Source organism: Pieris brassicae, chromosome 7 (genome assembly GCF_905147105.1).
Source record: "Pieris brassicae chromosome 7, ilPieBrab1.1, whole genome shotgun sequence".
NCBI lineage: Eukaryota > Metazoa > Arthropoda > Insecta > Lepidoptera > Pieridae > Pieris > Pieris brassicae.
In genome coordinates, this window is record NC_059671.1 from 11,501,261 (window position 1) to 11,734,958 (window position 233,698).

A 233,698-nucleotide genomic window follows, 5' to 3' on the forward strand; every position below is an offset into this window, starting at 1 on the left:
TGCCTCGTGTAACATAAAAAAGAAGCTATGGTCAGCTATAGTAATTCAGCGTTCATCACCTGACATCATCTGTTCTCACATCGAACTATATCTGTAATGAATGATCATTACTTCTATGCTTTTCTGCCTCTGTGCTCAAGTAACACTCGGTTATAGGGCGTGGGAAAAAATATATATTTACTTTTAGGAACGTGAATCTTTACGTGAAACTTTTACGCTGTGTAGTTAAGGTTGAATTTGCTATGTGAGGCATAAAAAAACCGATTACACACTTACAATAAATTGTATATACATACATAACTATTTATACAATGCTTACGGCGTAAGCTATGTATTGCGTCATTATTATTCCCGCAATTTCAAAAGAAAACTATAAAAGCGCAATAATTGACTAATAATAATGTTCGTTACAGTACAGTTAACTGGCAGTCAATCATTCACAATGAAGTTAATTAACTTATTAAATCCGACATTCATAAAATATTATGCGTTGTACTATATCGAAGTGTATTTGAATTCAAATGTACTTAAAATATATAAATATACTAGCGGACCCGACAGACGTTGTCCTGCATGATATTTCACCGATAAGGATATAAAACAAAGTATGAAAATACCAACTGCAGCGTACCTGCCGGGCTGATTTGTGAATCTAAACCATCCTGGACTCCACCCAAACGCATACAAAAAAAAACATTCCAATCAGTCCAGCCGGTTTAAGAGGAGTTCAGTGACACATACGTACAGTAGAATTATATATATGAGATAGAATATCTTTTAAGTTAGATCAAACTGCACATGCTCAAAATTTGATTGAAATCGGTTAAGTAATTTAAGAGTCCATAGCGGATAAACAACGTGACGCGTAATTTATGTATATAAATATATTTTTAACAAAGCTTGGTTTTTTATTCAAATACTTTCGAGTACATATAACGAATGACCGTAATTCATAATACTTGAAAATATTTGAAAAATTTGTATAAAACAACCCTACTGGCCGCGTTCCCTCGCAAATGTACTTTTTTGCATCCCTTACCTGTCAAAAACATATTCTAGAAAATTACGTCGACTTAAGGGAAAATCTTTGTATAATTAATCATGAATTCTAAGATATTGTTCTTTATAGTGACTGATTTCTTTTATGTAGTATAACTATGTATAATAAACAATATTAAATTGCAGTTTGTCCAAAGACTTTTTAACAGAAAATCACCCCAAAATTGATCTTAAAATCTATCTAGCTATCTTGAGCAATTCACGCGGGCAATAACTACTTAAAAAATGGCAATAAATAATTTGACTTTTGCTTGAGGTTAGTTTTTTCGAATCTTTGATATATGAGTTCAATTACAGGGGATTCCCCGTTTCCCTCACTCCATTTTTGATGCGAAATTGATGACTTCGTTTACTAAGATATCTTAACCTTAGATTTATGCCTGATATAGAGAGACATTTTTTAGAATATTATCAAGATATGTTTGCGTAATTTTATTGAATCTTATTTATATTATTATTATTATTTTAGAGCAGTGTTGTCCTAGTGATTTCAGCGTGCGAATCTCATCAGTCATAGGTTCGATCCCTGTGTGCACCAATGGACTTTCTTTCTATGTGCGCATTTAACATTCGCTTGAATGGTGAAGGAAAACATTGAGAGGAAACCGGCTTGTCTTGGACCCATTCAGTCAACGGCGTACGTCAGGCACAAGAAGCTGGTCGACTGAAGCCTATTGGATTAACAAATGTACATGAAACAGATATAGAAATATTATTTATCATATTGTTAGTATTCAACATTTGTTCTTTTTTTAATATTGTAATATGACTTTAAACAAGCCAAATCTGTATTTTTTCTTTCTTAGTTTTATAAGCGTTAGTATTTCCTAAATCGTCGGAGTTGCGCCCCGAGAGTATAGCCAGGCGCTGGCTCTCTTCAGCATTCATTTACATAACAGTTCATCCCATTTCATTAGCAGCCAGAGGATTTAACATTTAATTCTTTTGTTATACGTGAGTGGTGAATCCAAGTTTGCTCAAGTATGCTTCAGTTCTATAAACAGATTTCCATTCATCTGAGAATAATGATTAAGTTACAAAAAGCACCACTGAAATACTCCAAGTCTTTGTGAACCGTTGCCATAGTCAAATCCTTGGAATATACAGGGCCGACAGAACCTCTAACAATCAGCTATGGGAGCCATTTAATGAGGTGCCAATTCAGGTCTATAAACGCCGACAAAGGAAATGGGTGGGCCATACGCTCCGGATAGATCCAAGATGCCAAGAAAGCCCTGTGCGAAGCGACTGGAATCCTTAAGACAAAAGTATCCTTTTCCCACGTATCCGTGGCCGCCCAAAACAGACCTAGCAAAGAAGCATCATCAGCAGGCGAGGAAAGTGAATTTTAGAGAGCCCAGGATCCAGCCCGATTATAATGGTTTTCTACGCCCTCTGCCTCACTTGGGGGACACAGGACTTTAGGCAAATAAATTATTGAGCTATGAAGGTCGTCCAAACATAGATCATAAGGCCCCGAAACAAGTACGGAAGTGATAAAATATAAACGTATACCCTTTTATGTGTACCTTTGAGAAGGAAATAGTTTTTGCTGTCACTTTGATCGATTTTCATAGGTATGTTTAGAAATGCAATAAACTAAATGTCGTTTAAACCGTTTTAGTGATTAAAAATGTTTATTACAACTTCACATGTTCTAATGATAACGTGCGTGTGGCTCTCAACTCGAAAGTCTCGCTTTTGACTCAGTTGACTTGACCTCATGTCCTATAACCCCTAGACATAACTGTGAGTCTCCACTGCGTTCTTGAGCCTCATATTTTACCTCGGTTCAAGTCTTTCCAGCTCCCTTTGCCTCATGTGCAACTGTACGACGCTAGATTCGCTTGTGACGGCCACGCATCCGCTTTCCTTGCAAGCTTCAATCAAGCGCCTGCTTGATATAATTGGAATCTCTTTGGAGTGTATGGCTTATCCATTTCCACTTCCATCGCTTGATCTGCTGACTAATTGAATTTCTCGGCAGCCCTTACAAAATTGCCCGTTAGAGATGTTCTCGGACAAGAGTTCTTGGCGGTTGACGAAGACTTGCAGCCAGTGCGAGATGTCTTTAGTGACTTTCCACGTTTCACACCCATGAACTGTATTCGTATCACGACTGTCCACTAATGGATATTTTATTCTAATTTTACGTGCGGAATCCAGCATGCTTGCCTTCTAGGTCAATACTGCTCATTTTCAATATGTTTAATATAGTTAGTGATGTTTTTTATATGATATTTCATGTTACACGGTTTATTTTTGGACGTAGTCACTTCAAAGGGTCTGGCTTACCATGGGCAATTCTGATTCAGTTTTTGAACCACGCTATTCCAACTTCACAATATTAGCTCTAATGAAATAAATATACAAAAAGTGAGTGGAAGGAAAAATAGGGCTCATCTGATGTTAAGTAATACCTTGGACACTCTCAATGCCAGAGTCCTCGCGATTGCGTTGCCAGCCTTTTAAGAATTACGCTGGTACGCTCTTTAGATGAACTGATTCGGAAATACTTCAGTGGATAGGTGCAGTTGTGGGTGTTTTGGTGTGTGAGGTGTTAGATTGTGGGTTAACATGGACGTCGAAGTGATACGGGTGGTATTTCCTTTTCTGCCTCGATGTCCGATGATGAAACTCAACTGCAGGTATTAAACCGAACAACTTTTTTGAAACACTCTCCATTGTAAAAAAATTACTTTTGAGGGTTCAGAAGTTATTCTATAACACTACTTAAAGTTAAGAAATATGTGTCATGCTTTTAGATTCGCAAATTATAATAAGCTGACAAAGTGTAGATTACAATATGCGAGATATTTTAATTCCATAATAACGGGACACAGGGATGAAATTATTAAAGTACGTAAAATTTTCATGAATGTCACGATTTCATATTAACATTGTGCGTTCGTAATGAGAAAATTTTGTATTAACTATTTGCTTTTTTATATTAAAAGATGTTTTGTCGTTAAATACTGTTAAAGTATTCATTAAAGTTTAAACATTAACACATTTATTGAATCTTTATAAAATATTCCTGGCTTCGCAACGTTAGGTCGGGTATTGCGGCTGCGGAAGAGTTTCTGCATCTTACACAGGACAAAACACGCTTCACGAGACTGACGGCCAACCTTCACTAAGAGAAGCACCAAAAGAAGAAGAAAATATTCCTAAATAGTTTTCGTTGGAAAAAAAACTTAGTACTTATTATACGCCATGAGAATGAATACGAAACTATTTGAATATGTAATAAACAAAACTTTTAAAACTATTCACTTGAGATGACTTATTGACTTTAGGTCGTATATCCTCCAGGTGGGACAGAGGGCATCCAGCGTAGAATATCCGCCTGATGTGTCAAGGGCAGCTCTTTTTTTATAGGACTGGGGGTAAACGGGCAGCCTCACCTGATGTTGAGTTATACCGCCTTTTGGTCCTCTTTTAACCTCAATGAGAATATATAATGTAAAATTATGAATATGACATAACAAGCCTCAGACGCTTACAGGCCTTCCTTATATCACCATACTAAACCATTTTGTTGTTCATTAGTTAAAATGAAAAACATATCTTTTATTTGTATTACGAGATTAATACAATGTATATAAAAAAAAAATTTTTTACCTTCCCTGGGTTTGGGTTGTGATTGACGCAGAACCAGGAGCAATAATTGGGAATAAATCATGTATTTGGTTAGGATGGCGCAAACGGCTGATAACATTAAACTATGGTGGTTCGGGTCTCTAAACAAGAATGTTTGTCCAAACCATGTTTTTTTTAATATTCTAGGCATGAAACATTACTAATCAAGTACCTTCAATAAGTGTGTCATGCATCTTACCAAGAGTGTAAGAAAAAGCAATTGAAATATGAATGATTTTTTATTAACATACAATGAATTTATCGTATCTTTTCTAACTTGCATATTCAATGAAACACTAGACACCGATGAAACCCCGAATAGGGGCTTATATCAACAATAACAATTGTACATAAGGAAGGCGATAGAAGTGAAATATCAAATTAAACCCTAATAATGTTTTTCGAACATATGACCATGGAGAATTTTGATAAAAATCAAGCAGGATTTAGGAGTGGCTACTCATCAGTGTGTAAGAAAAACGAACTTTTTTTTACAATACTTTTGCTTAAGGTGACAGTAAAACTACAATTCTCCTACAGTATCTTAGCTCGGAAGCCGAGTGAAGTTGGGTGAAAAGGATTCATTATGTATTCACCCTCCTGAAGTATGGGTAGCCTGTTATATATCACTGTTGTCTCTTTCCGACAAAATAACGTATAAACATAATATTATCTTCATTAAAACTATATTTAATTTTTTTTTCTCTTCCACACAACCACAAGAACGTATGTAGTTGTGTGCAAGAACTTTTTATCAAAGGCGTAATTATACAAGCAAGCCTTGTTTTTTTATACGACGTTGAACGAGCCTAAGGGCCGCAGCCCATGGATTCCCATTTTAGGGTGCCAGCCTTTGAAAAAAGAGCGTACTCGACACGCTCTTTTTTCAAAGGCTACAGTCTGTCAGTTCGCAAAAGAAAATGTCGTAGAAGACTTCCAGCTATCTAGGTGATGTGAATGAAGTTTTGAGCATCGGCTCGAAGGGTGATGAAACGAGGAAACACAAATACACCTCCCTTTTGTGTCGCTGTCTTAAATTTTAAGATATAAAAAAAATTATCATGAAAAAGTTGATCTCATAAAAATCTGTAATCGTGTCAGAACATACAAATACGCTTGTCAATTTCTCTCAGGCCGCTAGCACCAGGTGGATATCTCATTTGTGTATTTAGTAATCCAAATCTCTCCTTCACCTGTCTCATCAAAAACAATTACGTTCGGTGAGATTAGAGGTCCGCAAATATTCAGTAATTTGTCAGCTCACGGCTCAGGTTAAGTCGTTTCTCGTAATTAACGTTAGCCCTTTGGTATGGCCACTAAAGCCTTGATATTGTATCTTCTGTAAGATTTTAATAATTCCCTGATATCAAGTTTGTACTTCTATTTCCAATTTACAAAAGATGATAAAAATTGTTCTTACATTTTACAACAACTAGAACACATATAGATGTACCGCATTTACCTTGGAGAGAGTCAGAGTTGTTCGGATTAATACCTGCAGCTGAGTTTCTTCATCGGATATCAAGGCATAATGTGAAATTCCACCCCTATCACCTCGACGTCCGTCGTTCTAAACTGAGCATGTTTTAAGGCAGTTTTTGCTGCGCACCACCGGAAATACTAATGTATTTCCGAACCAATTGGACTTACGATTCTTCAAGTAAAGAGCATACCAATTCCTAAAAGGCTAGCAACGTATTTGTATATAGCAATAGAGAAATAGATATAGTAAATATATTCTGCGCATTATGTAATAAATGTAGCGAAGTAGTTCGTAAAGGTTTTTGTGATACTAATAAAATCGTAGTTTTATTGGCCCAGTATATAGCAACAAATTTAATTCGGTCATCCAGTAAATAATCTGACTGAGAATTCACACACAAGATTCCAGGTTTGATAGTCGAGAAAAGAGCCTCAAAGCATATTTCATAAAGTTATAAATAATAAAACAAATCTACCGACAAGCAGCAATTTTTGTAAGTTTAAAAGATCTTGTTTCTGCGGTTACACACAAGCGGCTTAATACGAATAATTCCAAAAAAGATATTTTTGTGTGTAGACATAATTTTCTACTGCATCGTAAAATTTTCGAACGGAAAATTTATAAATGTGAGGCGCTTAGCGGTCCCTTCATTATATGCAAATCATTGCAATAAAAATGCATTAAATAGAATGCAACGGTGCATTGTGATCGATATGGTACCGTACGTGATCCCAGGTTCGATTCCCTCGGGGGCATTTTACGAGCGAAGGTATCTGCGTACACATCTTGAATAGATATTAATAACAGGCTATTCATATCTAAGTACATTGCTAGAAGGATGTTTGCGTGTATGTGTGTCTTAATTTATAACTTGTACGAAGTAGTAGATAAGTATTTCCCCAACCTTTTTTGACCCCCCCCCCCATACTTCAGCGTTTCTTAAGTTCTTAGGTTAGATAAATATTTTTTTTATATTAAAAAAAATCACTGTTCACTTAACCGAATTTAAATTTCTAGGCTTTAGAATGAAAGCAATATATTGTTAACGAACACAGTAAGTTAATTTTCAAATTATAATGTTAAACAGACATTTAAATTTCAAATAATTTTAATAACTATTTTTTATTTCAGATAGATCCTTGCCCTTAATGCTTGTCTAGATATATTATATCAGGTTCCAATTTTGTAAGCTTCACTTTCAAGTCTCCACGTTGTTATATCGTTCTCTATTGCCTCCTTCTGGGTCATGTGCCCCAGTTGGGAAACACTGAAGTAGAGGTGATAAATAGTTCCGTTGAGGTTTACTTCTATATTATGATCAATCTAAACTTTTATTTATTCCGTTAAAATAGGAAGAGCAGATCGCTTCACCCGAACCATGCGCAAAGTAGGCGCACAGCTCAAAGGGACGACCTGTACCCTACAAAAATAATTTCGCCCTTATGGACATAGCCGAGAGTTACCAAGGCCCAATAATTTCCTTACTCAATAGATTGAGGCACGAGCATTTCAAATTGCCGATGTAATTTAATGCTTCGAGTTCACGCTTTGATAGCGCGATTTAATATACTACTAACGACATCTATCTACCGACATCTAACGACGTAGCAAATGTAGTTTTTAAATGTACAATGTTATATAGAGATTTAACAAGTATAACGCGATTATTTGTCAAATAAGTAATACGTAACAGGTAATAAAATATTTTTTATTTATTTCTAAACAGTATACTTACACTTACTTTGCATCTGATTATATAACAAACTTACTACTATTTCTCCCCGACCTTATGTACATAATATCGTTATCAGCGTCACGTACCTTTCACAAGCCCCTACACGCCTCACTACGTCTAATAAAACCAAGTTCAAAGTCCCTTGTTTAATTTCTATAGCGGGAAGAAGTTTGCTAGCATACTCGCTTTTAAGAGGGTCAGGCGTTCAGGACCGGAGTACATTGTAAAGGGATGATATTTTAATGAAACTTCCGGAGGGCTCTGTAATGGATAGGGTAGCACTTTGTTTTCCAATTAAGACTTGTTAGTTGCCGTGACGCTGCTCGTAACTAAACGAATTTTGGCATTGATAAATGGATAAAACACCTTTTTTTCCTTCCTACCTTGAATTCAATTACTGTTTTGTCCTTATCACGCTCGTGTCAAAAAAAGGTGAAAATTACTTTTTGATGTGATTTCTGTATCTGTTTCCTGATCATTTGTTAATCTAATAGACAAGTAGGTGATCAGCCTTCTGTGCCTGACGCCGTCGACTTTTTGGGTCTAAGACATGCCGGTTTCCTCACGATGTTTTCCTTCACCGTTCGAGCGAATGATAAATGCGCACATAGAAAGAAAGTCCATTGGTTCACAGCCGAGGATCGAACCTACTTATTTTTTTTTTCGTCAGGAAATGCTTTTACGCATATCCCTACGGTATTTTACACCAGCAGGGATTATGTGGGACTCAGACTTAATAAATCCTACCCAGGCAGGTAACAGCTGAGCCCTATCCTTACCCCCGCCAAACGCGAATGCCATATGACTCCTCTCACACACAAATCTTCCAAATCTTAACTTAGGGCAGACGTGCGAAAACACGGCGTCGCTGCCCCGGTCGTCGTTTCCTTACTGGCGGAGCATCTGAATCATTTTCTCGCTGACGCTCCGCATTCTCTTTCTGACTCATGACGGCCTCACAAAAAGCCTTGAAGGCATTCCAAGGACCGTCATTGTCAGCTTCCACCATTCTTTGAATAATTAGTGGAAGCGAAAGATTGCCATCAATGCTATCAGCAAGCACCGAGCGAAAGTAGTCCCAAGCCGGACACTCCTCCACTGTATGCTTCACCGTATCATCTATACAGTCACAATGATGACAAGCGGGTGTCGCCTCTCTTCCAACGATTCGATGCAGATAACTTCCGAAGCGTCCATGGCCAGAGAGAACCTGCACGAGCCGATAGGAAAGCGATCCCCACCGTCGGTCCACCCAGAGTTTCAAAAAGGGACGAATAAGATCAACGGTATGTAAACCAAACCGACATTCACTTAACTCTTCCCTCCATTCTTGCAAAATTAAGCGGTGATACTCCTCCTTCCACACCTTGACTACCTCCAGAGGTGGGTCAAAACCACCACTCCTGGCTTCAGCTCTTCTCCAAAAAATGTCTCCCAAAGCCAGAGCTTCCAAGCTTTGAAAGTCCAACGGGCATCGAAAACCAACCCGAGGTATTTCAAAGTCGACTTTACTGCCATATGAATGCCATCTACAATTATTTCAGCGCCTCTAGGTGGAGACCTCCTAGCAAAACAAATGACTTCAGATTTTTGTAAAGCCACTCGAAGACCAAGTCGCCTTATACGAGTCACTACTTGTTCTACTCCAGCAGCAGCTAACAAACTCGTCTCTTAATAATTACATCCCTTGGCCGTCACAAGGGTATCGTCAGCATAACATATTAAGCCTACTCCTGGCATCAGTCTACCTCGAAGGACTGCATCAAATCCAATGTCCCACAAAAGGGGCCCAAGAACCGACCCTTGGGGAACTCCACATCCAACTCCACTCCAACCTGATAACATCTCCAACCTTCCCGACTTCGATATATGATCGATCGTTCAGAGAGATAAGCTCCTACTACATGTCGTAAGTAAACAGGCACACCATGATAAAAGAGACCGTCCATAATCGCACCTCAGGTATGGTAGTGCACGCTGAAGCCACTAGGCCAACACTGCTCTTGCTACCTAACTTTTTAGGAGAATGTAGGCTAGATATACTTCCTCAAACTCCAAATTAATTTAAATACCGATTTACAATGACAAATGACAAATGATAATTTATATATAAATTTGCGTATGTATTGGTTGTTAAATATTGTTGAGTATGTTGTATGTTTAAAGTCGAGTAATGTCAGCGGTCACCTTGATGCGATCAACTTCATCAAAATTTTGATAACTTTAACTACAGGAAGCTCAGCGTAGTTTATATTCGATTACGTATCAACACCTACAATCTTCAAGCACAAAACAGTATAACGTCCTACAATGAATCGGCCGAAAAGTGTTTTCGGTCAATGAGTATATCAACCTCACGGCACCAGCCGATGGGAGGTTTGGACTGGCAAGCCCGAGCCAGTCTAACGCCTAATCGAGGATCCTTAAGGTTGGAGGTTCAACACCTTTAACTTCCTCCATAGATAGTACAATATATAATTCATCTTATTTGACGTACCAGTATAATGTATATAAATCTGATTATAATACTTTCATAGCCAATTACCGGACATTTAAAATTCATACATTTATTTGAACGGGAAATTGAACATTTAATTTTTTTTTGTTCCTTTGTTTCTTAACTGGGTCATTTTAACTGAAGTGCTTTTGTAACATTTAAATTGCGTAAGCCAATTAATTTAGTTAATTTTCTAAACGCCATTTCGCCATCTTTGATTGTGATTACAAGGAGATTAATTTAACGAAGCGATATTATGAACAAAAGGTAAGGTTAGTTTTGTCAAATCAAAGGAGTTTTACGTTTAGAAATGTTTTTGTGTTGTATTTCGTTTTGCCACAATTCCACCTCATGTTGAGTGAGAGGTGGCCTTTTAATCGCCGCTTAAATGCACTTGCTTTTATATGAAACGACGAACGAAATCGTGCAGTGCATCTGGGGCTGTCAACAACGAAGGGTTAAAATTCCAGCTAGCTTCTAGATGGGCCTTGTTTGAAAGGGGATGACGGAATGAGATCATGTAGTTCCATGCAGCGTTCTCCCTTGAAGAATTTTGGTGATACAGGTCAATATGATGCGGTGGCATGATACATCCGAAAACATGCTCTTTCCTATTAATAATGTAAGATTTATTACTTTCTTTTTAATAATTAAGCGCAAATAGATTACACCATGCGTTAAACTGGTAAACGATCATTCTTATCAGTTTTCAGCTCTCTCGAAAACTGGACAAATGACAAACATAAATTCTAATCCCGGATTAATCAAAATAAATACCGACAACTCGCGACAAATAACAAGATTTTAAAATATACATTTGTAAAAACTGTGTATAATTAGATTCGGTCCAAGCTATTAACGAAAATATTTTCCTAATAGAGAATATAACAATTTGTTTATATGCAAAGCATATTTATGCCGTATAATATGTTATTAGTGTTGCCTTAATACCTTATTTTACAAGGGGCCAGGCGCAGTGCGGCGACTTTGGAACTAGTGATGTCACTATACGATATCTGATATTTATTTAAATACTTCTATTATAGAAGTATAATATATAGAATACCATGGACTGCGAATCCCACTCACACATCGATCCTGACCCAACTGCGCAAAAGGACTATGGTAGACAGGCGGTCTATCATATGCCGACAGCGTATTATATCATATTTCATCCATACAATGCGCAGATGTGATAAGAACTTGTAGAAACTGTTCATGGTTGGTAACACTGAAGGCAACAGATCACATGGCCGTTCACCAACTAGAGTGACCGATCAAGAGTCATGACTGTCATCGTCCTCAAAACTATTCACTGTTATAAGAGAGGTGCTGAACAGGGCACTTCACAGGCTCACGAAGGTCGCTCGAAAAATGTGTAGTGATATTCCTTATATTATTATTTATATTATATTATACTTACCACATATTATTTTAATATATGTATTTAAAAAACTTATATAATCAACAGAGATATGTTTATGTAAATTTTATTTAAAAAAAAAAAGTAATTGTATAAAACTGAAGTTATGAGTATATATTTAATCATTAATTAATTAAAAAAACTATGTTAGTTCGTCCAGTTGGTTCGTACCGTTTGTAAGAGGTGTGTACAGGACGTTTATCGGATCCGCTAGTAATTTACATGTTCTTATCGATATCGATATGATATATAAGTCCATAGGTATCATTTTCAAAAATATCCAATTGCAATGCTCTTCAAGCTCCAGGGACAGTCAGGCGGGAAATTTCTACGATTCGAAATACACTCGTGTACGGACTTTATTCCTTGAACTTTTCTTTATCTAAAATCTTCTGGACTTTTCCGAACAAGGGGAAAAATAGTCACATTTATCCGTTGTTTATTGAGATCTGAATTTTCAATCACACATGTTGAGAGAACAATCAGATGAAAATATGTAATAGAAAGGGTATACATACAAATGACATAAAGCCTAAGCTAACAAGATCTATGGAACTTTCTCGACACGACACGTCCATGGAACAACGCATTTTCTCCTTCCCGGCCTTCCCCGGCCCTTCTTAAAAACAAAATGTTCGCTAACATTACGATACATACTCACAATACACAAAATCTCAAACAACATCTTGTCAACCAGTCCTATACACAAAATATTCTTATACTGCAGAAATAGTTTATATATCAATTATAAATTTGTTACAGTTAACAATTCAAAAGGAACAAACTGGCTGCCCACAACACGGAATCCTAGTATCCCCTAGACTAGTGCACTTTACTTTACCTAAATGTCCTGTATAATAAACTTGTATCTCTCGTTCTTTCCTCACAATCGCAACACACAATGCCTCTCTGTAATGAAAAAGTCGCATAGGTCCGCCATGCATCCGCGAATATACATTATAAATACATAATTATGTAGGAATAAAGAAAATAATTAAGACAACAAAATTTCTAATAAGACTTGGCGAAAAGTCTCCATGGAGTTGCTGATATTATCCACCGAGTAAATTTTTATCACAGTTTCATTGTTAATTAGACACATTATACAATAAGCACAAACGTGACACTGGCGTGTAAAAGGGAGTTAGTCTAGTCAACCATGTAGTCAAATTGGTTACGTTATTTATTTTGTAACCCTACAGCTAACAAAAATGATATATAACAAAAAGCAATTATGCTTAAGATATAGCCAAAGATGGAATACATAATATTTACAATAAGAAAAAAGAATAAAAATTGTTCAATACACTTATCTAAATAATAGCTAATTTGGCTGTGTATAAAACTGACCGTTTGTACGTGAAGGTGTGTATGTGAGGTATGCTCATGATGCAGGTGATTTTTCGCTATGGATATTCTTAATACTCCTAACCATATTCCGTGACAGCTTAAACAAGTTAAGGCTCCGTTTCTAGTATAAAAAGAGTTCTTCTCCACTTGCAAAAATACAGTTAAAATCCATAAATGCCCAATAGATTTATTCAGAAAATGCTTTACAAATCCCAAATTATATTTGGAAAACATAATGAGATCTTGCGTATTATTAAATTTAACAAAGAATGAAGGTATTCTTTTTTTCCTACTAAATAATTCAATTATATTTTCGAAACGGAAAATTGAAAATAAAATTTCGAACATTAAACTGTGACGTCACATCCAGATCTTTCCGTAGACAATAGACGGAGGTGATCGAGGTAATCTAGACTTGCCGTAGGCGACTCATTTCACGGCACATCACTCGTTACACACAGGAGATGACGCTTGGATTATGCTCTGCAAAGCACCGAGGTTAATAAGAATAGAACATTTAAATTCTTCCACATGTAGGGAAAGATTCAATTCCTGTAACTTTTATTGAGAAATGGCATCCTCCGCTAGTTTTACTGATATTTTTCTATATGTACCTTAACCAATTATTTTATTACTATGGCAGACTAAGCGGTTTATCAATCAAGGTATTATATCAAACAAAGTGTCGGTAAATATAGAACAATACCCGACAGAGCTACACGATAAACAATACCGACCGATATTTTGTAACATAAATCGTAAAACAAGGCAATGAATGCGTGAATTTAAAGTATTAATAATAATCTTGCTAAAAGTTTATTCATGGTTTATTAGACATCAATCGTATTACAGCCAATATGACCCAAAACAGAAAAGAGATCTATTGTAATTACCCTAAAATGAACAGTGTTGGCCGAGTGGCTTCACCGTGCGACTCTCATCCCTGATGTCGTAGGCTCGATCCTCGGCATTTAACCTTCGTTCGAACGGTGAAGGAAAACATCGTGAGGAAACCGGCTTGCCTAAGACCCAAAAAGTCGACGGCGTGCGTCAGCCACAGGCGGCTGATCACCTACTTGCTAGATTACTGATCATGTAACACGTACAGATATTTGTGGCCCAAACCTCAAAAGATTGTAGCGCCACTGATTTATTTTTTAATTATGTATGTACTTATACCTTTACAACCAGTATACTATTACTGACAAGGATGGCACAAGGAAGCAGGGGTACAATTGCCCGAAGAATAGACGGCCGGCAAAAAGTCCTGGATTAGAGGCTGAGTACCAGTCGGCAAAGCGTTGGACGGCTTCCCACCAGCTGGACAGATGACCCGGTGAGAGTGGAGAGAAGGCGTTGGAGGCAAAGCGCGGGGAACCGGTCATACTGGAAATTTGGTATATTAACGGCCTATTGCAATAGAGAACGTCGACAAATTGAAATGAACGAATAATGACCCTAATCCTTGAGATTGACTCAAAACTTGGCGATTAAAAAGAGTGGCGGAGAGTTTCTTGCCCGATCTACGCCCTTTACTTGCGAACTGGTAGTAAATGTAAATTTGATATCAAATTAACACATTTTCTGTTGACGTTCATAACTGAACTTGGTTACCTATATGAATAAAGTTATTTTGAGTTTGAACGATCCACCAGGAAGCAGTAATGCCAATAAATAATGTCAAAACTTCGCTCATAAAAATCAGAATATTTAAAACAGCAATAAATAAAGATTAATTTAGATAAATCGTCGGGGAGGGTAATGAGTTTTCAATATCTATATTGATCAATTTAATGGCTCATTAAAGGTATTACTGATAACTGCAGTGGCTGATACATTGACAAACATGATCGACGCTAATTAGATCGTTTAACAACATATGCGCAATGTGATGCTCTATATGAAATATATAATAGTCAGTCCTAGTGGACTCTATTGAGACTTGCAAGTACTCAAGTTTTTCAAGGCAATTTTTGCCGCGTACCACCGCTATGCGGAACCATTCGACTTCAAGAAAAGAGCGTACCAATTCTTAAAATGCCGGCAACGCACTCGCGAGCCCTCTGGCATGGAGAGTGTCCGTGGGCGGCTATGTGAAATCAGCTCATCACTTAACATCAGGTGAACCTCCTGCCCCTGTATAAAAAAACCCACGGTAGATAAAGTATGTTTTAATGAAGAATGTAGTAGTAGTAGTAGAAGAGAAGTATGTAGATATATAGATAGATAGTGTATGCTCGCTCTCTATTTTAAGATCTGTCTGAGGCACAAGGATGTTAACCCACCAACTTGGAAACTTAGGACTGCCGATTAAATTTTCTCAGAAAAAAGGAAATTTGGACGTAATTTTTCATTACTTCAAAAATACTGTTAAAGTATTTTTTATAACAGTTAGCTAACTGGCAGGTGGCTAATCTGATGTTAAGTGATGAGCTGATTTCACATAGTGGTGGTGCGTGGCATAGACAGCCTTAAAAAACGCTCAGTTGTAGAACGATGGTCGTTTAAAAAATATATGTTCTCGACTCAAATGTCTAGAACTATTTCTAAAAACTATCAGGAACTATAGAACTATTGTGTTTGCTTCTAATACTCTAATTTTTTTTGTGCACTGCCGGTAAGTGCTCTGCTAACTTCACAGACACGACGTGATGCGGGTTGAATTTCGTATTCTGCCTCGACATCAAGTCGACGTTGGTAATTTTAGTATTCAGTGTTCAGGGGCCTAGAGGATGCAACTCTCACCTCTGTGGTCGTAGGTTTGAATCACGGATTGCACCTCTGGACCTTTCTTTGCGCATTTTACACTCGCTCGTACGTTGAAGGGAAACATCGTAAGGAAACCAGAACACCTTAGACATAAAGACGGTGTGAGTCGGGCACACAATCAACAACAAGGGGCACGTGACTAAAAAATAAGAAAGTAATCACGTAATAGGTACAGAAATGTGAGGCCAAGACCATGTATCGTCATATTTATGAAGTTAAACTTCTTTATCGGCGTTAGAAAAAAAATTCCGTCACATTTTTTGGATACGCGTCACATTTTTTCGTTACGCGCTATCTTTTTGTTGTCCCTACCACGGTTGATTCGAAGAGATTCGAAGCCATTAATAACAATAATTTACAAATATAAATTCTATTACAATTAATAAAATTCTGTAATTATCTTAGTAAATGAAATAAATGTATTATTTATATTCATGTCAATGGTAATAAAAACATTTTGTTGAACTTTACCTAATTTAACTTTATTTAACCAATTTGTGTAATGTTGAAATGAACATTTTTCGACAAATAAGACCATAAAGAAGTTTCACTTCTTACGAGTGTAGACTAGTGCACGCACACATTTTTTTTTAAATTTAAGTATCAGATATAAATACATAAGGCGGTGAAGGTCAGTTTCTACTCACTCCGCGATCAATGCACTAAAGGTGAAAGAGCGTCTTTGTTTGGTGTTTGCGATGTATTTCTTTTGTTGCAGTATCACATATCAGGTATCATTGTCCAAGCTTTATCGATTTTTTAACTGGAGTTCTATTTGGAAAATTTATCTTTAACTTAAAAAAAAGTCCGTAAAAATCAAGTTTAGATAGAAGAACAGCTGTTACCGAGTTTAAGAGCACAACTATATTTCAAATGGACCATCATGGGAAGTATTCTTATCAAAAGAGTTCAAATGAGAAATTGAAGTTCATATAAAAATACAGAGGAATAAACAATAGACTTTATACAGCAAGTAAAAGTTCTACAGACGCACTGTCAAAATGCTCTCCGTTGAACATTTCTGATTCACATAAATTCTTTAAAAAATTGCTTGTAATCACACTTCTTTTATAACTGCCGGACTCGACACACGTTGTCCTGTCTTAACTATGATTATTGATTTCGAATTGGTATATTTAACTAAAAATGAATTATGATATATAACATTATTTGTTTGTTTTTCTGGCGCGTATATAATTAGTTGGTATTCCGATATATTCATAGTTGACATATTACTGGCCATGTGAAAAACATGGATTTTCAAGATTAATGCCACAAACAATTAGCGACTGTAATTGTTTTATATGTATTTTATCAATATAATTACTTCAATGGAAGCATTTGTTTTAAACGATATTCGTTTTTCTTACATCCTCTTCGACGATATTTGCAGCACGCATTCTGTCAATGTTATGTCAAACACCATAAGTTTACATGAAAAAAGTTTGAATTGTAAAGGCGAACTATCAATGAAAAAAAATTGCTATCGTAACAAAAGTATTGTTAAATTTTCTTATTTTCCGCACAATTTTCATAATATTTTCTTTCATAAGAACCTTCTCCTGACAATAACAAATACAGCAAAAAAAGAATTAGCGAAATCGGTTCAGCCGTTCATGCGCGACAAAGGGAAAAGGGGTTCATTTTTATATATATAGATTATCACATGTTTTAAAGCGAAGATTACTAACAAACAACTGTAATATTAATGAAGCAAACAGGACGTAGTTATAATGAATATATGAGTAAAGCATACAATATCATTTACAGAAAGCCTTGTCGTTTGTAAATGCAACAATGACCAACACAGTATTTATGTTTGTTTTGTACCAGTAATGTATAGATTAAAATAATAATAATAGTATTTTATTTCAGACCCTTTTCCACTTAAAAAATGAATGGCAGACCTTTTTAGGTCTGGGCACCAGGTGATCAGCCTCAACCTGGGAACGCCAACCACTTTTTGGTTCTAAGGTAAGCTGGTTTCCTCACGATGTTTTCTTTCAGCGTTTGAGCGAATGTGAAATGCTCGGACCTACTCAGTTACGAGAGTCGCACGCTGAAACCACTAAGCTAACACTGCTTTTACACTTAAACACGATCATATTTCCATCTCCTTTTTCTAGATATCTGTGAGCCCTTTTTAGGCAAAGGCCACCTCCAAATATTGCCATTCCTGTCTGTACTGTGCGAGTAGCACCGCCGTGTTTCCCTTATTTGGTCTATCCACCGTCTATAGGTAACGGTTAAATTAAAAATCTTGATTAGATAAAAATCTTCATAATTTCAAAAGGCGTTGTTCGTTTTATTGCTTCATTTCTATATAACGAATTACAGCCAAATTGTTAATAGTTAATCGCTAATAAAGGGAAAATGTAGCAAGTGAAAAGTGTGAATGCTCTCATTTTCCATCAACTCCAAATCTTGTGAGATTTAACGGCGGATTGGCTCCGAGACTTGGACTAATGGACCACTCACTCTCCTTCTTCGGTCGATTTCATATCATATGGATATTATTTTAACAAGAAACTGTGTTCGTGGCTGGAGGTACGAAGTGGTTGTGTTTACAGTAATAGTGGTTGGATTATATATATATTTTATTTAGATCAGGGGGCAAACGGGCAGGAGTCTCATCTGATGTTAAGAGCCCATGACACTCTCATAGTCAGAGGGCCCGCGAGTGCGTCGTCGACCTTTTAAGAATTGGTACGTTCTTTTCTAGAAGGACCCTAAGTCGAATTGGGTCGGAAATATTTCAGTGGGCACCTGGGTCCACATATTATAAACTGTTAATATATTGTATAATAGTCACCCACCAAACATAATGTTATGTTAGTTAATCATTTCGTTTCAAAGGATAATATTTACTGACAACAAAGGAATTCTTAATAGCTAATTAAGCCATGATAAACAATAACATATATAAGCATACTATAACTTATTGTCGGTAGAGTTTATCAAGACAAGATTATTGTTGTTGATTGCTTTTGTTAATAATTGAAAAGATTTATAAAAATAAAGAAATGCAAATTTAAAATTTCTAATTTATGGTAACATTATGTTATTTTATTATTATGTTTATGAAGCGTAGTTACTTGTAGGTGAATTCAGTAAACACCCTGACCAAGTTGCAGTGAGCATCGATGAAGCTTATTGCTATATGAAACGTATCCGGGGTACGGCAGAGCACCCGCCAAGTCGAGCAAAAAGCGTCAGTGCCGCTCTTTCTCAGTCGTGGCCTGATTTCCAACACCCTATAACTTGGATGTGGATTAAATGCTTGAATTTTAAAACATAAAAGATTTGTAATATTTAGTGTGGAAAAACTAACGGCTCTTTTAGGCTGTTTGAATTGAATACATTTGGTTGAGGCTTCTAATTATTAATTAAAATAAATATACGGTTCTTAACTAATTTTAGGTTACAACACTCGAGACTTTTAACGAGTTATATTTTTTATTTGAACTTTTAAGAGAACAAAGTCTAATGTTTGCCAACAACTGCTATTTTAAAAACTCGCCAGTGAATGTGCAACGTCCCTCATCTGCTGAACAAAAATGCAAGCCGGCGTAGAGAACCTTTGAAAACAGAATGCTTCTCTATTAGCCTCGTAGCTTTGTTTTAGGTACCTTGTACCCATTACTGTTACAATACAATAACATTATGTTTAACTATCTGTTATATACTAATTTCTTTTAGAAGCTGTGATGTTGAAAAACAAAGGTTATAAAGCTTTACTTTCGGAAGCTAGTTTTATATTCGGTTAATACTTTTAAATGTGTCGAAATAACTTTCACTAGAAAAAATGTGTGCGTGTACACACATAAGAAGTGAAACATCTTTATGACCTTATTTTTCGAAAAACTATCTACAATATGCAACTTTACAGAAATTGGTTCAATAAAGTTAAACTAGATAAAGTATACAAAGGGCTTCATTATTATCGTTATTATATATTTTTGTTATTAATGGCTTCGAATCTCTTCGAATCAACCGTGGTAGAGACAATAATTAGAAGGCGCGTAACCGAAAAATATGACGCGTAATCGAAAAATGTGACGGTAATTTTTTTTCCAACGCCAACAAAGTAGTTTCACTTCATAAAAACAAACTTAACTTCAATTATAATATTAATAACAAATCCGTTAAAGAAGTAGAATGGATTTGTGATTTAGGTGTAGTTTAGGTTAGGCTTGACTGTAAAATAACGTGTAATGACCATATTGACACAATAGTTGACAAAGCCTATATTAGCAGCTTGAATTTGTAAGACGTGTTTGTGAATATTTTCATGATGTCAACTGTATGAAAGTGCTATACTATATATAAGAAGTGTTCTCGAATACGGTTGCTCGGTTTGGTTACCTAATTACACAGTACACAAAGAAAAAATTTAATAGTTTAAAAACAATTTTATAAAATGTATCTTTTATAAGACTTATAAAATGTTTAATACCAATAAAGACGCGTGTGAACATTATAAAATTAACACTTGTGACTCTCGACGAAAATAATACGATGTACTGCTACTACATGACATCATCTCAGATAAAATTCCTGTTCCTGCCAACAATGGCAAAATCTCAGTTTTGTATCGGGCGGCCTGGACATACAACGACCACTATAAAAGCCTTAACTTGTTTAAGCGAATCGCGGAATATGCTCAAAAGGAGTATTAAGAATATCCATAGCGCTAAATCACCTGCATCATCAGCATACTCCACATACATACCCTCACTTACACCAGCACTTCAGACAGCCGTATTTCGTATTACTTAGTTTCATGTAATATTTTTTTTAATTTTTGAATAGTTTTTTCCTTTGTAATATTATAAATTCCATCTTGGTTATAAGTTTAGTATAATTGTTTTTATTAAATATAATATATGTTAGAGTACGAAATAAATATTGTTACCGACATCAAAAAGTGTATGCATCGTCCAACCAACTTGTAGTTGATATATTGAGATGAACCTTTTTGATTTGAATCAGTTTTTCTAAGAGGCACATAAATAGTATAAACGAAAAAAGACAACAGTGGCGCTACAACCTTTTCAGAACTGGCCTTCGATTTCTGTATCTGTTTTATGATCATTTGTCAATGTAGTAGGTAGTGATCAGCCTCCTGTGTTTGACACATACCATCGACTTTCCGGGTCTACGGCAAGCTGGTTTCCTCACCATTCCATCTCATTTCACAAGGCCATTGGTGCACAGCCCGGGATCGATCCTACGACCGCAAGATGAAAGCTCTCACACCGAAGCTAGGCTAACACTACTTACTGTATAATACTTAGATCATAGGTGTCGACGCCTATGTAACTAAATATCAAGCAGGTATTTGTAGTCGCTGTAACTAATATTACGATTACTCTGTATTTTTATTTTGACTTATTAAATTTATTAGTTAATTTCTAAAAATAAGGTGTTTTTACCACTATTTAAAATTAAGAACAAATCAAGTTGAAATAGTTGGCGTTTGAATTAATTAGGTACATTCAGTTTTTATATTGCAGTCGAAGCTGTACAAATTTCGGTTAGAATGTTTAAAACCTGTGAGTAATATAGACGGTCATCCGTATCCCAGACGAGCATTATCATTTATTTTTCATATTTAGACTGTACAGTTAACATACCTGTTAAACCAAAATATGAAGAAAATAACACGAGATCGTACTAAAGAATTGTAATAATTATAGAGAAATCTCAAGAAAGTGTTGGCCTAGTGCCTTCAGCGTACGTTTCTCATCCCTGTGGTAATCTGAGGCCCAGATCTAAAAAGGTTGTAGAGCCACTGATTTACATTTTTTATAGAGAAATCATTGATTATGTCTGTACTTAAATAAAATATTTTGTGTACAATTTCTAAAAATAAGAAAGCGATGTATATGTCAATAAAATTAGTCAACGTATATATATAGCATATTGACGTTTAAAATATTCTATCATATCATACGAATCATTGAGTAACGTAAATAATGTATTATCGAGTCAAAAAATTCCGCTGGTGAGACAATTAACACAAAAACACATTTGTATAAATGTACAATGGAACTTCCGTCCAATTAACGACTTTGTTAAGCAAATCCTTTCGGCGCGTTTTTAATTCCTTTTCTGTAACTTCGCAATTAACGAAATTCACACAATCCACCAATTTAGTTTCTGCCGATGTTTCAGATTTTAACTAAAATTATAGTCTTGTATTATAATATCTTGTGTAATATGTTCCCGAAGAATCCCCGTGATTTCGTTTGCGTACGATTTGGATGTATAACCAAAATGCTCTCTACAGCGAGCTAAGGTTCTAGTGTTACCGTCATTAATAGTTTTGTGTTGTTCAAGTTCAGATCATAGCAATGTTAGCCTAGTGAGGTAGGTTCGAACACGAGCGTGGACCAATGTACTTTCTGTCTATGTGCGCAGTTGTACTTTAGTACACTAGTTATACAGAAAAAGTTCGCGGCGTGTGACTGATCACTACTATTTTTATATTTGTTTCGTGATAATTAGTAATATCACGAAACAGATACACAAATTTGAGGCTCAGAACTAAAAAATTATTAACTGGTTACTTTGAAGTTCAGCTTATAGCCAGAATTTTTGTCAATTAATATTTTTCGAGGTCATGCCGCATATAACTTTTTTAACTGTGTAATACTGTTTATACTAATACGTACTTTAACTGAAATTTTGACTACAATTTGACCTTTGTCTATCGGGAAACAATTGCTGATTGTAGGTCGCAGTGGTTAAGATTTTACAAGAAATAGGTGAAATAAACTTACATCACTGATTATTCACATAAACGTATTTTATTGCGTACGTAACGCCACTGTATCTCGTCTCTAAGTTTTAATGTGATGCCAAACTGTTTTTATAGCTTTTCCAAATGACAGTTAAGTATTGTTGCGTGTAAATGTAACATTGTAACAATGTAAAATTCTGTTACTTGGAAAGATCTTATAAAGCCCCAAGTATATTCAGCGTAATAGTTCATATTGGTATGCGTTGATTCCCTTTTTTATATAGAACCGGGGGCAAATGGCAGGAGGCTCACCTGATGTTGAGTGATACCGTCGCCCTGGGACACTTTCAATGCCAGAGGGCTGGCGAGAGCGTTGCCGGCCTTTTAAGAATTGGTACGCTCTTTTCTTGAAGGACCCTAAATAGAATTGTTTCAAATACTTAAGTGGGCAGCTGGTTCCACATGGTGGTGGCCCGGGACAAAAACTGCCTTAAAAAACGCTCAGTTGTGGAACGACGGAAGTGAAGGTGATACGAGTGGAATTTCATATTCTGCCTGGACGTCTGATGATGAAACTCAGCTGCAAGTCCGAACAACTCCTCTGAACACTCTCCATGGTAAATGCGGTAGAAGATGCAGAGCGACCCCACATCTCTACGTAACGCCAAGTGATCAAGCCAATCTTCGTTGAAAACGGTCAAGTGGTAGGAGCTGGTACTGGGGAGCTCTAGAATTGACAAAATATCGCAGCACGCAACTCCCTACTGGACTCCTAGTATTGAAGAAGTGGCATATAATAGCTCATTTAAATTGTTCTAATTAATACCTTTCACGCTGTTCCTATAAATAAATAACTTTTTTACTGTTCATATTCTCGGTACCTACTCTGACACATAAATGTATTGTGTAATCCTCAGTGCTGTGGATATTTAAAATTCTATATCGAAATTGGATACAGAAGTAAGCATCGCCCAGGATTAAATATATGAAAGTAAATAAAATCAGTTTCGTCCAATGTTACACATTTTTAGTAAATCATATATATATACATGTCAAAGAGGCATTGAAAGGAGCATGCTAAACATTAAAAAGGTAGATAAGACACATAAAAATAAGATCAGAGACCAAAGCAATTGATGCTCTAAGCCACGCCAAAACTGAAGTGGAAGTGGTCGGGTCATGTAGCACGCTTAACAGATGTGGACACAGGTGGACAAAAGTAGCAACTACATGGAGAGGCCCACCAGGCAAACGGTACAGAGGCACACCTTACGCTCGATGGTATGATGACATCAAAAAAATCGCGCGTCCTCAATGGTTGCAAATAGCTCGAGATAGAGAAAGATGGCATGTTTTGGAGTCGGCCTTTACCGGAGAGGGTTAATGATACATACTAACTGTTACAAATATTTACTAACACATTGAATAACAAGATATTAGTGGATCGGGAAATTATTTAAGGCTTAAAATAAATAAATAATACATAAATATATAATCTAAACATAAATAAATCAATCGTGCTAAGACCTTTTTAGTATCTGATTTTTGTATCCGTTTCATAATGTCAATCTTATGACACACGCCGTCGACTTTTTGGGTCTAAGATAAGTCTTCCTCACGATGGTTTCCTTCACCGTTCGAGCCAATGTAAAAGGCGCGTATAGAAAAAAAAGTCAAAAGTCACCAGGGCAAATTTACACTCTTGTGAAATTTCAGTAATTTGTAAAGAGAAAATCTGTAACGTTTATAAATTTTAAATTAAAATTATCAAAATACAGCTAAGGTTACGTTTGGCGTCGAACAAGAAAAAAGCGTTCAAATTCCTAAAAGACCGGCAACGCACTCGCGAGCGCTGTGGCACTGAGTGTCCATGGCCGACGTTATCACTTAACATCAGATCAGCCTCCTGCCCGTTTGCCTACTGATCTATAAAACAAAGAAACAAAACCAAATAAATTGTTTTAACATTATAGCTATCAGAATTTGCTTTACCAAACAAATGATGGCATTGGACAAATTAGCTTAATTTAACCAACAAAAGCCAACACTGTAGAGCTGCCGTTATGTCAAATGTACGTGAATTAATTATAACATCCGTAATATTCGGGTATAAGATTCAATTCCCGGTGGAAGCGGCGAATTCGGATTAATTACGGTAGATAATTGGGTCGTCAATGTATAGCTGGTTTATGGTCGTCTAGTGGGTACTTCTTGATGTTATGACGTTATATGATAGCTGACAGAGTGGCTATATTTTCACGACATATGTTACTTGTATGAGATAGTATCATTTAAACTAGTCTATTTGTATAAAATGTTTAATTCTAAGCTTCTTGAAAAATGTTCCTTTCTTTGATCCCAGAGTTAACAAAAAGTCTTCTATACGTACATAAGGCTCGGTTATCTGCTACTTTTTATGATTCAGTGAAAATGCTATCTCGCTCTTACAACTTGATTACTAACGTTGATATATTTTGCAACAATCTTCCAACGTTTCAGTTCAGTTTTAGTTAGTTTTACTTTTTATTTTTTGTTTGCTTGTTTAATTATTTCCTTGCTAGCTTGTATATGTTCTAAATTAATCTAATATAAAATTTGTGATGTTATATTTTCTTATATAATTTTATGCATACGTGTATGAACAACAAATGTTGTAGAACTTTTAAATAAATAAAAATATTTTTAAGGCGATATAATAAGACTTAGTGGCATGCAATTCTCATCCCTAAGATCGTAGAATCGAGCACCGGCTGTGCACCAATAGACTTTCCATGTCTGCACTGTACACTATATATAATATATATCGTAAGGAAACCGTCCTGCTGTAAACACAGATAGTCGGTGACGTGTGTGAGGCACAAGAGTCTGATCATTCTTACTAAGAAAACAAATGATAACGAAACAGATACAAAAATCTCTCTTTTAATTAATTTATAACCACTTAATTATTTTTCTTACAGCTCTGCGTACTAAACAAAAAGGATAATTATTTCGCCAATACAAACCCACAGCCTCTGCGTTATGCGTAGTGCTTAAAAAACTAAATGAACCCGTAAATAGTGTTTTTCCCAATCCTCTAAATTTTTATTTTCACATCAATTGAAATGTACACTTGAAACATAAGCCGCTTTCTCGTAAAGGAAGGTTCTAAATCGCCTTATTTTTAAGATCCACTTCAAATAAATCCTCTTTAACATCGAAATATCTTTAATTTACTGTTCAGCTTTGCCTTCATTGTTTGAGATTCGCATTCGATATACAGGCAGTAGTTTTATTCTTTGTAAAATCCACTCACTAGGTTTAACGGTTCCAAAAACACGTTTATGAACGACTGGGTAAAAACACGCCGCAAATTCAGCCCCTATAATAATCCCTATCTGATAGTACCTACCTTACCATTTTATTTAATAGAACTTTGATGTGCAGAATAACTATTCCGCGCCCTTTCAAAAAAGATTTAGGATCGTTAATTAAATTATTCAAACGCAAGCTTAATATTCAATTTAATGCGTGCAAGCAAAAAAAATTACGGCACACGTTCGGAGAATTAGTACATTTATATTTCCTGTGTAATTTTGCTTTCAGCTGCAGGTCACTTATAATTTCCTTAGTATACCATTTAGGTTATCAATATTTACGATAAATACTATATCTAATAGGATATAACCGTTTTCTAGGAACACAATTATTAATGACCTCGTTAAAAATTCTATTAAAAGCATTTAAGGCCCCGTCTGGGTCACGCGTATTAAAAACAGCACTGCAAACGGCGAATGCTATCGAGGAACATGAAGTATGAACATTAGCTTTATAAACAATCCATTTTGGTTTAATTATTAACGGTTTCCTTTTACTTTAAGTTACATATTGGCAGTGATATCCTTCAAATAGTAAAATAAAGTGTAAATAGTAATAAGTGTTTAGGTTTGGAACACGTTGTATAAATAAAGATTTTGTATCGATTCCGAGGAATCACGTAATTGTAGTAAGAGACAATGTAAAAAAAATATACTGGTAATCTCTAAGGTAAGGTTAGACTCTTGTGGTATGAGACCATAATTCATACATATAACTTAAGAAATAAATTGTTTAGGTAGATTAGGATTCCCTGGACAGCTAAGGAAACAAACATGCCCATACTACGACGGTTACAGATGAAAATCGTCTTTCAACACTTTGTTACCAACGTTAATATTAATAAGTAAACCATAGAAGATGTTAGGAAGTTTTTGAAGAGGCGGAAAGACTGATTTTATTTAAGCTGTAATTTGAAATATTATTATTTGCTGTTTCAAATGTTAAATTTCAGTTTTCCTTAGTTTTTTTTTTAAATATGTTTTGTCTATACTACTTACTTGTTTTCTGTTACATTTATATTGTTGATCTATGTAATCTGCTTTGGCTTTCTGTATTGACTAAGTGTTTTATTTTATAATCTGTATGTTAGCTGTAATATAAGTAATTAAATAAAAATAAGTAATCCTCAGTTTTTTGGACATGTAACGCGCAGATATTCAGAATGATTAGAAAAACTCATCGTGACTGGTAAAGTGGCGGGCACCAGACCTCGAGTCCGATCCGTTACTAACTGTCCCGACCAATCAAAGGCCCTTACAGGTCTTACCATCACCCAGGCGCAGGGGCTTGAAGATAGCCCGAAGACAGGGCTGCGTGGAGGAAAATGCGGCGCAATGAACATTACCTACCATTAGGAATGAAAAGTGACTGATGAAGTACTAACATTGTTTTGTTATATATTCGATCGACAGGGAATAGAAGGTTTAGTCATCTCCTCACCTGTAGTGTTCGGCGGTCAGAAGGGGCTTTAAAACGCATATCAAGTCGGGTATATCGGGTACATCAAGTAGGGCATATCTTATATATATTTATTTGTTTTATACACAAAAAAAAAATCAATGGCGCCACAACCTTTTTAGGTCTGGGCCTTAGATTTCTGTGTCTGTTTCATGATCATTTGTTAATCGCAAGTAGGTGATCAGCCTTCTGTGACTGACGCACGCCGTCAACTTTTTGGGTCTAAGGCAAACCGGTTTCCTCACGATGTTTTCCTTCATGTTTAATGCGCACATAGTAATAAACTCCATTGTTGCACATCTGGCTATCGAACTTACGACCTCAGGGATGAGAGTCGCACGCTGAAGCCACTAGGCCCACACTGCTTTATACACAGGAAAATTATATATATTAGCCACATCTGACTACAGAGATGGAGTCCAATTATGACTAAAATAAAAGGTAAACAATTAAGACAAAAACAATGTCGTTACTGGACTATTTGATTTATAAGTTTCTGAACTTTTAAAAAAAATATAGGAATATTACACTACATGAAAGTTATTAACAAATGACGCGAAATTTGTGAATTTAGCAGTACAATGTGATTACCAGAAAAGTATTATTCATTATATTCTCGAATTTAGTATCCATAAGTATCGTATTACGTATCCTAACAATGGTCTCAGAAAGGTCGAAGCTTTTTACCAGGAAATACGAGCCACTGAAATGCGACACTTATTACTAGCAATAAAATCATGAACAGTGGAAAAAGTTCATTGTTCTTAATCTCTTTTGAAGGCAAGAAAAAACGTTATTTTTCATTACGTAAATTAAAACGTTAAATAATTAAAGTCGGTCAAAAATCGTATAGTGTGAGGTTGGTAGAAGAAATATCGAAATTATTTACGAAAAATTTACACATCATTTCAATGTTAAAGTTCCGACTCATAATATTGATTGTGATATCTTTTTCTTGCTTACATATAAATTATCAATAACCGGAGACACCATATTTTCTCCATCTCCTTCTGGTAGAACAGGCTTGAATTAGTGCTTAGTAATTGTCACTAGATTACACAACACTAATGATTATTCAACGTGTTTAACATGTAATGACATTTACTTTTCTATTTAAAGGATATTAAATAGAATATATATATATATATATATATATATATATTTCACTGGTGTCGAAATTATAACAATTAAGATTAAGGGCCTTTACGGTCGCCAAGCTCCAAAAATGCACATTGTTTCTTTCCATCTTTTGTCATCGTTTCTTGAAGTATAGCGAATGGAAAAATATATGGTGGAGTTGAGAAGTTTATGTATCCATTTTGGAAGATGGATACACGATTTAAATAACTTCGTTCGATAGAAAAAACCAAACATAGCCAATTTTGACACTTTGCGTTGATCTTATAACGAAAATGTATATAGAACATGACTTTGAAATTTACACGATATATTTTATCGCAAGTCCAGTAATACATTTCAGAATAAAATTGTATTAATTTAATGTTTTACATAACCAATTGTTATAACATGCCGGCGTGCCTCAGTGCTCCAGCTCTCCATTGCGTACCGCAGTCCACCACGAGACACTGACACAGCAATTCGTGCTGGGACAAGGCCTTAATAGGATACGATTGTCTACTTTTTAGATATTCCGAAGTGTCGTATGAATATTTCAAGAAATCTCCACTATGTCTAATCTGTGTCGTGTAGCCTATGATAAATGTATCTTTTCCATACATTCAATAAGGTCTACGTTTGATTAAATTGGGTTAACTCACGTTGTTAAACTTAATGTAAAAAACTAGAACTGTCGGGGACATCAAAGAATTTTGTGCATTGTTCAAATTGGTTATAATTGTATTACCTATCATAACAAAAGAGTTGTTCTACTTTATGTTGCATGTATGATGTATGAAAATTATTATTTTATGAGGTACGAGTATTTCGTCACAGTCGTAGAATAGTGAGGGATCTGACAAATAGTATACTTTACAAGGCAGCCACTTCAAAATAATATAGCCATGTTAGTTTTTTGTCATGTTAGGCTTTTTTTGAAACAAAATAAAAATAATAACATTGAATTACAAAGTTTTCTAGAAAAATCACATACTTCTATGAGCGTACCTACCAAATCCGTCACTTTACCGACTGTTACCACAAAGAACGGTTCGGTAGCCGTCGATACGTAATATAATAAGTCCTGAGTACATGCCTCGTTACAATATCTTCTTATATATATTTAGACAAGGTAGTATCCAAATATGATAAAAAGTGGATTTTGTTTTTTTTTCAAATCCGAAATTAAAATATTTCGGTAAGAAAGTTACTACTGTATCCATGAAGGTTTTTACTTTTTTTGGAGCACTTTACTTTAACTTTTAATAATGTCTAAGTAATTTGTGTTTGTTGTTAGCAAATATTAATTTACATTTATTTATACCTGTAGTTAATTGGTATTTTAATTCATAGGTTCTTAAGCTAGCTACATGGTACCGCTCTTACCAAATCACTTATTAATTCATATTGAGTTTTAACAAATAACTTCTTTATTCGTAAGACTAAAGATTAATACGCGCGCATAAGGGATACATATTTGATTTGTTGTTCGTTTGTTACGTATTATTTTTGTAAAAACCGCACGAATTAGAATCCTTTTACAAAAGAGAGTACCAATGCTTAAAAGACGGGCAGCGTGCTTGCAAAACTTGTGGCAGTGTTTGTCCATGGGCGGTGGTATCACTTAACATCAGGTCTGCCCGTTTATAACATAAAAAAACTAAATTTCTTTTTTCCATATGACGAGACAATCTTATAGACGAATATGTACTGTAGGCAAAATATAATTATTATGTTGATTTATTTTCGTCGTAATCGTAACAAAAATACTCGGGAAGTACCGAAATAAAAGAATTTCTAGAGTTAGTATTAGCGCGCAATTGCGTGACCACATCCTAGTAAAAATACACATTTTATTGAATATCGTGTTTAGCCAGTGTTAGGTTACTGATAAGATATATCAAAAGGTGCTATTTCCAGTATATTAAATTGATCTTTTATATACAGCTAGTTTTAGATAGGCTCAAAGTATATAATAAAAATAGCCTTTCTTTCTAAAACTTAATTGTGAGCATTGAAGTTTGTTTATATAGATCCTAAATGAAGTTTTAACAGTAGGTAAAATACAATGTAACATTTAGGAGCCATATCCTTTATTTGAAACATTGACAGGTTTTGGACCTCCTCCATCCGGTTTCATTCGTGTCTGTCGTAGGCCAGACGCGGCCAGATGACCCTGGCGACGGCGGTGATATCGTCCGCGCAACGGCGCGTTGCTAATGTATAAAATACATAGTATATACGTATGTATCTAACTGGACATAAATCACTTGCAAATTATTATGACATATCCGCCTCAATACGCGATAAATTCGTGAACAATTTGATAAGCGATAAATATTAATTAAAAAAATATTTCTTGGCAGACAGCCATGGTTCTGCCATGATTACTTACCGTATAAGTTGTCTGCTGGTAGCAGCGCGTGAGACAATATCGACAACAACACTCCATGGCTTTTTTAAAGAACAGGGGGCGAACGTGCAGAAGGCTCACCTGATGTTAAGTGATACTGTCGCCCATGGGCATTCTCAATGCCAGAGAGCTTGCAAGTGCTTTGCCGGCCTTTTCTTGTAGCACCAAGGAGAAATATGTTTTGTCGCCTGTACTAATTTAAATTAAGAGTACCCAATAAAGCTTCTAATATTTTTTGTTGAATAGAGGGCAAACGGGCCGGAGGCTCACCTGATGTTAGATGCCCAAGCTGCCCGCTTGGCTGCTGCCGCTGCCCAAGGACATTCTCATACCAGAGCGGCAAAGGCCGCCTTAAGAAACGTTCACTGCTACGATTTTGCCATATCTTCAAATTCCTATCACATTTCCCAATTTACGACCCAGGATTGCGTACTAAAAAACAATAAATTGTCTGTTTACGACTTTTGTATGAAGGCCTTGTCATAAAATGTACCAATCTAGAACCATAGATCGCGTAATAGCAGCAGAGTTGCGGAGAAAATATGCATTGAATACCATAGTGTAGGCAAGTTAATCTTAAAAATAAATCATATTCATAAATTTATAATTCACATATACTGAATATTAACACATATATACAGGTTTTACAATATTCTTAACCTACATAGTAATAATAATAAAAAATAAAAATTGATAAATAGAAAATTCAACCAATTGAAAAATGTTGGTCCCTGTGCCTGTGTATTATTATAAGTTATTATATATTTCAAGAGGATTTTTTCCATATTCCTTTACATTATAAAGAAAAGTGTAATGGCGGTACTCAGACTCATTAATGAAGCGTTAATATTACTTAAGCCACTATGTCCTTCCTAAAAACAGATGTTCCCTAATTGGACATAGATCGTAGCTTAACTTCATAATTATAAAGAGAAATAATTACAGTATGTGCATATCTCTTACGATTTCTAAACCTTAAATAGACATTTGAACATACTTTAAACTCGCTGTAATTAGTAGAAAAAATATCGATTTTCTTTATATTATTGCAAGCTTTCGCCTGCTTGGTCTAAGTGTATCGGCTAGATTTTTGCTTTAACAGTTATTGTTTCATTATAGGCCATTTACCATATTAAAACAATAATAAATTAACTTATTTGTTCATGAGAACTGTACATACATCCGTTCGGCAGTTTTATATGATTTCATACGGCGGACATATTTCATAATGGATTGGAATTCCAACCGTATCACCTCGACGTCCGTCGTTCACAACTGAGCTTTTCTTAAGGCTGTTTTTGCCTTGCACCACCGCTATGTTGAACCAGCTGCCCACTGAAGTATTTCCGAACTAATTCCGCTTAGGGTTCTTCAAGAAAAGAGCGTACCAATTCCTAAAAGGCAACGCACTTGCGAGTCTTTTAGCAACGTGAGTGCCGTGACATGGGCGGCATTACATTAAAAAAATATGGATGTTACATATTGGCCTTGCCTTGCTTTGCCTTTTTTTCTTGTTATTTTGGTACATAATTTTTATTTATGTCTTTACATCGTATATTCGCAGCTGCTTGGCATGCATGTGACTTCTTCAATACGAAGAGTCCCTTCGTGAGTTGTTTGCTGATGTTGCGGGCAAACCGATTGTGAGGCAGTTCTATGGATCTGGTAAGCGCTGCGTATATTTATAAGAAATTTCTTAAAGTATCTGATTGTCTTCTCAACATCAGTGATGTTTGAGAGCAAAAATAAAATAAATAATAAGTGTGTTTTTCCCACATTAGTTAACACTGAAATACCTTTTCCTGTCGACTAAAATACAGAACTTGACAGCCCTAAGGTTAATATTTACGACGTATTGGTGTGTAATAAAATCACAGGCGGTTTATAGGTTTGTGGAGGTCACGGAAATCGCACGTTATTTACACGTCAGCAGGGTGTTGCTAAGGGATTTTACGAATTTCAATATAGACATTATTAGGCTCGTGATTGCCCTTTTTATGCGACTAAAAGAAGTCGAACGTTGTGTGTGTGTTACTTTATACGTTTTTAACTTAAAACATTTTGAAAAATTACTGAATAATACTCAGTAGGTACGAAATTACGATTAAGATGTTTGATTTAGTTCTTTGCAATTGTTAGACAAAACTTAGCGATTCTGTTAAAGTGAGAAGAATTGGCCTAATGGTTTCAGCGTGCGACACTTTTCCTTGAGTTCGTAGGTTCGATACCCAGCAGTGTACTAATAGAATTTGTCTATAAACGCATTTAACATTCGCTCGAACGTGGAGGGAAAGTATCGTAAGGAATCCGGCTTCGATGGGAACCAAAACGTCGAAGCCGTGTATCAAGCACAGAAGGCTGATAACCTACTTGCCTATTAAATTGACAAATGAAACAGATACAGAAATCTGAGGCCCAGACCTAAATTCTAAAGCACATTCTAGTGAGATAAATTGTATCAATTACCGTAATCGTTCAAGAGCTATCTGAATAATATACGCAGAAAATATTTATTGATTTTACAAGAATAGCAAAGCAAATAAAAAACCCTTATACTGAAATATAGCTTTAATCAGTTTAATCTTTATGTACATGTAGCGTTTAACCTATATAAAACATATGTCTACAGTAAACAATGTAAAGTTGATACATAGGTTGTACATACAGTAATACGAACGTAAGGGTTAGATTGTGCTGACAAGTCTTAACACTTTTACAACATGTCTACAAGAAAAATTACCCCAAACAAAAAATAAATCAGCCTAATTAAACTCCAGCACTGTTTTATCCCTTTCCATCAAAACATAAACACAAATTGATAGAAAGAGACAAATGAGTACTTTATTTATTTCCGTGCACGACTGACGTCTTTTATGAATCATTTCATTAAAAAAATATTATACAAAATAAATGCACAGGTTAGAATTAGATACTTTACTTATCAATTCATCAAAAGTATAACACAATAATGTACATAAACACTTGAGAAATGTTTTTGGAATGACAATTTTTTTTCGCAGCACCCAAACGCAGGCTGACTGAACGAAGCAACGGCGACAATTATACAGGGAATTTTAAAGTATTTCATGGTTGTATCACCTTGTATTCACTGGAAAAACCGTTGCTACATCAGAACCTTTGAGTAAATAGGACCTTTTCTGGCCTAGTTATCGTTTTCTGAACGTTAGGTAATGTATAATTATTGTACAAAAGACAGTATCAACCTCGACAATTTAAGTGATCGCTTCAAATGTTTCTTCAAATCATTAAGAAATTTAAATGGGCTTGTGTTACTTGTCATGTTTTATGAAAATAATTATGATATCTTCTGGAATCATCGAAATTATTATTCATAAAAACTTTATCACTTATTAGTCTCTGTCCAATTCAATCTGTTTTCACTGCGATGGAATAAGACTGTTTAGGTTTATAAAGGGATAAGAAGTGAAGATATTCTTTATCAAGATACGTGATTATGACGATTATATTGAATATTTGAAGAGGGTTATAACGTTTAAAAGTTGCAAGGAATGAATAGAAATATTTCCAAGCTGATCAGAAAACTTACGCTATATGAGATTTAGCTTTCGGAATTTTTTATACAAATATGCTTCCCGATCAACTTAAAGTATATCACAATTTTAACCCTCAAAATGAATGTCAAATAATCCATTAAATATTCTATTTCATGATTGTACTAAAATAAAGTGAATTCAATAGCTAAAATGCACCAATATATATTAAGAAGTATATAAAATTATGTACATAAAATTATAGATGATGCTCGCCTCCGTCGCCTAATATTTAAAACTTTAGGAACTATTCCTTATTTAACCGTTCGTAAATAATGTTAAAGTATATAAAATAACAATGTGTCGAAGAGACGTTCGGTGTAAACTAAAATGATATCTAAAGACTTAAAACTTTACAAGTCTTAAACGGAAAAACTGTAATTGACCAGTTAATATTATCATGTAATGTACAATGATTTTTATTATTATCTAAAAAGCTGCACAATATTTAAAATGATGTGGATATAACTATAATACGCTTAATGGTCTATTGACTTCATCAATAGCCAAGAAGCGTCTAAAATCTCTTCAGTCTTCATAATACATCTAAGTGATTTAAAATTTCTAAATGCATTGTTAGGCTCAAAACTCTGGAATAATGATAAAACCACTACGGAATGTGACAACAAATTTAGAATTATCAGTCTTAAAATGGATCAAGATATGCCTTATGTGGCAAGCGATGAAATAGCTACCGTTTCGATGTCAAAACAAAAATAAATACTTAATGTAAAGGTTTACAATTCGAAATTGTCTTAACTCATGGCTAGTTACAATACTTAATTAAAAACTCGCAAAATGGTCCGTAATATAATTGTACGCAATAGTAAAAAATCTAGCACTACAGGTATTTACACGAGCACCTCGAAAATTAACAGTCATACGTCTTTTCACTGTAAACACTTCACTGCGTTGCTTTCACTACAAGCTCATTGGCACAACGAGTGGCATCCCGACACTACACCTCCGTGCCATCTTCGCCCTCATCTTCAAATAAAGGTTCGCTGGGATTAACTTCTGGACTTGGCTTCTTCTTCGGTTTAGGCGGAGGTCTCGGTGGGATCTTTCCACTTCTTCCCATTGTTCCAGATTGATTCAAAGGCGCGCTGCTTTCATTCTTTCTTGGATCTTCTTTTGTTGGCGAACCGGTCTCTTCTTTATCGGGTCTTGGGTTTCTTCGTAGCGAGCCAGTTTCTGGTTTACCCTTTCGAATCAAAGTATCAGAATCCACACTGAGTTTTCTAGGTTCTGGCTGAGGAGTAGATGTGTTTTTCGCCGTCCAACTCATTCTGGGATTGGAGGGCTCTTGAGGGCCTGGAGTGGAGAGTTGGTTCGATAATTGTGAACTTATACTATTTCTCGTGGGAGTAAATGGCGGCGGTACTGGTGACGGAGCTGGTTCTTGTTCTTCTATTGGTGCATAGAAAACCGGATGTGCGTTCGCATAGGAGGTAGGTGTCGCCGGCAGTGGTCTATTTCTCATTGGAGAAAATTGTGGCTCTAATCCAGTTTTGTTAAGGGATAGAACAGAGCTGCCATTTGCGGTTGTCCTCAAGCCGAGATTATCATAAAGAGGTTCCTGTGCTTCAGCGCTTGGAAGAATTTGAGTACTTGCAGTACTAGACCATGACGGTACACGAGGCCGTCTAGGAATGGTAACGTAGCCCTGTCGAGGTGTAACCACAGGCGGAGTAATGGGTGCCGTGAAAGGTGACTGTGACCGGGAATATGGTAACGTTCTGAATATGTTCTGGTTAGTCGTCATGCCGTAGATCGGAGAATGTATTGGACTGACAGGATTCACTTGAAGCCTACTTGTGTCTGGTACAGTTGAGGCATTGCTGGCAGCTGGAGATATTTGTGCTGCTCTTGGAGGAAAGGAGAGCAGATCCGGTGGATACGCTCGTCCATCTGTACGCCCGTAGTCGCTCAGTGCATCTTCAGAACGTTTGCGTTGGTGGTCAAAATCTAATGAACGTTTTTCGTCATCGTTGTGAGCTGAAATAAAAGAAAACTAGTAAGAACAACATAGACCTAGTTAAAATGTATTAGTTTTTTTTTAAATTGAAGAAATGCACTCAACAATCATTGTTAAATTTGTTAATTCGCTTGCCGCTTGCCAAAATGTCTTGGTCTGTGTATTTTTGGCTAGTGCTGTGAGTTACTATAAAATTTTTATATAAACTATAAAAAAATAAACAAATAATTGTTGGTAATGAATATGCTGCATATTTTAAATTTATAATCAATCAGGTCATGCTTGTAATAATGATAGGTTCATTTGTTTTTAAGATTTTTAAATGAGAGCTAAAAATATTAACACAAACAACTAATTAAAATGGATATACTTAAAAAATGCTTACCAAACACAGAGTCGTTATCAAGTAGAGTCTTATTCAGCTCAGACATTTCCGTGCCCCCACTGGTAATGGAAGGTGGAACTTCATACCTTCGTGGAGGTTTAGTGACAGGATTTACAGCTGATATAAGACTTTTCTCCATCTCTGGTATTACAGAGCCTTCGATTAACGCTTCACCATTCGAATTATTAGCTTTCTTTTTATCTGAAGATCGGCGCCGACAGCAACAATAGCATATAATGACCAGGATAATCAGTAAAATAGCAGCTGCACATGAAACTCCAATGAGAACTGGTAACATATTACTGTTCATACCAGTAGGCGGGACTATACCTGGAGCAGTATGGGTCACAAATAAGGTGACATTTCTTTCTTCCACCCCACCAGGATTCTTTGCAACACAGAGATACATTCCGTTGTCTGTACTTCCAGCATCAATTATTGTTAAATTTAACCACCTACTGTTTTCTGTATTACTCTGTGTTAAGATGTATTTTACTTCTCCTTGGTACCGATAAGTTCCATCTATGATTTGGGCATTCAAAACCCAGTTGACCTCGGGAATAGGATTACCGTTAACTTGACACGATAATGTTATGTTATTGTCACCTGATTGTATAGTAGTCGTGACTGAGGGGTATACAATGCTCGGCCGGCAAGCAAAATCTCTAGAGTCCAGTTCTTTCCACACTTTACCGTGCACTTTGGGCGGTTCGCTGCAGGTTATAGGCGAGGTATAAAAATTGTTACTTATCACCCAGTTTCTAAATGGCTGTAGATAACAATCGCAACGCCACGGATTGTCGTGAACATCGAGATTTGATAACGTTAAGGCGCTGAGCGTGTCCAGTTTCAAATGTTCAAGTTTATTACTGTTGAGTCTCAGGATATTAAGTTTCGGCACAGACATGAATGTTTTCATTCCGATCTGGGTTATGTGATTGTTGCTGAGGTCAATTTTCTGCAAAAATTGTAGATTATTGAATAGTCCATCTTCCAATTTTTCGATTTGGTTGTCATTGAGTAATATCCACCTTATTTTTGTGGTTTCTCTAAAAGTCTCCGCGTGTAGGGATTTCAGGTTATTTTTAGACATATCTAGCTCGATCATAATGGCGAGCCCACTTAGTCCGTTTTTATGTATCGTTAGAAGTTGACATTCTTTTAAGATAAGTTTTTTAAGGTTAATTAATCGTACGTCTTCGAAAGCGTGTCTCGTGATTTCGTATAGTTCGTTTCCAGTTAGGTCGAGAATTTGTATTTCCGTGCTCAGTGTTTTAGGTATATCGTGAAAGTTTGATTGGGAACAGTCAGCTTGCTTATTGCCACTTGCCCAAACGCATTTGCATTCCTCTGGGCAGTTTGCAGTGAAGTCTGCAGCTGTAGTTGTTAGCACCAGGCTCACAACTAATAGTTTGTGAAGTCGCGTCGCCATTTTAGTATTCTGAATCTGAAACAAGAGACAAATAACAGTCAGTCACTAACTACAAGTAGTTTTTACATTGAAATATCTAAACTACAGTGTAAACTCTATATAACGTGCATATTTTGAAGTTACAAAGAGTTGTCGTTAAATGGAAAGAAGAAAAATCTGTATTTACAAAAAGGAAACGTATATTTTAGGGTAGCGTAAGTAATTACATAGAAAAAACAATTCTTATTTGCATGATATTGCGTAAGCGTGTTATTTTGCTACACCAGTAATTATATTGTATATTTTACTTATTCATATATATTTGAAATCTTGCGATATTGCACGTGCAAGCAATCCCAATTTGTAAACAAAAATTCGGATTTCTTAGAAAGTTTGGTATACCATATATATATATACTTTTAAATATATAATTCGTTATTAAGGGTGGGTGTAATGCTACGTAGAGTGTATCATTCTATGGAGATAAACTAAACCAACCAAAGCCAATTGATTTCTATACAGTCTTAGGGAGTTTGTCGATAAAACGAGGGACATTACTTGGAGTTTACAATGTATTTTAATAAGTAACAGAAGTATGACTTCTTAACACCAATTTCGCACAAATAATGATGTGCCTAGTATATAGTATTATATATTATAGTATGTTTTGATGGAGATGTCAGCGGCGTTGGAGAAACCATGTGAAGCACATTTAATAACAAACTGTTCTAAAACGAAGAAAATTGTAAGTCTTAGAAATAACTTCTGAATTAAAAACATACACGGTGTCTATCATCACAGTACATAAACTTCGATTGCAGTCAACACTTCGTGAGGATAAATCACAAGGGGAACATTAAAACCGAAACACTTAAAAAGCGTGTTTTTGAGAGCATTATTACAGCAATAAAATGAACTAGAAATAGAGTAACGCACGGAAGCTTGCGCTTAGGTTTTGTAGACACAAAAATAACTTTATGTATAACGAAGTTTTGATACTAAGGGTTAAATTCCAAGACTAAGCGATACCGATTAAGTATTTTTAATATTTGACTTTATTTAGCAGTACTAACAATTAAGTTTTTTCTTTATAATATTAAGTTGTCGTTAGTTTAATGTTTAATTTTATATATTATTGTACTTGTGTTTTCTGTTTTTTATGTAATAGGAGGCAAACGAGCTGGAAGCTTATCTGATGTTATGGACACTTATTGCCAGAAGGCTCGTACGTGCATTACCGGCCTTTTAAGTCAGCAGCTGGTCTAATAGAGGCGCGCGGCAAAAACTGCCTTATGTAAAACTCGAGTTGATTCGGATGGTATTTTGTATTCTGCCTTGACGTCCGATAGTGAAATTCAGCTGCAGGTACAAACAACTCTAAACACTCCATGGCAAATGCGGTAGAAGATGCATATAGACCCCACATCTCTACCCAACGCCAAGGGATCAAGTCGCTGTAAATTTGCTACATTTCAGTTAACCTGTATGAAAATTTGTATTAAAATACAGGACTGTATAAAAGTTATACTAGAGCGCCAGTTATAAATACATATAGCTACATGTCACTTGTTAAAGTTTTGGCGTGATAGAGAGTTCGCATGCCATTAGGAATAACCTAAAAACAATATTCGCGCGTACGTGCCGGAAACTACACCCTACATTTCGGGAGGACGAATATAACATCTTTTTTTGCTGTACACAAGTATGTTCGGCCTATTCTCAAAGGGAATCCATGAGTTCAGAGTATAAACAGATGTAATGGTGAGGTTTATAAACAAAGATGCCATAAAACTTTTTATTCCATGTTCACTATCAACTGGTGTTTATTTATTAAGTTTTCATCTCGTTTCTGTTATAGGCCAAGAGCTTATTGGTAATTATTACGAGAATATTTCATCAAAGACATCAAAGAACTATAACTAACTACTTCTACATTTCAGAAAAGATAAATAGCGCACCAATTTCATTAAGCAATTATTATTTGCGTGTTTCTTAATAATCTACAGCGTTAAAAATACATTAATAATAATTTATTCCTGAACCAATTCGACGTAGGGACCTTCAAGAAACGAGCGTGCTAATTCTTGCCGTCAGCGCACTTCCGAGCCCTTTGGCAATATGTCTATGGGCGGCTATATTACTTAAAGTCAATCTTCCGTCCGTTTGTATTTCGGTACATAAAAATAAATAAATTAAATCTAGGATCAAGTTCAAGTACATACATTAATAACCACAAAAATCGTCAAAATTTCACGTAAGACAAATTTATAAATTAACAATCTACGTTTTATTTTACCATACAAGTATTATTGGGATTTTAGACAAACTTCTTAACCCTTAAATTTCAGTCAACTTCTTGTAGTATATAATTCATTACACTTTTATGAAGTAAGCCATAAAATTAAATTAAAAGTCATAAATCTTTACGGGCGCTTTAAAATAAATCATTCAACCGTCAGCTTTTTATTAATAGATGTCGTGTTAAACTGAGGACTATAACGTAGGTTATACGAAACAAAACGGATTAAAAATATTCTAATTATGTGAGAAAATATAGCATTATATGTGTATGTTAGAGAAAAAAATTTTAAGCGATTTACTGTTGCGTAAATCAATTATGTGTCCATTAAATATAGTACTTTATAGTAGATTAATATTATTAGAAATAAAATAAAAACTAATCAGTGGGGCTACAATCTATTTAGATCTGGGCCTCCAATTTCTGTATCTGTTTCATGATTTATCAATCTAATAGGCAAGTAATAAACCTCTTTTGTCTGACACACGCCGTCGACTTTTTTGGGTCTAAGACAACCCGGTTTCGTCACGATGTTTTACTTCACCGATCGTGCAAATGTGCACAGCCGGGGATCGAACCTACGACCTCAGGGATGAGAGTCGCACGCTGAAGCCACTAAAGCCACTGGTTCAAGTTTTATACAGTTTCAAATACTGTACCTAATCTTTAACATTGTGATTGTACCGAATATATAAATGATATGTATAACAAATAATCTCGCTCCAAATAGATTTTTATAAATATGATATTCAAAACATTATTAACATTGTTGTAATATACTTTTTATACAAAAGGCAAGTAGTTACTTGATTGGGCAACAAAATGTGATGGTGTTAGATGTGGTTCAAACTTTTCTTCGTCGTACAATCTACTGTTAATATTTGTCCTTAAATATGAAATTGACGTTTTGTATGGGAGGATCATAAAGTAGACTAAAAAAAATATATAATATATATATATGCACTTTTACCATATTATAAGTAGTTCATAAAGCCCTTTACTATAAACAACCATCAATAAATCTTAGAATACGGTTTGGACTGCCACATCAGAGTTGAATTTTTCACCTAAGTAATCTGTTGGAGCAAGGTCCGGGGAGTATGGTGGATGTCGAAGAGGACATATTTGAGGTCAAGGTACGACAAAACGTGACTTTCATATGTATGGATCTAATCTATAATAATTCAAACGTCGAGTTGCTGACCGAGACCGGCTGAAATTTTGTCAATAAAATTTGCGTATCTTTAAAACTTATTATTAATCTGGGACTGTAGACTCAAACAACAAATGTAATTCTGAGATATTAATTTCTATTAATGACAGCTAAAAACCACGAGCACGAAATACAGTAATATTCCATTATACATCCTAATTAAATCCCCAAAAAAAATATGACATAACGTTTTACGTAGAAAAATTTAATTTGTATGGAAATGTTTGACGGAATGTGGGCCTATTGTTGGAGAAATAGCATTTATTAGGTATACATTTATTACAAAAAAAATATAATTAGATCTTTTGATTGTAACAAAGGTACATAACAGAAACATATTGTGTGATTGTGATAGAACCGTCGTTTCAGAACTGTACCAGGGAGGCCACCTCTTGCTGGAGTGTTACCTGTTCATATGACCTGGATTGCCCCCTTTAGAGTATTCACAAAGAGTGCTTATCCCTGATTCTGTTTGTGGACTTTTAATTAATCGGTGGCACATCGGACTTAATTATTTATGTTGACTGCGGTAAGTTTTGTTAAAAGCTCAAAGTAAACATTTTCATTAAAAAGATTTAAAAAAAATTACTTACGCGAAAACAGTTAAGACTTTTTTATATAGATTTTCTGTTTCATTCAGTTAACTTTATTAATTATATTTCCGAAACGTAGCTACCGAGGGATCCAATATGGCTGTATATTGCATCACCATGTATTAAAAAAAAAATTTGCGCCATGACTGTCATACTATTTAATCACCTTTCCAGAAGTTATAGATGACTGCCGTGTAATGGTTTCAACGGGACGGTGGTTAACTTAATTTATTACATGACATTATGAAAATTAATATGACATTTACATGCCTATTTTAAAATGACAGTGCGGCTTTTTTATAATTAATAAATCATAATGTACCACTTCAAACGTGCTTAAACGTGACCACGTGCTAATAAGAAAGTAATCAATAACATATAGCTTAGCAATTTTAGCATTTAATCTTAAATGTAGCAAAAATAGTGATTCAAAATATGTATACGTGTAATTACAATTCGTTCCTTGAAAAGCTTTTGTTTAAAAAAAATTGGCAATTAAAGAATGACAGAGTAGAATGTAAAATATTAAGAACTGGTAGTAAACGTAAAATTAAAAGCAACTTTTTATCGACGTTCATTAAAACCTTAAAGAAAAAAAGATATTTTGTTTTCACAATAGAAAATAGATACCATATACTTAACGTAACAAACAGATAGAACAATAATTTCCAATATCATATTTGAATGGTTAGTGTCATGACATTGTCCATTAAGCAGTCTGCAGTAAATTTTCTTTCTCGTTGCATAAAAAGTCATTACATATTTTTATTATAATAAATAGTTTTATTTTAAATTCTTTATTTAGGTCTCAATCTCAATAGGTGTAAATCAAATCATGAAATTTAATTAAGACTCAATAGAACATACAGTACATAAAAATATAGGTAAATTATTTTCAGGGCTAAATATGAAGAGCCCTATCGTAGAATACAATACGAAAGTGCTCTCTTTCCACTTATTATAGATACCACGACAACGCGTGCCTGATTACATTTTATATTAAATTTAAACATTTTATGCGGTTAAATCATATTTTGGACATTTATTTAAGCAAGAACAAATTAAGCTTTTAACTTAATGTATTCATTACATTGACGGCTTTAAAGGAAGTTATTTGTTTATTTAGTTAGATCGTATAAAAAACCATTTACTCTACAACCCTTGGTCTTGCCCTCGGATGATGATGATGATGTGTTTTATAATATTTTTTTCTGATAAGCAGGTCATCTGTGACTGACACACGACGTCGAGTTTTAGGTTCTTACGATAGTTTTCCTTTACCATACGTGTGCAAATGCGGACATAGACAGAAAGTCCATTGCTTCACAGCCGAGGATAGAACCTACGACCTTGGGGATGAATATCAGAACATCACACAACGGAAAATTGTATTCCTGGCCCACGTGTTGCATCATGGTAACGTTGGTAACGTAAGGAATGGGACGGGTATTGCGACTGCGGAAGACATGCTGCCTCTGGCTCAGGACAAGACACGCTTCACGAGATGATGGCCAACCTCCAGTAAAGGAGACGCAGGAGACGGAGATCAGGGATGAGAGTCGCACGCTCAAGCCACTATGCTATCTAATGACACAACTCAATTTAGATGTTATGTATATCACTTAAGCCTTGGTTACACCATGGCATGAGAAACCCATATAGTAGGTGGATTGTATAAGTACTTTTATAAAAGTAGCTTTGAATTCCCGCGATTCAAGCACTTTGATAGCACGTTACTTGTTAACATAATAAAGTACATGTAAACTTAAGATATTTGCATCGTCATTAAATTATTGCTCTGCTAACCTGAGTAACGCAAAAATATTTCATTTATACTCGTAATATTAGTTTAGATTTTGAAAGAGAAATGGTTATTTAACAAAGATAACGTACTAAAAATTTATTGGTTGATGTGTGGAATGTGTGGGTGTGTGTGTGTTTTTGTATGTTTTTACAATGATCTTAAAATTCCATTTGATTTGCTTATGTACGAAAAGTCGGGTTTGGAGATAATATGGAATAGTTGAGGCTCGCGTAAAGATTTAGATTAGGTGAACGTATTATAATGGCCACAGTTTGTATCAAAATATGAAACATCTTATGAATTTCATTATGGACGTCTAGTAAGTATATTAATTTAAATTCATAACTGATACAAATTGTTATTAATATTTATATAAAACTGTAATAATGAAGAATTACTGTACTGTAGGAATGAGCGTCTATTCTCGCTATATTGCGTATGCCAGAAGGAAATATATACATTATATATACTTGAGTTTTTGTATATATTCTATATGTATGTGGACTGTTAGTACAAACTTTTGATATTTTTTGCCTTCCGAACTTATAATATATTTGAAGTTTGTTTTTACGTTTTGATTATAAGAGAAGAAAGACTAAAGCCTCGTTAGGCTCTTTACGCACTGTGATAATTACACGTACTCCATGTGACAGTGAGGCGTGAATGGGGAGCAATTTGGGTAGAAGTGCGTTACGAACCGCGCCTTATAATTGTGTTTGATGGGTGGGCTAAGGCACAAGTGGTAGAGGTTAATAAAGTTATGTTTTCTAACTGCGTTTAAACGGAAAATATTATTCACAAACACACAAAACCTAAGATACTTAAGATTTCGTACGCTCTTTTCTTCTAGTCGCTACACGAAGTACTGGTAAATTATTAAAATGAGTAGTTCTTAAAGGTGTTTCCCGGTGCTTATAAACCGATCAAACTGAAAAACTTCGCCAGTGACCAAAACCTTTGTGCTTACACCATACATAAGAAATATTGCCTTACCAAATCTCTCTGTCTACATATAGCGTAATCTCGTAATTTGAAGTCGCTATATTGGCACGGGTGGGCGGTATATGATCGCGGACACATTCACCCCCTGCGGAGAAAGACCCACCTTGGGTTGGATAATGAGCATTTGCATTGTATAACTTATCGTCAGATAAAGAATGTTATGTGTGTGTTTCTCTTTAGTTGAATTTCGTAGGTTCTATCCTCGGCTGTGCACCAATGGAATTACTGAATGATTAGATACTGAAAGCCCCGACGGTATAATGTATATAATGTATTATTCTAAGTAAAACTAAAATAATTTGCCCTCAAACAAGCAAGGGATTTTGTAAAATTTGTTTTCATATAATACTGTAAATTTGCATTGAATTTTCCATATTATAAAGTAGTTTTATGGACATACAAAGCATATTCCGAAGATGGTTTATAAAATAAGTTAATATTGAAAAGATTCTAGTTTCTAGGTCTTCGGTCTTTAGGTTTAAAATCACATTAAACCATAAATGGCAGAGACTTAATCAACAGTCGTTTTGCTGTTTACACAGCTCATGTATTTGCTAAGGGCGCTGCCAGCCAAATAGACCCGAATATATCGCTTTCATCTCAAATAATACCGTTATAAAATACTCATTCATTACTTTACTATAAGGGTATTTGCTGTGTGCATATTTATTTTTCTGTATTTTAATACGAAAGAGGCTTTATAATACATTGTACAAGCGGAATGCATGGTTGTGGCTTAAACAGAAATCTTCGTAGCCGTGAGGTCGCTCCTTAAAGTGCGAGGTGCCCAGGAAACCCAGGTTTTGGAGCTAGGCTGATTTAATTAGCCAGGACTACTAATACATTGTACAAGCGAAAAACTACAACGAATAATCCTTGTGTCGTTTCTTCCTTTTTATACTGGAACGGGGATGATGGGTCTGATACCCAGTCACGAAAATAATCTACAAAATCTCACATATTTACCGTATATAAGGAAAATCATTAATCACCGAACTATATCCGAACCAATTCGACTTAGTGCCTTTCAAGAAAAGAGCCTACTAATTATTAAAAGGCCGGCAGATTACCCGCGAGCTCTCTGGCATAGAAAGTGTACATGGGTACGCCGTTTATCTATACTATAGCCAACTAGAGAGCAACAAAACATAACGTTTACAATTTTATACAAATGAAGACGCATATTCAATTGCGCTTCATTAGATCTACGCTCACTAGATACAGTGACCCGGTGATGCATCTTTTGTGTTGCTGACCTAAAGGGGTCAGCACCTTTGAGTTAATTGAACGATTCATACGGCTTTTATTCGGATGGACTTGCTTTTTTATGAAATATTTAAAGAATGCAGGCATTGGAAGGTTTCTTAAAATTACCTCCTAAATTGTAGCTTTTTATAATAATGAAAATGTAATGTATATATATATATATATACATTAAAAAAAGGCGTCCACAAACATAACGCCTATATATATGAATGATTTGATATAAGTTGAGCGATGTTTGCCTAGTGGCTTCAGCGTGCGACTCTCATTTCTAAGGTCGTAGCTTCGATCCCTGGCTGTGTACCAATAGACTTTCTTTGTTCGCATTTAAATTTCGCTCGAACGGTACAGTAAAACATCGTGAGAAAACCGGCTTGCCTTAGACCCAAAAGCCAACTGCGGCAGCGGAGACTGATCACCTACTTGTCTTGGTCATGAAACAGATTCAGAAATCTGACGCCCAGACCTAAAAAAACGTTGTAGCCCAAAATGCCAAATACGAAAGGTGGCGTAATATATCCTTTGGCAGCATTGAATGGATCTTGCCAGTGAAGTAAAAGCAGAAAATATGCCCGCACAGTATTAAGCATTTTTGTGTTCGTAATAAATGGGCGTCCATGCGACGGGTTGTCTCTCTCCCTAAAATATGTCGAGGGGACCGATGGTTGGCCATGCATCATACTCGAGAACGGGTGCTACTTCATTCCTTCTTAAAACGCTGGAGAGGTTGGGGGACCTGGAGATACGCAGTCGGGTAACCTTATCAAATTCCTTCATCCAAATCAACATGCCTACAGTTCCGGCAAATCAACTGAATCATCACCACACAGCGTTGTATCTCGCATTGGCAACTCCCTGAAACTAAAGCAGTCAACCCTAGGCGCATTTATTGACATTGAGGGTGCTTTTGACAAAACCAATTTCACAAGCATTACCAGAGCACTCGAGATATGTGGAGTACCATCGACCCTAAAGAATGGATCAACAACATGTTAAGACAGCGAGCTATACAATTTACCGTGAATACCACCACACGCGGTATTGTCAGTAGAGGTTGCCCACAGGGTGGTGTCCTCTCGCCGCTCCTGTGGAATCTAGTGGTAAATGAGCTCATCATAAAACTCAACACTATCAATCTCTACACTGTGGGGTATGCGGATGACATAGCAATCCTCGTATCGGGGAACTTTGAAAGTACCTTATGTGACCTCATGAGGAAGGCTTTCAGATTGATTGAGAGATGGTGCAGTCAACATGAGCTATCTGTCAACCCATCAAAAACAGAACTGATCCTTTTTACTAACCGAAGAGTCCTTGGACCGCATAGACTACCAAAACTCTTCGACACAGAATTAAAACTAAAGGAAAACACGAAGTACTTAGGTGTGATTCTAGACAGTAAACTGCTCTGGAATAAACACCTGGAATACAAGCTAAGCAAGGCAACGATTGCGCTTTACCAATGCAAAAAGATGCTTGGCGTGAAATGGGGTCTATCGCCTAAGATTACCTTATGGCTATACACTGCCGTAATCAGGTCAATGCTAGCTTACGGAGCCCTGGTTTGGTGGCCGAGAACAGAGCTCCAAACGGCAGTAATCAAACTTGGACGCTTCCAAAGGCTTGCGTTGTCCGCTGCAAGCGGCTGCATGAAAACAACGCCTACTGCAGCTTTGGAGAAAGCCCTACAAGTTTTGCCTCTGGACCTGCACATACAGCAGGAGGCGGCACTGGCTGCCATCAGGCTGAAGGGATAGATCTATGGGGCAAAAATCACTACAGCACACACACAGCGATTCTTAACAGGGTGATATAGTACCAACCTCTATTAGCCGCTCCGTGTGATAGGATCGCAAATCAGAACATACTTAACAGAAGATACCATGTGCAAATGAGAGAAGAGGAATGTGATAGATCACCCCTGAATGAGCTGCGCATATACACCGATGGCTCAAAAACAGGCTGTGGCTCTGGAGCTGGCATATTCTCTCTTGATCTCAACATCAACATACACCTGCCCTTGGGCACATACAGCTCGATCTTTCAGTGCGAATGTGTCGCTATAACTGAAGCAGCCAGAGCCGTGCAGCCGTTAGGAATTAATAACTTTTGTATTAAGTTCGTATCCGACAGTGCGTCTGTGCTGATGGCGTTGGTAAACAAAAAGACCAACAGTAGACTGATACTGGAGTGTCACGATGCACTGGAGGCAATAACCCTGACAAACAGAGTTACCCTGCAGTGGATCAGGGGACATAGTGGATCACTTGGCAACGATGCTGCCGATGAGCTTGCGAGAAGAGGTTCGGAGATGAGGCCTGCAGGTCCGTATCCGCTCCTTCCCTTATCCTTCTCGCAGGTGCGAGCCTGGGTATACCAGAGATCCACAGAGCTCCAACATCAACGTTGGTCACAAGGTGCGGGCTGCAGACAGTCCAAAATGGCTCTGCCAGCAGTCAACCGACAGCTTACCAAACAACTTCTAAACTTGAATAGAATAAATCTGAAAACAATGATAGGGACAATTACGGGCCATTGTCTCCTTAATAAACATCTTTATGTCCTAGGCGCGACAGACAGCCCCCTGTGCAGAGGCTGTTTCAGCGCAGAGGAATCAGTCACCCACGTAGTCCTGGAATGCGAGGCTGTGACTAAGCAACGTGTAGAAATCCTCGGAACAGTGAGGTCGCTCCGTGAAGCCTGCGAGGTGCCCAGGAGACTTCTGTGCTTCTGGAAGGAGTTAGGCTGGTTAGTTAGACAGGACTTTACGCACAATGGACCTATTGAGCGTCTAAGTGCGGAAACAGAGTCCACACATACATACATACATACGGGTGCTACTTGTGGTGACTGGTCGTACTTGAATTCGTGTATGCGGTGATATTAGTATTTCGACTACGTATTTGCGTGTTGTTCCCACGAGAATGTAAGTGCATGCTCTTATTTCACCATGCCTCCTGCTGATAGAGGAAAAATCTTTATTTTTAATTTATTTTATTATTATTTATTACTTAAGATGTTATGTGGAACATTGTGTAATGGTTGCAGCTCCTTACAAACGTTGTGTAAAACAAAAGACAGCGATTAAGCGGCGGAGAGTTTATTGCCAGTTCTTCTCTTCCGTTCTACGCCCTTGATTTGAGAACTGGCAGTAAATGTAAAATTAGAAACATTTTAAATACATTTTTGTTTTTGACGTTAATAAGTGTACATTGTGTTACCTATATGAATAAATGATTTTGATTTTTTTTTGAATTTTATAACAATTACGTCTGTATTGAATACATCCCCAATAACAATAATTTTAAGTTTCATGATTCGTGTGGCTGTATGTAATTCTTATTTGCGAGCCTGACCAAATCAGCTGATCAATTTGTCATATTCCTTTGGTCCCGTGGGACGTAAGAAACGTATCGACATGAAAGGTTCGGCTACTTCTTACAATTTTCGGCAAATATTTTCATCTAACATTTTTGTAAGTCCCTTTTTATTGCGGATATAAGTCACGTATGAATAATGTTGCTTCGTGCTGAAAATATTTAACTTGTGTAATGGTTATGCATTAGTGTGTGTAATGTACTGAATAATGTAGTTTTAAGAGCTGCTTTAATCAGCTGTGATGAGGTAACAGCATTCACAGTAAGTAAAGTATTGTTTAATAAATAAGTAATAATCGATGGCGCTACAACATTTTCAGATCTGAGATGAAGCGCTGCCGTCGACTTCAGATTTCTGTATCTGTTTCATGATCATTTGTCAATCTAATAGGCAAGTATACGCCCGTCGTCGAATTTTTGGGTCTAAGGCAAGCCGGTTTCCTCATGATGTTTTCCTTCACCGTTCGAGAGAATGTTAAATGCGCACATAGAAAGAAAGTCCAGTGGTGCACAGCCGGGAAGCGAACCTACGACCTCAGGGATGAGAGCCGCACTCTGAAGCCACTAGGCTAACACTGCTCATTAACAACGAATTGTTTAGTAATGATAAATAGGTAGCCCTGACTGGCCCTAGTCAAATAAAATTAAAATATTTAACTACTGCAAAAGGTCGTTTGTTACTGAAAATTAGTACTAAAAAGTATTATTTAACATTCTTGGAAATAGCCATAAGTAAATATCGATTATCTATGTGAATTCTTCAAAATTGTACTGATTTATGTTCACCAAGCGGCTTCATTATTTTGAGGCGTTCTCGAATATCGAAAAAGATTTCATTTCTTTGTCAAATACCAAATGGCTTATGAAATGGCAAATAGGCATTTATATCAACGATAATGATGATGGGTTTTGTATATATAATATAATACATTAGGATGAAAATATTATTTATAAGTTACCAAAATTAGTGACTTTTAGGTGCTCACAAACAAATTATTTATATCTGAAGGACGAAAAGTTATCACCTGTTAAAAATTTCGTTTAAATGTGTTGAGAGATAATATTGTTTTTCACAAGGAAACTTGAATTTTACTCCTATTATAAATGTAAGTAAGTACGAGGCCCTCGACCGCAGTGTCCTTGCTTTACAGTAATACAAAACGATCAATAATAATCACTTGAATTACATTGTAACTGTGACTTGTAAATGAGATGTGACATATAAACTCATGATTTTAACTTGAGGTTAAGCGGTGGTCACGGCGAATGCGTAAATTTAACTAAGGTATGTAAACCACTACCAATGATTATAATTATATAGAGATTTAAATGAATGAATGGGCTAAGCTTGAATCAATTATCGAGCGTTAAGTCCTATGGATGCCCTATGAACGAAAATATAGGCTGATGGTAGAAAAAGTTCAAACACGGTTCATAAGATAATTTCAAAATAAAATAATCAGTCGAGTTTTTGCTGGGCACGTTGGGGATCACTCACTAATACTTATGGGGATAATCTCTTGAATTACGGAGAGAGCTATCAGCAATTTACTCTGGAAAGTATTTCGGATCCCGGAGGCATGCACTGAAAGGAGTCACCAATTCTGCTCAAGATCTCGCTGGTTAACTGTTTCCTCAGTTCTGCACCAGAACTGTATATATTTGTGACAGGTTTGGGAAGACGGAGATGAATGTGAGTTGCTTTTATTTTTGAAATAAAAATTGATTTTAGTTGTTTAAAGTAGTAGATAGCTCAGTCTGTAATTTTTGTTTGGCGTGTATCTGTAATTAGATTTGATAAGTGTCTTTGTTAAACAGGTGAAAAACTATTATATCTTCATTCATTTTCTCTTATGCACAAAATACAAAACGTGTTATATTCTAACTACACCTCGTATTCAACCTTTGCATGTAATTATGCGTGATACGAATGCAGCTAAAATTATTTAAAATACACTGAATATATTTCAGCTATTATGTAATTCAGTGACCCGTACGGAGCCATTATGACATGCATAGATTTATTGTAATTACAAAACATTTTTGCGGATGAAACGTAGGGGGTTTCATTCGCATTCCCAGGTTTCTTTGTTGTAAGTATGAACGTAGATTATCCCTACTTTTTCAATAACTTTGATGAACCTGATTTTTATATATGTTAGGAAATGTTCTGATCAAGTCAATTAACCGTAAATTTTTATTGTTGCTTTGGTTGGACATTGAGATTCCTTTTCTTACTTGTAAGCAACAAAAGAAGGTTTCAAACCGCTGCTCGTTATAATTTAAACAAGTCTTAGTTGTAGTGTTAGAAAGCATCAATCTAAATTAAATATTCTACGATTATTATTTGCGTCTTTTGTTCGTTCACATGACGATGTCCATATCAATGCAGTGACGATATATCTGCGACATATATTTAAGCAGTGTTTAAATGTGGTCATAAAATCCTGGTGCCTATTTATGAAGACGCTAGTTGACGAAGTTATAATATTTCCTAAAACATATTTAACACATTACGAATCAAACCTGATACATTGGTATCGCTGTCACTATTGGAAGTTTAAAGAAAAATTTAGTTCTAAATAAAGTGTAATCCATATATATTCGGTTATAAACGCACGACTTTTTTAAAACGACATAATTACATACAATGTATGTTGATCGTACAATGTAGCATTTCTTTCTGTAACGACAAGTGTCTGTTAACGCGAGTAAATATAAATTCCTTCCTGCATAGAGCAGTAGGTCAGTTGCATTTGACGGTTTTAAGAGCTTTGCTGTGCCATTTTTGACTGTAGGTGTTACAAAACGGCGTTCTAACGCAATTTTGAGTAGAGTTTCAACTCTAAGATGACACTACTCAAAGGAATAAAAGTTTCCGTCTCTTTTTGCTGAAGGTCTCTGAAAACGTTATGTAAAAAATATAATTTTCAGTCGAATTAAGTACGTATGTCCTTTTTCGTGCACATAAACATACATACTTTTAAGTCCAAGTAAGAAGTAGACATGGGGAGAAATAGGCTGTGCCAAAAATCAATCTTGAACTGTTTAGAAAAAACACCTTTAGTATGGTTATTAAGGTTTACAATAATTTACCAAAAGAATTAAAAGATCTTCCGACTAGAGTCTTTAAAAATCGACTTGGTGTATTAGTTTTGGAAATAAATTATTATTTGCGTGAGATACTGTAGTTGATAAAATTTAATACAATTTAATAACGATATGTTATGTACGATACAAATGAAATAAGAATTGACCAATTCATAAGACTAACAATTTAAAATGTAAAACTCCTTTAAAGACAATTTTGCGCGCCATAGTGTGTGGCAGAATAACGAATTTATTATTGTACCACCTTACACATTTTTGTACCATATTCTTGCAATAAATTATTATTATTGCGTATTTAATAGTTTTTATTGTATTTTTCCTTTCGTAAATATTTTGTATTTATTATGCATTCCATCTTTGTTTAGTATAATTGTCTTTTGTTGTATATAATTTATGTTAGCTATACGAATAAGAAACAAATATATAAATAATACATTTTATATATCCATTAACTTATCCTGTATATTACTTACGTAAATTATGTTATAACTAGCGGACCCGACAGACGTTGTCCTGTCTTAATTGTGAATATTGATTTCGAATTGGTATAATTAACTAAAAACATTCTTTGTTTGTTTTTCTGGCGTGTATATAAATAGTTTTGTTGGTTTTCCGACACGGGGACATATAACCATGTAAACAACTTGGATTTTCAAGATCCAAGATTTTCGAGAAGCCACAAACAATAAGCGACTGTAAAAATTGTATATGTATTTTATCAGTATAAAAACTCAGATCAAGGCAATAATTAAAAGGAATTAATTAATTAATTATTACTTAATATGGTGGTTAAGGATTCCATAATTTTCTAATTTCCGCGCTATTTTTTTATTTTTTATTTCATAAGAACCTTCTCCTGATAATAACAAACACAACAAAAAAAGACTAAGGAAAATCGGTCCAGCCGTTCACGCGTGATGCCGTGACCAAGGGAACTAGGGATTCGTTTTTATATATATAGATAGATGTAAGATTAACAATAAAATAAATATCATACATAAGTATTCAGTGTCGATCCATGGTATTCCCTCACGCGATATCAATTCACACCGATTGCTCGTTTCAATTATTTCCTCGTAGCGAAAGTAGGTTGTATGAGTTGCTCAGGGAATTAGTGTTACGCTGCAACTTGACTTTTAATACGTCATATTTGTTTGAAAAAGTGTAGCACATTTTAGATTCTTCTACATGATAGAGTATCGTTATGAGTAATTTACGTGAGGTATATGATACTTTTTACAATCAGCATTTTTTAAAACTAAGTAATTCTCTTTATGTATTTGTATTAACATAAATGAACATTATTTCATTATAGCACGTATTGTTTTGTTGCAAATCGAACCAGTCAATAAAGTCCCTTAATATGAGCAAACAAAAATCTTTTAAATTAAATTATTTTCCAAATATGGTTGGTGGACTGGCTTCCCGCACTTAGACTAGTACTCGATCCGTTGTGGGTATTTTTCCTTTGTGGGTGGGTGGTGGCCAGACCATACCTTTCATTAAAAAGTTAGGAAATGAGAGACGAGTCGTGTAAGATAAACCAATGTTCTTCTGTAAACTTATGAATACGATTAACACTGGTCAACAAACAGAATTTAATTTATATTATAAACAGCAATTAACATGATATGTTAATGAAACGTCAATACAGAAATTGCATATAGTTTGTACGGGTTTTAATGAAAGCAAAACAATTTCATTTTAAACGTTCGTCCATTACTTTTTGAATTTTCGTTACAAATATATCATTCAAATCTTCTATATCAATATAAATAGATGATTACATAATTATTTTATTAAAAAATAATTTCCATTACGTTTTACGAATTAGATACTATTACTTTGTACTATTATTACTATGTATTTAATATTTTTTATTGATGTTTTTCTTTCGTAAATGTTTAAAACTTTATTACCTATTCTATCTGTAGTAAAATTGTTCTATAGAAGTAAGTATAAGAACCATCATCACAACACATACCCAGATAGTAACACAAAAATCTAGAACAAGTAAAATGCACACAATTATATACATAATACTACAATTGTCCTTATATATTGGTTGGTCATAGATGAACGTGGTTCATGTGGTTGGTCCAGATCTCTTGAGTTGAACAGAATTAATATTTGTTTTGAGTTAAAATATACTTAAGTCTGATTGCAAACCAAGAGAAATAGCGAACGAAAAAGTACTTTCATCCCAAGGGAATTTCATGGTGCTTAGCAAACTTTGTCTATACAAATTATTTTTATTAAATGTTATAAGATTAAGAATCACTTATTGTTTTAAATTACTAATAATTCTTTATTCGGTTATCATAACATTAATAGGTCATAAACTCTTTGTTTTTAATTATTTTGGACGATAAGAGCGTGTAAGAGATGTTGATTGAATAAAATGAATATTATCTTACATATCATATGTCGCCCGGTCGCTTTTATATGTAATAAACATTGGGCTGGGCCTACACCCGGAGCCTCTGCTATTAGAGAGGAATCCATTAAAATACCTCAGGCCTCCACATGGCCTGATGTTGGTTAATCCCCACTCTATTCCGCGACGCTGGTTCTGATGTATGCGATCCATAATCCCGTCGAGAACAACCAAGAAAAGTAGTGGCGAGAGTAAGCATCCTTGCCGGAAGCCTGCGTGCACTTGAATATCGTCTGAGACGAGACCATCGTGAATCACTCTACAAGAATAGTTCCTATAGCTGGCCTTAACTAGGTTAATTATCTTTGGCGGGACACCAAAGTTAGAGAGTCGCGACCATATGCTGCTCCTTAGAGAGAGATAATCATCTTTCTCTAAGGGGACTGAAAACAACTAAATAAAACCGGGATAAGCACTTTGTTAGAAGACAGATTAAAAATCCTACTTATTTTATCATTTGTTTTAAATAATTGTAATATCATCAAAATCTATTCACCTCCATTAAATAGATTTTGTAAGCATCTCCTAGTGCGTGTTTGTTCTGTTTTTAGGTTAATAGATCGGAAACAGCTAATTAGCCTAATTAATGTCCATATGAATTCAGAAAGGGACTAATTGCTGTTGCATTTGACCTCGAAATTTCATTTACACGTTTCAGTATTTCAATAGGAATTTTTAATGAATGAAAATTTGATTTATTTCCACTTGTATTGCATTACTTGACTCATTATATACTACAAATAATTTATCATTCTTCACAAAATTTAGATAAGTGGAAGCCTGTATAGTGGACTTTGTGGGTTTTAACTTTGATTTATCAAAGCGTTTTTCTTTTAGGATATAAAGACTACTTACAAAAGAGGTATAGTGAGAAAACTTTCATGTCTTACACCTCAATGCCTACGTAGTGTTGGACCCAGAAGACTGGTTATCAGAAACATGATAAGAACTTTTAGGATTTTCTTTTTGGAATATCATGTAATATATTATTAAATAAATTAAATATGATTATCAGACGTAGTTTATAGAACCGATGAACATGGTCAATCAATAAGTCGTCTGTAGGTCAGTTTTTAAGAATTCATAATTATAAATATACAGACCACGTCAATTAAATCAACATTAAAATGTAAATTTCTTTAGGTACCTACCCGTTTTTTTTTTCAAAGGAGTATATAGCTTGACTAGTAACATTTCAATGTTATTACAGGGCCCAATAGGACAGCAACATTTGCATGATTACGTATTGTTTGTTAATATTGATATTTGTCGTGTCCCCCCGTGAGACTTCCGGCCGTACACGACCGGATTGTTATACCGAACAATCGCAATACATAGTTGGTAGATGGACTCTAATGCAATAACTGCGTACTACGGTGGTGTGATATGTTTTTCTTTTTATGTTTTTAGTTAGTTTACGTTATGTTATGCTTAATGTGTAAAAGCTATGTTAACAAAAGACAATACTATGGGAGCAACTTTTAATGGTCAGTCTCGCCATGAAGCACTTAGTTTTGTGAGATATGGTTGATATGATACGATTTAATCAGCGACATAAAGAGCTTGACGGCGAAGCCTTAAATATACGTTAGATTTATTGTAAGGTGAATAGACCAAGTGAAGGAAACAGCAGATGGTACACGGCAGAGTGGCAAAGTGCAGGCAGGAATGAATGCCGGGATTTGGAAGAAGCCTTTGCCAAAAAAGGGCACACAAATATCAGAAAAGAATAAGATAGAAATATAAATGTTTTTCTGTGTAAAAGTATCTGAATTAAAAGGCTATTATTATTATTTTTCTTTGCAATTAATATATTGTAATGCCTCACGCCAACGTCTTTCTCTGTTATGTCTTGTCTCCCAATTTGTTTTCTATATACCACGACATGTCACTGACACACACACACTTTATTAAGCATTGTGTAACAAAAGAAAATTCAATCAATATTATACAAATTAAAGTTGTCATAACTATATTACCAAATTATTTTTGCATCGAAAGTTTAAATGAATTCAGAAGCTTATTACAGACCAAACATAAACTTAGATATAAATCTTCATAGCACGATATATTTTGATGGAACTTTTTTATTTTTCCCACAAACTACAGAGCATAACGGTTAACATAAAATTTCACGATGCTATGTAACGAAATAACGAAATTTCAAAAATGAGCATCCAATATCGCTCCATTGTAGCATGAATGGGAATGATGACAGCATTTGTGGCATGCATTTGTTAAACGAAATTCATGAAAATATTTATAATTAACTTTCGAAATGGAATCGTTGCAGGAATAGAGATACGTTTTAACATCTCTGGAACACATGCAGCCGTTTGAATAATCATGATTATCTTTTAAACTAATAAAATACAAACTACGTAAGGAAGTTTAAAACTTAAAATTTAGTAAGCGCACCGGAATACCTATACTGAAAAATAGAGTGTCAGGCATTACAAAGATTAAGCCAAAATCATGTGTTTTAGCAATGATTTTTAAAGTGGAAGAAGTCACTTCTCGCCGTCTGTTGGCCGAGGCGTTTAGCTAAGCCATGTTTGGCTAGTAACAGTTAATTAACAAAAACCTAATCTTAACAGATTAGCATTTAAACAATCGAATACAAACTCATTTACTTGAGATAATTCTTTCTCAGTTATGGAGACTGTTCAGAGGAGTTTTTGCCGCGAACCACTACCTAGTGGAACCAGCTGCCCACCAAAGTATTTTCAAACCAATTCGATTTAGGGCCCTTCAAGAAAAGAGCATACCAATTCTTAAAATGTCGTCAACGGACTTGCAAGCTTTCTGGCAATGTGAGTGTCCATGGGCAGCAGTATCACTTAACATCAGGTTAGCCTCCTGCCCGTTTACCTCGTGTTACATAAAATAGCCGTGCCACATGGGCAATCGCAATCATGTGTAGACTGTATAACGCGATATACGATTTGAATACAATTTCCTTTAGAAATAATAGAAAAAAAGTCTCTTTTACGAAGTAAAGTTAAATTTAACAGTATTTTCATCACTCAACCCGCAACCCCCAGTGTATCGGGATCCCTTAGCAATTTCTTTTCAATCTAGACTGATAAAGTCTCGGCTGAACACGTTATTTTGTTACTCGTCTCGCTTTGGACATGTAATTTATTTGTCGTCACATCTTTAATAGAATTCGTTGTCAATTTTCTAAATAATTTTAAAGTATAAAGACCTGTATATATATCCATGTCAAACAAAATTATCAGAAAGCTAGAATTGCATTTTTCCTTCAATTTGGAGTAGAGAGTCTTGGGCTGTGGGGTTCAAGTGCACAGGCGCTAATTAAAGATTTAAGTTGGCGGCTGGTAGATAATACTGGCGCTTTCATAATAATGCGCTTTCAAGAGCTGGTGCTGAATGTCATAGGCATGTTACAGGTTGTAAACTGTCAATTTGTCAGTAGTGCGTTGAATCGTGAGTTTAGTTGCCCCGAAAGATCGCACTAGCTTATATTAAAATAAAATCCAAATGTCAGACGACGATGGTGATAAATACCTGGCTAACTTCGTATCTGCGACATATATTAAACAAAATCGTGAATTTAATTCCTACATAAGTTGTCTGGAAGGGATCGCTCGAAAGTGATAAAGCTGCCAGTTGCCCACCTATTTACTTTATTATTTTAATTGTATTGTGTTTCTGTATGAACGCAACGAAGTGTTAATAAATAAAATCAGTCGGGAATAGTTAACAAGTCTTTAACCTTAAATTTTAGAAGGGAAAAGTACATAAACGCCGTTAAAATAGCATGAAATAGTTATTTCAGTCATAAAAACTATAAGAAATTGTCAAAGGTCCCTTAATGGGTACTAGAGTGCCCAATATTAGAAGGTCATAATCGTTTTACCAATATCCCTAATGACCAAAAAGATATTTCACTCAAAATGACCCCTTGCAAACGACTTTAACAACAAAAACTATAGAGTTGATTGTTTTAAATTGAATTTAAGAAAACAATTCAGACTACAATAGATCAATGGACATTGATACTTGTATTTTCAGTTATCACGAATAAGTTTTAATTGTTTGTCTATTGAATGATAACAGACGCTGGAATACGGTTCTGTGGATACAAGGATTAAACTTGTTACAACTGATTGTAATTATTACTATAAATATAGGCCTAATAATAAGTATTTTGTTTATGAAGATAGTCTACTAAAAGGCAGGCAACTTGGATTTGGATGCCGTAGGTAACTATGTGCAGCCAAAGAACATATTTATAATTTAACATGATGGCTAGCCATTAACGAAAACGTTTTTTATATAATAGGGGGAAAACGGGCAGGAGGCTGAAGTGATACCGCCGCCGATGGACTATCAATGCCTGATGGCTCTCCGAACACTCCGTGGTAAATGCGGTACAAGATGCAGAGTGAGCCCACATCTTTACGCAACGCAAACAGATCAAGCCGGTCGGTCGAACTGGTTGTCGAGAATTCAAACCGTTCTTCGTTTAATACTGGGGAGCTCGCGCCCTAAGAACATACTCCACGTGGGGCCTAATTTGCGTTTTGATACAGTTGCATGCGTTGGCTCGGAGTGAAGTAGCAATAAAATTTCGAAATTTTGTGTTTATTATTTGAATTTTATTTCTATTTTCATTATTTTAAACAGAACTACAAACATGCGATCTCTTCACATTTATTTTATTTAAATTCAAGTTATTAAGTCCATTTTAAGCCTCTCGTAAAACCGCAATAAAAATGCCTATTAATAACTGCACGAAATTGCATTACACCGAAAATTAACGGTTACAATAAAGGCATATGTATTCTTTTGTTTGTCCGCTCGAAGCAGCTGACAGCTTGACACGAACGAGCAATTAAACGTTTAATTCGTTTGCAGTATGTCTTTTTTCTTATTAATATCGCTTATCGCAATAAATTTTATTAATTTTCCGTGAATAGCACAGATAGGCGTACTCAAAATCATTTATCTAATGAATGTACAGTGTTTACAGTAAATATTAATTTTAGCATGTAAATGTGTAGTAGGAATAAATATGTAAAAGAGAAGATTTAAGCTTAAATTTTAATCATTATTACGTACGAACGCAATTTGTAGATTTAACTTTGAAGTCTATTGTTAGCAACTGATATTTTAATTTTATATGAGTATTTCCAAATAATTTCACATCACATAACTAATACACACTAAATTTTCTCACTAAGTGAATGCAAATGAGAAAGAAATACTTTATCTTTGAACCGAAACCACAAATGGCCAGGATTTGTAAACTTTTTTTCTGGTACTTTGTAATTTGTACAAACAAACCATAATCCGATGTGATTCAGTGAACACGAGCACAATTATATCTGTATGTTAAAAATAATGAGAGTCTTGACTTCCTTGTTCGGGTTTTGGATGGCCTTGTTTCCCATTATCCGTCAGATTTAAGCTTCATTCGATGGTATTGGTGAAAATAATTGATAAACAAAAGTTAATGAAATCAAGGGGACATATAGTTTTATAAGCAATTATTTTTAAGCAGTAAATCCAATTCCAAAAGATTGTAGAATTAAGTGGTTATTATATAGTTCTGGAGCAGTGTTGGCCTAGTAGTGGCTTAAGCATGCTACTCTCATCTCTGATGTCGTAGGTTCGATCCCCGACTGTGCACCAATGGACTTTTCTATGTGGGAATTCAACATTTGCTCGAACGGTGAAGGCAACCAGCTAGCCTTAGGCCCAAAAAAGTCGAAAACGTGGACAGGACGCTGATCACCTACTCGCCTATTAGATTGACAAATGATCATGAAAAAGATACAGAAATCTGAGGCCCAGACCTAAAAAGGTTGTACCGCCACTGTTTTATTTTAGTCTACCGTGTAAAAAACATCCTCATGTCTTAAAAACATGTCAGGGCTGTAAGGCACCTAAGGTGTATGGTTCATAGTGTATGGTCTTCTGGATGTATGTAATTTCTGAACAGCATTTTTAGTCCGAAGTAACGATTAAGATTGTTTGTATCATTTGATATGAAATTATTATAGACTATATTTCTTTGTTAAAACATATTACATTTTGACTTTAATCAAATAAAATTACTGGTTAAAAAAGCAATGTGATACAAGCGACTATTAATCAGTTCCCGTTACATCATGACTAAGCTGAAATCGGATCCTGAGATAAGGTGACTTAATTAAGAATCGATAAAAATTTGGTCAAGCCAAACTTAGCTTGCATTGCCTTCGATCAAACCTAATTCGATTAAAATCGAGTTCGGCTTCGGCCATATTTCGGCTATACAATCCTCGGAGGCGATGAGAACTTGGAGAAACCGATCGTGGTTGGCTTACGCAGAAGTCAAAACGTGGCCGTTCACCAGCATGATCCGGACCGATCAAGTGAAAGACTCATCGTTCTCAAAATATACATATGAGAGGCGCTGGATAGAAACCGGTAAAAGCAGATTGCTCAACATGTTTCTTTGCTGAACGCTCAGTCTGAGCTACCGATTGTTGAGAGAGAGGCTTAATTGGAATTGTGTATCTTTTTAGAACCGGATCTCAGATTTCTGTATCTGTATCATGATCATTTGTCAATCTAATAGCCAAGTAATAAGGCTCCATTGTCTGACACACATCGTCGACATTTGGGTCTAAGGCAAGCCAGTTTCATCACGATGTTTTACTTTACCGTTCGAGCAAATGTTAAATGCGCTCATAGAGCGAAAGTCCATTGGTGCACAGCCGGATTGAAGGGATGAGCGTCACGCGCTGGGCCACTAGGCCAACAGTTGTCAAAGTGCACGAATAGTGGTTTGAATATTACGAATACCTTTTCAGTCAAAACTTTTACGACGACATCGTTTAGAACAACATCGATCGAATCAGGTCCCTGCTGAATTCTATGTATTAGGTACTTAATAACAACGTCATCGGCTGTTACGACTATCGGTTTTACGACCAAATATGAGTAATTGATGTCGTTATAACAGATTTTGACTGTATTTTAAATTAAAAAAAAAGCCAAAAGTATTAAATTAATTATCACCTACTAAAACGCCGAGGGCCCTAAATGGTCATTGTTATGTCCCAATTTCGCCTTTATACGCCAATTATCCGTTATAAGTCCCTATTAACCTAGCTTCCGAGTTTTTGGGTCGAGGCTACTTTAGTTGATATAATTAGAGGAAATAAACAAACTCTACTATAAACTATAGTATAGTCTATGGTCATAATTATTGAATGAAACAGAAATTACACAATAGAAAGTGACTGGTAATTACTATGCTTTCACGTATCTAAAAAAAAGTCTCTGTAGATGTGTAGTGAAAAGTGTCAAATCAAGTTCATCTGATACTAACTCTAACTCAAACTCAAAATAACTTTATTCATATAGGTAACCAAGTACACTTATGAACGTCAACAGAAAAGATGTTAAATTGATTCTAAATTAAAATTTACTACCAGTTCGCAAGTCAAGGGCGTAGAGCGGGCAAGAAGTACTGGCAACTGGCTACTAAAACTCAAACTAAACTAACAACTACGCCTTTGGTAATACCAAGTTTTAAATGTTTCTGAGTTTAATATTTACTCGTCCTTGCATACAATAAACATGAAGCACTATAACTGACTGAAGACTGTTATTATAGTATTAAGCGGTGGATTCCAGACAATCTAGGCAGCTACTAGTATATAGAGAAGTGCAAAAAGAAACGTGAAGCAAACATAATAATCTCATAAATCGATATATTCTTTAATATTCACTGTGATGAGGCACAGTTAAAAATTACGGTTAACAAAAGGTTACAATATACAGCGTGATTATTGCCAAAAATACCACTCTCGTTAAACTAGCATTTCACTAACCTGTAATATAGCATAGTTATAAAATATTATAATGTTGTACTAAAATCATATAAAGAGAAATCACGTACTAAATAAAACTGTAAAGCGAGTACAGACGTTAGCAAAATTCAATTTTATTACACTTAAATCAATACGTATGACTTAGGTTCTATTTTTGCCGCCGTACGCTTTTGCATGTGAACACCATTCCCGACGTTATGTAAATGGGATAAAGGTGATGTTTGCGTGAAAGGAGGTGAAACTAAAAATAATGCAGAGATGAATTAACATGACGGATATCGGAGATGCTGTGCAGATCAATTTAATTGCTGATTCATGCATACGTGATTTATATAACTGTATTCGTATCTACTATTAAAATATGACGGTACTGGATATACGATACCCTCAATTTTAAATAATGTAAAATCTGTCTACTGTGGCTAAGCGGTCTTGAAAAGGGAGGTCGATTCCCGGTCGAAGAGAAAATTACAATTATAGTAATTTGTTGTTGTGGACTCAACGGAGGAGTGACCTCTCAAATGACGGACAAAGTAAATTATCTACGGAAATTGTACTGGCGGTCACACTTGGTCATGTATATTAGTTAGGAGGCCCATCTGATGGTAAATGATACCGCCGCCCATGGACACTCATATTGCCAGAAGGCTCGCAAGTGCCTTGCCGGTCTTTGAAATATAAGCTTTATAAATATTATAGTTCGCAATGCTATTGGATCGCATCTGTTAACCTGACACTTAGGTTGCACAAGTAAGAAAGCACTTTTGGCATTGCAAATATTGCTCACTGAAATATGAGACGGTTAAGATATGGAAGTAATATCATCGACGCGCCCAAAGGTAAGTTCAAAATGAAAATATTGCCTGAATTTTGTTCATATATATTTTTAATTTAAATCGTATACATATCATTAGTATTTATTTGGGATAAGATTTTGTGACAGCGTAAAGAGCGACTGACTTCTTGATTTTTGACATCGCTCTATGTCTGGACTCTGTAAGTTATTATTTATTTCTTACAGCATTAGGCTAAATAGTAAAACAGTTATTTATGCTAAATAGTAAAACAGTTATTATTATAATTAAATGCTTAAGTGGCAAAGGCAATGCTAAGAACTTGAAAGTGAGTACAGTAAAATAAATGTTTCTTTAACATATAAGGTATCTGAATTGCAAACATTGATTATACAAATTCGGATATAAAAGTAATAAAATCTAAAATTATAATTACATACAACATTCTCGAATCTTACAAAATTATAAAACATAAATGCATTCCTAGATTTATGAAATACAGCGCACCAGATTCCTAACTTAACGTGAATTTGCAGAATTTTCGTAACGAAATTTCGTGAGATTTTCAGCAAGTGTCCTTTACAAATGAGCTAGTGAGTTCTAAAAGATTATTAGCTTTGAGATAAATTAACTTTGCAGACAAATATACGAAGGGATTGAATCTAGTGATTGAGTTTTCGCAATTTTTGTTTATTGCGGAGTTTTGAGTACCTACTCCATTCATATTATAATAAACTTTATAAATTGATAAATGTTTCAACTTAAGCCGTACTTTATAAAAATATGTCCCAATTTATATAGAATTATTTACTGTAAAATATTTCATGTATAAAATAAACCCCTTAGAATAGTATCATAGATTAAGATAACTCTTTTACACATATGTATATCTCTTTATATACAATACAAATTAAGATATATTTAATATATTAATCAACAGAACTAATCTCAGAGATAGAGACAATTACGGACCATTGTCTCCTTAATAAACATATGTTTGTCCTAGGCGCGACAGAGACTGTTTCAGAGCAGAGGAACCAGTCACGTATCAGTCCTGGAATGCGTGGCTGTGGTTAACCAATGTACAGAAATCTTCGGAGCAGTGAGGTCGCTCCGTGAAGCTTGCGAGGTATCTCATATAAGGAGACTTCTGTACTTCTGGAAGGAGCTAGGCTGGTTATGTTAGCCAGGACATAACACACAACCATTATTATATACTAATATATTTAATACATAATAATGGTAATACGAAATCATTACAATAATCTATACCTACAAACGAAAATTGATTTAATCGTAGAAATTTTTATTATTCGCAGCTAATTTAGTAGATAAATAGTATTAAATATTTACCGAATTTATATATTGAGCCAGTATACCTGTAACAAAAAATAAAGATGAATAATGTGTTTCTATGTTAGTACGTAAAGGCTAAAAGCTTGTAAATATTAAGGTAATAAATTCTAGTTACGTTGTGATTTAGACGCAGCTTACCAAGCAAATATGTAATCTTCTAATATAAGCGGCTGAATTAAATTTGATGAATTTGTGAAGAAAAGACATAAAAAAAAATGTGCATCGTATTGATAACTTCTTCCTACGATTTCCAAAGAATTCTTTTAACAATATAACTAAGAGAAACAAAGTAAAAGAAGTGAAGGGTTCTTCTTGGCTTGTTATTTTGTGGCGATAGTAACATTTGCAGGTATTCATAAATCATGACACCGTATATCAATATAAATATATATATTTATGACAAAAATTTTGTTAATCAGTAGTGTTAAGTAAAGAAATGTCATTGCTTTAGTATCAAATAAATTTTATTAAAAAAATTGTTAGACTTTCCTTAGGCCACCTGTATATATTGTTATAATTGTTAGTCTTTTTATAATATATTATATAATATAATTCTTAATATTGTGTTGTCTTTTTTTGTTTTCATATTTTGTGTGTTTCTCTGTGTGTGTGTTTGTTATAAAAGTAATGTCTATGTCTACTTGTCTACAGTTTTGCTGCTTTATATATAAATATTATTTCTCTGTGAATCTGTTCTAGGATACATCGAATAGTCTAACTTTATATTTCATTTATATTTATGTGATGTACCTGTTTGTTTTATCATTAATAAATAAATAACCAGAAATAAGGTAAATTAGTTTTGTTCAATATTAATTAATAATCAGTAAGTAGCTTTGACTTAAAAGGTAAAAAAAACTTACATTCTTATTAGCCTCACACTAAAAGTCATCAAAATTAGTTATAATTCATTCAACCAACATTACCGACAAATTGAAAGTTGTCCCGACGTACACTGCACTCGAAGTGAGTTCCAATAGCTGAGCTTAAAGCTTCTCTAATAGAGCTTTGAGCTTAAAAGCTGATATCTTAAGTAACAGTCAAAGCGTGAAATGGTTCAAATGTAAATGCACGTTCTCTACTTTCCTAAGGAGAGTAATACCTTTTGAGGTATGTGGGATATAAGGTTGTTATAATATTTGCAATATGTTAAGTTCCATGTAAATTATTAATTGCGCAGCTTCATCCGCGTAGATTTCGTGTATTTTCGCGACCACTTCAACATTAATCGTTATATTGTAATCAGTTTACGTAAAATATTATTATACAACTAGGGCTTTCATTTGGAATATCTTATTGTGATTGTACAAAAATCCGCTTGGTAGTTATAAATCCCGTTCAAACACACAGATGCGAGGCACTTTTATTTAGACTGTATTTCTAAGTTTATTTAAAATATATTTTTATCATTTGCTTCCTTCACAGCTTATAATATATATATTGCCGATCATCATTTGCATTTGAGTTGCAATTGACGTCCACAATTTTATTTCGTATTTATGTAGAATATATGATATGATTATTGACTCACAGTGGCATCCTTTATGCGGCATTTTTGTATCACATTTTCTATCTTTATTTATATAAATACAAAATTACCCGTCATTGTTTCTACAAGGAACATAACAGTTTCTTGAGGCCTCTTTTAGATAAGGCGCTTAACGCTTTGCGTATTTTTATACTCAGTAATTTCTTTTATATTTTAAGCCTGCGTCCGCTTTGGCTTAGTACCGGCTGCGATAACTCGGCTTTGATGCGGCGAGTTTTTAAAACTGCCACTTTACAATTGCGCAAACCACTATTGACTCGGTACTTTCTGAATTTTAAGTTAAAAAAACAGATAAATATAATTCAAATAAAATAATTTAGCTATGTCAACTTTTCGATAGGTTTTGAGCAATATTGACTTTACGTTGACGAGGGACTTAAAAACTTAGTTATAAAAAAAATGATTTATTGGAAAATATGATTTCTTACAGATATATATATATATATATATATATAGCTGTGGTTATATCGTGTATATATTACATGTAATGTGTAGATTTCATCGATTAATTAAGTATTCAACGCAAAAATATTTGAAATTTCGTGTTAGTAGTTCCTGATTCGTCCAACTGAACAAACAAACTGTTTAACTGATATGATATGACAAAACATTTATTTTTAATATAATATCATAAAGAGATTTTAAATAGAGAATCTCGTGATCCGAATTCTATCATTTCAGTTATAAAGTCAAGAAATAGATGCATCTAGAAAGGCTGTGTACATAATTCATCTCATCTCAGTCACGATTTATCTGAAAGGAAAGCTTTTAAGTAAAAATATAATCTACCTTAGCAAATCGCTTTGTATGCATACATTTTTAAATATTCAAGAGAATTTTATTTAGACTAAAAAAAGCTCGATTATGTTTAACCAATCCTTAACTGCAGAAAGAATCAAATTCGTAACTGCAGAATGCATTTGTTAAACCGTTTTCGATGACAAAAACAAGTTTTTCATGTAACGCAGACAGCCAGACGAATTTACGGCCAATAAAATATGGCCTCATCGTTTTGCAACAAGAGGCTTCGCTCCAATCTGAATATTATAGATAGATCATAAATTCATAGAGTGAAAATTCAAAGATAGGCGAAAACAAATTTTATATTTTTTTCTCAATGAAACTTTATCTAGGATTATTAGCACATTCCTAACAAAAGTTCTTATCCTAGGAAAGTTCCTTCTTTTCTTGAAGGACCTTAAGTCAAATTGGTTCGGAAATACTTCAATGGGCAGCTGGTTCCACATAGCGGTGATGCTACTACTAAAACTAACTTGAAAAAGGCTCAGTTGAGGAACGGCGGATGTCGAGGTCGAATTTCGAATTCTGCCTCGACGTCCGATGATGAAAAAAATGTGATAGTAAGTATTTTTAACTTAGATAGACAAACAAAGTTGGATGTGTAACTGTAGATATATCATTGCAGATAGTATCTATTAATCACGCCCATTCATTGTTTATTGTCATAATAGGATATATGATAACTGACACTGTATCAACATTGCGTATCGGTTACTAGTGATTCAGCGATGAATACAATATTTCATCAGAAACACCGTCATATTTTGTTTTTATTGAACAGGGGATAAACGGGCAGGAGGCTCATCTGATGTTAAGTGATAAGCCCATGGACATTCAATGCCAGAAGGCTCGCACTTTTACCCTAAGTATATTTTTAAATCTGTTTTATTGATGATTTCCAAAACACAAACATATTTACGTAATATGTAATATCCTTAACCTACATAGTAATAATAATATTTTTTATTGAATTTTGACAATTTCGAAAAGATTCTTCTGACACACTGCGTTGTTTAAAAAAACAGAAATAATTTACTGAAACTTACGGAAAATAGTAGATCCGAGTTGTATGCATTGAATATAGTTAAAACCAATATTTGTAACCGGTTTAGTAGCTAAGACGGAGTGGTTTCATGACGTGTTCTCAATCCAAGCAGTCACTTTTCCGAGATAAAACTACCCGACGAGTCGCGTATTAGGGCTTAGATGGGAACTATACTTTGTACTGTAGGAGACAACTGTTCATTTTACATTGTCACAAAATACTATACAAATTAATGGTATTTTTTATTAAAATTACGTTTTTTTTTAAATCATTAGAAAGTTTTCTTTTGAAGTCTTTATGATGGAGCATAAAAGCTCCACCGACACGTAAATATCGAGGCTTTAATTCTTGACACCCCGAGCCTAGTGGGAAGATTGTCAAAATTTGAATTAGCGAATTATTGTTAGTGCTAAGGTTTAGTCTTAAGTGGTAAGTGAAAAAATAGTACAAAATAACAGTGTCTTTCCCTTTCCCTATAAGTAGTAGTGTTATTAGACACTTTCTCATGTTAAATATCTTTATTAGTAAATTAGGTAAGACTTAAATTACTTATTAGTCTTAAGTTAGGCTAGATCGTAATGTTAAAAAAATACTACTAGTTTAGGTGGTTACCAAATGAGGTGTGATAGGTAAGTATTAAATTGCTTAAAGTCTCAATTTAAGATCGTAATGCTAAATGTCTGATAATTGAAGATCTGATGCAGATACAATTTTTATAATAAAATCGTCTGTAATTATTATTTTCTCTAGATATTTCTTCACCATCACCTGGACTACAATTCCGTTTATCCTGGCGTCGTGAGGCTAAACCCATCCGGGTATCTCGTTTGCATGTCAACCCGCTTACTATAATGTGCATGTGTGTCCTACATATATATTATTCGCCTTACTTTGGTATTTATGTCAATTTATATATATAGCTAAAATAATACTGTTACAGGCCAGACAGAGAAATCAGTAAATGAAAAGAAATGATCAAGGCTGGTACACGCGAGACCTCTGGCATTGAGTGTCCATGGGCGCCGGTATTACTTTACATCAGGTGAGCCTCCTGCCAATTTGTCCTGTTCTATAAAAAAATAATAATTTTGAACGAACTTTGGCGGCTAATCTCTATTGAAACTGGTCATATATTGAGATAATCCCTTGCGCTCATTTTTGTCAGTACTCTTGTCTCTTTCTGTTAAAAAAATATCTTAAGTATTTTGTATTGTGAAACTATCGCGTATAAATATCAACAATATCTGACATATGCAAGCCAGGCAAATGCGAGAAAATTTGTAATGACATTAGTTAAGTTACATGTTTATATTTGGGTTAATAATTAGCGCAAACCAAATGTTAGCAATTATCGCACACTTTAAGCCAAAATGTGACCTTTACTTTTTTCCACACTCATAAATTGTAATATAAAGTTCTCATTTCCGATAATGCCCAATAGGTCGAATAGGTAACAGAAGTGACACTTACATTTAAACTTCAATAAGTCAAGTTAGTTATTTGTAGGCATCGCAACCACCTAATTTTATATTAGTTATAAGCTCATGTTTCAAATTATTGAAGTTGACACCCAGCTTCAAACAAAGAGTTTCATTTAACAGTTCTATTTACTAATGAGATAGAACGACCTAATACCTGCACTGATTATCCTACATAAAAAAAACATATATGCCTAGATTTTAAAGCTAATATCAAGCAACTCTTATGAACTCAGCCAGTGTACAAACAAATAGGTCTACCTAGATAGAAATTCTGCTTATTATTTGTATTGCTCGCGTGAGTGGCGCTTCGCTAATCAAGTTGGAATGTGCGCGCGAGTACGTCCAAAAGTTTAGACGGAAGCCTCAGGTTTCTACTTGGTGCCCGTAGACCCACTCCATTATATCCAGATTATGAACCCGACCCGTAAATATTCTAAATAATTACAGTAACAACAGCTCTCTTCTGTTTCTCTTCGTCATAACCATGGTAGGTTATGACGAACCATAACCAACGAACGACCAAACAGTACATAAGCAGATACAAGAGAACCACTGGGGGTGGAACAGAGGGGTGAATTTATTTTGTACTCGCTTTAAGATGAGACTGTACTGTGTATACGTAAACTTTTGAACCTTTTTGTTTATATTATGTATCGGCTATATTCTTTAGTATACTTGTTTTTAGTTATATATAACATAAGATAGCTGTAGAACGAAATAATCACACTCGATCTAGTTCATTTAAAACTCATTGCAGAACATTCGATATTGCAAATTAGTGCAGTACGACAGATAGAAACGAGGATATTATTTCTAATCATATAAAATATTCATATCTGAACCGTAATGGTTAAAACAATAGAGGGTCCGAATCGTAAAACATTTATCCTCACAGCTCCTCAAACTTTGTGGCCAATTGAATATTAATTTTCTAGTTTGATTATGTATAGTTTTTGCTAATAATAATACCTTTAATTGTGTTAATAACTTTTACTTGGGACAGTCAAAATGAATTAAAACAACGTCACAATGGATTATTTATTTAATATTTAATATGTAATAATACCAGATTTTGTCCTACAATATTCTTATAAAAGGATTTGGGCCAGGAATTTCAGGAATTAACCACAGTATTTTAGCTTTCATAAATCATGAAAGCATTAAGTATCTGTGGAACTAATTTAGCTGTCAAACGTAAACCTCACCGCAACAGAGTGTTTGCAACCAGCTACACTCATTTATATTCAGACAGTTATACTGTTCAGAGATAGTTCCAGAAATCCTCTTTGTATATGTAGTTTAAATATTTAGGAATGGTCTCCTGTATGGTTAGTACAGGTTCTTCACGGTATTATTGCTTAATACCGTCCGGCTTATGTATCTTTAGATCATCACATTACGAATTTCCAATCATCGATTGTCATTTGTCAATAACGAAATACGAGTTAAATGATAATGAATTACAAAGTAACTTGATGTTTTAGCATATAATAAAAATACCTTAAAAATTAATTAATTTCCCAGCAAATAATATTTCAACGAAATTTCAGACGATTCGAGACAATTTTTGTATTAAGTTTCCGAGTGTGTCAAATATAGTTTATATTCTTTTAATACTGCGAGTTTATATATATCAATCATACACAAACAATACACAAATTACACAAACGAGACCTGATGATATCTCGTGGCTTTTGGAGCTACAAAATCAGTATTTTTTTTTATAATTTAAAGATATAGTTAATATAATATATCACTCCATGATTTATTCATAATAATTACGAGATTTCATCACGCGTCTTTGTATATTCGTCCTACATTATCGCCCGAAGGCGCAAATAAGACAGCGTTAGCCAGATCCCTATAAAAAGCCTACTTAAAAAATTCAATTACAGCGAAACTTTGAATCCCACTGGGCCGCTGGTTTTACTAAACCTCTTATTTATAAGAGAATTTTATGGTCTCCGTTGCCAGACAATATAATAGCTCTTTGTTTTTATTATTAAAATCATTTTCAACGGGTTGTTTTTATTACACAGATCCATTGTAATGAAAGTAATTTATTTTGTAGTGAACATTTTCATTACGTATATACGAGTTTCTAATGGATTTTTATGAACTGATTCGTTTCTCATTTAGGAAACAGTTTTTTCAGATTTCTATAGTGGATGCATTGAGTTGTTTGTTTGTGTTTCATTTCAAAGGTGCAATTACGGGAAATAAATCTGTGGATTTTTCCTTGCATGAAGGTAATTTAGGTATGTTATTTAGAAGATATGTACTACGGCAAGTACCTGGTATTTAATAATAATAAGCTTTAAAACAGAATATGGTTTTGGGAAAATTGTTAATTAATCATAATTTGTGAACAAGAGTATATGTATAAAAAAAAATTATTCTGTATTTGTGGTACTGGTAGAATAAAATCTCTCTTTTGAGAGGTGGGTAGCGTGGGTGGCGGCACAACATCAGATGAGTTTGCCCTCTGTTGTATAAAACAATTAAAGAGTACCAAATATTCATTATAATAAACATACTAAGTTATTATAAAAGGTAAGGTAGAATATATCTTATATTAAAGTATTAAATTATTAGGAGAATAAAATATGAAAATTTATCGACATTGACTGAACGTGAACACCACTAGCACATCGATCATGCATTAGCTCGACACCCGGATGTTGATTGAACACCAATCAAAGGCCTGCTAATCGCATCCGGTACAATGTTTGTTTTGTAAATTATTCCATATTAATAGCTCACCACGCTAACTCTGTTTTAACGGAATAAAGGCCTTAAACGTTTGTTGAATATAATTTCTGTTTATAGCATAAAGTAGGTTTATTAGGTTTTATTAAGCAGTTCTAAGCAGGAGTGCATTTTTTTCTTTAGACCGTCCTATTTTATGCATACACCAATGACGTCTATATTCATGACCCATGAGCACAAACGATCCTTTTCATTTATACGATGATCACGTGTTAAAAATAAAGTGTGATGCAATGTATGTTAGTTATAGTCAAATTAACTACGACGACGTTTTGCATACGTTTCAAATGATAGAGTTGTACAACGGTCAGCATAGTGTCTTATAAATAAATAATTGTAAATTATTTCCGCGGTCTCTATCATAAATCATAATACTCTATAATTTATGCCGCGTGTTTATCCAGATAATTTCATTATCTGTACACGGTTTACTATCAAGGAAATTATTTGTTCCTATATGAGTAAAGAACCGAAATAGAAATATTGACTTTCGACTTTTAGTGTAATTACTTGTATACAGATATCCAGATCTTTTGATATTACGACTTTCGTATTGAGCCGGTAAATTGGGAAAATTCTAGATGAAATGTCAAAGGAATCTCTGACAGGCATCTTCCTGTACCTTGCATCGTAGTTTGAAGCTTACTCGTTCATTATAGAATACCGACTTAAACCCGAAAGTATATAATATGTTTATTTTACATTTAACTCTTTATTTACCGATTTCTTTAATGAGGGTTGTCTGAAAAAGATCGCTCATCATCATTGTACCTTGTTCGTATTTTTCATATTTAATTGTGTGAATAATTTATATTAATATAAAAGAAAATTCTCGTTTTCAGTCAAATCAAAGTACAATTTCAGAAGTCAAAATCTGTTATAACGACATCGAAGGGACTACTGAAATTTGATCTTAAAAATCAATAGTCGTAACAGCCGATGACGTTGTTATTAAGTACCTAATACATAGAATTCAGCCGGTATCTTTGATTTTGGTCAATATTACCGGTATGTTGTTCTAAACGATGTCGTCGTAAACGGTTTTGGTTGTAATTCCAAGTTTGCAAATCGATTAAAAAGAACATATGTATGTTAATTCTTCTAAAGTATACGTCTAGACCGAAAGACAGAAATTTACGTGACGATGGAACACAAATTGGTCACAACTTCTCTATTCACGTCTCCGACATTCATTAAAAAAATACTTAACATAATTATTAATTTCATTAAATTAAATGAAGACATTCAAAGTGCTATAAATAACTTGAGTTATTTCTTGTATAATTCAAATATGCTGTCAAAAGTACCCAAAGTCGGCTTAAGTAAAGCGGAATATTAGTGTCCAGTGGGAGGCGAGATAATGTAGTTATGGTCAGTAAGCGAGCTTGCGGACCACTCTATGGCTCGACTGAATGGAGTGTCACGAATATTGAGTATATAGGCTTAGAGTCTTTGTATAAGTACCGATTGTAATAGAATTTGGTACAAGGTTAATTGATAGCATATATTTAATAATAGCCGACCCGGCGAGTTTCGAACCTAAAATTACATTTTCGACAATTTTTGTATATTTTCGTCAATTTTCTAATATTCTGGTATTCTAGAACAATAAGTCATGTCTAAGTATCGCGGTCAGCTGTATAGTGAGATGTGGAATAATTTCTTTCCAACAATTTCAGACATACGCTTTCTTTTACAACATTGTATAGTTTTGAGGAAGATGAGTTTCATTTGATCAGTCCATCTCGTTGGCGAACGTCCAGGCAATCTTTTGCCTTTGGTGAAGCCAATCACGATGACTTTCTCCAGGTTCTCGTCGCCCCTATGCCCCTACCAAAGTACGAAATGTTGCGTTGTGGATATATGGTTGATAAACGGGTTTTAATATGAATGTGGGTAAGGCTCGATGTATTGGTGCTTTCAGCGATCCACGGTATTCATAACATCCGCCTCTAGCACCACATCTCAATACCATCAATCCTTTGCCTTTCCCGGGCTGAGATTGTCCATTGTCCATATAAGAATTTACAGAATACACGACTACAACTAACCTAAACTCATGAAATTTAGTTGTAAGAGTTTGAAACCCGTCTTTTATAAATCAAGATAATGTAATGTGGCGTAACTTTCTACTTGTTATATCACTGATTGTGATAATACTTGAATTTAGAAAATAAAATATATTAACTGTCCAGTAACTGTCAGTAAGTTTCACATGTGATTGAAGTTTACGCAAATACCAAAATTTATAAAAGTATATACTTACTATTTATATTTAGTTATTTATTCATTAACGTTGCGTACAAAAATATAGAACAATTGACATAATTAAATGAAAAGAAGGGCAACTGGTGGCCGTATCTCTGTCAAGCGATATATACCAGACAAAAACTGTGAGTAGATAAGGTAAACAATAACTGCAAACATACAAGACATAATGATTAAGACAAAACTAATGAGCAAAACAAAGCAATAAGATCAGAATTTAGATCAGTTTCGCATCAATTAGTACGAAAGTCAAACTATAGGTAATATGACATTTGCATGCCTATTTTTAAATGGCTGATTGTGCGGTATGTTATATTCAATCAATAATAAATGATGTGTTATTTATTTAGAATTAATTAAATGATATTTTAAGTAACGAATAAAATCTATTTTTGGTAAGCGATAAATAACTTCGACGGATAACTTCACCTAACCGTAAAATAAACTATCAATGCAAACAGTTATATTCACTTTAGATATAAACTGATTGAGTCGATCTCTCAGAACGCATAGTAGTTTTAACAGTATTACCGACATCATTATAGCGATACTATTAAGTTTGATATAAATATGTAGAGTCATATTATGAACAGCGATTTTAAATTCCGATTTATGATTGATTTAGGCAAGGCTAGTCGGTTTCCTCTCGAAGTTTTTCTTGACCTGTCGAGCGAATTTGAAAACACACACTCACTCTTAATTTTTGATATGACGTCTAATAAATCTATGAAATCCGGATGAAAACACGAAAAAGCATGACTCATTGTCCCGTTTCGATCATTGTCCGTCTACGCTCATTGTACGCTTGCGCCGCATCTGTCTCTCTTCAACTTGATATGAGTTCGAAGATTTACTCCTTTTACTCCGTCAATTTTATTCATAAAAGTATGCCAATCATTTCATCAATGTTTTGATATCATGTTGTCACGTTAAACTATCGTCCGTAAATCGACTTTACGAACAAACATTTTTAAAAGAAATTCCGCGATCAACTGTTCTAACTTTACTGTTGTCGGCACAGCGGCATGGCTAATGCAATGACCGAGCCAATGAACTGTTCATATAAATAAATGCAGTGAATTCTAAGTATACAATACACGACTAGGGAATAAAGAATTAATTTTCGTTTCCATCTCGACGATTTTAAATGTATTTAAAAACTAATCAACGAACACCTTACTTAATAATTCAAGGATCCTGCAGACATTTCAAAATACATACTCTTGCAAATTTATAAATTTTTACCTGAGTTAGTTTTATGTTAAGTTTTTTTATATGTAACAGGGAGGGGGAACCTCCTGTCTGTTTGCCAGAAGGCTAGCAAATACGTTGCCGGGCTTTTAAGAATTGTTACGCACTTTTCTTGAAAGACCTTAAGTCGAATACTTCAGTGGGCAGGTGGTTTCACATAGCAGTGGTACGTGGCAATAAAATACTCAGTTAAGGAACGACGGACGTCGAAGTGATACTGATGACATTTTGTATATACTTGGTTTCATAATTATTTCTTGGTTTATTTTGTATTATGTCTTGACTTCCGATGATGTAAAATACCCAATCTATATCAAAAATGCATTGAACATAGTTTTCCAATATAGAGAATCATTTCAATGCTTTTAGTTGTTGAGAAGTAAACAAACATACATTCACCCAAGTTAATTAAACAGTGATTCCAACAATACCAAATACAGTAGAACAAACTGATAACCTTCGTTTTGAAGTCGGTTCAAAAGGATTAAGATGCTTATTTAATTACCGGCAAATATTAAGGGTACATTTGTTAATAACACCTTATTTTGTAAAAAACCGGAAGTTGCTCTTCACTTAGCACATACGTCATGCATGACGTCATACATTCCCTTTGTTAATTATCACACACATGAGGATAATTTCTTTTTATGGCGTTTCCGCTTACTACGTCTCCTTACGTAAGTTGAGTGATAATCTTATCCAAATGAAATTTATGCACTAATAATTTGTGTATTAATATTTAAACTAGTTATTATTTTTATTTAATTACAAGTGTTAGGCCAGTGGTTAAGCAAGCTACTTTCGACTCAGGGGTAGTAGGGGGTGTCTATCCTCGTTTGTTCACTAACGTGCACAAATCAAAAATCATTTATTCATATAAGTAACACAATGTTCACTTATGAACGTCAATAAAAAAGAAATATACGTTAAATGCTTCTAATTTTACAGTTACTGCCAGTTCTCAAATCAAGGGCTACTAACAGATAAAGGAAGAACTGGCAATAGACTCTCTCGCGCACTCTTTTTAATCGCCAAGTTTTTTTTTGTATTACACAACGATTGTAAGGAGCTGCCCTATCATCACACCATGTTCTACATGACATCAGCAGGAGGCGTGGTGAAATAGGAGCACGCACTTACATTCTCGTGGGAACAACGCGCAAAAGGTGAGCCGAGCCTCCTGGTATATAAAAAAGGACTAGCATCGCAGTCTTTAAATATTAATTAAAATAATGAATTATCTTTCTGAAGAAGGGCAATAATTAATGTTTTTGTCAAACAAGAATGTGAAAATTCAAAGCAACGAAAAACGTCCGTTATTCTATAGAAAGCTTTTGAAAATAAAATTTTGCGGCGGATACGAGCACAGCCGTTGTAATTCATTAAATTTTATTTGATTTGATTTTTTAACGACTATCAAAAATATTTTCAGTAATTGTAGAGAATTGTTATATAGATTTCATGTATTTATTATGCCAGAACAGAAGCGCACGTTTTGATATTTAAAGTTGTATTAGTAAGTTCAGTCTCATCACTCTGTTCGGGTAATAAAGACCTACCTATTTGTTTTGATACGCGTCATGAAAAGATGACAGCTTTCGTTATATTCTTTAGAATTTTGGCGTTGAAGTTGATTAATTAGCAGTTTCTGAATTAATAAATTATATTAAGTAAAATTTTAATATTTTTCTATCAGTAATATGAATACTTAATTTATGAATTACATTTTTAAATATTTCTAATAACAGTGTCATAAATAAATCGATTTATACTATTTCTTGTCAAATGGAGTTCTTGTATATATGTAGTAAGATATAAAATATTTTGAAAGAAAACACTTTTTTACCGGATTGAAGCTATGTGTATTATTATAAACTTCTAATTATTATAGATAATTTTAAAATTTTTTTAATTTCGCTAGTAGTTTCAGTAAAAAAAAAATGATTCATCCCAGGATTGGTACACGAAGCCATTGAAATTTAAAAAAAAACAATTTCAATAGAGAAGACGGGCCAAAATTATCAAACACCTGGGATACAATAATATCCAAATGAAAACCCCAAGATAAGCAATCCGCTAAAATAAAGAACACCGTGAGTCATTTCTGCAAAAACCCGTCATATTTTAGTCTATATCAACTCCGGAGGAATAAATACAGATAACACAACTTTCTCTACAGCTGCTAATTTTGACATTTAACACCTTTTGTCTTCAGTCACCGTGACCACACACGCTGTAAAGCACGCGAAACATCGAAAAAAAAAAGTATAATAATTATAAGTTTATAAATAATACATAGCTTCAATCTGGTAAAAAGTGTTTTCCTCAAATGTGTAAAAGCTATGTTAACAAAAGACTTATATAAAATATTTGTTAGATAAAACTTGGTTCTATTTTCATCATATGTATAAATGCAAAATATCTTAAGCCAGACTAACAATGATTTAGTTAAACTCTTAAAGCGTCTATCAGGACTGTCTAGCTGTCTACAAACAATCACAATGTCAAACGCAATGTTTGCTCTCATCATCATATCTCTCAGTCTATGGTAAGGCCCTGACCTGTTTGGATTATGATACTAATTTGTTAATCATCTACTTGACCTAATAATTACAAATGGCGTGTAACCTGAATGCTCCCATTTGCAAACAGGACGTTGTGGAAACAAAAGCGTCTTTTCTCAAACTGTGTTCCCTTAGGGGTTGAGTCTTGGTCGTGGGGTTCAATTGTACAGAGACTACTTAAAGATATAAGTTGGCAGATAGATAGTACCGGTGATATCAGAGCTGGTCTCGCTCAACGAATAAGAATCGCAATACAGCGAGGAAATGCTGCCAGTGTTAAAGGTACACTGTTACAGAAACTAAATTTTTGAAAATTTGTACGTTTCGATTAAGATTCTATATCTTAACCAACTTAGTATATGTAGGTTAAGAATATTTTTAACACTGTTTTTTTGTGTGTTAGGTTCTACAATATTTTCATAATTGGAACGTTTAGAATTCCGTTAAAATTCTTTTTTTTTTTTAAGTATTAAATGTGTAGTACCCGCGTCAAACATGTGTGTAGTGTCCTTAATCGTCACATTTCTTATCTTGTGACCCACTACTTTATCTCCCGAATACTCTTACTTTCACTAATAGGCAATTAGTTTTATTGGGATTTTATATCATGGAAGTATTCTTACATTTTCGATATAACATTTATGAGAGATGAAAGTATAGGGCTAGTATATACTTACTATCAGAATTCATTTGTAAATTAGTATACAAATTTAAAAGTCTCTAATCTATACGAATCTGTCTCTTTCCTAACATCATAAACACAATTTGATAGAAAGAGAGACGAGAGTATAGTTATAAATCAATTAAAGTGAAAAAGCGCAGTATGTATTATATTAAAGAATTATAATAACAGTATTTCTCTTTTATATCGGTTGGCCAAGACAACTAAATGTATTAAACAATTAATTTTTTTATGTAATAGGAGGCAAATGGAGATGAGGCTCACCTGATGTTAAGTGATACCGCCCATGGACACTCACATTGCCAGAAGGCTCGCCTCGGCTCGGCCTTTCAAGAATTATACTATATATTAGATCCTTACATATAATATTGGCGTTTTGTATGGGAGGAACAAAAAGTCGAATATTTTTAAATATAATATATTTAATTAATCAAACTATGAACCATGGTTTTCTATGCACTTTTGCCATCTCATAGGTAGTTCATTGATCCCTTTACTAAAAAAAACAGTCGGATGGGAATCAATAAAATCTGTGAAGGCTGCCCCATCAGTTGAAATTCCTATGCAAAGAAGGAGGTATTTGAGGTCAAAGTGGCCAGTACGACAAAACGCCAATTTCATATGTAAGTACCTAATATTACGCTCTTTTCTTGAAGGACCCTAAGAACTGGAACTCGAACTGGTTCGGAAATACTGGTTCCACATAGTGGTGGTGCGCGGCAAAAACTGCCTCAGAAAACGCTCAGTTGTGGAACGACGGACATCGAGGTGATACGGATGGTATTTTGTATTTTGCCTTGACGTCCGATAATGAAACTCAGCTGCGGGTATTAGACCGAACAACTGTTCTGAACACTCCCCATGGAAAATGTGGTAGAAGATGCAGTGAGATCCAACATCTCTACGCAATCTCTTTATTTTTAAAGAGCGTATTCCTGTTAATTTTATATTAAATACACGCCTTCCTTGGTTATTTTTAAGTGGTTAATGTAATGTAGACTCCTTTGTTTTTATGAATATGGAAATTACTGGCGTTCTGGTGGGAAAGGGATTATCGAATTGTTTGAGCATAGCAAAGGTGTATTTTTATAACGATTCGAGCATCAACCAATGTATCAACGTTAAACACCAATTTACGTGAACCGATACAGTTTCAAACGTTTAATACTTCGAATTTATATTCCGCGTAAAATTTTGGCAATTGCCGGAAATCACGCCGCGAATCGACGCTTCAAGCGTAACTTCCGCTTACCTATTAACCGTTAAATCGTAACGACTTTCGATTTTACGTTTTCTTTCTTTAGATTTTTTTGTACTTACGTCATATATATATCAGAGATTATGTAATAAAACGATGTCATTTGTTTTATTAGAACGGCAACACCACGCAATATCATAGACATCTTGCAGATTGTAAATTGTCAACATGTCAAAGTAAATTTGACTGTAATGCGTTGAAACGTTCGTTGAGTTCAGATGCTCTCTGATTCTAAACCGGACGTGTGCACTGACTTTCTTTAAAATTAAATAATAATTTCGGACGTCAATAGATAAATGGTAAATATAATGGCAGATTCAAAGCGTTGCGTCAACAGCGTGTCGAGAACCTTTTTTGTACAAACCATTGATTTTTATATGGCGGCTTGGTCCTTTGACGTTGCGTAGAGATGTGGGGACACTCTGCATCTTCTACCGTATTTACCATAGAGAGTGTTCAGAAACGTTGTTAGGATTAATACTAGCAGCTGAGTTTCGTTATCGGATGGCGAGGCAGAATACGGAATTCGACCCGTATCACCTCGACGTCCGTCGTTTCACAGTTGAGCGTTTTTACGGCAGTTTTTGCCGCGCAACACCACTATATGGAACCAGCTGTCCACTAAAGTATTTACGAACCAAATCGACTAAGGAACTTTTAAGAAAGGAGCGTACCAAGTTTTACAAGGCCACTCGCGAGCCCTTTGGCATTGAGAGTGTCAATGGGCGGTGGTATCACTTAACATCAAGTGAGCCTCCTGTCCGTTAGCCCGCTTATCATGAGGTGGTCTAATATGTTTAAAATTACTAAGAATAATGACATCTTTAAACAGCTTGTTTTACCGGACTGGCAGGTATAAACAAACGACGCACTGACATAACAGTCAAATTAACTAAAATTCAGATTAATTTTTTCGTAAAAGTTGTTTAATTATTCGAGTTCCATTAATAAAATGTATTCGTATATAACCTTTTGAAAAATTGATTTAATATAAAATCTCGTCTCAATTCACAATTATTAATTAGATTATAAATTCTTCTACTCAAATACACTCTGTTACATATAAAAAAATATTGTAGTCTTATTCCGATTGCAATCACGAAAGTGTATTAATCGACGATTACGAGAAATAAATCCAGAATTCAGTGGCACGCAACATTTTTTCAATAATACACATTAGTTTGCATACAAAAAGGATCCATACAAAAGGAGGGAATTGTTTAAAAAACCGCCAAAAACAGAAAAATGTTTATCAAAATATTACGACATAGCTCGCTCTATTTCGAAATTATTCAAAAATATGGACGCGCAAAAGTTAAATTTTAGCTCAGTACGGCTCAATGGAGAGCTGAATGTTTCATACGTGTATTGTTTGCGTTAGATGCAAGGATAGATAGGCATAGACAAGAGCTAGAGCTCTCCCAATATATTTAAATAAAACTTTTTTAACGAGAGACATCTCTTGCTGTACACAACAACCGTAATGCATTCGATAGTCGAATAACTAAATCGATGTCAGTCTTCTTCTAATTAATTTAAATTTGTTATTTCTAGTAATGTTGGCTTTAACATGCGACTTTTATCCTTGAGGTCGATCCCCGGCTGTGCACCAATGGAGTTTCTTTCTATTTGCGCATTTAACATTAGCTCGAACAGTGAAGGAAAACTACGTGTGTAATCTGGCTTTAGACTTTAGGCTTTAGACCCAAAAAATCCAAGGCGTGTGTCAGGCACAGGGGGCTTGCCTACTTGCCTATTAGATTGATCATCAAACAGATACAAAAATCTGAGGTACAGATCTAAAAAAGTTAAAGCGCTACTGATTTATTTTTATTTTGTTTTAAATACATTGAAATAAGTATAGTCATACTTCTACCAATATCAGGTACGTTACATTTAAGTACAACATATTTAAGTTCAGTTAATGCAATTAATTTCCTACATTTTACATAATAAAATAGATTTTGTATTTAAATCTCAATAGTACTAACGATATATTTCACGTACTATGTTTTTATTTCGAAACTACTTTAGAAGATTTCCAACAAAAGAATAAACAATTAGAATCAACATTTTAGCATGAAATTACATTTTTTATAAGTATCTAAAAAAACAGTTATTTGAAATAAACACTTTTGTAGACAAACGTAAATCCATTCATTACTACGGCTTCTGTTTGTCTGCAATCAACATATTTACATCACACTTCATAAATACGGGGCTATGTATAGACGAACTAAATTGTTGCCCAAATCGAAATTTTGTATAAAAACAAAATTTACAGAATGAGTGTTTGTTGCCCTAGGAAGAAATATAACATCACACTTGCTCTCACAGTTTCAAATTTTCCGCGCAATTTTCTTACGAAACTTCTCCTGAAAATAATTAACATAACAAAAAAATTAATTAGCGAAATCGGTCCAGACGTTCACGCGTGATGCCGTGACCCAAGTGGATAGAGATTCATTTCTATATATATGGTTTATTTTTAGGTATCTGTGTGTCCTTTTGTGGCAAAGTCCAAAGGTTTTTGTTCTAAATTAGTACATTTTTTTTCCAAAATATTTTAAAACATGATAAAAAATACAAAATAAAGTTGTTTTTCACGATTTCAATAAATATCTTAATTCATTGGAAATAATCTAGAACAAATTATAATAAATGGTAGATTAACGTTGGTGAAAACGCGGGTACCTACTAGATATACGCGGGGGCTGTCTGTGGTCAGTTTCAGGGGAGATTCAATTAAGAGTTGTGGCAAACAAAGGAAAATAGTAAGATGATCCCTTATCCGTCTACTGACCGATGATCAGTTGATGCCTTTCGCAAGTATACGTATACACCAGCAGCAACGAAATATCATTTAATATAGGTACCACATTATATAGTTAAATACTCCAGTACAATAAATTTCATGGTCGTAGAATGGAGTAGATTCTAATAGTTAATTAATTTGGATTTTTATTAGCTACGTAACAACGTAAAAAATATGTGCTGTTTTAGTTAATTAAAAAACATTTTACCTTAAGATATCCAAGTGTAATCAATTGCGATTTTCATCTGAAATAACAGAAAGTTTAATTAATATTTTTGTACAAAGAATAAAAGACACAACACTATGTTGAGAACACTAGAATGTTAATATTCCTAAAATACGATTTTTAGGACGACCAATTAAAAGTAGAGCTTGCTCAGCAATTTTTATATAATTTTTTCGTCTATGAAATTATTCTTAAATCAACTGAAAATACTATTAAACTTTCGAAGTCTTGATTCGTATTTACGTCTCTTATATACTTGAATTTGAAATGTTATTTTAACCTTGTAACATAATGACGCACGGACACGCATTCATGAAACATGGCGTGACAATTAACCACGTGCAAGTTCCCAGGGAGCAGGTTCGATTTCGTTCAACTTTCAAATTGACTTTCAGAGAAAACGTTAAAATTTATAGTCTATTTCTTCATTCGTATTTTCTTTCGGTACTTTAGTATGTGGTCTATACGAGGTAAACAAGGTCTTTAATATTTAACAGCGTTATTACAACTACGTGGCTGTGAACAAAGCAATAATCAAAGCAATAAATGATTGTCAATCCCGCAGAAATAATAATTGTTTTGTAGGAATATAATCTTAGAAAACTGATCATTTTGATTTATAAAAAGTTTTGAATTTTTTTAAAATAAATTGTCAGTGCTTAAGAATCTATATTGGAAATGGAATAATCTAGAAAATAGGTCCAGATAATTTCCCTACTCGATATAAATCTGGATTATACGAAAAAGTACTTAGAAATTTAGTTCTTTATTACACAAGTAAGAAAAGATTGTCGAAATATCTTTAATATTAAATTTAGTCCATTGTGACATTTTATTAGTACAATATACATAAATTCTTCGACAATGTACAATTACAACAAAACAAGTATCAAATTATTAGCAGCAAACAAGTCGGTTCCTTTGTGCTGAAAGTTGAGCTCTATGCGGCCGAGAAGCCTTCGCGGTTATAAGTCGTCATCTAGGATACTTACTGGGTGTTTCGTTTCTTTAGTGCGCTTCGAAGCAGCAACAATGTTTTACTTTTGTGTAAATAACATTTATAGATATTGTTGTAGTGATTCCAATTCTACATTGCGTCTAATTTACATCATATGTATATTTTTATATACTTTGCTCTTTACTGTAACATCGTGGAACATTACGATCTAGCCTAACTTAAGCCTAATAAGCAATTTAGGTCTAACCTAAGTTACTAAAAATGATATTTAACACAAGAAAAATTGATTAGTGGTGCAACAACCACTTGGGCCTTTCTAGCAGTTTCTGAATCTGTTTCATGACCATTTTCAATGTAATAGGTAAGTAGATGATCAATCTCGTGTGCCTGACACGCGCCGTCGACTTTATGGGTCTAAGACATGTCGGTTTTCTCACTATGCTTTCCTCCACCGTTCGATCGAATGTGTAATGCGTATACAAAGAAAGTATATTGGTGCAAAGCCGCAATAATAATTGAAAAGGACAAAACCATTTTTGTCCTTTTCAATCTTCTCACTTTTTATCACATTAAAGTCCTCAAATCTTAATTTTTCAATGATTTTTAATAAAGGAAACACTCATATATAATATTATTTTAGCCTATTCATTAAACCATATATTTAAAGATATAGTTTGGGACCTCGAAATTACTTTCCCGTGTTATTTTAATATTCTTACGGAGCTAACACAGAATTTATTTAACGAAATTAAAAGCGAGTCAGCGCGTCGTTAGTACTTAGTCTTGTTAGTATTTACTTATCTGGAGCGACGACGACTGGATTTAACTGTTAAATGTGTTCTTACACTCTCAAAATTAACAAGACTTATTTTAATATGTAAATTAAATGCATTAATCCTTGACAATCTTGAATGAGATAATTGTTATATAAGAAAGGGTTACCTAATGCAGAAGTGTGTATATGCACTATCGCATTGACGACCTCCATCAGGAACTTAATGTAGAGAATCTCACCACAATAATAAAAAAAGACTGCTGAAGCTTACGAACATAGGCTCCATCATCATCGAGGTTATTCAACCTCTTGACACTACGTACGTACTTGTTAGTATAAAGTCCCAAATAGTGGTTAGTGAAAAAAGAACAGTGTCTTTCCCTGAATAGAGACTGTACGTAGTGTTATTGGACACTTTATTATGTTAAATAAAATTAAGTAACTTAGGTCACACTTAAATTACGTATTAGTCTTAAGTTAGGCTAGATCATAATGTTCCATGATTTCTTTGTGCTTTATAAAGAAAATGGTAATATTCTGAAACCTTTTACCACAAGTGACAGAAGACCTTACGGGAGGTATCAGATTTCTTGTAGCTAATTGTTTTTATTCTTCTGAAATAGAAGCTTAATAAATAAGCTCTTAATTTGAAATTGTCATTGATTAATAGTAAGCAAATTTATACGTTTTTACGTCATAACGACAACACATAGCTGTTTGTATAAAGGTATGAATTTTAACATAAGATAATTCTGAAGCATCTAAGTGACTGAAGCCTCTCATCGATTGTTTTTGTAGATAAAAGCTTATGCCTGTGTAAATAATAAATATACCATTTACGAAGTTGACCTTTCTCGACACATATAGAGGAATCTCGACACATAAGACTTAAAGGAAAATATAAATGCTAAAATAGGTTTTTTATTTATTTATTTTATATTTAAGTAACTTAATAAATATACATTTCTTTTCACGCCATTAATCAAATCTTTACAGATAATTAAACGGATTGGTAACAATAAAATAATTTTAATCTAATAATCTATATCATAATCATAAAGCTGTTCCCTCTGTAATTGGTGTTAACTTTAGGTGTTTCCAATAGGTGCATATTTTTTAGGGTTCTATTATACACGCGGAGGAACACCTTACTTAGTAACTCAGAACAGTCAAATAACTTAAAGTACTTGACAAAACCCTCAATATGTAGCATTAATAAGGCAACCATAAATGAAAGGCCAGGAACGCACTTGCGAGCCTTCCGGCAATGTGAGTGTCGATGGGCAGCAGTATCACTTAACATCAGGTGAGCCTCCTGCCCGTTTGCAAATTAAACGACTTATTAAAGCTCAGAATCACAAATGACTCTTAACTCTGAGGTAGTGTGTTCGACTTACAAGCTTGGTAAAGGAAATTATCCTAAGAAGAGCAAGTCTTGCTCTAAGGGTCGAAATTTAGCAATAAAAATGACTCCCGTGTAAGTCTAGGCTCGGGATCTTACTCTAAGATGAAAAGGATGTCATGTGCCGGGACCAGAATGCTTCTCGCCTACTTGCCTATAAAATTATGAGATGCGCTTTCTTTGGGAAAAGTTTTGGAGTATCTGTATTTGTTCCGTGATCATTCGTATCTAATAAGTGATCCTGTGCCTGATATACACCGTCCACCTTTTGGGTTTAAGGCAAGGTTTTCTCACGATGTTTTCCTTTACCGTTCGTTCGAGTATTAAATGAAAAATGAGAAAGTCCAATCGTGCACAGCCAGACTTTAGGGATGAGAGTCGCACGCCGAAGCCACTAGTCACTCAGAACTAGAACACTCTTTAATTAATTAATGGATGATATTCTATGTATATACTAAAATACTTGTCATGTAAATTTAATAAGAGCATGCTAAATCTTATATGAAAAGTGAAGACAGCTCTGGCATCAAAATTCGCAAAGCTTGATTTAAGAGAATGTTGCATAATACATAAATTGCAGTTCAGAATGTAGCACAATGAATGCATAATATTATTTGCGTCGTTACTTACGACATTTTTGAATTACAATTGAGAATAAATTTTTGTTTATATGAAAAAACATCGTTACACAGTTTTATCTGAAAATAATAAGCAAACATACCCCGTTCTGATATATTCTTAACATGAAGAAAGTGACACAATTCAGTCAGAGATAGAGGTAAGGAGGAAATTAGTATGGGAACAATAAGAGGTTAGACTGATAAACACTAACTAATAAATTATTTATTTATTTTTATTATACTAATAAATATACTTGGCAAAAATATAATCAAATTTAAAATGCATCTAGCATAACCCGACCGAAACATAAAGTTAGTGAATATTAAATGTGACAATCGGTCGAGTTAGAATATTATTCATCATCAAAACTTCACGAAAATACAAACATGTTCAGTAATAAGATTGCAGTTTTTTTGACAATTGCAAGTACCGGATGGGATGTTGAGGAGGATCTTATGGGCTCCTAAGTCCCGTCTTACCTCCCTCGGACAAGCAAAAAAGGTGAGCTGGCCGCAGATCAGAAAATATTAACTTATATAAGAATTTCGTTCAACTTTTGTTCCCTTTGGAGTAGATATTGGATTGGATCACAGGTCACAGGTGCTAATTAAATATTGAAGTTGAGGCCAGGTAGATAGTACCTGTGACCCAAGAGCTGGATTCCTCGCTCATCGAATAAGTATCGCAATACAGGAGAAAAAGCCAGAATTAAATGTCCACGCACACAGACCTTTTTAAATTTGTTTTAATTTTGTACCAATAATTTTTTTATTATTTTGATTACTTTAAGTAAGTTTTGAATATTGTAAATACAGTTTCTTTGTGTGTTGGAAACAAATTGTGAAAATAAACAATTATTGATTTTTTTATTATTGTTTGCGTTAGCTGCTGCGTTTATTTTTGTATTATTACTTTAATATAACCTAAAAATTGTAAATACAAATTATACGTAATTGTGTAAATACGATTGTATGTTCTTACAACCACGTGTTCACGTTTTGCCACCTAGTAAGGTCCTCCCAAAGCGATTAAAATTGTTTAAATCATTATTTATGCTATGTTTACAAACGCGAAATGATTGTTCCGAGCATCAAACCTAGGCCTGGCCAAAGAAGCATAAAACAAAATTACTGAAATATATAATAAGAATGTGAATAGATAGAAATTTTTAAGAGCAGAAATCAAAGTAAATGCGTTGACGAGTGGTTGGTTCAAGAGGTCAATTCTATTAATCTAAAATATCGCCCAAAGTTCTGGTATTAGCATAATATATCATCAAAGTAAGTTGAGGCACGGCCTGCGAGGATTACTCACGTCCAAGCGATAAAACAATATTATACCAGGCATTGAAACACTAAGGTAACATTTTGTTAGGTTAAAACAATATTAAGACATGACGTTTCGCTTATATAAAACAATAAATGTTTTATTAAGATAAATAAAAATGTTCTAAATGCATTTGCAACGAGCTCGGGAGTCCTCTGGCATTGCCAGTGTCCATGGGCATGGGATATCAATTAATATCAGGTAAGGTTGCACCCTGTTCTATAAAAAAAATACTACTGGCGTTTGCGTCGTTAGCTGATGTGTGGCGCCAAAATTTGATTATGTTCAATCAAAACATGATTACCTTTACAGCTCAAGGGATAGGGTGTTGTTATAATAAATACCTATATAACTACTGGTGTATATTCTACGATTTAAAACCAATTTCAACGAAGATTTTATAAATAAATCGCATTTCTAGGATAGATTAAACCATATGACAAGTGTTCCAAGGATAACAATACATACATCGGTGTTTATGTATGTAAGCGGATTTAGCCGGAGCCAGCCAATCAGCAATGTAATTTGTGGTAGGCGATTAACGCCACCGACTTGCATTAGGGGAATGATGACGTTACGACTAAGATTAAGGCTGATTGCGCTCTTCATACATAATGTGTGAAATATAATTTGTTTGGCTAAGAGTAATTTTTAGTATTTTTTATGTACAAGAGTGAATTACGAAAAGTACCTACTCGTAATAGACATCAAGACAAATTTACTGTAAAAAAAAATTTTCTTCAGGTAGTTTCTTTTATAGGAATTGGGTGGGAGGGAACAATTCTACAGGGCCTATAAAGGGCAGTTATGGCTGTCTATTGACACCAATTTTAGGCGGTAAGTTGCCAGCCTTTGAGGGAGAAGTAAACTCTTTTTAAACGATTAGAGGTTGTATCTCCTACCGGACATCGATTCCACGGTACGCTTATTTTCAAAAGAAATGTCTTGTGAAGCGGACTGTGGAAGACTTACAGCCATCAAGGTGATGCGGATGAAATGTTGAATTAATACGGCTCGTACGGTACTGGTAGGTTGCAAATATTAGTTCCTTACATATGAAATTGGCATTTTGTCGTGCTGGCTTTGACCGCATATATCTCCTTTTTATTCTTACACTTGTTTTTCGAAATCCATGATTCATTTAATTTCAATTAATTAAATAAATATTAAAAACTGACAATTTATATCCGTTGAAGTAAACGAAAAATGGCATTGGCCAACTTATTTGTTGGCATAAACTATTATTTTGAGGGTACTCCAAAATGTTGATCCAATTCTGAATAATAACACGAAGGGCTTGAGTAATTAGTCAGAAATGTAAGTATTTATAACAATGCCAGATAATGTTAATTTACATTTCGTGACAAAAATAAGTATTTCCATAAAATACTTAAATTACGTTCAATTCATAGTTGGTTATTGTGATGTACAACTTTTCAGAGTAATTTATATAATTGCTATACACAATGCGGTACCAAATTGGGGCCCTTTAAAACCATGAATTATGATTGTCGCATGAGACTTAAGGTATAATGATGATTTGTTCCACACATACTATTATAACATAGTGACGCTGCAGTTCGAAACAATATGACCAGCTTCTTCCACTTGATCGTATTCAACGAAGAGCGATTCGAATAGTCGACCACCACTCACTTTTCGTGTGGCTTGATCCCTTGGCTTTGCGTTGAGAAATTGGGTCTCTCTGCATCTTCTACCGAATTTACCATGGAACTCTCCATGAAGTTCAGAAGAGTTGGTAGGACCTGCAGCTGAGTTTCAGTATCGGATGTCAAGGGAAAAACAAAATACCATCCGTATCACCTCGACGTCCGTCGTTTGACAACTGAGCGTTTTCTAAGGCAGTTTCTCCCACGCAACACCACTATGTGGAACCAGCTGCCCACTGAAGTATTTCCGAACTAATTCAACTTAAGGTCCTTCAAGAAAAGAGCGGACCAATTCTTGAAAGGCCGGCAACGCACTTGCGAGCCTTCTAGCAATGTGAGTGTTCATGGGCGGTATCACTTAACATCTGGTAAGCCTCCTGCCCGTTTGCCTCCTAATACATAAAAAATAGCGTTGACTGAACATGGTTAGGCGCATGCTTTAATTAGCTAATTTTACTTTATATGGCAAGTATATCTGTTGCGGTTATATGGCGCAAAAATGCAAAATATGCAAGTTAAAGCCAACTTCCTATAAATGACTTTAAAATCCTCAATTTTTTTAGCTATAACCGCTGGAGTCCGAGTTCAGAGAGACACGAGAAAATTTTAAAACAGTAAAAACAAAAGAAACATTTTTACCAGAATCTTGCAAATCATATGATCATTGATATCGATGGGAGGTACTTAGGCAGACTTCAGAGATGAAGACTAATGATTGCAGCACCTTACAAACATTTTGTAAAATCTTGGCAATTCTAATGGGTTTATTGCTTTCTTCTCGTCCGGTCTACGCTATTGATTAAGGAACTGAGAGTAATTATTAATAACACGAATACTTTTGTGTTTGATTTGAATTAAGTCATAAAGCATGTAAACATATATATAGTTCGTGTATATATCGCAGCGAAGCGATTAATATAAGACGGTTATCAATGTTACCGACATATGGATTTTATTTTAAGATGAGTTAGTACGCAATCAGACTGAAACTGAACTGAATCATGAACAGTGCACTGACAATAGTGATCTCTTCCACCATAAATAACCAAAACTTTTCTGTTACCATAATACCTCGTTTCCCTGTTAATGTATGCTTTAAGGTAAAAAGACTAAGCCACAACCGTCATTTATTTAACATACTATTATTGCATAAGGACGTTTCAAGACAGAAACTTAGGAAGTAAACAAAGTTTGTAGTAGATATCTGTTTGAAAGTTGACCCGTCAGGAAGTTCTGCCTTAGTAATATCGAGGAGTTACAACCGAAGACTGTGGTCAGTTGTGAACCTGATAACCCCGACTGAGAAACTTGGCATTAGCAACATTGTACCTTTATTGCAACATACGACAGTCAAGCTACTGTATTGAGGACACAGAAATAAAATGGAGTCAATACGCGGGAATTATATTCAATTGAAGCACCAAATATGGATTAAAAAGATAGCAAGAAATGCATTACAAGGCAATCGGTCAGGAGGCTCATCTGTTGTTCAGTGATACCACCGCCCATAGACACTAACATTGCCAGAAACCTCGCAAGTGCGTTACCGGCATTTAAAGAATTAGTCGAATTGATTCGAAAATACTTCGGTGGTTCCACAGTGGTGCGAAAAAAAAAATTCTTAAAATACGTTCATGTTCTTTACATATATTAGCAGCCTATATGAATTACTTCAAACAAAGGATAAAACAGGCTTATTTTGTATTCAAAACATGTCCTAGACTATTCAAAATCCATGACAATTGTGAACAGCCAATAGCCAGCAGCGGTATTTCCGAATCGATAAAACTTTGTCAGGCAAAACTTTTCAAACATGAACAATACTTTCTATAAATATCTGTTTCAATTAATTAAATTATAAAAGAATTTGAGTTGGTCTATTGTTTAAAATACTCTTAGGCAAATGAATTTATAAAAGGAATTAAGAATCTTGACTTTATCTGTTTATTTATATAAGCTGACCAGAAAAAATACAGACAATAATATAAAATATAATATTTAATGTGACAAGGTACTTATAGGCAAACATAACATACATATTTATATATATTTTTATTGCTTGCCTAGGTGGATAAAGCGACACAAATCATTTATATAATAAAACTTGCGCCTGGAATCGCAATTTGCATTTCTATATCTTAATATAGAAATGCAAATTGCGACCAATACAAAAAGCAACGCTTTAAAACTGTCATATTTCAGATGCAATATCGGAAAGTATTGGATCAGTTTTACTACACTGCCGGCGAAATGAGAAATAAAAACAAACATAAGAGACACCTTTACAAGCTTTAAGCTTTTGCAATCTTAGTAAATATTTAATATTTAAAAAAATATAAACTTTGACCGATATTACTCCCAAGCAATCATTTACATTATACATGTACACGAATGACATTTCAGCCTCAGCTTTAGTAAGTGCTAGATAAAATTTCAGGCCATAGTGGCCTGGCAAAATAATATATTTAGCTAAAGTATGCTCATCCAATATATATAACTGCAGAGTGTTTTTACAATTTTATTAAATGTCGGATGAACTTGATCCTTACAAATTAATTTTTGTATTTTATCTATGTTATTGTGGATCAGTGTTGGCCTAGTGGCTTTAACAGGCAACTCTCAACCCGGAGGTCGTAGGTTCTAACCCCGGCTATGTATTAATGGACGTTCTTTCTATGTGCGCATTTAACATTTTCTCGAACGGCGAAGGAAAAAATCGTGAGGAAATCGGCTTGCCTTAAACTCAAAATGTTCATGGCGTGTGTCAGACACAGGAGGCTTATTACTTGCCTTTTAAATTGGGAAATGATCATGAAACAGATACAGAAATCTGACGCCCAGGCGCTGGTAATTGTGAATAACATATATTAGTTTTTTTTTCTGTAGCGAATTTACGCCCAGAGTTCGAAGCACGGTAACATATCATTTTCGCATAGTAAACAATTCTGTACTTGAAAAAAATTCGTATATAAAAGTGTCTTAGCGTATCATGATATCTTTTTCTCTCCAGAACTTCCAAAATATAGCATAATTTTCGTGATGGTTTTCTCATTTTTTCGGACGGACGGTTTTCTAGACGTGACTTTTCTTGACATTTGTATCATCCGGTTGCCGGTTCTAACGCAAAAACAAGGTAAACAATAAAAATTGCATAAAATATTACATTAAAATCTCAGCGCTTAAGCAAGTTTGTTCGGAGGTATTTGAGTGTAATAACTCTGTGTCTAGCCGAATGTATAGAGCAATAAACCGTAGAGGTTGATTTAGTGCCGCGAACGTTGGCTAATGTGTTGGCTCTGGACATGGATTACTCTACTTCGTTCGCCAAATAGTAATAACCGCAATTTATATATAGGCAGTATTACCTAGTAATCCAGTCTTTACACGTGCGACTAAACTCTGAGGTCCTCTGAATTCCTTCTTGTGTTAGACCTAAACATCAACATGTGTTAGATACAGACTATAAAGGGGCTTAAGCGCATCTACACCTATTTTAACATTTTCAAGCGATCAAGGGGCAAGATATCCATCAACCAATGTAATCCTCATACTAATTTGTCTGACACATAAGAGCAGTAGCATAACAGTATAACAGATTAAGTAAACTTTAATATCTGCAATAGATATGTCTAGTACGTCTAGTATCGTCTAGTCTATCTGACTAGTACTAATGTCTATCTGACTTGTAGTAACGTCTATCTGACTAGTAGTAATGTCTTTCTGACTGGTAGTAGTGTATACCTGACTAGCACGGTAAAATTTTACGTAAATAATTAAATAAAAAATGCCGTTTTTAAGTTATATTTTCAGCTTAAATCAGCGACAAGAAGGTGATTAAAAAACTTTTTAAACATAACAATTGTTTGTTGGGAATTTTCCTGTAAAATATTTTATCAAAGGAATCTCAAATAGCTAATAATCTTCTCTTTAAGATTGCGAATTATCTCTCTGAAAGGCGATGCACGTGACATGCTGAACAATGTCTTGGCTATTTCTTTATAAAAAATCCTCTATACATTAAAGGTTCACCTTTCATATCTAATATAAAGAAGGAAACAAATGTTTGTCATTCAATACATACTTGTTTTTGTTTATTCTAAACTAATTTTTTTTTTATGTAACAGGAGGCAAAACGGCAGAAGGCTCATCTGATGTTAAGTGATACTACCCGTGGACACTCACATGGCCCGAAGGCTCGTAAGTGCATTGCCTTTTAGGAATTGGTACGCTTTTCTCGAAGGACATTAAAAGTGGTCGTTATTATCTTATTCTTTTCGTCATTCGAATATTCCAGAAAATTTTACCATATTTTTTCTTTTTACTCTTACATCGGTATCCACGCGTAACACACTTCATCAAATTTTAGATCTTCCCTAGACCTTTTCTACCCGAGCAAATCTGAATTAAAACATGCATAATAAAATCATCGTTATAACCACGACTCAAAAATATGACATAAAATACGTGCGTCAACTTATTACAATAATTCCCAGATAAACATAACATAAAATTTATTACTAACGAAACTCACAAAATAATAAGAAAAATAACAAAAGAATATGGAAAGAGAAAAAAGGAATACATTACAAAGGAATAGGTACATTTGAAGTGTGTAATGTGTGTATCTGGCCCTGTCTCAGCATTATGCTTTGGAGCAGACGTGTGCCACAGCGCTGGTCATTCTGCCAGGACTACAGTTATTTGGCGCCTCAGACGAAAAAATATGGGATAATAATAATAATAATCGAAAAACTAATAATAGTAAAAATTAACAATGTAAGTAAACAAGTCTTCATAAAAAAGTTTTTTAGTCTAGTGTATGACCTTAATTCGCCTTCGAAAATGTATCTACTATATGCATATTTACAGAAATTGGATAAATAAAGTTTAACAAAAGGCTTTTATTATTATAGACATGAATACAAATAATACAATTATTTCATTAATTGTAATATAATTATTAGGTTACTATCAATGTCATCGTTATTATATATTTTTGTTATTAATGGCATCGAATCTCTTCGAATCAACCGTGGTAGGTCAAAAAGACGGCGCGTAACGGAATAATGTGATGCGTAACCGAAAAATGTGACGGTATTTTTTTCCAACGCCGATAAAGAAGTTTCTCTTAAAAAATAAGAATAATTGTTATTAAAACTACTATAAGAAATTGATAAATAAATATCAGATAATTTTGCAGCATGTAGCAAGAAATTTATAGGAAATCTGCGTTTTGATCCAATTAGTAAAGTTCTGAATGAACACCGATCTGTATCGATATTCATTACATTTAGTATCGTGGATTTAGGTCAAACGATCCACAAATGTTTGACGTATATAAACTTGTCTACTTGAGGTATATTATCTAAAATATTTATTTATCATTATAACAAAACATTTTTTCCTTAGTTTTCACGAATCGTCGAATTAATGCAAGTAAGGATTTAACGAGTCAATTGGACCTTCACTAATCCCCCTACAGTGCGGTAGACCCGGAAATCGCGGTGTAGGAGATTTAGCAGAAAACCGTTTCTTCAACAATTCAAAAATTAGGAACACTAATTAAGTTATTTAGTTTATTTTTGTAACAAAATTGAAACAGGTGAAATGGTACGCAAAACTAATTATGGTCTTGACAAATCATTATAAATTTCAAACAGACATAACTTGAGAAATCTCTGCGTTGTAGGGGGAAATTACGCGTTATACGTCAACGCGTTGTTGATCACTGTATTATTTATTTCATTTTGTACATTTGTTTCATAGAAAACAAATTAAGTTTCAATTGTACAGCCAATAAAGACAACGAGATCGTTATGTATCTGATCACAGTAGACTTCTTCGGTCTTATTTTAAAACTAAGATGGTACATAACCATGCCAACCATGGCAACTTTTTGCCACCGATAGAAAATAGCATTGCGTAAATGTCGGGCAGCAGGCGAAACTTTATTTCACATTTCTCCTGTAAAAACAGAACATTTCTTAAAATAAGTTACAGTATACATGTTGATGCAATGAAAATATTCCGTTCCGCGTTTGGATAGCATATCAGAAAACAAACATGGACTTTAAAATGACCCCATAAATAAACATTGTTAATCTCAAAAATACGACCGAATTAAATATGTTGTATGAAGCGATATAAGACATGGTAGGAAAAAGGGAAATAGTCTCTTATAACATCAATCGTCAATGCTCCCTGGTACATTTGGAATAACGACCTCCATCGGGATATTAATGTAGATGACGTCGCCACATTAATAGAGACTGCTGGAGCCCACGGACATAGGCTCCAAGTAAATTTTGAGGATATTTAACTTCTTGACATCACAGGCCTTATTTTATTGTTTAAAGAGGGGAATGCATTGGCACTGACTGTGGGACTCGCTCTAAAAGCCCTACCCACTAAACCCCTCCCACCAATCACGTCACTGTTGGGGTAACCTGGTCGCGTAAGCATTCTACCAAGAGACCCCGTGACTGGCTCTGCTAAAGCAACCATCTTTCAGTACATTGCAATCGCCTGAAAACGCAATGTGGTGCTTCGTCACCTGTGACAGATTTGTGACACCACGGGCCTAGTGAGAAGACTGAAAAGGACAAAACTATTTGAACTAGTGAGTGTTAGTGGACGTTAGTCTTAAGTGCTAAACAGTGGTTACTGAAAAAATAGTAAATAACAACAGTGTCTTTCACTCAATAGAGACTGTAAGTCGTATTATTGAACACTTTCTCATGTTAAAAATTCTTTTTAGTAAATTAGTTTAGTTTTAAATTATTTATCAATCGTGGCCTAGATCTTGTGTTCCATGATGTCTTAGAAAAGACACATGTCTTAAAAATTCGCTCGACTGATTCATTCATCAGTCATTATTTAATTGGAGGCCCTGGTATCGCTTTATTTCACGAGGGCTTCGCTATCAAGCTAAGCTAAACTTATCGCTTAACTTTAAAAGAAAACTTGCATAATTATACATATTTTATTCTTATAAGTGTATTCTGTCCTACGTTTAGATAAAGTAACTACAAGAAAATGGGTGCACATGTAAAACAAGATAGGTATCTTTTGAAATAAATATTTGCAGACATCTCTTAACAGTAACAGTATATTTGAGTAATTTAACTTAACCATAATTACTGAGACATAACAGAATAAGATGTATTATCATGGGACTTTTCATGAACTTTTAGTTAAACAGTGATTTGCATTAAAAACAGTTCAGTAAAACTTTTGCCTTTCTCACACGCTGATAGCCTCATTTGAAAACTTTACTATGGAAATACAACAAATTAGACTTTGTAATTCGCTAACGTAAATAGAACTTGTGAGTTAACAGATAACGGAAAGTTTAAATAACACCTGTTCAAATTATAATCTTTATCCTTAATTGCCAGAAGTAATGTGTAAGTCTTTGATTTACGAAGTACCACCTAAAGAAGTTTTACTTTAACGCGAAATTACAGTAAGTTTCGAGTGCTTTTTCGCAGCGCAGTGTCTCTAAATAATCATATACAGTTATAAAAATTTCGTATAAATTCGTTAAAGTTTATAGTGATAAATAAATAATAGAATTATGATCTTTTTATTAACTGAAGAAGGTTTGCTTCGCGTTGTTAATCTAATTCTTGATACCCCCATAAATCTGCATTCTATCACTCCTCCTTTACTGTGCAAAGTATCCTGCTTTTGAACTCCTTACCTCTTGATAACAGTTATTTAGTTTATTTAAAAATCTTTTTTTATCGTTTATCTTCTGCCTCGTAATTAGCTACTTATATAATTTACAAATTGTGATGCATTAACCATGGGATTAGCTTTTACATTATTGTTTATATTATTATTTTACTTTATTTTAGTTAATGTTACATGTTATTTTATGTTCTTTTTGTTAATTATTTATGCACCTTAACCCTTTATAGGTGTTTCTTTTTTATTGTTCCATACTGGAAGAATCTTATGTAACCTGCGTTTTTAAATGTATGTTTTTGTATGGTTAAGTGTATATAAAGAAATAAATAAGGGCTCAAAGAAAAATCAAAATTAAGTAAATTGTGCAAAAATTTGAAACTTAAACACCATTTAACCTCCCAGCGTATGACAGCTCGCGCATTTTAAATTTCGAACTTTTGCACAGGAAGTAGTATTTATAGGTAATACGGGACCTGTCTGTCAAGTCGGAATGAAATAGTTTTGAGACTCATAGCGTATTGGGACCCGGAACAGTCGTATACATTGATTTTACAACTGAACACACTGTGTAAATAATTACTTAACAAGACAAGAAGTACAGTAATAGTAATCAAAATGAATCAGCAAGTATGTGCCTTCTGTAACGTGCAGAGCTATACATAATAACAATTCTTTTACAACATTTACTATTTAAAATTAATAAAAACTTTTGCCTTTCTGATACCGAGTTCGACATAGAGACTCTGATGCTTAACTATAAGACCAACACTGCTTCCATTGCAATAAATTGTAAATTTGAAAAATTATATATATATATATATTTTATAAAATAGGGGGGCAAACGGGCAGGAGCCTCACCTGATGTTAAGTAATACCGCCACCCATGGACACTCTCAATGCCAGAGGGCTCGCGAGTGCGTTGCCGGCCTTTTAAGAATTATTATTTTTAATTATTAAATTTATCGAACACTTTGTTGTAGACGAAGAAATCCGTCAGACATTTCTTCAATACGAACAATTAATCACCCCGGCATTCCTCAATCTAATCTATCAATACCTAATCAACTTAACTTCAACCTTATTAACTTACATCAGAGTTTTATTTCGTGTGCAGAAACATTCATTAAGCGGTCATATACCTCGCATTAAGGTTAAGTGCGATATGTCAGATATTTGATCAGCTTTGTACATTCGACTTAGATATGCTTAGCAAATAATGTTTATCGAAACATTCAACCTGAGTGTGAAGTTACGATAATTCGGTATTTTTATATGTAACGATTTTCCTATCTCTGTCATAGTGTTACTAATGATAATATTGGTGTTGAGCGCGCGACACTCAACACTGAGGTTCAAATAGCGGCTGGGCTCCTATGGATTTTTCCTTCATCACATTTCTCATGCGGTAAAAGAAGACGTCGTGAGGACACCGATATACCTAAAATCGAGGGATACAGACGGCTGTTCACCTACTTTTTTTTAGAGGGGCAGGCAGGAGGCTCATCTGATGTTAAGTGATAAAGCCGCCAATGGACACTGTCAATAGCAGAGGACTCGCGAGTGCGTTGCCGGCCTTTTAAGAATTGATACGCTCTTTTCTTGATAAACCCTAAATCGAATTGGTTCGGAAATACATCAGAGTAGTAAGAAGAAAATTATTAAAAAAAGATCTCTCTCTGGGTCGGTAATGTCTGAGTATCGTGGTCAGCTGTATAGTGAGTTCTGCCGTGAATAATTTTACTCCACCAATTTCGGCCTTGCGCTTCTTTTACTTCTTTGTACAGTCTTTGACTTGATCAGTCCATCTCGTTGGCGAACGACAGCGCGATCTTTATTGCCTGCGGTGTTGCTAATTACGATGAGCTTGTCTAGCTCCTCGTCACCCCCAAGCACAGTGTGACCAAAGTAGTGTGATGCGTTGTCGCCATAACATCCGCCTCCAGGACCATATTTCTAAAGCACAAATCCTTTGCATTTTTTAATAACAAAAGATCTTAAAGCTAGGAAGCATCTATAATAAGTTTTAATCTCCAATCCATATTGTACGACTGTTAAATTACTCATAAAAATAATAAAAACATCTCCCCAATAATTGACGAAGGTAATAAATCATTTGAACTATTTAAAGTATTATCTTAATTCATACGGCCGGGATGGATCTACATTTCAGTTAATGTTAATCTTAAGCATTAATTAAAATACTTCTAACGATTATGAGATTGGTTATATTTAGGCCTTATTTGTATTTCATGATTAGGTAGGTTTTACAATGTGTATTTACCATATTTGTTTTGTTACTCCGGTTGTAGTAAATCCCATATGAAATAAAACTTAAAAAGCAAACTCTCGAATATGTTGAAGAGTAAAATGTACTCAGAGGCAAATTATCTCTTAATCTGATATAACGATTAAAGAGATCAAAAGAAGAATAGCAAATGGATGGAAAATATTTAAGACAGATCATGAAAACAACTGATTTAAGCAAAAAAAACAAAGTCTATAACACCTGTATTCTACCCTCTAAACTTCACTACCTCGGAAATTGAGCACTCTCTTACCAGGGACATGCTAGCACAATGCCAAAGACCCATGGAAAGATGCATACTGAGAATAAGAAAATTAGACAAGCGAAGAAACAAAGAAAGACATAAGACCTAGAACAGGTGTGGCAGACAATCTAACTAAGATATACTAAATTAAATGGAGATTGACGGGTCATATGCTCAGGAGGCCCATGAAAACTGGAACAAAATATTGACGGAAAAGAGGCTACTACTAAGGATAGAGAACAGTGGAAAGGGTTGGAGGAGGCCTTTGACAAGAGGCACAGAGAACTTCAAGATATACTGTAGTGAAAATAGATTAAAGATCACAAATCATAGAATATCGGAAAATAAAGGCTATAATAAATAAACAAAACTGCAATCTGAATATTTCCTATGCAATTCGACTTAAGATCGTCCAAAAAATATGGAAACATCTACAATTCTTACTCTGACGTTGAGTGTCCTAAGTCTAAGTCCACTTCCCTTGTTAAAAAATGTGCATTAGTTAGAAAAAGCTATTCGGTTGAATTAACATCTCCGAATGTTAAACTGAAATCGACTTCAGTAACTGGGGTCGTTTATATTTAGATCAAACAGTACACGGGCCAAGTTGCACGTGTATCTAAGTGACTCGCACATTAGAGCAATAGAGATTTTGAACACATTAAAATGATTAAGAATATATTTTCAAAGGTACGCTATACGATATGTTCACATTAGAACATATAACAATCATTAAAAGACCAGATATGTTTAGAGTGATGTTGATAATAAACTATGAACATACAATGTGTAGCGGAATATAAAATATAGATAGAAAAGTACACTGGATGCAGAACCCAAAGGGTGAGATGAGGAGGAGGTGAAAGACAAGAGTCGTGACTTAGGGAGTATAGTGAACTTTTTCATATCATTCTAATAGTCATATGACCTAGTTGACTGCTAGATATAAAAAGAGATAGTCGTCATATGCGATAAGGCATAAAAACTAATTAACCTTTCCTATATGATAAGGAAGATTAAGATATAAAGCCGTTAGCGAAAACATATATTTGTTCCACAAACAACTATTTGAATGATGTAACTAAATATACACTGAAGTTCATGTCGATTTCTTGTTACGCCGCGCTCAAAGACATCATACGAGGCTGTCTTGCCTCCGTCCATGTTCCATTCATTTTGGAGCCAACAGGCATCGCTAGAGACGATGGCAAGCGGCTGGATGGGATGCTACTTGTGTGGACCAGTTTGCCCCGTCTCATTTCCCTCGAAGCATAAAAGCTGGGGCAGCTGAAGAGCAGGCGAAAAATAAAAACCAACTCAAATATCAGTCTTTCCTCCAACTTCGATTTTTTTCCCCTTTGGAGTAGACTCTTGGGCCGTGGGGTTCAAGTGCACAGGCGTTAATTACAGATTTAATTTGGCGCCTGGTAGATAGTACCGGTAACACCAGAGCTGCTTTCTTCGCTCAACGAATAAATATCGCAATACAGCGAGGAAATGCTGCCAGCGTAAAAGCCAAACTTTTAAAATTTGTTTTAATTTTCTATTCAATAAATTGTTTTATTATAAATAATTATATATTCGAATATTATTATACTATGTAGGACGATAATATTGTAATTTATTTTTAATACTTAAACAATATAGTTATAGGAAAGTCCAGGTCCTGATGTATCTAAAAATTACACTATATTTTTGAATAAAATATTTCAATATCCCTAAGTGTCTATACAGTGTCGATTCTCTGTTTCACTGTGGCCAGTCTCAGTAACTTTAACCTGCACTGCAGTAAGCACTAAGTTATTTTTTTCCATAATCGTAAATATACCACGCCTATGTATTTCACGGCCCTCTTAAGTTTCCTATAAAAAAGCAATTACTCAAACTCCATCCCAAGTTGAAAATAAACATTTTATTTCTTAATTTTCTTTTTATGCCTAATTTTAACGAAGAAAAGTCAAGAGGCTGTAAAATTTAATTGTTCCGACGTCAGAAATAATAGCTTTTCATAAAAGGCTTTATGGTTTTACGATAGCTTATATCGCGGAAAAACAGAGGGAAACAGGAAATCGATGATCACAAATTAGGTAGGTATTGTTAACCTATTTAATCTGCAAACAAATGTTTATAAAATTCAAACTTCTATGAAATGGCTCGACCGAATTATGTTTTTTTGCGGCTATTCGGTGGGGCTGAAAATAGGCCGTAAACTATTTTAATTCTCCTAAGTGAATTCTATTTTTTATTTTTATGTAATGGTATTAAAAATACATAATTGCCGCTAATTATGACTCCCGTATATGGAAAATATGTTTTCTTAAACTAGCATTAAATCTCGGCTCAAAATCTTACCCTTAGACACTTATAAGATATAGATGATTTGGAGAAATTGACCAAATAACAGATATATTATTTGGTAAATTTCTGATAATTATGATAAGCTATGTATGGCCCTGCGTATATTTTTTTATTGTTATAGGAGGCAAACGGGCAGGAAGCTCACCTGATGTTAAGCGATACAACCATGAACACTCACATTGCAAGAAGGCTTTTATGAATTGGTAGGCAGTTGGTTGCACATAGTGGTGGTTCGCGGCAAAAACTGCTTTAAGAAACGTTCAGTTGTGTAACGAGGTATTTTGTGATACAGACATTATTTTGTAGTCTGCCTTGACGTTCGATGATGAAACTCAGCTGCTAGTATTGATCCTAACAACTTTTCTGAATACTCTCCATGGTAAATGCGGTAGAAGATGTAGATGTACCCATATCTCTACGCAACGCCAAGGGATCAAGCCCCACAAAAAGTGTTATCAATCAATAAATACGGTCAAGTTGTAAGCTAAACCATTGTTGAAAAGAGTGTCCAAAGAGTTTCTTGCCGGTTCTTCTCCATGAGACCCACTTTTTGGAACCGTGCAACTAGAAGTTTCATAAGAGCCTGCAAAGGCCTATTTGAAATAAAAACTTTTAATTTTGATTTTGAGCTGAAACGAGGGAGCTCTCGGCCAGAAGTGAGAACAGTACTCCATGTGGGTCCGAATTTGCGCTTTAGAATAAAGTCATCCTATCTCAATCTATTGTTTTTAAAGAACGATATTACACTTTGTATATAGTATGTTTCCAACAAACAAAATCGGGGTACATTATTGTGTATTTATTTGTTTTAAAAACTTTACAAACCAAGCAAATAGAAAACGTTTTGTTCGTGTTGTCCATTATTTTCTAAATTGAAGCTGAAAATAAAACAGTTGAGTGAAACCAATTGAGCTCCAATTTTATTTTTGGTGCGGTTTGGTACCCACAATTTAATTAAAATTATACATATACGATAGTCATTGAAAGTTTTATTCTTTCTGTACAGTATTTATACAGGTATATATGTATATTTATCAAGTATGAATAAACAAAGTCAACTACAACGGAGTGTGTAACGTACTTTTATGTAGTTATAAGATTAATATATCATGCAACATTATTACGTTTCTTTTATTGTTCCATATTAGGGTTGCCTGGAAGAAATCGCTTGTTAGCGATAAGGCCGCCTGTTGCCTAATTACTTTACATAAGTAATTAGGCAACCTACTTACTTTTTTTGTATAATTATGTACATTATGGTAATGAACAATAAATAATTAAAAATACGTACTTCTTGTAATCGAAGATAGATGTTTCGTGATGTGGATGATAGTGGCCGAAATGAAACCATAAATTACTTACAATAATCCCTTTAAACGTGTCATTTGTCATTTCATTAAAAGATAAATATACACCGAACAGAAACTATTAATTATCACTTAACGAACGTCCAAATTAAGGCATCTATTTTCGTTTGACGAATGCTCGGTGTGGTGTGATAGATGGCCCTTGACAGTTTGACGGATATCATGCAGGGGCGGTAGGGCACGCGAAGACACGATATTGGATTATAAGCCCGGTAAGTTATCGTCGAACACATTTTTATAAGATGATAAATAATAATAATAATCAGGCCATTTTAATTCCATACTGTTAAAATAATACATATCAAATGAATGCGAGTTTTGTTATTATAAGCTTAGTCTAGTGGATCTTTTTTATTTTAGCATCCTCCGCTCTATTGCTCTCTGGGCAATAGTCACTTTCGACTTCACTCTTTCCGTGAACATCCAGGATTAGCTCCCGTAGACCATGCATGGGAGGATGCTAGTGTCCATAACAGTCCTTTTTAGATCTAGGCTATAGCTTCCTTTTAAAACTTCTTTCAACGGCCAGTACCTTTTATAGCCCTTTGATACACTTCTTCCTCATTATTATTTATATTAAAGGATATCATTTTGTAAATAGGTATATGTGTCCTAAATAGGTATATTTTGAAAGTTATTCTATTTTGTCCCTCTTTATTGATAATTGGCTTTCAGATTATTTATTTTTTTCATTGCGTTCATTTTTGGACCAATATTAGAATTCGCCTTGTCTAGGGATGAAACCATTGCTTCTAACACCTCAGGAGATTCTGCCAAAATAGTGATGTCATCCACAAACCAAATATGACTAAGATGCTGACTGTTAATTTTAATACGTTTTTGTGACCAATATATATATTCCTAAATACCTATCATTTCGAGAACGACTACGAAAAGTTAAGGCGATAGAGGGTCTCCCTGTCGTACACCTCTTGAAATTTTTATTCGATCTTTACCCTGCTTTCACTTTTGTTATAAGACGTATTTCAAAATATTGATATATTTTTGGTCTGTTCCCAAATTCAGAGTGTTCAAAATGATGGTTTACAGCATCAAACGCTTTACTGTAATGTATGAACGATATATAGAACAACTGATTGAAATCATGGTACTTTTGTATGATCCGTTATAGGGCTTGTATGTGGTCGACTGCTGAACCTGGATCGAAAGATAAAATGATAAGTTATAAGTACTACACGAGCTTTACCAGATTATCCTACATATTAGAGAACACATGAACATATGTTCGTAAGAATGGTGATGTTTGATTTTCTTACAACTTACGATTCGAGTTACAATCTTATTATATAATAAATTCAAACTTTTATTAACTTCAAAATCAGTAATAAATCAGGTTAAGAATCAAATACATCGTTCCTTATATATATATAATTAACTTACCATTCGAGGTAATTAAAGGGACGAGTCTGAGTACTGTTGGTACACTTGTAATCATAGTTTATCGATTGGATAAGATCGTTTTTGCGAATGGCATTCCATTTGGGGAGAACCGAGGGGATAACGTTGTCATGGCAACCGCGTCTGTTATAATTCAATGGGGCGCTCAAGTTTGTATTGAATGGGACGTGTTCAACATAGGTAAGGGATAAGGGTGCAATATACCCCTGGGTACAAAATGCACTGTAGTATATAGAATATTTAGTAATCAATTAATGATTTTTTAATCAAATATTTTGACCAAGAGCCAGAGGACCGTTTTTGTTTGGTGACTATCATTAAAATAATGAATAAACATTTAATTAGCCCACGAGATGATCACTAAATTCGTTCTTCGTGTCTTTCATATAATTAAAATAAAAAATATCAAGCTATACAAATTTATATTTATATTTTTAAAAAGGCTAGATTTTAACAGTTTTTCCTCAACTTTCATTTCTCAAAATGCTTTATGAAACTTGAGACGAAGATTAATGATACTCTTTAAATCTGGGACAAAATCTAAAAAAACGCGATATCACGAATATTTATTTATTATCTTTAGAGTTGAGTATTATTTTTTTATTATAGATTGTCTCGGAACTTTAAAGATATTTAACTTAACGATCTAGGTTAAAGACTCGTAAGGAAACAAAATACTAAAAAGGAAAATGTTGCATAAGAAAATATAAAGTAACACTACTAACAGTCTCTATTCAGAGAATTGAGCAGCTGGTTCCACATAGCCGTGGTGCGTGGCAACTACTGCTAAGAAACGCTCAGTTGTGGTTTAGGGTAAACCTGCTGACAGTAGCGATCAATTACTTCTAACTATAAACATTGCGATTCCTACCTTGATGTATTATTAAATTATTTATAATCATTTTCCCAACTGCACGGTACGTAAACTTATACCAAACTTTGGGATGGGCAAAGCGTGTCATTAATCCCTGGATTTCTGGAGCAATCACATGAATCGTAATCAAAATGTATACAAATCCAGCTTAGATTAAACCTCTCCAAATTTGTCATTTGAGTATATTTATTTTTTATAATATTCCGTTCGATTACAATCATGAGCTTTGATCATTCGCTAAATTTATGCTAGAAGCATCTCAGTTCTTAATATTTTCTATGGTTAACATAGCTTTTACACATTGAAAGAAAATAATTTTTTAACCGGATAAAAGCTATTTTTCGGAAAAATTAAAATTCAAAATTATGTAAAATAATTATAAGTTTATAATAATAATACAAATAGCCTTATTTCGGTTAAAAAATGTTTCCTTTCATCTCAGTTCTATCAGGCTCGTTTCTGAATATCACCCAGAAGAGACGATACCACGTAAGAGTCAAAAAAGTTATGGTCACAGTGACAATAAGGACTAAGTTTTACCCCTGGAGCCATTGGAGTGCTTATTTTCCAACAGACGTCTTTAGATAGGAATCACTGATCCGAAATTCAATTTCGATTTGTATGTACAACATTCAAGCAATAATATTAATAACGAACTACAAAATTTGTGGGCCCAAGTAAAATAGATGTAAAGTGCACGAGCAATGTTGGCCTAGTGGCATCAGCGTGCGACTCTTATCCGTGAGGTCGTAGGTTCGACCCCCGGCTATGCACCAAGACACTTTCTTTCTATGTGAAAGAAACCGGCTTGCCTTAGATCCAAAAAGTCGACAGCGTCTTCAGGCACAGAAGGCTGATCACCTACTTGCCTTTTAGATTGACAAATGATCATGAAATTAATACAGAATTCTGAGGCCCAGACCTAAAAAGGTTGTAGTCCTATCGTATTAGCGATAACTGTAAAGATAGAATGATGTGGAAAAAAGAAATAAATGTTTAAGCAATAATTATCCTACGGTCTGTATTATTCTCTACGATTTTATTGTCAAATTGTTGTCGATATGTCAATTCTGAAATAACGTCTCAATGTAAAGTACGTTAGGTCTTTAAGTAGTTTGAATTGTCACTGTCTGTAAATATAACATTGTATTAAGACTTTATTTTAATTCATTTATTTATTATGCGTATTACGAACAGAAGGTCTTATGATAGAGTGAAATTTATAAAATTTAATGGAAAAGAAACGAAAATTCAAATATACATTACACTATAATATTAATGAAAGCCTTTATTGACTAACCAAATACATATATGAACATAATTTTTATATTAAGCTATTACATTAATTCTAACTATATTTATATACATATTTGTATTATTGTATACTCTAGTTATTAGCAGCCATGTCAGGTTGTCTTCCGTTATAGGCGTCCCCTTTTTGTCAGTCGTCTTTTTCACATCTCCGCCAACTTTCCGGCCTATCATTTTCCAACCGTTCTCCCATCTCTGGGATACTATTTTATAACGGTTTTAGACCAAATTACAAAAATATTACGTTGTAAATTCAAATTATTGTTCTATTGTATGTATGTATTGTGTGTAATAATAAATATTAAATAGACAATGCCATAAAAGAAATTAATAAATATTATCCGTAAATACAGGTATGTAAATTAATCCAATAGCTGAATGGCTCCTATTGTAGTAGAAATTCAATTAATTTCAGAGACCACCTGTTCAAGGCTCGTCGCTAACCGTAATGTCAATTATCTCTATTCATTATCGCCCTATAAACTTATTTAATCAATTAGAAAGTCAAATTTGTTAATTAGCTCGTTATTTATACCGAATTTATCAAGAGGGAATATTTTAACGTTGAAAATCTTATAACTTAGAATATAACTATATATGGCGATTTAAGTGTTAGAAGATAGTAAACGTATAATAACCGGCTAGTTTAGATAAAGTACGATGCAATACCACGGAAAGTACAATTTTGTTTTTCTACTCTATTTATTGATGACATAAAATACATGCCTCCAGGCTGACTTGGCTATTCTGATAAATCTCTATCAAAACCAGCTATTAACGAGGAGTGATTGTAGCGCACAACCTAAACTTAAGAGTATCAAGAACACTTAGAAGGGAAAGGAGGAGAATTTATTACCAATTCTACTCGGACCAGTATTTCTTACACCCTTGATTTGAGAACTAGCAGTGTATGCACATTTGTTATTTTTAAGCTCATATGTGTAGAAATATTTGATTTGAGTAGGCTCCGCCAGTCAAATTCATCTCAGCAGCCACCACAGCCAACGATGTAATAGTTACCATTAAATCTCATATTTCTCTCTTCAAACGCAACCTCAAACTCAAAATAACTTTATTCATATAGGTAACCAAGTACACTTATGAATGTCAGAAAAGAAGTTAAATGAATTGTAAATTTACATTTACTACAAGTGCGCAAGTCAAGGGCGTAGAACGGGCGAGAAGAAATGGCTCAGTCGGGCGCTCAAGTATGAGCGTGGTCAGCAGGAAAAGGGTCAACAATCTGTTTCCACCCGTTTCAGTCTTACGTCAGTATTTGAGGACGATTTGACTTTCACTTGATTGGTCCATGTGGTTGGTGAATGGCCACGTGATCTTTGGCCTTCTGTGTTACCAACCACGTTCAGTTTCCCCATGTTCTCATTGCCTCTGCGCATTGTATGGGCGATGTGATATAATTAGCTGTCGTCATGTGGTAGACAGCTCCATATGCGAAGTTGGGCAGGATCGATGTATTGGTGAGCTTCGCAGTCCAGGGTATTCTTTACCACTACCACATTTTCGTTTTGCTGGCTTGTATTCATAAACCTAATACAATAATGTTAGCTTAGATTAGTTAACTAACAAAAGAGACACAACCTTCTTCATTCATTTGTTTGACAGGACTCCAAACGATTATATCAAATTAAAAACAATCAAGCAGAAAAGCTTGTATAGAAAGCACTAAGAGTCGTTGGTATTTGAGTGAAAACACATAAAACTATGCAACTCGTACCCAACAATGCAACTATGAAGTCTAAGTTTGCCTATTCAAGTTCGTGTTCCGTAAATAGTCTAAAACGAGCACCAATTTTCAGCCAGCATTGGGTGCACATGAATATCAGCCAGGCATTAGGCGAGCGATATGGTGTATTGGGGAAACCATTAAGGCTGGTATATACATGTGTTTTCATTACAATTCAACATTAGTTATTCATTATTGAAGCGTTTCAACATTAGTTATTCATTATTGAAGCGTTTCAACATTAGTTATTCATTATTGAAGCGTTTCAACATTAGTTATTAATTTTGAAGGTTGAAGAAAAGAAGTACTCATCTTTTGAATTCTCAAACTATACAGTTATCTACGCCATTATTTTATTATTATTGATTTAAATGAGATATTGATTTTTAATACACTGTGTTTATATTTATATATATATTTTTTGCTTTTGTAGTAAGGAACTTAACTCTATTGTCCTCTTAAACAATGATCAATTTATTTGCAAAGAAAGTGGTAATTTCAGATTAATTGGTTTTAAAAAAGCACAATCAGCCTATATAGAAATAGACATAAAAATCTTAAAATTAATAGTATTAATGTCATACTATAGTCTGAGAATCAGCTAAAGACACTATATATTCATTTAACGCGCCTTTCTCTAGTAATACATTATTTCCTTTCGTACATATAATGTATGATATAAACCAAATAAATAATTAAATATTAAGAAATTTTGTCGTAGCTATATAATATTATTTAAGGAAAACCTTCAGAATCTTAATTATACATTCATAATAATAAGCTTAACATTCCTTGAAATCATGTTAATTACAAAATATCCTCACTTACCGACATTAATACAAATTTAACTTTAATTTATTTTAAAGACATCCTAGAAAGCCTTAAATCCCTCCTCCAATCGCCTCCATCTCTATCACCATTGAGCTTTTATTTTTCATGTCTTACACTTTTTTGTATTTATTATACATTCATTCCATTTATACAGTATATACAATATTCTTACATAATAATAATTACAGTAATTAATAATTGATAAATGATAATGAAAATTAACACAAATTTAAAAAATTCCTTGTGTACCTTTAACGAATTGCGATACTTATTCGTTGAGAGAGGAAAGGACCAGCTCTGGTGACACCGCTACTATCGACCAGGCGTCAACTTAAATCATTCATTAAATACCTTATATCTTCATTATATTATTTATAATCCTTTTGGTTTATTTCTTAGTTATGATAAAGTTAGGCTAAAGTATACACTTGGCGCTTTTAATAATTATTAATATACCATATTGGTTAAATCTATTCAAACAATTTTAATATAAACAGCTAGCGTATAAACGGCCTTATTGTGCCCCCTAAGCGGCTAATGAGCCAAGTTCATACGGTTTCGCTTTAGCTTTGCTCCCGAATATAAATTGTAGAAATGGTATATTGATATGAAATTTCAATGACATTTCCCAGCACTGAAGACCGAAAGGGTGTGGTCAATAGGTTACACTGTTAAAACGACTTTAAGATTAAACGAAACGAATATATTTTGTCTAATAATCTCCTACTAAACTGTTTTAAATTATGATTTTAACATACATTATATGTATAAAAAATCAATGGCGCTACAACCTTTTTCAGGTCTGGGCCTCAGATTTCTGTATGTGTTTCATGATCGTTTGTGAATTGAATAGGCAAGTAGATGACCAGCCTTCTGTGCCTGACCCACACTGTCGACTTTTTGGGTCTAAGGCAAGCCGGTTTCCTCACGATATTTTCCTTTACCGTTCGAGCAAATGTGTAATGCGCACATAGACAGAAAGTTCATTGCTGCACAGCCGAGGATCGAACCTACGACATCACGGATGAGAGTCGCACGGATGAAGCCACTAGGCCAACACTGCTCTATACATTATATGTACATTATGTACATATGCACATTATATGTATAGAGCAGTGTATGTATGTGCATATATTATATGTATAAAAGGAAATAATGTTTAACCCTACTGATTTTGGCATTAAATTCCCAGACATTATTGTCGTCAGAGTTATTAAGTACGTATAGATACTAAAATAGCATAAAATAGCATTTGTAACTAGTTTGATTAAGTAGAAATTTGTCTGTATTATATCCCCTATAGTTCTTTTTCAGTGTTTTGTCGTAGCCATACATTAGACAGCCAGTCAAGACATGTAATACCGTCACTTTGAAGTGTCATTCTGAATAAGCTAAACGGCACGACTACCTTGTCGAAAAACACTCGACAACGTAGGGTGAGATTCAGAAACGAGACCTATGACTCCCGTCTGAATTCAATACATTTTTGACGAAAGTCTGATTTTGTTAAGTATCTGCAACTTACCGGTAGACTGTATTATATATATATATATATATATATGTGTGTCAATAAGTTTATATAAATTCTGTACCCCTTGTACATAACATCACCGTTGCACCGTATTGACAGAGTAATAGTCTTTTTATCACAGCGTAAACAGAGTTTGACAGAATGAGACAATGAGTACTTAAGATCATTGGACAGATTAAGTTTTTGTGAAGTGGGGTTTATAAAGTCTGTGTAAAGCTAAATTTATCCCTTTAAAAACAATAAATAAAATTGAAATTCATAATGTTATCTTCCGATGTATCGAGGGTTTAATCTCTCAGGGTCACGAGTGCCTGACCAAGATATAACTCACTCGACGCGAGCAAATTATAGTTTATCATAAAAAGCGGGCGGCTAAATTAAATTTCATCATCCAAGGTTGCGAAATTAGATCAAGCACTGAACTTACAAAGTCCCGGAAATTAATTTAAATATTTCCATTTCATTTCGTTCAGAGCCTTTTCACCTTGCAAACTAAATGTGGAATAATTTTATACGTAACTCACACTAACTGCAATATTTTAACTGAAAGTTTAGTATGGAGTGGTTTACTTTTTGAAATGTTACGAAATCTTGACTTCCAACAGTTCGTGAAGTTCGGAAACTAGATTTAGTCCGTGGCTTTGAATAATCGTATTTAAGATATTCATGGTAGCACCAGCAACTTGTATTGTTTAAAAAGGGAGAGTTCTTTTGCTAGTATTAGATTGAATACAGACCACAGATTCTTTCACTATTACATTTTAAAATTTGAGAGAACGAAAGCTCCTTATTATGAAGGTTATTCCATTATTATTTCCGTTATATTCCGTTATTAGGTCCAATTAATGGTTAAATTGAATTAAACTACAATGTTTTAGATAAGAAGCGCAATACTTGTTTAAGAAACAAAACAAATAAAATGCACTTAGGCGAAGAAAATAACGGTTTGGTCTAGTTCACGCGGAAAAAGACAGATAGGTAGGCTCCTGGAGAGGTATTAGATCTTGAATTGACTATGATTCAGTTATTTTATATAAAATAAATTAGTTTTTTTTATATAAGTTACGTTATAATATTTTAATTATATATTTATAATAATAAAAATAAAAAAGCCTTTAATTCTTACTTATAAAAGTAAGAAAAAGAAAAAGTTAGATTAAATTAGTTTACTTACATACAATTATTAGTTTTGTTAGTAATTAAGTTTGTATCCTAAATTTACTTGTGTTAGTTATTCCTTAACCTTACTATTAAATTATTATTCTTCATTCTGTAAGAACTCCTTTGTAGGTGAAGGCCTATTATATATCCAAAAATAGTGGTTAGTTTATTAACTTCTATCTAAAGGTATCTAGGTAATAAAAAAAGCGTGGCCATGTACAACCACGACAGTTGGATACGAGGTGGCTTCGAAGACTGGTAAAATAGGGCATAACGAGGCACAAGATCGTGAGGTCGGCCTTGTGCCAGAAATTGTGATGACGGCGGGGGAAACATAGCTGGAGATTACAAAAGATAGATAATTGTGGAATGCCTTAGTGGAGGCTTTTACCCGTGAGGGGTTCATATGAAAAAAACGTGTGTATAAAAAACGACACTAACAATAGAAAAATTTACACTCATCATTTCCTAACGCGCCAAAAGAAATAAAACTTCAATAAAACTAAAATGTTGACTATAGCTAACTTCAGGGTGTGGGTTTTTCTTGACGTTGCGCGCGTTTCATTTTACCCTAAAACCTGAAGATCGTGACTATCTTGAAAGGCTCTAAGCGATGCGTCGCCTTGCTGCCTCCACACCACTCTATCCTCAGCTCAAAGTGCATTAGGGATGTTGTCTTTATTTGATCAGACCAACGGGTAGGCAAACGACCCCGACTTCTGCCTTCACTCCATTACCAACTTGTTCAACTATTTGGTTCTCTCTTAGCAATGTCGTCGTATGTCATGTAAGCTATATTAAATTCGAAATTCCGCAGGCAGCTATTAGACACAGACGTGACGCTCATCTATTTCAACTTCTATACTCAATTATTTTCAATCCCAAAACTCCCTCTTATCTTAAAAATGAATTTAAATTCTCGGATCCTTATAACTATATGTGACGCCCCTCCAATAGATGCTTATTGGAAATTCCATCTCACAGCTCATTCTTAGGCAATTCGTTTAGATCTCCGCCATTAAGTCGGCAAATACGCCGCCCGACTCCATACGATTGGCTACTCCTTAACAACTTTTAAAACTCTTCTGTATAAACATTTCTTAACCATATCCTATCCTGCTCAATCGTGACTTTTGTAATTCTTGTAGTCACTTTTCTTTTTTATGCATCGCAACTCATGGATCCATGAGATTAGCTGCTGCGTTTCTAGTTTTTTTATTATTATTCCCGATTACAGTTCTATAATTAGGGTTGCCTGGAAGAGATCGCTTCTTAGCGATAAGGCAGCCAGTTGCATCCCTTATAATTATGTATTATGTTATTTATTTTTGTATAAATGTAAGGAAGTGTGAATAAATAAAATAAATTATAATAAAAACAGTAGATGCGTAGGTTGAATGCAAAACACAAACAAAATAACGTAATCATTGCATGACATAACACTGCATGGTCTAGTAATAGAAAATATAATTAACATTTAACTCAATCTCAATCGACCTTCGTAACATCGTTATAGAGTACAGCGAGTGTCACGCGAACTACTTGTTCACCTCGGTATATCGAGCAATTATAGTTTGAATAAATATTATTACAAGTAAGTTCTCCAAGTACATATTACTGTGTGCTTATTGTTTGGAAAGAAAATAACATTAATAAAAGTAATAACGCGTAGTTTACTACGCTAATGGCTATTCTTTATAATTTATTAAAGATTGGTGGCGCTAAAACCTTTTTATGTCTGGGCCTCAGATAGTTGTGTCTGTTTCATGATCATTTGTTAATCGAATAGGCGATCAGCCTTCTGTGCCTGACACACGCCGTCGAATTTTTGGGTCTAAGGCAAGCCGGTTTCGTCACGATGTTTTCCTTCACCGTTTGAGCGAATGTTAAATACGCACATAGGCAGAAAGTACAGTGATACACAGCCGGGGATCGAACCTACCGCTTTAGAGAAGAGAGTCGCACGCTGAAGCCACTAGGCCAACACTGTTAAATTTAACTGTGTTAATATAACACTCGCTACAAAACAAAACAGAGAAGAAGCATAAAACATAGGATCATCAATTCCTAAGGAAACATGATATATACATACGTATAGACGCACATGTGTCTAAGTCAATATATTTATTTATGTTACTTGAGGTACACTTATGAATGTAGAATAAAATTAACGTAAACGGAACTTTATACGTAAAGATTTTTCATTTCATACAATCGTTTAAGCCACAATCAAAATTCCTGTAGATAAGGAACAAAAATTCCTTGAAAATGACCCTTAAAGCGCTTTAGAATCTGGACATTACGCTGAATTGCTGGATACCAATAACACATTGCCTAGGAACGGATCTGTGTAAGCAGATGTCAAGGAAACTAAGATGGGCGGTGACACAATTTATTGGCGTTCATCCGGGGTGAATTTTAATGTGTGATGCTCGGAATACTTGTCTGTCTAGAAGACGGGCTACAGATACGTATTTGGTCTTTTTTATTTGCTTTGCCTTTCTAGACTATCTTTGACCCTGTTTGTTTTTCCGTTGTTTGCTGTTGAAACCACTAATTCGAATTTATGTGATTGTTTTATATAACAAACAGACAAAAGGTTCATAAAAATGAATGAATGATACCGCCCATGGTCACTCACAATGCCAGAAGGTGCTCGCAAGTGCGTAACTGGTCTTTGGTATATTTGTATTGTCAACTATATATAATAAGTAGCATTAAGGTTTATAACAAAAATTGTTAAATATTTCGAAATCTTTACTTAACTTAAATAAGGGAATAACAAAAATATAGTATATATTTCTCATTTACAGGAATGATGAACACAAATATAGTTTATACTATATTTTTAGTTATATAATAAGTTTAACTAGTATGTCATTAAATTAGGACGGAATAAGGATCTTGGTTTCATTCAGTTGGCAAAAAATCTGCCTCTAGGCCAATAACCGTCTTGATAACAACACGGCATACAAAGCAGCCTTTGCCAACGGCTTTACGAAAACGCAATACATTGTTATCAAGCTACTTAAAGTCAGAACGTGCCAAGTTTTTTTTCTGTTCAAGAATGGATTCATTCAGTTTATTTTCTGATTGCGTTATACAGACACATTTGAGCCATGACTAAGTTGAAACTGTAAAAAGTTTAAATTAAGTTTGGGCATGGTTTTCTACGCTTAAGTGCAATTGTAAATTGTATGGTCGTTTATAATTACGATTTCCTTTACTGTATGAAAGTGTTGTACAAAAGCAATTGATAGAAATAAAATACCATTAGCGCATATCCGGAGCTCGAACGCTCAACCTTGGGTTGAAAGTCGTAGGCAAGCCAACACTGCTCTATTCTATCGTGTATACATTTTAGGTTTTGTAATACCACAAAACTTGGTATCTTTTACCATAGGATAAATACCAAATTTACGCCCTGAGCAATTAAATCCATATTTTCAACCTCAAAAATGCCAAACCTTTGCACAATGCATATGAGTTAATATCGCAAATAGTCACCTCCATCGGAAATACGTCGAATTACCAATAACACTACGTAATATCACGTTAATAAATAGATTTCAGGCATGTATTTTTCTACTAACCTTTATATAAAACAGTGAAGTTGTTTTTGTCCTTGACAAATATTTTTAGGACGGAGAGTATACTAAGTTTTTATTGGTCTATATTTTTGTGTTTTTCTATAGATATGTTATCCGTTAGTGAGTTATACGCAATAATCCTCTTATCTCTTTGGATATGATATTAAGAGAGAACTACTTTATTAGACCTGTCGCTTATAATTTGCCAATATAATGTAGTATTTATAAATCGATACACTTTTATGAAATATATCTTAAATTATCGATTGAGATCATAAAATATAGATTCTGATAATCTTAGGTTTTATTTATAATTCAAACCTAAAATAACTTAAGAAAACACTTTTTAAACGGATTGAAGTTATGTATTATTATTATAAACTTATAATTATTTACATAATTTTAATTTTTTTCCGTCGTTTCGCGTGCTTACAGTGTGCGTGGACACGGTGATTATAAATTTATAATAATAATACATAGCTTCAATCCGTTTAAAAAGTGTTTTCTTAATGTGTAAAAGCTTTGTCAACAAAAGACAATACTAAAATAACTTGCAATAAGCAACTTTTTTGAAATAACATTTATAAAAAAGATATAACTATCAATAAGTCTCGTGTTAGGAGTTTTATCAATCTTAATGTAAAAAATATATCTATATAAAAGCGAGAGTTTAGCACAAATTTTGTATCTTTTAATTGACAATAATATTAAAGTACCCGCAAAACTTAAAGGAAATCCAATCGGTAATCGAATCCGGAACCCTTAACAGTACACTACATTACCAAATGTTGTGTCATCTGATCGAATTGGGGTACGTCAGACCCTAATATCAAGCTTTAAATTGAACATTTCCTTGAAACGGGTCTTCAGCTGTCATAGCTTGAGGGCTTCGTCTGTTAAGGGATTATAAATCCTAAGCCCTTTGCTTAAAGTATACTTTCCCTAGATCGTTGTACTGACCGAATTGTCTTGTATTAAGTTTTTTACAGCTTCTATAAAATTAAACATTGCATTATTGTTAGGCGAAGTAGAAACGATAGGGTTTACTATTGGCAAATGTTCACAACCATATTACTACGGACAAATAAAAAAACATGATAAAAATTATTATATACACTACAGGTCATGTTGGACAAGAAAACGTACTCGTCCAATTATCTTTGTCGGAAGAACTTTCAAGACTGGAGACGACATCAAACATGCTTCAAATTAGGAGACAAATATAAAAAGTTTTTCCGAGACCTGGACATGACATCGAACAGGCTTCAAATTAGTAGACAAATATAAAATTGTAAACACTTATCGTATCGTATCTTTAGATATTAGGTTTCTCAAACCTATCAAAAAGCTTAAATCAGGTGAAGTTTACAGGGTTACATTGCAAAATACCAAGTACTATTTTATTTATATATACTCTTAAGTAATTGACATTTGCTCCAAAGACTGAGGGTTTATGACATAAAAAGCTATGCAAAGTGCGCAAGTACTCTGGTTTTAACAGTTAATGTTACATACTGCAATATACACGAGCTCTCGTGTTTCTTAAGAGTTACTTAGTCATACATTCTTGATATTAGTTCACGTACTGTGACGGAGTTGGTAACTCTGAGCTGTATTGCAATGTTTACACGATAAAAGTTGTTAGAAAATATAAATTCACTTTTCTTTTGCTTTTTATAGTCTCAAAACTACTTGGGAAGACAAACAGTTTTACAGAAAACAGTGGCGGTCAATGGACCTCAGATTTCGGCATTTGTACGCGCACATAGACTGTAAGTCCATTGGTGCAAAGTCGGGATTTGAACATATAAGGACAGTCGCACGTTGACGCCTCAAAAATATAACCCAAGAGGAATTATCGTATATGGTGTGACTTATAAGTTATAATGCAAAATGTTGTTCACTCACACAAAGGACAAATATTTAAAAGCTGCATATTATAATTTATTATTAAAGTTTTAATATAAAATTACACGAAACAGAAGAGAAACTAAAATATAAAAACAAAGAGTTCTTAGATTTAATAATGTTAAGTTTTTCATATGCGAGATATAACATTAATTTGGCGTCGGGACGTGACGACCCCATCGCCCACTGGTGAAATAACCTGTGACAGAGGTTATTTCACCAGTGCAGTCAGTCAACCCCCTTCCTAGTGGGAGTGCCATGCTGTTGCTTTCGGGCTTCAGCCAAACGGGCAGGCACGACCGGGGCAGTACCACTATCTCACAGAAAACCGGCGTGAAGTGATGCAATAGGTTCATCTTATTGTACTCGCGTTTCGTGCGGTGAGTGAGACTCCCGGAGCCCATCAATTCCCCCCCCCCCCAGAATATGAAGATGCAGTTTAAACAGAGATTACCCCAGGGGGGTTCACCACACGTTTCCGCTGTGGAGAATTCCCCTCTGAGCGTCCATCATCGGAACAATCAGTATTCGGTGGTGGATGCACAGGCTGCCCTTCGTATTCTGGGGTGGGCAAAAACTGCGCTAAAAACTATAGGTTTCGATCTCGGGGCAAACCCAGGCATCCCCTTCCACGCTCTCAGTGGACTTTACCAATGTTAGGGGGCTCAACTCTAATCTTAACGCGGTTCACTTTCACCTCGAAACTGCGAAGCCGGCCTTATTCTTCCTTACTGAGACTCAGATGTCCTCCCCGGCTGATACTTCCTACCTCTCCTACCCGGGGTACAAATTGGAACATTCATTTGTGCCGCGGGCGGGAGTTTGCGTGTACGTCAGAGAGGATATCTGTTCTCGTCGCCTCGGGTCGCTTGAAGGAAGGGACCTATCTAGCCTCTGGCTGCGCGTAGACTGCGATGACCATCTGCGATTCTACGCATGCCTGTATAGGTCCCATAGCGGAAATACCGAAACTGACCGACTCATTGAGCACATCCAAATGGCTACAGATTCCCTGCTCGAAGGGGTTCCTACCGCTGAAATCGTGATACTTGGCGATTTTAACGCTCACCATGCCGATTGGCTCGGCTCGGCTTCGATTACGCGAATACCAGATGTGGATGGTCATAACCCTCTTTGTTGGACCTTCTGCTGACCTCACATCCGGAGACCTATCAGGTTTCTGTTGACCCGCCATTGGGTTCATCGGATCATTGTGTGGTCCGGAGTACTGTGTCTACTACGCGCCCTCCTCGGCCCCGTTTTTCGGGTTGTCGCCGTATTTGGCACTATCGGTCAGCAGATTGGGATGGGATGCGGTCTTTCTTTGCGTCCTACCCTTGGGGGCCTATGTGCTTTTCGTCGGAAGCTCCAGATTTCGTCGCTGCCTCTGTCGCCGAAGTGGTTCTGCAGGGCATGGAACTCTTTATTCCATTTTCTGCGGTGCCGATCGGTGGCAAGTCACAGCCCTGGTTTAAGCGTTCTTGCAAGGCAGCATCGCGTCGAAAGCGAGAATGCTTTAATGCATGGGCGGAAGCGGCGATATCTCGTGATGCCAATACCAGGGAACATAAAAAAGCATATAACTCAGCCTCCAGGTCCTTCAAACGGGAAATCGCTAAGGCAAAGTCAGAGCACATCGCCAGATTTGGCGAGAGATTGGCCCAACTCCCTTCGGGGACTCGAGCCTTCTGGTCTCTCGCCAAAGCTGTACAAGGGAATTTTTGTCAGCCATCCATTCCACCGCTGCACAGGGAGGATGACTCGCTCGCCCACACTGCGAAGGAGAAGGCCGACCTCTTGGGCTGTCTCTTCGCGTCCAACTCGACTTTGGATGACCGAGGGGGATCACCACCGACGATTTCGCGGTGTGATTATTCAATGCCGGAAATCACATTCCGGCAACGTGCTGTTCGCAAGGCACTATCTTCCTTAGACATTCATAAGTCGAGCGGGCCGGATGGTATCCCTCCAATTGTGCTGCGTACTTGTGCTCCTGAGTTGGCTCCGGTCCTGACGCGTCTATTCCGGTACCTGTACTCGCTCGGCACTGTCATGAAGTGCTGGAAGACCGCTTCGATACATCCGATCCCTAAAAAAGGCGATCGCTCTGATCCGTCCAACTATCGTCCAATAGCTATAACCTCCTTGTTCTCCAAAATAATGGAATCCATTATTAATGGCCAGCTCTTGAGGTATCTAGAGGGCCACCAGCTAATTAGCGATTATCAGTACGGCTTTCGTCGTGGTCGTTCGGCTGGTGACCTTCTAGTATACCTTACACATAGATGGGCAGCGGCAATTGAGTCCAAGGGGGAGGCGCTAGCGGTTAGTTTGGACATAGCGAAAGCCTTCGATCGGGTGTGGCACAGAGCACTGCTCTCGAAGCTTCCAGCCTACGGGCTTCCCGAGAAATTATGCGACTGGATCTCCAGCTTTCTGGCCGATCGGAGCATCAAGGTCGTCGTCGACGGAGCATGTTCCGACCTTAAACCCGTGAATGCTGGGGTCCCACAAGGCTGTGTTCTATCCCCGACCCTGTTTCTTCTGCATATCAATGACATGTTGCAACTTAGCAACATTCATTGCTATGCGGACGACAGCACTGGGGATACTCTTTACACTGGCCGGGCAGGTATTTCTCGGGCAGTTGTCGATGAGTACCGGAAAAAACTTGTGTCTGAAGTCGAAACTCTACTACGTGGAGTCTCGGACTGGGGTAGACTAAACCTAGTCCAATTTAACCCCAAGAAGACACAAGGTTGCGCGTTTTCCGCGAAAAAAATACCCTTTGTCGCTACTCCTCTTTTCGAAAACACTCTTCTTGAAGCCACAGCCAGCATCGGAATACTTGGCGTTGACATATCGAACGACGTTCAGTTTCGCGGTCATTTGGAGGGAAAGGCTAAATTAGCCTCCAAAAAGCTTGGTGTGCTCAGCAAGGCGAGACGGTACTTCACTCCGGGCCACCGCTTGCAACTCTATAAAGCGCAAATACGGCCCCACATGGAATACTGTTCTCACCTCTGGGCGGGGGCTCCCCAGTACCAGCTCCTTCCACTTGACCGTATCCAACGAAGAGCGGTTCGAATCGTCGATGACCAATCCCTCTCCGAGCGGCTCGATCCTTTGGCGTTGCGTAGAGATGTGGGGTCACTCTGCATCTTCTACCGCATTTACCATGGAGAGTGTTCAGAGGAGTTATTCGGATTAATACCTGCAGCTGAGTTTCATCATCGGACGTCGAGGCAGAATACAAAATTCCACCCGTATCACCTCGACGTCCGCCGTTCCACGACTGAGCGTTTTTCAAGGCAATTTTTGGCGCGCACCACCGCTATGTGGAACCAGCTGCCCACTGAAGTATTTCCGAACCAATTCGACTTAGGGTCCTTCAAGAAAAGAGCGTACAAATTCTTAAAAGGCCGGCAACGCACTCGCGAGCCCTCTGGCATTGAGAGTGTCCATGGGCGGCGGTATCACTTAACATCAGGTGAGCCTCCTGCCCGTTTGCCCCCTATTTTATAAAAAAAAATAATAATAATAATAATATGTGTATATTTATACAGTCGTGAACGATATTTTATTACTCAATTACCCAATGTATCCTAAATCAAATTCTGACTGTGATACGAATAACTGTCGATATATGCAGCCATTGTGTGGGTTATGAAAGTGAGCTAACCCGGTCACTTTGAATACAATACTATTGTTACATCACATAGCCGCTTCCTGCCTGATTAGGTCCATCGTTCATTCATTAGCTTCTAGATGAGTAGCAACATAAAGTGACGTTCCGTAGTCTTCAAATGGGTGACACATTACGAAAAACATCACTTAATAATTTATTTTATATATTTATTTATTTACACTTCGTTTATGTTCGATTCTTTTTATATTGTAGTGTATACAATATTAAAAAAAATTAACATAATTAAATCAAAAGGAGGGCAACTGGCGGCCTTATCGCTTACGAGCGATCTCTTCCAGGCAACTACTGTGAGTAAAGAAAAAATAAAAATGTATTAAATTACATAATATAGGCAAGTAGTGCAAAAATACATGTTATACACATTTAAAACCAAACACATAGACAAACTTTTATAGACAAAGCTAAATAATATTATGAAGCGGTGGGTGTATTGTTACATTAAAGGCTAGAACCTCAACAATAATTGTTTTACAGGATACTCAGGACCAGAGGCCCGCGAGTGCGTTGCCGGCCTTTTAAGAATTGATATAATCCTGACCTATAACGTCTAATAGCTATAGCGATGCCAATATTCAAGTTAAGATTACTATTAGGAATTACGTACCGAGGTCAGGCCATGGAAGCCATTAGACCAATGGTAAAATCCAATTATAGGTATACCAGATTTTAAAGATTCAAAAACTAGATCGCTAAGTTAAGCGTGACTCCCGTATGTCAAAAATGTAGATTGACTTTCAGGAGTTGACCTTTTTCCTTCCCTTAAATTGTATTCTCCTTCGATGAATTCCCATTAAACGAAAATATGCTGAAATATTAAAGGGAAAACATGCTACAAGTACCGTCAAAGTGTTAACCAAAAAGGTTGATGGGGTGTGAAAGTTGGTCTTAAGCTCCAGTCAAGGTTGTGACTCCGATAAGCTCTTAAGCTTTTGTAGGCTCATTTTCTGTTTCAAGGTGTTTTAGAGTGTTTGGTAAATCATTTTACATTTAAAACATTGGAGTTTATATTTTCTACAGTAGTTTAACCTGATGTAGTGTAAAATTGTGAGATTTTTAAAATCTGCAAAATACATAAATAACAGTTAAAAACGAGTATGATACAGAGAACAGAACATGTAACGAAAATTCGGCTCTGTACATCGAGAGCCAACAATGTCTATGTTGAGAGAACGTTTGGGTACTTGCTACCGCGACAAATAAATAGACTACCTGTTCAGTTAAATAGCCCAACGTTAACCAATATAAAGAGTAAGTCGAAAAACTACTTTAAACAAGACTGCTATGGTTATAAAACCACAGTGATTTTCTAATGTAACATATGATGATTTTATCACATTATTCAGTAAAATAAATAATTTTAGGAAAAAAACTAATATGTACGCCTTTATTCATAACCCGGCGAACTTCGTAACGCCTAAAAGTAATACAAATAATAGAACAAAATAGATTTTTTCATACATAAATGAAAAAAAACCTGTCTATAAAATTATGTTTACGCTGTGAAGGCGTAGAAAAGATTTGAAATATCATTAAAATAGATTTAGTTACCTTACCAAGTATTCTAGACGATTCACAAGTTGAAAGAAATGCATTACCTGTAAAACAAAAAAAACATAATTGAGTATAAAATTTGCAATATAATAGTGTTTTTAATAAGCAAGGGTATGTCCAGAAGCATGCATTTCTCTTGTTTCGTCAATCTTCGTCATACAAAATGTAGCAGATTAGGAGATATTTCATTAATCAGGGACTGTAGCCTTAATAATGATGGACTTCCCAAGTTGATAAATTTTAAATTTCCGGCCACAAGGCTTTTTTCCGTGTGGAAACGCGTCAGCAATCGCCCAAAGCGCGGCACGGTTACGTAACCTTGGGTGAGCCTTAACATTTTTATATATACAAAAAAATATAATCTTAATGTATTTCGAACATATTGAAGAAAAATTATCTTTTTAACGAAGAAGTATCGCCTCGACTTCCGTCGTTACACAACTGAGCGTTTTCTAAGGCAGTTTTTACCACGCATAACCACTATGCATAACCAGCTGCCCACTGAAGAATTCCGAAACAATTCAACTTAGGGTCCTTCAAGGAAAGAACGTACCGATTCTTAAAAGGCCGGCAACGCACTGACGAGCCCTCAGGTATTGTGAGTGTTCGGGCACTTAACGTCAGATCAGCTTCATGACCGTTTGCCGCCTGATCTATAAAAAAATAGGGCGACGAAATGCTGTGAGCGTTAAACGTACACTGCCACAGGGACCAAACATTTGAAATTTGTTTTAATTTTCTATTTATTATTGTTTTATTATTACTATGTAGGTTAACTGCTAAGAATATTTGAAATAAATATGTACTATCATAAAAATATACAATGATTTTTGTAATACAAGTTAACAATATGTGCGCCGGCGCAATTTAAACTTATCACGTAAGCTAACCATATAGCGAATGAGCAATCTAGAATCTAGGTACGTTCAGGAATTATTTATTACTATCACAACGATTAGGGTACCGCTATTTGAGTATGAACTGAATAAAACATGACTGCTGTAACCGCATGTATTGTTTTGTTGACCGACCAATCTCCAGAAGATTAACCAATTCTTATATGAAAATTGTATTTTACAACAACAACAACGTTTTTACAACAACTCCCAAGCGAAATTAGAGAATTATCACTGAATAATATTGTCTTTGGTTAACATATCTTTTACACATTGAAAGAAAACAAGTTTTCGACGTTTCGCGTGCTTTACAGTCACCGTGACCACGCACGCTGTAAAGCACGCGAAACGTCGGAGAAATTTAAATTTATGTAAATAATTATAAGTTTATAATAATACAAATAGCTTTAATCCGGTTAAATTTTTTAAGGTTTTCGATAGAGGAGGTTTTCAATTCAATTTCATTCATAAATTCAAAATTCTTGTTAAATGTAAATTAAACAATAAAGCTTTTTATAAATTTGAGGATTATTTAAATGATCCTAATCCTAGAAGGATTCAATATTTATGGCTACTCTCCCTTACAAATAATCCGTATGACTCAAATCTTGACGATTGAAAAGAGTGGCGAAGGGTTTTTTTGCCTGCTCTACGAACTGGTAGAAAATGTAAATTTAGAATCGATTTAACATCTTTTCTGTTGACGTTCATAAGTGTACTTGGTTAAATGGATAAAGTTATTTTGAGTTTGAGTCGGCCTTTATAGTCCTAAAAATGGGTTTTTCGATAACTACTAAGCATTTTACAACGTAATAGAGTTTGTAATCTAGCAGTTAATTGTCAAAATAATTTGACACGGCTGTAACAAAGACTGTAACTTTTACCTTCTATTGAGAATAAATAATGATTTAAATGTAATTAGTAACTATATAGAGACGCACACTAAATCATTTAATTACCCTAAAACTATCGTTGTCTCTTTCCGTTGTGTTTACGCTACGACGAAAAGAGATAGGTAATAAGAGTATGCTGTGCTAAAAATATGTATAAGTTTGGTTTCAATGGCAAATTTTGTCGATTGACTTCGTGTTATCAGTAAATTGATAAATAAATATAGATGAAGTGTTGAATTTTAAGTTTTTAGTGAGTAGTTCGTCAATATTTACCATGGAGAGTGTTCAGAAGAGTTGTTCGGATTAATACCTGCAGCTGAGTTTCATCATCGGACGTCGAGGCAGAATACAAAATTCCACCCGTATCACCTCGACGTCCGACGTTCCACAACTGAGCGTTTTTCAAGAAATTTTTTGCCGCGCACCACCGCTATGTGGAACTGAACCACTGAAGCATTTCCGAACCAATTCGACTTAGGGTCCTTCAAGAAAAGAGTAGCAATTCATAAAAGGTTGGCAACACACTCGCGAGCCCTCTGGCATTGAGACTGTCCATGGGCGGCGGAATCACTTAACATCAGGTGAGCCTCCTGCCCGTTTGCCCTCTGTTCTATATTAAAAAAAAACTTACTTTATAGGCATCCCAAAAGTGTAAGATACTTAAATATGGTAATAGAATAAGTCATTTAAAGATCGTAAACTCAATTCGGCATGAAACGAATTCTTCGAAGGAATTCTCCGTATTCCTGGAATGTAATCCCTTAAGATGTGTTACGATACATTGAGACACCCATTATGTAAGGACAAATCCCTTAACAACGGACTTGGGTTTATATTTAACTTGGAAATCCCGATTATTTTGTACGAAACTTCACGCTTAGTGCGTTTTGAAAAGAAATAGGATTTACTATAAAGTGAGACTAAAAATATATATGAGCAGTCGTGGCCTAGTGGCTACAGAGTGCGACTCGTATCCCTGTGGTCGTTGGTTCGATCCCCGGTTGTGCACCAATGGACTTTCTTTCTTTGTGCGCATTTAACATTCGCTCGAACGGTGAAGGAAAACATCGAGAGGAAACCGGCTTGCCTTACACCCAAAAAGTCGACGGCGTACTCTACCTACTTGTCAGATAACATATACAGAACTCTGCGGCCCAGACCTAAAATGGTTGTAGCGCCATTGATTTATTCACTATTTTAAGATTAAAATATGTCCGAGACGTCATATTATCGACGTATACGAATCGTATGTAACTTTTTTTACTAACTACTACTACTAACTTGCATCTAGTTTATGTAAGAATTGCGATTTAAATTTAAATTTCAATGTAAGAATAAAAACTAAGTTCTAAATGTTTTATTCATGAAAGACTAAGATTGACGCGTTTACGATCGAAAATATATCCCTTTAGTATAAACAGAAAACTGAGTTTCCTTGATTGCCTAAGCGCTATTCCGACTCGCTCATAAAGGGTTCAATAGTACTAAACATATATTGTATTGGTACCAGCAACAAGTGTGACGATGTTATATTTTACAATGTTCTACGGTTCCACAACTAAGCGTTTTTTAAGACAGTTTCTACCGCGCACCACCACTATGTGGAAATCTCCTCAATTTCGGAACCTCTGTGTAACTTTAAAAATTTGTTCATCAACTAAATTTCATGTTGTTTAAATTTGAAGAAGTATCCTAAAAACCAGGGCCTTTGTAGACAAGGCATGCCATCGATTTTGGGTGTATACCCTGGTTTCCTCACAATGTTTACCTTCAACAAATCAATAAACTTATTTATTCGTAGCTGTAGTACGCGAGACCTCAGTTGAGAGACATGTGCCTAGCAGTGTCGGATGGCTATGAAGTTTTTGCCGCCGTTACGTCTACAATTGTCATATCCTAGATTATTTTTACAATGTTTATTTGTAAAAATAATCTAGGATATGATGATATCTTGTTGCTCGAAAAATAATTTTTGGATCTGATTTTTGACCAAAACACGTACACAAACTATCCAGTTTGCAGCCTCTTACCAGTAGTAGGAATGGTAGTGGGAAATACATTTTCTGCAATTTCGTTCTTTTCACTCGTAAAAAGTATAAGCTGAGGGCGAAGGTGTTCGAATACTGGTTTGGGGGCGGCACACTAGCTGTTTACTCTAGAATATTGAAGTTCGCTACACCGAAGATACATTTCCGGTTCCCAAATATGCCGCCCCAAAAATCAGCCGCCCTAGGTTCCAGCCTACTCAGCCCGCTGGTAAATCCGCCTTTAGCACCTAGTCTGGGAATGACATTGAGATTCTTCACTAATGTAACAAGAATATGATTCAGCGTAACCCTAAGCTGCATAATTTGTTGGGCGCAACGCGCTCTCAGAAACTGGTTCGATTGTTTTTACGAAAGACTATAGATTATAAAGCATAAATAAGAACAACAGCGAACAGAGGAACAAAAATATACCGTCATTACTTTAAATAACCCATAAACTCCTTGTAAAATCCTTACAATGTTTGTTGAATATATTCACGACCAATTACCCTAATAATTTTTTGCCGACATTTTCTTGTTCCCAAAATGTTTACACGTTCGTAACAGTTTAGAAAACGTTAAGATAAGCACTGGATGGTAATGAGGCTGGGTTTATCCGAATTGCGGGGCAATGGCCAGAGATCTTTGTGACATTCAGTGCGGGGCCTATTCTCTATTGTTTGCCTTCTTTTGGAGAATTGTCTGTTTTCTCTAGTTTCTTTAGACATTCTGAAAAACTTATGTTGTTTTTCGCTACTGAAGACTCTTGCCCTATATCGAACATTTGTTTGAGCTATTTAAGATTATATACTATATTAACTTGTCCGTGTGTGTAACTGTTTTGATTTACATTGTTCGAATTAAACAGATGAAAACTTGATATTACCGTGTAAATGTAAAATTTATACAGAAAAGGAAAATAATACCGACTTAATTTATAATTTATCCATGTACCTATCTCATTTCATTCATTTAATCAATTAGATGAAACTAAGAACCTAGACTATAATTTCTGAGTAAGTTGAGGATAAATATACAATGACGAATTTCACGCACAAACATGGAAATTTTCATTTTAAAGTAAGTAAAAAATTGATTAAGTTAACAATGTAATAACGCTAATTAAATGTACGTAGCAAGATTATAACCAAGTACTTATTAAATAATTACGTCGACAATGTTTTATAAAACACATTAAACGTATTAGGGGAAGACGTTTAATGATAAGTTACGATAATGAGGCGTCGTTTCTTCCCTCGGTGGGGAAAATTCCTTAAAGTTGCACAATGCAGCTGAAGACAACTTTGAGATAGGGGATGCCGTTTGTGCAGACTTGCGACTTTGCGACTAAATAACGATTATATTCCAAATAACAACAGATCAGAAAGATCTGGCTTAACTAAGCCATCTAAGTTTTTCACGCCTTCTTTGTCTAACATACACTGCGGCCTAAACTGGAATCCCCACATGTTAGCCTTTAGCAATTCTTAACTGATAATTTAAAAAAAAATCCCCAGGCATCAAATTCCACTAGAATAAAGATCATACTTACCACTCAATACTGGTACGATTTATTTTCCTAAGTCAAGCAAAAAATACTGTTTAAGTAACATAAATTATATTCAATAAAAAAACTACAATAGAAATAAATGAGAGCTCAATCGCGATCTCACTTATAGACGTTTCTCTCTAGCCCGAGTTTATAGCTTACAGTGTTACAGCCGGGGTTTGTCTTACATAGAGGTCTATAGAAATACGAAAAAGGCAATGTAAGTTCGATAAACTATAGAATTAAACACACATGCACATTTAAATTTAAGAATGAGTCTTAAATAGCAAAAGATAAATGCGTTTAATTGTAGCTCACTTATAGAGGCTCACGCGATAAATGACTGTCACTTACACAGTTTTCATGTTTTCCACTTATTGAGGTTCTAGGAGGGCACAATGACGTTAAATACTCTCATTAACACAGTTTTTAAGATGACGAGACAGAGTGTGATAATTCGAGTTTGTTCTGTCATGGTGTGAAAGGTATGTACGTGTATGTATGTGGGTGCATAATGCAGGTGATTTTGCGCTATTCGTAATACTCCTTTTAAGCATAAGCTGCGATAGCTGGACCATTAATAGGAACTATTATTTATTCAGTTTAAATATTGGATGTAGCCTGAAGTACTACTGAATGTTCTTTAAGCGCTCGTTACCATTAAGAGGTAATGATGATGCATTCACGTTTGTTAAACTTCGAATACAATTATATTACACACCGTATAATTAAAATGTTGAAAAGGATAAATAAAGGCTATAATTGCGGAATGTACTAATTATTGGGTGTTACAGATGTTTAATTAAAACTTAACTAAATATACAAGTGTGGTTTAAATTAAATGGAATGTATGAAATTAAAAACCGATGCAATTACCGAACTGTAGGTGGACAACGTAAATCTTTTACACACACACAAATATACAATTACAGTATTCTTAACCTGTAAGTAATAGTAATAACAAGAATATAAGTAAAAAAAATTGTGTCCACTTGACTAGGCCCGTGTGCAGTGTTTGATTCATACAATAGTGAGGTAAAGTAAACTGTTTGATAACATACTAAAAATAATTAAAAATTGATAAATAGAAAATTTAAAACAAATTTCAAAAGCTGTGTGACCGTGAAGGCTGACAGCATTTACTCACTATGTTTCGATACTTTTTCGTTTAGGAAAGCACCAGCTCTGGGGTCTCCGGTGTGCATTAGTAGTTCTGGTCAATAATATTATTAAATTAAAATTATTATTTTTTACATTAGGATCCAAGTAAATAAATTCAACCTATCTCTACAATCAATATACCTTTATAATTGATCAAAAATAAGTAAGTTATTTGTATAATTCCAGCGGCTGCACTATGACAAAATTATTGTTTGTACCGCGGGAAACCGCCGAGTCTCTTAATATAATGACTCAACTACGTCAAATGTCAGAACTATGACTCAAGTATGTCAGAACTAAGACTCAACTATGTTGATGTGTCAAAACTATGACTCAACTATGTCAATATGTCAGAACTATGACTCAACTATGTCAGAATTGTGACACAACTATGTCGAAATGTCAATACATTTGTTACGTAAGTCTCATGAAACGTAGATTTAAAGTCGCACAGTTGCACGTTTATTAGTTCCTTCAATTTATGCAAACTTCTAATACAGTCGAGGGTGACAGACGGAATTTGGATGCCTCATACATATTTAATACAGATTATTATTTTCCATTGTCGTTGGAATGGTAGGAACTTTCAAAAAAACAATATTTATATAACTTCTCCGTGCTGTTAATGATAGGGATTTATAAAGTCAAAGTCAAAAATCATTTATTCATATAGGTAACATAATGTACACTTATGAACGTCAATAAAAAAGAAATATACATTAAATGCTTCTAATTTTACATTTACTGCCAGTTCTCAAATCAAGGGTGTAGAACGGAAGAGAAGAACTGGCAATAAACTCTCCGCCACTCTTTTTAATCACGAAGTTTCTTTTATATTACACAACGTTTGTATTACACAACGGAGCTGCAATCATAACACCATGTTCCACATATAGTTGGCTGCTGTATGCAGAATATCTAAGAATCCAAATGTTAACTTTATTAACGGTAAGTCTTTCATTAGACTTAGTGGTTAAGATTACCGTACGTCAAAAATGTATTGAATTTTGACATAGTTGTCTAGTTATAATATTAGGATTTCGAAAAGTTGAAACTATTAAAGTTTCAACAATTAAGCATAATTCCGAGCCGCAGTAAAACTTTGAAAACGAAAGAATTTTATATCCCACCGAGAATACTTTTACTAGTTTTAACTTTTAATTAAATTGCCGATGGATTTTTCATAGTTCCCAAGTGTTTTACGGGCTTTTTACTGCAGCTCGGCAGATGCTCATCTCTCTGCGGTATAGTGATAAACTGTATAACATCAATATGATGAGCAAAGGATCTGATGCGCGAGAATGAACACGAAAAACAAACGCGATCCGTTTCATTGTGATTGGTCAAGTCTGACGCGTTGAGAATTGACATGATACGTCATGTTTCATCCGTTTGTCTGATCACAATACGCTTTACATTCTTACTTAGAGGCGATAATGTAAAATATCACACTAAATATAATGAACTATTGGAACGAACAAAATAAAACTATCGCTCATGAATAAATAGATTAATATGTTTTAATTATTTTTATTGAATTACATACATATAAATAAAAAAATATGATACCTAAAGTATCCTCTGTCATTCCTAATTTTGCCTTTGAAATGAACGTATATTAAAAATATCTATAGCTCTCTCAATATGTTATCAAAACACTATGAACGCCTTTGTCAACAAAAAACAATGAACAGCCCAGAGCGTCACTTAAATCATTCTAATTGCACTCTAAAATAATTGAAATAAAAAACACGTACTATCCCCTCGCTGCCATCAATACAAGTACCTGGACCCTTATCGAAATACAATCGCATGAGATGGTATACCCACTGCGCGAAATGTCACGCCTAATAACATATTCATAATTCAGAACATAAAATAAGAATCACCAAAACTTATATGACAGTTTTAGGCATTTAAAAGTTTCAATAGACACATGCTTTAAGTAACACTTAAATTCTATTAAGCACACATCAATCTCATAAATCCAAGTTATTTTTGATGTACGGGTCACTAGCGCTATTACGTTTCTGAACCTTATCTTAAATGAACGAACACATACCTTTTATTATAGCAGCATTGGGTTACTGTTAACAGCGATTTACTTTATTTATATTATCACGCCATTTTCTCGAAGGAGTGGGCAGAGTCCATGGATCTCCACTTGCTACGGTCTTGACATACCTTTCTGGCTTCATTCACTCATACCAAACATGACTCTAGTAACCTTCTGGATTTGTTCGACAACGCCTATCCATCCCCCAGCGACGGTTACCTTGGCTATCCTACTTGTTAACCGCTTCTCATTCATCCGTTCCAGATGGGCAGACAATTTAAGCATACCCTTTCGTATCCTAGCCATTACGTCCTCTTTGAACGCTGTTTTCTTAAAATTATAATATAATACAATAATAGAACTTTGAAAAAAAAATTCAAAGTTACTAAAGCTACTCGAATACAACAATTTTCTAATAGGAAAACAGATAAACTTCGTGACCTACATCAAAACGTCTTACTAAAAGGTCAAATAACTTAATAAGATTAACAATAATCTTAAGGTTAATCCTACCTTGGGCCTGTCAGGCTTCGCTTTAGGAAAATATAACTATAACAAATAATTGTTAAACCAATGATATAATAACCTGGCATTCTGGCCTCGAGGTCACTATTGATAATAATTGGGCGGATTTACTTGACATTTTAAAATAACTTTAATATTGTTTACATTTAAGTTAAAGTGTATAATACTTAACGAAATCGAGGCCGGCAATAGGACTTATTCCTAAGTGATTCACCGAAGGCTCGTGAGTGCGTTGTGATGTTCAAAGCACATTTGCTAATTTACTTTCGTATATAATTATTAAAGGAAATATTCTCAAATAGCTAAAGATATACATAAATAATTAGATATTTAAAAGTTCAGTGAATAGAATTTTTCATTTCCGATTTCCTTACAAATATATTCATAATTGATGTTGTATTTCTCGCAGTGCATCTGGTTTGTGTACGTGAGTTCTAAATAATGTAGTTTTCGCGAAAGAATTCAAACAAAAAAAGTAGAATTATTACACACAACAAACAAGATGTTTGTAAAAATATAAATAGCAAGATCACCTTCTAGGATCTAAATAAACGAATGCATCTCTATACGTAAAATTAGTACGGTATCTTTCCTAGTATTAATAGTAGTAGTAATGCAGGGAACCAGCGATTCTTATCCCTGAGGTCGTAGGTCCGATCCCCGGCTTTGAACCAATGGACTTGTCCATCTGCGCATTTGGCAATCGATCAAACAGTGGTGGATCAACTGGAGGAAACTGGCTTGCCCCCAAAAAGCTACTCTCGGCGAACTCGACTGCGTATGTACTAATGATCATGAAACATACAGAAATCTGAGGCCCAGACCTAAACAGTTTGTAGCGCCACTGATTTATTTGAAGACAATTTTTAATTATACAAAAGTGATAGTGAGTAAAGGTTGTTTTACATCGAGGAATACCTTCAGATCCCATTGAAATACCTGAATGGTAACACTTTCAATGTATTAAGCTTACACTTATAATTCAAGTCAGAACAGGCATGAATGTCAGCATGTGTTAACAGTTAAACTACTTGTATATAGTCGTGTTTAGTATGGCGAGCTTTTTTGGAAGTTCTGTAGTTTACTTTTTGTTCCTTCTGTTTCTTTCCAAGCCAACCAAGTGTGAGCCTGATGATAAAGAAATCTTTCTATTACTAATATGCTTCGGTGTATATCAGTTTTAAACGTGACTCAGAGCGATTATATTATCAGTATAAATATTAATTCTAACGATTATAGCACGTGCTGTCGTGATGTTTACAGGAAACAATAATTGAATTATTTATAATTAATAATCGTGATTCAATTGTGGAAGCAGGAATTACATTACTGTTTATAATAGACATATTAATTTGGTTTAATTGCGACAAAAAAAAAAACAAAAGAAGATCGATAATAATAATTTATCAACTGGGACAGGTTTTTTTTATATAACAGGGAGCAAACGGGCAGGAAATTCACCGGATATTAGGTGGATAAGATGGACACTCTCAATGAGGACTGGGTTGTCGACCGTTTAAGAATTGGTACGCTCCTTTCTCGAAGGACCCTGAGTCGAATTCGTTCGGAAATACTTCAGTGGGCAGCTGGCAAAGTTTTAGGTAATGTTCAACTGTTTTTACATATTACTAAAACTATTTATTTTTTCAGCTGTGGGACCTTAAATTTAAATTTGTTCCATAATACACTTTATATTTTCTGAATAAAAATCATCATTACGCTTTCAAAATAATACAAAGAAAAGCAACGTATATCTATAACTATTTTATATCTCAAACAATCGGCTGTAATCCCCGAACCTTCGAGAACCCTACTGACTTATAAGGGGCCCTTTCTACCCCTTGGGGGATCGCTACCCCTCGATACTGGAATATTGTGGGGTCCTTATTGAAGTGTTTCTAATATATACGATACCCAAGCTTAAGAAAGTAAAAGCTTTAGAAATCGCTCCGAAGCTTTTAAAATTCGCTGTTCTGTCTTCTGGCAAGCACGAGTGCTGTAACCACTAAAACGGAAAACTCCACTTATTGATATCGATGACTCAAAGTGGCAAAAATATGTTTTTAACAGGGTTTTTTTAATAGAATGTCTTTTAATATACAAATAATAAAGTAATTAATCTCCTAGCTTATTATGTTCCTTGTGGCGACAGTGTCAAACCCGTAGCTCGTACTTATTTCAATTAAAAATCTTTTGGCGTTTTTAAGTTACACGAAAAATATTCGGGTTTGGTATGGGTTAAATTATTTTGTAAAAATATTTTATATGTAACCTTTAAAAGGTAGAATATCGTAAAACGAAATAAGGTATTTCGCTTATCACAAAATACAACTTCAGCGTAACTAGACTTTACACAATCAGGCAAGTAAAAAGTAGCGAAAAAATATATAGAACTTGTATACACTAAGACTCGTCTTTGGACACTTTGTTAACGGATCCTAACTGTAACACTATTCTTGAAGCAACAGCCAGCATCGGAATACTTGGCATTGACATATCGAACGACGTTCAGTTTCGCGGTCATTTGGAGGGAAAGGCTAAATTAGCCTCCAAAAAGCTTGGTGTGCTCAGCAAGGCGAGACGGTACTTCACTCCGGGCCACCGCTTGCAACTCTATAAAGCGCAAATACGGCCCCACATGGAATACTGTTCTCACCTCTGGGCGGGGGCTCCCCAGTACCAGCTCCTATCACTTGATCGTATCCAACGAAGAGCGGTTCGAATCGTCGATGACCAATCCCTCTCCGAGCGGCTCGATCCTTTGGCGTTGCGTAGAGATGTGGGGTCACTCTGCATCTTCTACCGCATTTACCGTGGAGAGTGTTCAGAGGAGTTGTTCGGATTAATACCTGCAGCTGAGTTTCATCATCGGACGTCGAGGCAGAATACAAAATTCCACCCGTATCACCTCGACGTCCGCCGTTCCACGACTGAGCGTATTTCAAGGCAATTTTTGCCGCGCACCACCGCTATGTGGAACCAGCTGCCCACTGAAGTATTTCCGAACCAATTCGACTTAGGGTCCTTCAAGAAAAGAGCGTACAAATTCTTAAAAGGCCGGCAACGCACTCGCGAGCACTCTGGCATTGAGAGTGTCCATGGGCGGCGGTATCACTAAACATCAGGTGAGCCTCCTGCCCGTTTGCCCCCTATTTTATAAAAAAAAAACACGCTGATGTCCAGAAAATCTTGAAAAACTGATTGTGACTGGTAGAGTGGAGATGGTACTCGCTGGAGATCAAGAAAAAATATTGCGCAGAGGCTTGCCTAAGAGTGGAGGAAGTTGTAATGTACCACTAACACGACTTTTAGACATGACAGAAGAAAATGAAGAAGTTATAGTATAGTATGTTGTTTGTGTTTCTATACTGTACTATTTCTTTGGTACTGAGAATATATTTAATTAAAAGAAAATTTTGATAAATACAAGCACTTTTGTTAAAAAAAATATTTAAATAAAGCGGGTTGAATATTAATAAAATTTGTTCAAACATTTGTCATTTGTGAAACTAAATAAATGTGACTATTTATATGTTAAGAATATAGTAAAAGATTTATTTACAAATATACAGTTTATTTGTGTGTTGGAAATAAATCGGTTATGTACATTAAAAAAAACTGCCACTCGTTAATAAAACTTGTATTTAAATGATCAAACTATGCGTACTAACCAATTACGCGCCCGTCTCTTGTTGTGGTCGCAACGATGCGCATGAGTTGAATTTCAATATGTACGGCCATAAAATCTAGTAAACATTAATAAGCTACGCGAGCCAGCGAGTTAAATATTTGAGTTTTAATAATGAATTCTTTGCCTGAAATACATATACTCATAAAAGTTGTTTACCACACTGACTAAAAATGAGATGACTCCTTCTATGATGATGACTTATCTGGAGATGTGTTAAAAGTTATCTAATTCAAAGTCTATTGTTGAGACCACTAGACCACTTAAAGTCAAATACTAACCGGCGCCCATGGACATCTATATCACCAGAAGCTCGTGCGTGGCCTTCCTTAAATATAGTGGTACGTTCCTCTGAAGACCCGTCGGGTAGATAAGTTATTTAGATTATAAGCTGGTGACGAATGTAACACTGGAGCCAATGGTATTAGCCCTGTTGAAGTGGTAAATTAAGATAATCACTAAGGACAGTCTTCATTAAGATCTTCACTTGGCTAATATTTGAAGACACGTTCAAGCGAACGAACGAACGAACTGAATCTCTTATCTGTTAATGTTGTTTGACTGATTTGTTAGTCTGCATTTTCTTGTCACTGAATTAGCCATATACCTGATATTCGAGAATATTTGCTGGTGTTAAACCCGCTATATTTAGTTTGTTTATATAATTATCTTTGTTTCATGGCCTCAAGAGTTCGATATACTGAACACGTTTTGAACCAGTTTCGTGAATGCTCGAAAGGAAATGTTCTTTGTTACTCCTAGGACCGAATTGGACAATTACCTTGACTCTAATATGGAGTTATTTTACGCTTTGTCACAGTAACACATACGCGTGTTCGCACTTGCAGGACTTGGCGAAATCTTACAAACGTTTACATAATAATAATAAAAGTCCGAACTAAAATAAAAGCCTAGCTTTGTTACATATACATTTTTGATATAATATCCTAGCACCTTCAGTAACGTTGATCGAAATCCCTTCACGTAATGGACCTCCAGCCTTTTCCAAAAATCTCTGTACATGGCTTTCTTACTACAATTGCTTCCTGCTAACGCTTCTATTCCTTCTATCTAGCTTTTCTTGAGGCGTCGCCTTCTCGTTCTTGACATTGGTCCTTGTCTTTCAAAATTTCAGTGGCAACGCCAACAACGTGTTTGTTAGGAATCAATGTGAAATTCATACGGTAAATGAACGTCAGTAAGAATAAATAATGAAATTCTAAATTTAATACCAGTTCTCAAACAAAGAGCGTAGAACGGACGACAACTGGCAAGAAACACTCTGTCATCACCCAATTTTTATGATACTATATTTGTAAGGAGTGTTGGCCTACTGGCTTTCTATATGCGCATTTAACATTCACTCGAACGGTGAAGAAAAACATCGTGAGTGATCCGGCTTGCCCTAGAACAAAAATGTCGATGGCGTGCGTCAGGCACAGGAGGCTGATCACCTACTTGCCTATTAGATTGACATCATAAAACTGATAGAGATGTCTAAGATCCGGACCTAAAAAAGGTGAGGTAGCGCCACTGATTTATTTTATATTTCATCTTCCAGTCGTATTCCCACGAAGAACGTGATTATTTAAAAAAAACTCTCCAGGCCGGCAACGCCCCGTTGCAAGTTTGCAATCATATAAAAATAAAAATAATCATTAAATTACAATTAAACGCGCTAATATTTTAAATAATAGTAAAATTTAACAAATAATTAAATAAGATTTACATTGTATAAAAGAAATATTCATATATTGTAAAATACTTGTTATTTTGAGCCTTAGGTCCTCATAAGATCACTGAACCACTTGGAAAGTCAATGATCTAACTGTATTCGCTATAATAACAGACCCCAGATTGGTAGAACCGGCGGATCGTGACTGAGGACGAATTAAATTACCTTAGAACTAAGCTTGGAAACTGTTCAGCCGTGGTATCAACTGAGATAATCCAATAACTTCTTTATTGCATTGTATTACGTAATAAAAGTATTCTTTCTTTTATATATGCGCGAATTCATTGAAGCGGTTAAATACTAAACAGAACTACAGGAACCTTAGGAAATATAGGACTATATGTAATATTGAATTCTTCATCTGAATCTATTCAAGTCCTTTCTGAGGTTCTCTCTGCGTCTACGCCGTTTCTAATCTTGGACGCTGACAGTTTGTCCAAAAAACCTGGAAGTCTGGGTTTATCCACGTACTTACGAAATATACGAAACATTTGACGGTATAGAAAAGGAAACTTAAACTTCACAAACGCCAAAAAAAACTAATCATACAAGGCAAAGTTGATGGTAGAAGTGGAGACTCCGGTCTTGGTTGAAAAATCTTAGACAATAGTTGGGTGAAATCAACATTTCGCTGTTTAGAAGCGCGGAATCCGAAATTACATTGGCCATGATCGCTAACTGTCAAAAGGAGATGTAGCTATAAGAAGAATTTATTCATTTAATCAAACAAGCTACCACCACAGATTTCTCCAATGCGGCAACTTATTTCTTACAGTACAGGAACTGAAAGGAAGGGCTTTTGTTAGTTCACTCAACGGATAATTAAAAAAGTCTATAAATCTATGCAGTTAATTAATTCCATACATTGTGACATGCTTGCTCTTTTCCAGAGCTTAGTTTTCGCTGCGGGTACAAATAGTAATGGCGGTCACCTTCTCACGTAACCATCAGACACCCTGAGAACTAGGCACTGGAGCACTGCATATTATGTGCCGGATTATAATACTTCAAGATGTGTAAATTATATGATGCAGCTTTATGAGAAGAGAGTAACGATACATTTTAACAAAAATACAAAAACAGACATATCCAGAGATAAATGCTAGTATAGCAATCACGCAGGTTGGAAGATAAAATAGTTCACCGATTTCCCCGCAGGCTGCAATAGGTATAATTTTCTCCCCACCCATTGTCTAGGGTTGACACATCCTATTTAATAATATAGGCTATTTTTGGACATAATTATTTCAATCTTTAAAGAATATATACAATAAATGTTATTGGATCGGTAACTAACATGCAGTTGTGAGGCTAATTGTAGTTTTAATTTCTCATCCAGCTTTAATATTGATGAGAAAATAGCATGTCGCAGCAAAAATATAATGGTTAATAATCTTTATAATTAGCGGTTCGTGTCACGTGTTTGTGATTTATTTATACGTTCTAAAAAATATGCTTAAAAAATACAAGAAAATATGACGATAAAAATGTTACACATATACACATAAATTACATTATCCTTTGGATCCTCTTTATTACTCTCGGCCGACAGTCTCCTGAAGCGTGGCTTGTCCTATGCCAGATTCAGCAACACATGGCCCAGGTGAGCATCTTTTCGTTGTTTAAATGTCAATTAATTACATTGGAACATAGAAACTATATGGAGCAAATTTGATTGGCCTAGACACTGCTGATGTATCATAATATACCAAGCATCGTTTAACTTTGGTTTTGGATTCGAACTTCTGGTCTAAACACTTTTAGAGTAACAGCCCTACGCATCGCTGAGCCCCTATAGGCTATTGTTATGGGTAATTTCACGCGCTAAGCCCCAAAGCCCCGATGATTTTCTATAGTTCAGTAGTTGTCAGGACTTAAAGATTTTTTAAATAAAATGTAAACCTATAGTTTTAATAGCTTTACAATACATTTGTCTACAACGAAATAATGATTATTCTCCTGTTGGAATTACCTTATCTTTCCGTTTACTCAAAAACCTTAGTAAAAATGTGTGCCTGTACTAGTTTAGACACGTAAGAAGTGAAACTTCTTTATCAGCATTGGAAAAAAAATAACGTCACAATTTTGGGTTACGCGTCACATTTTTCCGTTACCTCTTACCTGTTAAACAATTTATGTAAACTTATTTACATACCTCGTAACTGTCATGTTTCCTTATTAATATATATACATATCATTTACATTTAAAGACAGATCGTCTTCATTTCAATATAATAGCTAGTTCATAGCCATCTCTTTCGACAGTTCTTGAAGTCAACGAACAACAAAAAATGTAAAGGAAAATTATTTGGCGTAATGAAATTTTGGATTAACTAAGTGACTTGTATTGGGCACTTATTTATTACTCTCTTTTCTTGAAGGACCCTACGTCGAATTGGTTCGGAAATAAGTGATGGTGCGCGAGAAAAACTGCCTTGAAAACCGCTCTGTTGTGAAACGACGGACGCCGGGCTGATACGGGTGGAATTACGTATTATGTTTGATGTTTGACGAGGTATTCCTTTAAACGCCGATAAAACGGAGACGCAACTTGCAAGTAAAAAATGTACAAAGAATAAAATACCCATAGTTTTACTAAAATTCTGATCAAGTATTTTTGCGTTAATAATTTATGAATTAACACAACAAATTAAATAAATATCATACAAATATAATACAGCAGTCTCGCTTAACGTTTCTATGAAAGACTTGGTAACAACAAACAGTTATATGAACTATAAATTAGGGAAAGTTAAATTGAGTTTATGAGTTAGACTGACATTATGTCGGTCAGTGCTCAGGCGCAGAATTAATTATATGGTTCGGTGCTATTCTAATTTACGTATGACAATGTACGTATATGAGAAATATAAGCCCCTGTTCCAGAATGATACGCCTCTGTGGTTCAATCGGAGGACGCTTGGTTAATTCAAAGCAAAGCGATTCAATAAAACAATAAACGTAGTGTTGGCATTTAATGTTCATTCCTATAACTTTAAATTTTAATTAATGTAATATTATCATGTACTTAAAGGTATGCGCACATGTGCCACAGTTGCTCAGTTAAGTCATTCTGTGGTTTAAATACGTAAAATGACAGCCCGGTGTGTAGAGCCACCCGATTCGGGGCCTTTTTTGTGAGAAAGCCGGATTCGGCTAGGCTGGCTCGAAACAGCCCGACCTGAGCCATCACCCCGAGCTGAGCTAACAACACAAGGTGAGCAACAGCCCCAGCTGAGCTAACAGCCTGAGCTTAGAAAGATCTCCAGCTGAGCTAACAGCCCGAGCTGAGCAACAGCCCCAGCCTGAGCTGAACTGTAAAAGCCCTCACGACAAACCATACAACAAAAATAAAAGCATTAGTTACTCATGGTTAAACATTAAATATTATACACTTACATGAAAATCAGTGAAGTGTAGTGAATGTAAAAAGGAAATTAAAGTGTAACAGTGGCTCACGGGATTATTTCAATTTTCTATCCTACACTAGCTATTATTAGTAAATGATCAATAAAAACATAGGATTAAGTTGACTACAGATCTTATTTTTACCGAAAAAAAAACAAGGTGTCATCAATTATGCATTTTTTTTTTAAATTTAATACGTAAGTTCTTTATAATAGACAACATATATAAACAATAATATATATTTCCGTCTGTAAAAACCAACCTAGGAGTCGAAGCACCTCTCAGAGCTTGATATTCGTGGGCTGATCAATTTAAAAAAAACATTGTTAGGCGCCTATCCCTTACCTAATCCGCATTGTTAAGCAAGTTAAGATTTTGCGCTCTCGATGTTTCCATGTTGAACGCTCAGACATGAGTCGATAGACTGAAGAGGGAAGAAATAAATAAATATAGAAATCTTGAACTTATGTTTAAAAGGTATGAATGAAAATAGTAACCATGGCAACAAACAAGTTATAAGGTCGAGAGCCTAATTCATATATAATATTGCTCATGTTAAATTTAGATTAAAGAAGACCAACAAAATTTAAATAATTGAGAAATTTTGTAAATAATAGTCATTTCTATTACCCCTCAATGGTTGGCAACGGAACCACTAAAATATATATTCTTTGGGCTGCAACGACTGACTTTTTGGGGGATACTGTAGGCTGGTTTACCACCCTATTAACATCGTAAACCCCTTTCACGTTGTGCAAAAGTTGTTATTCTTTAATTAATTACATGATTTGTATGATAAACAGTTCCTGTAGCAGTCTGCAACTGATATCGTATGCTGAAATATTATACAATAGAGTCAGCATACTATATTTTGCAAAATAAATTATAATGGATGAAGTGTAGAAGCAAATATCCAAGAAAATGCAATTTTTACTATTAGGTCCTTACATGTACATATGAAATTGGCGTTTTGTATGGGCTGAAAAAAAGTATATTTTTATTAAATAGAATATTTTGAATTTATCAAAGTATGTACTATTGCTTTCTATGCACTACCATCTTATAGGTAGATCATTGATCCCTTTATTAAAAACAACCATTCGGACCGGAATCAATAAAATCTTTGTGGGCGGCTTCACCAGCTCCATCAAAGTTGAATATTTTACATTGAAAGAAGTTATCCAAATTTCGAATAAAATGGTCATCTGTTAGACCAAGGTCCGGTGGATGTCTTAGAAAAAAAATAATTTCCATATTTAAGGACCTAATATATATCTTTATCTTATGGAAAATGTAATTAAATTAATTACTAATAGTACTTTTCAACTATATTAAAATATGGATGGAACTTGGGCGCCACTAAAAATAAAGCGCAGCATACAAAGCTTTAGATGCGTCAAGGAGCGATGGATAATATGGAAGAAATGAAAAGAAAAATAAAAAATACAGGTTTAAAAAACAATAAATAAATTAAAAATGGGCGGGGCTCATGCCAAGAGGAACGGAAAAGTAGAAAGAAACAAGAAAGTACTAAACTGGAGCCCAAGGTACGATGAATAAAAAAGGAAAAGACAAGAAGAAGGGATTCGGAGGAGGCCTTTGCCAAAACAAGGCACACACGGATATCCAAAAAGAATGAGATAGAAATATAAATGTGTTTATGTAGAAAAGTATTTGAATTAAAAGGCTATATTAGCCTTATATTATATCATTATACTAATAAATACGTTTAAACAGTATCACGTGTCATGCCTTCGTGAATTTCTACATACATGTAGTAAAAATACAAGTAAAACCTACAAAATCGTACAACATTGGTACCCTACTGGAGTCAGGAAATGTAGATTAAATTTAGTTCACTAATTAATCTACCAGCATAGTTTTGCACACAATTGCTTACCAACACGATTTACAAACAGGTTGAAACTGAATGCTTTTATAAACACAAAATATAGATAGAAAGCGTTTCTTTGAGGCGTGCGTTTACCACTCCACTTGGGATTTTTCTATAAATACTTGTTGAAGGAAATCATCGCGCAGGTACCGGAATATCTTCGACTCAAAAATCAACAACAGAACATTGCCGCCCATTGGTACTTCTGTTTTATATAAGAATACTTTGAATCTTGCTTGAACTATACAATAATATATCGTGAGGGAGTGTGTCACTTCCAGTTACCTTTTAAGAAAAAAAGCTCCAGAAATAGATAGTACATAGATAGAGGTATATCAGGAGCCTAGGGTCATAGAGGGTAAATTTTCTCCACAGACTATAATGACATACCTGGACCAAATCCAGAAGTTCGCATTATAGGAGGGCTAAGTTGAAAGTTCCCATAACCGACAAGCGTATCATGAAAATTGAAGACGAGAGAGAGATATATGGGGATCGAAGGAAGTGAAGATCCGTGGTCTCTGCCTATCCCTTCGGGATAAAAGCGTAAATATATAAAATTGAACAACATAAATGTTTGAAATCCACAAATCTGTCTAAAATGACATACTACGTAATCTAATAATATGATAAATATCAGACTTTATAACTGGTACTAATAGCATGGAAAATATACAGAAACTTCAATTGTAATAAATGCATCTCGCAGCAGATGTTTTAAATTGAACGTAATTAAACCATGAATGAGTTGAGATCATTCATTGCGTAAGTACTGCCCTTTTTTCCTTTTGCTAATACTACAATTAAATTTGCTGATAACCATATTTTTTTTTTGTAAAATAACTTACTCTATATCAACATGAAATATCACAGTGCAGACAGAAATGGCGGGATTTGGGGGAGGCCTTTGCCAAAAAGGGACAGCAAACTTTTGATTTTTGGTTCCACATAGCACACCGCACACCATGTGCGACAGCGCCTTAAAAACGACGGCAACGACATCGAGGTAATATAGGCCTGCTTCGACGTCGAATGGCGAAACAAAGCTGGATGTATTAATCTGAACAACTCCTTTTGACAAATAATAAAGTAAATCGTCGTCTATCATTCGCTTAGTAGCCTCACAATAGCATCTAACCCAGATGACGTACGGAAGCACGGACCCTGAGAAGGCAGTAGTACACGAACGAACTTAATAAATGATACGAATGATCTAAGTAATAATCTTTGATTGAACGCACTTATCACAGACTTCGAAAGAAATTATTTGTTTTGATTATTTATCGATGATGTGGCAAAAACGTGAAAAGATATTCCTTTTGACAGCATATGATAAGTGTAGCTGATTAGCCCTTACTCCACTCGCAACTTATTACTAATTACCATTAATTTTACAAATTAAATTATTCAATAGATAGATCTCTAACCGCAGAGCTGGTGCTTTCCTCACTCAACGAAAAATTATCGCAATATAGCGAGGAAATGTTGGCAGCGTTAAAGCAGCAGTGTACTGCCACAGGCACTATACAAATTCTATTGAACATAGTTGGTCAATGCTGACATGGCTCATCTTCTATACTATAACAACTGAAGGTTATTTAGGATATTGTTTAATAACAATTGATCAGGTTTGAAAATTGCCCCGTTTTATTTATTTCTCGTTTCCTCGCCTCGTTTAACTGGCGAAGACTTCTTCAAGCCCTTAATTATCTGGTCGATAACTTTGAGATAATCCTACCACCTTGCACCTATCCTTTGATCCTACCCGTAAGGCTCCGCATCTTACATTAGGTCTACTACTGCCCTACATATACTCCTGAGTGGTATATACATATAAATTTAACCATACATTTCACAGTCTACTGGCTGGCAAGTTGTACCAAACAATTTTAAATTTGTTTTAATTTCATATTTATTATTATTACTAGGTAGGTTAAGAGTATTTTAAATACTGTAAGTTAGAAATAAATGTCATATTTTGAATTCTTCAATTTATGTACACATTATATTTGTTCAACCACGTTTGTTGGTCATAGCTTAGGACTAGCCAAAACAAATACATTTTTACGTTTTTAACCAAACAATCTTTCCTGATTTATAATACAGAATCAGTGGCTGTTTTAGTTACGCCATTACTTAACAGATGCTTTGATAAGAATCGAGACGTTTTAAGACCGATCTAAAATCCCAAGCAAACACGACCCTAGTACGGTCATGTAACTGGTTTCGAATAGTGTAAATTGCTTATTGTGCAACACCAGGTGCATGACTGCATCTGTCAGAGTAATACAACTGTACTTGAACAGGAAGCGACATTAACATCAATTTTATTTAAATATCAAAGGAAGATCGATTTCTTACTTTGATTTAGAGAAATAAATATATTTGACATGACAAATCATAAGATATCATCTATTTGGCTATTAAATTGACAAATGATCATGAAACAGATACACAAATCTGAGAATCACGCCTTAAAGATTGTAGCGCGACTGGTTTTTTCGCAATTATATTTTTTTTACATGTAAAGTGGTATACAAAAATCACAAAACAACCTTAAATAAAAAATCCAGACATAAAATAGTAGAGGTGGATGTGATCCAATATTAAACCCGCACGTCTCAACATTAATAACATCGCAATAACTGTCACGTATCATGTCGGCAATAACAAATCTTGTAATCCCATCAATAAAATATGCGCTTAATCTGCTGTTATAGGATATTAGGGTTGTCCAAAGGCCCATAACGTTTGCCCTATATGGTCATGACAAAAAATTTCATGGGTATACGTTATTCAAACTTGCTTGATGTTTTGATAACATTACATTTACAAAAACAGAAAACAATAATAATCAATAACAAAATAAAATATGCAAAGAAAATAAATGAATAAATGCTGTGGTAGTAACTGGCCCTGGCTCAGCATTATGCTGGAGCAGACTTATTCCACAGCGCTGGTCGCTGGCAGAAGCCAGATACCACAAATTAGTTTACGCCTCACACGCATAAAAAGAAAAAGATTGTAGTAATAATAATAGTCAAAATTAACAGTGTAAAAGTCTGTATGGTAGAAGTATGGGTGCATGTACAACTACAATGAATAAGCGACCGTCAATTACAATGGACTTCAACTACGGCTACGGATGTGTAAAAGGCCCTTTTATTAAAACTGTTTTAAAACCTTTTAGCTGGCGGACTGGTCAGTACTAGACAGGTTAATAAATACAATAAATAATAAATCATTGGCGCTACAATCTTTATAGTCAAAGTCAAAGTCTAAAGTCATTTACTCATATAGGTAACACAATGTACACTTATGAACGTCAATAAAAAATAAATATACATTAAATGCTTCTAATTTTACATTTATTGCCAGTTCTCTAAGGCGTAGAACAGAAGAGAAGAACTGGCAATAAACTCTCCGCCACTCTTTTTAGTCGCCAAGTTTTTTTTTGTATTTCACAACGTTTGTAAGGAGCTGCAACCATCACACCATGTTTCACATGACCACAGCAAGAGGCATGGTGAAATAGGAGCACGCACACATTTTCGTGGGAACAACAGGCAAATACATAGGCAAAAATAACTAACATCACCGCATACACGAATTCAAGTACGACCAGTCACCACAAGTAGCACCCGTTCACGAATATCACGCATGGCCAGCCAAGGTCATAGGCCATAGGTCTGGGACTCAGATTTCTATATCTGTTTCATGATCATTTATCAATCTAATAAGCAAGTAGGTGATCAGCCTCCTGTGCCTGACTCACAATGTCGACTATTTGGGTCTATGGCAAGCCCCTTCCTAACTATGTTTTCCTTTACCGTTTGAGCGAATGTTAAATGCGCGATTAGAAATTCCATTGGTACACAGCGGGAGAAGAACCTACGATTTCAAGCTTGAGATTCGCACGCTAAATCCACTAGGCAAACACTGCTTTTGTGCGAATGTTAAAATTAAAAAAATAATTAAAAGAAAGTTAATTTAAGATAAAGTTATAAATAAAGTAAAAATAAAAAAATTTACCTAAGTACTTTATTAATTATCAAAAAAAATATATAATCATAAATAAATATAAATAGTCGCTTTGGTCACAGCGAGCTTAATGCGGGTAAATTGAATTACAACGGTTAAAGTTCTGCCTTTGATTACTTAAAATTATTAAAACACGTCTATAAAGCAGTAGGTACACAAAGTCTTCCTAAAATAAACTAGTAAAAATATAAAAGCAAATTCTAAAGACAATGGTTAATAGAAAAATATGTTGAAAATAATGCGGAACGAGGTCCCGTCGCGGTCTTAAACGTAACTAGGTCCGGGTACTGCGACTCAAAGACCTAAAGTCCATTGGGGACTTAAACGGGCGGGAAATAAGCTAAGCGGTACGCTTGTCTTGAAAATGTTTACATAAATATTAGAGGTTTACGTAATACACAAAATGAGGACAGGCTTTAATTTTGAAACTATCTCGACTGAAACCATCTGACTACACTCAATTATAATTATCTGTCAGTTGTATCTGAACTTCACTTATAACTTTCGTTATAATACTAGGATTCATTCATTCATCATTCGCTCACTTGCACCCACACACTCACTCATGCACGCATGTTCTTACACAGTTAAAAAAATCAAAAACAAAAATAAATAAAATAAAAGATGTAATTAATCTATATAAATATATATTTAGAAATTTATAATTAAGTTTTAGTTATGGAAGAGCTGCGATCCCTGACAGGCATTTTTTACTTAAAAGGGTTCCCACTTCTTACACATTGTAATGCATATGTACTTATAATGAATAAACACATTTTTATTTTTTTATTTATTTTTTCTTTCATGTTAATAAATTGTTTTAGCTAAACGAGCTGACTCAATATATTGATTTTTTTATAAGTACTTGACTAGTGAGCCATACTGCTGTTAATGAATTTGAATCAATTATCATTTACGTACATATATATACACTTATGTACATCTTAAAAAGTCAATAAATTTAAATTTACCGTCAATGACAAGAAGCTCTGCCACACCTTTTAATTAACTGTAACTTACACTTACTTTAGGTGACATTATGTTTTCTCTTAAATTCATCTTAATATAATTAAGAATACACATTTATCAATTATAGCGTGTTGGCTTATCTAATGGCCCTACAAGCTAGCACACAATACGACGTCGGAACTTTTCAGTTTGTTACAGAAATTGGTGCGACACAGCAAACTCGCTACAATTGATTCATAATCGGTTTTGTTTTTCTTGGAATACAAGTGATTCACGATATCATTTCAGCCAAATATTATTTTATCCATTAGACGTTGAAATATTAAATACTAAAATTAAAATTTTTAAATACAGAGAAACATTTATAAACCTTTAATTAATCTCTTTGCTTAGGGAAAATGGAAAGAAAAGAAAAAGCGAAAGAAGAGATCGAGCGGGCGACCTTAAAAGTTGCTGGAGATTGGGAGAAAAATGCTCAAGATAGAGAGAGATGAAACCAGTTTGTGGAGGTGATAAGATGTTCGTGAAGAGAAATTTTGTTGTATCTTTTGTAAAGACGGCTGAATGTGTCAAGTAATAAATGAGGCTCAATTATTATTATTCCTTAATCTTTTTGCACTGACTAAGTTACACAAAAAAAAACAACAAGCATGAACAATAAATAGCAGTTAACACACAAATCTAATTTATCGTCAGTCAAAGCTCGCCAAACGTCTCTTAAAGGCGCCAACTGTGTTGGCACTTGTCTACCTACAATCACCATTTTCTATTTCAAATTACGGAAAATTACAACACCTCAATACTAAAGAATAATTTAATACAGTGCTGGTCTCCTGTAACTTCCATCAAAAAGATTGCCACAGCAGCGTTACAGAAATCGAGAGAACTATATTGAAATTGCAAACAAATACGTACCTATAGATATGCAGATAGAGCTATTGAAATACAATTCCACAGATTAAAATATATTCATAAATAGTCGTTGAACGAGCAGCGTTGGCCTAGTGCCTTCAGCGTGCGACTCTCATACCTGAGGTGGCAGATTCGATGTCCGGCTGTGCACCAATACTTACTTTCTATGTGTGCATTTAGCATTCGCTCCAACGCTGAAGGAAAATATTGAGAGGCTACCGGCTAATGCCTTAGACCCAAAAAAGTCAATGGCGTATGTTAGGCAAAGGAGGCTGATCACCTACTTGCCTATTAGATTGACAAATGATCACGGAATCAAAGATACAAAGATCTTTCCTTCAAAGAAGGATCACAAATACAAAGATCTGAGACCCAGACCTAAAAAGGTTATAGCGCCACTGACTTTTGAAGTGAAACTTGTTTATCGGCGTTGGAAAAAATGTAACGTCTCATTTTCGGTTACGCGCCGTCTTTTTATTGTCCCTATTACGGTAGATTAGAAAAGATTCGAAGCCATTAACAACAAAAATATATAATAACGATTACAATGATAGTAATAATTATATTACAATTAATGAAATTCTTTGATAATCTTAGTATTATATTCATGTCATGATAATAAAAGCCTTTTGTTAAACTTTATCTTATTCAACTTTATTTAACCAATTTCTGTATAGTTGCATATAGTAGATGATTTTTATTCTTTTATTATTATATGATATTGAAAAATAAGGTCATAAAGAAGTTTCACTTCTTACGTGTGTACGCTAGTACACTCACACATTTTTTTTACTTCAAAAGTCGCATAACGTAGGTAATTCTGGTTATATAACTTAGGGTTGGTACAACTTACAACGCCACAGCGGTTCTAGCAAATAATGAGTCTGTATCCACGAGAAACTCGAGTTATATTTACACTATCAAAATCCTGAAATTTCGTTTGATCATTCGGGCTTAAAAATGGTAAGCCTTGCCGCGGTGCGACGAAAATATTTCAAATGACTTTTGGCAAACAAGAAACCTCAAAACTCGGGCTTCAATCCGTCGAACGAGAACGCAAACCCATTTTCTTAACTTCGCCTATTAAGTTAAAACTCAAAGACCTCATTTAATTAATAGACCGTATCCAAAACGAAAGGATAAAATTAAAATCGGATTAAAACCTCAAGCGTTGTATGAGACTTTACGAAATATGATTAAACTAGCAACTTATTAAAGCGCCGTGAGCGCTGAAAACGTGAGCTTTGATAGTTACACGAGTATTAAAAAGTTAAAGCATATATTATGAAGGATTATGCTTGGGGCGTTTAAAAGATTTAATGCTGATATTTTTTTTTCTATTTTCTAACGAAGTATGGAGTAAGCAGGATTATCGTGATTCAAAATTAGTTTGTATAGAACCTTATTTTAAATTAGCAAACAGACGGTACACTCAAAGCCGATGCGATGTTACACTTTTAAATGTTTATTTTAATTAAATAAACCAAAGACACAGAGAAGCATTCTAAATAACTAAAGTACTTTTTCGTCTCTTATTGCCAAATCGAATTTACGCCGTAAATACAATTTGAAATAGAAGAGTTTTAGTTTTTATTTAATTCAATATAATTAATTTAATATTAGCTGTAAATAAATTACATATAACAAAAAGAATTATACTAAACATATAACCCAAGATGAAATAAATAATATATCAATCAAAATATTAAATACATTTTACGAAGTAATACCATATTCAGCTGTATTGTGGTGTGAAATTGTGGGTGTGTATGTGGGGTGTGATCATGATGCAGGTGATTTAGCGCTATGGATGTTCTTAATACTCCTTTAAGGATATTCCGCAACAGCCTAAACAAGTTGAGGCTTATATAGTGGTCGTATGTCGAGGCTGCAATACAAAACTCAGTTTTTCCACAATTGGTGTTGATGTGTGGAACGTGAAGCGTGATTACGAATCTGGTACAGGAATATTTATGACTAAGGGTATAGAGTATGCAGCCTATATGGTTAGTTTTCAGTTTTTCCTTCAAGTATGGCTCATGCCTGCAACACTTATCTTTGCAGCATTGGCAAGTATTTCACTCAGATTTATTAGATTATTTTTATCAGTACAACGAACAATTCATTCCAAGTTGAGTGGCAGCCAAATTCTGAGACATCTTCCGATGCCAGGATTTCGCGACTGATACTTTATTCGGAATAAAAATGAAGGCTTGATTCCCAACTATGACAAAGATTTTATATGGGTTCAACATTCCTAAGCGCGCAAACAATAATTTTGGGTGACAACGAGGACATGCTGCCAACTTTAAAGGTACAAGGAGGGCACTGGCACAGGGACCAAACTTCTTAAGTTAGATAACATTTTCTATTTATCAATTATTATTATTAATACTATTTAGGATAGGAATATAAACAATAAAAATATATATTTACAATAGTTATGTAACCTAACATTAGTTAAGCTACATATATGTATATATATTAGTTGATAATTAGAAGCCCAAACCAAATGTTAGCAATTATGAAGCCAATATGAGCTCTTTAGTTTTTTCCACTCATAAATTGTAATTAAAAATTGTCGTTTCCGATAATGTCCGATAACATAAGTGTCACTTAGATTTACGGCCTCTTGTTAAGCGTCGCAACCCCACTACCCCTAATGTTATCATAGTAAAAGCTCATGTTTTATACAATTATAGTCATATGTCATCCTGCTTCAAACAAAGCGTTTCGTTTAACACATATATTTGACAACAACAGGCACCGAACGTAACTCGATTTTGGACTTATTTATCTTGCCTGACTGTATTTAAAAATATTTATGGTATAAACTTTTTTGTTTAATCTTATTTATTTTATAAGCCAAGCCTCTAGCACCTAGTGACCAAGCCGCCTTGAATTAATAATATAACGTTGCTTAATCTTTGTATATTACTATAACAGTTTACCAGTCAATGAGTATTTTTGTTATATTCAGATCCAGAGTTCAATGATTCTATAATGTACCTTACAAATCCATCAGTATATTCGGCAGTGAACCTTGAAAATAATATTTGATGGAGAAAGAAGAGAAAGTAGAACATCGAGCTTCCTTGATTCCTACCTGGCTTGTTCGTTGATTTTACACTCAAGAACAAAGTGAAGGAGGTCCTCTTCTCTCTCACATCGTGTACAATTTGGATCGTCTCTTTTAGTATAAACTTATTTCATATAAAAAAAAAACATTGATGAAAAGTGGCTTCACAGTATTTCACTTAAACAAATTGTCATACCCGTTACATTATGTTCGTGTTTAGCTTGTCTTTACTAATGACCTGGTGTGATATCTATGTTGCCATACAACTATTACAGTTACCTTGCAAAGAGCTACAAGACGCAAGACCCAGAGATGCTACATATTTAATGATTTTTAAAGCCCTTACCATACACGCTTTAAAATTCGAGTCTATTTTTTAAGTATAACTTTTCTTAAGTTCGAAACCTTGCTTTGTTGTAATGCTATTGAACATTGTTCTCATCAAATAATAATTGAAATATTTCGTCATATGTTTTGTATAAGGATGCCTACATATAGAAAGTATCGTTTTATGTTAGTTTTAATAAATAAATAAATTGTTTAAGGCAGAAATATGGTTGGGATAAAATTCATCTATCGCTGGTCCCCGCACTAAAGTGCCCTCTGTTGTGGCTAACTAGATTACAATTACTCCGTGGTACAAAAGAGGTACAATCTACATTTGTTTGTCATATTTAATCCCGTATAGTTTCTGGGATGTTTAAAATATACATATAGTATACGATTATTAAAGAATACGATTAAATGTAAAATAATATATGCTACGCTAATTAATGCTGAAAGGCTTGAGTGACCAAAATGTACAGCCACGATCCGTACAAAAGGCAACTGTCAAACACGAAACGACGGCGCATTCCGTTGGATTATGATTGGTCGGCAGCATCCTTAGTCTCATTGCGGGTGACATACCTCCCTTTGACAGTCAATCGAACGCAATGTTTCGTTTCGCGTCGAGAGTGTAAACTCTCACCCGATCGAATTTCCGAATCCAACACAAACAGGTTGAAACGACTATTTATTTCTTCTAGTAATATCCGTCGGTTTGACACGCCCTTAACAACGCTTTTTCCAGAAGACTGCGTAATGCAACGCGTACAACGTACAAGATGTTTAGATATCACTCCACAAGACTTATAGAAAATGTTCATTTACAAAAGATTCACTAACTACAGTTTTCTTTAAAAGGATAATGGAACGTTGAGCTTACGTAACTAAGTCAATAATGTAATTTTATAAAAATATATTTTTCTATTCTATTATATAATGATTGTTTGGTTTTGATCCTTCACCTATCCTAATGTTATAAAGAGGAAAGAAGGTGTATAGTAGTACATACAGTACTATCTCTCTATCTCTCTTCAGTCGGTAGCTCTGTCTGAGCGTCGTGGTCAGCAAGGAAGCATATGTCCAGTGTTATAGTGTAGTTTTGAGGGCGCTAAGTCTTTATATAACTGGATGAACGCCCACGTGTGTTGCCTCCTGTCTTACCAACCACGATCAGTTTCTCCAAGTTCTCATCACCTCTGCACATTATATAGCCGAAATATGATATAATTAGCTGACGGGATACGGTAGACAGGAGAGTCCACGGACTATGGTCATTATCGATGTATTGGTGCGCTTGTATTGTATGTACAAATAAACTTAAAAGTACTGGACCGTATTTAACTATTTTACAAATTAAATAATTGTAATCAAATTATTATCACAATCAAAAAGTTAAAGTCGCTATGTGATATTTTCATAGCCTAATAGATATGACTACCAAAAGAAAAATTGTATATTTTTTTTATTTATTAACACGTCGTTACATTACAATATAAAAAAATTGAACATAATTAAATCAAAAGGAGAGCAACTGGCGGCCTTATCACTTTCGAGCGATCTCTTCCAGACATTCATAGTATAGTATAGTATATTTATAACTGAAGGGTATAAGTTTACGATCTCACGAACTTAACTAATGAACAGATTTCGATGAGGCTTGGTCTGTACTTATCTATATGCCAATTAGTTTCCGAGAAATTTGTGAACAAACTTGTTTAAAGAATTTTCTCAAGAATTTCTCATTACAAAAAATGTATTTTTTTACATGAGAAACTTAATATAGACAAAAAAGTCCTTTAGTCTACTAGGCTAATTATGTTATATACCTTTTGAATTGGTGAAACACGCTAATATTACGAATTTAGACGTTATTTGATTTTTTTATATGATAAGCTACTGAGATAAAAATTAAGATCAGGTACGTGAAACGTAAAACGTATACATATGTACTATACATATGTATACGTTTTCTATACATATGTACATTCAAAATCAGTTATAACAACATCGAAGGGACTACTCATATTTGGTCGTAAAAACCTGCCGATGACGTTGTTATTTAGTTCCTAATACAAGAGAATTGAGCCAGGACCTTTGATTTTGGTCAATATAACGATCCGCCCATTTTCCTCCTGTCTGTGTTTTTTTATTATGTCTAAAATAGGTTTTTTATATTCTCTTTATTTATAAATGCAATTTGATTGTTAGGGGGTTGTTCCAATAATTAATTAGTATTTCAGCTTAACATTATATGTTTTGATAATGTACTTACTGTTTCGACAACAACTACCTAGTGATTATTTCAAAAAAAACCTAAGTTCCTTAAGTGAACAATTATTTTTTTAGCTAAAGTTCGGAAACACTGACCTAATGGAATGTATGTACAAAAGAAATTATCTTTTTGAATTTTGAAATTGTCCCTTTGTATCGTATAATATATAATTAATATATATAATAACGTATTTAGCTATTTTATATCAAAGGTGTTCTGTAGACAAAGCGTTCAGTACAAAACGCGATACAACTCGACAATTCTCTACAATGTTGATATATTCACAAAATAAAACTTATTAAGTTGATGGATGGGGTTTGAAAGGTATCGTTACAAGGAAATAAAAAATGCAAACACCTATCGAAAAGCCGTTAAAGATTCAGCGATATGAAACATTTCGCCCGAGGCACGAACGAATTGGGTCGTCGCGATACAACAGGGATGGATCAATGTATATGGAGGAATAATGTGTATGTTTGTGACAATCAAACATCCAACAATGTGTACAATCCTGGTATAAAAGTACGTTTATAGTTTATTAGAACTTTTGCTACAGTATTTCCGAACAGATTCCACTTAAGGTACTTCAAGAAAAGAGCCCATTCTTAAAAGCCTTCTGGCAATGAGAGCGTCCATCGCCTGCGGTATCACATAACATCAGGTGAGACTCCTGTCCGTTTAGTCCCTGTTCTATAAAAAAATTTACGTGCTTTGTATAGGGCACAAACATCCGTCAGAAATATTTTTAGTCTGTGCGAATTTTGTGAGGAGCACAGAAGTGATTATGTTAAAAATGCTGGTAACTTTGAATGAACTTTAACTGTATCAAATAACAGTAGGTTGTTTCTTAGCCAATTGAAAAGACACAGGACATTTCTCTCTATTCAATCAAAATGCCGATAAAGAAACTTCAAAAATTTTAATAAATATACAGACGTATTTCCTATAACAGCCTTAGTTTTGGAGCCCTATCATGCAATTTAGGGCCCTAGAGATTTGTTGCATTCACAACCATTGCTCTGATTGCCGTAGAATTTGCAATTGTAAATCACGCTGACAGCCGAACAGTTGCAGACGAAAAGTAGTTCGAATCGAAATAGGATTAGTATTCGGTTTTGTAGAGAAGTCAAATTAGTCTTGTTAAAAATTAGTTTCGAATTTTGTGATAGCACCATTGTATATGGAGAAAAATATTTTGTTTTTTTATATATAGATAAATAAGATGACCGGGGCAAGTATTAGCTAGACGGGTTTATGTTTTCATTACTGAATGACATTAACATTCAGGTCTTAACGTCGCGAATAAAAAAAACAGCAAAAGAGATATCTAACATATTTTGCAAAGTTATCAGTTTGACATATTATATTGTTTGAATTAGATAATATGCCTTAGCCTTAATATACACAATTTATTAAGGCTAAGGCATATCATGATCCTTTAGATTTAAATGGGGTATTTCCCAGCTGAGAGAGCGGTTAAAAAATGATAATATTTGATATGTCAATCCAGAGATTTATTTTTTGTTAAAATAACAATAGGTTGTAATTTCTTTTGATATTATGCAAGCAATACTAAATAAAAGACACATGTAAGAGACTATATTAGACAAAGACAAATGCTTAATTATTCTTACTGTGGTTATGGTGTCTTTAATAGTCTAGTTTCCGCTGATTACACCCTCGCCATGATTACTGCCCCAGGTGTGTCTGACCTCTGTCACCCCACTAGACACGCTTTAATGTCTAGTCTTTCTAACCGTTGTTCATATATCACAAGGTTTACTTAAGTAATGAAATTGAAGGGAAAACGTAACTTTTAAAAAATATATGAAACAATTCAATATTTTTGTACCTGTAGAGCGGTTATATATTTTTTTGCTCTCAAACATCGGATTATGAGGACAACAAGATACATATGAAAATATGTTAAAGAAATGATATACACGTGTGAAAATGACATGATAACTTATAAGGCGCAACGATAAACATGCATATTCCTCAGTAGTAGCCTGCAATATCACAGCACACAACACGAGGGGTTTCTTTGTATTGAACAAGTCTCATACTAATGATAAGGTTCAGAGTAGCTTAAATTTATGTTTAAATATTGATATATAGTACTGCTAAAAAGGCACCACTATGTCATTTATTATTTTGTATATCAATACAACGTTTTTTATTTAAGTTACGAAGTTATTATTTATTTATAAGTGATTTCAAACATATCCATATTATAAAAAATGTGTGTGTATTTATATACACGCGTTAGAAGTAATACTTCTTTGGCGTATCAAAAATGTTATTCTACGTTTGTAGGCTGACTATAGCTAACTTCAGGGTGTCGGTTTTTTGTGACGGTGTGCGTGCATCGTAAAAATTTACTCTCATCATCTTTCTCACTTGCCAAAAGAAATATAACTTTAAGTCAAATTAAACAAACTAAAAGAAAAATGAAATTGTTACTACTACATCATTTACTTACTAAATCATTTCCTCCTGCCATCTTTTATAAGGTGAAAAATATCAAAAATCTTAATAAATTGTATTGTAGTTAGCTAAATCCCGAAACATTAACGAATTACGCAGATAATTCGCGTTTGTACATGGAATAATTGTGATATTATCGCATATGGGGCCGGGAATCTTAAAGAAATTAATGATAATTAAATTATATATATATATAATTATAGTCACCGTGACCACGCACGCTGTAAAGCACGCGAAACGTCGGATTTTTTTTAAAATTATGTGAAACAATTATAAGTTCATAATAATACATAACTTCAATCCGTTGTAAAAGTGTTTTCTTAAAATTATATTTACTTTTCGCCTAGCTTTAACAAAACTTTGCTAATCCAGTCGTACTAAAAGATCCATTAATAAAATTACCCCGAAATATATTTTTCAGGTTAAGCTTCAAATAAAGCAATTCGCATATTTACATATTCATATTGGATTAAATACCACAGAATATAAACAAACCGAACCAAACCTTTGATTGACCGGCGCAAAGTCGTTTTATTTTATCTCGGCTTAGCCTTTTGAATTAAGAGAAATTATTTATTATTAAATGTTTGACTGAGCTCCTTGATTAACTGTTCAATTTCAAATTCATTTATTCATTTAGGTAACACAATGTACACTTACGAAATACCTATTAAATGCTTCTAATTTTAGATTTACTGCCCGTTCTCAAATCAAGGGCGTAGAACGGACGAGATGAACTGTCAATAAACTCTCTCCACCATGGTTCGGAAATACTTCTGTGACACGTGCCTGACACACGCCGTCAGGCAAGCCGGTTTCTTCACGATGATTTCCTTCTCCGTTCCAGCGAAAAATGCACACATAGAAAGTCCATTAGTAAACAGCCGGGGATCGAACTCACTACCTCAGGGATGGGAGTCGCCTATACCAGCATATTAACTGATACTCACGCATGTTTGTATATTTCATGTACTAAGTGGAGCTACATTTATGAAACAGATATTTGCGAATATCTGTGCTCTGTTCAATATACAATACGCCTTCTGAAGCCTATGTCATGTCGGTCACGATGTTTTCATTCACTAGAATCGTTGATTGTGAAAGAAAATTACATCAATCACTAAGTTTGGAACTCGAACTTAGAAATCCAGGCTTAACTACTAAAGACGATTTTTACGTGGGGAACCTATCACTGCCTTGTGATGGAGGGTTATGTGGGACTCGCTACTGTGCATATCCACTAAGACCCGACGGTACCACCAGCAACAAACGGCGATGCTTTCTACTTAAGACAGTTTAACAAAATTATGAATTAGAAACAAATAACGTATAAGTAAATAATATTTATTTTATTGACGCGAATTTCTGTAATTAGTTACTTATTCATCTCATTGAATTGGAATGATAATTTACCTATCTTCCGTCTTAATGAAATGCCTTTCTAATACAAATCTACACAAAACTTATATTACTCTTTCGACTCTCACACTTGATTTTACCTATTTATGTACACTCATAAAATCCCATAATCGATAATACCCATTGTAAACCTTATCTAAACCAAAGCGAAAACATACATTATACAAAACGATAACACTCCCCTCGTGATATGGTGACATAGTATACAGGAAAACGAGGCGAGACGAATATATTATAGAGACCGGAGTAGTTTGACTACGATTTCGAATTGGTTCAGCTTTTGTAGTTAGATATAAAAATAGATCGAAATTCAGTACAAAAACGGCTATTGGAAGATTGCCGATGTCGGAGCTGACAAGGCAGGATTAGCCCTGTAGGTCATTCTAGAAGTTTTCTAGTTAATGCTATGAGGAAGGTGTCATTTTAGAGGGGAAATATGAGTTTGTATATTCCAACAAATTAGGTAATAACAAATTAAACAAATGAATGTGTGTTGGTTTTAGATTTATAGTATTCTCATTTCGACAGCTCTCAGGTCTCAAGTCGTCAACGATTCGAATAGCTCTTCGTTGAATACGGTCAAGCGGAAGGAGCTGGTACCGGGGAGCTTCCGCCCAGAGTTAGGAACGGTACTCTTACTGCGCGATTGTGAACAAGTCACGACAGCACGCACCTCACCAGTAACGTAACCTTCAGACAAGAGGAATACAGCAGAGAAAAGTGATTCCGTTAAATTTTAATATTTTGCTACACCAGCAAAAATCACTATCGTAAATACTGCGATGTTTGTATTTTATTGCAATTGGATTCAGAGCGACTACAATGTATGTGTCACTGCTATTATTTATAGTTCAAAAATGCAGTATTTCTTTTAAAGACAATGTATGTATTGTCGTGTGTGCGTAAAGTCGTGGATTATTAGGCCAGCCTATCTCCTTCCAGAAGCTCAGACGGTTCACTCACTTCGCAGACTTCACGGAGCGACCTGTCCACGATCGTGAACACGGCCACATCATGACAATTGACACCTTCAGTGACTTTTCTTTTAAACGTATTTAAATAAGTGCGATAATTATAATATCCAGCTGAAAGGAGTTGGCGTTGGCATCTCATACAATTTGCAAGGTTGCTCTAGCCATAGCGGATACAAGGTATTGCCAGAAAATAATTTTCGGTGTTTTCGTAGTCTCAAGTGAACGCTTAGTACGTCAATGTGTCAAAAGCTTTACGAAAAATATATACAAGAATTTAAAGGTATTTTCGCTTTTCTCCGTTTGGTTTTATGCTTTAAAAGATCTTATGTCCTCCTTTGCACTTCATTTAAAAAGGCTATTTAAATATTTAAGAAAAATAGGTTGACAATATATCAAAACCGACGAAGAACCGTTCCTCCAAACTGCCTACAGTTTTAATCTACGAATAAGTACCTATTAGTACCAAAGAAGTTTTCAATATTAAATGCAAGACCCGCTTAATAATAGGCCATAAAACAATTAAGTATAGAAAGCCCAGACAGGTAGAGGATATTAAAACTATACTGTGATTTTAATACGCCAAGCTAGTTCAGACACTAGTTCCACCGGTTTATGCCTTCACACTTGTTAAGACCCATAATCATTGTAAAACCTACTGTATTACTAGGCACTGAAGTCGATAATAAAGTGTATTTAGTTTGCAAACAACATGTAAATGAATGTGAGCTTTAGTAACATTTATTTAAAGTTGTTTTTAATGACCAAGAGACTGATCACAATGCGAGTATTTGTGCAGAACGAAATTGCTAAATCTATGGTTTTAGCATTTACAATTGTTCTATTAAAAGTAAAGTAAAGTGTCTATAAAAACAGTTTTTCAATGGGTAACCGTCAGGTCTCAACAAGAATTGTGTATGTGTGTGTATGTTTAGATGCTAATATTAAAGTTTATCTTTATTAGCATCGATACACAAGGGTCTCTTATTCCCAGAAGATCACAGGGCGTTTGGTAATGTGAAAAACAGGTAGTTACATTTTGGACGTACTTAATTTTTAATAAACTTAGCTTTCTTCTGAATATGTACTGAGAGTGCAGAGTTTACATGGACATACGCTTATTTTTCTCGTAGTTTGCTTGCCGACTTGATATCAATGTGACATTTATTTTGCCTTTCATTCGTTTTCAACTATAAAGCCAGTTAAACAAGGCATAACTACGACTTTTGGAAAAAAATAATAATAAATGATTATTTGCGTGAGACTGTAGTTAATATAAATGTAATAACGTTTGATATGATATGTACCATACAAATAATGAAGAATGACTAATTCATATGACTAACAATGTAAAATGTAAAACACCTTTAAAGACAAATTTGCGCGCCATTGTGTGTGGCAGAATATGCGTATCTACTACTGTACCACCATACACATTTTTGTACCATATTCTTGCAATAAATAATTATTATTACTAAAAGTGTAAAATAGAGGAAAACCCTCAGGAAAAATGTCCTTAATGAAAGGCATAGATCTTATTATGAATACTTAAAAAACGATTATTCAGCCACGTCTCAACCGTCAATTCACTTCAGAGAAATGCAAATGCATTCTTTGAGCAAGGAAATTTATTGGACGATTTTCGCTGCTTCGACTTAATGGTAATTAATCGGCATTGGATGTTCCTGTTAAAAGCTCTTTTTATAGAAAAGGCACACTACAATTATTGTACGACGTCCAAACCTCCAATAGAGCATAGCGCTGACATTTTTTCATCTTAATTAATAGATTAATTTTCTTAAAGCAATCACAATTTGGGCCTGACGCCTGAGTCCAAACATTGAAGAATCAATGTTTGGACTCAGTCATTTCCTTTACTTTTTGCAGTACACTTGGTTAATTTCGAACGTAGAAAGATCATTGGTAGCCGTAAATAATATCGTGCGATATTGCTGGCTTCCGTACCATATTAAGTATAGATAATTCAGTAGTTTTACCTAGAGAGTTTTCCGGGAGTTATGAAAATTGATAACTTCACACGATTTTCATGTATTCTTTTGGAATTTCAACATTAACTCGTATTCTTGCCACTAGTGTCGCCGTACTTTAAAAAGTTTTTAGTAATATCTCCTTTCCGATTTATTAAAGGATAAAATAGTTACAAAATTAACTAGAGACGGTTTCTTTATCTAAACGTGTTTTTCATAAACTCAATAGTTTTGGTGTACGAGCGCCGCAAAGTGTACAACCAACACGCGTTTTGTTAAAAAAACACACTTCCACCACCATTTCGACCTATAAACTTACCAATTTTAACTACTTTGTAGGTAACCACCATTTTCCGAATCAAATGACTACTATTACAAAGTTTCAACACTGAATTAATTATTTTATTTATTTGGTATTTATTTTCATAATAAAATTTTCGAAAGCTTAGCAGAATGCACATCTTAAGCTGTAACCCAGTTACAATAACGAAGCAGCGAAATATTAAGCTTGGTAAAGCCGGAATAATCCTTATGTATGAGGTCTATTTTATTTAGCAAACAATATCTTCATATTTACCCGAGCCGATACGCTGTTTTAATATTTATAAGATATCTTTGAGGGTAGTACGAGAATTTATGAGGACAAACTTGGCAAACTTAAACTTGGCCAAGAGTTATCGGCCAATTAGACGCTTTGTAGATAATTTACTATATCCCTAATTACTGTGAAGTAATTTTCTTAATTGATATCTGTTTACTCACGTATATAATCTTATATAACTATAAAATTATCTGTAACATGAAATTGATAACGGACGGTCATTATAGACAGGAACAGGGACGTCTTTGTCGAATATGCAATTTACCATAATTTTTCTTTAAACTATACCCATAGTTGCTAACACTTAGAAATCAACTTTTCTTTAGATATAATAATTTATGAGTCGATATATTTTTTTGTTATCCCTATAAAGTACATTAAATATTGTATATTTCTTATGTAGCATTCAGTGTGCCGAGGGTTGGCAAACTGTTCTTAATAAAATACACTGTAAGTTCCGCGTGATACCTTATCACACGTTCTACTGTCTTATCGCGTTATAACATTTACGAGAAATTCTTCTACCCTAACGAAAATCTTACAAAACTTGCAACTCATTTAGAAGCTAATTCTGTTTGTTTTTTCTGTTTTAATAACTTTAAAGTACCCCCAGCAACTTTCCTTTCCTCAGACCTCAAGAGATTACCCACTGGACATTTTGCGCTGATAAAGAGTTAATCGTCGAAAGTGAAGCCTATTGAGGCTAAAGACAAATCGTACTATAAAAATGTTATCAAAAATTGTATGACAATTTTATATAATCGTATCGTAATTGAAGGCAACTATATTAAATTCTGTAGAAAAAATATATGTTAAACTACGAAGTTTTCAAATCTACCCGCAGTTCTGTCCGCTCTTTAAGAATTCAGTTTTCAGATAATTTATATGAATAATATATGCCTTTCTCAGGCATATATTGCATAAGAAAAAAATATTTGGAAATTCTAGTGTTTTTACGTTGATAAGATGTATGGACATTAGGGCCAAAAGACCAGATATAAAAATACTAGTAACGCGCCTCGTTACTAACAGTAGCACTCCCTCATTATAATAGTAATTATCATACATAACTTTCCACCGCAAGAGTATCTCTTAAGTTTTATCATGCAGAAGCTTTATGTAAAACAGCATATTCCCTCAACATTTTCAGTATATCATTTACTGGATTTATATCGATGTAGCATCACAAAAAAATATGTAACTGTGTGTAAACTCAATATATATTTACTCAAATATCAATCAACCCAACTGAAACTTTCTGTATTGAGATTAGTTTTAAATATTAAAATATTTTTCGATATTAGTTTGTGGAATAAATTTCATTTCAATTAAGTTTTTATTGATTTTGTTGCCACATATGTAACAGATAGTTAAAAACATTTGAGAACGATGTTATTTTTTATAAAAGTGACGAGCGAATGTTGCTACCATTTCTGACGTAAGTACCAACATTAAAAATAAATATTAACTAACCACAACGTAATAAAGACGCCATAATTCATGGGTATAATAGTAGTTATGGCCCGCGCACCCAGTTAGAAAAAAAATACAGCAATCCCTGAAAGATTTAATGGAAACAAAGAAGTGAGGTCCAGGCTTTCACAATAGCTGGAAGACAGCCTAGAATTGAACAAAAAATTGCGTAGAATATTTAATATTAATATAAATAAATTAGCTTCTCAAAAAAAGGTTTCATAGCATAAAACTATGGAAATCACAACAATATTTATCTACATAGGACGCTTAAGTTAGTGTTTTCCGGTATAACATTAGGGACAACATCGATGGATGTTGCAATAATGTATTTCTGTTTTTATAAATTTAATTTACTAATACGGATATTTAACATTATACAGTGTCCATTAACATTTATAACAGTCTCTATTAGGGGAAATACACTCTGTTTCCTGTACTAATGCCACTAAGTTATTAATTAAAAAAAATGTGTGCGTATACTAGTGTACACACATAAGTGATATTCCTTTATGGCCTTATTTTTCGAAAAATGATCTACTATATGCATCTTTACAGTTATTGGTTAAATAAAGTTAAATACGATAAAGTTTAACAAACGGCTTTTCTTATCATAGATATGAATAAAAATAATACAATTATTTCATTTTACCTTATTACTAGTAAGATTATTACAGAATTACATTAATTGTAACAGATTTATTTCTGTCATTGTTATCGTTATTGTATATTAATGGCTTCGAATCTCTTCGAATTAACCGTAGTAGGGACAAGAAAAAGATAGCTCGTGACGGTTCATTTAATTCCAACGCAGAAAAAGAAGTTTCACTTCAATAAATAATAAACAATGTTAAACTATTATTAGTAATTTTGAATTAGCGCTTACCTTCATGGTTTCACTAAGCTTTTATTGTAATTCCGTTTTGTATTTCGCAACTAAGTATTAAACTAATAATGACTTATAATCTTCAATCATATGTTCGTTTCACATTAAACAATATTTAGTCTCGAAAATTCAGATGAATAAACCACAGACCAAATCACAAACAAAAGCAATACCGTCCCAATAACTACAAACAATGCGCAATCGGGATCCTCTCGGATTCTGCTGTCAAAGAGAATTCAAAGAAACGGACATACCCGCCTTGCGCCCCAGGCGACAGGTGTGCATCGAGCAAACTTTCGAAACAAATGCCAATATGATAAACGAATTTCAAATCGATTCGTATGCAAATCATATTACGTTCATAAAGAAATGTTCGACGCGTTTTGCACTAGCTTTGTATTATGAAAATAATAAATGGTAAGACTCTTCTCGTCTTGCTGGGGGTGGTGAGTAAACATAGTGTTCTCCAGGAACTGTTTTTTTTTTATTTAAGTTATGTGCGACGGCGAAGGCCAAGGTTGTTTGCGATACCAAGGGCCAGAACACAGTTAACAAAGATGTTGCGCTTACAGAATTCTGTCTCCGACAATATCGACATCTTTATATGTTCGCAGTGAGTTTACAATAGCGATATTGTGTATATTATATCTTTAATATTATTTGTTATTATACATTTTAGTCACTATTGTATTGGCTTAGTACTGTATGTATTTTTGAGAATAGATAAATAAATACAATTATTTCTTATTCTGGCTTGGCTTCAGAATGGGGCTTTCTGGAGGCGTTGTTTTCGGACCCAAAAAAGTAGGGCATTTCTTAAATCGAATGGTTTTCGATTCTAACTAGCTATACGAAGAGTCGTACTAATCATTGATAGTCTCTCGCTGTTTACAACTGCTGAAAACTACAAGAAAATTAGTAAGTTTGATTCAAATATGTAATACTCGTGTAGCTTTAGCCTAAGGTTTCTTTATTTGTTTCATGATCAATTGTCAATTTAATAGGCAAGTAGGTGATCGGTCTCTTGTGCCTAACACACGCCGTCGAACTTTATTGGTTAAGTAAAAGAAACCGGCTTTAGAAGGCAAACCGGTTTCCTTCACCGTTCGAGCGAATGTTTTTGCGTACCAAATAGTAAAGTCCATTTGTGCGCGTCCGGGGATCGAAACTACGACCTCAGGGATGAGAGTTGCATGCTTAACGTCTGTGCTTGCGTCTACTTAATGCGAAACGTGGCGTTCTTCACTATTTTACAACCTTTTATTATAGGAATGTTTTGTGTCGTAAATCAACGATTCCAGAAAAAGCAACTTTTCCTGAAGCCAGAGATGATCCACTTGGCAACATTACATAGCTAGACAAATAAATATTTTTATTTCATTACTTTTTTATATAATACAAAGTAATTGAAACTGTTTCTTTAATGGAATCTCGATGTCAGTCTTAAGGGCGTTGACAGCGCAGCTCGAGCTGTTGGCAGGCGTAGCTCAGCTGAGCGTACAACTGTAATGGACGTTTCCCCGCGAAAGGGTGTCTCCTGTGAGACGTGGACCTCCGCTTCGGCCGTCGCAGGGTGGTCAATCACACACGGATGTTCGGACGGTTGTTTACCCTAATTTGATTTTGACTATTATTTCTAGCCAGATGCTTTTAATTTGTCATTAACTACGGAGATTGGATCCGTCAGGACATGTAATTGAAACCGGGACTATGTTTTATGTTATATACTACGCATTAATTGATTTTTTTGTTGAAATTTCGAACTAAATGTACGACCGTTGCGTTTTATGGGCGTAGAATTCGAGTTACAGTAGGAACAATCGGTGAGCCTCCTGCCCGTTTTTCTCGTATTACTATCGAGGTTGTATACTATGCTTTTATTCGAATCTAAAGGCCTCTCTGTATAGATGCCCTACTTTTTTAAATAGAACAAGGGACGGACGGACTTTATTATATAGAACAGCAAACGAACAGGATCACCTGATGTTAGCCCATGTACATCTAAATGCCAGAGGGATCGTAAGTGCGTTGCCGGCTTTTTAAGAATTTGTACGCTTCATTTTGAAGGACCTTACGTCGAATAGGTTTAGAAATAATTCAGTGGGAAGCTGGTTTCACATAGTGGTGGAGCGCGACAGAAACTACTGTTATTAAAAAAAATAACGTGTGTTCTCTAGCCGATTCGGCCAGGGCAGCACGGTAATTATCAAAACTACTTGAGTGTCCATCATTTAACTTCAGGTGAACCTCCGTTGCCCCCTATTATATAAAAAAAACAAAATGAAAAAGCGATTTTAATTCCACCTGGTTTTTGAATCGAACCCAGACACTGCTTCACCTCTGATAAACTCCACTCAATCAATGATACATTCAGAAATTCACTTGAATTAATAAGATTATAAAATTATTACAATTTCCGTTCGAAAATGTCTCCAATATTCCTAAACTATCGACAAAATATAAAGTAACAAATGACTGTAATATATCAGAAACATTATCCATTCCGATATTATCATTTGTTATAAAGACCGAGGGTAATATTCCGTGATAGGTTTCATCAAAATGTCATCGCAAATCGTCCTAAAAAGGCGCGGTAATAAAGAAAAAAAATCGTGCCCTATCTCTCACTTGGCACACTAAAGGGCAAGACAAGAATCGCCTAGGACTACGTTACAAGCGGAAGCGGTAGGACAATATGTGTTCGATACATTCGATTTTGACAGGGTTGCCCCCTGGGCAGGGACGGGACGGGCAGGCTCGTCTGATAATAAGTGACAAACATTATTTAATTGCGATAATTATACTTCTTGCAGTTCATATTAATTGTTTCTTAATTCATGTTATAAAAGCAAAACGGGAACAAAGTTACAGAAGACGAATATATATACCGTTTTTACGTTCCACTTATCGTCATATATGTTTGATTTTCTAAAAAAATTTCTCGTCTGGGAATCGACCCGCCCCGTTTAAAAAAAACACCCCTTATTTTTTGGTATATATATCCGTTCGTCATTTGAAACTTCAGATATATATTACGTCATTATACAACTTTCTATAATGTCTTCCAAGGACTGCCTTTATATTAAAATTAAAATTAATATATTTGCACTCATGTCTTATACCACACGAGCCTGAGACAACATCAGTCGACAATAGACCTTACGAAAGCACTTTTGCATTTTTTCTTTAACAAGATTAGATTAATAGTAGCTGACAGAGATTACCATGATTTGGCTTCGAAACACTAACGAGAGGCTGTCGGTATTATTCCTGATTTGTAAATAGGCGTAGCTTGTTGTAGGTCGTTCTCTTTTCATCACGGCGTTAACACAATTTGATTGAAAGAGACTAAAAGTAGTTTAGTTAACTGTGAAATTATAATGAATGCGCGCAACGATAACCTATTTATATCAGGATCTTACCTTTTAGCGAAAATTACTACGATAAAATTCCATTACCTGCATAGAAAAAGTTCAATTAATATAATACAGTAAAATGTTTTAACATAAATTAATATGTAAGTGAAGACAAATTATACGATAACAGTTATTAGTACTTCAATGCTGTTCCGAGTGTAATCCTGCAAAGACCAGTTGAGCAACATTTCTCAGTACCTGAGCGTTAAGGGGCCACAAAAACTCCTACAATTTATTACCTATATTCTATTGTTGGGACCATTACAGTCGAAAGGGGCTATTGTCCGCACAATTGCCACAATAACTTAACACGTGTTACGTATAAGACTCTAATAACAGGATTTTAAGTGTTAGTGTTCCTACAAACGACTGTTTAACGTCAAATCTGGCCTTTGATAGTGTACGCTTAACAGCTTAACGATTTTTTTTTAATTTAACACTAAAATGCTGATGATAATTTATACAGCTATATAATTTTATCAAAAGTATAACGAATATTTTGTTGTGATATTAATAAATAAATATGAGGTGCTACAAGCTTTTTAGGCCTGGGCCTCATTTCTGTGTCGGTTTCAGGATCCTCCTCCTCCTGTGCCTCACACATGACTTTTTGTGTCTAAGGCAAGCCGGTTTCCTCACGATGTTCTCCTTCACCATTCGAGCGAATGTTAAATACGCATATAGAAAGTACATTGGTGCACAGCCGGGGGGGAACGAACCTACGACCTCAGGGATGAGAGTCGCACGCAATAACGACTACTTTTTTTATATATTACAGCAATTTAGTATATAATTATAAACCTTTCTTTAGAAAAACAACAAAAAAGAATACGTGTGCATATAATACCTTAAAAATTGCAGAATAAAAATATGTATTTGCGCAAAATATTTTTACGGTTACAATTGGGGTGATCGAGTGGGCGTGCCCAAAGTGGACCTTTGTCGTTTTGAATTCTACAAATAAGATTTTATGCAAGTTTAAATATGAATAGGAAAGGTTTGAAATCCCGTATTTCACCTTTCTGTTATATTTACAAGTTGTGTTATTTTTTAATGTAATCTTTAATAAAACTTAATTTTAATTATAATTGGCCTCGGGTCAGATACTACATCTGGATATTTTCTCTTAATAATCAGATAGCTTGAACTTTCCTTCAGACTTTCGATGTTGAAAATATTTTTTATTTTTAGGAAGTAACCGGACAGGAGGCTCACCTGATGTTATCTGATGATGATGTTAACTGAACATTGCCAGAAGGCTTGCAAGTACACTATGTCACAAAATCACTATACTAAATAATAAAAAGAGAGTGCCGCTACAAAGACAGACGCTACATTGATTCCGGTTTTGTGAAAAAGAGTTCTTATAGCCAAATAGATGATCAGCCTTCTGGACACACACCGTCAGCTTGGGTCTAAGGCACTACGACTTCCTCCACCGTTTCCTTAACACTACGAGTGTTAATTGCAAGAAAGAATCATTGGCACGCCGTGTTTCGAAAGCACGAGCGCATGATCGAGGATCGTACGCTCAAGCCACTAGACACTGCTGACACAGCTAAAAGCTATTATTGTAATTGGTTGAAAGCCAGGAATGCATTAACAGACTAAAATCCATTATACCATCAACTATTTATATATTCTAATGTCAAGTAATAGCGATATATTGAGTTCACAGTAGTTCACAATTATAGTTGGTAAATGTCAGATTTTATGGAAAACAAAAATCAGTTCAAGTTCATTAAAATCTTACAAAAAGAGATTGATTAAACTCTCTCTTAGTACGGTAGCTCATAGCATTGTAGTAAGCAGAGTAGCACCTGAATCATCTGTCTTCATCGGTTTTTGTTTAAGTGGACGGTCACGTGACAGGTCCATCTGGGGTTGGTGGTTGATGGGCTTTTGACGGTAAATTCTTTGTTACCATCCACGATCTGTTTCTCAAAGTCTCTCTCTCTCTCTTACCACGCCTCGGCGTATTCTATGGTATACTTATAGGATTCGGCATAGTAGACAGGCGACAAATAGATCGTAAATCTCAATAAATATCTATCATTGTCGATGCGATACGAAACCTTATACGTTGGATAAAAATTGATACAATTTACTATTGAATACTAATCAGTTACCTTTTAATATATCTGTACGAGCCCAGGCTGTACATGTTGCTCACTCAGGCTTTCTTAGTTTTATAAGCGTGGCGATTACCTAAATCGTCGGAGTTATTCCCCGATAGAATAGCCAGACGCAGAAACTCTCTCCAAAATTTACATTACATTAATTTTTAATTGAGCATTCGTTTCATAGCAATAAGCATTTATTTGGCATATTTTATATCGTGGTACGCGAGTAAATTTACTGGAGTAAAAATGTATCCTCTCTCGTTTAAAGCAACCTGAATACCCAAGAATCGTACATTTTGGTCCTTCGATTCGGATACATTAGGTAATAACAAATAGTATTACGTTTTTATTTATTTATTTCCCCATTGAATTCAGAACTATAGTCTGTGGAAACTATTATTCCAGCTTAACACATGAACATATTACCATGTGGGTATCTCTATTTCATCTGAAATCTATGTATGTAATTATGAATTCTAACACCAAGGAATTGATGGAATGTACGCTAATAATCATCTCTCAGTATGCAGAAGCAATTTAATATTAGAATAACAAAACTCTTCTACTAATCATTACTACTACTAATTGTATTGTTTCATAATTTTAATTATTTGCGATTTCTGATCTGTGTTACAGGTTTTACTATACTTTTTTATTGTTACCCTTTAACAGCCATTTGGTTTTCTATGTCACTAGCAAGCTTAAAAACTCTTGATGACGTCCAACTAAATTATGATATAATATATGGAAATTAACTAGCATTTTTCATACAAAAAATACTTAGTAAGCTTATTGTATCGTGCAATACGACTCATGGAAAACAATTAGGTTTTTTTTAATTTCCTAATTTATACCCTGCTAACAAAACAATAGAAGGGCTAATTACGTTATATGTTGACAAAATCTCTTCACAAGATGAATGGTCCCACAGAACCCGTTTCAATAGAGAATTTAAATTAATTTCGTTGGTCTTAAATGACAATATTATACGGGTCTTATTATATGTGATTTACGATTTATTTGGGCGTTCGTTTTTATCTATAGCGTTGTACTATCGTTATAACATATATCAGAAAACCGCTTTAAGTATATATATATATATATATATATTATTGTAGAATAAAATTCTTCATAAATTAAATTAATTTGACTAATTTGGTTTAATACGGAAGTAATCGATAAGTAAATAAACTTATCGTTAGCAGAGGGGCTCATTATTCCTGTCCATATTCTGTATGTAGTAACAAAGACAGCCTTAGTTTTTTAACTGCAGTCAAAATTGATTACGAAGACATTGTTTAGAACATATTATATATCTCGAATTTATATGTAGTGCCGTCGCCCATGGACTCTCACACTGTCAGAAGGCTCGCAAGTACGGTGCTGGCCTTTATTTATCGATATTTTAATGCTTTTAAGCTTTATACTTACATATATATTGTTTTAATTATTTAAAAAATAAAGTTAAAGAATATCATACCTTATAGTCATTTTCATTTTTTTGTGTTAGTATCGTGTTAGTCAAATGAAAAATCGTTTTAAAGGGGTTAGGTGCTACAGTCCTTGGCTCTTTAGGTATGAAATAACTTGAAATTGAATCAACTTCCACTCAGCGCTTCCTCGGCGTCTCAAATTGAAACTTTTGTTTCATTTTTTACTTCGAAATGAAATGTTGGCACCAATTTGTATTCTCATTACAGGAGTTATGTGTGTATGTTGAACGGAAACATTATATAAGAAAACGGAGACACCATTCATAAACATAATAGCCTCATAGGAAGTGATTTTTTTGTTCTTATTACTCTAGACTCCTTTTGCATATGAAGAAACGAGACACAATATATTTTTGTGTGTATATTTATTAGCACTTCGCTGCGACTATACAGAAAGTCAAAGTCAATATTATTTATTCATATTGGTAATACAATGTACACTTATGAAATACATTAAATGCTTCTAATTATACATTTACTGCCCGTTCTCAAAGGGCATAGAACGGAAGAGAAGAACTGGCAATTAACTCTCCGACTTTATTTACAATCGCCAAGGTTGCGTGTAAACATTGTGTTACACACGGAACCATTACACCATGTTCCACATGACACCTTAAGTAATTAATAATAGTAAAATAAATTATTAGAAATAAAGATTTACAGTACAATTAATAAATAAAATAAAAAGGAGGGCAACTGGCAGCCTTATCGCTCCCGAGCGATTTCTTACAGGCGACCAATTTGTTTGAGGTTGGTCGTATGGATCAAACAATGATGAATTTTATAACCTAACCTTGTTATACTTGTGTTGAATATTACATATATTCAGACATTTATCAATAGTCTTACTATCATACGTCAAAAATTTATTGGATTTATACATCATAGTTCGTGCTAAGTTTCCGAATCTCACACTAAAAGTCTTCTGATAAACTGTTTAAATTGAGTTTCTATCGGCACACAAAAAAATGAAGTTCATTAATTAATCTAGCAATATCTGTAGTAGCAAGCTCACGTTAATGTATATTAAAAATAACTGGTAATATTCTACGTGTAAGTAAAAGGCAGAGCAAACCAAAATATTACAACTTAGAAGTCAGTTCGGTCGGATTTCAAGTCGAACTCACTTCAACCAGCTCAGCAATTGTTCCAATACGCTTCTCCGACTAATCGCTACGGTGGGTGAAGCGAGTTTGCGAGTAAATTCTATAATTGACTACTACAAAATACAGGGTTAGACTAAACCTATTCAAAACAAACTATAAATATGTATAATCAGCGGTGTTGGCTTAGGGGCCATAGCGTGAAACTTCGACGGACAGGCACAGGAAGCTGATCACCTACTTGCTCTGTCTCTTAGATTTACAAATCATCATGAAACGGATACAAAAATCTGAGGCTCAGACCTAAAAAGGTTGAAGCGCCACTGATTTTATAAATATATAATAATAATGTGGATAAGCAGGTTTACTGATATTCTTATGGTTTTCATGGTTTTACTAATGAAATATTATACAAAATAAATTAGTAGTGCTTAAGCATACTAGTAACTAGTATGATTAAGCACTGCTATTTACTGAAGTTATACAAATACATAAACTACTCAAAACCTCTGACAACAATATAGCCGGGGCATCAGCTGAAGAAAATATATGTATACCTACAATAAAAACAATACAAAAGACAGATATAGACATAACATTTAATGTCTTTGGTTAACATAGGTTTTACACATTGAAAGAAAACAATTTTTTAAGCGGATTAAAGCTATTTGTATCATTATAAATTTATAGTTGTTCCACAGCGCTGGTCATTCTGCCAGAGACCACAGCAGCTAGTTTGCGCCTCAGTCGCAAAAAAGAATAAGAATGTAATAATACTAATACTTAGTAAAACAAACAATAATAATAGTAAAAGTTAGCAGTGTAAGTAATAAAGTCTTGTGTAAATTAAAAATAATTAAGAAATGAAAAATAGGAATAATTGTTAAGAAACAGACAAATAAATACTTCTGGGCGGATTAAAAACTAGGTTACGTTTGTTGAGTAACTAGAATGTTTTTAAACTTGCGACGAAAATTTGATTTTAGTTGAAGGTTTTTCAAAAAAACATGCACACCTATATACAGAACTAATACGTACTGTTATGGAAGTGCCTTAATCTTATTTTAAATACCTTTCTGTCAGGTTACAAAATTATTTTTAAACCCAAACAATTAGAGACCTTCTCATGTGTAATAGCTTTATTAGAGGGTAATTAGGCAGGTGGTAAACTTGTCCTTTCAAAATCCCCATTTATCATGATGTATGCGGGTTTTGTGACACGCTAACCTAGAAACAGTACGCTCGCTTTAGACTTAACATTCTGGTAGAGATACCGTCTTGGCAATGTTTCTTATGAAGTAGGTAAGTTCCAATCAAAGCCCCACGCATGTCCATACATTTATTTAGATTGAAACAAGTTTTTATTTTTAAGTGTAAGGTATGCACACAAATGTAAGATAAGTCCACAAACTGGCCCTAAATTGTATTAAGAAAACAACAAATTAATTACTCGATTTCACTTGGTATTGTTTGACCTTTGACCCCTGGAGCTGGTGATTTTCTAGCTCACACAGGAAAGATATTCTGCCAATATTAAAGGTACACTGCCATAGGGACCAAACTTTTTAAATTCCTTTTAATTGGTTTTATTATTTTTTAATTATTTTTATGATTACTATTGTAAATACTCTATATTGGATTGTAAGGTTTTTAACTTTGTCATTGTATTAAGTACATATATTAAGTTTGTTATGGAAAAGCTGCCACAGGTATTTTTTTCTTAAAAGGGTCCCCAAATCATACACATTGTACTTATAATAAATAAACACATTTTTTTATTTTATAACTATCTTAATTTTCATTTATACCACAAGATTTATGTAAAATCCACATAAACAAAATAATTTAACTTAATTTATAACATACACATCCTACCAATCGTGAGACCTTAAACTGTTATCTCTAGAGTCCAAAAGGTACACATTTGATATAACTAATTAAAACTTTGATATTTTGCGGCGCTAACACCCACGTCGAGCTTTCGTGGACAAGTAAACAAATAAGCTTTTTGATTAATTATGAAAGCTGTAACTATACGAGCGTTATAAATACACGTTTCACGTTTCATTTAGTATAGAAGCTTCGTCTCGCTTCTGAATCTGAAGTGTACAGAACACTTGTTGATATTCAGAAACAAGACCGTATACGGGAGTTTTTTTATGTAACTAGAGGCAAGCGGGCAGGAGGCTCACCAGATGTTAAGTGATACCGTCGCCCATGGACACTCGCACTGCCAGAGGGCTTGCAAGCGCGCTGCCGGCCTTTTAAGAATTGGTACTCTCTTTTGGTACGAAAATATCATTGGGCAACTGGTTCCATATAGTGGTGGTGCGCGGCAAAGACTGCCTTAAGAAACGCTCAAATCAATCAAAATCTCAGGGAGTTTCAATGCAATGAAATACAATATAGTCGGACTTTGCCGTAATGTATTTTAACCCAAAGAAGGTTAAGAGTCAGAAACGAATCTCAGTTAACATAGATCCAGTGATGACTTCATAGATTTTTTAACATTTGTTAATTAACAATAGGACAGAAATGCCGGCCGATGCCGCCTTCTGACTAACCCATTAGGGTTACTGCCAAAATCCTTTTCTTGCTATGCAACAATTTTATTAAGTAAATCGCAAGCGCGAATTCTCGGTGTGCTTTGAGGTTATTGTAACCCACAGAACCTAGAATAAATACATACATGAAAGATTACAACATCACCTTATACTTTAATCCTTATAATGAATTATGCTCCCAATGACTTCACATCAGTTATTAGTAACATTGTTACTTCAAACTGTGTAACAAACACAAGTTTGTACTGAGACGATCAAAGTATAGCTTTTTCTTTTCAACCTTTACTAACAAATCCGTTGTAAGTGTTCAAGGTACTTCGATTATGGTGTAAATTTCTTTTACTATAAATAGCCACGCCATTGCTTAACGTTAGACTCGTTGCGACACTGTCGATCACTGATAATTTCACCTGAAGGAATTGATAAGCAAAAACAGGCAATTGTAAACTTAATCGCAAGCAGCATACCGATGAAATTTCTATGTTAAAGTCTGCACTGATAAGAACTATTTGCGTTACGTAGGGGAGTGGTTGCAAAATGCATGTATCGATAGATAAAAATGATAAATTTGATAGATATTAAACGCGCAAGATTTTACACCCATATAATACAGACATGTAACGTATATAATTTTTATCTTTTATCTTCATTACTTTCGTTACATTCATTTTAACTCCGGAGTATTTATATTCCTATTAACTTGTAATATAATAAAATACAGAAGAATATGTTTCGCTGAACGCATCTTAGCTACTATTCAAATAAAGTCTTTTTATTATTGAAAGCCATTAATTAGATTATACGTCGAATAACCTCTGAAAAGCGCTGGAAACAACTTATTGTATTATATATTTAATTTAAATCTGAGATGGAATTAGCTTTAAGCATCCATTACCACATCCACCCGCACCACAATGAGTACGAGGGTACGTGGGACTCAATCCACTCCAGGTAAAACATCTGCTTCTCAAGAGCCGGGTGAGCCTACTAAAGAACCTTGGATCTCAATCGCAGTGCCACGCCCAAAGGTGTCTGGGTTGACTCCCGCATTCTATATGAGGAATATACTTAGAATCTATACTGAGAAAAACAGTTTCAAATATTCCTTATAAAAAATTAAAGATATCCTCGGAAAAAATACGCCAAATGTCACTTCGGAGCGAATTCCCAAGAGACAGAAAAAGTGTTCAAAATTGCAATACCGCTGAATTATCTAATAATGTCTAAAATATACAAAATCAAATCGAAAATATTTATTCCGTGAGGACTTTAGACACAAAGTATTATTTAACAGCTTTTAGAAAGTTGTGTAGAGAAATAAAACTAAAAGAACCCACAAATTATAGTTAAACATAATTATAGAAATTGCATTGCTTAGTTGCCGCCGTTCTGTCCTAAGGTTCAGTGTACATAGTTGGAACGTTGGATTTTTAGGTAATTAACACAAGATACGGTGAAGGCAAACAAACATCGTGAGGAAACAAATTTTACCAAAAAAATTACTTGACTTGTGTCAAGCGGGAGCCTACATACTAAAGAACGAACAAACACTGAAATATGGCTACCACATGCCCTGTGGAATGTTGAATGGAATGGAATAATTTATTTATTTATTACCATGTTGCATTACAATATAAAAATTTAAGATAATTAAATGAAAGGAGGGCTGGGCTACTGGCGCCCTTATCGCTTTCGAGCGATCTCTTCCAGGCAACCACTGTAAGAAAAAAAATCAATTAAATTAGATAAGGTAGGCAAAAATACATATTGCATATAGTTATTAAGACCAAACTAAGGAATAATATACCTAATACTTTCAACGACATTATTAGGAGGTGGAAATAGAAAATATTACAAGTAAAATATGCACAGTTTAAGTCTGTAAATGACGTTTCTGAGCTAGTTACTAACGCCACAAAAGGAATTGAATTTCAAAATTTTAATTAAGTGGTTACGTCATTAATTTCAATTTATTTCAGTCCCCGAAGACGGTGAGAAAAATGGAAATAAAAGTTTGATGAGGTTTTAAAATTTTGATTTTATGCAGAAAACTTTATAGCAAATCATTATTTTTAATTAAAATATAAAATGCATGGTTTTTCCGAGACTGCCCTAAATTCTTTACGCTTACATAGAATTTTTATTATTTCTACATGAAATTTCGCAACTCAGCCTAATAAATGATGATATGTTTTTGTATAAGTTACGGTTTTGTACAATTATATAGCAGATAAACGTTATTTACAAGTTTATAATCTTAATAAATAATGTTTTAAAATCTTCCAAAACAATATATCTTTCCTATACACGGGTTTACTATAGTAATTAATAAATTAACAGTTCTAAGCCGATTAATAGACTTTTTAATCTTTGTTTATATAAATCTTTTAAACGTCTGTTTGTAATTAAGTTTCCTCAAAAACTAAATTATTACATTTTGTGTATGTTCAAGTGGATTCAAGCATTTTTGTTTATTTAATAGAAATAGTTTAGCTTTAAAATAATGTGCTTTTTTTGTAATTTTCAAACGGTTCAAATTGTTACAGCTTATTTAAAACAGTTTGTGCTTAAGATGTAAACAAGACAACATCTGTCGTGCGGCTAGTTACTTAATATATATCTATAGAAGGTACTCGTACCTGGCTTAGAAAGAGAAGTAACTGCACTGCATTCTTCTATGCCATTAATTAAACTTGAAACCAAAAAAAAACTTTATAGAGGGAGAATCTTGTATAACATAATAGTCAGCGATTAAAAAGTGGCGAGTTTATACCACTCTTGTCCGTTCTACGCTTTGTGAACTGGCAATAAATGTATGAAAAATAAATAAACTTTGACCTATAGACTCAAGATTTGTCACACTTGTCGAGGGTTCACTTGAACCCTTAAGCCACTTGGAAGTGACAATCAGCTGTCGTTAATGAGTGAACAAATAAAATAATCACTCAATATAAATTTGGCATTGCTTACGTTTGTGGTCGATAATCTAATTGGGGTTTTCTTTTAGGATACAGCTATAATAATTTACTAACGAAATCATCACATCATGTTTGTGTTATATCTGTGCTATCTGTTATATATATAACACAAACAAACAATATATATATATATATGATGAAAGAAACTCAATGTGTTGCTAAAAACAACAAAACAACATAGAATTTATATTTCATAACAGTTCTTAAAAAAATTACTTTAACCTAATTCCTTTTAAATCCAAAATGTTCCAACAAAATAATTATAGTAATAATTCAATTGATAAGCCAAAACTAGCGTCTTTTTCCACATACTAACAAACTCTCAATATTACAAATTAAATGAAACCACTGTTAACCCATAATAATAAATTAACTATCCTAAGGATCTAATCTAAGAATTACAATTATTTCTTTACATGTACATAGTATATGTATATCAAATGTCAAATGTTAACAATGCATTCTTTTTAATAATGATAAATAAGTTTCACCATCGAATTTGTTGAGACGAAAAAGTCATATGTGCAGACTAAAGAGTCGGTGTAAATAATAAATATTTATCTGATATGTAAACAGTAAAGGTTTATGTATATTGGACTGTTAATATTGTACATAAATGTAATAATCATTTATAATGTATGACACGAATTATAGACATAATAATATAATGTTTTACAAATTAAATCTAAACTAGGCTATATAGTTTAAAAGCCTATTAAAAGAGATTCTTAATACGATATCCTCACCTAAAAACATATAAAGTGCCGAAATGGCCCAAGCTATAAATGGCAAAGAAGCAGACCAAAAAGCTGGTGAGATGATATCATAACTATACCGAGCAAGCTGGAGAGATGTAGTTGAAAGAGGTCCACTAAAGAATTTTATATACATTATTAATAAATTTTACATGTTTTGTGATATATTGTTAATACAATAATTCAATTAATTAATAAGAGAAAATATCATTCACCCGTTGAACGCCCTAGGTAGGATGGTAACATTTGGTTAGCTGACACAGCAATTTATTAAAGCAACGTGAGCTGTAATATAGGTCAAAGTAACATAGGCAAACACTTACTTATGCATGTTATAGTGTACACAATATCCCTGTAGATAGACCTAAAGACCCAATATAATAAGTAAGATTGTTAATACTTGTATAATAAAAGTATCTTTAAAGAAAAATCAGTGGCGGAGAGTTTACTGCCAGTTCTTCTTGTCCGTTCTACGCCCTTGTTTTGAGAACTGGTAGTAAATGTAGAAGTAGACGCATTTAAAATATATTTCTTTATTGACGTTCATAAGTGTACGTTACCTAATTTAAAAAATAATTTTGAATTTGAATTTATTTACGTGTATCTGATACATCCAGATTAAATTAAAATATCATCAACTCATGAAATGCATTTAATAATCATAATTGTGTTGAGCATCTGTGACCATTGCTGTAAAGCTCGCTAATAATATACATTCAACGTTAAATGATCTGCGGCCTATTGGAGGGCACACCTAGAGGAGATGCCTATTTAACGGTCTATAAAATGAACCCACATTAAACTGTCTACGGAAGATGGAAAGAGTTCCACTGATTCTTTATTTTTACAAGAAATGACGATTCAAATTACCGCTCTACCTGCAGATGTTAACAACCAAGGAGTGAAACGCGCTCGCATAAATTAGCGCTATATGAAAGGGAATGACGAAGGAATTAAGAAGACTGGGCAACTATATTTTGGTCTTATTGAGTCATATAAATGTTTGGCTCGCGTTTGAAGTTTAAAAGGCTTTTCGAACCCTTCGCTTGGCTCTGTTCCACACATATGGAGCATATCGCTAATTACTTTTAATTAACTAAATAAGTCGCTCGGAACTCTTAGTTACAGCACTAGTCAACAATGAGTTGCAGTTTTCTTGGAGCCTTTGACGAACTACAAAGCGCTTGGAGCTTTTCAAACTTAATTTCTAACAAGAGGTTAAGTAAATAAACAAAGCTAAATAATTAACACATAATTGAATTTATGTGTTTGTGTCTATTTATTTAGAAAAAACTCCTTGTTAGCTACCAAGGGGTTTTTTCTAAATAATTTTATATTTTTAAAATAATATACAGTAAGTATACGGAATGTAAATAAAACCCTGAGTTTTATTGCAAGTGAGACGGATATAATTACTTGCACACTGACTGCATTCAGAATTGCATTATTTATAAAAAAAGGTTTAGGTTATGTGTTTTCTTGTTTTGTTTATAGTTTAATTTAAATTAATAAAGGAAATAAATAAATAATTGTAATTATATATAATAAAAATAAATAAATAAATGTAATTGTTGTTCACCGTACTCTCTAATTGTTTTTTTTTTTTGAACCATTAACACTCAATGACATAACGCTAGCGTGGCGATGCCGGCCTTTTAAGAATTGGTGCGCTCTTCAGTCGGTAGCTCATCTCTGACCATCTTGGTCACCAATTAAACATCTGGAGCAATCTGTTTCCACCGGTTTCTGTCCAGCGCCTCTCTTATAACAGTGTACAGTTTTGAGGACGATGAGTCTTTAGTCGGCGCATCTGGTTGGTGAACGGCCACGTGACCTCTTGCCTTCTGTGCTGCCAACCATGCTCAGTTTCTCCAAGTTCTCGTCACCTCCGAGAATTATATGGCTGAAATATCACTCCATACGCGAAGTTGGGTAAAGATCGATGTATTTGTGCGCTTCGCAGGTTAATCTTAACATAACTTTTTACTTTAACACAACTACATATTACCGTCAACCTATGATTACAGTTTTGGCTTCGAGGCCTGATTGAATAAGTTTTTGGGAAGTATCATTGCGGCACGTAGTTTGAAAGAATTTCTATTCAGGTGTGTTCTGCTGGAAATAACGGAAAAACGATGTGCGCTATAGATATATTTACTGAAGTAAAAACGTTACGTGAAAAATAAAGTTATTATATATATTTTAAGTGTTCCGGTATTTTTCCAGCGTCTATAGATTTGAATGTTTATAAAATTTTTGTTCAGCGATATCATAAGTATAACTATTACGTTATTTGTTAATTAATAGCTATATTACATTTAATGTGTCTTTCTGAGTTCGTTATTCTAAAGATCCGGTACGTTTCTCGCATGCCTTTGAGAAATAATAGTTTTGTAGATTGGGGAGCATCTCTGTCGCTATCACTTATTCCTTTAGATTATATACATACAGTGTAAACTTCATGTAACGTCCCTCGATTTAACTCCCTAAACCGTCGAAATCAATGGGCTGTAGCTTCTCTTTCATACAACACACATAGCATTACTCCCACTCTCAGTACGACAACGATTGAGTAATAAAGTAATTTTTAAGTTGCTAAAATTCGTAAAAAACTGCGCAGCTGTGTACGTTCTTTAGTCGCTTTACTATCCTAGCCCGCAATAAACTCTGTCGGCATCATACATACGAAGTTTCTAAGAAATTCGGTCTTTTGTTTAAAAATTGGGATTGCTTGCACGTGTAGACTGTTGTTGACCATGACTATATGTAGAAGTCTTGGATTGTTTTTCTTCTCTCCATTTAATAACAACTCTCTATAACGCCAGAAAATGCGCAGTCTCTTCAGTGTCGATATTTATATATATATATATGGGAGCGAGCAGGCAGGAGGCTCATCTGATATTAAATGACACCACCAACCATGGACTGACACTGACATTACCAGAAGGCTTGCTTGCAAGCATTTCTTCTAAGACAAAGTGGTATTGGCTTGCAAATGATTAAATGGGAAATCGTTCCGGTAAATTGTGATTTAACAACGGTCAGCAGAGAACGACATACGTCACGGTGATTTAGGTAGAATTTCGGATCCCATCTCGACGTCCGAAAATGAAACTTAGCTGCTGATCCTTATCAATTTATAATTTCATAAATCACTTCCTACAAACTCTGATAATCTAAACCTATACAAAATCCCACACTTGACCATGTAAAATTTACCAACTCATTAAGGAAGACAATACCGAACAGAGATCTCAAGATGAGAGCTCAAGACTCCCTGGTACTTGAGTTCTTGCGAACTGTGTCAACGATCGTGTGCAATTAGCGAAGCTCATTTGAGTGGAAATTGAACTCGGTCTCACATTATAGCCTTATCAATTTTCTTCTAATAGCAACTTATATGAACAAGATGATAAATACTTATTGTATGTATATAAATATAACTTCCTAGAACGTTCCAAAATTTACTTAGAAAACTTTTAATACCAGCCCCCGTGAACTTCGTTTCGCCTAAATATTTTTTTTATTAAGCCTTTCTCAGTAATAGATACATAGCATGGAACATTTTGCTATGCCACCCTAGATAGCAGAGTCCCCCCCCCCCTATTCTTCTAAATAAATACATAAACAATTAATTTTTTGTAGGAATCTTCAAAAATGCATTTCGTTTTCAAGCATAGTTAATATGTGGGAATTTGTATAAAAAAATTAATTATTACTGTTAACGTAATCACCAAATACGAAGATCAAAGACGAATTTACGAAATTGCCTCGATATGTATTTCCAATATTCTGCTGGTGGTGGTGTTGATTGGTGATTTTTAAAGGTTTATTAAATTTTTAACTATACAGGCTATGATAAAGATATAAGTTCAATTCCCGGCAGCATGTAAAGACACAATAATGCATCAATGGACTTTCATTCTCTGTGCGCATTTAACATTCGCTCGAACGGTAAAGTAAAACAGCGTGAGGAAACCGGCTTGACTTAAACCCAAAACACCGACGGCGTGTATCAGGCACAGGAGGCTGATCACACAATTTTACGTCCATACTTTAGCTGACTTAGATAAATGGATATGATCTTAAACCTATCGAAAAGAAAAGGAAAGCCGTGCATATATTATGTTCTTACATATGAATTGGCGTTTTGTCGTTCTAGCCACTTTGACCTCAAATATACCTCTTTGGTTACGAAATCCAAAATCAATTTTTACAGGTTTTTTTTTGTTTTTCGAAAACTATGATACATTTCGTATTCCCGTTTTAATTATTTTTCTTAAGTCACTCTATTTATAAAATGGAAAACATAAAGAAAGAGAAATATCTAATATTTTCGACGTTCCACGTGTACACGAGGAAAAAAATTTGTAAAACAATTTTCTGTTTGGAAAGAATATAAGAAAACACATTTTTTACTTTGATTTGCGTTAATTTGTCTCAAATCCCGCTGACCACGAATGCTGAAAATTACGAAACGTCCTGTTACGTAAATATAAATTCCGTTAAAGAAATTTACTTTTTTTGGCTATTCTCCGATAAAATGTTATACTTTATGTTACAAAGTATTTAAGTCCCAAGACAAACTAGCGGCAGAAATTCTGGTTACTAACTTAAGCCTTTACCCATACTGGCCCAAGATTTACCTAAGTAATTAGAATTGTTCTAGTTTCAAGTTTATCAAGTTATGTGCGTAAGATTTATCGTCCCACTGTACTATTAATTTAATATTAAAAACCAGCTGTTGTTACCAATTCTCATTATATTAGGTAAATCAATATTTTTAGAAGAGAAATCTTAAAATCAATTTACTAAAAGTCATGAGGCGACGGCGAAGGCCTAGGTTATTTGCGATACCAAGGGCCAGAAGCAGTCTGTTGCACAGATCCTCGTTATCAAAGACGTTGCGCCTACTGCATGCTGCATCACGACACTATCGACATATTTATATGTTCGCATAGTGAATTCACAGTAGCGACATTATGTATATTAAGTGTTTAATGTTACATATGTACTTTATTATATTTCACTCGACGTTATCGTATTGGCATAGTCTGTAAGGATAGTGTATGGATTTCTGTGATAAATAAATAACATACAAATTAAGAGATATTTAGTGTATAAAATACAAAACACCAGCAGAGCATAACGTTTTATCTGAGTATAATCTATACATGTATAAATTTTGTGTTTATATCATTAGACTCCTAAACGGCTGGGCTGACGTGCATTCGAGAATGGTTTAGATTGGTGTGTCCCAAAGCGGGACCCACAGGATTGTGGGAAATTGATTCGAAAATTTACATGCAGTGTTTTGTTAACATTTTCCTCGTATATATATATATAGAAAACATTTGAGTTCCTTAAGTAAATTGTATTAAAGACGTGTGTACACAACGTCCGTCGGGTGCGCTAGAAGTGTTACGAAATTTGGTCATTACTATATGTAAATAATGAGTATTTACGTATTAGGTTCTTTAAAAATTATGTTCAGAAGTTATTTATATATATTCACCCATATTGTTACTTACCATTTCTTTGACATCCCAATGTTTGAGGAAATCGTTTCGTTTTTCAAAAACGGAAAGGCAAAATACTCTTTATATTAAGAGCTACAAGGCCGATACAATATAATAAATTAAGAAAAACGCCTCCATAGAACAGACATTCTTATTTCTTGTGTGGAACACAGCCAAGTATCCTCATGAAATATTTATACAATTATATTACATGTGTTGTGTATGAAGTACAAAGGACGCGATTTCACTATTGAAATTTTCATCATTACGCTCGTACATTTAAATTTAGCATAATACAGTTATTATGTTGTTTTATATTATGTAAGAAGACAGAGACTCACCTGATGTGAAGTGATACCCACCTCCCAAGAATACTCACGTTGTCAGAAGGCTCGCAAGTGCGTTGCCGGCCTTTTAAGAATTGGTACGCTATTTTCTTGAACCTAAGTCGCATTGGTTCAGAAATAGTTTAGAGGGCAAAAACTGCATTAAGAAACGCTCAGTTGTCGTATGACGGACGTCGAGGTGATACGAATTGATTTTCGTACAAAAAAGTTTGACGATAAGATGATTCTTTGGTTAATTATGCACATAAACGAAAAGACTATGGAAGGTTTTTTGGCATAAAGCATATTTTTGTGATAGTTTCAGTAATAATACTAATTGTTTTTTATTGTAATATAAATTTAAAAATTTCGCGCGTATATCAACTCGGAGTTTTTACGTTGAGTTTGGTCAGTAATAAACAACGATCAGGTGTAAATAAACATATTAATTCCGGTATCTTTAGTTTAAAAATTAAAAAGCACAGCTTTAGAAAAATATCGTTCAATCGGTCTCCTAAACACAAAAGCAAACTTTTCATGTTACATAATTTTATTCGTCTAATTGCGTCCTAAAATATTAAATATGCTTTTAAGTCAAAGTAAAATTTTATGTCGACCCGAATTAAGATTTGAGGCGGTTTTTTGTATGAATATGTTATAATAACTTTTTTAAGCTGGATAACAACTGGCTTTAATTGTATAAAACATGAGCTTATAACTAAGATAACATTAGGGGTAGTGGGGTTGCCACGCTGGATTAACAAAAAACTAAATGACTTATTGTTTTTATAAATCTAAGTGACATTAAAAAAATTGAGCAGTGTTGGCATAGTGGCTTCAGCGTGCGACTCTCATCCCTGATGTCGTAGGTTCAATCCCCGGCTGTGCAATGGATGTTCTTTCTATGAGCGCATTTAACATTAGCTCGAACGGTGAAGGAAAACATCGTGAGAAAACCGGCTTGCCTTAAACCCAAAAAGTTGACGGGGCGTGCGTCAGGCACAGGAGGCTGATCACCTACTTGCCTATTCGATTAACAAATGATCATGAAACAGATACAGAATCTGAGGCCCAGAACTAAAAAGGTTGTAGCGCCATTGATTTTTTTAATTTTTTTAAGTGACATTAAAGTTATTGGACATTATCGGAAAAGAACATTTTAAATTACAATTTATGAGTGATATAAAAACTAAAGGGCTAATATTGGCTTTAAGTGTGATGATTGTTTTACATTTTGTGTACGCTTCACATAAATTCCGTTTCATATTTCCTAATACGGAAAGCTTACCTGTCCTTTGAAGGTCAGCAACGCATCTATTGTACATGTCCATAGGCTGTGGTAGTGATATAGCCGACTGACACATTACGTTGGTAATGTTGGAAGGACAAGGTCTCCGCTTTGGCTCCCACGAATTTGCATACATTAACAGAAAAGTATAATTTTTATTCGCACGATACGAACGTGTACTTACGGTGCCTTAATTATACTACATTAACAAACCATGTAGGTAGTTACCGCTAAATGAACTAAGTTTAACTGTGAAAAGGCTGCCGAGTGAAAAATTCCTGAAACAGCTAGGAACAGTAAATTCTATATCGCATTTGACATATCTTCTAACGAAAAAGACTATACCTACATTACAATTACATTTAAAGTACATAAAAAAATATGTGGCGCTACAAGCTTTTCTAGGTCTGGGACTTAGATTTATGTATCTGTTTAGTGATCAATCAATCTAATATGACATGAAGAAAGAGAGGAGGAGAGCTCGCCATTCCCCAGCATCACACGGCTTCATTTCGTGGGAGTTTTAAGTACAGCGCGACAAAATGTTGGAATAATATCCCTCCTCCGTTGAAAAATCTTCAACTAAAATCAAATTTTCGTCGCAATTATTAAAAAAAACATCTTCTTACTCAACAAAAATATCACGTAATAATGTTTAATCCGCCCAAAAATATTTATTTATCTACTTCTTAACAATTATTCTTATTTTTAATTTAATTTTATTTACATTTTTTTTCTCTTCATTGCTTACACTGCTAACTTTTACTATTATTATTATTTGTTTCTACTGAGTATTAGATTCTTATTTGTTTTTTTTTTTGCGACTGAGACGCAAACTAGCTGCTGTGGTCTCTGGCAGAATGACCAGCGCTGTGGAACAACTCTGCTCCTCGGCATAAGGCTGAGCCAGGGCCAATTACAACCACAGCACACACGCATTACACAATGAAACCTTTTTCATTAAAAAAAATTGTTATCTCTCTATTATTAATATTATTTTATTTATTTTTTGATTATTGTTATCTTATGTGTTTCTGTGTGTGTTTTGTTAGTAATAAGTGTTATGTCTAATAGGCAAGTAGGTGAACAGCCGGTGTTTGACACACTCCGTCGATGTTTTGGTTCTAAGGCAAGCCGGTTTCCTCACGTTTTCCTTCATCGTTCAAGCGAATGTTAAATGCGCACAAAGAAAGTCCTTTGGTGCACAGCCGGGGCACGAACATCAAGGATGAGAGTCGCACGCTGAAGTCACTAGGCAAACGCTGCTCATTATTTAAATTACATACAAAATTATAATATTGAGGAAAAGACACGGTGTTTAATACAGTTGATAAAATCACCTTTACCAACTTCAATCAGCCGAGGGACACCTCAGCCTCACACAGATAACTAAAAAACTTTGAAACTCAAGTTACTCCCTGAGGAGACGTTATGCTTAACAGGAAAAGTTTTTGCCAGTACGATGTCACTGGTCGATCGAGATAACCTTTAGACCAGCGTAGGTGTCAGGTCTTCTAGGTCACTTGATAAGGTGAGATTGAAAGAGCCTTTGATGGGACTTTTGAGAGCAATGACGTCATTAGTGCTTATTAAAATAGTTTTAAAAAATTGCACTTTTTTTAAATTAAATACTTAATTATTTTTTATTTATTAACACTTCGTTACATTACAATATATAAAAAATGAAACTAATAAAATCAAAAGGACCTTAATCAAAAGGCGGCCTTATCGCTTTCGAGCGAGCTCTTCCAGGCAACCACTGTGAGTAAAGAAAAAAAAATTAATTACATAAGATAGGTATGAAGTGCAAAAGTAGTGTATTACACACAGGAAACAAAAAAAACAAACAAAACTAAAAGGATGATACATTATTTATTTTTATAATGAATATCTCGCTTTAATATAACGATCACAAAATAGATAATTACAAAACGATTTTTAGTGAAACCTTCCAGCCTTTGTTACTAACAATTATTTTTATTTATGTAATTACTGTGTCCTCAAACATTTTTGAGTAAAAATCCAAATAGAAAAAGTAACATGCAAAACTATGGGAACCACGGCAATAACAATTTTAAAAATGGAAAGGAGGAGGAGGAATCTCAAAGGAGCCACCTAATGATAAGCCATCGCCTATGGACACTCACAATGCCAGAAAGCTGCACTGGTGACCTTTTTGTAATAGCATCGGAGGGCAAACAATCATACGCAGCGCGTGGACAGGTGTCCAGATATAAAATAGGTATTTTAGTGTGTGCGTTGCCCTAATATCCTTCAAGAAAACAGTAAACCGATTCTTAAGAATTAGTCAAATTGGTTTGAAAACGATTCGACAGCATGGTAGTGGGCATATGATAGGGCAATTTCATATGATCATCGCTATAATTTCTGTATCAGAATTTCCGAGGAAGTACTAAGCACAGAACTCGTGCCGCCAAGACCCATTTGAATTATTGTTTCAGCTGATGCAAGCAATTATTAAAATGATCTTAAAACTACAAAATTTTCTTGCAATGTCCCGAACATTGCAAGAAAATTAAAAGATATTTTGTAGCCAACCTGGGATGTGATGTGTTGTGACCATTAATTTAAGATAGATGTAATATTAGTAGAGGTATAAAAACGTTTCTTCTCTCTGTTTGTTGTAATGTTTTTTTTTTTAATTTTTATTGTAGTGTAGCCCTTCAGGCAACAAAGTGTTTTCAGGTGGTTAACAATATATTAAGCGATAATAAAAATAGAAAAAATCTGATCATACATATAATTTTTACTAAACAAAATATCCGTTATTATGCTTTGCCGTGTATGTATGAGCGATACACTGAAAAACTAAACAAAAACACATGAAATCTGCATACATGCACGAGACCACAGATGTCGCCACATTTACATATTTGCAGGTTTTAACATGTCTGTCTGTAGAATATTAATCTATGAATACATTTTAATGTATGAATTTGGGAATAGAACCTTTAAAAAAGTTCTTATGGAACGAGAAAATAAAGTTTTTTTTTATATATTTCTAACGTGTTATATTGACATTCAAAGGCCTAATTGACATAAATGATTTGACTTTGTATCTTTAGTTCCCGATTATTTATTACGGAAAATATGACATGTATTTTGTGAAAATATTTTTAACTTGTCCGTAATAAATAGTTTAGTGTCTCTTATATATTTAACTACATAGTTATATAAAACCGTAGCGACCTCCCAAATGCGAAACCACAGAAATCGGGTATTTAATAAACAAATTATGATTTATGAATAAGCAATGCCTGACAAATTAGATTCCCATCGGCTCTATACATCATTTGAGATTTTTCATAATTATTTATTTAATTTAATTAAATAATCGTTGTTATAACAAAATATATATTAAAGGTGTTTCCATGTCTCATCAAAAGCCGTTAAGTAATGATACATCCATTCCTGGGGACGTAAATCACGAAATAATAATTTATTTATAGTTTTTCCACTGACTTCCAAGGCACTCGGACTTGTAAGTGGTTCTCTCAATAGATTTTTCTTTCTTTATGTGTACCTAGTTAAAACTTGCTCGTACAATGTAGGATATCGTAAGGAATCATCCTAGACCCAATTATAGACGGTATCCAGTAGATCTGATCATTTCCATTAAGAAAAATAAACGAAACAGAAATCTTAAAACGAGGGTGAGGCACACTGTTCTTTTTATTATATTAAATTCGTACGCTGAATGCTTTATAAGGTGATTATCTATATATCTAGAGAAATTTCGAGCTATTAATTGCGATTGCTATACTTATGGATGGATCTCCCGTATCTATAATGTTGTTTGTGGAATGTATTACTTAATGTCACTTTAAATTTCATATCAAGCCAGTATCACTATAACTTCAAGAAAAGAGTCATTGAGAGTGTCCATGGGCGGCGGTATCATTTAACATCAGGTGAGCCTCCTGTCCATTTTCCATATAGTTGTATTAAAAAAAAGTACGTTATGCAAGAAATTGTGGTTATAACATAAATTATAATCTCACGGAGGCAAATTTAATTATTCTAAATAAACAAACATATTCCTGCTACAATTAGGTAATGGGCCTCAGATTACTGTATCTGTTTCGTAATAGTAGAACCGCCTTCCTTTTTGGGTCTAAGGCATACCGGTTTCCTCTCGATGTCTTCCAACTCCGTATATTAATTACGCAAAAAAGAAAGTCCATGGGTTCACAGCCGGGTTTGAAACTACGACCTCAGGTATAAGAGTTGCATTCTGGGCCACGTGGGTCACTTTGCTAGATTAATAATAATAAAAGCAAACATTACAACGCGTGACCACGCGGATCATTAATTTAATTTTTAAATTAAAAATCACGTCAAACTAAGAGGCATAGAGGGATATTTCTTTTTATTGCCAAGTGTTAAAGTGCCAATTTTGAGTTGATTGTGTGTTGACAATGATTTACAATAAATAATAGTAAAATAATATTCTCCTACAATTAATTAGTCCCTTGTCCGGCAGTGATGTATTGAGACGAACTGACGTATTCATTTCAGATAATATTATGTATTGAGTCCGCATTATTCACAAGCTATCAAAATGTAAACAAGAAACTTTTATATTAAAATCACGCTTTTACGGATTAGTATATTATTACAAAAACCTCATTTTAATTTAATTTAAACCAAACTGACTTTTTATAAAATCTTTAGTGTATGATAAACAATTTTGACTGCTGTAAGAATAAAATTACTTAATTTTAAACTCGAAAGTATGTAAGAGGATATTAAAAAAATACTTTTATAAAGTGTACAAAGTTGTAAATAACATACATATTTCGGCAGTTTAAAAATACCCTAAAAATCCTCACTCAAATATTATTGACTAGTTTAAAACGTAAGAAATAGTTCACGTACACTGTATCAAACGAACGAGCTCGTACCAAAACTGGTTTCCATTTCTCATAAACCTTCTCAGAAGCAAGTTACTAACCTAAAAATCCCAGTAAAGAAAAAGGAATCTCAGAACAATAGAGTGTTATTACCGCAAGAATGGCTTTTAATATTTAACCAAAAATAAAAGATAACATTGCGAGTTGCTTTTGTCTCTGTGTGTTGCTCCGTAATAAATATTGTTTTGTCTGTAGAATATTTTGTGAAGTAGGTTTCGTTTTTGTTTCATTTGACATCTCAATTCTCAACTGCATACAGATTATTAAATGGTCCGCCAATAAAAAATGTAATTACAATTTTTTTCTACAAATAGTAAGGATAGGTACAGTATGGTATGCTTACGTCTTTATTTAATTCAGCCTAGGACTACATAAAAACAATAACAAATTAAATCGCGCCAACTAGCCGGTCGGTAAAACAGGTGCTTAGTAAGGTAAAAAAAATATCGACATTAACTTTATAAGACTATGAACAGTTCAATTGTATTTCAATCATGAATCGTTATCACCTTTGCGATTAATACTTATTGTCTTAGGTATCACGTACGCATCCAGCATTTTTCAATAATATCACAAGAGTAGAAAGAGATAAATTGTATTTATTAAATTATTACCTTATACCTTTAAATCCTGTATTAACCAATCCCAAAAAGACCCAAATCCCTAAACAAAAGTTTATATGGTATATGAACTTGATATAATATTGATTAATTGATTTAGAATTCAAACCCTATTCAAAGATTTGTCTATCTATGTGCAGCTGTATGTGTAGGTTATGTAGTCTATAAGATTAATTGACGGACCAAGACAAATAAGACCTATTATCAAGAATGCCTTTATGCGGTCTTTATAAAAGGAAGGTCGCTCGTTACTTATAGTTGGTAAATCAAGTTAAGAACAAACTACTAACCTTATTTCCGCTGCAACCAGACTCTTTTTGATTCCAAAAAATCAACGTTCACACATTTCCTGTGCAGTTTCAACTTAAATTCCAACACACACACCTATGTGTGACACACAAACAATCTTGTTCACTGAGATGAATCACCAAAGCGCACTGAATTGCACTTAAAACTGTGTTTTAAACTTACACAAAACAACAGAACACTTTATATGACTTATTATTCGAAATACGAATCGATTTATTTCACTTATCCATTTTCTCGAACAGAAAAGTTTATCAAGCGAAACATGTGACACAACAACCCCAGCGTACAACCAAAACGCGACTGATTCGTCGACAAACGATTGAAACCCAACAAAATAAAAAAGGCCGCGCACTTTGTTGTTTTGTTAAAACCGGAGCACTTTTACACTTAGTCGGTTTGGCACGAGTGAAACTATAAACATGAGTCAAAAAACTTTTTGTTTTGAGACTCGAAAGTTACATTTAACTGTTGACCCAAGTTATGTTTGTATTTTAGGTTTAAAATAATAGTGCGGTTCGTGTTGTTACGCGTAAATATAAGGTTAATCGCCTTTTTGTTATGGTTTTAAGCACGGACGCCATGTTTGCGCTGAGCACGCAAACAAAAACTACTCAACATTTCTACGCTCTGAAGTTAGTCAACAGTTGAGGAGCCCTATAGAACCTGTTGTACTTAACGCTAACTTAACAGTATACACTTGAAATAAAAACATCTTCAGGTAATTTAAGATACTTTCACAAATCTACTTTTGTGGTTTGTTGTTTGCTTGAAGTCTCTTCACACAGCAAACCGCCGAAACATTTCCGTGCTTGTTTTATTTATAACTTTTAAAGGCAAATAGGTGAACACTGAGCCTTGTATGCTGACGAACCTGAAACAATTTCTGATTCTATGGGAATCGAAGCTAAGATTTCTAGATAGGTATGTGGTAATTACAAAGCCACTTTGGCGGTTTTATATTTTAACAATGAATAACTAAATTGTGAGTAGATTAAATTAATCAGAAAATGTAATACATAAATAGGGATTTATTATAGGTATCCACATGGCATTGGGGCGGCACCGCTTTTTATATTTTTGTAACTGTAGGTGGACAGACGACATCGTCAAGGTGTTTGGTTCCTAGTGGATATAGAGAAGTCATTGCAGGACGTACTGGAATAAAATGTAGGAGTCCTAAGGACAGAAATAGACCAGCCTCTTTGACTGATGATGATAATGATTAAGATATTTAACTAGAATATAAGTCAACGGATTTAATGTATAATGTGTATTGTTTACACAAAGAAAGCATATACAGGTAAGCAGGAAAAAGCGACATCTATAATTCGAGACTACAATGAGTACGATGACGCTTACCCTTCTAGGCCTTCGGGCTGACCCGTCAGTGATCGCAAAGAGCATCCTTCGGGGCCGTTCAAGCATTCCAAGTAAGCAGATTTATGGCAATTACTTCCCCCCTTCCTCTTGTCAGCAAAAGTAAGGAAAGTTCTCAAAATAATAGTACATAAACGTATTAATGTTTTGTAGGAATCCTCGAAAATGCATTTCGTTTTCAAGCATAGACAATTTGTGCCAAATAGTAAATAATTACTCTTGAGTTCATTACCAAATAAGAAATTCAAATAGCCACCACCCCCTATAGTGCTTACGTAATACTAGAACGGCCCCCTTCCTGCGCAATTTTAATAAATAATTCTGTTTTATATTTAGCACAGATTATCAAACGTTTGGTTCATTATTTTACAAGATATTGATTTCAAATCAAGCGCAGAGCATGTTTGTTTTCCTTCAAAGACAACAATCATCATTAAAGAAGTATATATAATAAAAACCTGTGGCGCTGGCGTTTTCTGTATTATGATCATTAGTCAAGTAGGTGATCAGCCTCCTGACTGACCCACGCTGTCGACTTTTTGGATCTAAAGCAAGCATCCTCACGATGTTTTCTTTCAGCGTTTGAGCGAATGTTAGCTCATATAGAAAGAAAGTCCATTGGTGCACAGCCGGGGTTCGAACCTACGACCTCAGGGATGAGAGTCGCACGCTGAAGCCACTAGGCCAATACTGCGCCCGTATATCTGCCGCTTGTTAATTGGCATAAATTCATAAATAGTATACAATTGGCACTTGGTAACAAGATACAGCAAGCGATAAAGAGGGAGGCAACTTCGTAGGTTGATATACCATATTAAAGAAACAGCAGGTGCATGGCAGAGAGTGGCACAGTGCCGAGAGGAACGGCGGGATTTGGAGGAGGCCTTTGCCGAAAAAGGGCACACAGATGTGTTTAAATGTAAATGTATGTGAATTAAAAGCTTTTATTATTATACAATTGACACTAAGATAGAAACTGAAGACGCAAGAAAATGATAACCATGGTAACCACAACGGCGGTGGTAAGTTCATATACCAGCTGTGGACCAATGAGCATTCATCTTTATCTTCTCATCAATCAATCGTCATTTTCTCGTCAGGACTGAATCGGGAATATCTTGACCTAAAATCGCTTTCCTGGCACAAGAGGCTGATCACTTACAAGCCTGTAAAACAATATTGAAGAAACGAATCCAATTCGAGGCTCTTAAAGCGCTATGTCCCAATTTGGAAACTTACTCTCATACCTCAAAAGGCTTGTATCGCCTGGATTATTTAACAACGGAATTCACGTTTTATTGGCTGTTTTACCCACTAAACTCAAAAGGACCACCTCGAAGTAGGGTACTATATCCTGTGTCAAATTTGCAAACATCGCACCATATATATTTTGTGTACTCACATTAAATCTAAACACGGTTACAATAACAATGATGATCTGTGTCTAAATTACGACGCCATTTTGGTCACATATTATAACAATTGATGGGTACAGAAAAGATCACTGTCAAGAAAAAATATTATTGAGATATTTACTCCTAAAATTAATAAACTAACAAAGTAAACTTTTAGAAAGGGCATGTAGGATAATGATTTATATAGAACACATCATTCAATATTTTTTGTATTACAAATTAAAAAAAAACATATCTTTAATTAAATTTCTGATATTTTTGACTATCATGATTAACGGTTTGTATCCTTAATCTTACTTTCTGACATCAGCGAAATCATCAAGTAAAACACGCGAATACACAGTTTTGGCGGTAACAAACTACAATGCAGCTAATAAAGACAGGCCACAGATCAGTATATCATACTGTCATGTGTCATTCAAATATCAAAAAAAAGATTATTGTCCATAGGCAAAACTCTTTTTTCCTACATCCATTGAAAACTTTTTTGAGTCTCATGTTGACTGTGATTTCTTGAAATTTTTGGTAATTCGGTAGCATTCTTAATTTAGTCCTGTCCCACTAACGATGTAACCCCTGTTGTGGTCTACAAACACGATTCGTAACACCGGCGCTACAGCCCTTGTTCCTGAATATTTTCCTTGGTGAAGTTATCATGGAAGAAATAATTGATTTTTATACAACCATGATTATTATGTATTCTCTTAGCATTCACTTATAAACCCGATTAAGAGGGTGTTTAACAATTGACATTGAAACTATGTTTATAAATAGAAATATTATTTTATAATTGATTAATTATGTACGTATTATTATGTATACCGTATGCTCAATGTAAAGGTATCTGTGCTATGTCCGGAATTGAAATACGCTTTTAGTACTGGGTAATAACAATTGAAGTAAATTGTCTTTGATGATAACGATCGGTTTGAAGATCACTGGTACAGTTTACTCTGTAATTTGTCAGAATAAACCGAAGCAATATAAAATGATTTTTGCTTAAATAGTCCGGTTGAATTAGATAAAAAAAAACATAACTAACTAACTTAATTCGCAAGTCCTATGACTGCTGGATTTGGTACTCCACTAATATCACAAATGTCGAATGCACCAACTGAAGGCCAGTACTGGCAGGAAGTGACGCACGTAGAGTATAAGTCATGTTTATACATAGGCATTATATATAGGCATTGCAAAGTAATGCAATGCCTTAAATAATGTATTTATATTTATTTGAACCCCCTACGGGTAACGGGCCATCCGTCACCCGCCATTATCACTATTTCTCTCTCGATCTTATGACTTGAGCCCCGGCCATTTTACCAGTCTTTCAGTCCACCTGTTGTTACGTGGCCACGTGTCCAGCCCATTTCCATTTTCTTTGAAGGGAGAAAGTTAGTGCACTAGTGATATAGTGATATTTGTTCCTTTTTGGATATCATGTGGTAGAATATGAATATATTAGGTGGTAAATGGTTTTAAATTAAAGAGCAGTGTTAGCCTAGTGGCTTCAACTGGGCGAACTGAGGTCGTAAGTTCAATATCAGCTGTGCACCAATGGACTTTCTTTCTAAGTGCGCATTTAACTTTGCTGAGACGGTGAAGGAAAACATCTTGAGGAAACCGGCTAGCCTTAAACGCAAAAAGTTTACGGCGTGCGCAGACACAGGAAGCTGATCACCTACTTGCCTATTAAATGCAATTGATCATGAAACAGATACATAAATCTGAGGCTCAGACCTAAAAAGGTTGTAGCGCCACTGATTTATCAAAACAAACAATAGTATTGTTAACAAAAGATACTGTGCAGTAGTCTTACTTAAATTATTTGTAAAAGCTCACTTAGAAACAAAATATTATTATAAATCTATGCCAAAAATCTTAATTAATTAAATTAATCTTGCTCTATATTCGATTTTTAATTGATAGATATAGATTTCTGTAGTGAAACTTCGTGGCGTTGTAAAAAAATTAGCGTCACATTTGTTGGTTACGCGTCATATTATTCCGTTACGCGTTACAGATTCGAAGCCATTAATAACAATAATATATAATAACGATAACAATGACAGTAATCATTCTATTACAATTAATGAAATACTGTAATAATCTTAGTAGTAATAAGATAAAATGAAAGAATTGTATTATTTGTGTTCATGTGTATTATAATAAGTCTTTCGTTAAACTTTATCTAATTTAACTTTAATTAACCAATTTCTATAAAGTTGCATATAGTAGATCATTTTTGGAAAAATAAGGTCATAAAGAAGTTTCACTAAACGTAGGTGTTTATATACGTATATACAGGTCAATATTTTTGTATAAGGCTTCTTTATTTATGTGAAAATCTGATACCAAAATCTCAAAAAATTAAAAAGTTATAGGATATTGAAGTTAACTTGACTTATTTGACTTAAGTGGGGCAGTAGGGCAGAGGCTATCCAGCGTAGAAAACCCGCGATCGGTCCTGGGCGGCTTTCTTTATTTCACCCCACGACATTCCAGCTTCTCTCGCCCGCAATGACGCTTCGTTACTATGTCTGTTTTGGGCGGCCACGTTTCCTTTTCAAGGATTCCAGTCGAGGGCTTTATATGTGTGCTGTGTGCTCGGTGTTTTATAGAACTGTCATCTGTCAATAGGACATTAAAGTTGAGCGTGTGACAATAATGTCGTTCAAGTGACGTCGTCCCTAAAACTCCGTAATTTATTGATGGACCAAACATTGTTAAGCGATTAATTTAGTATGATCGTAAGCATTACGTCAAATATAATATTAAATGTAAGCAAATAGGTAAAATATTCAAAATAATGATCTATTCATCGTCTAATGCACAAAGAGCTATTGAAATTAAATTGAAAGCAGAACCCCTTGAACGATAAATCACGTTCTCATTCAGTGCGAAATGGGGTTTTGGCGGGAAAACGTTTTGAGAAACACACTTTACCGTAAAAGTTTCCAACATTATTGTTTTGAAACTGATTTATTGTTTGATATCTTCTTTGAGCTCATATGTTTGGGTATTGGACATTTATATGATAGAACGATTTTGAGGTTATTTGTACTAAAAACACAAGAGCGTTTTTAAGGCAGTTTATGCACCACGACTATGTGAAATCAGCTACCCTCTGAAGTATAAGAATCAATTCGACGTAGGGTCCTTACGAACTACTTAAGAACGTACCAATTCTTAAAAGGGAGCGTTCAAGTATTATGTCAATTTCAAAAATTGCATCGCACTCGCGAGCCCTCTGGCATTGAGAGTGTCCATGGGCGGCGATTTTATTTGCGCAATATCAGATGCGCCTCTTGCCCGTTTTCTCTCTATTCTTTAAAAATTACTTTATCTGTATCTTTATTTCTAGCTGAAGGAACTTTTAAAAGTCACTTTTTAATTTTTTTATATGTGTCTTGTCTCTTAACATCCATATCTCACAGGTGCAGTAGGATGTGATAAAATAATATAAGAATTGATTATTCTGATATGACTTAGAAATTACATATGTAATTTCCACGTTAAGTTTCTTTTAAGACGCCATTATGTGTGGCACGATATGCGAACTTCAGATTGTACCACTATAATATTATGTTCTTGAAAATAAATTATTATTATTATCATGTTTTCCTCTTAATAAATTCTGGTTTCCTCCGGTTTTTTGAGCACAGCGAAACGCAAGGCCTTTGGGAAGCGTGTATTATATCATAACAACACCGTCAGTGAAACCTTTTTTTTAAATTGTTTCATCAAAGACATCATTTAACATTACGATCTAGCCCAACTTAAGGCTAATAAGTAATTAAAACTAAACCGTTTTACTAAAACGGATACGGTGTCGAATAACACTCCATAGTCTCTATTAAAGCGAAGACAATCTGTTCTTGTGTAGTATTTTTTCCTTACCACTGTTTAGCACTTTAGACTTCGGTTTATTAGTGAAATGAAACTACAGGATGTATAAAGTATTTAAGTATGTAAGTTTATTAATAAGAAAACAACATAATTTTATTTCAATATTATCTTTTAAGTACATAGGTACATTTACAAATGTAATTATTTGATAAAATCATTTGTACAAAACAATTAGGCTATGGAAATATAGCTGCATATTACGTGACACAATATTAAGTTATTCATTTAGTGACTAACAATAGTTTTTAGTTCCAGCTTTATAAACAAAAGAACCCATCATGTATAAACTTATATAGTATAGTTAATATTGCATTATAATCTTTATTATATCCTATACAGGACGTAAACACTATGAAATGAAAAAAACACTATAGAAAATAAATTGCTAAGTTAAATGATCTTGTTTTGATTCAATATGAAACTTAAACAAAACCTCTATATCACAGCAACTGCAAAATATAACGGTACATATTAATAAAGTAATTAACTTAATAGCAAGGCACAATGTAAATTTATACGCCTAACATATAATGTAACAAGTGACTCTTTAGCATGTTGCTCTAAATATATTGTCAGGCGTTAATTATTACAGCGAAAGAGGAACCTAGAGGTAAATTAAAATATATTTATTTAAATTACTAATTATTATCACAGCTCAGTCCTTATATCACAAATACTGTAGAACTCCCATTCTGGAAGTAATTGATGGCGTGTTGAATTTCTAAACTTGTCAAAATTGCAGTAACTCCCACTTGCGTCGCAGTAGGTGAAGTGTAACTTTTGAAGAGAAGATTCACCGGCTTTCGCTAAATATATCGGCTGAAAACATATAACAATGTTATTTAGCTAGAAAGGTAAAAATATGTGTATGAGCACACAATTTTAATGCGACAACGCCATGATACACAGTATTTTTATTAAATTTTACACTTACAAGCACGCTAAAGTCTCCCGTCACCCTCGAACGGAAGAGCTCCAATCCAAAGACAGCACCATACTCCGGAACGGGTTGCTCGTGTTTGGAGATCCCAGTGACTTCCATAAGGGATCCAATGTTGAAGTCATGGGCTGAGTACATATGGAACCTCTTGGTCACGTTCTTCCCATTGATTATGTCTAATGCCGTCTCAATGAAGTCGTTTAATATAACACCTGGAATTAAATAACTTATGAATATGTGAAACCTAAACTTACTTGAATTGAAAGACATAGAACAATGATAATTTAAGATACTATGGTTTGTAATATTAATGATAATAATATCACTAAGGATACACAAGGGGCGATCATATTACGTAACCACTATAGGGGTCTTTGATTTACGTATTTGGTGATTACGTCAAAAGTTATTACTTTTTCAGATGTCTTGCCAGTCCTTCTCGCCAGAATTACGCCCTTTACAGGGATAATTTAGATCAAATTTTTAAATAATGAGGTTAATCCCGATATTACGTAAAAAATGTTGCAAATTAAAAATTACCTCCACCAAGGCGTCTCATCTCTTCTGTTCTGTAATAAAGCCTGTACGCCAGTTTTGCAGCTTCTCCCAATTTCGGCAGAACGGGTTTTGCCCAGTTTGGTATATCTAGACCAAGGCTTACCTGGAAAGACCAAATAATAAGTTAGCAGTACTCGTAAAGGCTATTTTTTACTAAGCTTAATGCTAACGCCCGGTTTCATGAAATAATCATTATTTTCAACGAATACCATCGTAGTTATCAGCCGTTATAAATAGACTTACCTTGATTAATAATGAATTTTATTGATAACAAAATATGTGTGATAAAATTTATATAACGCACTCCACACACAACACACTAGGGAACTATCCCTAGACAGTGTGTTGTGAATTAAGAAAAAGTAGTTGTTAAATTTAATCAAATAAATAATTACGTATTCGTGAATGTGTGATTATGTTAGTAGGTAGATGTGAGTTTCAACAAGAGAATACTGTTTCATGTATAAACATCTTGTGAATGATTGTATTACAATTTATAACTTTTTTCCATTTTAATTAATTTGTAAAAAATGTATTTTTTTAATCAGGTGCCACGTATAAGGTAACATCTTCGCAGGTAATCGTGACAAGCCTTTGAAAACCGGAAGTACTCACCTGACTCTTAAACAAATCGAAGAGGGTCTCAAAAAGAAGCGGATCTTCACTGAAGTCCTTTCCTGTCGTCGTCTGCACCAACTTGAAGAGCTCCGTATAGGGTCTGAATTCCTGGTACAGTGATTCGGACTTCGCGATAGCCATAAGGTCTTTAAAACGCTTGCAGTTTGAGTAGTAACGGAGCTGAAAAACAAAGCTAAAACTTTATGTGGGTACTTAACATTTTTGATAAAACACTGAATGACGGTACCAGTTTAATATAGTCAAGTTAATAATTCTGAAGTTGTAAGCAGCCATTCCAACTGACGTGTATATACGTAATTACACAATGATAAGTATTTTTTATTGTTTGTTTTGTGATAACTTTTTATCATAAAAAAGTAAATTGACAAACAATGTTTGTTATATACAATTTCTTGAAAACAAGTAATAAAAGGTCGAAAATCCAAAAATAATATAAATACATGATACGATGTTATCCTTTCAAGATTAAAAGGCTGACAATGTGAACTATATCAAACAATATGTATATCTGAATGAAATAGGTACGTCTATATAGGTACTCACATAATCTTCCTTCAATGGTACGGCTGTGTATGGAACAGGTTGCCACACTTTGCCGAGCCCATCATCCCATTGCTGCTCAGAATCAGGTGGATAGACGGCAGCCATTGCCATTTGAGCCGTCATTTTTGTCCTCTCCTTGTCAGTACTCCTTAACATTATCTCATCTTGAAGGTATATATTGGATAGGAGTCCATAGCCCTGAGATCCATATCTTTGTCGAATGAATTTTCCGATTTGGTAAGCTCTCCGTTTGCCAGTCTGAAATTATAACCTGGATAAGTTGCAATAGACTTATTAGTACTTATCCGGAGTTGGATATTAGGTACTGGGTTGATAATAAAAAAAAACATTCCTAAGTCTCATACCTAATCCGCTGTAACCGTAATACACGGTTTACCATAATTGACATATATTTCAGAAGAGTTTGCATGTAATATATACTTACCGTAGAAATAGCACTTCGTATGATGTGGTGAACATTAATAAATAAATATATTTAAAAAATACACAAGAAAGCATTGCCGTTTAAAATGTTCGACTTCGTTCGTCTCGTATCATGTTGTTGTAGCCATTTTGTGAATGAGTAAAAACTACTGGCATCCATGCACACACAATACTTAAGTTTTGACATAGGTACGCCGATATCAATTATTCTACCTAGGTAACATTGAAAATATTTAAACAATTAAAAACGGCTTAATGTAGATTGTTGCCAATAATTTTATTGCTTCTCGCATTATAATCTCCGTTCCTCTCTACACATCCTCGCATTCGATGGAATCACTGAAAAAAGCAGTGGGCCTATTAGGGGTTGCTTCTATGCTACTTTTCTACGCTTTCATCGCATATTCAGGGCTCGTAAAGCGAATACCTCGAATTTTATCTGTATTGTCCAACCAAAGAATGACGCAATCATCTTTTCCCTTAACTTCTTAACAAGAGTTTTAGATTTGCCGCCAATTCACAAAAATATTTGACAAATGAATGCAATATACATTAGGTTACCAAAGAGTTCTAAAATTGAAATTCAAAAAAGTTTTCTTTAGCATTGTATCTAACTGGCCAGTTCTAAACATTTTCAGTGTAACCTACGTAATAATCTGTTATACATAAAAGTGCAGGTATCCAAACACATCTTATGCCTTGGTAACACATCCAAATGTGCTGTATTTAATTTGATGTTTATAATTTACGTAGTACACAAAGACGCTACTTTCTTCTTGCTACCTTATATAGCTTTCCACAGGAACGAAATTGCACGAGATCGGTATAATCAATTTATCACAAATATCATGTTTGTTTTAATATGTTACGTAATTGTATACACAATTAAGCGTACCAGTAATAATATATTAACTATTTAACCCAATTACTGACATTGAACATTTTTTTTATTTCGATAACCTGCTGATAAGAAATAGTTGCCACGTGACCTAGTAATATACATTTGTTCTTATTTTGACAGGCTTTTTCATTAATAATAAAATACTAATCGTAATATCCCTTATGAAAAATATATCGATAATACTCATAACTGATGTAGTCATACGTCTATATGTTGTATACTGACGAATGCAAATAGACCAGTGTTTTATGTAATATATTGTATTAAAACTGTGTTATATACTGTCTAGGGATAATTGATTGAGGTAAGTATCGTATATTCTAAATTATTTTAATAGCTGTCCACTGTAAACATAAAATTTCGCGGAAAATAATGCATCATCCTCGATTTAAGTATTAAATTTCTGTAATTAATCATAATTAAGGATTTCGCATCCCTGATTAAAATATCAGTATACTGGTTTTATTTATAATAGTGTAATATTTCTTTAACATATAATCATGAGTTATTTATTATTATCACTCATTAAAATTGCATAATCAGGAAACATATTAGTAGTAACTGGCGGCGTTTATTACTTTATTTCTGTTAAATAAATATTTGTATCTCAAAAATTTTCTTGTACATTATTGCAGCTTAACATTATGGGCAAACGTCAAGGCTAGAGTAGTAGGTAGAAGCGTGGTTGCGGAACCTACGGGAGTGGACAGGAATCACATCCGCCAAGAAGATACCCGGCAATCAGCAATGCCAATGGTTAACTACCAACCTTTAGTTATAAAGTGGCACCAGAAGAAGAGGGAGAATTTTCTTGTCCATCATATCACTCTTAGATCTCTTCTTAGATGGAATGCCTAGAGCTTTCAAAAAAGATCCTTACTAAAAATGATTTTCTACTTATGGCTTATGCCATACTAGTACTATTATTATAATAGTACATCTTTTAGTAATACATAATAATTTGGAATACGTTTATTCTGTACAAGATAGTCGTATTTCATACCACAGAGCCACAATGCTATCGTGTTTTGGGTTAAGATTCGGTTTCAAAGCATGACGCCAAACGGTTCAAGTGGGGCAGTGTTAACACGAATACTTCGTTATTGGTTTTTAAGTCAAGGCAAGAAATATAATCGTACATCCTTACATAGTAAGAGAAAGGTTTATACATATGTTTTTTAAATTGATTTAAATTAATGGGGATCTAATATACCTTACTAGTACAATAAATCTTTTAAATAGTAGTAGAACACAGAATTTTTTTTAATGAGTAAAAAAATATTAACGGACCTTTTTTATTGTCTGTTAAGTGAACTGACAAAAGTTTGACTATTTATTACTTATATAAAGAAATCAGTATTTCTTTTTGTTTATTTCGTGTGTGAGTTTTATTAGATTTGCATTCTTGTTGTGTTTTTTTGTAAATAAATAAATAATATGTTGTTTGAATTAAAAATGGCGGAATGGCGAAATGGCGAAATGGCGGCTTATGCATTGAATTAGCATTTTGCATTTATGACCTACAACAATTTGAAATCTACTTAATATCTTACAAAACAAGGCGGAATTATTGAAATAATAGTCTAGAAAATATAAATAATAGTCTAAAGGTGTTTAAACTCAAATTCGAATGAATGGAATATATACATCCTTTAACATAATAATATAGAACATAGAACCGAATAGTCTCGATAACCTGGTAATGGTAGGAAGGAGTGATGGCAGAAGTCCGGTTCAATCGCCTACCCGTTGGTCCAAATTGATACATTTGTGGGTCTCAACATCCCAAATTCCCTGAGACAAGCAGATAGAGCGGCGTGAAGGCAGCAAGTCGACATATCAGTTAGGGGAGGGCTGTTCAAGGTTAGACCTTCAGTAATTACGACTAATGGAATTATATTATAAAATACATACATTAGTTAATCCTTCCAATCCCTCGATGATTGTTAGTTTCTTTATCTTTTCCTGTTGATCTGACAAAGACAACTCATCAGAATCCGGCGTCCTTTCACCGTGTCTGTTCACCTTCAAAATGTCAATGTTAAATGTCAAAAAGTTATTATAAGTAACTGTGGCAATAAAGATATCTTATTCGTATCAACACGAATAATTAATCGATTAAAGTATGAATATAAATTTTGTGGACGGATTTTTGTAGTTTTATTTTACAGGAGGCAAACGGGCAGGAGGCTCGCCTGATGTTAAGTGATACCGCTGCCCATGGACACACTGCCAGAAGACTCGCAAGCGCGCTGCTGGACTTTTAAAATTTGGTACGGTCTGTTCTCGAAGTATCCTAAATTCGGTTCGGGAATACTTTAGTAGGCAGCTCCACATAGTGGTGGTACACGGAAAAAATTGCCTTAAGAAATCTCAATTGTGGCACGACGCACGTCCAGGTGACCAATGGTATTGGAAAATCGCTCTTTTCCTCAAAAATTGGTACTTTTGTGAATACAGATGGATATTTCAAGTCTAAAATGTTTCTATCTAATCTACTTTCCTCCATATTATTAGCAAGGCAATGTATGAATTATTGCTTCAAATTGTTGTTGTGGAAATAATTGTATTATAACGAAATTATTATCTCACCACAAATGCCATAATGAGTTCATTTTCGTCATCTTCATTGATGACGTTACACTGCGCCCAACCTATCACAAAAATGGCTAGCACGATGTACCGGTACATTTCTGTAAAACAAAAAAAATAATTATTACTTAACGAATTGTGAATAGAGAAGAATGAAGTTCTAGAATGTAATTGACAAAGGAAGCGTAAGTGAAAATCTAGCGCAAATTTTGGTAGTTTTTAGTATATTAATTAGGAGACATGGCATTTCAAATCACTTGAATATAATTGAGGTATTAATGCTGCCTTTTTGGAGAATGTTGATATCTATAGAGGCATCTTATTGCTATGTAAAAGTTCATGTGTGTATATAAGTTCATATGGTGGATCTATCGTCGAGGATATGTTTTTTTAATAGAACGGGGAGCAAATGTTCAGACGGCTGACGTGAAGTAATCCGCCGACTTGGTACGCTCCGTCCTTGAACGACCTTAAGTCGCATTGGTTCGGAAAGACTTTATTGGGCAGCTGGTTCCACATAGAGATGGTGCGCGAAAAAATCTGCTTTGAAAAACGCTCAGTCGTGGAACGATAAATTATAATTTAGATTAGTAGAATCGTCGAAAACATGTTTCTAATTGTGTTGCTATTTGTTAGGAAACTTCGGGATTTGAATTAAAATATATAACGTAATATTTTACACTCTCCTCACTGAGTCATGAAAATAATAATAATATATATTGATTTCTTAACAGCAAAAGCGTTACAATACGTGAATGTCAATCCACTGAACCTTTTATGTGTTGCAATACAGTGAAAGGTTATTGACCTAGTTAAAATTAGAATAGATAATTTTTATGTATGCAAATTATTTGGTTAAAGATAAGACTTTTGTTTACATTATCTGAGGTAGGTAGTTGAAATATTTACACAATTGTTTGCTATTTGTATTGATTTTGGTTGAGATGAAGAACATAAATTCATTGTGACTCCAATTTTTTTTTGATAGGCCTTCCAAGTGATATCAACCTATTAGGGTAATCTTTGAAAGTTTGCGCCAAAACCCCGTCTATGGGAACAATTCAATCGCGGATTCCGCTGCCTCTGCGTCCCAAACAGTGAGAGTCTTGGCCTCAGAAATGTAACACTTCCAGTGGCAAGAACAGGGAGTCCTGTTGCATCCCTTATATTTTTTATGCAATTATGTTATTTGTGTATTTTTTATGCAACGAAGTGTGAATAAACAAGAATAAATAAAAAAAAATACTTTTATTTAAATGCGACTAACTTTGTAAATAGCTGTAAGCCGTATCGCTGGTTTAAAATAAAAAATAATGTTATTTTCCAGCCATGAGAGGTGCTTTCAAAACAGGTAATATAGTCATTGATAAGCTTAATATATATTATCCGCTAAAGTTGAAATTAAATATTATTTCAAACTTATTTTTTTATATCAAGTTTGTGATATTGATATTGATATTAATAAATCTTGTTACAAAATACAACTAAAAAACAACATTAAAATAATTTTACAATTAACTTTCTGTGTGTGTCATTATACACCAATTAAAACACGTTACATGAAACAAATTAAAAGAAAAACTCTGAATGTAGCAATAGAGATATATAGAGCTCGGAGACTTATATATTAGTGTAGTTACTAATTAGGTTAGAAGAAAATTCGATAACAAAAGAAAACTTCTCAGTTTTATGAAAGCGAGATTTGAGTAAATTTTAAATAGGTCAGTACTGGTTCAGTACCTATAAAAATCACGCTGAAGTCGTTTTAGGCTTTGTAAAAGAATGCTTTTATGCTTATTATTGCCAGAGGATTATAAATGTTTATAAAGTGTAGTACTTTTGTGACTTTGAAGATCACAAAATGTATAACAGGTATATATAAAAGGTTCTGTAACCTTTTCCCGGGCTTTCTTTCATCTTTTTTTGTAGCAGGGATTTCAGCTCGGTATCCTGAAGTCAATCCCTTTTAAAATGATGAAATAACATACACAGAACGTATCTGCCATTCCAAGGAACGAATATTACGAATAACAGATATTTGCGTATTCCTTCACTTGTCAACATTCTTAAAACGTCATTTAAAAAGGGTACTATGGGTGTTGGACTTGCATCGGGCCTTCAGCCTTAGAGAGAAATCGCCCTTCATTCCATAACTGAGGGTTTTTAACGCAGTTTTGCCGCGCTCCACTGTGTAGAGCAAGCTCAGTGTCCAATGAAGTATTTCCGAATAAATTCAAGTTAGGGTCCTTTAAGAAGCGAGCCAATTCTTTAGCCCAACAACGTACTGACGAGCTCTCCGTATTTGAAGACTTCATATTTCTACAATTAATTGTTTTTATGTGGGAACAATTTAATTAGGATCTTAATCATTTATTAACTGAAATGTTATAGAGGCAATATGACATTTTAATTCTGAATTTACGAAACAAGATATTAAACTTATTGCAATCAATTAATAATTGAAGCAACCTTTGGAACGCGTTCACAGACCTAAATGTGTGATTTACGCGCGAGAATACAATTACATAACATTATTCGCTTATCTCTGTTTTGATATTGGAATCGGAATAATAAATGTTTAAAGTAGGAACTAAATTATTGCATAATGGCTGTATAAACCGGTTAAAATCTCTCCGAATAAATAAAATAAAATCTCTCCGGTGTAGCACGTGACGATATCATGAGAGTGACCTACTCATTCGAACCAATGACCTAGTCTTATCATATATACATAATAAAAATATTAAATGATAAATCTAATAATAACTATGATTATTTACTAGAAATAGGAAGGCTAAGCTAAGCAGAAGGCTAATTCCTATTTATAAATACCCTAGGTCGTTAGTACTAGCAGATATGGTGCTAATAATTGAGGTTTTAAGGTACTTCGAAAAACTATTCGTATTATTTGATAGATAATTATTTGGGACGCGAATATAATATTAATAATGTCTTGTCCAAGATTGTAAAGGCAAACTTGACCTACTGAGGATGAAATTTATATAAAGTTTAGGACCATATATACACAAATTATATTAGATAAAGCAAATTATATTAGATATTTCAAAGAATTCATGTTTGTAAAACGTGCGCAGCGCTCCACTAGCGTATTTGTAACTAAACGGCAGCGCGGACATTTGTATTTCGTAGATTCGTAGACTAAACATATGTATTTCTTATTGTATTTGTGGACAAGACATGTACTGCTTATGGTATTCGTGAATAGGACATATGTATTTCTTATGGTATTCGTGGACAGAACATATGTATTTCTTATGGTATTCGTGGACAAGACATATACTGCTTATGGTATTCATGAACAGGACATAGTTATTTCTTATGGTATTTGTGGACAGGACATATGTATTTCTTATGGTATTCGTGAATAGGGCATATGTATTTCTTATGTTATTCGTGAACAGGACATATGTGTTTCTTATGGTATTTGTGGACAAGATATGTACTGCTTATGGTATTCGTGAATAGGATATATGTATTTCTTATGGTATTCGTGAACAGGACATATGTGTTTCTTATGGTATTTGTGGACAACACAGGTACTGCTTATGGTATTCGTGAATAGGACATATGTATTTCTTATGGTATTCGTGAACATGACATATGTGTTTCTTATGGTATTTGTGTCCACAAATGTGGACAAGACATGTACTGCTTATGGTATTCGTGAATAGGACATATGTATTTCTTATGGTATTCGTGAACAGGACATATGTATTTCGTTTGATATTGGCGGACAGGTTACGTCTATTTCGTATGGTATTCGTGAATGTATAAGAGCTGTCATAAAAAATTACCGCTATAACGAATACTTAATTAAAGTGTCGTAAACTTCGTGCTAGGTCCCGCGCTGGTTAAATTTAATAGTCACTATGACCATCCAGTTTATAAAGCACTTGATATGTAGGAATAACACGTATAATATATGATACCATATAAAGGTATGGTATAGTTGTAACTATAGGTAGGTATAGTACTGTACGCTGATCAGTGGTAGTTATAGGGAAGTGAGATTGGTGCAATAGCGGGCTATAATATGAACGGAAACTTAAAAAGAAACGACCAAAGGTAAAGCTGCTTTAAGGTTATGTAGGCAGGTCCTTGTATTCTTTAAACTACCCAAGAAGACAAAAAAGGATCATACTTAGACAGTATTTAACTATGTTGTTCCCTGACAACGACATTCACGGATCCGCCATACATATAATCACCTAATATAACCTGTTATTTAAATGGTTGTTACGGAATTGTAATGATTCAACATTAGGTATAATTTACATAAAGAAATTATCCTCGGGGAACTATGCGGTGTTTTTATTGATATTTTAATTGTTGTAGTTTGTATTGTAGTTATAATTGCGCTCTAGTTTGTCATATGTACTCGTGAGCCACATGTACAGTATACATGTCTGTGAAGACATACGACAAATCTGTATGGCCTCCATAGTTTGGATATCATCCTGAGATCCGGGTACAACTCCCGGGGAATCAATATTTATTAATGATTTAATTAAAAAACTCGCGATAAAAGATTGAAATTTGCAATTTATTTAACCTTTAATTACTGGTATTAAATACAGGAAGTGCGCTCAAATTCACGATCTCATTAAGACTTGAATCTGATAACAATTTAAAACAAAATCATTCAATGTATTTTTTATTAAGTTATTGAATCATATGTAACTATACATAGTACTGTAACTTAGTAATGCAAGTTACGACTAAGCAAAGGCTTTGAAAAAGTAATATAATATTTTCCTATTCGCTTTGAAATACGAGAAAATCGACTAAGTGATAGAAGGGCAAGAGGGCGCCCCAAAAAAGGAAATAAAAAATATAATCGTTAACAGGAAGCGAGTGGAGAAAGAGGGCCATGTACAGGGATATGTGGAAAAAGCTTAAAGAAGCTAAAAGAAGAACTTTTGTGAGTCAAATTCTGACAATATTAATCACCAAATAGGCATGAAAAAAATATTAATGGCTAAAATTCACCTCAAAGTGATTTGAAACATAACATACGAATTTTAAACAATTTTTAAGTAGTTTTAAAGAAATATACACGATGAATTTCTTATCTGCTAAATAATTATTATAATTCACTCACCCAAGGTTGTGAAAAAAACAATTTGTAGCAACACGACTGCGCGTTGTCTGCGCGCGAGTCGCTTTATTCAACTGTCACGGACGTCTAAAGACATTCCTTTTTGTCTCTTCGAGTGCTATTTATCTCTGGTCATCAAGTATTAAGCACGTATTTTATCAATTAGTTGTGATGAATAAATGTTATTAAGGAAATTACATAGAAATTGTGGTTTTTCTAGATATAAAATAGGACATAGTTTTTACAAAAAGGACGTATAGATTTTGTTTATATGAACAGACGATCTTACGGAACAGCCATAGAAGACAGTACCTAACGCAGCCCATGGACACCCATGTTAGGGAGTGGATCGCCGACCAATACACAATACATTTTCGTTTGTTTTATCGTATGGATCTCGACATATCCATTAACATGAGAGAAGCTGAGGATAGAGTTGTGTGGAGACGGACTAAACCGGACGTCAGCTTATCGGTATTAGGTTATTAGGCATCGCCCAAAACAATAGTAATACCGGCGTGTTCGTATGCAAGTTCGATGTAAATAAAAAAAAACAATGGCGCTACAACCTTTTTAGGTCTAGGCCTCAGATTTCTGCTACTATTTCATGATCATTTTTCAATAGGCAAGTAGGCGATCAGCCTCATGTGCTTGACACACGCTGTCGACTTTTTGAGTCTAAGGCTAGCCGGTTTCGTCATGGTGCTTCATTTCACCGTTCGAGCGATTGTTAAAAATCCTCCTCAGAGACAAGAGTCACTCTGAAGCCACTATGCCAACCGTGCTCGTGCGATGTAGATCGCTATTGGAATTTACAGAGTAACTCTTGTACGATTTTCAAATGCTCTGTTAGGACAATATCGCGAGTCAGCTAAATTTTATGGTAGTTCATATACATATAAATCTTGAAATACATACATCAAGATTTATGTTTGGCCTATTGGGTCGTAATGGAACTTCGGAACATATAACAATACGATTACTTCTCCAAAGTAATCGTATTTAATTATTAATAATAAGACTGAAATTGTCAGATACATTTGAAGGTCAACTGTTATTTTTATATTTTTAATCATATCAACCAAAAGAAAAGTCTTGGTTATATTTGAATTTGATTTTAGGCAGTAATTAAAAGTATGGGTATGTGTTTTACTACTATGGTATTAGTTTTACTACTTATGACGCTATGGGCAGTTATTCTACACTTTAAAAAAAACAAAATGTAGATTTAAGTAGGTATGTTAGTTTGTGTTACTAAACTGAATAATAAATTTAACTCTTAATCGCTCATGGATTATTATGATTAAAAAAGGTTAAATAAATCAATAAAATTACAATAGTTATAAATTCACACGATCAGAGTCGTCCTAAAAGCTAGTCCTTCATTATTCCTCTCAAAATTGTTCCAGCAAGGAGGCAAATTCAATTGTTTATCATATATTCTAATTGGGTACTAATTTATTTCAAATACTCGTATATCACTTAATTGTTAATTAACTTCGAAATCAATTAAGCAGGCTCATCAAGCTATCGTTTAAATGTAATATCTTTATTATTATAAACATTAAATTTAATGTTGGCGGCAAAAACGATCAGGACAGGAACTTCGTTTACAACATTGCACGAGAAAGTTCTACAACAAAAACAGAGATGTCACTTTTACAGGAATACCGATGTTACGTAGTTCTAAACTTTTAGAATAGAGGGCGTGATATGACAATGTACTTGGGAAAAATTACTTTTGTGTAATAATGTTTATTTAGTATGTTTATTAGTCATTTATTATTTTAAGAAGAAAGAAAGAAAGAAGAATCTTTATCATAGGTGATAAAAAGGTACTTAAAAAAGAAGTGCACTAGCCCCCACACTATGATTCTCTGTGTCGTGGGCAGAGTCTCTTCCATTGGACATATTCACGGTACTTTTTTAATGGGAGGCAAACCAGGTCACTTACCTGATGTTAAGTGACATCACCGCCCATGGACACTCACATTGCCAGAAATCTCGCAAGTACATTGCCAGCCTTTTAAGAATTGGTACGCTCTTTTCTTGAAGGACTCTTAGTCGAATTGGTCTGGAAATAATTCAGACAGTAGCTGATTCCACATCCTGGTGGCTGCTAACTGCCATAAAAGCGTTCAGTTGTGGAACGACGGACGTCGTCTTGATTACATAGGATAGATTGAGATGTTGTTTAAGATTGTTTTAGACACAAAATAATTATTGTTTAGCAGTTATTTTGCTTTTAATAGATAAATCAGCTAGGTTTTAGACCAATTTTTATTTCTCAGGGTCGTTAGATTGAAATAATATGTACTATAAATTAATAAATTAAGCAATTTAATAAAACTATTTGATTTTTCTCTTCTCTCCACGCTGAAAAAACGCAACTTTTTTAATTTTTCGGTAACATGTTCTCCGAAGCATTTTGTGCAATTATACTAAGTTCCGGTGGTGTAAATTCAAATAAAATATCGTCGAAATTACTCATTTTGTGAAACTCGCAAAGAACACTTTTGGAAAATGGCGCCAACCGAAAAATAATATAAGAAGAGATTTTTTTTTGTTTTCTTTATCCATTCTGGGTATGCAAAGGAATCTATGACCATACAGCCAAGTCTTCAGAAGAATTTTTTAATTGATATGAAATGAAAATGAAATTTAATGAGATGAAATGAAACCTAACCTAACTCATTGAACCAAATCATTAAATCTGATATTGAAACAAATTAGTAGCTTCTTTTTAGAATTATTTGCATAAATCATAAAAAAATCTACGATTTTTTTAGTAAAAACTTGGTTGATGGTTTTTTCTTTTTAATAGACATTGTTTTTACAGTAGGGAAAAAGAACGCACGAGTGTGTAATAGTCCACATCCCGAACGCAATACGCCACTTTTTGAGCAACTGCATTAAAAAAGCTTTATTGATTAATTTACGTTTAACGAGAGCTTTAAATTTATTCAGTGATAATTCTCTAATTTCGCTTGAGAGTTTTTTGTAAAAACGAATACAATTTCCGTATAAGAAGTGGTTTATCTTCTGGAGCCTGGTTGGTTGTACGCTTAGATTATATCATTTATAACTAAAATAATTTATAGTTTTTATTCTAATATTTTTTTTATAATTTTTATATATATTGACTGTCCTTGATTAGCTGGTCTGTGAAATATAGCTTTTTTTCTTTAAGAGACAGTATCAAGTGAGGTTTTGTCTTTGTATTTTCTAACAAATTTGTCTTGTCGACAGTTTCACGTACCATAATTATCTGTATAAGCTGAACAAAGGATTTGTCGGTAACTAAGTTTCCAACTACAATGTAAACATGTACACAGCCTTAGTTATGCACCGTAAGGTAATGTTGCATCAGCAACCAAGTTTGCAAATATCAATTTAGTTACAACAAAGATACTTGAATTTCTGTATTAATTTAGCCATTCCTAGAATATGAAAAGCGTTGGCCTAGTGGCTTCAGCGTGCCACTCTAATCTCTGAGGTCGTAGGTTCGATGTCCGGCTATGTACAAATGGACTTTCTTTCTATGTGCGCATTTAACAGTCGCTCATACGTTGAAGGAAAACATAATGAGGAAACTGGCTAGCCTTACACCCAAAAAGTCGACGGCGTGCGTTACGCACAGGAGGCTGATCACCTACTTGCCTATTAGATTGAAACATGATCATGAAATATATACAGATATCTGAGGCACAGACCTAAAAAGGTCCATTGATTTATTTTTATTCCTGGAATATTTTAGTTAATTACTAATATTACGCGTATGGTAAATTAAAGTTACCATACGCGTTTATAGAGTCCATCGATGTGATAATTTTTAAAGAACAGGGCCCTAAGGGGCAGGAGAAACCTGATCTTCAGTGATACAGAATCGCGAATGCGTTGCCGAATAAGGAATTGATAGGCTGTTGGTTCGGAAATGTTACTGATTCGTTCTGAGATTATATATATTAGAAAAAGATAGAATTTTGTATATACTAGCTGTAAAGAATGTGTAAAACACTGTGGCTATGAAAAGATACGAAAACGCGAACTGCTGATTCTAAATAAAGTTATTGTTTGGTTTTGGTCACGTATCGGCATAATGGCGGCTCCGATATCTTGGTCCTATCCTCATATTTTCATTATAACAAAGTATTTAAGCCATTTAAATTAAATGTATTTTTTGTCGCATTCATTGTGTAAATAATAGAGAGAGCCGAGATCTGGAACGATGGAAGAAACTCTAAACAAATGTACATAGGTATTATTTTTACAGTTTGAATTCAGGCATACCAACTGAAATTTAAACCCATCTCCAAAAACTTTGAAGAATTAGATTAAGATACTCTTAAAAGTAATTTAGGACATACCATAACGCAAGAGTAAGTTCGCTAAAGGAAAAAGTAATCAAAGTTTTCCGAGGAAAGCGTCGATTCCCGACACAATTCGACATTGGTACGAATAGTGGAGCTGGGGCCTCGGAATTACGATTATTTACGTCACGAAATCACTAAGAAATTTATATCACACGATTTTTTATAAATTACAGTCTATTGCGGATCTAGAATTCATTAGGAAGGTCGGTCACAAAGTCGAAGTTAGTTTTTGTATGAATACACAGTTTACACAAGTTTTGTTTTTATAATGACTGCAAATCTTCATTCCCAAAAGATAAAACTTTTATGATATTCTGTCTAGACTCCAGGAAGTCATGATCCATGATCCTACCAGGATCCGCCTTTTAGTACAGTGTACGGTTTAGAAATCTTCATGACTTACTTGACTTAAAGTCCTATAGCCCCTAGATGGGGCAGAGGGCGTCCTACGATATAGTCCATCCTGGTAAGGGTGCGACTTTATCGTGTTCAGTCTTGAGCTCCGTATTTCATCTCGCTTCAAATACGACGCCATGTTTGATTGGCCGCGTTTCCTCGAGTTAGAATCAGGCGCCTGCTTGGGGACATAATTGGAATCTAAGCGTACCGTAAATTAAACACATCATAAATTGGGTATAAGGCATGCTGCCATCACGATGTCAGCAGTATGAGAAGACTTGCGACCAGGAAATTTCATTTGACGTGTGAGTGTGTAGCTATTATTAATCGTGTCGTATGATTAGAAAAGCTATCAAATTACACCGCTGGAAGTTTGAGGATAAAACACGGAAACGTTTCGTTTTTTATTCAATTTCAACTTTGTGTCGTCTATTTGAAGAGGATCAGTGTTGGGAAATATACAATTTCACCTAAATATGTTTAAACAGGTTTTGTGTTAACGTTTTTGAAGCACGAAATTGCCTCTAGCCTTTGGGGCTAATAGAAAAAGGATTTTGTATGTATTAAAGCACAATGTTATGAATTTTTATGTAGTTTATGCCATAGCTTTTTTGAGTTTTATTCTGATAAATCAGTTTGAAATTTGCTTCTTTTGACAGTGCTTCTTCAGACTATTCAGTTTAAAAGTTAACTATCGACGTATTGGCTGGCTACAGTACGCCATAGTCGACGACATAATAATAATAACTTTATTTCCAAAACTTAATTATAAACATTGAAGTTTCATTTATATGGATCCTGAAAAATTACCGTTGTTAGTGAAATACAATGTAACATTTAGGAACTGCTTGCATTGTCAGGTTTTGGTTCCACTCGTGTCTGTCGTGGGCCAGGCGCGGCCAGGTGACTTTTTGACACTGGTTTTAATGCGCTGTATTACGTTTTTATATTGTTCTTGGATATTCTTAGACTTTTCACTGTTTTGAACCGAAAAAATATTCTTGAGTGTTTCTTGTTCAAGTGGGTTCCCCGAGTCCCTCAGTCGATGACAGGAGAGAGAAAGATGGTGTTCACCACTGTTATCAACATTCAAATATATTCATTTGTGTTTATAGTTAGCCTATTTATTTTGTCCGAATCCTGACTTATTTTTACCTTATACAAATAAATATAAAAATAAGTGCTTACAGATTTATGAATGCATCGTGATCATTTGTTTTTTTTCCTGATAGGTAAGTAAGTGATCAGCGTGTCACTCAGCCATGCAGGTGACCATCCTCACCATGTTTTTCTACTTCTTACGTAACATTGGACAGGCAGTCATTATACGTATATGTAATACCGTTTCTTTAGCTGTATTGCTACAGGACTGCACAGCCTGGGTCGAACCATTCGACTTTAGGGATGAAAGTCGCACGCTAAAGGTGACCAACACAGCTCCAAAAACCCCATACTAGAATGGGCTAGGTGGTAACAGTATTATTGGCTTAACGATATGAGACAAACGAACCGTTACAGTATCATTCAGCACCCTGATGGTATGTGATCCCATTTTAGTACTAGTTTTCTTCATATTTAACCGCATTTGCTTAAGATGTTTATGCTTAAGGTGAAAAAATTGCGACTGTTATGGACTGTTCTAAAAATGGTTCCAAAATCCAAATCATTTTCGAACGTATATATTCCTTCTTTAATATATTTGTATAATATGATTGCCCTCCTTGTAACATATGTGATGTTTGAGAGCAAAAATAAAACTAAAATAAAATTTATAATAATATGCATAAAACCGCTGTATTCAGGCCCAGGTGACATAACTCTAGCGGGTTTACCGTGATGTATTACTCCTTCAATATATCACTGGCATAGTGATGCACCCACTGTTTATAGTATACAATTAAAACGAAAACACAGTGGTCGTACCTAAACTATGATAGGGTTTTACTAAAGGTCGCTCCATTACCGATGCTGGAATGGCTCTGTTACGACATATATTTGATGAATGGGAGAAAACTCAAAGTGTTCTGGGAGTTTTCTGTGATTTGTCAGAGGCGTTTGACTGTGTTGATCATGAGACTCTGCTTTGCAAAAGCACTTTGCAAAATGACCACTATAGTATAAAAACGTAGGTCTTAGCTTAATAACCTCTTACCTAAGGTGTCGAACTCATAAAGTTGTTATAAATAGAACTAAATCTTCGGGGTCACAAATTAAAATGGAAGTTAAATGACCATTTTTATTTCTTATATATATTTACGATTTGCCTTCTTATGCAAAGCCATTATATGATATTGTATTGTTTGCTGATGACACGTCCTTGATTTTTAAAGTAAATATATATAAGACAAATTGTAACGATATGATCAACGCACTTTCTAAAATATTATCCTGGTCTACTACAAATTATTTACAATGAAATGCCACAAAAACAAAATGCATAAGATTTACTTTATCTAATGTTAGAACAACAATTATAGAGAACTTAAACTGAACAATGAAAAACTAAATTTAGTTAATTTACGGTATTTCTGGGCATTACTATAGACCAAAAACTTTAATGGAGTCAGCATATCACTAAACTTTCTGACAAGCTCAGTTCTGCGGCATACGCTATTAGAAAAATTAGGCAACTCACTGGCGAGGAAACTTCCAGAATAGTATATTTTATTTACCATCACAGCGTTATGTCGTATGGAATTCTTTTATGGGGCAAAGCAACAGATATACAATCGATTTTTATCTTACAAAAACGTGTTATTAGGTCAATTAATTGCTTGAAAAAAGGAACTTCACTTATAAATTTGTTCAGGGAAATCGACAGAGAAGATAATTGACAGAACCTTCCCAATATATCTACAACTGTATCGTTTTTGTGCATAGTAGTATTAGTTCTCTTTAAAAAAAACAGTTACATTCACAATAGGAAAACAAGAAATAAGGGAAACCTTTTCCAGCCCAGCTTACAGGTTGCAGAAAATAAATACTTCATTTATGGGCCTAAGTATACACTGCTATAACATGATTCCTAGTAAAATATCAGAACTGCCTTTAAACAGATTCAAAACATATATTAAATAAACATTAATGTGTACAGGTTACTACACATTAAATGACTACCTAAAAGTCAAAATTTCGTGGCAATAGTTCTAGTTATATCGTTATCTTTGAAGTGTTGTGAATATGTGAACCGTAACACGTAATGATGAATGTGGTTAATTACAGAACGCATTTTTTTAACTTATGTAACATTAATGACGTTGTGGTTGGTAAGTTTCTTGTCCGTTCTTCTTAGAACAAGGCCTCCTGGTAGATTTGCTAACGGATGGCTTAGTCTTGCTCTATCGCGAATTTAGTAAACGTTTTTGATATTCATAAGCATGCGCTAAGACGCATCTACACTAAATAAATGTATTTTGATTTCGATTGATTTTGAGTAGAACTATTTAGGTTGGATCCTCAGATTTGACTTGAATTGATGACGTACCCTAACACGTAAATAGTGAATATTTAAATAAGTACGGGATGTCTGCACAAAGAGACCTAAGATAACAGATGGAGCCCTATGGGTAGGATCAAAGGTTCAAGGGGGTGGGATTGTCTCAAAGCTATTGGGCGCGCTCACCACGATGTATATGGGCTTGAAGTAGTCTTCGCCACTTTGAGAGGAAGCGATAAATGAATAAGACAGAGCAATATAGCTTAATGATTCGTAGGGTTATTGGGTTTTTACATCTCATCCTCTCAAATAATTTAGTTATCTAGTGCAGGTTGCTCATACATACATTACATATACTATACAGATACTCCTAAAATTATATATATAAATTTAATCACACATTGCATATCCCACTGGACGGCAAGCTGTTCATAGTCTTTCATACTATAAATTTATCGATGTCGATGTCGACAACACTTCTTTGCGAGGCAATCTCCGTATTTACGAGCGTGCATCGCAGACTCTATTAGATGTACGTTCTTACATTAATATTGATTATCGGCACATCACTATACCATTACCGATAGTTCATCATATATTTTCCAGAACGGAGCGTTTCTTAAGGCAGTTTTTGCCGCGCATAAACATTATCTCGAACCAGCTTTCCATTGAAGTATTCCCGAACCAATTAGACTTAGGGTCCTTCAAGAAAAGAAGCTACTAATTCTTGAAAGGCCGGCAACGCACTCCTTAGCCTTCTGGCAATGTGAGTGTCTATGGGAGGTGGTATCGCTTAACATCAGGTAAGCCTCCTGCCCGTTTGTCGCTTGTTATATAAAGAAAACAATGTAAAACAAACGTTGATAGGACTTTTATTTGTTTAGTCCTTAAATAAAAGAAATTTACCAATTCTTAAAAAGCTGGCAACGTACTTGCGAGCCATCTCGTAATGTGAGTCTATGGTTGTTTCATTAAAACCCAGACCATTTAGTACGCTGAAAGGTACTTTCGCCAAGAAACCGATCAAAATTATATTAAGAATATTATAATAAATAATATAGATTAATTGTGATCATAGATTTATCCTTCATATTTTAAGTTTATACACTCGTATCCTCAATACCACCCGAAAACTTTTATTGTTTTAACCGAAAATCGAACCACGGCCGTGCGTTATGCATACGCAGAGGCAAATAAATATTTGTTATTATTATAAACGAGTGTTGGTCGTTTGCTAATGTTCTACAAGATAGAAGAGCACTCCAACAAATTACCTACTTCGTAACTATGAATAATTCCAACTTTGCAAGTTATGTACTTTGAATACATAAAATGATAACTAACAGACACAAAAATTGCGTTATACGCGAGTAACACTGGAAATGTTTGGAACTGGCCAGTTAGAAACATTGCTAATGAAAACTTTTTTGAATTTCAATTTTAAAACTCTTTGATAACTTAATGTATATTATAGTATATTGCTCCATTTGTCATTTGTTTTTGTGAATTGGCGGCAAATCTAAAACTCTTGTTACACGTGAAAATTAACCTCGCACGAGAAAATCTTCGGTCAATGATTTATTATGACTTTCGTTGTGAGCTTACTCAAGATCAAAGCTATGATAGGCTGCGATTAGCATTTCTTAATGAAGCCCCATCTTGTGCCACTATTTACAATTGGTTTTACGGGTTTTAGCGTGGACGTAGCAATCTCAATGATGTTCCGCGTGAGGGACGTACTTTAACTGCGACTACCGAAAATAACATCAGTGCAGTTCGACGCATGATAGAGGAAGATAAGAGAATGACCTATCAGCAGATACGGGCAAGCCTAGGCATTGGTATAAGTGAGGTTCAAAAAATACTACACGAACATTTAGGCGTCAGGAAGCTTTGTGCCAGATGGATTCTCCATACTTTAACCGATGACCTTTGCATGGACTGGTGTTGCCAAATGTTAGATAAGTTCAACGGTGGTGACTCAAGTGCTGTATTTGCCAGCATCACAGGTGATGAAAGCTGGATATATTGAGACGAACCCGACACACAAAGACAATCAGCTCAGTGAGTGTTTCCTTTCGAAATTTCCTTTCATATAAGATAAAGAAAGGAAGAAGTCAAGGAAAAAAGATGATTGCCTCATTTTTTGGTCGGAAAGGTTATTTCGCGACAGTTGTGCTATATTTGACTATGGCAGATATCGAGGTAATGAGTCATCCACCATACAGGCCAGGTCAGGACACCTAGCGCCCTGCGACTTTTATTTATTCACAAGAACTAAAGATAAAATTCGAGGTATTCGCTTTACAAGCCCTGAAGATGCGATGAAAGCGTACGAAAATGCCATAGAACACACCCCTAAGGAAGAATAATTTTCTCAGTGGTTCCATCGAATGCGACGATGTCTAGAGAGGAACGGAGATTACTTCGAAAAACAATAAAAGTATTGGCAACTTTCTACATTAAGCCGTTTTTCATTCTCTAAACATTTTCAGTGTTACCTAGGTATAATGGAAATTGAGCGTAATAAGAAATCAGATCAATGAAACCAGATTAATATATAAGTAATTAAGAGTTACACCGTTAATGTAAAAAATAAGCTCATAAGTGGCACTACAACAGTTTTAGGTCTAGCCTCAGATTTCTGTATCTGTTTCATGATCATTTCTAAATCTAATAGGGTAGTAGGGAATCAGCCTACTGTGCCTGACACACACCATCGAATTTTAGTGCCGTTTTTCTCACGAAGTTTTTCTTCACCGTTAAATGCGAATGTTAAATGCACGTGGAAAGAAACTCCATTTGTGCACAGCCGGGGATCGAACCTACGGCCTCTATGATAGTCGTACACTGAAGCTATTAAGCCAACACTGCTCTGCACTGAATGTTAATTAACTGTGAGAAATTAATATCTCAAACTTTTAATTTATTGTATTTGTCGGAATTATTTAGAAAATCTTAATAGATGATTTTAGAATGTTTCAATTTTAAATGTTCCATTCGGAAGAAATACGTATAGTTATGTTTGAATTTTTGTTATTAATTTCTAATTCAATTCAAATCAAATATCTCTTCTTATATATTTTATTTTTATTTTGAAAACATTTAACTACTTATGGATAACTATTATACTGTGTAGTCGAAGGGTTTGTGGTCATAGTTATAGCGGTCACTGGCAAATTGCAGTCATTAAAGCTATTACAATTAAAACTAGCAACTCCCTTTTTGCGACTAAACTCTGAAGTAGAATTGCAGGCGAACGGTTCTGTACAGCCTCTTGGCGGATTGTCTCCAAATATCGTGCATATTTTCTTCAAATACCAGTTCTCGTCTACACCAAACACCGTATTTTTATAGCCCACATCTATTACGGGAGAAGCGTCTAGACCAAGTTGGCTGTACTTGTTTGAAGCAAAGCTGGCGTAAAAGCCTTTTGTGAGGACGCAGTGCTGATACTTCTGCGGATCAATGCCTGATTCACATAAACATGTGTTGCTGGATGTACCTGAAACAAGGATATCATGATTGTGGCTCTATAACTTTAAGAGGTAATAACCTCTTTTTTAAGTGCCCAATCATTAAAATTCTTGTCAGTAAAACTAACGCAAAATTATGTTGTTCCCTTGGGTGGATTTTGGGACTTCATACTGTGTACTAAAAGAAAACAATTTAAGAAATAACCTAGATAAATAATATTGAAATAAGTTTGTACGTTCCATTTAAAAGAATAGGAATAGCGTTATGTGATAAATCCAGGCACGGTTCACGAGAGTAACGGCCAACCTTCAGTAATACAGAGGCACCAATAGAATAAGAAATTGCCTTGATAACTATTATATTAACATGTAAAAATAATTAACTACTGTATATTGTATAATTGAATTTGATTAAACCCGGTACCTTCGGCCTCACACTTCAAAAACAGGGCTTGCAAGAACGTGTTCCTCTTCATTTGTTCAAGCGCGCACATCTGAGGTACAGAATACCGACCACTCCCTAGGAGGTAATAGTCTACACTTATATCGCCGCCGATATTATCCACTATCCAGGGAAAGGTTTTAGTGAAAAAATCAACGTCATTATGCACGTCGCCATATAGGGAAACAACATATACACCGTGCACGGTCTGTGCCAAAGTTAAAAATAAAAAAAACATGCTTAATTTGTATTTGGAGCGTATACATTTATATTATTCGAAATGTAAGCGTTCGTTTATATTGGTTTAATAATATTTCTACGCGAATATCATAAATATATACTGTTAAGTTAATCATAATATATAAACTTACTATAACTGCTTAAACTAAGTGTAGGAGCAGTGTTGGTGGCTTCAGCGTGCGACTCTTATCCCTGAGGTTGTAGGTTCGATCTCTGGCTGTGCACCAATGCATTTTCTTTCTATGTTCGCATTTAACAATCGCTCGAACGGCGAAGGAAAACATCGTGTGGAAACCGGCTTGGCGGAAGTCGGAGGCGTCAGGCACAGGGCTGATCACCGACTTACATATTTGATTAACAAATGATTATGAAACAGATACAGAAATCTGAGACCCAAACAATGATACGAAAGGAATACACGCTTTTGGTTGATGAATTCGTTTAGTAGTTACATATTAGAACTTTAGATGGCAATTCTGTCGCATAACGTCTTGTGCAGTAAACGCAATTTTTTTTATTTATTTATGTAATCATTAGCTCGTATACAGTGAGAAAACACTGTGTGTGTGAATATAGATATACAAATATATGGAGTGATCGTATACTGGCACATGATCATCTATTGGGGCTTTTACTTGTACTTTGTACGCACGCACTTTTTTGTCAGTTGTCTTGCGAGACAAAAGTCATGATATCACTAGCGCTGAAGGGAAATACATTTAAAACCATATTCATTACCCATTCTTATTCTGAAAAAAAAAAATCATTTTAAATGTGTGTGTCATTGTTAATTATGAAGTTATCAGACTTTGTAAATAAAGGTATTGGAATATTTATAATTGATTTATTTTGATTGTTGACGTAGAACATCCAGTAATTATCTTTGACGAATATGTAATTAATATGGTTTTATTTACGGCTCGTATTGAAATTGTGAGTGGAGACCACATATTTAATTGCGTTGTCATTATTTACAACGATTTGTATACAGTGGCGCAACAACCCTTCGCTGCTTCTTGGGTCAGATTACATGTTATTTTAACTAACTAATTAGCAGTTGACGAATCTTGTTTTCGGGTATAATATTATGTGCCGGCTACCTCAGGATGCTAAATACATCCATACATATTGTTGAAGACGGGTCGACTGCAATGTTTCTAGATTTTTCCACTATGTAGAGAACTTTTCAGCAGGCTGAAATATGATTTATGACCATTTCAGGAGACGGACAACCACATATTAGAAAATTGTAATTTGCATAACGTTACCCAAGTTTTCAGGAAGCTGAAACATTTTTTCAGGCCGTTTCAGAACCATGTGTAGTTGAGTGGTGCAGTTTTCAGGAGACCCGTTTTCAGGCCTAGTTATACCCCTTTCATGAAGGAATATTCTAGACCGAATTTTCTAGATGTGGGACAAGGACGAAAGGATACGCCAGAGAGAGGGAAGATCGGAACCGTCTCGAAGCTAGGCCGAGCGCTCTAGAACGCCGTACGACAAGGATGGAGCAATTTGCGAAAGAGACAAAGAGTACGGACGTTCTAGAATGTGCAATCGCTACTCAGTAGCAATCCCGCCTAGAGAGTTCTCGAATATTGTACAACATTATTCCCAGGGATATATAAGCGAGCCGAAACGCGACTAGTTTATTTTAATTTCGAATGCGATATCACGTGTGAAATAATAAAGTACTGTGTCAGTTATGCTTAATTAAAGTAATAAGTGAGTGTTTCTGTGTGTTATGAGTGCATTTCTGCGATTAATTTGTGTTCATAAATTCCTCATTGATTATCAAGAAATACACCCTTGAAGAAATCTACGGCATTTTCTATCCGATCCCCTAGCTCGTAACAATATTAACTTTATCAATGTGTTAAGGTACGAACAACTTTTAATTTCCCATAAAGTGAGGAAAAATAATGCAAAATGGGAGTTTGAACGGATGTTTAAATCACTATTAGGGAAAATATTGTGATTAACTGTAAGTTAAATGCAAGCTGTTTGATATGTTTAAAACACAGCCTTATATCTTATTGATAAACTAGGAATGTTAAAGTTATTTATTACTATTCATAATTACTGAAATGGCAACGCAATTAGAATTTTATACACGTGTAGGTACTTCAACATTTTTGTTCTTGAAAGGAATTGCAATTCCAGTAATAACAACGTCAATAAAAACTGTATATTTTGTAGAACAGGGGCCTAACCTGATGCGATGAAAGATTATCGACCAACCAAGCTCCAGAAGATAAACTACTCCTTATATCGAAATTGTAATCGCTTTTACAACAAACACTCAGGCGAAATTAGACAATAATCAATGAATAAATTCAAAATTCTCGTTAAACTTAAATTAATCAATAAAGCTTTTTATAAATTTGACGAATACTTAAATGACCCTAATCCTTGGGATTGATTAGCTTCAGTTCCAACAATTTGTATTACTCAAAACTTGGCTATTAAAAAGAGTGGCGGAGAGTTTCTTGCCAGTTCTTCTTGCCCGCTCTACGCCCTTAACTTGGGAACTGGTAGTAAATTTTAAATAAGAATCAATTTATTATCTTTTATGTTGACGTTCATAACTGTACTTGGTTACCTATATGAATAAAGTTATTTTGAGTTTGACTTTGATGTTAAGTGATAACGCTAATGGACACTCCAAATGCAAGAGGGCTCGCGGCTTTTTAAGAATTGGTACGCTCTTTTCTTTAAGGATAACTGAGTATTGTTTAAATTGGTAGTTATAGAGCGCAATGCTTTATCTTAACAACTATCGTCCAACATTATAGGTACATCTAGGTAAGCCTACCCATATAAACTTGTGAATCAATACGCCCGTATGGGAAGGAAAAGCGAGGAAGCCGTAAGATTATGAGTTGTGCCCAATACGTTTTTTGATATATCGGAGTCAACCTTTGGACCAATAGTGCCGGGCGTTGTGACACGGATGATCAAATTATATAACAACTTATGAACGTCAATGATAAAAAATTTAACTGTGTCGTTTTAATGTTTAACTTCGATAAAGTTATTTCGATATCCGTAGCAATAATATTGCGGGTAGCGCAAAGCGGTATCGCTATCCTCTCTACGGGACCGCTATTCCCTAGACGGAATCGTTATACTCTTCACGGGACCACTATTTCCTACATGCGACCCCTATTACCTACACGGGACCCCTATTCCCTAATCAAGATCACTATTCTCTACACGGGACCGCTATTCCCTAATCAAGATCGTTATTCTCTACACGGGACCGCTATATCTGACACGGGACCGCTAATTCCTACATACGACCCCTATTCCCTACATGGGACCCCTATTCCCTAATCAAGATCGTTATTCTCTACACGGGACCGCTATATCTGACACGGGACCGCTAATTCCTACATACGACCCCTATTCCCTACATGGGACCCCTATTCCCCACACGGGACCCCTATTCCCTACACGGGATCGCTATTCCCTAATAAAGATCGCTATTCTCTACACGGGACCGCTAATTCCTACATACGACCCCTATTCCCTACATGGGACCCCTATTCCCTACACGGGACCCCTATTCCCTACACGGGATCGCTATTCCCTAATCAAGATCGCTATTCTCTACACGGGACCGCTATATCTGACACGGGACCACTAATTCCTACATGCCACCGCTATTCTCTTCACAAGGCTGCTATTACTGTTGGAAGTTTCATAGGCCAACACTCATAAATGGCTGAAGCGCGAATGAAACTTCGAGCAGATATGTCTCCGTTTTACAAAGAAAATTTATATTTCGCACACTTTAGCCACTTACCGGATTACAACACGGCGACTATGAATTAAAACTTCATTTCGGTAAATTCCTTTTATTATTCAAAGAACGTAGTACAAAACGTTGAAGTTTCGAGTTAACAAACTATTACAATAGTCTGAGTTATTCCTTCGCCCAGTCCAAGTTTCGTCATAAATTTAAATATGAATATGTCGTTTGAAGAAATAGCGAACGAGTTGAGAATAAGATACGACTTTTCTTACACCGACACGAATTCAGATTCAAGTTTAGTCAATTGTATGGATTAGGATTACATTTGTAAATTAGTGTCTAGTGTACTTCGACCATAGGTTTTGACTACAATTATAATTAACCTAACTGTTCTTATTATTAAGATATCATGATAATTAATACGACATGTGCATGCCTATTATGGCTGATAATTAATCAATCTGAATGTACTTTGCAAATAACGATGTTATTATTGTTTCGGCGACTATGCGATATTGATATAACAAGCTGTAAATGATAAATTATACAATCACGTTCATGAATTACTTAAATGAAGGAGAAATATCGTCACTCCATCGATATTGACATCGTCATTTGCATTAGTGGGCGTCATGTGGGTACAAAAGACCCGAATAATTATTGTACATTATTTAATTTGGATTGATTTATTTTAGCATTATAAATTTAGCTTAAATTATAACAATCTACCCAACAACAAATCACTCGGTCCAACGTCTCATGACCACAATGCTCCACTGAATACTCAATCACTACTGCTTTGCGTTGCATGAACATACTGTCTAAAGTGAAGATTGCGCTCCACTCGCGGCATTTGCGCCGCACTGATTGGTCGTAACAATATTCGCACATGAAACAATTAAAAAATTAAACTAATCGATTCAAAATAAATTATAATTCTTAAAAGCAATAGAAGGAATCTCAATTATTAACCAAAGCAACAATAAAAATCAACGGTCACTGGCTCAACCAGAATATGTCCTGATATATATTTCATTTGATCTATGCATTGTTAATTCGATGAGATCGAATTTTATCGTAATGATTGATGTTCAGGGTTCAGGATGTTCAGGATGTTCTCGTTTGCCTATATTAAATATAAATCTTGCTTAAAAGCTTATTCTTTCATTATGCATTTATAAGTATCCTTCATCATATAAGGATGCTAATTCATGCAACATCTTGTTAATGTTAGTATAGTTTTGATGATAGGCTGCGATTAGCATTTCTCAATGAAGCCCAATCTCGTGCCACTATTTACAGTTGGTTAAACGAGTTTAAGCGTGGATGTGGCTACCTCAATGATGATCCGAGTGAGGGACTGATGTTATCGTCAGTAACATCAGTCCCTATCGTCGTTGCTTTAACAACAACTACTGACGATACCACGATAACATCAGTTCTGGGCGACACATGATAGAGGAAGATAAGAGAGTGATGCGGTGAAAGCGTACGAAAGTACCATAGACCCCTAAGGAAGCATGGGCCCACTGCTTCTCTCAGTGGTTCCATCGAATGCAACAATGTGTAGAGAGGAACGGAGACTACTTCGAAAACAGTGTAAGTATTGGCAATTTTCTACATTAAGCCGTTTTTCATTTTCTAAACATTTACAGGTTACCTAGGTAAATTTAGGGTACATGTGTGTGTAAAAATAACTTTCAAAAGTTTGATAATCGTACGAAGCGACCGGGTGTTAGTTTTTTAAAATTCCACATTTATCACTTCGATGATAACATTACAATACCTGAGTATTATGACTGATAGTCTTTCAATAAATAATTAAATATGTTAGTTACTTCTAATTCTGCTCAAATGTTTAAAATGCATCTTCTATGCGTTATGTTAGCGAAAACGATTCTAAACCAACCCGAGAGATCACATGCAGTTAACTATTAAGCGAGAGACCAATGCGGCAGTAAACATTTAAAGATTTATCTTAAACCCCAAACTGTATACGAGTCGACTACGGCTCGAAAAATAATAGTTATAAACTGTGAATACAATTCGGTGTGATAGAAACTTTGTGAGAAGGAATTGTTTTCTTCGGAAACTCTTGAACGCGCTAATGGTTTAATATCCTGTTATAATGCCCGCTTTCCTTTTTATTTTTCACAACTTTTATAAGTTTAAAGTGTAATAAGGTTTACCACGGCTCGCCTACTTTAATATTCTATTATTGCAGTGTTTTGTCCAACACGATGGAAATAGAATTTTTGATGAAGTGAATATTATTTAAGAGATTTTTGAGTTGTTATTAAGATGGCGTCAATTTAAAACATTTGAAGTGATGTTTCGGACTGTGATGACATATAAAACTAAAATTATTTGAATCTAAAACTAAAAACCTTATAAAATATAAATAAAATATATTATTAAAAGGAGTCCGTTTAGGCAAGGTTCCGAAGATACTGGCAGCGTTCCCCCTTTGAATAGCTAGACAAATTTTTAGTCCGAGGTAGCGCTACCAGCTCTTCACTCTCCTGCGAAGACATAACACACCTTTTTGCTATTTCCTTATATTGCTAGGACCCCAAGGACAAGAAACTCGACACCAAATGGGACATAATCATATTCAGAGCCTAGACCCTTGCATTTGCTTGCATTAGATCTTTCAGCCGCCTCACAAGCCCAGCTCTGTTATCCAGCGTGTCTGAACAGGTAGTATCCCATACCAGCACCAGGCCCATCTTCCATGGAATCAAATTCACGTATTCATTCATGACATGATAATGTAGTGTAAATATTTATAATTGTTAAAAAAATTTTTTAACTTGTTGTTTAGTTTTAGATTAAGACTAAAACATGACTTAAACTCCTAAATGGGGCAGAGAACGTCTACAGTGAACGCAATGGTGACTGCATTCTGTTTTGAGTCTCGTATTTACGGCTCTCTTTGCCTCATCTGCAACTGTACGACGCCAGGTTTGCTTGACACCTATATTCGGCTAACCTTGCGGGTTCTAATCAAGCATCTGCTTGGGCATATAGGTGAAATCTCTTCGGAGTGAAACCATTTCAAGTAGCGGTGCTTGATATGCTGGCTAAGAATAAGAGTAGGGAAGACGTGTTATATTTCTGCCAGTTAACGAACAGTTCCATGTTAAAGTAAAATATTAACGTAAAAAAAATAACGTAAAATTAATAATAGGCTTCCTAGAAATGTTAGGTTTTTGTTTCCAAAAAACTTCATTTAACAATAAACACTGTATTAGTTCTTTTCATAAAAGTATTGGTGATTGTCCATTACGAAATTTTATATATCGTATAAATAATTGTAATATTTGTTATACCTAGAGAATCCTGAAAAGACTGTACCCACGGTATCTAACAATGATAATGTTTTCACGTAGCTAATACAAAAACATGTATTTTTTAAAAATCTCAACACGAGGACCATACACAAAACAGTCTATTTTAGATAGTATCCTCATTAGTGTGCGGTGTAATATAAAAGTCGGCTTGTAAGCCGAGTGCATCGTTATGCAGGGGTCAACAATAGAGGAGGGCCCGTGTTGAGTGCAACACAAACATACATTTAAAATGCGCCTACTTAGAGGGTATAATACATTTTATCTCGTAACTTTTAGGATATTTTGATGTTCTAACAAGTACGCAAAGTGCAACCTTGTGTCACTGGTTTACGTATATTAGGGAGGCGTTTGATGTGCTTTACGACTGTCAATGGATTATAGGTTCGCGTGTTATTTGTAAAATTACTAATTATCATTTATTTTTGTATATTTATGTTTACAGCTACAGTTACTTATTATACAATATATCTAAACAATTATACACAAAAGCCATAAACGGAATACACATTCAAACATAAACACAGTTAGCCGTTATTACCTACTTAAATATATATAGATAATGAATTGTAAGATACATTGATCATTATAATAATAATAATAATAAGCATTTTTATTTACAATAGTTGGTATAGATACCGGCAAACATCTTAAACAAATGTCCTTGCCTACGCAACTTTTACGCGATTTTTAGGTATCACTTAGGTGCGCGGCGGCGGGAGAAAATAATAATAATAAAGTTTTGATCTCAGTTTAATAAAGTTAATGTCTCAGTTTAAGGCACTGATCATCAGTAACTGATCACAGAAAAGTTTGTCCACGGAAGGGTAAACCAATCAAAACAAGCGTTAGAACACGTGACATTTATATGTTAGCTCATAGCGAACATTGTTTTTGTAAATGGACGCAAATAACAATCGATATAAATATATTTACGTATATTTCAAAAAACCACTTACCGACGTCACTGAAAAGTCGCGATCTTCTTTGACATTAAAGTAAAACAATTACTAATAAGCGAGATTTCTATTTTTATTGACGTAGGCTCTTGCATACACCGCATGGACTAAGAAGCTATACTTGAACAGACAGGTTGAAGTATAGCCAGTGTTCGAAATACATAATTTCAATTTAATAATTTTTGATGAGGGTAATCCCAAATATTTTTTTCTCGGCCGATCGTCACATTTATTAGTTTAGTCATTGTTAAGATTACGTTACACACATTTTTATTTTGATATATACTTTTTGTTAATTATATTATAATGGATAATAGTTACGTCCACTATTTAAAATTTTATAGTATGTGATTAGTGCGTTTTTGATAACTATCCTGAGGCAAGGTATTAGCATCAGTCTAACCTCTCCTTGTTCCCAAACTAATAGAATTTCTCCAAATCCTTACGGCTTATAATATTGTGTGCCTTTCTTCCTGGTAAGAAGATATTGTAGCGAGGTATGTACTCAGGACTTATTATTCTAGTATAAGATTGTGTATCGACGGCCACCGAACCGTTCTTTGTGGTACAGCCAGTTAAAATAAATATCTTAAGGTTGCATTCCAATTATCGACTGTTCAACATCAAATTTATTTGGACCTTGGAAGGACTGGCGGTACCGATAACAACTTGTTTATTTATCATAATTCTTAGGAATTTAGTTTAAATATTATGTAACAGTAGAAAACAATGTTTTGATTATATTAATGACAAATACAATAGGCGATGTATTTCAAATTTTAAATTATTATAATTTAATTTTGTTCATGAAGTTCGAAACCTAAGCTGGAACCGGTCAACGGAAAGGTACCAAAAGGTGTTTTTATTTTTAAAAAAAAGTAATAATACAAATGTAAGTATTGCCTTGCATGTCCGTCATACATGTACTAATAATAAATAATTAAAGGTAATTATAATAGTATGGCTGGTTTTCGTTCTTCTTTAAATGTTCTGTTTATGACCCATAAGGTGTTGTGTTCTTATATTTTGTTGCCCTATCGTCTAACTTCCGAAATTCCCATAAGGTCATAGTTAATATTACTTAAACATTCTTCCAGTTCAGTCGTATGATGAAAGGGTGTTGTCGTTGTATGTTATAATATTTAATTGGCGGCTGAACTTTGTGTGTTTCGAACTTTTTAAGGTTAAGTTTGAGATTTGTATCTTTGTTGGATCATTATAATATGTTCAAGATAACATTAACAAAGCCATTTTATCTAAGAAAGGATACCAGAGATTTTTTTATTATTTTTTCAGCAGTTTTAATTATATTACATTTTATATATATTTGCTGGTAATTTGTGTTATAATCTGAAGGAACACAATATATGACGTATCGTAAATGGTTTGTATTAGAATTTGAAATAGTTGCGTTTGCCTTGTATAAAGAAGGGATGTGAAATAGTAAAAGCGGCAATAAGTTAGGACAGTAATTGAAACCGTTGCAAATAGTGTTTAAATACATCAGGTTTTCTGATTGTCTACATTTTTGGGATTCAACACCAAAATACTTGCTATATAGCTTCTGCACTTTCGGAAGTCCTTAAAATATTGTTG

General features: G+C 34.6%; 2 protein-coding genes and 1 non-coding gene across 4 annotated transcripts; all 3 read right to left on the reverse strand.

Moving 5' to 3' along the window:
* Positions 1-7,538: 7,538 nt before the first annotated feature.
* Positions 7,539-7,686, reverse strand: LOC123712661. The gene has a single exon (XR_006754122.1). It is a non-coding gene; the product is annotated as a U12 minor spliceosomal RNA (small nuclear RNA).
* Positions 7,687-33,600: 25,914 nt separating this feature from the next.
* On the reverse strand, positions 33,601-193,818 carry LOC123711694. 2 transcript variants are annotated; one of them, XM_045664400.1, is made up of 4 exons: positions 193,218-193,818; positions 84,187-84,223; positions 36,983-38,429; positions 33,601-36,617 (listed from the first exon to the last, which is right to left on the reverse strand). In XM_045664400.1, the coding sequence occupies exons 3-4, from the start codon at positions 38,412-38,414 to the stop codon at positions 35,578-35,580; spliced, it is 2,472 nt and encodes an 823-aa protein (XP_045520356.1). In that variant the 5' UTR covers positions 38,415-38,429; positions 84,187-84,223; positions 193,218-193,818; the 3' UTR covers positions 33,601-35,577. The 2 variants fall into 2 exon arrangements, with proteins under 2 accessions (XP_045520356.1, XP_045520357.1); XM_045664401.1 differs by lacking the exons at positions 84,187-84,223; positions 193,218-193,818 and adding an exon at positions 45,296-45,352.
* Positions 193,819-200,542: 6,724 nt separating this feature from the next.
* On the reverse strand, positions 200,543-211,795 carry LOC123712293 (venom acid phosphatase Acph-1-like). Its single transcript, XM_045665306.1, has 8 exons — positions 211,677-211,795; positions 206,555-206,655; positions 205,877-205,987; positions 202,618-202,875; positions 202,051-202,233; positions 201,418-201,538; positions 200,872-201,089; positions 200,543-200,756 (listed from the first exon to the last, which is right to left on the reverse strand). Exons 2-8 carry the CDS (start codon positions 206,651-206,653, stop codon positions 200,586-200,588), a joined length of 1,161 nt encoding a protein of 386 aa, XP_045521262.1. The 5' UTR covers positions 206,654-206,655; positions 211,677-211,795; the 3' UTR covers positions 200,543-200,585.
* Positions 211,796-233,698: the final 21,903 nt, after the last annotated feature.

Excerpts from the sequence above, each read along its gene's own strand:
- LOC123711694 (XM_045664400.1), bottom strand. The coding sequence starts at position 38,414 with ATGGCGACGCGACTTCACAAACTATTAGTTGTGAGCCTGGTGCTAACA. Across the intron at positions 36,618-36,982 it reads TGATAACGACTCTGTGTTTG|CTCACAACGATGACGAAAAA; the intron begins GTAAGCATTTTT and ends CTTTTATTTCAG.
- LOC123712293 (XM_045665306.1), bottom strand. The coding sequence starts at position 206,653 with ATGTACCGGTACATCGTGCTAGCCATTTTTGTGATAGGTTGGGCGCAG. Across the intron at positions 201,539-202,050 it reads TCGATTTGTTTAAGAGTCAG|GTAAGCCTTGGTCTAGATAT; the intron begins GTGAGTACTTCC and ends TGGTCTTTCCAG. Across the intron at positions 201,090-201,417 it reads GATGAGACGCCTTGGTGGAG|GTGTTATATTAAACGACTTC; the intron begins GTAATTTTTAAT and ends ATTTAATTCCAG.